The sequence below is a fragment of the Myotis myotis genome, unplaced genomic scaffold (assembly GCF_014108235.1).
Source record: "Myotis myotis isolate mMyoMyo1 unplaced genomic scaffold, mMyoMyo1.p scaffold_m19_p_4, whole genome shotgun sequence".
Lineage (NCBI taxonomy): Eukaryota > Metazoa > Chordata > Mammalia > Chiroptera > Vespertilionidae > Myotis > Myotis myotis.
This window is the reverse complement of record NW_023416346.1, coordinates 9,662-249,512: the sequence shown is the minus strand read 5'-3', so window position 1 is coordinate 249,512 and position 239,851 is coordinate 9,662. Positions and strand designations below refer to the sequence as shown.

At 43.8% G+C, this 239,851-nt stretch overlaps 2 protein-coding genes and 3 pseudogenes across 6 annotated transcripts; 4 read left to right on the top strand and 1 right to left on the bottom strand.

Moving 5' to 3' along the window:
• The first annotated feature begins 23,601 nt into the window (after nucleotides 1–23,601).
• RPGR (retinitis pigmentosa GTPase regulator) lies at nucleotides 23,602–78,185 on the top strand. 2 transcript variants are annotated; one of them, XM_036305912.1, is made up of 18 exons: nucleotides 23,602–23,798; nucleotides 25,407–25,532; nucleotides 26,363–26,455; nucleotides 27,877–27,939; nucleotides 30,277–30,435; nucleotides 32,987–33,136; nucleotides 35,496–35,654; nucleotides 40,018–40,173; nucleotides 45,902–46,026; nucleotides 49,867–50,049; nucleotides 51,894–52,062; nucleotides 54,665–54,759; nucleotides 55,096–55,161; nucleotides 57,616–58,557; nucleotides 69,941–70,198; nucleotides 71,808–71,865; nucleotides 74,061–74,152; nucleotides 77,571–78,185. In XM_036305912.1, the coding sequence occupies exons 1-18, from the start codon at nucleotides 23,636–23,638 to the stop codon at nucleotides 77,775–77,777; spliced, it is 3,264 nt and encodes a 1,087-aa protein (XP_036161805.1). In that variant the 5' UTR covers nucleotides 23,602–23,635; the 3' UTR covers nucleotides 77,778–78,185. The 2 variants fall into 2 exon arrangements, with proteins under 2 accessions (XP_036161805.1, XP_036161806.1); XM_036305913.1 differs by lacking the exon at nucleotides 57,616–58,557 and having other exon boundaries at nucleotides 77,571–78,177.
• On the bottom strand, nucleotides 25,700–26,070 carry LOC118654544 (annotated as a pseudogene).
• Nucleotides 78,186–95,367: 17,182 nt separating the features above from the next.
• Nucleotides 95,368–95,710, top strand: LOC118653343 (annotated as a pseudogene).
• Nucleotides 95,711–106,335: 10,625 nt separating this feature from the next.
• Nucleotides 106,336–202,697, top strand: SRPX (sushi repeat containing protein X-linked). 4 transcript variants are annotated; one of them, XM_036306156.1, is made up of 10 exons: nucleotides 106,338–106,499; nucleotides 153,076–153,135; nucleotides 161,928–162,119; nucleotides 163,686–163,862; nucleotides 168,233–168,359; nucleotides 181,545–181,666; nucleotides 183,419–183,535; nucleotides 194,606–194,739; nucleotides 198,452–198,573; nucleotides 202,155–202,697. In XM_036306156.1, the coding sequence occupies exons 1-10, from the start codon at nucleotides 106,427–106,429 to the stop codon at nucleotides 202,336–202,338; spliced, it is 1,308 nt and encodes a 435-aa protein (XP_036162049.1). In that variant the 5' UTR covers nucleotides 106,338–106,426; the 3' UTR covers nucleotides 202,339–202,697. The 4 variants fall into 4 exon arrangements, with proteins under 4 accessions (XP_036162050.1, XP_036162049.1, XP_036162047.1 ...); XM_036306154.1 differs by having other exon boundaries at nucleotides 106,340–106,499; nucleotides 183,419–183,598; XM_036306157.1 differs by lacking the exon at nucleotides 163,686–163,862 and having other exon boundaries at nucleotides 106,336–106,499; nucleotides 183,419–183,598.
• Nucleotides 202,698–228,684: 25,987 nt separating this feature from the next.
• LOC118654269 lies at nucleotides 228,685–229,760 on the top strand (annotated as a pseudogene).
• Nucleotides 229,761–239,851: the final 10,091 nt, after the last annotated feature.

The following is a 239,851-nucleotide window of genomic DNA, read 5'->3' as shown; positions in this document are numbered from 1 at the left end:
CTTGAGAAAGCAGCTGTGCTCCCTTGTAGGTAACTAACTACTTTTCTCTTATAGCTTTTAAGACTCTTTTTTTTCTTTAACCCTTGGCATTTTAATTATGATGTGTCTTGGTGTGAGCCTCTTTGGGTTCCTCTTATTTGGGACTGTCCGTGATTCCTGGACTTGTAAGTCTATTTCTTTCACCAGGTAGGGGACGTTTTCTGTCATTATTTCTTCAAATAGGTTTTCAATATCTTGCTCTCTCTCTTCTTCTGCGCCCCCTCCCACCCCATAATGCAAGTGTAGGTACACTTGAAGTTGTCCCAGATGCTCCTTACACTATCTTCATATTTTTGGGTTCTTTTTTTCTTTTTGCTCTTCTGGTTGGGTGTTTTTTTCTTCCTCACATTCTAAATTGCTTATTTGATTCTTGGAATCCTCTACTCTACTGTTGAATCCTTGTAAATTATTCTTTATTTCAGTTAGTGTATGCTTAATTTCTGACTGGTCCTTTTTCATGTCTTTGACATTCTCACTAAGATCCTTCAAAGTCTCACTAAGTCCCTTGACACTCTCATTAATTCTCTTGAAGCTCTCATTAAGTCCCTTGAAGCTCTCATTAAGATCCTTGATTAACCTTATAACCATTGTTTTGAACTCTGTAACCTGTAATTTGCTTGCTTCCATATCTTTCACTTGTGACATGTTTCTTTGTCTCCACATTTTGTCTCCTTCCCTGTGTTTGTTTCTATGTATTATGTAGAGCTGTTATGTCTCCTGGAATTGGTAGAGTGGCCTTATGTAGTAGGTGTCCTATAGGGCCCAGTGGCTCAGTCTCCCCAGTCACCTGAGCTGGGCCCTCTAGGTGTACCCCTGTGTGGGCTGTGTGCATAGTCTTGTTGTAGTTGAGCCTTGATTGCTGTTGGTGTCACTGGGAGGAACTGACCTGCAGTACAATTGGCTGTGAGGACCAACTGTGACTACAGTGGGAGAGCTGCTGTGCAGGAGATACCCAAACAGAAGAGGACTTGCTTCAATGGGGCTTTGGTGCTCACTGAGTCTGCCTCTTGAGTGTGTCGCTTATGGATGTGTAGAGTTGTAATCTTGTGTGGTCTGAAGCTTCCCACTGGGTGCACTGACGCTGTCCACTAGGTGATCTGGAGCCTCCTGGGAGGTGCAAAGTCAGCCACTGCCTGGGGCCACTGGGCAGGAGCTACAGAATGATCTGAAGATGGCTGCTACTTGTACAGGGCTTAGGAGTACCCAGGTGAGGACAAGCTTTGAAGCAAGGCAGGCTGATGCTAGTGCTGGATCTTGGGCCTCTTACTGATAGGTATGGGGCACACTGCTGCTAGCTGCTGCTTGTTTGAGAGATTTCATGAAAATCTGAAGCCTGAGCCAGGACAGGTCATTCATATGGAAAAACAGCTGCAAACAGCTTGGGCAGGGCTGAAAATTGGATGGGGTGGGGTCTCAAGGAATCACCAGGCTGAAGCAAACAGTGTGGGCCATGTTGATGGAAACTCAGCTATGGCTGCAAGTCAACTCTGCAAAGGAGGAGGTCCCAGCACAGGAACAATGACCCCTGTGAGCATCCCTGTCTGCAAGAAAGCTGCCCCCAAGTTCTTTCCCTGATACCAGACAGTTCAGTTCCTCCCCATATGTCCCTGGATTCCCCCAAAGCCACTGCCCAGTGCTGGAGCTCAGAGGAAGCGATACCATGTAAGTTCATGTGCAGGCCCTTTAAGAGGAACACCTGGGATTCCACCGGCCTCTGTGTCACTTAGCCACAATCCCCACTGGTTTTCACAGCCTGAAGTTGCAGGGACTTCTCTTCCCAGCTCTGGAACCGTGGGCTTGGGGTGTGGTGTGTGGCTGGGACCCCTTGTTTCTCATGGGAGGCCTTGGAGATATCCCTCCTGATTAAAAAACGCCACATGTGGGTGTCAGATCAGCCCATTCAGCACCTCCCATCTCCTAGCAGTCTCAGTGTGCTTTCTTCTTTACTTCTCTAGTTGTAGGACTTCCATTCAGCCAGCTTTCAGGTGGTTCTGAATGATGGTTGTTCTGTATTTTAGTTGTAATTTTGATGTAGTTGTGGGAGGTGGCTCATACTGGCATTTACCTATGCTGCCATCTTGGTTCTCCCAAATTTACTTTTTAATTGAGCTTTTTATTTCTTACTAGGGGCCCGATGCACGAAGATTTGTGCAAGAATGGGCCTTCCTTCCCCTGGCTGCCAGCACCGCCTTCCCACGCTGCCCAGAGGCCCGGAGCGGCTGGGGCAGTGAGAACGCCTGCATCGTCACCATGGCAATGCAAGTGTCCCACCCTGCCCCACCCCCGGCCACTTGGCGCCTGCATATGCAAATTAACCCACCATCTTTGTTGGGTTAATTTGCATACTCACTCCTGATTGGCTGGTGAGGCATCGCAAAGGTGCAGTCAATTTGCATCTTTCTCTTTTATTAGTGTAGATTGTTTAATTTTGCGAGTTCTTTATATGTTCTAGACAAAATACCATTATTATATATGTATTTTTGCAAATATTTTCTCCCAGTCTGTAGCTTGCCTTTTCATTTACTTGGTAGTGTCTTTTGCAGAGTAAAAGTTTTAAATTTTGATCACATTCAATTTACCACTCTTTCTTTTTATGAATTAAAATGCTGATGCTATATCTATGAACTCTTTGCCTAACCAAGATCACAAAGATTTTCTGCTATGTCTTCTGAAAGTTTTATAGCCTTACAATTCCTTCTAGATCTATGATCCATATTGAGTTAAATTTGTTCAAAGTATAGTTTCAGGTTGAGTTTTTTGTTGTTTGTTTGTTTGTTTTGGTGGTGGTGGCATATGATATCTAATTTCTCTTTGCTTAAGAGCCCTTTATGTCCTAGGTCATATACAACTTGTTGAAGAATCCACAAAAATCCTTTTGTGTTGATGTTTCTGGACCTCTTCAGAAACTGTAAACCTGTGTCCAATTGTAAGAATGTATTATTATATGGCATGGCTCTTCACAGAAAGTGGCAAAAGGAAATAAACTAGAATTATGAGAGTGAAGTAAATCCCCACTTGTATATATGTTACCCACAGAGCTCCAACTTTATAGACAATCTTAAATTTAATTTTTAACTAATAGATGATAATGGGGCTTTGTCAAAATATTGATTTAGGGTGTTTTCTTGCTACACCACTGCTAAGTATTTGTTTAAACATTCCAGCCTTACGGGATATTGTGAAATTGGTGAAGATTATCTCTGATCCCCTTTTCCTACCATACCCTTTCAAATGAGACATGTAAAGAAGGTAAACAAGGTCCTACATGAAGAGCAAAATTATGAATTAGAGCATGAAATGCTGATCATCAAATTCAAGTGCAATTTCTCTTCTCTCTTGTCATATAAACCACATGTTGTTGAAGTAACTCTTCTGTTAATCATTTACTCTGGCAGTTGTTTATGTTAATCAGAGTCTAGAATTTTTCAGAGCTTTGATAGGGACAAAGATCTCGAGTTTTCATATGTGGTGCTTTTTACTTTGTGATCTGGTAAATTTTGGCATTAGAAGACAAGACTAGTAAATACACACTTTATGAAGTAGGGAAGTATAAATAAATGTGGTTAATGATCTAATAACCTTTGTGTCAGAGGCAGATGAGGTTCAAAAAGTGAGGTTATCGTTCATGGGTGCCCTTTTATTTACGCAAGCTCCAGCCTAGAATCCTAGAGACATCTCTTCCCCCATAGGCTGATTCCAATTCCTCCCCTGGAAAGCACAGAGATCAAGCTGTGCATAAAGGTTATCAGGCATTAAGCAAACAGGGAACTCACAGAGGTTCAAAGTTCACCAGTGTTTCAATAATCATCCCTGATGCTTCTTAGGATTTCCAGATAACTAGAATCTGAATGATGTGGGGAACCTGTGAGGCTATTGGCATTGCTTCCTACTGCCCAGGGCTTGTCTAGAAGCACTGTCCCAATGATCATTTTCATGACAATATTCTACCCTTGAGCACAGTACACATATTCTAGATGTCCTTAAAATCACTACTTGGTGAATGCCTCCCCTGCCAATTTCTAATTCTTAAAGAAACCTACAATCATCTTTGTGGTTGGTGCCTCTATCCAGATAATACTTGGGAAGTCCTCTGAGCTGATCATGATTGCTTTATTAGGCAACATCTGCTAAAGCAAGGATTCTTCCTACATTTTAAACTACTAGCTAAACACAACCTTCTTCTCTTAAGGCTTTCCACTGATAGCAAACAATTCTTTGGCCTGTAAAGATGGGACATACCCAGGGCCCAGAAGATAAACTGAGAATTATGTCCCCAAAACAAGAGAGAAACAAGCTCATTTTCCTAGAGCTTTGTTGACTATTTGGACCCTGTGTCATGGAGATTGGAACTCATAACATATTGATTTTATCCTCCAGAATTCTTCAACTAGTGTTCAATATGTATTAGCTTTTCTTAGTTACTAGCATCAATACATATAGTGAGAGTCCCCATCTCCATCACAGTTTGTTGTCAGCTTATTATATTCACTTTCCCAGAAATAAAAGTGTTGAGGTGCCTTGCTTTTTCTTTTTTTACCATTGTCCTCTAAGCCAGCAATTTTCAACCTTTTTCATCTGATGGCACACATTAACTAATTACTAAAATTCTGCAGCACACCCAAAAATATATTTTTTGCCTATCTGACAAAAAAATAGGTATAATTTTGATTCATTCACACCAGATGGCTATTGTTGTGTTGACTGTTGTCGTTTTTTTTGTTTCTTGGTTTGTTTGTTTTTTATAATCTAAGGGAAAAGAGGTCAGTACCCCTGACTAAATAGTCAGGTATTGCATGTTTTAAAAATTCTTGCGGGACATCGTTGTGCCTCTTGAGGCATACCAATTGGAAATTGCTGCTCTAAACTAATCAAAAATAAGAGAAAAAAAAACAGAAAACAATGTTTCTCAATGAGGACCTATAATGTTTTCTTCTCTCTTTTCTTTCTCCCCTAAATCTATGGTCGGCAAACTGCGGCTTGCAAGCCACATGTGGCTCTTTGGCCCCTTGAGTTTGGCTCTTCCTAAGCCTTAGGCGTACCCTAATTAAGTTAATAACAATGTACCTACCTATATAGTTTAAGTTTAAAAAATTTGGCTCTCAAAAGAAATTTCAATCGTTGTACTGTTGATATTTGACTCTGTTGACTAATGAGTTTGCCGACCACTGCCCTAAATGATGGGAAAACCAGGGACTTTGTTCTCCCGCAGTACTTCAACTGCCTAACTTTTAAGGTTTCTAATATTTTATTGTCTGCTACTATTTTCCTTCTATAACCCTGGCATGCTAAGCAACCTATCCCATTTGAGATGGAAGTGAGATAAAATAATTAATGATTGCTAAGTGCTTTGAAAATACAAAGGACTCTATAAATGCCATGGGTCATTATTGCCTTCCAGTATATGAAATAGTATAATAAAAATGGATCATAAAATCTCTTTACTACCATGGCTACTACTCTTTTTGCCAGTTAAAATTTATAGTTGAGCCTGTTGGTTCAAAGCAATGAGGGACATGAAAACAATTCAGTCATTTTCTAAAGTAGGTGTCCCTGATCAATTGACTCTGGAGACATCAGCAATACATTTTGCAAAGTTTATGTGTGAATAATGCCTCATGATCACCTTCCATTTCTAATAACATCACTGACTCTTCCCCCACCCATAAGTGCTTTTTCTGCAACAAATGTGCTACTCATATCTCTTCTACACATATTAGTTAATTTATATCACTACCAGTGTTTGTTTTTATGCACCATGCATCATAGCAGTAGGACACTGGATAGAGAGGATAAATAATACAGGTAATTTTGGTTAGAAAGGAGGCAAAGTGTAAATGATAATATTATGTCGTTTAGAAAAAAACTGATCAACTTAAAGTAAAAACTGTTGCTATATTTTCTATCATAATTGCAAATGGGACATCATTTTAAACTTTCCAGGTGTAGCTGCCATATCTAGAAGCCCACCTATTTCTTTGTGTTTGGGGAAGCCTGGGGTTGTTAGTAAGATTCTAAAAATGATTAAGATATATGAAGGGATGCAAAGAATTATTTTCCATTAGAGGTTCTGAACATATTTACAACCCAGAATTTTTTGTTGCTTTGAAACCAAACTCATATAAAAGTGTTTAAAATTTTTGAAATTGACCACAATTTTGAGAACATTCTGTGATATTTTTTTTGTCTTGACACTGCACTCTGATTTGAGAAACTAATGTTAGCACCTGAGACTATTCCTTAACTTTATTAAGTGAGTATAATTAAGAGTTATTTGCATTCAATTATTTGCTTATCTGCTTCTTTGATTGTGCTTTCGCTTTTCTTTTTTTTTCTTTTTTTTAAATTAAATCTTTATTGTTCAGATTATTACATTTGTTCCTCTTTCCCCCATAACTCCCCTCCTCCCAGTTACCACCCCACCCTCCGCCCTCACTCCCCACCCGCTGTCCTCATCCATAGGTGCACAATTTTTGTCCAGTCTCTTCCCGCATCTCCCACACCCCTTTCCCCCCCCCGCCCCAAGAATAGTCAGTCCACTCCCTTTCTATGTCCCTGATTCTATTATAATCACCAGTTCATTCTGCTCATCAGATTATTTATTCACTTGATTCTTAGATTAACTTGTTGATAGATGTGTATTTGTTGTTCATAATTTGTATCTTTACCTTTTTCTTCTTCTTCCTCTTCTTAAAGAATACCTTTCAGCATTTCATATAATCCTGGTTTGGTGCGGATGAACTCCTTTAGCTTTTCCTTATCTGTGAAGCTCTTTATCTGACCTTCAATTCTGAATGATAGCTTTGCTGGATAAAGTAATCTTGGTTTTAGGTTCTTGCTATTCATCACTTTGAATATTTCTTGACATTCCCTTCTGGCCTGCAAAGTTTCTGTTGAGAAATCAGCTGACAGTCGTATGGGTATTCCCTTGTAGGTAACTGATTGTTTTTGTCTTGCTGCTTTTAAGATTCTCTCTTTGTCTTTTGCTCTTGGCATTTTAATTATGATGTGTCTTGGTGTGGTCCTCTTTGGATTCCTTGTGTTTGGGGTTCTCTGCGCTTCCTGGACTTGTAAGTCCATTTCTTTCACCAGGTAGGGGGAGTTTTCTGTCATTATTTCTTCAAATAGGTTTTCAATATCTTGCTCTCTCTCTCATCTTCTGGCACCCCTATAATTCGGATGTTGGTATGCTTGAAGCTGTCCCAGAGGCTCCTTACACTATCTTCGGATTCTTTTTTCATTTTGCTTTTCTGGTTGGGTGTTTTTTGCTTCTTCGCATTTCAAATCTTTAACTTGATTCTTGTGCTCCTCTGGTCTGCTGTTGGGAGTCTGTATAATATTCTTTATTTTAGTCAGTGTATGCTTAATTTCTAGTTGGTTCTTTATCACAACATCGAGGGTCTCATTAGATTTCTTGAGGATCTCGCTATATTTATCAGCGATCTCACCAGTCTTTTCGAGGGCCTTACTAAGTTTATTGGCGGCTTCTAGACAGTTCTTGAGAGACCTTAAAAGTGTGGTTTTGAACTCTATATCCTCCATTTCTGTCATTTGTGTCCTGTTTCTTTCTCTCCGCATTTTTTATGCTTTCTTGGTGCACCCCCTTGTGGTCTTTGTGCGCAGTCTTGTTGTAATTAAGCCTTGATTGTTGTAGGTAATACTGGGGGGATTTGACTTCCAGGCCAACTGGCTGTGAGAATGAGCTGTGTCTGCAATGGGAGAACTTCTGTCCTCTAGGGAGGTGCTAATCTAGCCTTTGCCTAAGGGTATCCCGAAAATGCCTCTGTGCAGGGTTTGGGCAGGGCGGGTCCCAGGGGATCAACCAGGTGGGCGGAGCTAGCAGTTATGGCTGCTCTCAGTCCCGTCCCCAGAGGCTCTGCCTCTCAGTGTCCCAGCAACTGCTGCAAACCTCGGAGAGAAAGCTGCCCTTGAGTTCCGACTGATGCCAGACAGTCCCGCTTCTCCCGTTTGAGTCTGGGTCCCCAGAGACTTGCCTGGAACTGGAGCTCAGAGCCTGAGACTCCCTCCCGATTGAAAACAACAATCGCACCCTCAGCCGCCAGCCCGCTCCGCACGCACCTCCGCACCTTTGTATTTTACTTCTGCACTGCGCCTCTTCTGAGTCTCGGTATGCTTTTCTCTTTCTTTCTAGTTGTAGAATTTCTCCTCAGCCAGCCTTCCTGTGGTTCTGGGTGATGTCCATTCCATCTTTTAGTTGTATTTTTGAAGTGGTTGTGCGAGGCAGCAATCTCCGGTGTTTACCTATGCCGTCATCTTGGTTTCTCTAAAAAACATTTTTTTTTTTGCCTACTCCCTCACTGCCAACTCTCCTTTTTGTGTGCTTTCTCTTTTCATCAATGCCAATTTTGGCTTCATTTAATCAAAGTGGTGAAATAATTAGATAGATGAGAGTTAAAGTAAAACTGATACACCAAACTTTGATAGGACCCTAAGGCCTCCTGAAATATTAACTTCCTTTATCACTGTTCTTCTTAAGGCTCACCTTGCATTTTAACCGTGGGGATGATTACTGGGAAAGTTATTAAAGTCAACATGCGCTGGGGCTGACCGGCAGACCATGAATGATAGATGAATGATTACTCTGACACATGTTTCTGTGAAGGAGAGGCTAAGGGGCTGTTTTGCTTTAGAAGCAAACAGCCCTGTTCGCCTGCCTCGTTAGGTTTTTATTGTCACAACAGCTTGAACTAAAATTAACCTCTAGACACAATCAGCAGGGTAAGTATGCTTGAGAAAGCACATGCTTCTACAAGGTCGGGTCTTTAAAGACTAAGCATAGAGATTCTAGCAAAACACCTGGGGTTTGTACTAATTTGGAAAAGTCAAGGCACGGTCTGCCACCTTCAACAAGGTCCCCCTAAAGACCCTTGACCTCAGACTTTCCAACCAAGTCCCATACTTCCCCACAAACATGTACTGTCAAAAGGCAAATAAGGTTAAAATGCTTCAATATCTAATATTATAGGAGGAACTCCACAACTATGACTTACTGACATATGTAGAAGTTTTATATACAATGAGAAACTGGGTCAAAATAATCATTTAAAAGTGTTCACTAGATAAAAGGAAAGGTCTTACACTATGCATTTATTAAACTTTTAATGTAAACATAGTATCTTCTTTACTAGATTTTTGAGAGGTCTGAGATCATATAGTGTTAGCCATAGATTGACCCTGAGTACCTGAGTATCTTAGTCCAACCCTCTACTCCAGAGGACCAGGGAAATACAATGACTTTCTCAAAAACAGGTGGGGAGGAAGAAAGAGAGAGAGAAAGCAAGTGAGAGGGTGAGAAATAGAAAAAGCCTTCTGGACTCCTAGTGAAAATTCTTTCCATTACTTATTGACAGAAAATGAGAGGTTTTCATTGCCCAGCATCCAAAACTCCCTACAGTTCTCTTTGTGAGAGTCTTGCTGTAGCATCTTAGTATAACAATCTTCCCTCCCACTGTTCACCCCCTCCAAAGCTAGGTCATGGCCACATGATCCAGCACATGCTCTCACCTGGGGCTTTGAATCTTGAAGGACTAAAGAAAAAAAGCCAGTGTGATGATATTCACAAGGCTGTGATCTCCCAGCATTTCTGGCTGTGTTGAGTTTCTAGAACACTCTTGTCAATTTAAGTTCCTTGATGATTTGCCACTAAATCCATTTTTCCCTGAAGAACTCTGATTCGCCACAAAGTGAACTGCAGGCAACTGACCTTCAAGGAAAAGTGATAAAACCAGGATTGGTTGACATTAAAACTCCCCTTAGAAATACAGTGGCAAAAAAAGGTGATTAAACAATTGCTTGTAGTCACCTGGAATGCTGATTGAGAATATGATTTAAGGAGAATCATGTGAAAGGCATGAAGAGTTCAAGGACAGCCAATGAGGTGGCTGCTTCTTGTAATGAACAGCTTAATGGTGAAAAAAGTCATCTACCTCAGCAGATCTGAGATGGTCAAAGATAAACTCAAACTTGAGTTTCATCCTGTGTGCTGATCTATAATAATAATAATAAAAGCGTAATATGCTAATTAGACTGGACATCCTTCTGGATGAAGCTGGGGCTGTGAGGGAAGCCCAGATCCCGAGTGCCAGAGGGAAGCCAGTGCCGGCAGTCGGGGGAAGGAAGGCCTACTCTTGCACGAATTTCATGCATTGGGCCTGTAGTGAATTATAATATCAGTGATATTTGCATCCCTGACAGGTTTCTTATGTGCATATTGTGGCATTATATGAGTTAGACTGAAAGCTGGAAATTTGACCTGGCAATATATGAGAGGATTCAGAGGATCCTAAGAATTCTGAACCCTTAACTCTCATTGAATCTCACTTGACAGCTCAAGAAATCTCTCCTAACTTGTCTGATGAAATTATTCTTCCCTTGGTTAAAGATACTTTTACCTGAGGGAGTTACCTTGAAAGATGAAGCCAGTTCGCTTCATGATACTCTCCCCCACCAATTCCCAAGATTGTCAGATTTCCACATAACCCTATAAGGGGGTAAACAATGACAAAGTCAAAACCCAGAGAAGGCCAAAGTACCCCTGAACTTCTAGTTTATATTGGCAAAAACTCTGAGATGTGTGTATGAGAATAGAGTATAAGGATACTTGATCAAGGATGAGAAGTGTAATTTTGGATTGGTCTGTATCCAACAATTCAAGATTCATTGCAGATTGAACAGCTATACTGAATCTGATACGTGAAGAAGGAAAATGCTACAAATGGACAAAACTTTAAGCAGTACACTTCACTGGCATTTTACCAGGAGAGAGAGAAGCCTTGAAGTATGGATCTATATCCAGGCATGAGCAATGGTTAGAGGGTTAGCCAGGTGATTAGGGACATAGAATGAACAAGATTAAAGACTGGGGGCAAGAAGTTTTAAAAAAAATGTGAGTGAACCCAGAGAGTGAGATTATTGATCTCCCTTGTGAATGCACACAAAACAACACACCATGTGCAAGAACTCTTCTATCGGTCTCATTTATTACTCTATTATAAAAACGCTACACTACATTTTAGAAATATAAATATAGATGTTTCCTATATAAATAGCAACTGAAAAAAGACAACATTGTACTAATAGAAATACATGTTCAATGAAGTTTAGGTATTAGCCTAGTAGGTGAGTGTTCTGTTGGAGATGATAGATAGATAGATAGATAGATAGATAGATAGATAGATAGATAGATAGATAGATATTCAGCCTTTGAACCCCCAATTAGATTTGAGGGTCTAAGTTTGCTCTTTTATATAAAAATCTAGAGAGATAAAGTGACCTTCCTAAGATCAGAAAATGAGGAAAGGAAGGAAATGAGTGAGGAAAGATAGAGAACTGAAAATAAAAAATAAATCTCTGTGCTCTTGTCTCATTTCAGGTTAATAATGGAGATTTAAGAAGTCATCTGTTAATGGAGATTTGTCTTTTTTAGTAAAGACAGACAATTGCCTTGTTTTTTAAACTGTTTTTGTTGATGTAACAGTGGTTAGTAACATAATATAATTTTCAGGTATACAACATTATAATTTGATATCCCAATGCTCTACTATGTGCTCAACACCAAAATCTAGTTTCCATTTATTACCATATATTTGACCTACCTTGTTTTTTTAGCTCTTTCTTAATATTTACAGATCCTCAAATGTGTGAGTCTTGAAAGCAGACAGCAGCGAAATTCCCACCAGGGAAGCCAAAGGAGGCAATACTCTCTGTCTCCACCTCTTGGAAAAGAATGTGAAATAGTAGGTGAACTAGCATCAACCAACTGGATATTCCCCCTACCTAAGGACTTTGCTCTCAACAATGTGACCAAAAGATTATGACACAATGAGATTAGAAGCATGGTGAAATTAGTGGCTGCATCCAGCAGTGGTGTCCTAGCCAGAATGCTCCTGCTGGGTAGCCTTCCTTGAATTTTGATTTTTTTATGAGCCAGTATTTCAACTGATTCTGTACACTGCTAATAGTTTCAAGTGCTAGATAAGGAAAGCTGATTTGTATGGGATACTTCCATGAGCTCTCATGTCTTTGAGCATGAGAATACTATTAATCTGGCTCCATCTAGATGCACCAAGCCTAACTGCAAGGCTGCCTCCAACATCATTATATGAGTACTAGAGGCCTGGTGAACAAAAATTTGTGCACTCGGGGCGGGGGGGGGGGGGCCCCTCAGCCCTGCCGGTGCCCTCTCGCAGTCTGGGACCCCTTGGAGGATGACCACCTGCTGGCTTAGGCCTGCTCCCCGAGGGACTGGGCCTAAGATGGCAATCAGACATCCCTCTGGCAGCCCAGGAGCCCTTGGGGGATGTCGACTTGCCAGCGAGGAGCAGGCCTAAGCTGCAGTCGAACATCCTTAGCACTGCTGAGGAGGTGGGAGAGGCTCCCACCACCACCACCGCTGTACTGGCATCCGTCAGCCTGGCTTGTGGCTGAGCAGCGCTCCCCCTGTGGGAGCGCACTGACCACCAGGGGGCAGCTCCTGCATTGAGCGTCTGCCCCCTGGTGGTCAGTGTGTGTCATAGTGACCAGTCATTCCCAGTCGTTCTGCTGTTAGGGTCAGTTTGAATATTACCCTTTTACTATATAGGATAGATGCCTGGTGCACGGGTGGGGGCCAGCTGGTTTGCCCTGAAGGGTGTCCCGGATCAGGGTGAGGGTCCCTCTGGGGTGCCTGGCCAGCCTGCGTGAGGGGCTTATGGGTGTTTGCAGGCTGAGCACACCCCCTTCAGGTGGGGGTCCCCACTGGGGTACCTGGCCAGCCTGGGTGAGGGGCTGATGGCTGTTTGCAGGGTGGTCAAGCCCACCCCAGTGGGGTCTCTCACCCCATGGAGGTTTGGCCAGCCTGGGTGAGGGGCTGATGGTGGTTTTCAGGCTGGTCATGCCCCCTTTAGGGTGGGGGGTCCCCACTGGGGTGCCTGGCCAGTCTGGGTGAGGGGCTGAGGGCCATTTTCAAGCTGGCCAAGCCCACCGGTGACGGAAGCTCCCAGCCTCTCTTTTTTTTTCAGTTTTCTTTCTATTCTGGGATTTATTTACCTTCTATAATTGAAACTTTGTAGCCTTGAGAGGAGCTCAGAGCCAGCCAGGGTGGGCGGGAGGGAACCAGCTGAGAGCAGATATCTGGGGTTTATTTATATTCTATAATTGATTTGTTGCTTTGAGTGGAGCTCAGAGATGGGCCGCGGCAGGCGGGAAGCTTGGCTTCCTCCATCATTGGGGCAACCAAGCCTCCTGCTTGCTCCAGCTCTGTGGCTTCCTGCCACCATCATGGTTGGGTTAATTTGCATATAGTCACCCTAATTGGCTGGTGGGCGTGACTTAAGGCATAGAGAAGGTATGGTCAATTTGCCTGTTTGTCTTTTATTAGTGTAGATGTACAAAGTAATACACTTTTTTAAAAAATATATTTTTATTGATTTCAGAGAGGAAGGGAGAGGGAGAGATAGAGATATCAATGATAAGAGAGAATCATTGATTGGCTGCCTCCTGCACGCCCCCCACTGGGGATTGAGCCCGCAACCCAGGCATGTGCCCTTGACTGGAATTGAACCCGGAACCCTTCAGTCTGCAGGACGACGCTCTATCCACTGAGACAAACCAGCCATGGTAGCAATACACTTTTTTAAAATTAAATCTTTATTGTTCAGATTATTACAGTTGTTCCTCTATTTTCCCCCTGTAGCTCCCATCTACCTGGTTCCCACCCCACCCTCTGCCCTTACCCGCCCCCACACACACTGTCCTCATCCATAGGTATACAATTTTTTTTCCAGTCTCTTTCCGCACCCCCCACACCCTTTCCCCCCAGAGAATTGTCAGTCCACTCCCTTTCTATGCCCCTGATTCTATTTTATTCATCAGTTTATTCTGTTCATCAGATTATTAATTCACTTGATTTTTAGATTCACTTGTTGATAGATATGTATTTGTTCATAATTTGTATCTTTAACTTTTTCTTCTTCTTCCTCTTCTTAAAGGATACCTTTCAGCATTTCATATAATACTGGTTTGGTGGTGATGAACTCCTTTAGCTTTTCCTTATCTGTGAAGCTCTTTATCTGACCTTCAATTCTGAATGATAGATTTGCTGGATAAAGTAATCTTGGTTTTAGGTTCTTGCTATTCATCACTTTGAATATTTCTTGCCACTCCCTTTTGGCCTGCATAGTTTCTGTTGAGAAATCAGCTGACAATCATATGGGTACTCCCTTGTAAGTAACTAATTGTTTTTGTCTTGCTGCTTTTAAGATTCTCTCTTTGTCTTTTGCTCTTGGCATTTTAATTATGATGTGTCTTGGTGTGGTCCTCTTTAGATTCCTTTTGTTTGGGGTTCTCTGCGCTTCCTGGACTTGTAAGTCTATTTCTTTCACCAGGTAGGGGAAGTTTTCTGTCATTATTTCCTCGAATAAGTTTTCAATATCTTGCTCTCTCTCTTCTTCTGGCACCCCTATAATTCGGATGTTGGTATGCTTGAAGTTGTCCCAGAGGCTCCTTACACTATCTTCATATTTTTGGATTCTTTTTTCTTTTTGTTTTTCCGGTTGGGTGATTTTTACTTTTTCATATTTCAAATCTTTGACTTGATTCTTGCGATCCTCTAGTCTGCTGTTGAAACTCTGTATAATATTCTTTATTTCAGTCAGTGTATGCTTAATTTCTAGTTGGTCCTTATTCATATCCTCGAGGGTCTCACTAGATTTATTGAGGATCTCACTAGATTTATTGAGGGTCTACTAGATTTATTGAGGGTCTCACTAAATTTATCGGTGGTTTCTAGAAAATTCTTGAAAAACCTTATAACCATGGTTTTGAACTCTATAGCCAGTAGTTTGCTTTCCTCCATTTCTGCCATTTGTGACCTGTTTCTTTGTCTCCACATTTTGGCTGCTTCCCTGTGTTGATAGAGTGGCTTTGTGTGCTAGATGTCCTATAGGGCCCAGTGGCTCAGCCTCCCCAATCAACTGAGGAGGACACTCTTGGTGCACCCCCTTGTGGGTTTTGTGCACAGTCTTGTTGTAGTTAAGCCTTGATTGTTGTAGGTATCACTGGGAGGAATTGACCTCCAGGCCAATTGGCTGTGAGAATCAACTGTGTCTGCAGTGGGAGAACTTCTGTGCTGGAGACACCCTTATGGGGCAAGACTTGCTTCAGTGGGGCTTTGGTGCTCACTGAGTCTGCCCCCTGAGTGTGTTCCTTATGGATCTGAGGAGTTGTAATCTGGATGGTCCCACTCTGACCACTGGGTACACTGGCTCTTGGATCTCTAAGGAGGTGCTAATTTAGCCTCTGCCTGAGGCTACTCAGCAGAAGCTACGGAGAGATCTGCAGATTCCTCTTCTTTGTTTTGGATTTGGAGGTGCCCAGATGAGGCCCAGCTGTGAAGCAATGCAAACTGCTGTGGGGCCTCGGGCCTTCTCTTGGAAGTTCTGGGTCTCTCTGACCCAGCTGCAGTTTTTAGGTAATTTTCAGATTGCAAAGGGCCAGGCCTTTCATATGCAAAAGTCTCTGCACACAGCTTGGGTGGGGCGGGGTCTCTGGGAACCAACAGGGCGGAGCAAACAGCTATGGCTGATCCTCAGTCCTACCCTAAGAGGCCCCGGGGGGTCTCAGTGTCCCGCAGTAATTGCTGTAAGCACCTCTGAGAAAAAGCCGCCCTCGAGTTCCTCCTGCTGCCAGATAGTTCAGTTTCTCCCCTTATGAGTCTGGGTCCCCAGAGACTAGCCCAGAACTGGAGTTTAGAGCGGGAGCATGTGTCTCGCTCCCGATTGAAAAAGACAACCGCGTCTTAGTTGCTAGCCCTTTCCGCGTGCGCCTCCGTACCTCTGCACTTTACTTCCGCACCTCCTCTGAGTCTCAGTGTGCTTTCTCTTTCCTTCTATTTGTAGAATTTCCACTCAGCCAGCCTTCCTGTGGTTCTGGATGATGTCCGTTTTGTCTTTTAGTTGTATTTTTGAAGTGGTTGTGCAAGGCAGCAATTTCTGGTGTTTACCTATGCTGCCATCTTGGTTTCTCCAGTAATACAGTTTTTAAAACACAGACCATAAAACAAATAGTGGAAACTAAAATTATAAGGGAAAGTAATATGTAAAGAGCTTACTGAAAGCTAGGCACAATGGATTTTGTACACATCATCTCATTTAAACCACACAATCCTACAAAGAGTTATTATCCTGATTTAACAGATGAGAAATCAGAGGCAAAGTTAAGCAACTTGCCCAGATTAATCAGGTAATAAGTGGTAAAGCCAGAATTCAAAACCCCAAGCCTATTTTCTAAATTAAGATGTGCATTCCCCAGGGGATGCTCAAGACATCCATCTTGGTGGAGCCAACCAAATATTAGAACTTTTTTTGTTTATTTTTTATTTCATCATTTTTAATCTCTTTGTATATGTTTTATAATTTAAACATAATATATTAGTACAGCAGTATATGCATACAAATACATAAATGTATTGCATCTGTGGGTAGCTTTCCTTGATCTCTGCCTTCATTTTTTCTGAGCCTCATTCCTCAGTCTTCTCACTGATTCTGTGTACCAGCTGATAGCCTCAAGTACTAGAGGTATCTACCCAGGAAGGCTGATTTCATGGGCTACATCAATGCACTCTCATGTCTTCTGGCTTCTGTTTGATTATGAATGAGGATGTGTAATCTAAAAAGCTTGAAGCCCACTGACCTGTGCTCTTTTAAGAGGCAGTATAGTGCAGTTCTTAGGAGCTGGGATTCTGGAACTAGATTGTATGTGCTCAAACCTCAGCTCTACTACATTTTAGCTGAGAGACCCTGGGTAACTTAACTTCTCTGTACCTGTTTTCTCTTCTGTAATATGCAAATTTAAATAATTAAATAAATAGAGGGTTTAGACCATTTTGTGGTGCATAATATGAGTAAAATTATTTCACCCATTATCATCATATTATATGATCCTTCAAAATAGTCATTCAGGAATTACATGGTCATACAACTATTGCCATAGGTCCCTCACAACTGTTCTTTTTTAAATTTATTATTTATTAAAGCACTAGAGGTCCAGTGCACGAAATTAATGCACCCTAGGGGGTGGGCCTCTCACAGTCTGGGAGCCCTTGGGGGATGTCAAACTGCTGGCTTAGGCCCACTCCCCATGGGAAGCAGGCCTAAGCCAGCAATTGGACATCTTTATTGCTGCCATGGAGGCGGGAGAGGCTCCTGCCACCGCCACTGCTCTTTCCAGCCATGAGCCAGTTGAGCATCTGCCCTCTGGTGGTCAGTGTGCATCATAGCTACCTGTTGTTCTGCCGTTGGGTCTATTTGCATATTATCCTTTTATTATATAGGATAGTTGACATACAATATTATATTAGTTTCAGGTGTATAACACAGTGATTTAACATTTATATACCTTACAATGTGATCACCACAATAAGTCTAGTATCATCTGTTACTACACAAAGTTATTATAATACTATTGACTATTTTCTATATACTATACATTACATCCCCATGGCTTATTTATTTTATAACTTGGAAGTTTGTACCTCTTATTCCCTTCATCTTTGTCACCCTCCTTACCCCCACCCCAACCTCCACAACTCTTGATTTGGAATTGTCTCCTGAGTTAGAGTGTGAGCTACCTGAGATCATCAGATCAATTTTTTATAGCCACCCTTTATTTGTCACCTCAAATGATATTTTTCTTCTTGAAAATCGTTTATATGTTTCATCTATTTAAGTTTCAAGTTATTCTTCAAAATAAATCTATTTTCTAAAATCTAGTACAAATGCAAAGATTAAGGATCTTCACTTCTGTGACTTATTACAAGAACAAACGCCAAGCTCTGAGCCTCTTTCAAAAAAAAAAAGGCAGAGCACATTATGATAGGCCAATAGGGGAGTTGGCGCACCGCCCCCTGTCACACACAGAGCAGGGCGGGTCAGGGGGTTGGGGCGCTGCCACTCTCACACTCAGGGCAGGGCCGATGGGGAGGTTATGGCTCTACCCCATCACACACAGAGCAGGGCCCATGGGGGGGGGGGGTTTGGGTGCTGCCCTCTATCACCCACAGAGCAGGGCCGATCAGGGGGTTTGGGCACCGCCACTCTCACACTCAGGGCAGGGCCAATGGGGAGGTTATGGCTCTACCCCATCACACACAGAGCAGGACCCGTGGGGTGAGGGGGTTGGGGCGCCGCACCCTGTCACACACAGAGCAGGGCCGATCAGGGGGTTGGGACGCTGCACCCTGTCACACACAGAGCCACAGGGCGATCAGGGGGTTGGGGAGCTCCCCCCTATCAGGCACAGAGCAGGGCTGATCAGGAGGTTGGGGCGCCTTCCCCTGTCATGAACAGAGCAGGGCCGATAGGGAGGTTGTGGCCTCGCCCCCTGTCACACACAGAGCCACAGGGCGATCAGGGGGTTTGGGCGCTGCCCCCTGTCATGCTGATCCCGGTGCCGCGAGACCTCGTGGCTCCGCTGATCCCGGTGCTGGGAGGCATAGTACCCTTTTACTATATAGAATAGAGGCCTGGTGCATGGGTGGGGCCTGGCTGGTTTGCCCTGAAGGGTGTCCTGGATCAGGGTGGGGGTCCCTACTGGGGTGCCTGGCCAGCCTGGGTGAGGGGATGATGGCTGTTTGCAGCTGGTCACACACCCTTCAGGGTGGGGGTCCCCACTGGGGTGCCTGGCCAGTCTGGGTGAGCAGCTGAGGGCTGTTTTCAGGCTGGGACTGAAGCTCCCAAATGCTCCTTTTTTTCTTTCTTTTTTTTATTCTAGGCCAGCTTTAGCTCTGAGGCTCCAGCTCTTAGGCCTCTGCTCCTGAAAGCAGGTACCTGGTTTGTTTCAGTTCTATAATCGAAACTCTGTATCAACTCCAGCTCTGAGATCCCAGCCGGCTGAAAGCTGGTTTCTGGGGTTTTGTTTAGCATCTATATTTGTTACAATGTTTCAGAGGCCGGCAGCGGCAGGCGGGGAACATTGGAGTCCTCCGTCACTGAAGCAAGCAAGCCTCATGTTAGTTTCAAGCTGCCTGGCTGCCTGCCGCCATCTTGGCTGACAGTTAATTTGCATATCTCGCTGATTAGCCAATGGGAAGGGTAGCGGTCATACGCCAATTACCATGTTTCTCTTTTATTAGATAGGATAATTTTAATTGCATTTTCAAAAGGACTTGCCTTTTTTAATTCCTATGAACTGTGAATAAATGTACTTATGTCTCTTGCTAACTAGACTGGGAAGTTTTTTTAATCCTTGCTAATCTAATAGGCAAAATAAATAAATAAATAAATAAATAAATTTTATTGTTTTATTCCAGCCGAGACCGGTTTGGCTCAGTGGATAGAGCGTCGGCCTGCGGACTGAAGGATCCCAGGTTCGATTCCGGTCAAGGGCATGTACCTTGGTTGCGGGCACATCCCCAGTGGGGAGTGTGCAGGAGGCAGCTGGTCGATGTTTCTCTCTCATCAATGTTTCTAACTCTCTATCTCTCTCCTTTCCTCTCTGTAAAAACTCAATAAAATATAAAATAAAAAATAAATAAAATAAAGAAATTTTATTGTTTTATTTCACTTTTTAATATATTTTTATTTTCACTTTTAATTGTAAAGTTAATTGTCTTTTCAAATGTTTAAAATTTTGTGTGGTTTTTTTTTTATAGACTTCCTATTTTTGTTCATTAATTTTTTTTGATTGAGTTATTTTTATTTTTATTTTTTTCCTTTTTTCTTTAAATTTTGAAGAAGGCAAGCCATAGACTGGGAGAAAATATTATTTTTAAATAAAATTCCCTGGCTTTGGGCCTTTGCATTCTTAGTAGAGATATTCTAGAGCTGCACTACAAAAATTCAGAAATCAAAGAAGCCATTAAATCTGATTTGTAAATTTGGATGTTTATGGGATTTCAAACTGAAGTTTTCAAAGTAGACAGACACCTGTTTATCTGATTCCAAATAGAGATAAACAGTTATGACAGGTACATTGTAATGCAACTCAAAAATAAATCCTTGAGGATTTTGTTGAATGCTGTCAAAAAAGGAACTAGTTCAGCTAAAAAGCATAATCTATCAAATGTCTATTTTTAGGTGACACAAAATACTCTAGAAATGAATAACAACTAGAATTAACAGGGTAAATTGCCAAGAGTTGTACATGTTGTCAGATGGGTGCTGACTTCTGTATATCAACATGATTTTCTGAGAAGTATATTAGTGGTTGACTATGTATGAAGGGGGCATCAAATGAGTCATAAAATTATACCCTTTTCAACTCCCTGCCTTCTCCCACATGAGGGAGGTGACTCCACAGGCTGAAACCATCTGGGTACAGGGATTATGTCAGAGGTATTTACTACTCACTGAATGTCAAGGGCATGCCCATTTTTCCCAGCCCCCCTACAGTGCACAGGGACACAGAACACTGGATCTGGTTGTTGAGAAGGAGACACATGTTACCTCTGCCCTGAAACAGTGAATTTCCTGCTCCCTCTCTCTCTTGCCCTTAAACAGCAACCAAAGAGATCAGGATCACTTATAGTACAGTGATAAGATAGTTGAAGCTCCTTCAGTAGCCTAGAGGAAGCAGGTGGAGCACATCCCCTCACTGGCCCACATTGGACATGTAGCATAAGTGAGAAAGAAACTTTTTGTTTGTGTTAAGCACTGAGATTGGGGTTGTTTGCATTGCAGCATACCCTGTGTTTTGACAAATACTATGAATGTGACCAATTTTACCTTATTAGTAACTAGAGGCCTGGTGCACAGATTCGTGCACTGATGGGGTCCCTCATCCTGGCCTGTGGGGATCGGGCCAAAACCAGCAGTCCGACATCCCCCAAGGGGCCCTAGAGTGCAAAAGGGAACTCTGCAAAGTTGCTGTTGTTGGGCAGCTCCTATGTTGAGCATCTGCCCCTTGGTGGTCAGTGTGCATCATAGCTACTGGTCTGTCAGCTGGTTGGCCAGTCGCTTAGGCTTTTATATAATAACTAGAGGCCCGATGCACAAAGAGTCATGCAAGAATGGGCCTTCCTTCCCCTGGCTGCTGGCATCGCCTTTGCTCCAGCCAGAGCCACCTTTCTGCCTTCATTCTGGCCCCGAGCCACCTTTCCACCTTCCCATGCTGCCCAGAGGCCTGGAGCAGCTGGGGTGTTGTGGAACACCTGCATCAGGCAGCTCGGTGCCTGCATATGCAAAGTAACCCACCATCTTTGTTAGGTTAATTTACATACTCACTCCTGATTGGCTGGTGGGCATTGTGAAGATATGGTCAATTTGCATCTTTCTCTTTTATTAGTGTAGATGTTGAGGGCTACTCTATTGCAGGCACCAAGCTTTAAATTCTACATATGTTACCTAGTAGAACTTAACAACCTTTTGAAATAGACAATAACATCATCAAATAACATATATAATATACTAGTATATGTCCATATCATACATAAAAATAGTATGTAGATACCATATATATAGGATGTCCCCAAAAATGTATAAAAACACTTTAAATAATTATAAAGGCAGTGTTTATTAAAATACATTTCATTTTCAAAATTGAGTTATCAGCTGTTAAAGTGTATATACTTTTTTTTTTCCTGCTCAGCAAACTTTATTCAGTTCTTCTGGGGCACAGATCCTCAAACTGTTAAACAGGGGGCCAGTTCACTGTCCCTCAGACCGTTGGGGGGCCGGACTATAGTTTAAAAAAAAACTATGAACAAATTCCTATGCACACTGCACACATCTTATTTTGAAGTAAAAAAACAAAACGGGAACAAATACAATATTTGTATTTGCATGTGGCCCGCGGGCCATAGTTTGAGGACCCCTGTCTGGGCATGGGGGAGAATGCCTCCCTTTCCATGCTACTGTCCCTCCTACCCCAGGTCCAGTGTCTTCCTCTGTTGGGAAAAGATCTAGGTGCTCAAAGGCCTGGTCTGGAGGAAAAGCAGAGCAGGTGGTCCCTTCATTGGGTGTTGGTCTCCCCTGCTGTGGGCGAGAAGGAGGGTGGGCAGGTGCACTGCATGCCAACACTCAGAGCTCCATTATTTCCTCAGCTGTAAGGTAATGGGAGGCAGGGGTATTCCCCAGTCTCAGCAGCTGAAGGGCCTCAGGGATCAGGTTTCCAGGGTAGTACCAGAGAAGCAGCTAAGAGCAAGGGCTCCTGAGTGTGGCAGAGCTGCTGGGAGGAAGGGTGGACTGCAGTAAGGTTGGTCATTATGCAGGCTGAGCTGAGAGAAGTAGGTGGCCATATTCTCCTCCGACAGGAACTGCTCCTGCAGGGGCTCCCTCGTGTCCAGGCCTCAAGGAGCCCCTGAGGCAGCTCGCAAGGGATGTTGGGCCAATCTCGCTCCAGGGGCTGCTGAAGGATCATTGGGGTTTGGGGTCCTTTTGGCAGAGGGGTGGGTATCTGGGCTAGAGGGGTGGAGCTTCGAGGGCATGGCCACACAGGAGAGGTGTGGCTTTTTAGCTGCATGCCTCAGCAACATCCCCCCGCCCCCGCTACACAGAAGATGATCGGCTCACCTCTGGAAGGCAGATCTGCTCGACGGGATGGGGGAGGGCTAGGGTTAGTCCTGTCCTGCCTAGGGGATTATAGTCAGACACAATTTTTTGTTGAGTCTACATCCTAAAATATTTTCAAATCTGCCTGCTCCTCTCTAGTGCCAATGCCCCTTATTTCAAGCCAGTGTGACCGCTTATCTGAATTTCTGCAATGGCCTCTGAACCCTCCTCCCTGCTCCAATTTATTCTTCACAAAGCAGCCAGGCAGAATGATTCCAGGAATACACATAAGTGGTACTATCCATCCACTGCTTGAAAGCCCTCAGTGGTTCCTCATTATCCTTAGGATAAAATCTCAGGGTGTGGAGCCTGACTGAAGAAAAATATAGCATCTTTGGGCAAACTCTAGAACAATGATGTTCTGCTGATGGTGAAATATCTTTGAACCTGTTCATGCCACAGATTGTACACCTCAGCCTTCTCCTGTTGGAGAACACAATGGGGCCATTCAGCATACAGGCTGGACTGGCTAAAGTGGATCCCAGCTCTCCCTTGTATAATCTTCACAGGCATAAACAGTGGTATCATTAACTATGATACAGGGCTGTAGTAGGGCTGACTTATTTAATAAAGATTTCATGAGCATTAAGTATATGCCAGGATTTGGCACAAATAAGATTTAGGATGTTTCACAGACTAGTTAGAAATGGCGGCCATTACTAGTATTATTACAGTTGTGCGTTGATGTTTGCCTGTGTCACAGAGCTGGTGTGAGAGCAGGTGATATTCATTACATTGTCACTATTCGGACAAGGTCCCTGCAGGGCCTGGACCTCCTCTGCCAGAGTTCAGCTTGATGAGCACTCCCAGGCATCGCTGCGCGGCGTGTCGCTCCTCCCCTCCGGGCCACCAGAGGGCGCGCGGGCACTTCCGACGCGCTGCTGCATCTGCGCCTGCGCGCTAACTGCCGCCCGCCTCCGCCCCCCTCCTAACGGTTCCCGCCCCGCCCCGCCCCGCCCCGCGTCGCCTCGCCCCGCCTCCCCTCGCGCCGGAACGCTCCTCCTCGGTTGCCCTAGGCTGCCGTTTGTTGACTTCCTAGAACGCGGAGACTTCAGATGCCCAGAGTGTCCCTATGGAAGCCCGAGGGGCTTCCACGGCCGCAGTCGCGGCTGGGGTACTACCTTAGGCCCAACAGAACCGCCCCCGCCATTTTCCCGGCCCAGACGCGGATTTCCCGGAGCGCCCTCGGCATGGGGGAACCTGAGGAGGTAGTGCCCGGTGAGTGGCGCCTGCCGTAGTGGCCGCAGGCCCAGAGGGAGGGTCCGCGGGAGGCCGGCGGCTAGGCCCCGCCTCCGGGCCGCCCCGTCTGGGAAGAGTCCCTGGCAGCGGCCGCCTGAGTGGAGCCTGAGCTGTAGGCGCGCCCCCTTCCCTCCCGCCCCACAACGACTGAGGAGCAAGGAAAGGCGGGGGGCTGAGGGGGAACAACACATAAGGGTGTGTGTGTGTTTTGTTTTTAAAGAAGCTTTCTGTGAGTTTCTCGAAGTTAACGACAATTTTTAACCTCCCTGTAAACTGCCCAAAGGACCTCCTTAGAGGTCCTCAGGTTCCAGTTATGTACTGAGTACCTCAGAGTAGGCGATGAGGAGCGCGAGGTAAAATAGGGTGGGAAACGGCTTAGAGAAAGGGGGTGAAGAGGGAGTCCTTAGCGAGTGGTGATTTTCTTTTAAGACTTTCCCCCCTGAGCCTTAAAATACATTTGACATTGTGACGGCATACATACGTTACCGCGTACATAGTGTAGAGACATTTCATGAAGAGTACCTTAACCACTTGGGATACGCTCAGATATTTTCTATAATACCTTTAAAAATGCTTATAAACTGATATTGTAACCCACTAATCATTCACGACCAACAGTTTCAACAAAAATACTGGATTCGAGCAGAATCATATTCACTATAATAAGTACTGCGTTTTCTGCCATGCTCTTGACTTTAATAGATTCCTGTCCTCTTGGGGTTCACAGCTTAGTGAGGGACACAAGATAAGAAACAAAATGACAGTAGATGGTCAGGGCGCTAGAACAGAGCCACCAAACCCTGAATTAGAGTGCAGATATCAGGGAGCTTTTCCTGGGAGCCACAGCAGGAAAAAAGTTAAAATTATTCATTCTACGGAAACCCCAGAGCCTGTTCTAGAACCTGGCTTACCACTTCCCAATTATCAGTTACAAATGAGATGACTCGTAATTTGTTCTCAGAAGGTTTTCCATGTGTCTAGTCTCTTTTGCATTAATATTGATTATAAATACTTATGTTCACAATTTTTCCATTCTGGTACCCATTAGTTTATGTGTGATCCTTAAGATTTCCTCCAAAGCTGGATCTGGCCTCCTGTTTGGGATGTGCATGTGTATTTAAATGGTTATTAGTAACCAGTAGGGGTTTTTGTTCTCAGAAATGGTACTGGATCAAACATCCTGCATCCTGGTGATACTAATGATGAAACTCAATATTGTCTTGTTTCTTTGTGTGGACAAAAGCCCGCAGTCAAGGGCTACACCATTAGGTGTTAACCAGAGTGAATAGGTCTACTTGGTGACAGCAGGACTATTTGTAATTGAGGACTACCCTCCTTGTGATAGTATATGTCTTACTTTATAACACTACATGAATAACATATACTTAATTTAGTATATTCCATAATAAAATTAGAGTGAAGTCTGGCAAGTAACACTGAATGAAGGTGGAGGAAGGAGGGTGTAAACAGTGCTATACCAAAGGCAAAGTTATCATGAGACAAGGAATCTGAATAAATTACTGGAAAAAACTTTAGTAACAGCCAACTAGGAAAAGTTGTAAAATAGAAACTGTCATATATTTACAGATTCGGGTGCTGTGTTTACATTTGGAAAAACAAAATTTGCTGAAAATACTCCCAGCAAATTCTGGTTCAAAAATGATGTACCTACATTTCTTGCATGTGGAGATGAACATACTGCTGTTATTACCGGTTAGTATTAAAATCCTAAGTATTATAGATGCACTGTGTTTTAAATATATTGAAAATAATAAAGTGTTATTTTTCCTTTGCCAGATAATTCTTGACAATTTGATTCATCAATTGAGTCTTTTAAATTTTAAGTTCCCTTAGTATGTTGAAATATGATTTTTTTGAAGTGAACATACCATGATTTTATTGTCATATAATCAAACAAAATATGAAGCTTAGAACTGGATCACTTGACCCTTTCTCTTCTTACCTCCTCCCAGTTCACAATGCTTGCATCTCTTAATAGCCAGCATTCTCTTAGATCTGCACTTAGGTTCAACGCATTCAAGCCTCAGCACAATCTTCTTTGTAGTTTTAGCCTTTTTTTTTGGAAAATCGGCTTAGTCTGCCCACCATAGCCACTTTGCTTCCTGTCATTACGCCGCTTTCCCTGTGCATACAGAGAATCCTTGCCCTTCTTGTACTGTGTTACTTTGTGGGGTTGATGCTTGCCACACTTCTTACAGGTAGTTCGGCGGGTTTTAGGAACAGTCACCATGTCTGCAAGAGCTATCAGCAGGGAAAGGCAAAATACGATTTTCAATACAACTTTCTTAGAGTAAATCTATTTTAATATATCTGTATAAAAAAAAAACTGTTACCATATAATCTTAGACACTGTTTTACACCCAACAGAATCTGCCTATATGTATATGCACAGGGTAACCTGTTTCAACATGGAAAATAATGACACCTTTTAAGTGTAGCATTTTTATTTGTGATGACTTCATCTCACATTACTTTATGTTTAAAATGCTTCAATTTATTATTTCTTCTTTCCTTTCCACCAGGAAATAAGAAACTTTACATGTTTGGCAGTAACAACTGGGGCCAGTTAGGATTAGGATCAAAGTCAGCTGTTTGCAAACCAACATGTGTCAAAGGTTTGGGGTCTTTTTTTCTTTATCACTTTAAATACTTAACAAACCAAAATACTTTTATATTGATTGTGTAGTTCTTTAATATCATATTATAAATAATAAAGTATTTAGTTCTTTATTTTCTGATATTTACTTGAGCATTATTGACATTTAATTTCATTTTTATGATATGTTAGGGTCTAAAAATCATATTGATTTTAAATCCAGATGCCACAAAGAAAGTAATGATTCTACTGTATTGCACTTGAATATCCTTCCCCTCCCACCCCCCATTTGTAAATGTACTTAAATATTACTATTCTGTATATATAGAGAGAACAAAAAATATAATGTTAGAATTTTGGGCTCTGTTTCATTTGTTAGATTTGAGGACATCATGGTTTTATGTAGTTTCTGGTTTTATAAAATACACTTTACCCTTCTGCATTTGGTGAGTAGATGTACTAAACAGAACATCAGGATTAGTCGTTGATTAGTACTAATGTTCTTCTAAGAACAGGACAAAATATTTTAAATCAGAACTGTCCCAGAAAATAGGGGGCTTATAATATCTTTACGAAGTTTTTCGCTGTTATGTGCAAAGCTTCTGTTTAGGTATAACCTGTGAACATCAACTAAACTTGAATGACAGTGGAGATTCCTTGGGATATGACAGGAGTAGCATTCTTTATCTTCCTAGCCAAATTTTTAATTTTAGCCCCAAATTTCAGTGTAATTTATGATATCCATGCCATTTTATAGGTGGTGTTATGGAATTTTAAAAGTATACTAAATTGGTCAAAAAATATTTATTGGGCACAGTCTGCTAAACCCTTGTATGTATTCACAATACCTATGACTCTTACTCTCACATATCTAATAGACAAGCTAACAGGAGATCCTTGACACCAGGGATTCTTTCTTAGTGTTCTTTGCAGCCAATATGCTAAGCACTTAGGATATGTTCTGTAAAGGTTTTTTGAATGTATAAATGAACAGATGAACAACTTTAACAAAGGTTTATGTCTATGAATATTGGACTTAGTGTTTCTTTGAGGGAGGTGGAAGGTGAAATTGATGGTGATGATAGATTACGTAAAAGATCACATTGATATGGAGACAGCATAACAAAATGCAGTGGATCTCAGCACATATTATTTACCTGTGGAGTTTTTAAAAATATATAGAAGCCTTGGCCTTACCTCAGACCTACTAACTCAGAGTCTCATGGGGTGGAGCTAAGCTATGTGTATTTTTCTCAGAGCTCCTCTGGTTATTTTGATGCATGACTAGTTCTGAAAACTTTTGTTTTAGTAATTAAGAACATCGACGTTCCACTTAGACAGGCCTGGATTTAAATTTCTGTTCTACTACTTATTTACCATTTGATCTGTATTATTTATCACTTTCATAATCATATCATATTTTAATTGTCATATTTTTAGCTTTAAAACCTGAAAAGGTGAAACATGTTGCCTGTGGACGGAACCACACCCTAGTTTCAACAGGTATGGTATTCAATCTGTATGATTTCCTGCCCAGTTTGAAGACTGAGATCTCATTCCAGTACATTCATGAGTTTCTAAAATTAATAGAAGTGATACCTTGGCAACAACAGTAAGATTAGGATTTTTTAGATTGTAAGTAGTTAGTACACTTGCTAGCCTTTTGAAAATATGCAGGTAAGTGGTAAATGATTGAAGAAAAAGATTGTTTCCTTGGACTACATCAAGAGGCAACAACTCCTTAACCATGTGCACACCTCATGGGGCTGGTTGTTCCTGTTCTTGCTCTTCCTTCTTCTTTTCTGAGGGTGAGTGGGAACCACCCCCTACCTCACATCAACCCCTATTGATGTGAGTCAGCACAATTTCAATCAAAATCCAAACAGGCTGTGTGTGTGTGTGTGTGTGTGTGTGTGTGTGTGTGTGTGTGTGTGTGTATGTGTATAGAAGTTGACAAGGTGATTCTTTTTTTGTTGTTCTTTCTTTTTTTCTTCTTTTTCTTTTTGTCTTATTTTGTTTTGAGTCTTAAGTTTTTGTGAAAAAGCAAAGGACTTAGAATAGCCAAAACAATTTTGAAAAGAATAAAACTGGAGGACTAGCACTACCTGATTTCAAGACCTACCGCAAAGCTACAGTAATCAAGAGAATGTGCTGTTGGCCAAAAGACAAAGATTAACAGAATAGAATCCAGAAATAGGTGCACATGTATATGCCTAATTAATGTTTGACAAGGTGCCAAGGCAATTCAATGGAGAAAATGTAGTCTTGTCAACAAATGCTGCTAGAACAATTAGACATTCAGACCCTGGCCGGCCACCCAGTCCTCCTTACCTCCTTTCCCCTCCACACAGCTGTCTTTAGGATATTTTCACTGCCTGGGCTTCTCCTCACCTCTCTGCACTATGGAGACTTTTCCCTTGCTGGAATGTCTTTTCTCTTCCTCAGATTCTTTAAAGATGCAGTATTAGTGTTACTTCTTCCATGGAACTTTTGGTGACTATTCATTCAACTTTTTACTCATGTGGTTCTCTGAACTATGCTAACTATTTCACCAACTCTGGTTTACTCCATATGTATAAATTGTGTGGTCCAATTCCATGTGGCCTTGTAATATCTTCCATTTGAAAGCTAGTCTTATTTCATTTTTTTAAAAAATATCTCCTTTTTAATTTTTACTGATTCAAACTGATTTTGCCCTGTTTCCCCTATTTAGCAAAGCTTTAACTTCATTTGCATTTTTATGGTGGATTTCACTAACTTTTAATATGCATATGTTTCAAAAAATCTTTATTACTTCAGAGCTTACTGGCAATGTTTATTATTTAGGCATGATATACTTCTTGTTTAAATAGTAAAGTAATTAACAAATATTTATAGTGCTTCTAATGAGCCAAATGCTGTTCTAAGAATTTTACAAATGTTAACTGATTGAAACTTTATAACAGCTCTATGAAGTAAGCATTATTATTATTCCTGTTTTACAGATGAGGAATAAGTTAAGTACAGCTTAACCTTGGATAGGTTAAGTACAGCTTGCCCAAGGTCTCACAGCTGATAAGAGGCAAGCCAGAATTTGCACGCAGGAAATATTGCTCTTGAGTCCTTTCTTCTAAACATAATACTATATACTGCCTTTCTAGTTAGCTATAAAATTAAAAGAATTATACAACATAGATTTTTCATGTTTCTAATTATATTCTTCTTGGGTTTATATCATTTTACTTATTGGTTACCTATTATATCTTAGCTTTAATGGGTATGGAAGTTAAAATTAATGAACCATATATTTCTTACATGGTTTGATTTAGATTTTAAACTAATTTGGAAATTACTTCCTCTTTTCTGCTCTAAGTTAATAAAGTGCTGCATGAATAAGAAAATACATTCCACACATTCTATGCATTTTAGATGCTACTGGGACTCTGGAATGATTTCTAAGATCTCACAAAAATGTATATAGCAGGGGTCTTCAAACTTTTTAGACAGGGGGCCAGTTCACTGTCCCTCAGACCGTTGGAGGGCCGGACTATAGTTTAAAAAAAAAACTATGAACAAATTCCTATGCACACTTCACACATCTTATTTTGAAGTAAAAAATAAAACGGGAACAAATACAATATTTGTATTTGCATGTGGCCCGCGGGCCGTAGTTTGAGAACCCCTGGTATATAGCCTTGCTTATTTTGCTTCATTTTTGACAAATGTAGTTGTGCACCAAATTATAGGATAATATCAGCTTTCAGTTTTTTTCACTGTTAATAGAAAAAATATCTGGTATACACCGGCCTATCTCATAAAGATGATGACTGTAGTATACAATGTTTTCTTTTCTGTGTGCAGAAGGCGGCAAAGTATATGCAGTTGGAGGAAATAATGAAGGCCAACTAGGACTTGGTGACACTGAAGATAGAAACACTTTTCATTTAATTGAATTTTTTACATCCCAGCATCAGTTTAAGCAGCTGTCTGCTGGATCTAACACTTCAGCTGCACTAACTGGTAAGACTTTTTTCCATTTCAAGCTAGGGCACATCCCTTTCCTTTAGAACAGGATATACCAACCAACTCAGTAAACTGAAGACAGCATTGCCATTTAATTTTCTTTCATTGATTATGTGTTTTCAGAAGGCATTTAAAATAGAACTTTAAATCATGGCTTATGTTACAATTGTATGCTTATTTAGAGTTAGATGTCAACATACATTTTGAAGGTAATCCTATCTAATAAAAGAGAAACATGGTAATTAGCCGTACCTCCGCTACCCTTCCCATTGGCTAATCAGGGCGATATGCAAATTAACTGCCAGCCAAGATGGCGGCCGGCAGCCATACAGCTTGAAGCGAACAGGAGGCTTGCTTGCTTCAGTGACGGAGGAAGCCAACATTCCCCGCTGGCCGCTGCCGGCCTCTGAGCTTGCAGTTTGAAACATTGTTACAAATATAGAATCTGAACAAACTCCAGAAACCTGCTTTCAGCCAGCCAGGATCTCAGAGCTGGAGTTGAAACAGTGTTTCGATTATAGAACCCAAACAAAGCAGATACCTGCTTTCAGCAGCCGAGGCCTCAGAGCTGGAGCCAAGCCTCAGAGCTAAAGCTGGCCCAGAATAAAAAAAAAGAAAAAAAGGAGCAGTTGGGAGCTTCAGTCACCCGCCAGCCTGAAAACAGCCCTCAGCCCCTCACCCAGCCTGGCCAGGCACCCCAGTGGGGACCCCCACCCTGAAGGGTGTGTGACCAGCTGCAAACAGCCATCAGCCCCTCACCCAGACTGGCCAGGCACCCAAGTGGGACCCCCACCCTGATCCAGGACTCCCTTCAGGGCAAACCAGCCCGCCCCCACCGGTGCACCAGGCCTCTATCCTATATAGTAAAAAGGTACTATGCCTCCCAGCACCGGGATCAGCAGAGCCGTGAGGCCTCCCGGCACCGGGATCAGCATGATGGGGACAGCGCCCAAACCCCCTGATCGCCCTGCGGCTCTGTGTGTGACAGGGGGCGGGGCCACAACCTCCCTATCCACCCTTCTCTGTTCGTGACAGGGGAAGGCGCCCCAACCCCCTGATCAGCCCTGCTCTGTGCCTGATAGGGGGGAGCTCCCCAACCCCCTGATCGCCCTGCGGCTCTGTGTGTGACAGGGTGCGGCGCCCCAACCCCCTGATCGGCCCTGCTCTGTGTGTGACAGGGTGCAGCACCCCAAACCTCCTCCCCCCACGGGCCCTGCTCTGTGTGTGACGGGGTAGAACCATAACCTTCCCATCAGCCCTGCCCTGAGTGTGACAGTGGCGGTGCCCCAATCCCCTGATTGGCCCTGCTCTGTGGGTGATAGAGGGCGGCGCCCCAACCGCCCCCCCACGGGCCCTGCTCCCTGCTCTGTGTGTGACAGGGTAGAGCCATAACCTCCCCATCAGCCCTGCCCTGAGTGTGACAGGGTGCGGTGCCCCAACCCCCTGATCCGCCCTGCTCTGTGTGTGACAGGGGGCGGTGCCCCAACTCCCCTATCGGCCCTGCTCTGTGAGTGACAGGGGGGAGCTCCTCAACCCCCTGATTGGCCCTGCTCTGTGCGTGACAGGGGGCAGCGCCCCAACCCCCTGATGGGCCCTGCTCTGTGCGTGACGGGGTGGCGCCGCAACCTCCCCATCGACCCTGCCTTGAGTGTGACGGGGCGGTGCCCCAACCCCCCAATCGGCCCTACCCTGAGCGTGACTGAGGGTGGCATCACAACCTCCCGATCCACCCTGCTCTGTGCATGACAGGGGGCAGCGCCCCAACTCCCCAATCAGCCCTTCTCTGAGCCCGACCAGGGGCTGCACCTAGGGATTGGGCCTGCCCTCTGCCACCTGGGAGCAGGCCTAAGCCAGCAGGTTGTTATCTCCCAAGGGGTCCCAGACTGCGAGAGGGCACAGGCCAGGCTGAGGGACCCCTCCCCCCCCCCCGAGTGCACAAATTTTTGTGCACCGGGCCTCTAGTCTATATATATAAAAGCCTAAGCGATCATTACGACTGGACAACCAGAATGACTGGAACTACCAGTCGACCAGTCACTATGACGTGCACTGACCACCAGGGGGCAGACGCTCAATGCAGGAGCTGCCCCCTGGTGTTCAGTGCGCTCCCACAGCCAACTTCCTGCTGCCATCCAACCTCCAGTGGTCCCTCTCCCCGGCCCGCCAACCTCCCACAGTCCCTCCCCCTGGGCGGCCAGCCCCGATCTGCCCTTATTGGGGCTGGCCAGCCAACCTCCCTTTGTCCCTCCCCTGGAAGGATGCTTTAAGCGTTAAGCATCTGCCCCCTGGTGGTCAGTGTGCGTCATAGTGACAAGTCAGTCTGCCGTTTGGTCGATTTGCATATTAGCCTCTTATTATATAGGATAGAAACATTTTATGCTAGAAATTGAACTGTTAGGTAGCTAACTGGTATAAAAGTCTTAGGAGTACTTTTAATACATAATTTTTCTAAATTAAAAAATAAATGGGCTGTTGGAAATATAATACAGTAACTTCGTAGATCTGCCACTTTTTAAAACCCTTTTTCCTCCTTGTGTTTTCTTTATAGAGGATGGAAAACTTTTTATGTGGGGAGAAAATTCTGAAGGGCAGATTGGCTTAAATAATGTATGTAATGTGTATTTTCCTCATGAAGTGACTGTTGGGAAACCTATTGCCTGGATCTCTTGTGGATATTACCATTCAGCTTTTGTAACAAGTAAGAACATTTTGGATTCATCATATCTCCCATTTTAAGTTATTAGTTAATCATAAAGTGATATAGCATCCTACAGTTCCATAAAAATAATGCCATAGTAGTCCATGTAATGGAATAATTTTGGTCTGTTTTAAAATAGTATTTCTTTGTTTCAGTAATGAGCGTTTATAATTTCAAACTCTATCTGACTTATTAACTTTTTAATGAATATTGGGTGTATTAGAAAAACAAAATGTATATGTTAGAAACCCTTCTAAGTTTTGGATCTCAAACTTCTTGGAATCATTTGGCATAAAAAACTTTACCTGTAGGCCACTTTCCTTTGAATCTACTTGCCTCTGTTCTTTTATGTATTCTACTCTTGTCCTGATAATTTGTTTTTATTGTTTCAATAAGTAAGGCATAGACTTTCATTGTGGGAACAGGATAAAGAGTAGATGGAAAAAGAAAAGAAGTCAGTATGGGATATGATTTCCTTTGGTGGTACTTTTCTCAGCATCCTCAATTTCTCCTTTTCCTTGGTTCACTGGCTACTGTTTCTACCTTAGTTAAAATATTTGAAATATTGGACTGTATTATAGTCTGCATCTACACTATGAACTTGGTTTTCCATCTTATTGATGGTTTTTCTAATAGTAAAACACCTAGAGGAAATAGTTTTGTGGCCCCTCAGAGACATCCCTCTAGATTTTTGCTTTATACATTTACTCCTTATTCCATGCACCTCAGATTTAGTTTTAGAAAGTGGCAATTGACTTATCTCAGTACTCCTCAGAATTACCAGTGAATTGGTAGCAGCTTGGTACCAAGAGTTGGCAAAATCTAGCTTGGTTGGTATTGTTCACCACTACATCAGTTTGTGTCTTGAACAAACTGATAATAAACATTGTCGGATGGGGGAGTAAGTGAATGAATGACCAATTGATTGTGTTTCTTGGGGAAGTACTACCTACCAACTTATTAGTAACTCTAGGGTCCTAGGTTGGTATAGTCTGTGCTCACTTTGTTCATAAAACAAAACAAAAAAGGGGAAAAACACAAATAGAGAAACAAACAAAAGCATTGTCTTATGGGTTTTAATAAAACTGCCAGAATCACTTTTATGACTAAACTCTGCTATAGCCAGTAGGGGAAGAGGTGGGGTTGTTCATCTTAATCAACATGTGTTAAATTGAACTTTTTGCTTTGTTTAATTGTTTTAATGCCTTTTAAAAATTGCTTTTTTGAGATATAGTTCACATGCCATACATTTCACCCATGCTAAGGTATGAGAAGCAGGAGGAATTTATAGACAGGTGGAAAGAGACTCTTCATATTCCCAGGGGTTTGGTCAGTGGTCCATCATGGTTCTCTTAGAGACATGCAATTAATAAGTAACAAGACCTGCTGTTACCTCTTTCCTCACACCAGTGGTGATATGTTCTGTGTCATTCTTTAGATTAGATTATATATTTACAAAGATTTAAAATCCCTACTTTATAGAACTCAGTTTAGTTCATAGAAATGAACAAAAGAAATTCCTACTTTCAACAAGTTCATAGTCATATTATAGTGTGGTAAGTATAATAACAGAAGCAAGTCAACAGTGTTGGTATTGCCAAGGCAGTGGTTAAATGTCAGGGGTTCCTTGATAGTCTTTCTGGAGGAAGTACCATCTAACAGTAAAATCTGTTATCTTAAGACTCATATATTTACCCATATGTAAATGAGTTTTCTGAAACAAATTTCATAAAAAGAAATTAGTCATTTATTCAACAACTATTCATTAAACACTGTATACTAGACACTGCTAGGTTTTTGGAATACCTTAATGAGCAAAACAAAATCTATGTCTTTATGGGGGTTTAATGTCTAGTCATTCTACTTTATTAAAAAGGGGGGAAAAGGAGGAAGTAGAAGTCAGCCGGCTGCAGTGGCTCAGTGGTTGAGCATCGACCTATGGACCAGGAGGTCTTGGTTTGATTTCCATTCAGGGACATACCCAGGGTGTGCAGGAGGCAGCCAGTTGATGATTCTCTCTCATCATTGATGTTTCTATCTTTCTCTCCCTCTCCTTTCCTCTCTGAAATCAATAAAAAGAAAGGAAGCTTTTTTGTTAAGCAGCTAAAATAATTTTCCAGGTTTTTCTTAGTAGTGATTGTTGAGAATTCTTCCTGAAGATATTGAACTAGAATAATCAAAGGGAAAATAAAATCTGGCTTCATTTCCTTACCATACAGTAAAAATATCTCAAGAAAGTTCAAATTTATTAAGTTGCCATTTTCTAAATTTTTTACTGCATATGAGAACATGAACTAAAAAGACCGGTATCTTGTCCATATTTATGCTGTCATTGATCACTGTTCTTTTCCTTTAATAGTGGAGGGAGAACTGTATACATTTGGAGAACCTGAGTATGGAAAGTTAGGTCTTCCCAAACAGCTACTGATGAATCACAAAGTGCCCCAGCTGGTGCCTGGAATTCCTGAGAAGGTGATACAAGTAGCTTGTGGTGGAGGGCACACAGTGGTTCTCACAGGTATGTGTGGACCCTGCTGCTCTGTTTCTTGCTCTCTGTGGTGGCTAATGAAAAAAATTATATTCCTTTTTTTATTGTGGTAGGAACACTTATTATTTGATTTACCCTTTTAAATTATTTTTAATTGCACAATACAGTATTATCCATAGCTTACCTTGCATACCTGAAACTTTTATACCATTGATTAAGCAGCTCTCCTCTTCCCCCTCCCAGCTCCTGGCAAACCACCAGTCTAGTCTCTTGCTTCTAAGAGTTTGCCTATTTTAGATAGCTCATATAAATTGACCTTCAATCTTTTTCAGTTAAGATCCTCATCTTTTATTCCTGTAGTTAATATATATTTCTGGCCAATGGAAGAATTTCTTAAGTAGAAAAAAATTAATCTTGTTGAATTATTTTTGCTAACATAATTGGTATTTTCATGTTCTTAACGCATTTATTGGCAACAAATGACATTGCTTTTAGCTAATTTTAAGGGCAAACTTTTCCATATGTGTATGGAAATATATTTTTTCCATATATATGCATATATATATATTCCATATTTATCTAAAATTGACATGTTTTTCTGAAATATTTTCTTTTGGAGAAGTTCCCTTTTCATGCTATTTTCTACAGTCATTGATAATTCTTTTCTTTGTGACATTCACCACATATAACTTGGTGATTTCTTTGTGATTTTTATTTTCCGTTATAGTTGTTCATTAAAAAGTATTAAGATTTTCAATTCAGGTAATAAAGAAAGTTAGAACCATAATAGTAATGTCACTTTTGGCTTCTGAATTTTGTATTTGGCATGACATGTCATTTCTCATTATTCTAGTTAATACATTAAGATATACATACTCCTTAATAATATGCTTTCTAAATTGGTGTTCCTAAATTTGTATAGCATTAGCTATATTTTAGACTAGGGGCCCAGTGCACAAATTTGTGCACCTTGAAAAGAACTGTGGGCTGCGAGACTGTGGTGGGCACAGGGGCGGGTCTTGGCCCTTCCCCCGTGCCCCCGCCTGGCCCCTCCTGCTGTGGCCCCTGGTTCCCTGTTGGCTGCCAGTCCTGCTCCCGTCACCGCCACTGCTCACACCCACTGACAGTGTGGAGCGATTGAGGCCGGTGCTGGCTGCAGGTGCAAGAGGCGGCTACCAGCCCCGATCACCCCTCAGGAGCAGGGGGAGGTGGAGAAGCCCTGAGGGGCAATCAGGGCTGGCAACTGGCGCTCACACCCGCTGACAGCACTGAGCGATTGGGGCCGATGCCAGGCACCAGCAGCAGGTGCAAGCAGTGGTTCCAGCGCCAGCAGCAGGTGCGAGTGGGGCCGGAGCCAGCAGCAGGTGTGAGCACCCGGCGGGACTGCGGTGCGCAGGAGCAAAGAATTTTCAGTAACCACCAGAGGCTCGCCCCGATGACAGTGACCGGCGCCCCACCTTGGTCTGGCATCCCTGCTCACCTGCTCCACCATCCCACCGTGGCTGATGCCTGCCATGTTCTGCGCTCTGCCACCTGCTACCGACACCTGCCATGTTACGCGTGTGCCCCCTGGTGGTCACTGCACATCATAGCAACCAGTTGTTCGGTTATTTGGCTGTTCTGCTGTTCGGTCTATTTGCATATTAGGATTTTTTTTTAATATATTTTTATTGATTTTTTACAGAGAGGAAGGGAGAGAGATAGAGTTAGAAACATCGATGAGAGAGAAACATTGATTAGCTGCCTCCTGCACATCTCCTACTGGGGATGTGCCTGCAACCCAGGTACATGCCCTTGACCGGAATCGAACCTGGGACCTTTCAGTCCGCAGGCCGACGCTCCATCCACTGAGCCAAACCGGTTTCGGCTGCATATTAGGATTTTATATATATAGATGAGTAATATACAGGTCATATAGTTAGGTAGTGAATTATGATTTTTTTGGTTAAAAAAATGAACAGTTTCAGAAATCACCATTAATCTTCAGTAACTCAAAGTTAAAAGCATTCTAGGCAAATTTTGAATAATATCCAATTCTCCTCCATATTAAATATTGATTGAACAATATTTTATCTTTAGATTTTCCTCTTACATAACTTTTCCTTAACTTCTTATTCTAGTCCTCGTCATGCTTATTAGCTATGGTTTACCAGAATTATACTTTCCATATGGAATCTTTTTCCAAGTTAGAAATAATTTTTTTCAAGATTTCCACTCTAAATTTGGAAATAATTTTGAAGTTTAAGATTGTTTTGAATTTTTGCCAACAATATGAATTTTCAAAAATATTTATTTTAGGATTTAAACTTTGAAATTAATCTTTATAAATTATCTGAAAATTCATTCTGTAGGCAGAAATGCAATTTATGCTTTATGTTACGTATTTTATGTAGTTTATACAAAAATTACAGAAAGAATTTAATAGGTGATTGAAAGTTCTAAAGGACACTATCCTATATAATAAAAGCCTAATATGCTAAGTGTCTGGTCGTCTGGTCCATTTAACCAATCAAAGCATAATATGCTAATGATATGCTAAGGCCGCTCAACCACTCGCTATGACATGCACTGACCACCAGGGGGCAGACAGTCGACTGGTAGGTTAGCTTGCTGCTGGGGTCCGGCTGATTGGGACTGAGCAAGACAGGCCAGACATGCCCTGGAGCCTTCCTGTGGTCCCTCCCTGGCTGGCCAACCTCCCATGTTCCTCCCTGGCCCCGATCATGCACCGGTGGGGTCCCTCAGCCTGGCCTGTGCCCTGTCGCAATCTGGAACCCCTTGGGGGATGTCGGAAAGCTGGTTTCAGCCCTATCCCGCAGGCCAAGCCAAGGGTCCCCACTGGTGCACGAATTTGTGCACCGGGCCTCTTAATATAATAATAATGTCATTCAACCATACATTATAAAATATTTTCATGTAAAATGAGCACCAAGATCATCTGTGGTACTTTTAGCTTCCTGTGGACTTTGTTTTGTAGTTAAAAGCTATCTTGCAAGAAATAGATTGTTTTCCACAGACTTTTGCATACTTTGCGATCTCACAGACCAATAAAGCTTTTGTATTTTATGTTTTTTGTTTTATAAAATATGAAGATGAATATATGGTTGCCAGCTTTTAATTTTAATTTGACTAAATATGGACATTGCAAAAAATACAATGTTTTCACAATTATATCATAACATAAGGGGGATTTTCAGAAAAAAATTTAAAAGCTCTTAATTTTATAATAAAAGACACACCCTTAAATTGTATAAATTTATCTGTATGGTAAATTCACTACTTTGCCTATTTTTCACATTTCTCCATGGACCTGTGAGAGCTTTATTATGAGCTAGCCCTGATGAGAAACCTGTATTCTGGAGCACAGTGTGGACAGAAAGGTTAAATATTTAGTCCTAATGAAGAAATAGGCTTGGAAGAGAGGATTGGCCATTAGTCTTATTAAGTATTAGATGAATACCTAGGAGTTATAGAATGCTTTGCAAGACCTTTAAGGAAAGAATAACTAACCATCTGTTCTAAACTATTCCCTTCACTAAAGGAAAGGGCCTGGATTAGATGATTCTATAGGGGCCTTCCCCAGCTTTATTTTTCCTTATGCCTATATCTTTGGTCTTAAAATCTAGTTAGGTATCATTCATTAAAATACTTCAAAGATAATTTAAATTAGTTCATTGTTGATGGATTTATTTAAACGTAGTATTTAAATGTGACTATGACAGATTAGAAAATACAACTACTGGTTGTAGTGATGGTATGATTAGTTTCTCCTTAAAATAAGGGAAACAATGGACTGCTGTTGAGAAAGTGTCAGACTGGAACTTGGACAGACTAAATGAGGCAGAGTGTTAGATGTGATCTTGTATGTCAGTTACCAAAAGACAAGAAAGGCCTGGTTATAAGATGGGGTCCTCAATGAAATATAGATCCCAAGAAAAATAAGAACTTAACTTCTCTAGATTATGTTTGGACAAACTTAAGATCTCTATAGGGCAACAAGTTACTAGTCATGAAATCAAAATGTATCCTGTGAAATTAGAGTAGTATTGATCTGAAGCTAACTAATGAAATCTGTTTTTATAATATTGTATTATTTATTAACATTCAATTACATTGTTAGATTTTACAAAGGTGATGTGACCAAAAATTATATTAGTTGTTATATGCAATGTTTTTAGATGAAGGAGGTTTTTTTTATAATTGTGTACCTTTACATTTTTCTTCTTCCTTCATCATTGAGAAATGCATAGTTAGGTATTCTTATTATGGGCATTCTTTCAGAGATATTTAACCTTCATTGTGAAAGGTTGAATATCACAGTTTTTCTAGATATAATGGTGACAGCATCTGCTTCCCTGCAATCCTTTTCTTGTACTTGTCCCTTCCCTTTCAGAGAAAGCTGTGTACACCTTTGGGCTGGGACAATTTGGTCAACTGGGTCTTGGCACATTTATCTTTGAAACTGCGGAACCCAAAATCATGGAATCTGTTAAGGACCATAAAATAACTTATATTTCCTGTGGAGAAAATCACACAGCTTTGATAACAGGTACAGATCAGATTTCTGGTATATATTTATAAAACTGGGTATATTTTATTATAAAATAAATACTATATGGAGTTAATGTATAACTTAAAGGAATTGATAACTGAGAAAATTGAATTCCTTGTTTAATATGCCAGAATATAAAGTTGTAAACTCCTTTTAAATTTTAATTAAATTTAATGTCAATATAAATGATTCAAAGATTAAGAACCTCAGAATATGTCATCAGTGTCAGAGATAAGACCATAGTATTATACTTTGGCAGAAATCTGGAATCATTTTGAAATTGTATCAGTTTGAAAGTTCTTAACTCTACTTGGACCAAAGGGAAAAGTCTTATGAGAAAAAAACTTGTTTTGTGTGTATCCACATATCTATTATTATTATTATCTTAATTTTTATTAAATTTATTGGTGTGAAATTGGTTAATAAAATAATATGGATTTCAAGTGTATAATTCTATATTTCCCAGCTCTATTCACCAGGAAAAAAAAGAACTTATTTTAAAATATTCTCCCTATTCAATCTGACAGCTATTTTTAGACTGAGTAAATTACTTACTTTTACTCTTTATTGTTGAGCGTATTACAGATGCCCCACCCTTTTTCCTCATTGTCCCCCTCCACCAGGTTCCTGTCCCCTCTCCAGGCCTTCACCACACTATTGTTTGTGACCATAGGCAATGCATATCTGTATATATAAAAGCCTAAGTGACTGTTACGACCTAATAACTGGAACAACCGGTTAACCAGTTGCTATGATGAGCACTGACCACCAGGGGGCAGATGCTCAATGTAGGAGCTGCCCCCCGGTAGTCAGTGTGCTTCCACAGCCAACCTTCCACAGCCCATCCCGCCCAGCCAGCCTCCTTTGGCCCCTCTCCCCGCCTGGCCAGCCCCCCCCGCCCATAGGCCCTGATTGGAGGCTTGCCAACCTTCCACAGCCCCGCCCCCTGGCCAACCAATCTCCCGCAGCCTCTCCCCCCACCCGGCCCCCCCCATCAGCCTCGATCAGGGGTCTGGCCGGCCAACCTCCCAGGGTGCCGCTCCCCAGCTGCTGGCCCCCCAATAGGCCTCGATCGCCAGCCAGGCCGAGGGATCCCACCTGTGCACAAATTCGTGCACCGGGCCTCTGCTCTATACTAATAAAAGGGTAATATGCTAATTAGACTGGATAGACCAGATGTCTTCTGGAGAAAGCCACGGTGGTGGGGTCCGAGGCAGAGGTAGTTAGGGGCGACCAGGCAAGCAGGCAGAGTGGTTAGGGGCAATCAGACCGGCAGGGGAGAGTGGTTAGGGGCGATCAGGCCAGCAGGAGAGAGTAGTTAGGGACAATCATTCAGGCAGGGGAGAACGGTTAGGGGCCATCAGGCTGACAGGAGAGAGCAGTTAGGGGCATCAGGCCTGCAGACAGAGGCGGTTAAGGGCGATCAGGCTGACAGGCAGAGGCGTTTAGAAGCAATCAGGCAGGCAGGCAGAGGTGGTTAGGGGTGATCAGGCAGGCAGGTGAGTGGTTAGGAGCCAGCAGTCCCAGATTGGAGAGGGTGCAGGTCAGGCTGAGCCCCCCAACACCTACCCCCGTGCACAAATTTTGTGCACCAGGCTCTAGTATGTATATAAGTTCTTTGATTAATCTCTTCCTGATCCCCTCCCCACTTCCCTCCAAGATTCATCAGTCTGTTCCATGCTTCCATGCCTCTGGATCTATTTAGTTTGTCCATTTATTTTGTTGATTAGATTCCACATAGAAATGAAATCATTTGATATGTCTCTCTCTGCCTGGATTATTTCACTTAACGTAATGCTCTCTAGGACCCTCCATGTTCTTTCAAAGGATAAGAGTTTCTTCTTCTTTACTGCTGCATATTATTCCATGGTGTAAATGTACCACAGCTTTTTTACTCATCTACTGATAGCACTTGGGCTGTTTCCAGATCTTAGCTATTGTAAATTGTGCTTCTATGACCCTGGGGGTGCTTATATTCTTTCTGATTGGTGTTTTAGGGTTCTTAGGATATATTCCTAGTAGTGGGATCACTGGGTCAAATGGCAGTTACATTTTTTTTTTTTGAGGAAACTCCACAGTTTTCCATGGTGACTGCACCAGTCTGAATTCCCACCAGCAGTGTACTAGGGTTCCTTTTTGTCCACATCCTCGCCACTAAATTCTTATGATGCTTTTGCCACTATGAGACGTTTTCAGGAGTGACCCACAGTGATAGAAAGGCACCTTCAAGATCACTAAGTGAATATCTGGGTCCTTTAGATCTTCCACTCTGTACTTTCTCTATCCAGGGAGATGCTGCATTGGACCTTCATCAGTTTAAGAAACTAGGTGCTGCTAATGTAGGACTCAATATAAGATCCTTCCCTAAAATGACTAACTCAGTTACTTGTAGGTAATTGATATACTCCACAGATGTAATTGCTTTAGAACAAAAGGCTCTATAATTTCACTATTCCCAGCTCACATTTCTATCTAAAAATAAAGCATTAAAAAGTTAGAAATCATATAGTATTTTAGAATAATACAGATATCAGTATTTCTACATTTTTCCTTTTAAAAATAGTATCACATGAAATGTTGAAGGGTATTCTTTAAAAAGAGGGATAATATAAAAAAAGAAGAAAAATAAAAAAATATGAACAATAAAATGGCAATAAATACATATCTATCAACAGTTGAATCTAAAAATAAACAAACAAGGAGCCTAATGAACAAAATAAACTGATGAATAAAATAGAGACATGGAAACAAGCTGATGAATCTCAGAAGGAAGGGGGGAAGGGGGGAGAAAAGAGATTAACTGAAGATCTTATATGCATATATGCATTACCTAAGGACACAGACAATAGGGTGGGGAAGGCCTGGGGCAGGGCGGGAATGGGTGAAGGGAGACATTGGGGGGAAAGGGAGGACATCTGTAATACTTTTAAAAATAAAGATTTTTTTAAAAAAACAGCTACTGCTATAGTGGAGTTCATCTAATGGTATCTGGTTAGGGGAAATAGGATCAGTACTTGAAAATGGGCAGGTAGGTCTCTTTTAAAGGTTCTTTGGGGAAGAAGAGACCTACCTACAATTATCAAGTACTGACCTTTTTAAATATAACATGAAATAGAACATGTATATTCAATGTAAAGAATTACTATTTGTTCATAGTCCTAGGATTATTCTTGAACTGTATGTCTCACTTGCAGGATCCTATTCTCAGTTTCTCTGCCCTTTCTACCATTTTCCATCAATTCTAAATTGCCATTGATGGTAAATATACACTTTTTATGGGTCATCTAACATACAATGAGATTATTTGGTTAAACTTTCATAATACCTTTCCTCCAAATAATTAAACGTTAACTTTGTTTGCCTTTTTGCTCATGAAACCTCCCCAGGGGACATGTGTTGTGAATATTTTTTTTCCTACAGGATTAATGTAGTGAGTTATCTGTAAGTTCTCAGTTCCACATTATAGCCAGTAGCTCATGTTTTAAAAATATTTTTGAGGTTGGAAGTGGAGTCAGAAGGCTTGGATCAGAGTCTATTTTTTCCTGGCTAAAGATAATCGAATTAAAAGGGCAAACCTTTGTGCCAAGCCAGCTCAGTAAAGGGTTCCGCAAACCTGAGTGAGGGTGGTGAAGGATGGAGAAATGACAGACAAAAAGAATAAGCTGGGATCTTCCTGTGCCTGGCTGAGGCCACAGAGAGAGATACAGAGGCAAGCTGAGCCTTTATTTTATAGCCAGAGGTAAACAAGGTAGTGGTCACTATAGTTACAATGTTCTTGTGAGTTTCACTTGTTTTCTCAGCACTTGCTGCATCTCCCTCAGCCCATTAGCTGCCCAGGTAAGATCTAGGGAGTGTCATAAGGTCAAGCCTAATTATGCTAAGAGGACTGTGCCCTCTAAGCTGGGACTTGTTTGTGGCTTTGCCAACAGGTCAGTCTGAGGCTTAACCCTATAGCCACGCCCTACATCCTTTAAAACCATTTTGGATAAATAAATCAGGGTCAAAGTAAGGGGGGAGGCAAAAAGACGATAAGGAATATATATATAAAATAAATACCTAATAGAATTATGAGTGTAAATTTAGTTTAAATACTGGTTATTGCTGATTTGTAGGGAATCTATTTATTTTTGTATATTTTTGAACTACTTCATGTATTATATTTTTTCTAATCATTTTCAGTCAGTTCTCTTGGGTTTTCTTAGTAATGCAATTACTTTGCTATCTTAAACTAGAAGTTCCCAATGTGCTCTTATCATTCTCCTGCTTAAAACTATTCATTGAGCTTATTATTGCCCTTAGACTAGAGTTCAGAAATTCTTAAGATGAACCAACAAAATCCTTTATGTTGTGGTTCCTTCTTACCTTTTCAGACTCATCTCATACCACTCCCCTTGTGCTATAGGCATGTTGGTTGCCTTTCACCTTCCTGACTATGCTATGTTTTTTCTTGATTCAGAGCTTTTGTATGTACTGCTGACTCTGCTTAGAATATTCTTTGTTCCCTTCTTCTCGCAGCTAAACTCCAATCATCCTTTATGCTCCAGTCTGAAAGCCTTCCATAATCCCCAGACTAGTGGGAGATCGCTCTCCTCTGTTCCCATCCTGGCACATTTCCCCTTTACTTTTGCTTCCATGGTACTTACTCCACTTGAGATGGAGGTTATGAAGGAAGAGCTTGAGGAGTGAAGGTTCAGAATAGCTGCTATGGCAGTGGGAGAAGCGACAAGATTACTCATCATCATCATGGGTCCACCTATATAGAGGATATCCAGTATTGGTATAGGGCAGGGGTGGGCAAACTTTTTGACTCGAGGGCCACAATGGGTTCTTAAACTGGACCGGAGGGCCGGAACAAAAGCATAGATGGAGTGTTTGTGTGAACTAATACATGTTAACACTGCTGCTGGTGAAGGAGCGGAGGGGAGAGCAAGAGAACCCTCCGCTCTTTCGGCTCCGCAGGCCGATAGAACAGCCGAACGGGCCGGATCAGGCCCGCGGGCAGTAGTTTGCCCACGGCTGGTATAGGGGTTGGTGGACATGGTTGGTTTATGGCATTTCCATCAGCAGTGTTCCACATCCCAGGAGCAGAACTAGTAAAAGAGATAGCTGGATTGATCTTTGCCAGTAGTTTTCTATCAATGGTGATTTTTGTCCCCCCAGGGTACATGGCATGTCTGGAGACATTTTTGATTGTCACAACTGCAGAGGTGGGGTATTCTATGAGCATTTAGTAGATAGAGGCCAGAGATGTTGCTAAACATCCTACATAGGACAAACCCATACAATCAAGAATTATCCAGCCCCAGTGTCAGTAGTGCCAAGGTTGAGAACCCCTGATTCAATCAATGAACTGAGATAAAAAGGAAATAGTTTGTATTGGGATGTAGGGGATCAGAATACAAAACTCTTTCCCCTTGAGAAGATGGTATATATTCATGAGTTCTCAGGCTAGATTGCTGCTGCTTCACACGAGGCCTCACACAACTGGGTTTCAACTTTTAAACCACCAAGGGCTTAGTGATTTATTCTCAGAGTATCTATTGTCTAATGTTATGTGCAGGACCACAGAGACCGTAGAGAGTATGGAAACATTAATGGATCAGGGAAAAGTCAATGCAGAATGTGAGGGGGAAATTAGAATAAAAATGCAAATTAATATATTAGTTTATTTACAAATAAATCATATAAATAACACTTAAATAATTCTCTCTTCTTTGCATTTTAGATATAGGCCGTATGTATACTTTTGGAGATGGTCGATATGGGAAATTAGGACTTGGAATGGAGAATTTTACCAATCAGTTTGTTCCTACATTGTGCCCTAATTTTTTGAGATTTAAAGTTTCTTTGGTAAGGGTATTGCATTTCCCTGTTTATATTTTCATATTCCTTTATTTGAATTTTTCAGTATTGTATAGAAAATAAGTACTTTATATGAAAGAATATCATGGCTATATCTAATATATATACTCGTTTCCTAAAAGCCAAATGTCAGACATCATGTCAGTCTGAAACTCTGTCTCTTTCCTAATTTTCCTCCTTTAACACCTTCCTTTTTGCCTTAATCTTGACTCTTTTATTTTAATTTCATATGTGTCTTTAAAGCCAGGATCGTGTCATGCCTGACAGCTTTATGACTTGCTATAGCACCCAGCAGAGTACCTTACAATAGTCATCTATAAGTATTTGTTGAATTAGATATTACTAAGACTTTCAAATTCTCCATAAGAAAAAAATCTGATAATTCATGAAGTTTTGAAAGTATGTTTTGTTGACCAAATGTTATTTGGATAAGAAGGTACTGTTTCAGTGTTATCCCAGCAGTCATTTTGTATCTGTTGTTTCTAATACTTTTGCCAATTAAGAACTACAGACTTGAAAATTATGTTTCTTTGGTGATGATTATATCACTTGAAATTTGTTCTCCAAAAACTCAGTGCCTCATACTATAGAACATTTCCATTCTTTGATTTGACCCGTTTAATGAACCTCTGCTCTAAACAAGATACTGACTGAGTATAAGGAATAAAAAACATACTGTGATGAAAAAAATAATCAAATCCTCATTTACTGAGCTTATAGTCTTATAGGGGAGATCATTTTTTAAAATGCTGTGAAATATATAAATTTTAACTTTGAAAAAGGAAAGGTTCAGAATACGCTATTCTTATGCCACCAGGTACACTATAAAGTTGCTAAAAATCTGTATGTTATAAATACTATACATGGTTTTTTTAAGCACTTTATTGAAAATTATTTCTAAAAATCCTTTAAACGTTGATTTTCTTTTTATTGTTCCATCATTTTAAATGCTTGCATTTTGCTCTAAGGACTTTAAAAAAATGTTCATGCAAAGAAAAAGGGCTGGTCCTGGCTGGTGTTGCTAAGTGGTTAGAGCGCCTGCCTGAGCACCTAAGGGTCTCGGGTACAATTCCCGGTTAAGGGCACGTACCTAGGTTGCAGGTTCAATCCCCGTCCCTAGTCTGAGCACATGCAGGAGGCATCCGACCAACCAATTTGTCTCTCTCACATCGATGTTTATCTATCTATCTACCTATCATCTATCTCTATCACCACCACCACCACCCGCCCCCCCCTCCCCCCGTGCCTTCCTCCCTGCCTCCCTTCCACTCTCTCTAAAAATCAATGGGAAAAAAATATCCTTGGATGAGGATTAGCAATAATAACAAAAGTCTTGGAGACATAATTAGCCCAAGAGACTGATTTATTCTTGGATCATCTTTTTCCAAGCTGAATTTTTCTGAGTAATTTTTTCAAGTAATTAGCATGTTGCTCTCAGATTAAAATAACATTTTCTAACTTGTAAGAATTGTAACATTACATTTAGTTTTTTCTCTATACTATCAAATATTTTTTTCTCTATACAATATCAAGTTGAAAGTATGTAAAATAGTGTTAAACTTGTTCTAATTTTCAATCATAGTGTTTAAAGAATATGCATTTGATGGCTTGAACAACTCAAGGATTAGGGGTACCGACCCTGCAAAGTTGAAAATCCAGCCCTAGCTGGTTTGGCTCAGTGGATAGAGCATTAGCCTGTGGACTGAAGGGTCCTGGTTTCGATTCCAGTCAAGGGCACATGCCTGGGTTGTAAGCTCGATCCCCAGGAGGGGGCATGCAGGAGGCAGCTGATCAATGATTCTTTCTAATCATTGATGTTTCTGTCTCTCTCCCTTTTTCCTTCCTCTCTGAAGTCAATAAAATATATTTAAAAAGAAAATCCATGTATAACTCTTGACTTCCCAAAAACTTAACTACAATTATCCCTTTATATTTGCAGGAGATTGGTTCCAGTTTTTGTGGATTTTGCCACAGATACCAAAATCCACAAAAACTCAAGTCCTTTATGTAAAACTAGAGTCCCAGTGCACACATTCATGCACGGGTGGGCTCCCTCGGCCTGGCCAGCAATTGAGGCCTATCGGGGGACCGGCCGACCATGGTGAGGGACCCCCGGAGGTTGGCTGGCCAGCCCCCCACCCCTCCCCGATTGGGGCCTGGGGGGAGGGACCACGGGAGGTTGGCCTGCAGCAGGTAGGGGCCATGGGAGGTTGGCTGTTGGAGCGCACTGACCACCAGGGGGCAGCTTTTGCATTGAGCATCTGCCCCCTGGTAGTCAGTGTGCTTCATAGCAACTAGAGGCCCGGTGCACAAAAATTTGTGCACTCATGGCAAGGGGTCCCTCAGCCCGGCCTGTGCCCTCTCACAGTCTGGGACCCCTCAGGGGATGACCACTTGCTGGCTTAGGCCTGCTCCCCGGGGGATTGGGCCTAAGATGGCAATCAGACATCCCTCTGGCAGCCTGGGAGCCGATGGGGGATGCCCACTTGCCAGCAGGGAGCAGACCTAAACTGCAGTCAGACATCCTTAGCGCTGCTGAGGGGGCAGGAGAGGCTCCCACCACCACTGCTGTACTGGCAGCCATCAGTGTGGCTTGTGGCTGAGCAGAGCTCCCCCCTGTGAGAGCGCACTGACCACAAGGGGGCAGCTCCTGCATTAAGTGTCTGCCCCCTAGTCGTCAGTGTGTGTCATAGTGACCAGTCATTCCCAGTCCTTCTGCTGTTAGGGTCAGTTTGCATATTACCCTTTTACTATATAGGATAGAGGCCTGGTGCACGGGTGGGGGCCAGCTGGTTTGCCCTGAAGGGTGTCCCGGATCAGGGTGGGGCTCCCACTTGGGTGCCTGGCCAGCCTGGGTGAGGGGCTGATGGCTGTTTGCAGGCTGGTCACACCCCCTTCAGGGTGGGGGTCCCCACTGGGGTGCCAGGCCAGTCTGAGTGAGGGGCTGAGGGCCGTTTTCAGGCTGGTGGGTGACTGAAGCGCCCAGCCTCTCCTTTTTTTCTTTTTTCTTTTTTTATTCTGGGATTTATTTACCTTCTATAGCTGTTACTGGAGCTGAGAGCCGGCTCCAGCTCTGAGGGATGGCTGGCTGAAAGCAGGTATCTGGGTTTGTTTAGCTTTTATAATTGAAACGTTGCCATCACTGCCGCTCTAAGCTCTGAGGCCGAAGCTGGCTGAAAGTAGGTATCTGGAGCTTGTTTAGCTTCTATAATTGCAACTTTGTTGCTTAGAGTGTAGCTTAGAGCAGGCCGAGGCAGGCGGGGAACCTTGGCTTCCTCCATCACTGGAGCAAGGAAGCATCCTGTTCGCTTCAGCTGCATGGCTGCTGGCCGCCATATTTGTTGGCAGTTAATTTGCATATCCTGCTGATTATCCAATGGGAAGCGTAGCAGAGGTATGGTTAATTACCATGTTTGTTTATTATTAGATAGGATGGCTAGAACAATGCATACAGTCAGCCCTCTGCATCTTTGGATTCCCAGCTGTGGATCGGAAATACTGTTTTCAATCCACAGTTGGTTGAATTCACAGATGTGAAACCCAGGGATATGGAGAGCCAACTGTCTATTTACAAAAAAATAAATAAATAAACATATAAGTGGACCTGTGTAGTTCAAACCTGTGTTGTTCAAGAATCAACTGTATATTATAAATTGTGTGTGTGTGTGTGTGTGTGTGTGTGTGTGTGAGTATGTGTATGTCCAGAGAGAGAGTCATTCAGCATAGAAAGTCTACCACTAAGTAAATGTTTTGTAGCTAAAAACTGCTAAAAACCTACTTGTGTTTGAAGCCAGTGTCAATTAAATTATCTGTCAATTTATGCTGCAGGTTGCCTGTGGTGGATGTCACATGGTAGTGTTTGCCACTCCACGACCTGTTATAGAAAAAATTGAACTTGGGAAAATTCGTGATTCTCGCATACCTGCAGCAGCTTCTCTGTCCATCAGCGACCTTACCTCAAGAAACATATTGCATAGAACTTTATCAGCACGTATGCGCCGAAGAGAGAGGGTATGATTGTGGCCTAATCTACATAATAGTATTGTCTGTTACTACAAAGAAAACTGGAAGAAAAAGATCCATTTTCTCTTTAAATCTATGAAGAGACTTGCCAGAAACATTTACTAAATAAAATTATTAGAATTGAGGTTTTATAAGCTTTTAAAGGGAACTCATTTAAACTGTTAAATATACAAATTAGAAAATTTAAATTATTCTGAATAACTTTGGCTAATATCACCTCAGATTGAATGTTGAGAGTTGTTTTCTCAACTGCATGTGAATTGACTTTTACTTTGCTTTTATCTTTTAGTTATATCTCATGAGTAGTGGAAGGTTATATGCTATAAACAATGAAACATGGAAAACAAAGAAATAAGGACTTCAGTTTGAGAAAGGGGATATTTTTTCAATTAAATTGAGAGAGTCTTATTCTGGCCTTTAAAATTATTTCAATGATACTAAAATTTTTTAAAATATTTTCTTATTGATTTCAGAGAGAAAGCGAGAGGGAGAGAGAGATAGAAACATCAATGGTGAATGAGAATCATTGATCGGCTGCCTCCTGCATGCCCCCTACTTGGGATTGAGTCTAAAACCCTAGCATGTGCCCTGATCGGGAATCGAACCGTGACCTCCTGGTTCATAGCTCTATGCTCAATCACTGACCCACACTGGCCAGGCGAGACATTCCTTTTTTAAAAAATTGGTTTAAGTTGCAAAATGTATTCCTTTTGAGGTAATACATTTAGTTTGACTTTTTTATGGAAGAGTATCTATGGAAAGATTGATATATATCCCATAAGCATTTTGTGGTTGTTGTTATGTCTCATGAGTAATTTTTTGTTTCTCAAGGAAGGCAGAGAAAACAAATGTATATTTCACCATCATGTGAAAAAGAGGCATGCAAATTGACAATTTAAAGCAACTTTGATACAGAGTTAACAAAACAAAACATTTTGAGCTCTTGGGGATTATATAAAATGAACTAGAGGCCCGGTGCATGAAATTCGTTCACGGCGGGGTGGGGGGTCCCTCAGCCCAGCCTGCACCCTCTTCAATCCGGGACCCCTTGGGGGATATCCAACTACCAGTTTAGGCCCAATCAGGCCTAAATTGGCAGTCAGACATCCCTCTCACAATCCTAGACTGCTGGCTCCTAATTGCTCACTCGCCTGCCTGCCTAGTTGCCCCAAACTGCCCACCCCCGCCATCCTGATCGCCCCTCACTGCCTCTGTGTGCCTCCCTGATCGCCCCTAACTGCCCCCTGCTGGCCTGGTCGCCCTTAACTGCCCCCCCACTGCCGGCCAGGTCGCCCCAACTGCCCCCTCCCTGCCTGCCTGGTCACTTCTAACTGCCCCCCCCCTGCCAGCCTGGTCATCCCTTACTGCCCCCTCACCAGCCTAGTTGCCCCTCACTGCCCCCCCCGCCAGCCTAATTGCCCCCAACTGCCCCCCTGCAGGCCTGGTCACCCCCAACTGCACCCCCCGCCGGCCTGGTCACCCCCAACTACCCCCCCTGCTGGCCTGGTTGCCCCACGCAACCTGCTGTTCAGTCTTTTGGTGGTCCCTCACTAACCCCCCTCCTGGTCTGGTCACCCCATGCAGCCTGCTTGTTCAGTCGTTTGGTCATCCCTCACTAACCCCCCTGTCAGCCAGGTCGTAAGCAGCCATCTTGTGAGGGTGTGAGGGTTAATTTGCATATTACCTCTTTATGATATAGGATGGTGTGGGATGTTGGTCAACTTTGAATTCTCTCTCAAGTATTTTTATCAACCACAGGGCATTTGATGTCTGTATGAAATGTATAAAACATCTAACAATTTATTTAACTGTGTTTTTTTTTTTAAAAAAAGGAGAAATCCCCAGATTCTCTTCAAATGATGCAAGCGCTACCTCCAATTAAAGGGACTCTTGGGTCATCTATTTGTTTTTCCCCAAGTTCAGTTCCTTTCTGCATATTTACAAATAATCTGCCGGAGAAAATGACTGAAAAGGAGGACTCCATAAAGCCCATGGAACCAGGTAATGTTTGATATTCTACCTGCTCTGAGAAAAATATGTAGCTTTTATTCCTGTTGTTTTCATGTTTACCTTAAGATGTTTTCTTCAATTAAACTGTTTTCTTCCTAAAGACTGAAATCACTCATTTGAACTCAAATCAAATAGCAAGCAGTGTTTGGCATGCATAGTACTTTAGCTTACATTGTCTCCTTTAAACCCTGAAGCAACTCTGTGAATTAGATAGGAGTTATATTCTTTATTTTTATAGATTGAAAAAAGAAAGGGTTGAAGAGATTGAGTGACTTGTCCAAGATCAGCTTATAAATGAAGTGAATGGGTTTGAATGCAGGTCCTCTGGACCTGTGTGAAGTTCTGCATTTAAGGTAGTATAGCGTAGTGGTTAAGAGCTTTGGTGTATGAAGTTAAATTGATCTGGGGCCGGATGATAGCTCTGATATTTATTAACTATGTGACTTGTTAATAAATTGAGGCTTGACTTATAAGCCTCAATTTCCCTATCTTTGAAATGAGTTTAATAATACCTATTTTAGAGAGTGATTGTGACAGTTAAGTGTAAGGCATATAAAATACTTAGCATTTAGCCTAGAAACCCCTTAGTAAATATATTCATGGTTATTATTAATACCTCCACCTCACTACCTGTTAAATATAGCTTTTATGTTTTAAATTGTAATCCCAGCTCTTTAGCTATTACATACCTCTTCTAAATAATTTTGTTTAAAGACATTTGTGTATCTTACAAGTATGTATATGTTACTTCAGGGCATGTGCTTGGATGATAGAGGCAGGACAAGAAGCCAAGACCAGGAGATCAGAGTCATTAGTAGGTTTCTAATGAAGAAGATATTTGGGATTAAGGACTATGGCAGAGATAATTTTTAGTACAGTGGGGCCTTGACTTACGAGTTTAATTCGTTCCGTGATGGAGCTCGTAACTCAATTTACTTGTATGTCAAATCAGTTTTCACCATTACAATGAGTTGAAATGCCATTAATCCGTTCTGGACACCCAAAAAACAAAGTTTTGCAAAATAACTGCAAGCACAAATACGAGCACAACACTGATGCTTCAACTAAGAGCTAACTGCTTAAAGTGAACGAGTGAGACACGTGATGCTGGGCTGATGTTGTGGCGTTCACTGTGACGTTCGCTGCACCAACTAGCGGTGGGGTATCTGAAGCTGGCTCGTAACCCGAATTTTAGCTCGCAACTCAAAGCAAAAAATCGGCCGAGAGACGGCTCATATCTCGAAAAACTCGTTAGTCGGGACACTCGTAAGTCAAGGCCCCACTGTACTCTTGACAAGAGTAGTTCTAGGGGAAGATCAGGGCAGAATCCAGTGTTAAGAGTTGAGGTATGAATGGGAAATGAAGAAATGAAGTATAGATAGGGTGTGTGGATAAATTCTTTTGCATATTTTGGTGAGGAAGAGGAGCAGAGGAATTAACTGGCAGCTAGAGGGAAATGTGAGGTCAGTGGGAAATAGTAGAGCATCTTTATATACTAACTAGAGGCCTGGTGCACGATTGGCTGGGCGGCTGGGAGGAGGGGCCATGGGTAATTGGCCAGCTGGCCCTGCCCTCGATCAAGGTGGGGGGCCAATTGGGGTCAGGGCGGCTGGGGGAGGGGCCGCAGGAGGTTGGCCGACTGCATGAGGTTGGCTCTGGGAGCACACTGACCACCAGGGGGCAGCTCCTGTGTTGAGCATCTGCCCTTGGTGGTCTGCAAATCATAGCAACCAGTCAACCAGCCATTCAGTTGACTGGTTGTAAAGGTTGCTTAGGCTTTTATATATATATATAGATAACCTTGGAGTTTTCCATGAGTTTCTAGGTGCTTGTACTAGTTATCTGTTGCTACATAACAAATAACTCTGAAACTTATAGGGTTAAAACAACAAACATTTATTATCCCACACAGTTTCTGAGGATTAGGAATCCAGGAGCGGTCTAGCTGAGTTGTTCTGGCTCAGGGCATTTCATGCAGTTGTAGACAAGCTGTCAGTCATCTGAAGGCTGGATTGGGCCTGGCAAATACTTTTCCGTGCTCACTCAGATGGCCATAGTCATGGGGCTTCACTTCCTCAGCACATGGGCTTCTCCCTAGGGATGTTCACAACATGGCTTCTCCCAGAACAAGTGATCCAAGAAAGAAAGAACATGTGGGACCAAGACACAACATCACAATTATGTCAGCTTTATTTTACTGGCCATACAGATTAATCTCATAAAATGTGTAAAGTTACCACACTGAGTTATGCATATCAGGAGGATGTGGGTCATTGGGTCCCTTTTTGCGGACTCACTTCCACAGTGCTTGATATCTGGGTAGTATTGATCCCAAAAGAATAGTGTTTTCCTGTTCATATGGATGCAGCATTTGTTATCTCATCAGTGTCAAAATCTTCAAATTTGCAAAAAGAAATTTTAAAACCAATTATCACTGGAATGAATTCTGTTCAATTCCCTTAACACGTGGTTAAAGGACCTTCCATAAAATTACATCTGCACTTTATATTACAGAATAATTTTGTTTATTATCCAGCTGTCTTTCACTTTTCCTTTGAAATCTGTTTTTCTCTTTTATCTTTTAATCATTCAGATTATTTTCAAGATAAAATGACCAAAGTGATGGATATAGACAGCTCATCAGTGGATTCAAAAAGCCTTGGAGAAACTACTGATGTGTTAAATATGGTAATGGCTTTCTTATTTATGTATCTAGATATAAGTTTGAATTTCTTAAGGTATTTGTATGTATATGTATTTCCTATACTGTTCTGTTATATGCATAGAATGCTTTTTGTTTTGGTTTCCTTTTGCTATTTTTAAATCAGGTTTATTGAGGTATAGGTTGCATGCAATAAAATTCATTTCAATACTCACATTATAAGTATTCAATTGTGAGTTTATTACTATCTGAGCTGTTTTGTATTATTTATATAATAGAATGTATAAATATATAATTATATATATATATATATATATATAGTCTTCATTGTTTTTAGAACATTTATTTTTTATTTATTTCAGACACATATGATGAGCCTAAATTCCAATGAAAAGTCTTTAAAATTATCACCAATTCAAAAACAAAAGGTATAATATACAGAGTTATTTTTATTATGGTGGGTAAGAACAGTTTAAATTTTTTTTCTCTGAAAGGTTTCTGGAAAGAACACAAGAAAGGTAAGCATTCACTTTAGAATTGAAAAGACAGGAATATAATGTAGATCGCCTTAATTTGGGCTTGTTCTGTTGGTGTGTATTTTCTGTAATGCAACAAGATTGACCTCATTTCCAATGCTGAAATTTGCTCTTTGCAGTCGCTTAACAAGTCAGAATAGCCATTATTTCTTGTCATAAAGGCAAAAGAGTATTGTTGTAGTTCTTAAGCATTGGAAGAGCCTACTGTTTATCAGCGTGGCTCTCTGACTTTACTTGAGTATTGCTTTGCTATTGCTTTGGATGAGTAACTGTTCTGACCTTACAGAATTACATTGACATCTTTTGTGTGGTTTTGGTGAAAATATTTAATGGCTTTTCCAATGTTTGGAATAGGCTTTAATTTATTAAGGAATTGGTAGCATAAAAATAAGATTAAACATTTGAAAATTAGTCAGAAATTGTGCATGATTGATAAAAACAGACCTGTAATGAATAACAAGTGAATAACAAGAGGAAGGAATATTCTGGTTATCACAGCTGTGGAGAGATAAAGGTCTCCCCTAAAATCACTTGCTTTTCCTAGTTTTATGGACCAGTGGGGTGAAAGTATGAGGAGTTTGAGGATTAGAAGAATAAATTGGAGAAAAATAAATTGAAGAAGGCTATAGAAAACATTTCATTTATACTTTTAGTGCCATTTACACATTGTTAAGCTAACAATCATTAAAAGTAACTGAAGTGCAAGAGCATCTTGCTAAATTATAAAAATTTAGTATTAATCTTCATTAGGTTTATCTTTATTTTACTGACAGAGACAAGGTGAATAACAGCATTTTTTTTCTATATGGGAGAGCTGTTTTAATACAGTGGTGGAAGCTCAGTGAATGTTGACTGATTTTGACTTCCGAGCAGACATCTTTTCTGTGTTTTTCCTTCCTCTTGTCTTAGACTTTGGGCTCTGCCTCTCCTGTGCTGCTTTTTTTCTCTGGGGGGAAAAAAGGCATATACGTTTAGGAATCATTTCTGGCACATGGGCCTCTGTCTCTATCAGGGCTCATGAAAGAATTATGACTTTCTAAAGAATAGGACCTAGAACAAACAGATAAAGAAAGATTTCTTTTTTAATTGATAATATATTTTATACTTCACATACTCTTTTTAATTAGAAGCCCTATCAGGCTTACTTTGGTAAATAAAAAGAAATTTATTATAGTATTTCTATATATTAATTTTTAATTTGTGCTTTTTAAATAATTTCTTTAGCAAAAAAAATTATGACCTCTTTCTGGGCCTAACACTTATCACAATTTATAAAACTTGATTTAGTGAGGTTTTACTACCCAGAGATTCAAATTAATGAAATATTCAACCTATTAGCTTGCAAATTTAGGTCAACAGTTTGATTTTTGCCTTATTTTGTTATTGGTTTCAGAGAGGGAGAGGAGGAAAGAGATAGAAACATCAATGATATGAATCATTGATTGGCTGCCTCCTACACTCCCCACACTAAGGATGAAGCCCACAACCTGGGCACGTGCCTGACCAGGAATTGAACCATGACCTCCTGACTCATAGATCAATGTTCAACTACTGAGCCATGTGGGCTGGGCTTCAATTCTTAATGTATCATTCAAATATCAATGTTTAATTTTATAGTTTTAATTAAAATCTTACATTTTAACCTTAAGTATTTTCCTTGTAGTGTTTTTTTAGGTATGCAAATTATTGTAATTAAAGAATATAATAAGAGGGTCAAAATTTTGAAAACCCAAGATTTTGTTTTGAAAAGAAAAATATATTCATTATTATTTAGTATGTTGATTTCATTTTCAGTTTTTATCCCAGCTATTTTCTTCTATTTCTTTTTTTTTCAATTTTTAGAAATTTCACATTTTCATTTATTTTAATTTTGTGAAATTTATGGAATTGAAAGACCAATCAAAATTTGATAATTAAAACAATAAGAAAGGTAGAAAAAAATTAAACTGAACTGCACTGCATGCAAGAGAAGTATAAATTTTATACAATATTTTGCAAAATCAATCTGAAAATGTATTATATTTAAGAATTTATTCAGATTTAGAAAAGGGTCAGAGAATAAATATTGATGGTACTGCAAGTAATGGCAAAATTAAACCAAGTAGTAAGAATTTGAAAGTTAAATACAGACAAATGTTACTAAATCAAAATTAAATGTACCATAGACTTAGAGAGCAGCATAAATTATCCCCAAAGAAAACAAAATCTAGGCAAAATGTTTGGTAAAACTGGACATTTTTGTTCTCTTAGTGAAACTGATAATGCGAAATTTTGGCAGTTTTTGTAGTAAATAAGTTACCTTTGTTAACTAATAGAAGTATGACAATTACTTCAAAAAATTTACAGAAACAAGAGTCAATTGAGAAATTGAAGCAGCATACAGCTCATACTGAAAATGATGATAGCAATGAATATGAAAGTGAAGAGATGTCTCAAAAAATGAAAGAAGGAAAATCATATAAACAAATGTTGGCTGAAGGAACATTCATGGTACCAACAACTGGGAAGCTGGAAGCATGTTCAGATGAGGATGTAGGTCATGACTCAGGACAACCTGGGCCTCAGGCTGATACCAATGAGAAGGGCTTACAAAAAAAGACATCTAGATTTAAAAATAGTATTTATCCACTTGATGATAAGGAAATAGAAAATAAAAGTGATGGAGAAGGCAGTCAGAAAGATTCAGAAGAAAGAGAAATGGTCTCTGAGAAGGAAACTATGCTGGCAGAAATGGCAGGTCTGAAGGATATAAGAAAAAGTGAAGAGAATATAAAAGATATTAACAGATTCCTTGATGAATTGCCAAGTAGAGTCATGAATATTGATGAGGATTTTGAAGAAAATTATTTTGTTAAAGAAAGGAAAAGGAACAAGCAAGATGGGATCTTTGACAATGAAAGAGAATCTATAGAGGAGCCATATAGTTACTTGGAAGGTGAAAGTGAAAGTCAGCACAGTACAACTGATGGCTTCGAGTTGCCTGAGTCAGTAGAATGTAGTAGTGGAGAAAAAGATGATGATGAAATGGAAACTGACCAAAACTTATGGTATAGCAGAAAATGTATTGAACAAGAGGAATATACTGAACTCAAAATATCCGAATTCATGGCAAAATATGATTTTAAGTCTGACCACTTGCCAGAAATTCCAGAGGAAGAGGAAGGAGCAGAGGATTTAGAAGGAAGTGGAATAGAGGAGCAAGAGGTAGAGGAAAATGTGGAGATGCCTGGAGGAAAGGAGGAGGAGGAAGCAAAGAGCCTATCAGATGACCTTACAAACAGAGCAGAGGTGAGTGAAGGCAATGGAAAGTCAGGGGGAGAAGCAGAAGATGTGCATAAAGGTGGATGTGAGGGAATCTGGAAGGAGAGTAATTCACAAGTGGAACAAAGGCAAAGTGAAGAGGGAGAAGAGGAAAAAGACAGAGGAGGAGGAGAAATGGAGAGCCAGGGTAAGGGAGAGAACAATTTAGAAGAGGAGAAGAAACAGGAGCAAAAAGAGAGGGAACAAGGCCATCAGGAGGAAATAAACAAAGGGATAGAGATTGAGGAAGTGGAGGAACAAGGAGAGGGGGAAGGAGAGGAGGAGGAGGAGGAAGGGGATAAGGAAGGGGGACAAGTGGGACAAGGGGAAGAAGACAGAGAAGAGGAAGAAGGGAAAGAAGAAGAGGAAGGGAGGGAAGAGGAGGAAGTAGAGATGGAAGACGGAGAGGGGGAAGAGGAGGAGGGAGAGGGGGAAAGAAAAGGAGAGTGGGAAAGGGAGGGGGAAGAGGAAGAAGGAAAGGGGGAAGGAGAAAGGGAGGAAGGAGGGGAGGAGAAAGGGCAAGGAGAGGGAGAAGGAGAAGAAGGAGAGAGTGAAGGGGAAGGAGAGGGAGGAGGGGAGGATGGAAAGGGGGGAGGAGAGGAAGTACAAGGAGAAGGGGAGGAAGAAGAGGGGGAAGAGGAGGAAGGAGAGGGGGAAGGGGAAGAAGAAGAGGGAGAAGGGGAGGAAGAAGAGGAAGGGAGGGAGGAGGAGGAAGTAGAGATGGAAGAAGGAGAGGGGGAAAGAAAAGGAGAGTGGGAAAGGGCGGGGGAAAGGGAAGAAGGAAAGGGAGAAGGAGAAAGGGAGGAAGGAGAGGAAGGAGGGGAGGAGGAAGGGCAAGGAGAGGGAGAAGGAGAGGAAGGAGAGAGTGAAGGGGAGGAGGAAGGGGAAGGGGAGGAAGGAGAGGGGGGAGGAGAGGAAGGACAAGGAGAAGGGGAGGAAGAAGAGGGGGAAGAGGAGGGAGGAGAGGGGGGAGGAGAGGAAGGAGAGGGGGAAGGGGAAGAAGAAGAGGGAGAAGAGGAGGAAGAAGAGGGGGAAGAGGAAGAAGGGGAAGGGGAAGGGGAAGAAGAGGGGGAAGGGGAGGAGAAGGAGGGGGAAGGGGAGGAAGGAGGAGGGGAAGGGGAAGAAGGGGAGGGGGAAAGGGGAAGAAGGGGAGGTGGAAGGGGAAGAGAGGGGGAAAGGGGAGGAAGAAGAGGGGGAAGGGGAGGAAGAGGAGGGGAAAGGGGAGAAGGGAGGGGGAAGGGGAGGGGGAAGGGGAAGGGGAGGGGGAAGGGGAAGAAGAGGGGGAAGGGGAGGAAGGGGAGGGGGAAGGGGAAGAAGGAGAGGAGGATGGGGAGGAAGAAGGGGAAGGGGAGGAAGGAGAGGGGGAAGAAAGGAAGGAGGAAGGCCAGGAAAGGGAAAGGAAGGAGGGGGAAGTGGAGAAAAGGGAAGTGGAAGAAAACAAGAGAAAAGGTAAGGAGGGAAAAGAGGACAATGAGAAAGAGGATGGGAAATACCAGGAGACAAGCAATGGTGGGAGTGAAAGGCTGGGAAAACAGGGTGAAGGAAAAGCATCCAGAAAAGTGAGCAAAATCAAAGGATCTGTGAAATATGAGAGAGATAAAACATATCAAAAAAAGGGGAAAGAACATGAAGTACAGAGGTTCAGAATGCCAGTGCATTCAAAGCAAGTTTTAGAAAATGGTTCTAAAATTTTTCTGAATCCACCAGGTTCCAAAAAATTCTGGAATAATGTATTACCACATTATTTGGAACTGAAATAACAAACTAAATTTGACCTGATTATGTCTAGACAAAATATTTGATCGCCTTACATGTAATAGTTACTCAATACATTTTATTAAATTGATTTTATGTCATGGTTCATTACATGTGGTACAATAACAACTGATAAAGACAACACAAGGAACTGGTAAATTTTGGCTTCTCTTAAACTATTATCTTGGTAAATGTTTTCCCCAAATTATTACTCTATAACTAGAAAACATCAAAAAGTCCAAGCTGATAATTAACATTACATATTCCTCATTAAAGATAGTTTTAGCCAAAACCAGTTTGGCTCAGTGGATAGAGTGTCAGCCTGCGGACTGAAAGGTCCCAGGTTCGATTACGGTCAAGGACGTACCTGGGTTGCAGGCACATCCCCAGTAGGAGATGTGCAGGAGGCAGCTGATCGATGTTTCTCTCTCATCGATGTTTCTAGCTCTCTATCTCTCTCCTTTCCTCTTTGTAAAAACTCAATAAAATGTATTTTAAAAAAAAGATAGTTTTAGAAAATAGGAGTACACTATAAGAATATTTTGTTTGTGTATACAAAAATGGCACAGATCATTAGGGCTATAAAGATATCTGATTTCTTTTTAAAAAATATATTTATTGATTTTTTACAGAGAGGAAGGGAGAGGGATAGAGAGAAACATCGATGAGAGAGAAGCATCGATTCAGCTGCCTCCTGCACACTCCCTACTGGGGATGTGCCCACAACCAAGGTACATGCCCTTGACTGAAATCGAACCTGGGACCCTTCAGTCCTCAGGCCAACGCTCTATCCACTGAGCCAAACCAGTTAGGGTGACATCTGATCTCTTATAAATATTTAGCACACTTATTTTCAGTCTGATTATAGTTGACCTACCACATAGAATAATTTTATAAGAATCAATGGTATTCAAAAGCTAACATGAGTAATTCACATTTTAAAGAAATACTAGTAGTGCTGTCTTTTCTACCTTTTATGTGTCCTTTTTGCAGCAATCTACCAAGTGACAGTTGGATTCAGAGCTCAGATCTTAATAATGTAGTCTCTTTTAGATACTGTCTGGCAGTATATATAATGAAATGGAGATTAACTTAAACCTATAATTAGGAAGTATGCAAAACATTAAGTATTTCTTGGCCAGGCAAAGCTACTCATTAGGCCTCAGTCTTCTCATCTGTAAAATGGAGTGGGTTAGATAATATTATAACCATACTTCTAACCCTTAAATTCTTTTATTCTTAGGCTGATTTACTCTATCATATGCATTGTTTGCATAAGACATTTTTAAGAAAGAATTGTATTTTTAAATTAACCTAGTTTTCTATAAACTATTGTTCTTTTCTCTTAAAAAGTTATGACAAGTTTAATGTCTCTTGTCTTCTGTAATTCTGTATTTCTAAACTATAATTTCCACGCTTTAACTGTACTGTGAGAAACTTCATTCTCAGTAAATATTTTTATGTACTCTCAATGTATTCTTCATTGACTATTCTGTAATTCTGTTTGTTGCTTGTCAGATGTTTCTAGTAAAATAAAAATTAAATGTGCACAGTCACTAATTATTTGAAAAGAGAAACTAATCTTAGATATTGAATTTTAGAGAGGCTAGATTTCTACTAGTGTAATTTCAATCTTCCCTTAACACTTTCAGTGTATATAATGCAGCTATTCATAACTCCCTTTTCAACTGATTTCCTTCTCCAATCCCTCCTATATCTTGGACATGAGGATTTCTTTTACATTCTTTTATCAAGGAGGATTTTGGAGTAGACTTCCTATGAGTTTTGTGTAGTTGAGTTCTTTGCACATTTGATTCTCCTTGAATGAGAAAGAATGTGAAGAGAAAGACCAGAATATGAGGTGAAGAATTTCTAAACGGTGTCTACCTCATTATTTGAACTGATCGAGATAACAATTTTTTAGTTATCACTTCTTACCCATTTCTTCACATTTCCCTGTCCAAAATCTTTTTGTGCTGTTTTAGAATCAATGATTTGTGTGGCATAGTGTTCTTGTCAAAATACAGGCCTGGCCATTTTCAGACCTGAATTCATATTTGGTTAAATAAATTGGAATAACTAGTTCCTTCATTATGCTCTCCATCTGCTGGTCAATCAAGCTTTTAACTGTAGTTTATCAGTGATCATTTCTGAGGCAAGTGTGGGTAGTGTGTATAGAATCCATTGAGTTAGTTTAAAATGTTGACTCTGGAAGAAAACTACTTTAAGGTAAGCTATAAAGGAGTGTGACCAAAGGATCTACTGCTGATGAACATCGCTCTTGAGGTGAGTGCAATTGAAATGTCTGTTGTTATTTCACTTAGAGATAAACTTGCTATACACATATAAAAAAGAAAATGCTACCATGGAGGAAGGTGCTGTAATTCCTTCATTCTTTCCATTGTGAAAAGTAAATGTGATATTATATGCCCAGTACCTGACACATAACTTAGTATTTGTTGCATATTATTCATTCAACAAATATTTATATACCAAGCACCAAAAATAGAACAGTAGCTTCCCCAAATCAGGTATATCTCAAGAAGTGAGGGCTGCTTACAGTCAACCTTCTGTGGTCTTCTTTCCATAGGAATGTTAGGTAAGTATAGATTTCTTGAAAGAATACCAGGTAAAAGGAGTTCCTTGACTCTGCCTTAACTGCTGTTTTAACAGTGTCCATTTGTTTACTTTTGCTCCCATGTTCTTAGCCAGGACTGCCCGAAGATAAAAATGGGATCTTTTTAAAAAATATATATTTTGTTAATTTTTTTTACAGAGAGGAAGGGAGAGGAATAGAGAGTTAGAAACATTGATGAGAGAAACATCAATTCAGCTGCCTCCTGTACACTCCCTACTGGGGATGTGCCCGCAACCAAGGTACATGCCCTTGACCGGAATCGAACCTGGGACCCTTCAGTCCACAGGCCAGTGCTCTATGCACTGAGCCAAAGCGGTCAGGGCAAAAATGGGATCTTAAAACCCATATATGGCTTTCCCACATTAAATACCTTAATAAGGAGAAAATGCTTTTGTACCTTGGTTATGCAGAGAGTAAGGTGTGGCTCCTGATCTCAAGGAACTCTTGGTTATTTCTACAGGCTGACCAGAAAATTTACAAGTACAATAGAGTGCTTTAGTAATGGTACTTCAGCTGCCATAGAGAAAGGCTAGAAAAGGGCTTCCAAGGAGCCGTGATGAAATGGTAACTGAGTCATGAAAAGTAAAGCCTAACCAGGAAAAGGGAGTGTGGCGAGCAGGGCTTTCCAGGCTGATGGGAGCTATGGGAGTGTTTTGCTATCAGTGCAACCTAGTGTCCTTTGGTTGTAGATAGAGAGGTGAAGGGCCTTATGTGTTTGTAAAAGATGTTAAACAAGAGCAAGAGGCTAACACTTGGTATTTTGTAACATCATTCTGCAGCAATACAGAGGGTGGATTGAAAGGGAAGAGGACCAGAGGCAGGGGTGCCAGTTAGGAGGCTGTTAACAGTAGACCAGGCAGAGACTGAAGTGCAGTTGGACTGGGGCAGTGGGGCTGGAGAGTTTGGGACATATATTGTGAGAGATGTAGAGATAGAATTGGAGGGCTTAGTAAAGTGATGTAGTTTTGAGGGTGGGAAAAGGCCAAACTTTTCTTGTTTCTGGCCTGGAGAACTAAGTGGAAAGAGTGCCGTTCACCAAGGCTAAGAACACAGGGGTAGGTTTGGGAGACTGCTTAGGGCTTGTTGTTTAAGGAGATGTTCCCCAGTCAGATGCACATCTGAGTCTGGAGCTCAGGGGAGATTGCTGAGCATCACCAGCACATATATGTAGTTGAAACTGTGGAGTTGAATGAGAGGCAGCATTCATAGTGTGAAAAGAGAACTGAAAACAAAATTCAGGGAAACTTCAGCAGGTAAGGGGAAGGTGAGAAAGGGAAGTCTAAGAAGGAGGTGGGGTGGGAACACTTTCTAGGAAAGAGAGGTGCTGCCCAGACCATGGAAGAGGAGAGGTGATGGCTGCAAAGAGAGGGCCTGTGAGAGCCCCAGCAGAGGGCCGGGCAGAATCCATATTGCCAGCAACGAGTGAGCTCTAAGAAGTCTATTTGTAGAGAAATATAATCAGAATTAGACTTTGAAAAATAAATATCAGACAGAGTGCTACTGGCATATTTCTCAATTTAGGAAGGGAGATACATATTCCAGAGCCTTTAGTACTCTGGGAAAAGACAGTCCTAAATGTTCAGTTGCTATTACTACATACAGTGGTATATAAGAGTACAATGTTATGGAAGTGAGCTATCAGCATAAGATTCTGCAATGCTTTAAATATCAGTGTGTGTGTATGTGTGTGAGGGGGGTGGACTCTGAGGGCAGGCATTATGGTCCTCAATTTATTTGAGCAGAGTTGGGTAAAGAGCATGGGCTCCGGAGTCCAGTAAGCCTAAGTTCAAATCTCAGCCTTTCACACTGATTAGCTCTGTGGACACTTGGAGAAGTTATATATACATATATTTGATTTCCAAGAGGAAAGGAGAGGGAGAGCGATAGAAACATCAATGATGAGAGAGAATTGTGGATCGGCTGCCTCCTGCATGCCCCCTAATGGGAATCAAACCTGCAAGCCTGGCATGTGCCTTGACCAGCAATCGAACCCTGACCTCCTGGTTCATAGGGCAGCAGTCAACCACTGAACTGCACTGGCTGGGCTGGACAAGTTTTTTTCTTAACCTTTCTGAGTCTTATTCCCCTCTTTTAAAAAAGGGAAACAGGGGGTCTTTTGATAATTAGTTAACACATGAAACATGTTTGGGGGTAAGCAACATAACCTCTTGAATCTCCAAGTCACTGATTGATGTGCATGAATTTTTTCCTATGAAACCTCACTTTTGTTTCGATATAACACTAGAGGCCCAGTGCATGAATTCATGCATGGGTGGGGTCCCTCAGGGTGGCTTGCAGAGATAGGGCCCCAGCTCGTGCCCCCAGCCCCGCAGCCCCACCTGGCACTGCCCCCTCACCTGCTCCACCACCCCACCTGCAGGGCAATGGGGCGGGGCCGCCCCCCCCCCCCCCCGGCTCCCTCAGTGCCTGGGAGCCAGGCAGCAGCCCTCCCCCATCCAACCCCCCCGCCGCCACCACTGCTCACTGTCTGCAATCAAGCCCCCAGCTTGCACCTGCTTTGTCCTGGTGCCGCCCACTCACCTGCTCCACCATCCCACCACGGTCCCACTCTCATCGGGGGGCCAGCAGCACCTCCACTGCTGCCCGCAGTGCCGCGTCACTGACGCCCACCATGTTCTGCGCTGCCCCCTGGTGATCAGTGCACATCATAGCGAGAGGTTGAAGGACCGCCCAAGGGGACAATTTTCATATTAGGCTATTATATAGGATAGCAACTCCTAAAAATTGGCTTATGGAAATAGATCTGTGGGAATGAAGTGGATTATGATAATGGTAACCCTTAAATTTGGAGTAGAGTGGAATTCCACCATTACACACCATACATGGGTCAAATATTGCCCCTCAACATTTGAAGCATGATGAAAGGCTGACCGCAGTCACATGGTTAACCTAAAATTTAGATGTTGGTGCTGTTATGGGGACCATAGATTTTTCTGTGTCCTAATGTTTTTATCAAAATAGTTAAAAAATAATTCACACATGAAATGTAATCATGTATCATACATTTGTTTAAGGTGAAGAAAATAAGTTTTCTAAGGAAAAAGAACGGGGGAATAATAAAGAGTAAAAGTGAAAATGAGAATAAAGCTATGTACCAGCAAGATGTTCTATACCCTGAGCATTACATTTATTTTTGCAAGCCTGCTAATGAAAGCCAAATTGTAATGTATTTGGTGGTCAAAATACTGATTAAGAATGAAATAAGGGATTGGTATATACAAAGAAGGAAACGTTTAGAATTTATAAAGTAGTGTTGTTGGAAGCCAACAATTGGGAAGTCATACTTGGCAACCCATGGATGCAGTCTGACCTGCAGATTTATTGTTTAGTATACATAAGCATGTGGTTCTGTTGCCAACCTTTAAATATCAGGATATTTTACATTTAAAAATGTTTTGTGGACTTCTGTTGGAAACCTGAGGGTCTGTGAGCATTGTGCCCTATGGCAACATTGACCTGCAGCCCAGGTGAGGCCTTTCCTCCACTTCCTTGCCATTCTGGCTTGCTCCTAACAGGCGTGCCGCCCTCTTCCCTTGCTCTGTCTGCTGGGCTCCTGGCAGAGAATAAAGGGATGTGTGCAATAGGGTAGAACAAATGAGTGAACTTTTAAATGAACTGTTTCCTAGTGACAAGATCTGGGAAATTATGGCAAACAAGTGTTAACACTAAGGACTCTTTATAGAAGGGCCTTTACAAAAGCACTTATATTTACATACAAATACTGTTTGCTCATGTTTTTGCTTCATTGTTAATGTCATTTTCTCATTTTACAGATAGAGACTGTAAAGTACATTAATAAGGTGTCTTGCTCAGACTGTGACCTATGGAGAAAGGCTTGGAAAACAGTGCTTAGGTCTTTTATTTAATGCTCTTCCCCATCTCTACTGCTTCATTGATTTCTAGTATAATTAAAACATGAACTTACATGTTAACTCTTCTTGTCCTAAAGAAACCTTGAAATTAAGATGAAAAAATATGCACTTCTCCACCTGATACGACTTAGATAAAGTATGCTCTATTAGCCTATTTGGAAAAAAATTTCTATACTATATGACATTAGCTTAAAAGTTCATGCTTTATAGTATTTTTAAAGTTTAAAACAACTCTTGTGAAGTTATACATACATCAGAAAGAATATATCATGTAGCTCAATCTATATTCCACAAACTGAACACACCCATATAGTTAACATCCAGATCAAGGAAAAGCACAGTGTTGGCTCCCCAGAAGTTTCCCTTCAACCTCCTTCCATAATTTCCTATCCCTCCTCCCAGGGTGACCACTAGGCTAACTTCTGATAGCAATCTCTAGGTTTTAAAGCATGCAATGTGATCATATTCTTAAGGAAACTCAATGTTTGAAACTGAAAGAAGAATGTTTGGTTTTTTATATTTCCCATAAGAAATGTTAAAAGCAATGCCCTGGGCCAAACCAAAGGCTTCAGCTATTCATGCTGTCTGACCAATGAAACAAGGATCCTTTTTGTGGGAGCCAGGCCCATTTACTTCTTTACTGTGATCTCAGCACAGATGCATTTCCACTGACCACTCAAGACTACCTCTTTACTTCTTATGTGGTTCTGGTGATAAGAATGTATTTAGCCCAGCCCGTGTGGCTCAGCGGTTGAGTGCTGACCTATGAACCAGGAGGTCACGATTTGATTCCTGGTCAGGGCACATGCCTGGGTTGTGGGCTCGATCCCCAATGTGGGGCTTGCAGGAGGCAGCCGATCTCATCATTGATGTTTCTATCTCTACCCCCCACTGAAATATATATATATATATATTTTTTTTTTAAAGAAAGAACGTATTTAAACTTTATCTTTTCTTTTATAAAATGACAGTATTCTGCCAATCTCTCCTAAATTGTTTCAGTTTGAAGGTAAGTGCTGTATGTGATTTAAAGTAGTTGTCCAGATGTGTATTGAATAATTTTAAATGTGTTTAATAAGTGCAAAGTGTTACAATTGATGTTGTGATTTCTAGTACAAATGTCATTTTCTGAAAGCTTTTTCAAACTTAGAAAATGATGTAGTTCTAACAGTTCTTCATTGTCATAGATTTTCATAAAGTTAATGAGTAAAATTGTAGTTCAATATTAAAGAAATTAGTGTTTTTGCTTATTTATAAAATAATGTAAAGTTCTGTGTTTTCTTTTATAATAGCATGATATCCTGTACTTACATTAATGCCTTAGTTAACTAGCACAATTGGAATTGACCCAGATGCTAGATTAACCAAACTCTGCAAGCAATGAGGACTTTGCTTGAGCATAGCTCACTGATGCTCCTTCTGGGATATAGTAGGACTAAGTCTGAAATTCTGTTAGGAGCACTGTTATTCCTAGTTGACCTTCATTTATATACACTTATGAATATATCTGTTTATGAACAAAAGTCTTAAATCTAGTAATCTTGCTTCGTGTTCCCTTCCAAAGTCAAGCTGTCTCTGATCATTTTACCTATCCATAATGTGCACTTGACTAGGCCTAATATGTAAGTCATTCAGAGGGGAAATTATGCAGGACAAAAGAAAGCCTTAGAAGTTCTTGGTAAATAGTAGCTACCTTGTAGTTAACCCTACCCAACCTAAGCATTTCTACCCTGGTACCCTGTTCCCCTCTTGCATGCATTGCCTCATGACTTTCGATTTACCCAAGTCAAGCCTTCTCAGAGTAACTTCCAAAACCCTTTTTTAAATCTCAAGGCTTCACTTCTGGATTGCTTGCCCTTGGTGAGAATGCTTTTAGGCCACAACCTTAGTGCTGCTGGCCTGCGGATTCCACTTAAATCTGTCACTAAGGCGTCAAATATAAACATATCGTCTTCCTAGCCTTAACTCTCTAACATTTTTATTTTTGCCAGAAGAAAGATGATTTAATTATTAGAGGCATTGTTTTTAAACCACCCATTAAAGACTCTATTAGGTATCAGGCTTATCCTTAGTCAAACAGCTGCTAGGAAATTGACCACGAGAAGGTAGATAGTGTTGAAGAGATATAAAGGACCTATATGGTCTGAGACAAATAGGGCCAAGATGAACTTTGTAAAAATGTTCTATGAAGAAGTGAATGGCATTAATCGCTTACTGCTTCATGTATTTTAGAGGTAATTTTACCTTTAATGAAGTGCATAAATGAAAAGCGTAAGAAAAAATCCAATAAGGAGCTTATTCTCCTCATGACAAAAAAAATAAGCAGTATTCCACCCCAAATATGAAACTGCAAAATAAAAAAAAATCTCAATATAGAAATAAAGATAAAACTAATATTTTCTGCCTGTCCTTAATAAACATTACATGATTTATTCTCAGTCTATCAAATTCATAGGCTGTTTTATAAATTGGATTAGTTGGACAGGAATCAGAATAAGTTCTGCCTCAGTTTGGTTTTCACTTAAACTGCTCATGTCTCTTTATCTTTTTCCTGGAATGTAATTACACTTACCTCTTATGAATAAGTGAATTGTACTTTTGAAATGATTGTAAATCCCTGTTTTGGAAAATAAACATAATAGATATGATTATGTTATAATGTGCCAGTAGATAGAAAGCATGTGTGTGTGTGTGTGTGTGTGTGTGTGTGTGTGTGTGTGTGTCATAGAAAGCTTTTTAACTTCTTTAGAAGCATTCTTTAGAGACAGCGAGACAGCCCTGGTAGCAAATTTAGTTTCCATATTAACCATTTCATAGATAGGTGCTAATATAATTTTGGGAATTCTAGTCATTAAAAATGAAATAGAGCAACAGACACAAAATGCTTGCTAATATAGTAACTTGATATACAGCATGGGTTATGCAGCATTTATTTCTTTGACTTAAGTATTTGAACTCATATCCATGTGTTCTTTGAGATAATATGAGTTATGACAAAATTTACAAGTTATGACAAGATTTACAAAATAAATATCTGTTTTTTAAAGAAAACCTAACTCTTTCTTGATTATCAATTTTGCCATAGAATCGCACAGTTCCAGAAGACAAGGCAGAGGAAATTAATGAACATCTGGAAGACAGGAAGAAATCTGTGGGAGACAATAAAAATGTTTCTGCAGATGACCTCAGTGAAATCAGCGACAATTCAAATGTTCCTGCAGATGACCTCAGTGAAACCAGCGTCAATTCAAATGTTCCTGCAGGTTACAACAGTGAAACTAGTGACAATTCAGTTGTTCCTGCAGGTTACCAGAGTGAAACCAGCGACAACTCAATTGAAAAGGTATTGACAACCATTGAAAAGATATGATGATATGTGTTTAAATCCTATGATCCTGCCTAAGAGAAAGCATATGGGTTCCTTGGTCTCTGCAGAAGGCAGATTCCAACTTCCATTGGGAGCAAAACTATTTCTATGAATAACTTTGTTCATGCAAATTTATGAATGAGGCACACTTTGTTTCTAGCTCTCTTTCCATACTTCTTGCTAGTTTTCTGTTCCCTGCGTGAGTGGATATCAACTGATGTGGGTCTTTGAAATAATGAAAATACAAAGTTAGGGGCACTGTATTGATGGCAGAAATGGGACGTGTGGGTGCCTGCATACATGTGTTAATTTACATATATAGGGACAAACTAAAGTTCACAAGAGTGTGATCCGTTCTGCAGAGATGCAGTCTAGAAGAAATTATTTATGGGAGGAAGAGAAGGAGGTATCACTGAGGAAGAAAAAGCCATCCTAAAGATGGAGCTAGAGACATCAAAAACATCTCTTCCATTTGGCAGTTTTGCCTAATAATGACCCTGCTAAGAGACAAATGGAAGTTTTGAAATAATTAATTTGCTAACACTAACCTGGATTAATTTCAAAGATATCTAATTCAGAAACCCAAATTGAATGACACTGTATTGATTCATTTTTGTTTTCATTTTTTGGACCTCTTGTACAAAACAATGAGTTAGTCATGCTTTCTCATTTATGAAATACTATTATCATTGGTCTGGGCAAAGCTCCTCCCTCTTTATTGAAATTGATCCCTTTTTAGCCCCATTTCCCTTCACCTAACATGGACAATCATTGAAACATGCTTGTCCTTTTATTTGAATCTGTACGTGTGAAACATGTATTGTTTGTAGTTTTGTGTGCATGTATTTTTTATTTACAAGATGGTATTGTGTATAGAGGTCATTTTCTTTCTTTTTTTAACATGTTTTTATTGATTTCAGAGAGGAAGGGAGACGGAGAGATAGAAACATCAATGATGGGAGAGAATCATGAATCGGCTGCCTCCTACACGCCCCACCTTGGGGATTGAGCCCACAACCCTGGCATGTGCCCTGACCAGGAATCAAACCATAACTTCCTGGTTCATAGGTTGACACTCAACCACTGAGCTAGGCAGGCTGGCAGTCATTCTCTTTCTTGATTCTTTCTTTTTCCAAGACTCCTTCCTCTCAGAAAAAAAAAAAAATGTTTATTAGTTGTTGCTTTTTTTCTTTTCCCCAGAGGGAGGGAAGGATTCTGTTTATAAGGAGCATTTATGAGTTACAGTTAGGGTGGTCCCTACAATTCTTCAACATAGAACACATTAAACTCCAATTTGACATTGTAAGATGCTAAGCTAAATCATATACCGATTAATATTCCTGAATGTTCTTTTAGTAGAGTTCTTGAATCATACAATATTTTTTGAATCATACAATTTTAAGCTAAGAGTGACCTTAGCAAATCACTCAGCATTGAGGCAACAGCCCAGCAAAGTGAAGTAATTGACACATATTTGTGTTAATAGCTAGAGGCCGACTCTAGAACCCTACTTAAAAAGCAAGACTAGGTTTTCTAGCACAGAAAAAATATGTTTTTTATTATATTGTTTCTTTATTGTTTATAGGACAAAAAAAACAACCAAGAGGAACCGGCCATTTCTGAATACAATGAAAATCCAAAAGGTGTGAGCACATTTGACTTCAAAAGTATGCTTTTAGAAAAGCTAGATATATAACATACATACATATGTACATACATATATATGCATATATGTGCCTTTATTGAGTAATTAGTTTACATACATATACTCTATTTTATACTTTTTACTGTCACATGACTCATAACAAGCTATGAAATATGTGACATGAGCTTATTTGTTCTCATTGATAGCCGCCACAGCTTTTTCACACAAAAATAATCATGCTACTCCTAGCTGCTCATATGTCATTTTCAAGTGGTTTAAGACAGCCTTTTCACTACCTTTTTTTTTCTTTTCAACCAGTAGTTTTAAGTTAAGCTTTTGCCCCAAATTTCAATTTGTATCTCTGGTGAGCACTGCCAGACTCCATTGCCGATGACCAGGCTGGCCTAGAGCCACAGCAAGCCTTCCAGCTTTCCCCCAGGTCTCAGACCTAAGTCTTTGATCTTACCACAGACATTTAAGAGGAATCCTTTCCCAGGTCTAGCTGTTGGTGTCAGAGAACAAGTGCCACAGCATAGAGGAGACCTACATTTTCTACACCCAAATCATCTGTGTTTTTGCTGTACAACCCCTATGTTACATTTCCATACCATCACATCACAGTGTGCTTTTTACTGTGTTCTCATTAAAAATACCTGTCGTAATGGTAGATATTTTATCTGAACTTTAGCAGAGAAGTAGTTCCCTTGTTACTTTTTCCCTTCCAACTTCTGCAGATAGACTAGAAAGTTTTAGAATATTTTAAGAAAAATCCTATGTAATAATAGAGAAACATGGTAATTAGCTGTACCTCTGCTACCCTTCCCATTGGCTAATCAACAAGATATGCAAATTAACTGCCAGCCAAGATGGCGGCCGGCAGCCAGGCAGCTGAAGTGAACATGAACATGAGGCTTGCTTACTCCAGTGATGGAGGAAGTCAACGTTCCCCGCCTGCCACAGCTCAGCTCTGAGCTCCGGATGAAACAATGTTGCAATTATAGAACCTAAACAAACCCCAGAAACCTGCTTTCAGCCAGCCTGGCCTCAGAGCTTAGAGCAGCCAGTGATGGCAACAGAGTTTCAATTATAGAATCTAAAGAAACCCAGGTACCTGCTTTCAGCCGGCAACAGCCTCAGAGCTGGAGCCTGCTCTCAGCTCCAGTGACAGCTATAGAAGGTAAATTAATCCCAGAATAAAAAAAAGAAAAAAAAAGAAAAAAGGAGAGGCTGGGAGCTTCAGTCGCCCACCAGACTGAAAACAGCCCTCAGCCCCTCAGCAGAAGGACTGGGAATGACTGATCACTATGACACACACTGACCACCAGGGGGCAGATGCTCATTGCAGGAGCTGCCCTCTGGTGGTCAGGGCGCTCTCACATGGGGAGCCCTGCTCAGCCACAAGCCAGGCTGACGGCTGCCAGTACAGCGGTGGTGGTGGGAGCCTCTCCTGCCTCCTCAGCAGCGCTAAGGATGTCCGACTGCAGTTTAGGCCTGCTCCCCGCTGGCAAGTGGACATCCCCCGAGGGCTGCCGGGCTGCCAGAGGGATATCTGATTGCCATCTTAGGCCCAATCCCCTGGGGAGTGGGACTAAGCCAGCAGGTGGTCATCCCCTGAGGGGTCCCAGACTGCGAGAGGACACAGGCCAGGCTCAGGGACCCCCCGCCCAAGTGCACAAATTTTTGTGCACGGGGCCTCTAGTGTTAAAATAGTTAACATCTCTAAGTATTCTTAGCATATAGCCTAAAATGTTAAAAAGAAGTTGAATATAATATTTATAGTTGGTAATATAAATTAAAATAATGCATTGCTTCATGAGTATCCTTTAAAGATCATTATTTAACTATATAACATGTGGATTAATTTGGAACACAAAAATAATGTCCATTTGAGTAAAAGGGATTTAATTATAATTTTTTAAAACATAATTTATATTTTACAGAAGTCTTTCCTAGCATGTACTGTTACCTATGTAGCCTTCTAAACTTTTACAGCATTGGTCAGGTCATTCTTGGCTTTTTGCCTTAACTCAGTTTTTCAGGAAATGTGCAGTTTGGACCTTTTCCATTACTCCAGTGGTATGGTCTTTTATTATTACTCTATAATTCAGGATTGATAGAGTTTCACTGAAAGCATCAGGACTTTTCTTTTTCTGATTAGTTAGGAAAATTTTTTCTAAATATATTCTATTGTAGGAAACATATGTGAGCTTGCAAAGAGCAGTTCTTCAGAAATCCTGGAGGATAGTAAATCCATACCAAGTAAAGATAGGAAAGTATCGAAGAAGGTAAGTGAAATGAACTTCTCATTTTAATATTAAGACCAAAGTATTGAATTGCTCCTTCTACTTTTTATATGGTGATTCACATAATTTAACTTCTTTTTTTTTTAAATATATTTTATTGATCTTTTACAGAGAGGAAGGGAGAGAGATAGAGAGTTAGAAACATCGATGAGAGAGAAACATCGATCAGCTGCCTCCTGCACATCTCCCACTGGGGATGTGCCCGCAACCCAGGTACATGCCCTTGACCGGAATCGAACCTGGGACCTCTCAGTCCGCAGGCCGAAGCTCTATCCACTGAGCCAAACCGGTTTCGGCTTAACTTCTTTAATATGAGTTTTTATGCCCAGAAACATGAAGAATTTCAGGTGATGTTTCACATTTTTAACGTGTACATTTATTTATTTATTGGACTTTAGATTATGAGTCAGGTAGTTCTTCCAAAATTTAATAGCATATTTTTTCAGTCATTCCATCCATGCGGATTCATCATACAAAAAAAGATTTGTAAAATAACTTTATTGCTTAAATTATAAGTGCATAATAATCAAGAGAGTCTAGAAGAGAGTAAGGCAAAGCCATGAAATAGGATGAATGAAAAAATAAAGATGGTTGTGTTTAGGAAACATTACAACATGCTACTTCAGTCTCTCAGGAGATGACTAATTATGTTTTGGAGTTGCTGAAAGTCAAAGGAATATGTTTCTTCTCCTTGAAAGTAAGTTTCTCTTTTCACTTTCAGAACTTGCTTTAATTATGAGACCATATTTCAGGGTAGAAGAGAAAACATGGAAGACAAGACAAATGAAAGGCCTTCTTAGTTCCTAGTCAACCTTCAGGTCTCAGCTTAAATGTAATTTCCATATACAGGCCTTTTATGACCAGCAGCACTTATGTAAATTATTATAGCCCATTATTATTGTCTCACATAACACATTTCTTATCCTTCTTAACATTCATCACAATTTGCAATTACATAGTCATTTGTATATCATTAGCTTTATGTTTCTATCCTCCCTCCCCACTGGCCTTCAGTTCCATAGGGACAGAAATGATAATCTGTCTTGTTTTTCAGTGCATCCCTCATCACTTATCACAGTTTCTGGTATGTGGTAAATACTCAGTAAATATTTTTGGTTGACAATGAGTTGTAAAATATAAGGAAGTAAGAAAGAGGAAAGGATGAAGGTATAAAAATCAGGAACCACACTTAGAGTAAACAGCCTGTCTTTTGCCAGCTTTAGAGGTATATGCCACTCTGAAATTCCTTTCAGAGTTACTTTAGAAATTTCAAATGCTATTTGGCCATGATGCCCATATTGTTATCTTTTGCTAAAAAATAATTTATGACTATTTTTTTCTTTATAAAAATTATTTGATAAATTTGGATTACTATACCCAAAAGGTAATTGCAACCTGGCTCAAAGGACACTTTGAAGTGGCTTTAGAATTATATCAGATGTATCATCAGGACATTTGATCAAGGTTTAGGAACTTTTTAAATGCTCTGTCTAGTAGACCAGGACATTTAACAGATAGTATACTATGCTTCATAGCATTCCTGTGAATACTTTTTCCAATTATAAGAGTTCAGGGAAAGCATCTGGAAAAAAAATTAAATATGAGGGAGGAAGGTGAAAAGTGAAAGAGCCGGCAGACATAAAAACATAAGGAGAAGAAAAGTGAAGTGAAGCTGCCAAGAAAAAAAAAAAAAAAAGATTATTGGAAAACATACCTCTGACCAAATGAAAACGCATATTCTAGAATCCATGGTCAGATTTCAGTGGCTGTTCAGGCTGTCCAGTCTTCAGCATTGCCTGTAGGTGGCAGAATTTAGATATACAGTACAAGAGAGAGGCCCAAGCCAGGGAAGGAATGCTGTGCGGGAGGCAGAATAGCACACACCTATAGAAACAGACCAAGCAAGGTGCCCGAGTGCCAGCATTAGCGAATGGGACAAAGGTAAGGTTAGGCCAGGACAAGTGCCAGACTGAAGAATTCAGTCTTCAACTTTGATTCTGCTTAAATTCTCATTTATACCTAGTAGAAAAATATATTTCAGTACATACACATTTCCTTGGCTAAAAGAAAGAAACAAAAGATAATGAAAATTATATTAAACAATCATGAAGTAATAAGTATATTCCCTACTTAAGGAATATGCTGTTATTCTACATATTTTTAAAAAGGAAATCATTTGAATGAGATTTTTTTTCAATCATTCTCACATGATATTTTTATCTACAGTGTCTCTCACCTATTTACATTATCCAAGCCAAACAAACCAAACTGTTTTTAAAACTTGGGAAAAGTATTTCATTAACACATCCTATATAATAAAAGACTAATATGCAAATTGTTCCTTTGACTAGGAGTTCAACCAGGAGTCCAACCAGGGGGCGGGGCTAGCCAGCCAACCACCCACGGCCCCTCCCCCTGGATGGCCCTGCCCCCCGATTGTCCCCCTCCCCCTCCAGTCAGGTGTAGGGCCTGCCCACCAACTGCCTGTGGCCCCTCCCCCCGGCCAGCCAGGCTTGATCAGTCCCGATTGGGGGTAGGCCAGCCGGACCCCACCCATGCACAAATTCATGCACCAGGCCTCTAGTATCAAAATAAACATGTGTTTGAGATTTTGTATGCCTTCTTCTTAATTAAACAAATACTTTAATGATAATCTAAAAAAGAAAAAGAAAGAATTGCACTCTTCTACAAGACAGAATTCACCACTGAATTTTGTTTTCATAATTTTAAATGCTGCAGATAGCCAGGTTGGCACCTATGGTTTTCATTAACAGCAGAGATCTTTTGGAAGGTGATTGTTATATCTAGAAATTACCAAATATTGCTTTTATAAACTATAGTCAATGCTGATTATTTGGATCCACAGTTAGCCACTCAGAAAATTGTGTCATTGGCTTGATTTCCTTCCACCCTAATAAACTGATTAAAAAAGCGGTAAATTTTTCAACTATTAAAAATTTATTTTCATTGTGGCATTAGTTCATTCTTGTATTTACTTAGCATATATTAATTGGGCATCTCTTATGTCCCAGGCACAAGGCTAGAGGCTGCAGATACAGAGGTTAAAGATCCAGTGCCACTTTGAAGTCAATAGATTTTTTATTCATTGTCAGTCCCATAAATAAAAGTCTGAGATGAGAATTTTTCTATCAAAAGTATGCCTGTGTATTTTTGCCTTCCTGGCAACTACCTTTTCTCTGCCATGTTCCAGCTAGTTTCTCAAGGAGGAATCATGATTGTCATTGGTAAAAGAAAAAAGGCTATGAATGCTAAGAATATATATATGGTGTCCCATAAAGATGTGATGAAATAATGTTAAGACTTGTTGAAAATTATGCACCCCCCCCCATACTAAGTGAATATTTCACTTACTGAAATGAATTTTTTGTGTTTTTTCTAGACTTACCTTTTTAAAAGACTGTCATTGATGAGTATGAAAAGTATGCCGAATAATAATGAGCCACTTCCAGAAATTAAATCATTAGGAGATCAAATAGCTTTTAAAAGCAATAAGATGGATTTCAAACAGAACCACATTGGGCAAAATAATCAGGATACGTCACCCCCAAATACTGAGAAGACGTCAAAATCCTGTGTACTACTTTAAATATATATTTGTGTGGTCACCATGCACATTGTAATTTATACTTGAAAAACATGACTTCTTAAGGAATGTTTCTGATAACAAACTTGAAGATATAATTTAATGTTTTATTTGGTTTGAATAGTATGACCAGTTTTGATATTTATTTATGATAATATTTTGACAAGCAATTTCACAGTATGTGTATCTCAAACTCTCTAAGTGTTGTGGCCTTAACTGTTCAGTGTTCCATAAAAATATATTTTTATATGTGAAGATTGAATTAAGAAATTTTACAGTTTTAACTAAACAGTTTTACATCTTATAATTTCAAAAGGCAATATTTACAAACTCAAAAACTATTATAACAGTTTTTAATGTATTTGCAATTTTTAAAAACTGTCAAAATTGTTTTTAATGAGACTATTTTAATAAACTATATCTGGTCAGTTACACTGTTTAAATAGGTGACGATGAATAAAATTTGGGGGTACTTGGACTTATCAATTGACAAAACGGGGGCAAAAAAACTAATTTTAAAATATTGAAAGCTATAAAATGCTTTTACCTCTAAGGAAATTTCTGTATAACTGTAAACAGTACATCTTTATAGAGAAACTGTGTTGAAATTTCTTTGCCTCCCACTCCTTTCTTCAGGGAAGCGATTTGGCATGAAGACATTGCAGATTATGTGGATCTAGAGTCTTTGACCACAGATCCCCACCACAGCAGAACCAAACATACCCAGTCTTCCTATTTCAGCTGTTTCTAGCATTGACAGTTGGCTCTAACACACAGTGCTCTGCCACAGGTATAGAAAGGGTAAATCTATTAAGTCTATACCAATAGAGACATTGCTTTTCTATGCTCACAAATGATGCTTATTTAATGGAGCAAACTACATTCATCATCCCCATTCTAGCTTCTGAACATTTTCTTCTTCAATTACAGTGGTCACTGTCCCAGTTAAACAAATAAAAAGAAACATCATCTTTGTGCTTTATTCACAAGGGTTGTGAGGGTGCTAATTTAGAGTAGATGTGATTTTAAAATCTTATAAAGTAGTGTTCTGTGTAAATATTTAGTTAAATTCTAATTTTATTAAAGATAAATTTAATAAAATGTTTTGCTACTTCCACTTATAGTAATAGCATAGTATTGCAAAAATACTTTGCCAAAATCTAAACTATAGGAGCCAAGTGGAAATAAAGCTCACAAATAGGACTAAGACAGGCCAGTTGTGGTAGGCAGAATTCTAAGATAGCCCCAAGGTTCCTGCTTGTTGGTATACTTGCCCTGAATAATCCCTTCCCCTTGAGTGTGGGTGAGGGATTATGGAGAGATATCACTTTATTACTTAGGTTACATTATATGGAAGGTTTTACAGATGTAATTAAATTTCCTAATCTGTTAACTTTAAGCAAAAGGGAAATAACAGGAAGTAGGCCTGACCTGATTAGGTCAGCCCTTTCAAAAGGGGCTCTAGAGCTCAGAGATGGAAGAAGTCAGAGAAGTAGAGATGATTTTCTGTTGGCTTTGAAGAAGCAAACTGCCATGATATGGAGAGTCATGTGCCAGGGAAAATTGAGAAGTCTCTAGTATCTGAGGGCCTCCATCTTACAACTGGAAGGCACTGAATTCTGCCAACCAGTGAGCCTGGAAGAGAAACCCAGTCCTCAGATGAGACCACAGCACTGGCTGAAGTCTTATGAGGCCTTGAGCAGAGGACCCAGTTAATCAGTGCCCAGGCTCCTGACCCATGAACACTGTAGTTTTAATCCACTGTTTATGGTAATTGTCATGCAGCAATAGAAATGAATACCAGTCTTACTCTGTGGAAGGGTTTCTCCATATGGCGGCTTCCTTCATCAAAGAGTCAATAGAGTCTAATAGCAAGACAAGTGTCAGAAAGATAATCATGGAAGTGATATCCCATCACTTTTGACATGTTCTGTTAGAAGCAAGTCACAGGCCCCTCTCACACTCAAGATGAGGGCATGACACAAGGACGTGAAGACCAGGAGGCAAGGATCACAGGGGTCATCTTAGAGCCTACTTGCCATACCACTCGTTTGGCTGCTCATTATAAAGGAGAAAGGGAAGGATTAAGTCAAAGCACTTGGAAGAGGCAAACATGAGACAAGCATAAACAAACAAAGTATCCATGTTTTGTCAGAGGTGTCAGAATAATTCACCCTTTTTAATAAGGTGCTTCATTGAGGATCAACACTGAGTCATTTTTCATAGTATTTTATAAATACTTTTATAAAAATCATTGTAAAAACATCATACCAGCCATCTTCCCTTGGACTGTGAATGCTTGTATTATATTTATTTTCCAATTTTGGTTTCATATTTGGCTTTTACAGTGAAATACTGAACACTTCCTACATGCCAGATACTATACCAGAAACTAAGAAAATAGAAGTCACAGTTATGGTGGAGTAAAATGAAGAAAACACATCATCATTTAGAGATATTAGGGTAATTTAAAAACCCAAGTTTCCTAATTGAATGAAAAGGAGATTAGTGAACACTAAGCTTCACACAAACAAAAAAGCTAAGCTAACATATTTAAGAATTCAAAAAAAGAGAAAAGATCATGTTATGCTCAGATTTCAGGATCCCCAAAAGACCACCAGGGAGTCAGCCGAGCCCGATGCAAAAGCAAAGAGTCTTTATTCGAGCTAGCTCGGCTCCCCAACCACACTCACCGACTCAGCGGCAAGCAGCAGAGAGTGAGCTCTGTGGGGAGAGGGGTTTTATAGGGGGGTTGGAGTAAGGGGAGGAGGGAGGACTGTGGGCCCTGCCGATTGGCCAGGCGCAAGTCGGTGTCTTATTACACAGGATATGGTTGTATCTATGGTGGGCACTTCCCTTGATTATCATTGGTTAGTTTAAAGAAATCCTAGGTGTGGCTAGCAGAGGCTTGGGCTTCCCGGAAGAAGCTCCTTGCCGAGCACATGGCTAAGGCTGCTACCCAAAAATGGAGGATCCGGGGTAAGATGGAGGGCGTAGCCCTCACCATGGGTCAAGATGGAGGGCGTAGCCCTCGCCCTTTCATTCCCCCCTTGTCTTGAGACTTCCGGCTCAATCATGAGACGGACTGCATTTCTGTTTCACCATTGCTAGTGGCATGTACTGGGCGTGTAGAACTATCAACTGAACCACTCCTATATGCTTCTTGACAAATTGGACTACTCTGTTAATAATGCAAGGGCCAAAAGTCAACAGCATTAGGAGGACTACAAGGGGTCCAGCGAGGTCCGCTGTCCTCCTGAGGGTGATCTGCAGCGGGTGTGTTTGGTTAGAGGTCATCTTCCACTCAGGCTCCCTGCTGTCCTGGGCACAGAAGGAGCTGGGCTTGTTACCTGGCAGAGACAAACTATAACAAATGGTCTGGTGGAAGGGAAAGAAAACATTTCAGTTTTAACAACTTAAACACAACAAGAATGGTAACTGACCACCTTCCAGGACAGCTAATATATAGCTATAACAATGTCCCTCAGTGTGGGAGACTGGACACTTGCCAGTTACTCCCAAAAACTACCAAGGATTGTAGACCATCACCGGTCTACAGCAACTGCTGGCAGCTACAGCTACATTTAAACCTGTAAGAGAATCAAAGGTTAATACAACATATTAATACAGTGAAACATAATATTGGCACATGGCCACTTCAGGCAGCCAAATCCTCTGCTACTAAACATGAGATATGGCAGGGCTATACAAACATCTTAGGGAGGTGACTAAAGTCCATTCCTGACACTCCTATATAAGGCAAAATTGTCCTCGTCTCTCTGGAGCCATGTCCATGAAGATGCAGGCATCACCTGAGGCTATTATACAGTTTTCTGCAAGTCACTGTCAGGGCTGTGCACTGTGGCCAGTTCTTTCTAGAGATAAACACAGTCTGTCCAATTTCCTTAAAATGTATTCTGGCACAGGAGAAAGTTGTTTTGCTGTACACAGGTAGCTTAACCCCTATACCACTAGGCTTGGACCTCTGCCCAGCAAACTGCAGTCTACAAGTTCAATACGCAGCCTCTGGTTCTCCTAACCCAATGAGGTTTCGGCCAGTCTCTGAGTCAGACTTCTCCTCTTCTTGGAGAACTTCAAAGTCCCGATGGCTTCCATGTCCAGGGAGAGTGCCCCTTTGTTAACCCTGCCCATCAGCCACAGCGCTCCACTCTCCTGCCTTTCCACCAGTTCCCTTTGTGGCAGAGCAGCAACCAGGCCTCCTCCATGAGGATTCTAACAAACAATTGAAAACAAGTCAAACAAAACACAGTCACAGGCAGGGTTAGGAATGATAGGGGTGGCCTGCCAAACATGATTTCAGAGGGAGTAAAGCCCAGGGTGTAAGTTCCTTACCTGGTAAAGGGCATACGGTAGGAGAGCCACCCAGTCCCCACCAGTCTCCATGGTTAATTTGGTAAGGGTCTCCTTTAGAGTTCTGTTCATCCTTTCTACCTGCCCTGAACTCTGGGGCCTATAAGAATTTCCAATTTGCCCCAATAGCCCTGGCTACTACCTGCGTTACCTGTGAAATAAAGGCTGGTCCATTGTCGGATCCTATCATAACAGGAAAACCATACTTGGGTAAGATGTCTTCCAGCAGCTTACCATGAAATGAAAATTTTGGTTAATACCTTTTGAATAATTATCTATTTCAAGTTAGCCAAATTTAATTAATTTGAAAACTTGACAACTATTTTACTGTCAAATTTAATACTCTAACAATAATTTTAATTTATATTCTTGTGAAGGCTCTGAGCATTCCTATTGTTAGGCTAGATTTAGACATAGGGTCTCTTAGCCAAGCCTCCGTTTATCTGGCTTCTGATTTCAGCTGGACCAAATCTCTTTTGTTCCTGATCTGGGCTGGGCATGGGAAGCAAGAAGTAGCCATGGGGACAGGAGACCTTCCTCAGAAGGGGCGAGCATTCAAGCCCCTGCACCATTGGGGGGGTGAAGATCTGTGCCCCACCTTTGTTGAACCCCAAGTTCTCTCCTACTGGCCCCCCGACTGTGCCTGTCTTAGGTCGCCCCTCCCTGAGAGGTCTTACCCATCATTGACTACCAGCCATCCTCTGGGCCAAGTAGGGTGATGTGAGGTTCAGTTCTGTCTACTTGTTAACCTATGTCCCTCTGGCCTCCATGCCCAGCACCTGCCTTTAGATCCCCTTACCTGCTGGCGGGGCCCTGGCATTGATCATGGGGAACCCAGGTTTCTTCTCCAGAGAGGGCCCAGCTTACACCATTGGGCAAGAGACAGATCCATGGTACCAGCTTTTCATGATTTCAGCTTGAACAGAGAGCTTAGATAACAGCTGTAGACAATTGGAATCCTCTTGGCAAAAAAAGGTCAAGAGAGGTCAATACAGAATGCTTAAGTAACTTCCCCAGGGGGCCCTCCACACAGTGGAAGGGAATAAATCCTTTCCTGTCCTTAAAACATTCAAAGGATTTATTTGTAAGTTTGTTTGGGATAAAGCATCAAAAATATATATATATTAATGACCATACTTCACTTTAGAAATTGGATTATTGCTATCAGTCCCTTTTAAAGACTTTGACATAAGCTACTTAACTTTTGTTTAGGGAGGGAACATATAACCTTTAATTGTCCTTAGTTTAAGGAAAGCAGGGTTTTCTACATTCAAGAGATTAGCTTTAAAAATAGTATTAAATAAATCCGAGAGGCAATCACACTTCCTGCCCCATCCACATTTCTGTAGTAAAACTCCGCCTTAAAACTCCACCCCTGAAATCCCATCCTGCCTCAGTAAGCAGACATTCCTTTTGTGATTGGAGAAGTCAGAGGGAGGGGCCTTTGCTGTTTCAAGATGGCGACCACCAGGGGAGCGGCAAGCCATGCGGCCAACATGGCGGCTGCCAAGTCACGCAGCCCAACATTGTGGCTGTCTAAACTGTTCTCTGACAGAAAAGATGATTTCCTCATTCTCACAATAAACAAGGGAAGAGCAAACCAAAATCCCTAAAAGATAGATGGCCAACATTATATTGCAGACAAACAGAAATCTCATTAGCTGTTTATACCTTTTATAATTATCTTAAAGAATATCAATTAAATTTAAACTGGTTTTTGTCTTAAAAATTTCAGTTGAGGTCATAAAATAAATCCTCTTTTTTTAATCAGACCAATAAGCAAAGACATTTAGCTACCATAACACACAATTTCTCCCAATTCAATCCGAACCTTAAACTTTTAGCTGGTAAGTCAAATATTTAGCATTTCTCAATCAGTAACATTTTTAAGAATAAACTTCAAAAATGTGGCCCAGCCTGTGCACGTGCAGCAGCTGCTGAAGCTCAAGCACCAGACTGTGCAGCAGCAGAAGGCCATCCAGCCACAAGCTGGCAGTCAGACATCCCCCGAGGGTCCTGGACTGCAAGAGGGTGCAGGCCGGGCTGAGGGACTCACCCCCCCCCTCCCCGTGCACAAATTTTGTGCATTGGGCCTCTAGTAAAGTATAATATTAACTTTATCATAGGAATAAATGACTATATGGAGCCCTACCTGGTTTGGCTCAGTGGATAGAATATCATCCTGTGGACTGAAGAGTCCCAGGTTTGATTCCAGTCAAGGGCACATGCCCAGATTGTGGGCTTGATCCCCAGTGCAGGGCATGCAGGAGGCAGCCAATCAATGGTTCTCCCTCATCAGTGATGTTTCTATCTCTCTCTCCCTCTCCCTTTCTCTCTAAAATCAATTTTTTAAAAAAAATCACCAAATGGAGTTTATCATAGGAATAAAAACTAGTTTTAACATTCAACATTAAATCAATGTATTTCACCACATTAACATACCTAGGAAAAATTATATAAGAATATCAAAATAAAAAGTATTTGACAAAATTCAACATCCATGCCTGGTAAAATTTTTCAGCAAGAGACTATGAGGAAACTTTTTCAACTCAATAAAGAACATTTATTTACAAAAGAACTCCAGCTGATATCATACTTAATGGTGAATGACTGAATTTTTTCCTCTAAGATCATAGTGTCCACTGTTGCCACTCCTATTCAATATTGTGCTAGAGTTCTATCCAGTGCAATCAGGCAAGTAAAAGAAATAAAATGTATTTAGATTGAAAAGAAAAAAAATAAAAGTGTCTATTTGAAGATGAAATGATTGTCTATATAGAAAATTCAATGGATTCTATAAAAAAGTAATTAAACTAGTGAACTCTCTATCCCATATATTATACAAACAATTGAAAATGGAAATTTAAATATAGTACCAGTTGTAATAGCATTGAAAATATGGAATATTTAGAGATAAATATGACAAAAATTCTTCAAGATCTGAATATCAAAAACAATAAAATGTTGTTGAGAGAAATTAAAGTTCATGGATCCGACTCGTAACTATTAAAATGTTGATTCTCCCCAACCTGATTTATATATTAAATTCAATCCAAATCAAGATCTCAGTAGGCTTTTTAAATAGAATTTAACAGAGTGTTAACGTAAAAAACCATTGAAACCTGTAAAGAATTTTTGTGAGTTTATTTGAGCCAAACTATCTGTTATGCCCAAGAATCAGCCACCAGGGAGCCCCCTCCGATGCAATAAACAAAGAGTCTTTATTGCAAACCCGGGTTTGGCTCTCAGCCCCTCTACCGACGCAGCGGTGAGACGAGAGAGCGATTCCCAGGAGAACAAAGGTTATATAGGGCTAGTCATTTGGGTGGGCTTAGGTAAGTGACGTGGGTTACAGAGACTGGTCACTTTGGTCAGGGTCTTTCAGCAGGGTCTTACAGCACAGTGGTCAGGAAGTGACCAACACATTCTAAGGTTTGAGCCATCCCTCATTACGTCCTGATTGGTCAACAGCGATGCATAGGGAACAATTTATGGTATAGCCTTGTTAGGACCTTAGCTGCGTTCCTTGAGCTTCATTGGTCCACTCAGGTGGTGGTTGGGGGAGTCAGGACATTTCTGGCATTCCTGTGGTCACTCCCTGGGGGGGGGGGGGGGGTCAGGCTGAAGACCCAGCTCTACAAGTATGGGGACAGTCAGTTCTGCTTTGTTCTTTCACTATCGACATAGGCCGGGGAGCAGAACCTCAAAGAATTGAGATAATGCTCCAAAGAATGGTGGGGTTACAATTGTATTTATACATTGCAATCAAAGGAGGGACATAGGTGGGTTACAGGAAGTTCATTGGTGACAGATTTAAGGAGGTGGGATTAAGCGAAGTGGGGAAACCTCTAGGATAGGATAAAAAGTAAAATGATGGACACATACTTAGATGGGTACAGGAACAATTAACAAGGAATCTGTGGTATCTGTCCTGGGCCCAGCACACCTGGCTGTGCCCCAGGGGCTCCATAAAAAGGGAAGTCACAAGTTACCCAGAATCCCAAGGACATGTTATCATAGATGCAAAAAGACAGATAGGCTCAGTTACGGTAAAGGTTGACCTTATCAGTGAAGATATCGGCTTAGGACGTAACTGCCCACCATAACTTGCTTTTAGTTAAAGTTTAATTTTTGACCATCCTTTGTGGTTATTTTAGGTCTCCGAGTTTGCAAAACTGCCATGCAGGCCTCTCCTGAGCTTGTCAGGTCAGCATGTGGCCCCTTTCGTCCATAAGACTAATTCTAAAATGAATATGGAAATACAAAGGACTCAGAAGAGCAAAAATAACTTTGAAAAAGTATGTATATGCCAGATGTGTTTGTTTCCCCCGCGTCCCGTGTGGTTCAGGGTTCAGGATCTGGAAAAAGGGCTGCACACAATTGAAAGAGACTAGACAAGAGATAATAATTTGGAAATTGGGGGGCCAGGCAAGAGCCCATCCCAAGAGGAGGGACTCTGCTTGTGCTCAGGCCTGCCATCCTTTTATTCAGTTTGGGATCCACCCATAGCCCTTAGGCAGGCAAGTTCCAGTAACAGGCAGACTAGCCCATCAGCAAGGATTTACATAATAAATGGGGAAGTTGCTTCAGCTACCATTGCCTGGACTAACAGTGGGTGCACAGCCCTGCCTTCGGGTTCCTTGTCCACACCTCTCTGCTAGAGAGGACAATAGGCGGCTTCCCCCAAAAAAGAGTAACATATATGGGGGAATAAAACTCCTTGACCTAAAGATTTATTAAAAACTTACATTAATGAAGATGCTGCAGTATTGGCATAAAGGTAGACAAACAGGTAATGAAACAGAATAGAAAGTCCAGAAAGAGGCCCAGACATATAAGGTCAATTGGTTTCTGACAAAGGTGCAAAAGCAATGCAGTGGAGAAAAAACAGTCATTTCAACAAATGGTGTTGTAACAATTATACATTCATATGCCAAAAGAAAAAAAAAACTTGGATCCAAACTTCACATGAAAGATAAACAATAATTCAAAACTAATATTTTATAATAAATAACAAATTTTGAATTCACTAATGTAGGTGAGGACATAGATATTTGATGATTACTAAATGTCTGTGCTATAGGGTCTTTTGGAAAATTTATTAAAAATTATGTTTACATGAGTGATTGTTCAAAGTTTATTTTAGAATCCTGGGATGTAGCAATTATATTACTAGTCACATAAATATCATTTTGTTACCAGGAGGAAGTGACCACCTCTGTAGTAAGGCACAGCACAGTGACACTGTCATGGGGGCAGAAACCCCTGCTGCTGTCCCTTGGATCACAGCGGAGACTGTGGCACAGGCCTAAGGCACTTGAGATTGCCCCTCAACTGAAGCACAGTAGACGGGCCTGAGAGTGAGCCCCTGGCGATGGTCATTTGCCCTCTCTAACGCTCTGCAAAAAGCCCATTGCTTTCATTGTGCAAATCTGGAAATAGGATCGCATTTTCTGTGTTGTGGCTCTGTTTCTCTGTCCAGTGGAAATTCAGTTTTCTCCTCCTACGGTTTCTGTTCCACATTGGTGAAAGAGGAGATTTTATCCAAGTTATGCTTCGGCAGGAAAAATAATTTTTAGATTGGATCTAAGATGAAAATGGTTCCTTAGCCTTATGGAAACACAAATACTATGACTTTTCCTGTCTTACACTATAAATATTCCAATGTCTGCAGTGGCTTCTCTTGGCTGCAGAACTCTTGTTTAAATATTTCATATCCACCAATATTTGGATTATGAAAACACACGAAGTTTGAATTTTATTCATATTTTCATATTATTAACATTAATTTCTTAGGCATGTCAGATCAATTTTATCATAAATTAAGAACATATTGGAAATTATATCATTCAGGTTCATGCCAAGATGCTGCAACAGAGACCCATTATTAAGTGGCTGATTCAAGGTATATGCTTCTCTCTCAGATCACAATTCAAAACTATGCCATCCAAGATTAATGAGGCTGCTGTGCAATCCTCAATACAGGCCTTCCATTTATTTCATGGCTCATGGTGGCTTGAGTCCAGGTCTCATAATCACCCAGCCAAGATTGAAGGGAAAGGCTCAGGAGAGTACATCAACCTTTCATTGTAGGGAGACAAATTGAAAATAGCATACATTACTTCTGTTTACATCAAATGACCAGAACATAGTCTTATGACTGCACCAAATTGCAAGAAAGACTGAAATATTATCCTGATCTGGGATTCTAAGTGCCTAGCTAAAGTTTGGGAGCTCTATTGTTAAAGAGAGAGACTGAATATTTGTGGAAAGTGAGTTGGGTTTCAGGAGTGCACAGTATTGGCAGGAAAGTAGAAGAGAAATATTTGTAAACAAGCAAAAGAAGAGCAGCTTTGGTTGGAGGTGGAGTGTACAGGGAAATACGCACTATTTGAACAGTCAAGGCCCTGTTGTCAAGTTAAAAAAATAAAAACTTCAACCATTTTGTCATTTTTCTGTCACTTGTTCTAGATTCAAGTCTAAATGACCAAGAAAAGGTGTCTGCCTTACATTGTTTTTGGAGAAGTAGAAAGAATTAGATGGATGTTACCTCCTGAAACCCATTGGGTATCCAGAGTTGGAGAGAAAGCAATTTGAATTTCTCATACCACCATATTATTCACAATAGGAAGAGGTAGTTCCCTAGAAAGAAATTGGGGTACCATTTGGGAGGGGTGCTGGACTATCACAAAACACATATCTACCATATTAGTAACTTTAAGTATTTGCCAGACTATTGGTCCCAACTAATTTATTTGGCCATGCCAAAAAGCAGGTTGTGGCTACTATACAAAAGAAGTCACCATTGTATCCATATGTTTCCAGGATCTGGGTTTTATTGATGCTTACTTTGTATTTTCTTGTGCCTATGCCTCCTTTCACATTCTTTATATGTCTGCCAAGCCTTGTTATCGGTTGTGTGAACTACTCCTCCTTGGCTAGGATGCAAGTAAGAAAAAAGCCCTATGGAGTCTGAGAGAGCTTTCCTGAAATGTCATTTAAGGTAACATCTGAAAAAAGGGAGATGTTACCTAGAATAAGAAGTTGGAAAAACAAGCAGAAGGAAGAGTATGTGCAAAGACCCTGAGTGCAAACAAAAAGAATATTGGTGTGACTAACATACAGTGTGTGATGGGAAGTGTGGTGAGAGTTGAAGCTGGATAGGTAGACAGAGTGCAGATCAACAAAACCTTTATGCTATGCTCAAAATCTTACTGTTTTATCTGCCTAGACCAGTAATAAATCAAAGGATTTTAAGCTGCTGAGTGACAGTTTGCTTGGCTGTAGTAAATGTTGAATATACTGAGGTTGCACTAGAGAGAGGTGTGGATGCAGAATACCACTTAGAAAATTATTGATAAGAATCCAGTGGGTGGTAATGAAGATGGAGCAACATAACAGAATTCAAGGAGGATAAGGAGGAAAATCAACTGGACATAAGGGTGGGTTGGATGGAGTGGAAGAAAGGAGTCAAGGATGAATAGTGGTACCAATCACAGAAACAGAATAGTAGAGGTTTGCAGGTTACAGGTCCTGGATCTATTAACTATATGTGGAGTTGGAAATGCATTTGAACAATCAGGAGAAGTTATATAGTAGAGTTAAGAACACACAGCAGAGCCTAAAGATACAGATTTATGAGTTCTCATTGTTTAGCTGGTAATTAAATGTCTCTGTGTGAATGAAGTCATCTCAAGAGAGAGTATGGAAATTCTCATGGAATTCAACATTCATTGGTTGCCCAGATATTGATTGGTGGCCAAAGAGACTGGGCAGCATTCAGAGAGGTCAAATGCATGATAGTGTGCTCTCCTGGAATGTAAAGATTGTTAGTGTCACTAGAAATAACAGGTAGTCATTAGTGTTGAGTGCTTCTGAGAAGTGTGTAAAGATGATGACTAACACATCTGTTGGTGAAAATGACATGCAGGTCATGAGAGCAAGAATTATCTCAGAGGAACAATGTAGGCAGACCCAAATTGGAGTAGGCTGATGGAGGCAGACAGTTTAGACAACGTTTTTGAAAGGGAAAAAAATAAAGTGTTGGAGGAAAACTATATAACATGACCATCATGCAATAGCATCCATTTGAGAATAAGATATAACAAACAGCCCTAGCCAGTTTGGCTCAGTGGATAGAGTGTTGGCCTGTGGACTAAAGGGTCCCAGGTTCAATTCTGGCCAAGGGCACACACCTGGGTTGTGGGCCCTATCCCCCTCAGTAGGGGATGTGCAGGAGGAGGAGCCAATCAATGATTCTCTCTCATCACTGATGTTTCTATCTCTCTAGCTCTCTCCCTTCCTGTCGGAAATCAATAAGAACATATTTTAAAAAAGATATAACAAACATTGGGTTTCATTGTACCAAGTCATATACTCAAGAGACACATCACTGTGTATTCTACATTTAAAGAGAAGCGATCATGAGGCAAATGGGGAAAGTGCCTATATCTTATATGTTCAGACAAATAGAAATTTAACCCACTCAGGCAGAGAGAAGGACCAGAGCAATACAGGAAAGCTTTAAGCAGCCTCCTGAAAATATTACTGTAAAATCCCAATTTGTCTTGGATGTGTTCAACTCTGCGTGCTTTGTATAAAACATAACTTTTTCATGCATCAACTTTTCTTTGTCTACTTAACCAGGGTCAGAGAAAGGCTGATGCTTGAAAAGTTCTTGGAACAAAAAAAATCCAAGATTTGACTAAATGAATCATTTGATTAGTTATCATTAACAGCAAGATGCAACCCAATAAGGACTATTAACTCATTGTTTCTAAACTTGGCTTGTTTCTGTACTTGGCTGGATTCCTCAGAGCTCTGGCCAAACAACAGGGTTTCTGCATGTGCTCTGAACTCCCTAAAGACATCACAATAAGCCAGAAACTCTCAGGGTTCAAAAGAGGTCTTTAGAAAAAGGATAAAAAGGGGCCTGGGTACAACCACAGGGAGAGGCATCCTATTCGGTGCACATTCAGAGGATATGTATTAACTGTACTTCTTGCAACTGGAAACTCTATTTAGCCTCCAGGACTAATTTTCCAGTCTAAGTCTTCACAATGATGCTGACCTTTGGGTTGCTTACAAGAGAGTAAATGAAAGCTTTCTCTCCTCCAACACATCCTTCCTTGACTTGAAACATGTGACAAGGCTGTTACCTCCAGCACATGCTTTCTGAATGAATCAGCATTCTAAAAGACAGAAGCCCTAGGATGTGCCAATATCAACGGAATCAGCAAGGATTAAGAGGAGTGGGGAGACAGTTCAATGGATGCAGCCTTATCTAGGGTGTCAATTGCACCATCTTCAAAGTTGGCAGCCTAGAAATCTTGTTGGTAATAAAGGGAGAAAGGGCCAGAACTACCTCTGCAAGGCCGTGAGTGGACCTCACTGGACGGAGGACTGGGGTCTTCTATAAGAAATCAACATCGTAATAGTTCAACAGAGGCATGTGTCTGAGGATATTTTTATTTTATTTTTTGGTTAGTCCTTGCTCAAGGTATTTTTCCATTGCTTTTCAGAGAGAATTGAAGAGAGGGGGAGAGAGAGAGAGAAACATCCATGTGAGAGAGACACATCCATCAGTTGCCTCCTGCACTCACCCTGACTGGTAAGTGGGGAGCAAACCTACAATCCAGGTATGTGCCCTAGACCAAGAATCAAACCCGTGACACTTCTGTGGGTGAGTCAATGCTCTAATCACTCAGAAACACTGACCAGGGCTGTGAGGATAGTTTTTAGGCACAAAGTCCCAGTCCCATGCTACTTACACTCCTTTTCAAATGTACAGCCTGTGGGATACAAATTGACTGTTCCCTCATTATCACGGTAAGGTATTCCTGCCTCAGAAATGTCCTGGACTCCTGCTTCTCTGTTCCTCTGTTAGACTGGGAGCTTAGTGCCACAAACCACACTACAAGCCAAGGTTAGAGCTTTGAAGTTTTGGGCTCAATCCTATAGAAAATAGATTTTGTCACAGGATCTAACCAATATGTTTTCACTTTGTGCCATTTTCTTTCAGCCTCTAGTCCTGGGTGAAGGCCCCCTGTATATATTTACACAGGTTTTATCTGGCCAAAAAAAAAAAAAATGCCCTTCAGACTCCGATATCCCCTTGTCAAGATCCAGAAGCTAATGTTTGCTATGGCTTCCTTCACTTTTCCCTGTTTGAGTTGTATATCCTTTTTTCCCTGTTATTCCCTTTTCTTCAGTGTCCTCAAGGATCTCATCCACTGCAATGGCTTCAGCTTTTACCTCTATGCAAGCATTTCAAATCTATACTCCTCTCTTCATCTTGTCTACTGAATTTCAAAAAATTTTTTAACACTAGGCATCTTCTACATTGTTGTTTCACCTGCATCACAATCTTAACATGTTCGAATCTAAACTCATTGTAGCCCCATAATGGCTCCTTGCCTGTATCAGTTCATGTTCTACCAGAGCAGCAAAATCAGTAGAAGACTTATACTGCATAAGGCCAATATGCATTTGTTACTTGTAATTGTTCTTATGCAACTGTGGGGGATTGCTAAGTAGTTTATGTATGGCTGTTGTTGTCTCTGAGTCTAATACTGGAGCTTGAAGTTCATGGGATAGGCAGTAAGGAAGGAAAGATGTAAATTGGAGGAGGGAAATCAAGAGCAGGCTTGAACCAACAAGCATGAGCTGGAACACCATGAGTAAGACTGGAACTCATATTAGTGCTTGTTGCCACTGACAGTGATGAGCATATTCAGCACAAGTGGGTCTCTTTGTCACAACTGCTAAACATACACACCTGGCCTACAACTTGAAGCAATCTAAGGAGGATCAGGGGAAGGTAGAACACTTGCAGGCCCAATTACTGCTTCATACCAATGAGGTAAGTCAGCAAATCACCATATACGAACTACAAAATGGCCACTGCTTCCCTTCCAGCCTCCAAATCTCCCAAGAATCACTGTGACTGATTTTAACTAGAAACAAACAAGAGAATGAATTCTAGGAAATATACCTTAGTCTAGCCAAGTTGACATATTATAAAGCCATTAAAATCCACCCCTACTCGATTTGGCATCCATACGCATCTCCTTAAAGTATACTTAATCTCTGAATAAAGACAATACCAAAGTTCTGCCTAACATGATACAACTATCCTACATACAAGTCAAAAAATGCTAATCCTTTCCCCAGAAGAGAATGCAAATTCCTTTTTTATCCTTGCATGATGTTCATTCTTTTCCAAGATGATTCACACACTTCCTTCACTATCTTATAACTGAGATATAAAGTTAAGTATTATTAAGATATCGCAGATATATATATATATATATATATATATATATATATATATATAAGCCTAAGTGACCGTTACAATCGATCAACTGAATGACTAGTCCACCGGTCACTATGATGCTCACTGACCACCAGGGGGCAGACGCTCAATGCAGGATCTTCCCCCTGGTGGTCAGTGCACTCCCACAGCTAACCTTCTGCTGTCGGCTAATTGGCCTGATAGGGACTGGATGAGATGGCCCCAATCAGCTCCGATCACCAGCCAGGCTGAGGGACCCCACCCATGCACAAATTCATGCACCAGGCCTCTAGTAGATGATAAAGGTAGGAGAAAAGGGAAAAAAAGTGTCTGATATCTATATATAAAAGCCTAAGTGACCAAACGACTGGTCAACTGCTCGCTATGACATGCACTGACCACCAGGGGTCAGACGCTCGATGCAGGAGCTGCCCCCTAGTGGTCAGTACACTCCCACAGCCAACCTCCTGCGGCTGGCCAACCTCCGCCATCCCTCCCCCCAGCTGGCCAGCCCCAATCAGCCCTGATTGGGACTGGGCGAGATGGCCCTGATTGGCCCCGATTGCCGGCCAGGCCGAAGGACCCCACCCAAGCACAAATTCGTGCACCAGATCTCTAGTCCTATATAATAGAGGGGTAATATGCAAATTAACCCTCACGCCCTCACAAGATGGCTGCCTACAACCATGCTGGCAGGGGGGTTAGTGAGGGATGACCAAATGACTGAACAGCAGGCTGCGTGGGGTGACCAGGCTGGCAGAGGGACAGTTGGGGGTGACCAGGCCAGCAGTGGGGGAAGTTAGGGGCAACCAGGCAGACAGGCAGGTGAGTGATTAGGAGCCAGTGGCCCAGGATTGTGAGAGGGTGCAGGCTGGACTGAGGGGACCCCCTGCCCCATGCACGAATTTCATGCACTGGGCCTCTAGTCCTATCTAATAATAGAGAAACATGGTAATTAACCGTAACTTCGCTACGCTTCCCATTGGCTAATCAGGGTGATATGCAAATTAACTGCCAACCAAGATGGCGGTTAACCGCCAACAAAGATGGCGGTTAATTTGCATATGTAGCGGCAACGCTGGGAGGCAAAAGGGATCGGAAACCCAGGCGGCTGGCGAGAGGTGGGGGGGCAAGCAAAGGCATCCAGTGATCGGTGATTGCATTGTGGATTGGAGGCAGAGAGAGCCCCAGAGCAGGCCAGTCAGCACCCCCAGACCCCTGGGGCCCTGGGTGTCGGCTGGTCTGCTACCCCGTGATCACCATGGCGATCGGAGGCAGAGAGAGCCCCAGCTGGCCTGCTTCCCCGTGATCGCCATGGAAAAAAGACCTTCAAGGCCTGTCCAAGGCAGGTTTGCATTTAAAACTAAGTGGGGTGGTCCGGAACTGTGCGGCACTGACAACCAGGGCAGTCTCTGCGTCAGTGGCACATCTGCGGCTTGAAGTGTGGGGGGTGAGGGCCATGCAAGCCAGAGGCTTTGGCTGCAATGGTAAGATAATTTCAGCTCCAAGGCAGGCGCAGTCAGGGAAGCCATGGGGACCTTCACAAAAAAGGAGAAGGCTGAAGAGGAAGGATTCTTCCCAGAGCGGATTAAAGAACAGCTGTCAGCCTTGAAGAAACAACTTGAAGAAGAGATCACTCATCATAAAAAGGAGATTTGAGCGTCTGCAGAAAGAAATTGAGCAGCACAAGCAGAACATCAAGAAACTGAAAGATCGTGATACTGCGGCAGTGTCAGGGTGAGGGGACAGCCATATTTGCCAGTGTGCTCGAGCTGTCAACAACAAAAAGTGTGCGGGAGCTGGGCAGGCACACAGACAGGCACACAGACCCCAGGCCCACCTCTCCACTGCCTGGCCTCACCGCCACCACTGCCGATGCCATCTCATGGGGCCTGCGCCCCGCAGCAAGAGGCGGGGGGCGGAGGGGGGATGTTTTACAAACCGAACTTGACCATGCACATGCCCGCCACTTCCATCAAGGCCTCTGGGAGCGTTCACCCGCCTTCCACCAGCATGGCAACGTCTTCCCAGTACCGCCAGCTGCTGAGTGACTAGGACCACCATCTCTAACACACAGGGAACAGAGAACAGCCAAGTGCCCAAGAGCAAATATGCTGAGCTGCTGGTCATCATCGAAGAACTAGGGAAGGAGATCTGACTCACGTACGTGGGCAGCAAGAGCGCGATGGAAAGACTGAAACAAGGCATCATCCACACAACAGGGCCGGTTCGGGAGTGCTTGGCCGAGATGGAGCGGAACACCAGGTCCTAGACTAGCCCCTAAGTCAGCGTAAAAGGCTTTCCCTCTTCTTCCAAGAAGTGACAGCTCATGCTTGCGCCCCCTTCAGATGAAACTTGGTTTCAAAATGGTAACAGCTTGGTATCTCCTCCCCGTGCCCCTCCTGTGGTTCATCAGGCTCTGAACCTCCTATTGCTGAGATGGAGAAGAGATTTTTGCAGTTATTAGATTTACATATTAGTTAGGAACTACCCAGGGCATTTTGTGTGTTTTTTAAGGCATTGATTTACATGATGCATATCAGTTACCTATCACAGCAAACTGTAGTTGGCCTCCCAGATACGTGTTTCTCTTCTGGATACATTTCTGTTACTCACATGGTTCTTTATGTTTCTCTTCTGAGCTGATCCAACTCTGAGGGTTTGTTTCAGTGAGTCCCGAGGCAGCGCTTTAGTAGCCAGTGTCCATTCACCACACAGTATAAATTCTTTTCAATGTAACTTTTTTTTTTGCTTAAGCATTTGCATGACTATTAGTACTTTGAAGTCAATCTTTAAAATGCACAAGTTATAAATACAGAAGGAAGAGCTATTTATTGAACCTCGCCTGACAAGGACCCCTGAAATTTCCCCTAAGGATGTATGTACATTTCAGTTCCGCCTTTCCCATCAGTGGATCCAAACATCTGGAAGACAGTGACTAATAGTGTTTGCATCTTTGTATGTATTTATTACTTGATGTAATAAAGCTTATTTTCATTAACAACAACAAAAAAGAAATTGAAAGATCATGCTGATGCTTAAGTGCACACAGTTCCCCATAGAATGGCTACATACTGTCCACTTCTAGGAAGACATAGTTCTGGTAACTAATATCTAGCTATGCTGCCAACAGATTATAATAAATTGTGATCAGTGGGGGAAAAAAAAACAAAAAACCAAGTGGGGTGACATCGGAATTACCCAAGCGTACCCCCAACCCCTTCACCTGCCCAGACGCCTAGGGTCCCTTTACAGCTGGGCTGAGCCCAGTGCTGCCCAGTGGCCTGGACACCAGACCTGACCACCTCTCTGGTTTGGCCCAAACATCTGAAGTTTGCATTAGTTGCCAACTTAAGAAATTGGAGCATTCACGTAAAATCAGGATTCCCCACTTCTCTTTCCAAAGTGGTCGATTGGGCTACCAAACAAGGGTGGTCGGTGTCACTTCAATCCTAAGAGGAACCCCCAGCTTGGGGGTGTGGTGAGGAGGAAGCTATCTGTGCAGACAGTTCAGTTGCGTAAACTCCCACTGACAGTAGCACAGCCCAACAGTGGGCCATTCAACTGCGAGGCAGCACAGCCATGAAACAGTCCAGCTGTTAAACAAGGCCCCTCTCCAGCTTTCAGGGAGCTTCACCTACTCCAACCCACTGCACCCCACTCTGCCCCAGTGAGACAGCTTCAGTGTTTCAGCTCCAGCAAACAGAACACGTCCCAGTGGAAAGGGAAAGTGTATCCATGGCCAGTATTGCTCAATGGATAGAGCTTCTGACTGAGGACTGAAGGGCCCAGAGTTCAATTCTTGGTCAGGGCACATGCCTGGGTTATGGGTTTGATCCCCAGTGTGGGGCATTCAGGAGGCAGTCAGTCAATGATTCTCTCTCATCATTGATGTTTCTATCTCCCTCCCTCTCTGAAATCAATCTATACTAATAAAAGGGTAACGTGCTAATTAGACCAAACAACTTCCAGACAACTTTCTGGATGTCCTTTTGGACAAAGCCATGGTGACGGGGCCGAGGCAGAGGCGGTTAGGGGCGATCACGCTGGCAGGGGAGAGCAGTTAGGACAATCAGGCTGGCAGGGGAGAGCAGCTAGGGAGTCAGGCCAGCAGGGAGAGCAGTTAGGGAGATCAGGTCGGCAGGCAGGTGAGCAGTTAGGAGCCAGTGGTCCCAGATTGCAAGAGGGATGTCCGGCTGCCAGTTAGGGGATCCCAGGGATCAGGCCTAAACCAGCAGTCGGACATCCCCCAAGGGTTCCCCAATTAGAGAGGGTGCAGGCTGGGCTGAGGGAACCTCCCCTCCCCCCCCATGCACGAATTTCATGCACTGGGCCATTAGTCCTATCTAATAAAAGAGAAACATGGTAATTGGCATACGACTGCTACCCTTCCCATTGGCTAATCAGGGCAATATGCAAATTAACTGCGAGCCAAGATGGCGGCCGGCAGCCAGGCAGCTTGAAACTAACATGAGGCTTGCTTGCTTCAGTGACGGAGGACTCCAACATTCCCCGCCTGCCACTGCAGGCTTCTGAGCTGCAACTCTAAGCAACTATGTAACAAATATAGAAGCTAAACAAAACCCCAGAAACCTGCTTTAGTCCGCCGGGCTTCAGCCAGCAGGATCGCAACATCGTAAGCAAAGGCCAGAAACCTACTTTCAGCAGCAGAGGCCTAAGAGCTGGAGCCAAGCCTCAAAGCTAAAGCTGGCCTAGAATAAAAAAGAAAAAGAAAAAAAGGAGCGGTTGGGAGCTTCAGTCACCCCCAGCCTGAAAACAGCCCTCAGCCCCTCACCCAGGCTGGCCAGGCACCCCAGTGGGGACCCCCCACCCTGAAGGGTTTGTGACCAGCTGCAAACAGCCCTCAGGCCCTCACCCAGGCTGGCCAGGCACCCCAGTAGGGACCCCACCCTGAAGGATGTGTGACCAGCTACAAACAGCCATCATCCCCTCACCCAGGCTGGCCAGGCACCCCAGTGGGGACCCCCACCCTGATCCAGGACACCCTTCAGGGCAAACCAGCCGGCACCCACTCGTGCACCAGGCCTCTACCCTATATATTAAAAGGGTAATATGCCTCCCAGCACCAGGATCAGCGGAGCCGCGAGGCCTCCCGGCACCGGGATCAGCATGACAGGGGCAGCGCCCAAACCCCCTGATCGCCCTGTGGCTCTGTGTGTGACAGGGGAAGGTGCCCCAACCCCCTGATCAGCCCTGCTCTGTGCCTGATAAGGGGGAGCTCCCCAACCCCCTGATCGCCCTGCGGCTCTGTGTGTGACAGGGTGCGGCGCCCCAACCCCCCCCCCCACATGGGCCCTGCTCTGTGTGTGATGGGGTAGAGCCATAACCTCCCCATCGGCCCTGCCCTGAGTGTGAGAGTGGCAGCGCCCCAACCCCCTGATCGGCCCTGCTCTGTGGGTGACAGGGTACAGAGCCCCAACCCCTCTGATGGGCCCTGCTCTGTGAGTGGCAGGGGGTGGCGCCGAAACCTCCCCATCGACCCTGCCTTGAGCGTGGCAGGGGACGGTGCCCCAACCCCCCAATCGGTCCTACCCTGAGCATGACTGAGGGTGGCATCACAACCTCCCAATCGCCCTGCTCTGTGCATGACAGGGGGCGATGCCCCAACTCCCCAATCAGCCCTGCTCTGAGCCTGACCAGGGGCTGCACCTAGGGATTGGGCCTGCCCTCTGCCACCCGGGAGCAGGCCTAAGCCAGCAGGTCGTTATCTCCCAAGGGGTCCCAGACTGCGAGAGGGCACAGGCCGGGCTGAGGGACCCTCCCTCCCCCCTGAGTGCACAAATTTTTGTGCACCGGGCCTCTAGTATATATATAAAAGCCCAGCGACTGTTAAGGCGGAACAACTAGAACTACCGGTTGACCAGTCACTATGATGCACACTGACCACCAGGGGTCAGACACTCAATGCAGGAACTGCCTCCTGGTAGTCAGTGCGCTCCCACAGGGGGAGCACTGCTCAGCCAGAAGCCAGGCTCATGGCTGGCAAGCCGCAGCAGTACTACCAAGCGACGGCAGCAGGCACAGCGGACAGGATGAGCATGAACCACATGGCGCCTGGCCCCAATTCAGGCTCCTCCCTGGCTGCCTGCCAGTTGGCGCACTGCTATGATCCCCCAAGGGGTCCCAGATTGCAAGAGAGCAAAGGCCAGGCTGATGCTCAACTCAGGAGGAGTGGGAGGGGGCACAGCAAGGCCTGGAGGTGCACACTATGGCCCAGAGATCCCAAGAACCACAAGCCCAGAGCTTGGTTCCCAATAAAAAAAATAAAAATAAAAAATAAAAAAAAAAATTGAAAAAAAAAGCAGCTAGATGCTGCCACCCTGGGAAGAGTGGCTCCAGGAAGAAAAAGCCTCCCCAGGCCCCGCCCAGCCCGGCTGGTTCACTGTGAAGGACCATGCACTGACCTTGGCGTGCCTCTCCTCCCCCATTCCGCTGCCCCTTGGTCCTGTGGCTCACAGCAACTCACCAGGAACGTGCAGGAAGCGCAGCCCCTCCAACTCCAAAGCCAGTGGGCCAACAGCTGCTCCCCATCCTGCTCCATGGTGGCCGCAGCGCTGCTGGGCCATGCTGCTTTGACTTTGGGCTTCCTGCCTTTCCCTTTGCATACTATGTGTGCTCAGGGGCGTGGCTTCAGCCTCCCCAGCCAATAGCACTGCAGTACAGCCAGAGAGTGGCAGGATACAGCCACCAGGGCTGGCTGAGCATTGATTTGGCCAGGGGACTGACTTCCATGTCCAGGTACACTGTTTACATTTGTAGGGAAGCAGGGCAGCCCTCTCCTGCTGCTCACGCCACCTTCTAGGCTAAGAAAAGCCCGCTGATCCCTGTGTTTCTTCTCCCATCGGGAATCAAAACCTCTTGGGGATGAATGATCCCAGCGATGGCCCCAACACATGCTCGGTATCACTGTCACAAACATTCCCAGTCATTACAGCCCGTTCCTCAGCCCACAGTGCCCTGCTCCACCCACTGCCACTCCTCACCTGTCACCCCCGGAGGACCACCTTATGTTACCCTATTTGAAATGTGAGCAAGATCTCAAATGGCCCCCTAGCCTTTATTTCCAATAGCTCTCTTGCCCTACCTTTCTTCCTCTAAAAATCTTGCATGTTAAAATTATGTATTTGATTGATTTCAGAAAGGGAAAGAGAGACAGAAACATCAATGATGATAGAGAATCATTGATAGGCTGCCTCCTGCATGTTCCAAACTGGGGATGGAAACCTCCCACAGCCCCTCCCCCGAGCCAGCAGGCCCTGATTTGTGGCAAGGAGTCAGGGAACCTGATTGGCCCTGATTGGGGCCAGGCCTAGGAACCCTACCCTTCCACGAATTTCATGCACCGGCCCTCTAGTATGAACATATTTGTATTAAAACAAGGAAAAATGTTCATAACTATTACAGGCTTTGTCTCTGCAATGGTCACATGATCATAGCTGATATTTATAATACCTTCTCATATTCTACCATTACATATTCTTTTTTTGTACATTTTTTTATTTTTTAAATTTTTTCAATTACAGTTTACATTAAATGTCTTTTGTATGAGTTTCAGGTGTGCAGCATAGTGGTTAGATAATCATATACTTTACAAAGTGGTCCTTCCTGATATATCCATACCCACCTGGCACCATATTATTATAATTTATTGACTAAATTTCTGTGATGTACCTTACTATTGTACATCATAACTATTTTGTAACTACCAATCTATACTTATCAATCTCTTCACCAACCTCCCCGCCTCCTCTGGCAACCATCAGTCTGTTCTTGGTTTCTGTTTTGTTTGTTCATTTATAATGTTTTTTAGATTCCACATATACGTGAAATCATATGGTATTTGCCTTTCTCTGGCTGACTTATTTCACTTAGCATAATACTCTCTAGGTCAATCCATGCTTTTGTGAATGGTAAGGTTTTGTTCTTTTTTTCTGGCAAAGTAATATTCCATTCCATATTCTTTTTTCTGTCAACAGATACCTTAGCTGATGGTCATGGTTCTTTGCTTGGTGGAGTGATACTAATTTTCATTCTTTTTTTAAAAAAATTAAATATTGTTCAGATTATTACAGTTGTTCCTTTTATCCCTCCATAGCTCCCCTCCACCCGGTTCCCACCCTACCCTCTGCCCTTATCCCCCACCCCCCACACTGACCTCATCCATAGGCATATGATATTTTTCCAGTCTCTTCCCGCATCCTGCACACCCCTTTCTCCCCAAGAATAGTCAGTCCATTCCCTTTCTATGCCCCTGATTCTATCATATTCACCAGCTTATTCTGTTCATCAGATTATTTATTCACTTGATTCTTAGATTCACTTGTTAATAGATGTGTATTTGTTGTTCATAATTTGTATCTTTACCTTTTTCTTCTTCTTCCTCTTCTTATAGGATACCTTTCAGCATTTCATATAATACTGGTTCGGGGGTAATGAACTCCTTTAGCTTTTCCTTATCTGTGAAGCTCTTTAACTGACCTTCAGTTCTGAATGATAGCTTTGCTGGATAAAGTAATCTTGGTTGTAGGTTCTTGGTATTCATCACTTTGAATATTTCTTGCCACTCCCTTCTGGCCTGCAAAGTTTCTGTTGAGAAATCAGCTGACAGTCGTATGGGAACTCCCTTGTAGGTAACTGACTGTCTTTCTCTTGCTGCTTTCAAGATTCTCTCTGTCTTTTTCTCTTGGCATTTTAATTATGATGTGTCCTGGTGTGGTCCTCTTTGGATTCCTTTTGTTTCGGGTTCTCTGCCCTTCCTGGACTTGTAAGTCTATTTCTTTCACCAGGTAGGGGAAGTTTTCTGTCATTATTTCTTCAAATAGGTTTTCAATATATTGCTCTCTCTCTTCTTCTGGCACCCCTATAATTCGGATGTTGGTGCACTTGAAGTTGTCCCAAAGGCTCCTTACACTATCTTCATATTTTTGCATTCTTTTTTTTTCTGGTTGGGTATTTTTTGCTTCTTCGTATTTCAAATCTTTGACTTGATTCTTGGGATACTCTTGTCTGCTGTTGAATCTCTGTATACTATTTTTTATTTCAGTCAGTGTATGCTTAATTTCTAGTTGGTCTTTTTTCATATCCTCCAGGGTCTCACTAAATTTATCTGCGGCTTCTAGAAAATTCTTGAAAAACCTTATAAATGTGGTTTTGAACTCTATATCCAGTCGTTTGCTTTCCTCCGTTTCTGTCATTCGTGTCCTGTTTCTTTGTCTCCGCATTTTTTATGCTTCCCTATGTTGATGGAGTGGCTTTCTGTGCTAGGTGTCCTGTAGGGCCCAGTGGCTCAGCCTCCCCAATTACCTGAGGTGGACACTCTTGGTGCACCCCCTTTTGGACTGTGTGCACAGTCTTGTTGTAGTTACACCTTGATTGTTGTAGGTATCACTGGGAGGAATTGACCTCCAGGCCAATTGACTGTGAGAATCAGCTGTGCCTGCAGTGGGAGAACTTCTGTGCTGAAGACACCCTTATGGGGCAAGACTTGCTTCAGTGGGGCTTTGGTGCTCACTGAGTCTGCCTCCTGAGTGTGTCCCTTATGGGTCCGAGAAGCTGCAATCTGGATGGTCCCACTCTGGCCACCAGGTACACTGGCTTCTGGATCTCTCAGGAGGTGCTAATCTAGCCTTTTCCTGAGGCTAAATCAGCAGGAGCTCAGCTGTGAAGGAATGCAAGTTGCCCCGGGGCCTTGGGCCAGCTGCAAGTTTGTTAGGTAATTTTCAGATTGCAAAAGCCTCCGTGCACAGCTTGGGCAGGGCGGGCTCCCAGGGGATCAATAGGGCAGAGCAAACAGCTATGGCTGATCGTCAGTCCAGCCCTAAGAGGCCCGGAGTCTCAGTGTCCCGGTAATCGCTGCAAGCACCTCTGAGAGAAAGCCGCCCTCGAGATGCGAATGATGCCAGACTCTAGCCTCTCCCCGTATCAGTCTGGGTCCCCAGAGACTCGCCCGGAACTGGAGTTCAGAGCAGTCAGGAGCTTGAGACTCCTTCTCGATTGAAAAAGCCAACTGTGTCCTCAGCTGCCAGCCCTTTCCGCGTCCGCCTCTGTACCTGCGCACTTAACTTCTGCACTGCAGCTCCTCTGAGTCTCGGTATGCTTTTCTCTTCTAGTTGTAATATTTTCACTCAGCCAGCCTTCCTATGGTTCTGGATGATGCCCGTTCTGTCTTTTAGTTGTATTCTTGAAGTGGTTGTGCAAAGCAGCAATCTCCGGTGTTTACCTATGCCGCCATCTTGGTTTCTCTATTAATTTTCATTCTTGAAGGCTCTGGGATATTAGCAGCCCTGCCTGAGTTGGTTCTTGTAGTTTTATGTTCACTTTAACTCTAAGACATGGGACTATTAAGAGGCACCCTTGAAGATTTCCTGCTTTCCAGATGTTACCCTTCTTTCCCCCATTGTATGATAGTAGCAGCACTATTCCTCTTAATAGTCAGGATTAATCACTCTAGCCAAACAGTGACCCCTTCTCCATCTGTTTATTCAGTGGCACAAGTGTCCACACAGCAGTGTCTCTACTTTCATTTCAGTGGAATCATGATTGGATCCCTCATGAAAGCATCTCTGCCTTTGGAACAAAGACCTCTACACCAGCAGAGCCTATGCATCATGGGAATGTGAAGGAACATTTTGCTAATAGATCACTTGAGCTTATAGTGAACCATTATACTCACAGATTAATGAATATTGTCTATGAGAGAAGCAGCACTATATATTGGATGCTGATTCAGCATATACAGCATACAGGAAGACTTTGCCCAGCCCTGTAAGGTGTTGCCCCTTAGCTGGTGCCATAACTATGTCTTCAAAAGGCCAATACACTTCTATTAACCTGTGTCAGGATGATGGGGAACATAGACTCAATGACCATAGGCCATTTGCTTCACTTCATTTGCTGTGAAGTGAGTTCATTGATTGGAAGCAATGCTGTGTAGAATACCATGATGGTGGATAAGGGATTCTGTAAGACTATGAATAGTAATTTTGGTAGAAGCATATGGACAGAGAAGGAAAACCTATATCCAATGTGTCTGTCCAAGTAACCAGGTAGACCACTCAAAGTCTTGCCTACTGAGAGGATTTCCCCTCACTGCTGTCCTTCAGAGCTCTCATAAGGTAGGGCTATAGTATTACCACTTACCACATTCAGGTGGTATCTGCATGCCATGCAGAGCTATCTATAAACTAGGCCTAGGTTTTTCTTCCTCAGACAATTGGTCATAGGGAATGCTCCATCAGGACAGAGTTCTAGGCTGGAAGAGAGATGGCAATGTAGCAGAAATAGAGGCCACGGGCATTTGGGCCACTTCCTAATACAATTACTTATGTCTTCAAGACTTACTCAATCCTGATTACATGTCTATACCTTCCATTTAGTGATGGAGTGCCACTAGGCACACCCAACTTTATGGCTCAGCCTGTTAGACAACACTCAGTTTACATGGCAACATGGCGGCCCATGATTAAGTGTTTCCATCTATTAAGGTCCAGCGGCAAGCCAAAAGTTGTTTCTTAAAAGGAGAGTCCTTATTCACAAAGGATGGAAGAGATTGGCTACAAAATTCTAAGGGTCAGGTTTTCCTTCAACTATAGGATTTTGCCAAAGACTTCAAAAATCAGAGGGAAGGGGCGAGGGTGGTGAGAAAAGATTAACCAAATAATTTATATGCATATATGCATTGCCCATGGACACAGGCAATAGTGTGGTGAAGGCCTGAGGCAGGGCAGGAACTGAGTGGTAGCAGTCAAGGGAGAATGAAAGGGGGGACATCTGCAATACTCTCAACAACAAAGAAAAAAAATAGACCTTTTTTTTTTTTTTTTTAATGCATCTCTGCCTGCCACTGACATTTGAGCACCATTTGGTTGGCGACTGCTGCTCCAAAGCTTTCCTTAAACCAGCGGTCACCAACCTTTCGGACCTCACGGACCACCAGTGGTCCGCAGACTACCGGTTGGCGACTGCCCTAGATCATATGGCCCAGGTGCAAAGCAGCTTTCACAGAAGCCCAGACATATTACAGAGACTTCTCTTGTTCTGAGCCCAAAACAAAACTAGCATTTCTTGGTCACATTTACACAATGCCTAACCAAAGAAGAAACCAAGAGGGATTCTTTCAACTAGATTCTGTTTTAAAAATCTCTGAGCAAGTCTCTGACTAGACTGTATGGAACCTTACTCTCATCCCTCTAATGACAATACCTGGGGGGCGGGGGCGGGGGAGAGTTCTATTGACCCAGCCTGATTCGTGTAACCACACCTATGACCAAGATTTGGAGTGTCTGTTGTTGGAAGCCGCTCTCCAAAACTAGTTCCCCAAATGATGTTTTTCTGGGAATTCATCATCAAGATTAGTAAGGAAAATGTCCTCCCAGAGGTGTTAAGGCTTTCCCCTTGTAGAGGAAGGGAGAGGGAGAAATAGAAACATCCATGATGAGGGAGAATCATTGATCAGTTCCCTCCTGCACACCCCACACTGGGGACCGAGCCCACAACCTCCGCATGTGTCCTGACCAGAATTGAACCCAAGACCTTTAGTCCACAGGCCAGCACTCCATCCACTGAGCCAAACCCGCTAGGGCTGCCCCTTCTCTTTCTATGAGACTCATGCAGCTTCCTACATCAATGACATTGTGCTGGGGACCCTTGATGTAGGAGGCAGTTGGTCCACCTGTGTGTATTCAGGTGAGAAGGCTTGAACTTGGAGAACAGAAAGATATCCCTGTCCCTCACTGCTCCTGGGGGGTGGGGGTGGGGGGGTCAGAAGAAGCGCTTGGCCCCGAAGAAGAGGGTGGGTGGGAGCCCCAACGGCTCCAGCATTCCAGGGAGGCGGAGGAAGGAGGGCAGGCCCTAAGGCTGAGGGAGGGAAAGAGGAGAGGAGGAGTTTTGCAGCTCTGCCCCTTGGTCTCCTCTCCACAGGGAAGCGCGCGCGGCGCTGCTGCGGAGCTGAGCTGAGGGCTGGAGCACCATGAGGGGCCCCACGCTGCTGCTGCTGCTGCTGCTGCTGCTGTTTCCAATCCCGCTTACCCTCGGCTTCCCAGGTAAGGCAGGGGTAACCTCCCCTCCGCTGAGGAGGGGACGGAGGGAGGTGCAGAGGGTGCCCTTTGTTTGTGTCAGAAGCCTTTCTCGGCGCCCTGGGACGTGGGGAGGCGGAGGGAGCCTCCCATTTGGGCACCATTGCCAGACCCTCGCCAGGCATCCAGAGGGGCCGGGATCCAAGTCCCCTCTGTGTCTGATGTTCCAGGGGTCCAAGTAGAACCATATCGGAGCAGAAGGTGACTCCAAGAAGTTTGGGTGCGGGCTCCTTTTGTAGCCAGACAACCAATGGGTCCCCGCTGCCTGTCACTGCTTGAGCCAATTCAGCAGAGACGGGGTGGAATCCTATATGAGCGTTTATTCCAATCCTGCGGGCAGCAGGGGAAGAGCAGCAGGTCACCCACAAGAATCTGCTGTGACCCCCTTGCCAGCTGGCTGGTTATATACACAGGAGGGAGGAGACTGCTATGTGCAGCTGCAGGCTGCAGTGTAACAGGGAAAGGGGAAGGAGGGTCTGCAGTCAGGCCTTTAGGAGCTCAAAGCCCGATAACAAGGTGGCTAATCTGTGATGTTATAAACAACTCAGCCCATTCCTGGGACCAGAGGACTGTCAGCATTCCTGAGAAAAACTCCCGGAGGGGGTCAGGGTCTGGGCACAGCTACCAAATCAAAGCATGTCCTGTCCTTGGTCTGTTCTTAAAGGTATTTTCTTACTGAGTCATGGACCCATCCAGGCATCTTATATTTTTACACCCTCGTTTCATCCTCCAGTGTCCCAGGGTCTGTAAGAAAACCTTTCATCCATAGTGATTATGTGGTGAATAATTATTAGACAACAGTGGCTCTATTCTTACTATGTGCCCTTTCCCACTATCAGTTTCTCACTACCCAGAATTTTGCCTCCTTACACGGGGTTGCTCAGGGCCTGATCTCAGGGGTCTGGCAGGTAGTCCGTAGTCCTGAAAGGAGCCCCTATCTCCTCCCACAGAGGTCCTAGGCCATCCCCTGAAGCTGTAGGCTGGGTCATTTGCATACTCTTTCAGACAGCACAAGCAGGGAGGGCCTTGACTACTGCTCCCAACCCCTCTAGCTGGGGATTCTGAGAAAGTCTGAGCCTCTGGGAGAGAGGTGCCCGCTGAGCGTGGTGACATGTGGCGACATGTGGCATGCACTCTGTTAGCTCTGTTAGCCCCAGGGAGAAAGGGTGTAGCTTCTTGAGGGCGTGGTCTCTAGATTCTAAAGGAAACCTGGTATTTATTAGAGTTCTCCTGGTATTGGAGAACTACTTGAGCCAATTCTTTATTTTTTAAAATATATTTTTATTGATTTCAGAGAGGGAGAGGGAGAGATAGATAGAAACATCAATGATGAGAGAGAATCACTGATTGGCTGCCTCCTGCACACCCCCTACTAGGGATCGAGCCTGAAACCTGGGCATGCGCCCTGACCCGGAATTGAACTGTGACCTTTCAGTTCATAGATTGACACTTAACCACTGAGCCATGCTGGCTGGGCAGCAAAACCTTCTTTAGAAATGCCTTTTAAAAACCTCAAGCTTGCCCGAGGGGCGTGACTCAGTGGTTGATCATTGACCTATGAACCTGGAGGTCACAGTTCAATTCCCAGTCAGGGCACAAGCCCAGGTTTCAGGTTCCATCCCCAGTAGGGGCATACAGGAGGCAGCAGATCAGTGATTCTCATCATTGATGTTTCTCTCCTCTCTCTCTCTCTCTCTCTCTCTCTCTCTAGCCCTCTCCCTGCCTCTCTGAAATCAATAAAAATATTTTTAAAAAATAAAATAAAATAATAAAAACCTAAAGCTTATTCCTTCATCAGGGAGTCTTAGGTTAGCAAAGAGTTTCAGGGGAGCAGGGCAGCATGGATGCACCCTTGTGTCCATGGAACTGAGAAGAAATCCCTGAGAGAGTGGTTGACGTAGATAGGGCGTGCCAATATTTGGCTTTGCGATCCATACAGTGGGCAGTTTAAATCTGGGGTCTGAGAAACAAACTACTGAGTTGTAGATGAAGGATCTCATGGGGGATGGGGGGAGGCGGGGACAGGGTTTCCCCAGATGCGTGCTTGGGAGACATAGGAATGGCTGCTGGAAATTCTCTGCACATCTCCAAATAAATGAGTCAAACAAATGTATGAAGTGATAAAAAGGAACATTTGTGTTTTGAGCTGACTCTTGCAAGTTTAAGCCATTTGGTAGGAACTGATTCTGGGCAAAGTGGAAAGGAGACTTTATCCTCAGTGCCACATAAGTGCCATTCCCATCCCCTTTAGCAGGAGTCAGGTTGAAAATGAACCCAGAGGGGGAGGGGAAGCAGAGGGAGAAGTTGAGAAACTAGCTAGAGGCCGTTGAACTCTAAATTAGGAAGCTTCTTTGAGCTGCCTGTACATCTGGTGGAGCCTTTCTCAGCCAAGGGGCCTCTTCTCTTTTTCCATCTGACTGCCATCACTCCCTTTCTCTGCCCTCCACTCTGTTTTCTCTCAGCTTCCACCCTTGTATAGTGTGGGTTGATTCCAGGGCCCAGCCACCCACAGAATCATGGGTTTTCCAGGCTGGGCACTCACTACTCTCCCTGGCTGGCCTGGCTCCTCCAGCCAGCAGGCAGGCTGCCCCCTGCTAGAAGCTACACCTCTCCTCCTTGCAAACCCCGGCCTATCCTGATTCCTCACCGGTCCTCAGGCTCTGCTCAGACCTCACATGAGCAGAAACCAATTGGAGAACCTTTCAAAGTCCTTCCTTGGCTCCTCTCCACAGAGTCTCTCAGGAAATGTGTTCGGCTGGGGCTATTGAATTCAAAGATGGGGGTTTCACTCCAAGCCCGAAGTTTTGGAAAGCTGTGGAAGGGAGATACTCTTGGCCAGCAGGTCCTGAGGCAAATCACCCTATGTGCCAGGGGAAAGATTTTGAAGATCATTTCTGAGGCACCCTCTTAGCAAGCAGACATCATGTCTCCAGTAAGAGAGAAGGTAAGAGGCCCACAGTCAAGAACCTCTGAAAGAGGGAGATGAGGATCTAGGGCCCCATTAGCTTCCTAGTTATATAACCAGCTGCGATATCACAGCAAATCTATCCAAGTGAGAGTAAACCCTTCCCATTCCCACTCCTAGAAGTTTAGGCTTCTTTGCAGCCTAACAAAGACACAGTATCTATCTATATATAAAAGGCTAAGTGACCAGCCAACTGGCCGGTAGGTATGACACATACTTACCACCAGGGGGCAGATGCTCAACACAGGAGCTGCCGAGCGACAGCAACTTTGCAGAGTGCCCTCTCACACTCCAGGACCACTCAGGGGATGTTGGACTGCCAGTTGCAGCCTGATCCCTGCTGGCCAGGTCAAGGGACCCCACCTGCTGGAGGAACCCTGCTCACTTCACAGACACCCTTCAAGCCCCAGTGCTGCCCCAGAAGAGGGACCACAGGAAGCTGGCTCCAGGGTGTGTCTGGCCTGTCTCACCCAGCCCCACCAGCCACCTTCTAATTAATTTCCTTTCAATGTGCATGAATCCATGCACTGGGCTTCTAGTGTGAAAAACAAAAACAAAACAAAACAAAAAGCTATAACATGTGTGTAAAGTTCATATAGTCAAGTTCTCTGCATTGGATTGTTTTTGCACATGTATAAGAGGAAGAGTTTTGATTCTGTTGTTAAATGAACTCTTGAAACCTTATTTACATCTGAGGTTTTGGAGGATCACTGCACCTACTTCTGTCAGCAAGGCTAAAGGTAGAAATGAGTCATATGGCCACTAAAAGACTCCATGAATCTTACATCTGGAGAAAGGTGGTTAATGTAGTTTGTGTTGGCCAGTCAGGAAAGCTAAATGAGGTTTGCTAAAAGCCATACCATACCAGACCAGCCAAAGCAGTCTTCTGAAATGCCACATTTGGAGATATGTATTAGGAACAGAACACCTGGCTCAGGATATACAATTAAAGTCTCAGGCTAGGCTAGAAATTTCTATTTGCATTTAAAACATGTAATCAGTTGACAAAATTACTCTGCATTAAAAAGTGCAATGCTGGGGAGAGCAGGACATTTTCATCTGGAATTTTTTTTTTTTTTTTTTTTTTTACTGGTAACACTGCTTCTCACTTCACAGACTTGTGCACTCTAAGAGACACTGGAGACCATTGTTAAAGCACCATCTTCAAACCTTCGCACCCCATCAGTCCTCACAATTGAAATACGCTCCTCTCTTTTTTTAATATTATTATAACAGTCTCACTTTTAGTCTCTGTCATTCAAACTCACTCTACTGTTTTTTGCCAACTTCTGGTCTTTTAAGTACAATTTTACTTTAGTGCCATTTTAAGAATATATTTGTATTGATTTCAGAGAGGAAGGGAGAGGGAGAGAGAGATAGAAACATCAATGATGAGAGAGAATCATGGATCGACTGCCTCCTGCATGCCCCACACTGGGAATCGAGCCCGCAACCTGGGCATGTGCCCTGACCAGGGATCAAATGGTGACCTCCTGGTTCATAGGTCGATGCTCAACCACTGAGCCATGCCGGCCAGGCTAGTACCATTTTTTATCACTTTACTTTCCTATTCAAAGATGGAGAGCAGCAGCTCCATGTTCTCTCTAAAGTTAACTAGAAAGTTCTCAGATGTTCTCGGGGGACTATACAATTTGCTTCTAGCCTAATTTTACATTTCTTCTCACCTGGTTTCCTAAAGTCTGACCAAAATAGATTACCTGTTTTTATAGAACTTGAGTGACATTCTGCCACTTCTTGGTATTACGGCTTCCTGCACCTGGACTGCTTTCCCCCAACCATCTGTCTGTTCAAATTCTGCCCATCTTCCAGTGACACCCCCACTTCAGAAGAGGGACTGAGAGGGAACACTCGTGCACTGCTGGTGGGAATGCAGACTGATGCAGCCACTATGGAAAACAGTATAGAGATTCCTCAAAAAGTTAAAAATGGAACTCCCATTTTACACACTCATCCCACTTCTAGGAATATATCCTAAGAATCCTGAAACACCAATCAGAAAGGATATATGCACCCTTATGTTCATAGCAGCACAATTCACCATAGCTAAGATCTGGAAACAGCCTAAGTGCTCATCAGCAGATGAGTGGATCAAAAAACTGTGGTACAGCTGCACAACGGAACAGTATGCAGCTGTAAAAAAGAAGGAACTCTTACCATTTGCAACAGCATGACTGTACCTGGAGACTGTTATGCTGAGTGAAATAAGCCAGTCAGAGAAAGATAAGTATCACATGGTCTCACTCATATTCAGAATCTAATGAACCCAATAAACTGATGATCAAAAATAGACCCAGAGTCATAGAAGCATTAACAGACTGTTGAACCTCAGAGGGAAGGCAGGGGAGGGTGGGTGGGAAGAGATCAACCAATGAACTTGTATGCATATATACATAACCTATGGACACAGACAATGGGGTGGTGAGGGCCTGGGGGGGGAGGGGAGTGGGCTGGAAGAGGTTAAGGGGGGTGGGGGGGTGGGAAGAGGAGGACCTATGTAATACTTTCAACAATAAAAATTTTTTTAAAAACCCACAACATCTGTGAAGCACAATAAAGTGAAGTGGAATAAAATGAGGTATGCCTATACTATTAGATTCTGAGTTCTTGAAGGCAGAATAATACTATGTCTTAGCCTTCTTCCCTATTTCCCACGGTGTCTACTTGAGCACCTTGAGCCAGGTGAATATTTGTGCTTATTGAGTTAATAGTTCCCTGTAGTTTGGGTATTTGATATTGAAAAGAAAAGGAGCTGAGAGAAACACATGCACAGGTAAACAGGACTTTGTGCCACCATGAATCTACATACATAGGGACTAATGCAGTGATGGCAAACCTTTTGAGCTCGGCGTGTCAGCATTTTGAAAAACCCTAACTTCACTCTGGTGCCGTGTCACATATAGAATTTTTTTGATAATTGCAACCATAGTAAAACAAAGACTTATATTTTTGATACTTATTTTATATATTTAAATGCCATTTAACAAAGAAAAATCAACCAAAAAAATGAGTTTGCGTGTCACCTCTGACACGCATGTCATAGGTTCGCCATCACTGGACTAAGGCTTACTGGCTATAGAGGTTGTGTTTAAATCCACGAACATCCTCTGTAGAGGTCATAACTTTCTCTATTGGGGGCTGTAAATGAGAGACTGACTATAGCCACAAGCTGGAGTTTGCATTTATTATTTTTGTTGGCCACTTTTCTCTGGCCCCTTCCAAAATGGTTGGTTTCCTTAGTAAATGCAAATGTGTGCTACATCAATTACCCTTTCAGAGAACACAAATGAAATGGGTAATTGAAAATGAAGATTGAGTTTAAACAGAAGAAGGTTTACTTTTGCCAGGCTATAGCAAAGTATGGAATTGTAGCAGCCAAGTTCTGATTAATACCCAGATTAAAGATTCATTTCCCAAAAAGCAGTGTGGCCTGGTCAGTGTGGCTCAGTGGTTGAGCATTGACCTATGAACACAGGGGTGGGCAAACTTTTTGACTCGAGGGCCACAATGGGTTCTTAAACTGGACCGGAGGGCCGGAACAAAAGCATGGATGGAGTGTTTGTGTGAACTAATATAAATTCAAAGTAAACATCATTACATAAAAGGGTACGGTCTCTTTTTTTTTAGTTTTATTCATTTCAAACGGGCCGGATCCGGCCCGTGGGCAGTAGTTTGCCCACAGCTGAACCAGGAGGTCACAGTTCGATTCCCGGTTGGGGCACAGGCCCAGGTTGCAGGCTGGATCTCAGTAGGGGGCGTGTGGAGGCAACTGATCAACGATTCTCTCTCATCATTGATATTTCTATCTCTCCCTCTCCCTTCCTGTCTGAAATCAATAAAATATATATACAAAAAGCAGTGTGAATAATAATCGCTCTTGAGTTCCAGTTCATAGGGAGTTTCTCAGGCCAGCTCCTTGGTTCTCGATTGTATGACCTCATGACTGTCAGCTTTTACGGGCCATTGTTTCAGGGGTTTTTAGGCCTGAATCTTTCTCTTGGATATTTGAACTTAGTTTTGAAAGAAAATCAGTTTCTTCCTTCTCCAATGAAACCTGGGATCTACCCAGAGATTTACTTTTCAAAGTGGACACTGAATAATGGAGTGTTTGGGATACTAGGATGAAGAATGGAAGGAATTCCTTCTGTCAGTAGCTTTCTGCCTTAAGGAAAAATAGACACTGGGTTACCTAAGGTGATCAATGTTATAACACAGATGGGTTGACAGGCCTGGGAGTGCAAAGAGAAGCCATGGAAGGAAATTGGGCCTGGATATTGAAGAATGATGCTGATAGATGCTGATGCCAAAGATAACGGCACTATGGGTCATGGAAGGTTAAAGAAGGAGATCAGTGGGCCTCTCTAAGAACTTTTTGAAATCGGAAACAAAAATCTGTGTGGATGTTCTTTTTCCATCCTGATTCAAAACCACTGCTCACTGATTGTCTTCACGAATTCTATGAGAGAATGTGCACTTAATGGGCATAAAGATCAACATACAAAGTAAGATGAAATTGCCAGAATAGTGAAACTTTGATTGAATTAATGAGCAGGTAGTCTTCTTGAGTTATAACCAGTGGTAAAATTTCCTGTTCTCATTTAAAAAGCAACAGCAAACAAAGCAGATATAATCATAGACTGGAATTGCCTTCAGGCTTGGGCTGGCAACTGGTTGTACACCCCTTCTCTCCCCCTCCCCCGCCCACCAGTTAGCAAGTTAGCATAGTGTATGGGGCATTGGAGGGGATCTTTAGTCAATATTTGTGAATTGATTGATTGAGTGATTGAAGTAAGTGTGACAGGGAATCAACACATTATATGTAAAATATTCCAGCATGATTTAACCAGAATTTCCAAGAGGATAGTTCCCAAAGAAAAAGGAATGCTATGTAGCAAAATGACAGGAAATTTGCAGTACCCTGGACAAAATATCCATCTGAGCAGGCAACAATTCAGGGCACAGCAAATTGCTGAGGCTCTTGGATTTCCTATCACCCTAGGACACTATTCTTGGAGACTTAGAGGCTCTGGAGAGTTCTAGGGAGAGAGTTTTCAGATAAAGATTTAAGCATAAAACTTGTGCAAAAGAAAAGTCATTGGTAGCGTTGCTAAGCTCCCAATTTTTCCAGATGATAATTGGTTGCACCTGGATCTTATGGTTGCATGGCCCTCTGGCCTCAGAAACCTCTGGATCACTCATTCTCAGGCTGAATGATTCACTCACCCATAATCCTTTGCTCATACTGGATGTCTCTTTATGTATTGTCCTCCAGGGAGACGATAAATGGGCTTGGACATAATAGCTTGGATTCTCCCAGAGGTTTGAGATTGTAAATTGAGTATATTGGGTTTAAAACTATTTTTATGAGTAATAGTCACACAGATCCAAACATAGAATTGAGGGAGGACTTTCTGCCTTAGACTTGAAATATGACTGCAGTATTTCTTCTTCCCTGCTCTTACAGTGACCTGCACTGTGATGGCTCACATGCATCAGGGACTTGTTTCCTCTGCTGCCACTGGTTGTTTGCAGTGTCTTTCCACTTGTGCCTTGTGAACATCTATCTTTTCAATGCCGATTGCACCTCAGGACCCTTGGACAGAGGACACTGGCCTGTCACTTATTGTGTGGGTAGCAGAGCTGAATGATCCTGCCAGTTCCAGGATCCAAGTATGTTCAAAAACACTGGTTAAATTAAGGCCACAGATTGAGAATTGAGCCAAGGTTTGGCAGGCTCATTGTGGAGTGGTGAGGAAGTGTTGGTGTGGTCCACCTTCTGAGACTCTGCCCCCACAGTGGCCATCTGTGTAGGAACTCTGACTTGTTGCCACTGACTCAGCATTTGTCAGACAAAGGTTCTGATTCCTTTAAATATCCAATGTTGAAATTTTCTTTCCACTTATATTTTAACTCAGCTTTCCAAGGGGTTGTTTCACCACTAACTACTCTGATGAATCTGATGCCCCCACCATGTGAGTAGGTACCAGAGTCTTGTTCATTTTGTGTCTTCATGGCCTAGCAGGGACCTGACTCATGGAAGGCTCTCAGTGGATCTGTGGAATGAAATCTGTGGGGAAGCATGCCTCTGGCTGATCCTGACCTTGTGGTTGTCTCAGGCTCTATCTAATTTCCCTCAGGTGTTTCTCACCCACAACCAAGCTCCCCTGCATTGGCCACCTAATTCATGGAACTGTGGAACTTCAGACTGAGAGGTGCACCTGAGATGCAACACTTTGCTTCCTAGTGATGACCACTCCCCACCCCCCCCCCCAGGCTCAGCCTGATGAAGGAATTTCTCTGGGGTCACACAGAAAGTTAGAAGACCTGGGTTTATAACTCAGTCTGGTGACTCCCACAGGCAGTTATTGAACGCAACTTTTGAGTGGCCGTTACATGTTAGGCATGATGCCAGGCACCAGGGTTAGGCAGGCAAGAATTAATGACACAGTGAGTATTCACTGAGCCCCTGTCTGGGGTACATTAAAGCATGTTTGTTCATATCGACACTTGGTTGCAATCTCAGGGTCTCAACCTGGGGCTGCTTGGATATTCCGCAAGGGTTCTAAGACGTTCTGACTCATAGCCAGTTCTTGCTCCGTTTTGTCAAAGTCCCCCAATGCTCCCTCCCTATGCCACTTGCTTTGAGTTCCCCAACAATATGTGATAACATTTTAATAGCTTTATAGAGACATCCCATACAATGCTCATTTAAACTAATTCGAGGATTTTAGTACAGTCACAGACTTGTGTATCTGTCACCACAAAACAACCCCACAGTCCTAGCCGATTTGGCTCAGTGGATAGAGTGTAAACCTGTGCACTGAAGGGTCCCGGGTTCTATTTCAATCAAGGGCACATGCCCAGGTTGAAGGCTCGAGGCAGCCAATCCATGATTCTTTCTCACCATTGATATTTCTATCTGTCTCTCTGTCTCCCTTCCTCTTTGAAATCAATAAAAATATACTAAAAAAATAAGTTTAGCCCTTTGCCAAGACAGGGTGGATTGCTTGTTTAAAAACTACCACACAATAACTTCCTTCCTTTCCTTTTCTCCCTTTTCCTGTTGGCTTTGCTTTCATCACTGCATCCTCTAGACTTCCTTTCCCATCTCCTATATTCCTGAGATAAGCATGAGCAGCCTGTAGGTTCCTACTTCCCCTCTAACTAAAACACAAGTCCCGCCCTTAGAGGGCTTCTGACTTCATCTCTTGTTAAGTCCTTCTGCCAGCAGCAGCCAAGCACACCTCTAGTAATTGGTAACAGGGTCCTTGCAAGGCTTTGTCCTGCAGCTAAGCTGTCCCTTAGAAAAACTTCAGCTCTTCAGAAATACACACTGGTGTGATTTAGAGCTGCTCCTGTCTCTATAAAAAGACCTGGTGTCCTAATCCAAAGCTGAAGGTGGATGGGCCTTTGGTACCTGCTGACAGACTTCCTTGATGCTGCCTGATTGCTGGGCAGCAGGCTTGGGTCTCTCCATATCTGCTGCCCTGCCAAGCTTCTGCTAGGTGGTATGGCCCACAGCCCTCTACTGCCCTGACCCCGGATCTCTGCTGAAGGCATGACTTGGATATCTGTCTTTCACAAGTTGTTCTTCCTTCAGAAGCCTGTAATCTTACTGATGGTCAGGAACATCCCTAGTAGAACATTTTCCAAACTGGCTTCCTTGAAGCTCTGCTTCCCAGAGAGATTCACAGATGTTCTAGGCCAGTGGTTCTCAACCTTCCTCATGCCGCGACCCTTTCATACAGGTCCTCATGTTGTGGTGACCCCCAATTTCATTGTTACAAATGTAACATCATTAAAGCATAGTGATTAACCACAAAACGATATGTAATTATATATGTGTTTTCCGATGGTCTTCGGAGACCCCTGTGAAAGGGTCGTTCGACTCCCAAAGGGGTCACGACCCACAGGTTGAGAACCGCTGTTCTATGGGGAAACAGAATGCATTCTAAATAAATTGTGTTGGGTTAAGTAGGTTTCTTGATTTGCAGGACTGTGCAGGGTCATTGATATGCTAATGTACCATGTTACCCTCTGGGATCAATTCCAGTCAAGGGCACATGCCTGAGTTGCAGGTTCAATTTCCAGTAGGGGGCCTTCAGGAGGCAGCCTATCAATGATGTTTCTCTCATCACTGATGTTTTTGTCTCTCCCTCTCCCTTCCTCTACTTTCAAAGTATGGTCCTCAGACCTGCAGCAGCTCATTGAAACTTATTAGATATGTAAATTCTTGGGTCCCACCCCAGAGCTACTGAATCTGGGTAGGAGGAAAGGTGGCCCAGCAATGTGATTTAACAATCCCTCTAAGTAATTCTGGGTCATTCTCCAATGTAGTGTGAACATTTCCAATTCTTCTCAGAATATCTCATTAGACTAGTGTTTCCCATTTGTTGTTTTTATTTTTTAATATATTTTTATTGATTTCAGGGAGGAAGGGGGAGGGAGAGAGAGATAGAAACATCAATGATGACAGTGACTCATTGATGGGCTGCCTCCTATACGCCCCCTACTGGGGATAGAGCCCACAACTCAGACATGTGACCTTGACTGGAATGGAACCTGGGACCCTTCAGTCCACAGGCTGGCGCTCTATCCACTGAGCCAAACTGGCTACGGCCCCATTTGTTGTTTTTAAAGGAAACTGTTTGGTGTGGGTTTTTTTGTTTGTTTCAGGACAAGATATTTGAGAGGATGACATTAGATTTCCTGAAGCATTTGTGGTGGCAATGACTATTGCAGGTTCGAGGGGGAAAAAAGGAAAATTAAAAAACAACCTTTGGTACCATCATCTATCCTGCTAAACAGTTTTGGGCACACTTGGTTAGAAGTTTCCTCCAGTTGAAAGCCACCCACGTTTGGCTGTTGCAAACATGTGTTCTTTAACATGTGTTTTTGTATAGTAACATGTGAAGAAAGCTGGGAACAGCTTTTGGGATGTATTTTTCTTCCCTGGTGCACATTGCCTCCCTTTAGAATACTCTTTGTATCCCCCCACGCAAAGTTCCTCATCCAAATCCCTAACCCATTTTTCCAGGCCAGCCAGATCTAAATGGCTTTTGCTGGTACCCTTGACATGGGAAAGCCTCTGGAAGCTTTCAGATTTGAGGCTGTGGCCTGTCCCCAGGCAGTGCCTCTCAGTGCAGGACATCTTTGCATTCCTTCTCAGTACTCAGCTCATTCCCTCTCATTCTAGAGTTTCCTCCTGCACCATTCCATATAGTGGCCAGCAGTGTTCCCAGTCATGGCTCTGAATGTGAACTGTTTTCATTCTGTGCTATTAGTGTTTGTAAATACTGTGTTGTCACTTAGTTTGAAAATCCCAGCAACATTGAGGCTTGCAGGTAAGGTGAGAGGAACCCCTAAGTTTTCTTGCCCAGATCTTTGCTCTGTCTTCATTTAAATGATGGTGAGGCCTTAAGAACTCAAGAGCTGATGTGGATGGGTGAGTTATCAATTTGTTTTTGCCATTTAAACATAACTGAAAAGAAGCAGAATTGCTTCATGTTCCAGAAAACAGAGGTGATTTGATCACCCCCAAATATGAACATGGTGCAGGAGTGAGCTCTTCTCCAGCTCAGCATCTCCCTAGCATGCTCTATAGCTCTCTGGTGTGATGTGGCCTCGGCCTTCTTCATTTCTTGGATTTTAACTGTGTCTCAGTTGACCTCTGTGGAGAACAGTTAAGCCTTCAGAGGACCATATGCCAATGCTTTGATTCCACTGTCTGGTTTTAGTTTGAAAGCTAGACCTTCTTTTGTCTGTCTGTTGATGTGAAGAGTCAGATTCCAGGGCTTTAGGAATGCCCCTTGGTGGGAACAAGAGTTGACATTAATTGAGGGCCCCTGCTTTGGGATGAACATTTTTTGAGGTGAAGTGAAGCAGCTGTAGAAACAAGGCTATCTGAGAGCTCATGTCTGCCAGGGATCATCCTCTCACCAGTCCCTCCACCCCACCTTGACAACATTATTTTTTTTGGATGAAATAAAGGTAAAACTGACATTTAAGAATAGATTTAACGTGGAAACAACTTACATAAGGGTGGTGTTGGGATCAAAGTGAGGGAGGGATGGAGCCCCAGTTGCCCAAAGCAGTTGACCAGTAAACAGTACACTTACTGCCTTTCCTCCCTTCCCTATCTCTCTTCCCCAGTCCATCATAGTGCTTCCTGTGGTCTCTTCCCAAAAAAGCACTTGTACCTTGTCTTAGAATGTGCATTTGGGGGACCTAACACACACAATGGCTAAGCTAGAACTTAATCCATAATTTTGATTTCTGGTTTAGTGTTCTTTCTGCTGCTGAATTGATTCTCTTTTTTAAAAATTTAAAAAAATATTTTTATTGATTTCAGAGAGAAAGGGTGAGAGAGAGAGATAGAAACGTCAATGATGAGAGAGAATCATGGATTGGCTGCCTCCTGCAGGGATTGAGCCTGCAACCCGGGCATATGCCCTGACTGGGAATCAAACCCTGACCTCCTGGTTCATAGATTGTTGCTCAACCACTGAGCCAAGCCAAGAGGCTGCTAAATTGATTCTTGCTGAATAGACCTTTCTAGGTTAGTAAGTGAATATAAGGCTGACTTCTATGACGGAAGCTTGGGGAGTGTTTTAATTATCTATTGCTGTGTAAGAAACCATTCTAAAACTTAGTGTCTCAAGTAAAAAAGAATAATCTTTTACCCTTTGAGAAAGCAAGTAACCCAACTTAAAGAGTGGTCAAAATATTTTAACAGACATTTTACTGAAGAAGGTTATACAGCCCTAACCAGTTTGGCTCCATGGATAGAGCGTCGGCCTGCGGACTGAAGGGTTCCGGGTTCGATTCCGGTCAAGGGCATGTACCTTGGTTGCGGGCACATCCCCAGTAGGGAGTGTGCAGGAGGCAGCTGATCAATGTTTCTAACTCTCTATCCCTCTCCCTTCCTCTCTGTAAAAAAATCAATAAAATACATTTTTTTAAAAAGGTTATACAAAAAGATGGTAACCATCATTATCTGTCTACTAGCTGGACGAACTTGACCAACTTAACTTCTGCTTTCATCTGCTAAATATGAACAATGCCACCTGCTCTCCTAGGGAAGTGATTTGTAATGTACAGTGCAAACATAAGGCATGGTTATAACTCTTCCCCAAAAAACAACTTGCATACATTTCTGTTCCTTGTAGAGGGCTGACTAGCTATTTTCTCTGTCTCTCTCACAGGACTTTATGTGACAGACACCCACAATTTGCTGGCTCTGACTGTTAGGTAACCACTGGCCACTAGCAATTTGAGTCAGATCATTTACTGTAAGCTCAAGTGGACGTGGGTGTCTCCTACTATGCTTTTCCAAGCCAGCATGGTTTTTAGGGTTTAAAAAAAACACCTCTCACTGCCCTCAAGTGTCCTAATGTCCTTTCATTTCAAGGAACTTTCATCATTTGTGCTCCGTAACAAAGGGCTTCAATTTCCTTAGTACTATCAATAACAAGTACTATCAATAACCTTGATTTTTTTTCTTTGAATTCATTTGTAATCAGTGGTAAAATCTGAAATGTATTATTTTATATTCTCATAAATTATTTTTTTAAATATATTTTATTGATTTTTTACAGAGAGGAAGGGAGAGGGATAGAGTTAGAAACATTGATGAGAGAGAAACATCGATCAGCTGCCTCCTGCGCATCTCCTATTGGGGATGTGCCTGCAACCCAGTTACATGCCCTTGATATAGAATTTACATTTGGAAAAATAAACTTGGATGAACAGCTGCAGTGTCCTAAATATTTTTCCATTTCTGTGAATCCCAAAGGCCTCTCTTCAGGTATTTAGCATTCCCAAAATTTTAAAAAAATACTGCGTAAAGAACACACAGGTTTTTTGTTATTGTTGTTGTTGTGTGTTTTTTTAAAAAAAAACAGCTTTATTAAGGTATATATGACATATAGTAAACTCCACGGAATTGCCTTTGCACCTTTTTCAAAAATTAATTGGCAGTTTTTTGCCAGTCTATTTCTATGTTTTTTATTCTGATCCATTGATCTATGTGCTTATGTCTTTGCCAATGCCCCATTATTTTGATTACTGTAGTTTTGTAAATAGTCTGAAAATTGGGCACTGCACTTCCTCCAACTTTCTTCTTCTTTTCCAAAATTGTTTTGGATATAAATTCCACATACATTTTAGTATAAACTTGTCTATATCTACCAAAAATGCCTGCTGGGATCCTCATTGGAATTATGTTAAATCTGTTGATCAATTTAGGGAGAATTGACTTCTTTACTATTTGAATCTTCCAATCCACAAACACTGTATATCTCTCTATTTTGGGGAGTCATTTTTTTTATTTCTTTGATTAGCATTTTGGAGTTTTTCAGTATACAGAGCAGCTACATGTTTTGTTAGATTTATACTTAAGTATATCATTTTCTAGAGCTATTGGATGTAAAAATACAACTTTTTGTGTTATGACTTTGTATCTTGCAACCTTGCTAACCTCAGGAGTTATTTGTAGATTCTTTAGGATAATCTACAATCTAATCTAATCTACAATTCTAATCTTCATGCCTTTCTTCTTTCTTATCTTATTTCAATAGCTAGGACTGCCAATAGTGGTGAGAATGGATGTCTTTCAGTTAGTCTCAATCATAGAGGAAAGCACTCATCTTTCACCATGAAATGTAACATTAATTGTAGGCTTTTGGTAGATCCTCTTCATCGGGGTAAGGAAATTCCCTGTCTTCCTAATTTGCTGTGAGTTTTTGTCTTGAATGGCTGTTAAATTTTATCAAATGCTTTTTTTATGCCCTAACTGATTTGGCTCAGTGGATAGAGCATTGGCCCGTGGATTGAAGGGTCCCCAATTCTATTCCAGTCAAGGGCACTTACCTTGGTTGGAGGCTTAATCCCTGGCCCTGGTCTGGGTGTGTGGAAGGCAAATCAATCGATGTGTCTCTTTCACATCAATGTTTCTCTCTCTGTCTGTCCCCTTCCCTTCAATTCTCTCTAAAAATCAATGGAAAAACTGAATCAGGAAAAATTAGAAAACCTGAACATGCCAATAACAACTGATGAAATAGAAACAGTAATCAAAAAACTCCCAGCAAACAAAAGCCCTGGTCCCAAAAGCTTCAAAGGGGAGTTTTATCAAACATCCAAAGAAGAACTAACAGGTATACTCCTCAAACTATTTTAAAAAAAAAACCAAGAGGAAGGAATACTTTCAAGCTCTTTTCATGAGGTCACAATTATCCTAATCCCAAAACCAGATAAAGACCCTACAATGAAAGAGAATTACAGGTTAATATCCCTGATGAACATAAATGCTAAAATCCTCAACAAACTATGAGCAAATCAGATCCAGCAGTATATTTAAAAGATCATACACCATGACCAAGTGGGATTTATTTCAGGGTTGCAAAGCTGGTACAATATTCACAAATCTATAAATGTGTTATATCACATAAACAAATGGAACGACAAAATCACATGATCATATCAATAAATGCAGAAAAAGCATTTGACAAAATCCAACACGTTCTTTTGATAAAAACTCTCAACAAAGTGGGAATAGAGGGAACATATCTCAATATAATAAAGGCCATATATGACAAACCTACAGCCAACATCATAGTCAATGGGCAAAAACTGAAAACATTTCCCTTAAGACTGGGAACAAGACAGGGTTGCCCACTCTCACCACTACTGTTCAACATAGTACTGGAAGTCTTAGCCACAGCAATAAAACAAGAAGAAGAAATAAAAAGCATGCAAATTGGAAAGGAATAAGTAAAACTGTCATTATTTTCAGATGTCAGGATACTATATAAAGATAATACACACCATTATGCTCAATTAATATTTGACAAAAGAAGCAAGAGCATAAAATGAAATCAAGACAGTCTTTTCAATAAATGGTGTTGGGAAAATTGGATAGATACATGCAAAAAAAGAAACTGTTCCACCAACTTATACCATACTCAAAAATAAACTCAAAATGTATAGAATACTTAAATGTAAGACGGGAAACCATAAAAATATTAGAAGAATCCATAGGCAGCAAAATCTCAGACATCTCTTATAGCAATATTTTATGGATACACCTCCTATGGCAAAGGAAACTAAGGAAAAATAAACAAATGGGACTACATCAAAATGAAAAGCTTCTGCACAGCAAAAGAAACCATCAATAAAACGAAAAGGGAGCCCACTGTATAGGAGAACATGTTTGGCAACGATACATCTGATAAAGGGTTAATATCCAAAATATATAAGGAACTCATACAATTTTAAAAAAGGAAGACAAACAATCCAATTAAAAAATGGGCAAAGGACCTGAATAGACACTTCTCCAATGTGGACATACAGATGGCCAAGCGACGCATGAAAAAATGTTCAAAGTCACATACCATCTGAGAGATGCAAATTAAGACAACAATGAGATACCACCTCACACCTGTTACAATGGCTATCAACAAATCAACAAATGACAAGTGCTGGCGAAGATGTGGAGAAAAGGGAACCCTAGTACACTGTTGGTGGGAATGCAGACTGGTGCAGTCACTGTGGAAAACAGTATGGAGTTTCCTCAAAAAATTAAAAATGGAACTGCCTTCTGACCCAGTGATCCCACTTTTAGGAATATATCCTAAGAAGCCTGAAACACCATACACCCCTATCTTCATAGTAGCACAAATTACAATAGTTAAGACCTGGAAACAGCCCAAGTGCCCATCAGAAGATGAGTGGAAAAAAGCTGTGGTACATTTATACCATGGAATACTATGCAGCTGTAAAAAAAAAAAAAAGAAGAAGAAGAAGAAGGATATCTTACCCTTTGAGACAGCCTGGAGGGACCTGGAGAGTATTAAGGTAAGCAAAATAAGCCAGGCAGAGAAAGACAAGTATCACATGATCTCACTCATAGGTTGAGTCTACAAAACAAAACAAATTGATGAACAAAATAGATCCAGAGACACAGAAGCATGGAACAGACTGACAAATCTGAGAGGGTGGGCGTGTGGGTGGGGAGAGATTAACCAGGTAACTTATATGTACGTATGCATAGCTCATGGACAAACAATAGAGCAGGGAAGGCCTGGAGAGGGGGTGGGAGCAAGGGGGGTGGGTAAGGGGCATATTTGTAATACTTTCAACAATAACATTTAAAAATAAAGTGTACAGAAGAGGGATGACCGGTGGACAGATTGTAAAAAGTGCAGAAGAGGAGACAGCTGGCATGTAGCATGATCCCTGATTTTTTGCTGGGGCCTCAGACCTTAATATTCTCCTAATGTCCTCTATTATGCAACCAGTCACCTCTCTCATCCATCTTAAAAATTAATTTTCCGAGAGAAACCAAAATGGCGGCATAGGTAAACACCGGAGTTTGCTGCCTCGCACAACCACTTCAAAAATACAACTAAAAGATGGAACGGACATCATCCAGAACCACAGGAAGACTGGCTGAGTGGAAATTCTACAACTAGAAGGAAAGAGAAAAGCATACCGAGACTCAGAGGAGGTGCGGTGTGGAAGTAAAATACTAAGGTACAGAGGCGCACGCGGAACGGGCTGGTGGCTGAGGGCGTGGTTGTCGTTTTCAATCGGGAGGGAGTCTCAGGCTCTGAGCTCCAGTTCCAGGCGAGTCTCTGGGGACCCAGACTCAGACGGGAGAAGCGGGACTGTCTGGTATTGGTCAGAACTTGAGGGCAGCTTTCTCTCGGAGGTGCTTGCAGCGTTTTCTGGGATGCTGAGAAGCGGCCCCTGAGGGCAGGACTGAGAGCAGCCATAACTGCTCGCTCCGCCCTGTTGGTCCCGTGGGACTCACCCCACCCAAGCCATGCACGGAGGCTTTTGCTGGTAGCCTCAGGCAGAGGCTAGATTAGCACCTCCCTAGAGATCCAGGAGCCGGTGTGCCCAGTGGTCAGAGTGGGACCATCCAGTTTGCAGCCCCTTGGATCCATAAGGGACACACTCAGGGGGCAGACTCAGTGAGCACCAAAGCCCCATTGAAGCAAGTCTTGCCCTGGAGGGGTGTCTCCAGCACAGAAGTTCTCCCACTGCAGACACAGCTGATTCTCATAGCCAATTGGCCTGGAGGTCAAACCCTCCCAGTGTTACCTGCAACAATCAAGGCTTAACTACAACAAGACTGTGCACAAAGACCACAAGGAGGTGCACCAAGAGTGTCCTCCTCAGGTAATTGGGGAGGCTGAACCACTGGGCCCTACAGAAAACTTAGCACAGAAAACCACTTTATCAACACAGGGAAGCATAAAAAATGCAGAGACAAAGAAACAGGACACGAATGACAGAAATGGAGGAAAGCAAACTACTGGATTTGGAGTTCAAAACCACACTTTTAAGGTTTTTCAAGAACTTTCTAGAAGCCGCCAATAAATTTAGTGAGGCTTTCAAAAAGACTGGTGAGACTGCCGATAAATGTAGTGAAAGCCTCAAGAAATCTAGTCAGACCCTCAATGTTATGACAAAGGACCAACTGGAAATTAAGCTACACTGACTGAAATAAAGGATATTATACAGACTCCCAGCAGCAGACTAGAGGATCGCAAGAATCAAGTCAACGATTTGAAATACGAAGAAGCAAAAAACACCCAACTGGAAAAGCAAAATGAAAAAAGAATCCAAAAATACGAAGATAGTGTAAGGAGCCTCTGGGACAACTTCAAGCATACCAACATCTGAATTATAGGGGTGCCAGAAGAAGAGAGAGAGCAAGATATTGAAAACCTATTTGAAGAAATAATGACAGAAAACTTCCCCTACCTGGTGAAAGAAATGGACTTACAAGTCCAGGAAGTGCAGAGAACCCCAAACAAAAGGAATCCAAAGAGGACCACACCAAGACACATCATAATTAAAATGCCAAGAGCAAAAGACAAAGAGAGAATCTTAAAAGCAGCAAGAGAAAGAAACTCAGTCACCTACAAGGGAGTACCCATACGACTGTCAGCTGATTTCTCAACAGAAACTTTGCAGGCCAGAAGGGAGTGGCAAGAAATATTCAAAGTGATGAATGCCAAGAACCTACAACCAAGATTACTTTATCCAGCAAAGCTATCATTCAGAATTGAAGGTCAGGTAAAGAGCTTCACAGATAAGAAAAAGCTAAAGGAGTTCATCACCCCCAAACCAGTATTATATGAAGTGCTGAAAGGTATCCTTTAAGAAGAGGAAGAAAAAGAAAAAGGTAAAGATACAAATTATGAATAACAAATACACATCTATCAATAAATGAATCTAAAAATCAAGTGAATAAATAATCTGATGAACAGAATGAACTGGTGATTATAATAGAATCAGGGGCATAGAAAGGGAGTGGACTGACTATTCTTGGGGGGAAAGGGTGTGGGGGATGCGGGAAGAGACTGGACAAAAATCATGCACCTATGGATGAGGACAGTGGGTGGGGAGTGAGGGCGGAGGGTGGGGTGGGAACTGGGAGGAGGGGAGTCATGGGGGTAAAAAGAGGAACAAATGTAATAATCTGAACAATAAAGATTTAATTAAAAAAATAAATTAAATAAAAATTTTTAAAGAAAAAAAATCAATTTTCCTCTTACAAATCTTTTAATCTGCTCTCCAGGGTACTTTTACTTCCTGGTGCTTGCATAATCTTTGTGCCATCGGTGCTGCAGAATCTTACTTAAAAAGAGACATTTGCCACAGCTGAAAATCATAGTGATAATCATGCCGTGATCTTGGCCCCCTACCCTGGAGAACTTGCTTGTTTAATGTTTGCTGTGCGTGCTTCTATCAAGCCAGGGCACATCTGGATTTATAGTTTCCCTATATATCTGTCCTCCAAGGCTCCAACAATATGAGTGAGAGTGTCCATAACTTGTTTTCTAAATGACAGTACCAAAACCTTTTGTTTTCCTCTCTTTTTACATTGAATCTGAGTCATATGAAATGTTTAATCTTCTTATTTTCAATATATTTTTATTGATTTCAGAGAAGAAGGAAGAGGGAGAGAGAGATATAAACATCAATGATGAGAGAGAATCATTGATTAGCTGCCTCCCACACACCCCCTACTGGGGATCGAGCCCACAACCCAGGCATGTGCCCAGACCAGATATTGAACTGTGACCTCCTGGTGCTCAACCACTGAACCACCTGGCTGAGCAAAATGATTATTCTTTAAGACTTCTTTCTCTCCACCCCCTCCCACCCCATCTTTCTTTTACAGCATGGAGGGGGCAGGAGCCCAAGTTTGTAACTAGCAGTAGATTCAAAGCCATAGGTCCTTCTCTCTTCCCCAGGGCTGATGAAATGATTTTTGTAGGTGTTCACTCTGCCTTTTTATTTCTCTCTTTTTCTATTTCTTTCTCCCCAAAGGTTGCTTTTCAGTGGCCTAAAAGTCAATCTAGAGTCTGTGTATGAGACACTGTTTTGTGTTATAGTGTCACAGGACCACAGAATCTTGACCTTAGAAAGGGCCTTAGAGTTCTACCTTACTCCTCAGTGCAAAAAGCCTCCATTTCGCTTCCCCTGCCAGCATGCAACAGCCTTTTGGGAACACTTCCAGATGCAGCAAGCTTTGATGGCCTCTCAAGATGGTCTTGAAGTCTTAGAAAATCCTGCCTTACATTTGGCTGAAGCCCGTCTCTGGATATGTTCCAGGCATTGTCCCTAGTTTTCACTTGAATTACAGTATACAAAGAAAGTCTCTCTGTATTTTCATCAGTAAGAAATCAGAGTACAGGGATTCTATTTCCCTTAAATATCATTTTCTTCAGACTATAAATCTAAAGTTTCCTCACCATTCAACACACCTTTCAGTTGTTTACCTATTTACTTGTTATTAAAGCTAGTCCACGTTGGTCACTGTTTTTACTTTCTAGCATTTTTTCAGCATGTCTGTGTCATTCCCAAAGTGTAGCCCCAAGAATTGACCTAAATGGTCTCCTCATGGTCTGGTTGTTTCAGGATATACTAGCCTTCTGTGGTTTAGCCTCTGCCCTCCTGCTGCTCACTGTTGCTTTCCCCTTTGGGGAAGATGCTTCACCTGCCAGCTCACAATGTGGGCAACTACCTGACCACTCTCTCCCATGTCTGCCAAGGCAAGTTCATCCATACTGGTGTTGATGAATAAAAAGGGCCTCATGGTAACCTGACAAGCTCAGGGAAGATCTGTGTGGGGGCCTTGGAAACTCAAAGACCTAAAGTAACCACAAGAATGGTCTGAAATTAAAATTTAAACTAAAAGCAGTTATGGTGGGTAGACACCTAGGCTGGTATCTTCCCTGACAAGGCCAATCTTTACCTTAACTGAGCCTATTGTCCTTTTGCATCTGCAATAACATATCCTTGTAACTTCCCTTTTTTCCGGACCCCTCAGGGCACAATAAAATGCCCTAGCTGCCAGGACAGAGCCCACAAATTCCTTCACTGTTATTGTTATCATGTTAATTGTTGACTGTTAACTATCCTGTACCCACCTAAGTAAATGAAATACGTGTCTCTCATTTTACTTTTTATCCAATCTCAGAGGTTTCCCTCCTTTGCTTTCTCCTGCCTCTGGAATCTATCACTGATGGATTTCACATGACCCACATAGATCTCCTCCTTTGATTGTAATATATAAAACAAGGTGAAAAAACACCATTCTCTAGAGTCTGAGCATTATCCCAATACTAGAGGCCAGGTGCACGAATTCCTGCATGGCGGGGGGCGGGGGGGAGGTGGAGAGGCTGTGGGTCGTTGCGGGGGAGCGATTGAGGGTGGGGCTGACTGGGGAGAGGGGCCGTGGGGAGGGGACACAGGAGGTTGACAGGCCAGCCCCGCCCCCTGGTCAAACTCCCAGTTGGTCCAGGGGACAATTTGCATATTAGCCTTTTATTATATAGGATGTTGAGATTCCATTTCCTGGCAATTGTCGACAGTTTGGATCAAATAAAGTCACAAAAATTCTTTACAGGTGTGAATGTTTTTTACATTAACATTGGATAACTGCAGCTTACTGTAGGATGAGAAATACAAGACGTCATGTTGAGAATCTCTATTAAATTCCTTGTCCTGGGTTTCTAACCAGATACTGCCTCCAATGATTTAATCTGTCATTTCTACCCATTTGTAGCCACCTCTGTTGATACCCTGCTCTATCTCTCCTCGGTCCACTTCTGTGTTCACCTGCAGTGAGGTAGACAGTTCCCACTTAATGCTAACAGTTTCTCACCTCCGATATTCCTGGGTCTCAGAAGTTTTGCCTACAACCTTTCTCCAGTGCTGCAGGAGATTGCTCAGCAGGAAGTTCAGGAGCAGTGAGTGAATTAACACCCCTGGGGCCAGACCTCAGCCAAGGAGGAGCAAGAAGGCAGTGGATCAATACCCTAGCTTCCAAGTTCACCAGTGGGTCTTCAGAGGGAATGAGTCCTGGTTGCCCCCAGAAGTAGCCTGCTCGGTAGCACACCATTATGGACTTTTCCTCTTTTCCTTTTATCGCTTCTTCTACTTTCTCACTCTGCTTCCTGGGATCACCTCCCAAATGACCTACCTGCACCCAAGTACTCATCTCAGGGTCTGCTTTGGAAGGAACAGAACTAAGATCTATCCTCTCCAGGTCTGTACCTTCTTCTGCACATTTCTTCATTCTTTCAGTCCTGCAACTACACAAAACCTCAGAGCGAATCTCCTGAGAAAGTGTATGGAAGAGAGAGGGAAAGATGGAAAGGAACATCGAATGTGAGAGAAACACATCAATTGGTTGCCTCCTGCACATGCCCCGACCAGGGCCTGCACTGGGGAGGAGCTTGCATTCAAATAAATTTAAAAAAATTTTTTTATTGATTTCAGAGAGGAAAGGAGAGGGAGAGAGAGGTAGAAACATCAATAATGAGAATCATTGATTGGCTGCCTCCTGCAACTTGGGCATGTGCCATGACTGAGAATTGAACCGTGACCTCTTGGTTCATAGGTTGACACTCAACTGCTGAGCGATGCCAGCCAGGCCAAATCAATATTTTTGCCAGCAATTTGTTGGCAAAAATTTCAAATGCACTGAAAACTTGAAAGCATATTATGGTGAACAACCTTATGGTACCAACTGGATTCTACTGTTAATGTTTATGCATGCTTCATTACATATCTATTCATCCCTCTATCCATCCATCAATATGTCTAGTTTTTTAAAAAATATATTTTATTGATTTTTTTACAGAGAGGAAGGGAGAGGGATAGAGAGTTAGAAACATCAATGAGAGAAACATGGATCAGCTGCCTCCTGCACACCCCCTACTGGGGATGTGCCCGCAACCAAGGTATATGCCCTTGACCGAATTCGAACCTGGGACCCTTCAGTCCGCAGGCCGACGCTCTATCCACTGAGCCAAACCGGTTAGGGCTGTCTAGTTTTTGTTTACTTTTTAATACATTTCGAACATATAGACATTAACACCCCCCTGCTTTAGTCTGCATTTGACCCAATTTTGTTGCCTGAACCCTAAGAGGCTTTCTCTGTCCACCTGATATATTCTCAACAACACTTTCCCAGGTTTATCTGACCCACATAGAGCATGTCTCCTGAAAACTCATAGTGGCAACAGTAGGATATTGACAGACATAATGCTGTTCTAGAGGTAAAGTACTAAGAGCTGCTTGAGAGTAGGCTGGGGATGGCTTTGTCTCCAGATTTTGGATTTTCATTGGGACATTTTCAGTCTTTGAAACAGGTCTCCACATCAGATTATCTTCTGAGAGCATTTCCAGATCTAAGACTCATGAATTTTATTGGCAAAGCAATGCCTTTTAGCTGAGTCCCAAATAATCATTTTTTACAAACTTCTAGGATAAACACATTCTTATAATTGCAAACAAACTATAACCACAAGCAAAATAGACTCATACTGACTGAATTTTTCTGCAACTTACTTTTCTCAACATTAGATTCTAGAGATTTGTTCATATTTTTTGCGTGTGGTTATAGTTTGTTTATTCACATTACTATATAGAATCCCATTGTATAAATATTCCATCGTTTATTCATGCTACTCTTGAAGTGCATTTGGGTTATTGCTAGCTTTATGTTAATACAAACAGTGCTATTGGGAAAATTCTTGTCCATTTCCCTGGAACAACGTGCAGGGATTTCTCTAGAATAAATACCTAGGAGTGGAATTGATGGATCACAGTTCATGTATAACTTTGACATTGTTCAATAATGAAAGGTTGGAGAAATCACTGCTACTTCATTTTACTTACCTTTTATTGGTCTGCTTCCTTCTCATTCTGGATTTGTATCTATGCACCAGAGTGCTGGGAAATTGCTCAGAAAGACGTCTTTGGCAAAATTTATACTTTCCTTAAAGGTTTATACTTTCTTCTTCCCTGGCCCATGGTTTCTGAGAATTGGCCTTTTTCCTGCAATTGGGGACTTGACCAGATCCACCAGTTCCCTCCCTGAAAACAGTCTTGCCTTGAACCTGGGGCTTACTGATGACTTGAGGTGCTGAAGGAAGGACCAAGGGAATGTGTCACAGTAGGCCCTTCTCCGGCAAGGGGGTTGTAAGGGGACAACATGCATATAGGCTCATCTTGACAAGTTTCAACATCCTTGAGAGCAGCCAAGACATAAAAATGGTCATATGTGCTTGCATCTGGCACTTCTGAGCTTTAAATTCTTGGACCAGAGGTCTCTCAATAGGGAAAACCAGAACACACACATAGATATCCAAATCTGTATTAGTATATTTGTTAGACTCTAGGTCAGCAGATCAAGACTGCCAACTAGCAGGATGATTGTAACGAATATAGAATGAGCCTGAATGCTGTGTTCCAGGACAGGGGTGGAGAACAGAAGATCTGGGATGTAGCAGACTCTGGAGAGGGGAAAACATCATCTCCTTTTAGTGGGCATTGAGTCACGCACACACACCCCAAGCACATCTAGAGTTTGACTACATTATGACTTAAAAAAGCTTTTATGGACTCTTCAGGGGATGTGATCATCATTTATAATACTAGAGGCCCGGTGCACAAAATTTGTGCACAGGTGGGGTCCCTAGACCTGGCCAGAGATCAGGGCCAACTGATCAGAGCCAGGCCGACCAGGGCCAGGCCAGAGAGGAGGCGATGGTCACCGGGCTGGGTGCAGAAGGAATGGATGCTGGATGCTGACGTGGCCATTGTTGGCCCTCTGCCACTGCATAGTTACCCACCTCCCCACCTCCCCCTTCCTTCACCGCTGCACCGCCACCACGGAGGGCAGGCAACAGGCTTATTGGAGGCTGCCAGCTGGGGGAGGGATAGGACACGGGAGTTTGGCTGCCAGCCTTGAGAGGGAGCTGGCCCTTGGCCCCCCTTGGAAAGGGGCTGCGTCCACCGCCACTCACCCCTGGTTTGCCATCCCAGCCCAGGGACCAGGGGGTGGAACTGCAGGAGGTTGGCTGTGGGAGTGCACTGACCACCAGGGGGCAGCTCCTGCATTGAGTGCCTGTCCCCTGGTGGTCAGTGTGCATCACAGTGACCTGTTGTTCTGGTCGCTTAGACATATATATATATATATATATATATATATATATATATATATATATATATAGTTTCCCAGGGAAAGCCAAGTTTGTGTTATAAACATATGATTTACAAATTCATTTTTTTCTTCTATTTATTTACTTTTTCTTTTAATGTTTATTGTTGAAAGCATTATATAGGTCCTCCTTTTTCCTCCATTAACCTCTTCCAGCTACTCCAGTCCCCCCAGGCCCTCCCCACCCTATTATCTGTGTCCATGGATCATACATATATGCATACAAGTTCATTGGTTGATCTCTTCCCACCCACCTTCTCCTGCCTTCCCTCTGAGGTTCAACAGTCTGTTAATGCTTCTATGACTCTGGGTCTATTTTTCATCATCGGTTTATTTGGTTCATTAGATTCCACATATGAGTGAGATGATGTGATATTAATCTTTCTCTGACTGGCTTATTTCACTCAGCATAATAGTCTCCAGGTCCAGCCATGTTGTTGCAAATGGTAAGAGTTCTTTCTTTTTTATTGTCATGTAGTATTCTAGGGGGCACTGCCATAGGGCACTGCCTTCTGTAAGTGAAAGACACTCGGAATCCCCTGCCAATAGTGCCTTGAAATCTTAGCAGTGTTACAAACCTACTTGGACCTCTCTTTGGGCAGGGGCCTGCATGTGGTATTTGTTCAATAACACTAGAAGTCTATTGATCAAATAGACTATTTGTCTATTTGGCTACTTGAAGCTTCCTTGTAAAGATCAGAGGTTTTCCACAATGAGAAGGAAGCCATTTGAAAAACCTTTGTATAATTGGTTGTGTTAATGCATTCTGTAAATATGAGAGTGGATAAATGCCTTCATCGATATGTATAGCAAAGATTGCTCTTTTATTTTACATCACAATCCAGAACACACATACATGCACACAAGTATGTCATCAAATCTAAGATTCCATTGGTTGTCAGAGATATCCTATCTAATAAAAGAGAAACATGGTAATTAGTGTACGACAGCTACCCTTCCCATTGGCTAATCAGGGCGTTATGCAAATTAACTGCCAGCCAAGATGGCGGCCAGCAGCCAGGCAGCTTGAAACTAACATGAGGCTTGCTTGCTTCAGTGACGGAGGACTCCAACATTCCCCGCCTGCCGCTGCAGGCTTCTGAGCTGCAACTCTAAGCAACTATGTAACAAATATAGAAGCTAAACAAAACCCCAGAAACCTGCTTTAGTCCGCCGGGCTTCAGCCAGCAGGATCGCAACATTGTAGGCAAAGGCCAGGAACCTACTTTCAGAAGTGGAGGCCTAAGAGCTGGAGCCAAGCCTCAAAGCTAAAGCTGGCCCAGAATAAAAAAAGAAAAAAGAAAAAAAGGAGTGGTTGGGAGCTTCAGTCACCCCCAGGCTGAAAACAGCCCTCAGCCTCTCACCCAGACTGGCCAGGCACCCCAGTGGGGACCCCCCCCCCCAAAGGGTGTGTGACCAGCTGCAAACAGCCATCATCTCCTCACCCAGGCTGGCCAGGCACCCCAGTGGGGACCCCCACCCTGATCCAGGACACCCTTCAGGGCAAACCAGCCGGCACCCACCCGTGCACCAGGCCTCTACCCTATATAGTAAAAGGGTAATATGACTCCCAGCACCGGGATCAGCGAAGCCGTGAGGCCTCCTGGCACCGGGATCAGCGTGACAGGGGGCAGCACCCAAAACCCCTGATCGCCCTGCGGCTCTGTGTGTGACAGGGTGCGGCGTCCCAACCCCCCCCGCCCCACGGGCCCTGCTCTGTGTGTGACAGGGTAGAGCCATAACCTCCCCATCGGCCCTGCCCTGAGTGTGAGAATGGCGGCACCCCAACCCCTTGATCGGCCCTGCTCTGTGGGTGATAGAGGGTGGTGCCCCAACCCCCTGATGGGCCCTGCTTGTGCGTGACAGGGGGGCAGCGCCCCAACTCCCTGATTGGCCCTGCTCTGTGCGTGACGGGTGGCACAGCAACCTCCCCATCGACCCTGCCTTGAGTGTGACAGGGGGCGATGCCCCAACCCCCCAATTGGCCCTACCCTGAGCGTGACTGAGGGTGGCATCACAACCTCCCGATCGCCCTGCTCTGTGCATGACAGGGGGCGGTGCCCCAACTCCCCAATCGGCCCTGCTCTGAGCCCGACCAGGGGCTGCACCTAGGGATTGGGCCTGCCCTCTGCCACCCGGGAGCAGGCCTAAGCCAGCAGGTCGTTATCTCCCAAGGGGTCCCAGACTGCGAGAGGGCACAGGCCAGGCTGAGGGATCCCCCCCTCCCCCCCCCGAGTGCACAAATTTTTGTGCACTGGGCCTCTAGTCACTAAAATAGAAAAAAACTGATGCCAATTGAATTACTTCATTCCATTCATTGTAAAAGTCACCACAAGTTCAGAAAAATGGAAATGTAAAAAAAAGTGCTTTTTGGAATCAATGAAATATGTATACACAAAATATACATATATTACCAAAATAAAAGTTTCATAACCCTTTATTATGTACAGTGTGTTATATAACTAGTTTCCCCCCATTCATATCTAATATATTTTATTAAGAATAAAGTTAGCCCTGACTTGTTTGGCTCAGTGAATGGAGTGTCGGCCTGCGGACTGAAAGGTCCCAGGTTCGATTCAGGCCAAGGGTATGTACCTTGGTTGCGGGCACATCCCCAGTGGGAGGAGTGCAGAAGGCAGCTGATCGATGTTTCTCTCTCATTGATGTTTCTAACTCTCTATCCTTCTCTCTTCCTCTTTGTAAAAAATCAATAAAATATATTAAAAATAAATAATTAATTAATTAAAAAAAGAATAAAGTTAGTCCTACTAAATTTGTTGAAGAGCACACTAATGTGTTTTAAAGTGAACTACAGTATTGTTTTGAAATAAGAAATTGGAGATGATATGCCAAGACTAATTTTTTTCTAAACCCAAACCAGATGCCACATCATATGTTTTGCTAATTCACTCCATTCAGATGTTAATTGATGTCCAACTGCTCATCAGACTTCTTGGTGGCAAGTGACAGAAAACCATCTTGAACTTGCTTTGGCAAAAGGGAAATTTTATTGTTTTATGTAAGGGCAGAGGTATACTGGTAGGTCCAAGGAATGCTGGAACCAAGGGCTCAAATACTGTAAGGTCTCTCTTTCTCTCCCTTTTTCTCTGTTGTTTTCTCTGGCGATTTCATTCTCTTGGATTAGTATTCTCTATGAGACTTAACCTTTGTCCTTTTTAAGTACAGGACTCACATCTTCTTCATTTTATCACCAGAGAAAAATCCTCTGGTCAGGGGATAGGATGAAGCCATCTCTACTAGAACCACATGGGTGGCATGGGAAGTGTCCCCCAAAAGGAGGAGTCCTATTTTATTTAGAACACAGTAGATGTCCATCAAACCTAGAAAGGGGCAGCACTAAGCATTGTGTATTAGGGTTTATCCTCTCCCAACAGGTTTTGTCATTTTGAATACCAGAATTGCCATAAGTTCTGTTTCACCTTCTTTTCCCCCCAGAACTTGATTCTTCCAGGGAAAGTAATAACAACAGAAAATAGATGCTTTCAAAATCAAAGAGATAAGCTAGTCAGAAAACAACAACAACCATTCTGCCTCCCATCACAGGCAAAATTGGCCAAATAAATTGTGCATGAAAGGCTTCGAGTGAAATCTAAGTTTTCTTCCTTGGATGCTGATGTGCTATCCTCTGTCAGGGAATCAGAGAATGTTCCAGAAGGATGAAGCCTCAAGTTTCACCTGAGTGGGCTGTAGCCTGTCACAGATATTCTAGGATGTTCATTTAAGGACTGTTTTCTGGAAGTGTCTTTTCTCACAATCTCTTTTCTCTTTCTGCCATTTAACTTTCTGTATTAAAATATCATTCTACAGCCGTGCAATTAAAGACTTGTTGCCTATCATTTTCAGTGCACACTTGCTGCAATTTTATTCTTTCATAAATCCTGCTATTCTTAGTCTTGCCATAATGGGCCAGGATTTTGTAAATTATACCACCGGTTTCCTGCCAAGAACTATGTACCAGTTGCAGCTTTATTTGGGCAGCTTTTTAAAATCATAAATATAGTATCTGTTTCTGTAAGTACAACCTTCATGAAGGGAGGTGGGTGTCTAACTTGGACACTGGTGGAACTGTTTGAGCAGATCAGTAGTGTGTAGACTAAAGTTTTGAGGGGTAGTGAGTGGAAACAAAAGCCAACCGTTGTCCCTGAGTAGTTTGGTGTCTATTTGGGGATACAGAACCAACACACGTCTGAAATGACTTCTGAAAATCCAAAGCAGCATAAGATAAATGATAATTCAAAAATGTGAACATCCCTAGCCAGTTTGGCTCAGTGGGTAGAGTGCTGGCCTGCAGTCTGAAGGGTCCCGGGTTGATTCCAGTCAAGGCACATGCCGGGGTTGTGGGCTCGAACCCCAGTGGAGGGCATGCAGGAGGCAGCCGATCAAAGATTCTCTCTCATAATTGATGTTTCTCTCCCTCTCCCTTCCTCTCTGAAATCAATAAATACATATTTTAAAACTATGTAACACAACGGAAGTGGGGTGACAGGCAATGGGGGGGGATAAGGACGTATATGTAATACCTTAATCAGTAAAGAAAAAAAGTGAAAAAATATACAGTATATATATATTTCACAGACCCAGTAAATCTGTCCTTTTAAATAATGTGTCAAACTCAATAAAGAAATATATAGTTTTAGCAAGTTGGTGACAGTTTTCATCAGTCTCTAATGCTACCTTCCCCCTCCATATACACACACTTCACAGTGAGAAAACTGTAAGGGTGATGGAAGGAGCACTCTAGTAGCCTTATAAAATAAAAATTAACAATGTCATTCTAATAGATATAATAGACTAGAGGCCCAGTGCTTGAAATTCCTGCACTCAGGGCCATCTCTCGGCCTGGCCTGCGCTCTCTTGCAGTCCGGAAGCCCTCAGGGTATGTCTGACTGACAGCTTTAGCATTGCTGCGGAGGCGGGAGAGGCTCCCACCACTGCTGCTGCACTCACCATCTGTGAGCCTGGCTCAGGGCTTCTGGCTGAGTAGCGCTCCCCCTGTAGGAGTGCACTGACCACCAGGGGGCAGTTCCTGCATTGAGCATCTGCTCCCTGGTGGTCAGTGCACATCATAGAGAGCAGTTAAGTGGCCTTAGCATATCATTAGCATATTACACTTTATTGGTTGAACGGCCGGCCAGACAACCTGACACTTAGCATATTAGGCTTTTATTATATAGGACTAGAGGCCCGGTGCACAAAAATTTGTGCACTCAGGGGGGTCCCTCAGCCCGGCCTGTGCCCTCTCCCCTCAGGGGATGACCACCTGCTGGCTTAGGCCTGCTCCCTGGGGGACTGGGCCTAAGCTGGCAGTCAGACATCCCTCTGGCAGGCCCAGAGCCCTCAGGGGATGTCCACATGCCACCAGGGAGCAGGCCTAAGCTGCAGTCGGACATCCTTAGCGCTGCTGAGGAGGTGGGAGAGGCTCCCACCACCACTGCTGTACTGACAGCTGTCAGCCTAGCTTGTGGCTGAGCAGAGCTCCCCCTGTGGGAGCATACTGACCACCAGACGCTCCTGCATTGAGCATCTGCCCCCTGGTGGTCAGTGTGTGTCATAGTGACCAGTCATTCCAGTCGTTCTGCTGTTAGGGTCAATTTGCATATTGTCCTTTTATTATATAGGAGTGCCTGGCCAGCCTGGGTGAGGGGCTGATGGCTGTTTGCAGGCTGGCCACAGCCCCTTCAGGGTGGGGGGGTCCTGCTGAGGTACTTGGCTATCCTGGGAGAGGGCCTGAGGGCTGTTTTCAGGCTGGCTAAGCCCCCCAGCAGGGACCCTCACCCCATGAGGGTGTGGCCATCCTGGGTGAGGGGCTGATGGCTGTTTGCAGGCTGGCCACGGCCCCCAGCCATCCAAGCTCCCAGTGGAGGCTGGCTGGAAGCAGGTATCTGGGATTTATTTGTCTTCTATAATTGAAAACTTTGTTGCCATGAGCGGAGGCCACAGCTGGCTCAGGGAGGGTGGGGAGCTTGGTTTCCTCCATCTCCCGGGCAACCAAGCCTCCTGCTTGCTCCAGCTCCTTGGCTGCCGGCCGTCATCTTGGTTGGGTTAATTTGCATACAGTCGCTCTAATTGGCTGGTGGGCCTGGCTTAGGGCATAGTGAAGGTACAGTCAATTAGCATCTTTGTCTTTTATTAGTGTAGATATTTCTTAAGAGTAAAGTTTGGTGTCTCAATGTTGTTATTTACCTGGCCAGTCAGAATGGATGGGTAGGTTTCAGTAGGCCAGAAAGACCCCTTTTTTGAACTTTGGAGAAAAAGGAATGGCTCTTTCTTTAATCCTCACCTGAGGATATTTTTCTATTGATTATTATTTATTTTTATTATTTTTTTAAATATTTTTTTATTGATTTTAGAAAGGAAAGGAGAGGGAGAGAGAGATAGAAACATCCATGATGAGAGCGGATCATTGATCGGCTGCCTCCTGCATGTCCCCTACTGGGGATCAAGCCTGCAACCCAGGCGTGTGCCCTGACCAGGAATTGAACCTGGGACCTCCTGGTTCATAGATCAATGCTCAACCACTGACCCACGTCAGCTGGGCTCCATCGATTTTTAGAGAGAGTGCAAGAGAGATGGAAAGACAGAGGGAAATATCAATGTGAGACAGACACAGCGATTGGTTGCTTCCTGCACGAGCCCCAACCAGGGCCTGAGCCAGGGAGGATCCTGCAACCAAGATACTTTCCCTTGACCAGAACTGAACCCAGGACCCTTCGGTCCACAAGCTGACACTCTATCCAGTGAGCAAAACTTGCTAGGGCGGCAGTGGCTTTTTCTTTGAAAATCAGTTGAATTAGATGAAGTTTCTGTAAGGAGAGTGCAATTATAAATGGAATTGGCTCCAGGTATGGCTGAGGGAGAGAATCCTACATGGCATGGAGTTTCTAATTTTTGAGCCAATGTGGAATGTGTGTTTGTTTGGAAGAAGCACTGAAGCATTCTTTCCAAATAGTGGTAATTCAAACCATATGAGCATTTTATGGTTGTCATAATAAAACCTCAGTTAACCAGAATGCTAAAAGGATAGCCTTATGTAAACAAAGAGTTTGTCAGGATTCCCCACTCCCTGATTTATCTTTCTTTTTTTTAACCCTATGGAAAATTTTTCCCCAGTACGTATGAATTTCCTTTGTGGCTTTAGTAAGTTTTAGTAAGTACAATCTGCTGAAAATAAGTGCCCAGTCTTTAATATATTCTTCAGGATGTCCATTTTGTAGACTGGTCATCATTATTTTTTTTAAACTCTATTTATTTATTTACTAGAGGCCTGGTGCATGAAATTCGTGCACTTGGTGGTTGTGGGGGAGGATCCTTCAGCCTGGCCTGCGCACTTTCACAGTCTGAGTGCCCTCGGGGGATTCTGACTGCTGACTTAGGCCTGCTCCCCCTTGCAGTTGGACATCCTTAATGCTGCTGCGGAGGTGGGAGAGACTCCTGCCACGGCCACTGCACTCACCAGGGGTCAGCTCCTGCATTGAGTATCTGCCCCCTGGTGATCAGTGCACATCGTAGCGACTTGTCATTTTGCCATTTGGTCGATTTGCATATTAGCTTTTTATTATATAGGATTTTTTTCCTCACCTGAGGATAATCTTCCATTGATTTTTAGAGAGTGGGAGAGGGAAAGACAGAGAGAAACATTGATGTGAGAGAAACACACTGATTGGTTGCCTCCTGCATGAGCCCTGACCAGGGCCTGGACCATGGAGGAGCCTGCAACCTGGGCATGTGCCCTTGCCCAGAATCGAACCCGGGATCGTTTGGTCTGCAGGTTGATGCTCCATCCACTGAGCCAAACTGGCTAGGGCTGGTCATCATTTTTTATAGAAGTTGTTGTATGGGTTTAGACTGAATATACACTGGAAGTTTAGAGAGCTGGATAATGTCCATTTATTTTCTTTTTACTTTTATTTCCTATCAATAATAGGGAGTAAATTGAAAGGACATTAATTGTTGATCTAACAAAGAAGTGTCTAAGATTGATTTATTATCCTAATAAAGTCATCATGGACCCCAGGTTCTTTTTGTCCTTACACTCTGCCATCCTCAGCTGAAAATATTTTTTTTAATTCTCACTGGAGGATATTTTATCCATTGCTTTTTTTTTAGATAGAGTGGAAGTGGGGAGAGAGGGGGGCAGGGAATATATGTAAGAGACATCAACTGGTTGCCTCCAACACGTGCCCCAACCTGGGCCAGGGGTCAAGCCTAAAACTGAGGTAGGTGCCCTTGACCAGGAATTGAATACATGACGTTTGGGTGTGCTGGCCGATGCTCTAACCACTGAGAAACGGGTCAGGTCTTAGCTGGAAAATTTTAATCTTGAGACATCATCGTTGCAAAATGGCTGCTAGAGCTTCAGGCATTCAACCGTACACAATAGCTTCCAAAGCAGGTATCATCAGTCGCATGTTATATTCCAAGTTTGACAAGTATAAGTGTATATATACATATATATATATATTCTGTTTCATACTTCATCATCTATATAGTTTGCAGTATCTGCTTTTTTGACTAGCTGAGCTTCATATACATTTCCTATTCTAAACTTGACTAGTGGCTATAAAATAACTTGTTGATATCATTTGTTTGCTCACTTCCCTATTGTCAGACTTTAATTTTCACCATAATAAAGAATATGTGATGAATGTGTCTTAGAATGCTGATGTACCAGTAACGTTGGGCTGTGCACCCCAGGTACCCCTGTCTCTCCACTTGGTCACAGTCCCTCCCAATCTGTATGGAGAGTCCCCTCTCAGGAGTGTAGTCATCTCAAGTTATTTCTCAAAGAGTGAGTGTTGTGACAGTATATAGCGATCTACTGACCAGATCTTCCTTTAAGAAAAAAACTGATTGGCTCAATTGCAGACAATCTGCTTTCAACCCCTTCAGAGATCACTTCAGCTGTTGGGAATGCTTCTTCCAATATCCCCTCCTTCCCAAGGTGGGCCATATCCAATGGCTGATTGAGGTAGGGACTTAAAGGTCAAGCCATTTCAGCCCAACAGGAGAGGCTGTCTTTGGGCTGACATCAGAGCTCAACTTTTCCTTCTGTCTAGACCTGCTTGCATCTTATCCAGTTCACAGGTATTGATCCCTAAGAAACATCCTGTGCTTTAAACTCCATCTCAGAAGCTTGTGACGGTTGTCTACTTTGCTTAGAGCCGGGAATAAGTGCAGAGCTTCTTACTGCCTAAGGAGGCCAAAAAGACCTGAAGGAAGAGAGAACTGCTCTCAATGTTACCGAGAAACCCCCGGATGGGCTCGGGTTGCCTGTCGCTGTTCCAATAAGGAAGGCAGGGTTGAATCATTTAAGGCGTTTACTGAGGCCTGCCAACCAAGAAGACAGGGTGCTTACAAGCATTCAAATCCTGTCTTACAGCAAGGTGCAGTGGACAGGATTATAAAGGGGAAGGGGCTAAGGTGAGTCTGGGAATGGAATTCAGTTACGTGCATCCCTGGGGGTCTACCTTTGTCAGCTATTGTCCTTAGTCATCAGGTAATGAGGTAATGTTAATGAGATGATGTTGATAAAATGATGTTTTGACTCCTGGTGGGTTGGTCTGACCCTGCTTATCAGTTCTGTTTGAAGAATTCACAGCTGAGTCACCTCCTCAATTGCTTTGAACAGGCCTTCAAAAGGAAACTTAAAAGCTTAACCCCCTATTCACATATAAGAAACTTAAATCCCTATTCACATAAGTATATGTGTTCTAAGATTCAAAATAATATGATTATTTTTCAGATTAATTCAGATGTTCTATCAGATTATAAATCCCCCTATCATTAATATGAGACAGATCTCCCATATGGAATTGGAGAATCCAGTAATTTTTAGAAGAATTCCAGTTCAACTATGAATATGGAAAGAAATGGGGGCAGGGTGGAAGGGGAGGAATAATAGAGTCTTTGGCATTTCTAATATATTTAAAATGTATTTTGGAAACTAAACTTCTTTGAATTGTATGCATAATAAAGTTTATTTACCGTTATGAAAGTAATATATCTTTAAAAAAATACTTTTATTTTCATTGATTTCAGAGAGAAGGGAGAGAGAGAGAGAGAGAGATAGAAACATCCATGATTGAGAGAGAATCATGGATCGGCTGCCTCCTGCATGCCCTCTACTGGGGATCAAACCCGCAACCCTGGCATGTGTCCATAACCCAAATTGAACCTGGTACCCTTCAGTCTGCAGGCCGATGGTCTATCCACTGAGCCAAACCAGCTAGAGTGAAAGTAATATGTCTTTTTAAAAAATATATATATTAAAAAAACAAAACAAAACAAAAAAATATATATATATTATTGATTTTTTACAGAGAAGAAGGGAGAGGGACAGAGAGCCAGAAACATCGATGAGAGAGAAACATCGATCAGCTGCCTCCTGCACAACCCCCACTGGGCATGTGCCCACAACCAAGGTACATGCCCTTGACTGGAATCAAACCTGGGACCCTTGAGTCCACAGGCCGATGCTCTATCCACTGAGCCAAACCGGTCAGGGCAAAAGTAATATATCTTTATAGTAGAAAATTTAGAAGAGAAGAAAGAAGAAAAATCCAATTATCATAGATTTTTTTCTATGCATTGTTTATTTTGAATTTGATTGTTTTACATTGTTATAAATCACACCATTTATATAACTCTGTTATAGTACATTTTCACTTACTGTTATAAGAAAGCTTTTTCTATGCTATTCTCTCTTTTTTATAAACATTTATTTATAATAGTTACATTTTATTATGACCAATGAATGCACTATGGTTTATTTAACAATACATTGGCTAAATAAACCATTTATAGTATTTTGCTATTATAAATGACATTGTAAAGAAATCTTTGTATATAATTTTTTTCCTATGTTTAATATTATTTCCTTGGGATAGATTCCCAGAAGTGGAATGACTGGATCAGGGAGTCGGAACATAGGCTTCTCCTTCATGTTGCTATCCTGCTTTCCTAAAGGGTTTACACAGGTTTTCATGTTCAGTTTTTGATATGGAATAATGAAAAGTGTGTGTAATTTTTTAAAATTGTTTTATTGCTTAAAATATTACAAAGAGTATTACATATGTCTCCTTTTTTCCCGCCCTTGACAATCCCCTGGCCTCCCCTACCCCCCAGTGTCTTATGTCATTGGTTATGCTTATATGCATGCATACAAGTCCTTCGCTTGATCTCTTACCCTCCCCGGCCTTCCTGCTGTAGTTGGACAGTCTGTTCGAGGCTGCTCTGCCTCTGTATCTATTTTTGTTCATAAGTATATAATGGTCTTCATTATCCATAAATGAGTGAGATCATGTGGTATTTTTCCTTCATTGACTGGCTTATTTCACTTAGCATAATGCTCTCCAATTCCATCCATGCTGTTGCAAATGGTAAGAATTCCTTCTTTTTTACAGCAGCATAGTATTCCATCGTGTAGATGTACCACAGTTTTCTAATCCATTCATCTACTGATGGGCACTTAGGCTGTTTCCAAATCTTAGCTATTGTAAATTGTGCTGCTATGAACATAGGGGTGCATATATCCTTTCTGATTGGTGTTTCTGGTTTCTTGGGATATATTCCTAGAAGTGGAATCACTGGATCAAATGGAAGTTCCATTTTTAGTTTTTTGAGGAAACTCCATACTGTTCTCCACAGTGGATGCACCAGTCTGCATTCCCACCAGCAGTGCACGAGGGTTCCTTTTTCCCTGCATCCTCACCAACACTTGTCGTTTGTTGATTTGTTGATGATAGCCATTCTGACAGGTGTGAGATGGTACCTCATTGTTGTTTTGATTTGCATTTCTCGAATGATTAGTGACTTTGAGCATGTTTTCATATGTCTCTTGGCTTTCTGAATGTCCTCTTTTGAAAAGTGTCCATTTAAGTCCTTTGTCCATTTTTTTGATTGGATTGTTTATCTTCCTTTTGTTAACTTGTATGAGTTCCCTATAAATGTTGGAGATTAAGCCCTTATCGGTGATAACATTGGCAAAGATGTTCTCCCATGCAGTGGGCTTTCTTGTTGTTTTGTTGATGGTTTCTTTTGCTGTGCAGAAGCTTTTTATTTTGATGTAGTCCCATTTGTTTATTTTCTCTTTAGTTTCCAATGCCCTAGGAGCTGTATCAGTGAAGAAATTGCTTCGGCATATGTCTGAGATTTTGTTGCCTTTGGATTCTTCTAGTATTTTTATGGTTTCCCGTCGTACATTTAAGTCCTTTATCCATTTTGAGTTTATTTTTGTGTATGGTGTAAGTTGGTGGTCTAGTTTCATTTTTTTGCATGTATCTGTCCAATTTTCCCAACACCATTTATTTAAGAGACTATCTTGACTCCATTGTATGTTCTTGACTCCTTTGTCAAATATTAATATAGCATATTGGTTCGGGTCAATTTCTGGGCTCTCTATTCTATTCCATTGACCTATATGTCTGTTCTTGTGCCAGTACCAGGCAGTTTTGAGAACAGTGGCTTTGTAATACAGCTTGATATCTGGTATTGAGATCCCACCTACTTTGTTCTTTCTCAGGATCGCTGCAGCAATTCGGGGTCTTTTTTTTATTCCAGATGAATTTTTGGATAGTTCGTTCTAGGTTTGTGAAATATGCCATTGGTATTTTAATGGGAAGTGCGTTGAATTTATAGATTGCTTTGGGCAGTATGGACATTTTAATGATGTTGATTCTACCAATCCAAGAACATGGTATGTTCTTCCATCTGTTTATGTCTTCCTCTACCTCTTTTTTCAACGTCCTGTAGTTTCTGAGTAGAGGACTTTTACCTCTTTTGTTAACTTTATTCCTAGGTATCTTAATTTTTTTAGTGCAATGGTAAATGGGATTGTTTTTTTAGTCTCTCTTTCTGTAAGTTCACTATTGGTGTATAGAAATGCCATAGATTTCTTGGCGTTAATTTTGTATCCTGCTACATTGCCAAATTCATTTATTAAGTCTAATAGTTTTCTGATTGAGTCTTTAGGGTTTTTTATGTATAATATCAAGCCATCTGCAAATAAGGACAGTTTTACTTCTTCTTTTCCAATTTGGATGCCTTTTATTTCTTCTTCTTGTCTAATTGCAATGGCTAATACTTCCAGTACTATGTTGAACAGGAGTGGTGAGAGTGGGCATTCCTGTCTTGTTCCTGTTCTTAGGGGAAAAGGTGTTAGTTTTTGTCCATTGAGTATGATGTTGGCTGTCGGTTTGTCATATATGGCTTTTATTATGTTGAGGTATGATCCTTCTATTCCCACCTTGCTGAGAGTTTTTATCAAAAATGGGTGTTGGATTTTGTCAAATGCTTTTTCTGCATCAATTGATATGACTATGTGTGGTGTGTTTTTTTTCAATTTGTTTACGTGATGTATCACATTTATTGATTTGTGGACATTGTACCATCCTTGCATCCCTGGGATATCCTACTTGGTCATGGTGTATGATCTTTCTGTTGTACTGCTGGATCCGATTTTCTAAGATTTTGTTGAGGATTTTGGCATCTATGTTCATGAGGGATATTGGTGTGCAATTCTCTTTCATTGTGTTGTCTTTACCTGGTTTTGGTATTAGGGTGATGCTGGCTTCATAGAATGAGCTTGCAAGTGTTCCTTCCTCTTGAATATTTTGTAGTAGTCTGAGGAGGATAGGTTTTAGTTCTTCCTTGAATGTTTGGTAAAACTCCCCTATGAAGCCATCTGGTCCTGGGTTTTTGTTTGCTGGAAGCTTTTTGATGACTGCTTCAATTTCTTCCATAGTTATTGGCCTATTGAGATTTTTAGATTATTCCTGATTGAGTTTTGGAATGTTGTATTTTTCTAGGAATATGTCCATTTCCTCCAAGTTGTCTAATTTGTTGGAGTAGAGTTGTCCATAGTTTTGTTTAACAATCATTTGTATTTCTGTGGGGTCTGTTGTTATTTCGCCTCTATCATTTCTGATTTTGTTTATTTGGGTCCTCTCTCTTTGCTTCTTGGTGAGCCTGGCTAGAGGTTTGTCTATCTTGTTTATCCTTTCAAAGAACCAGCTCTTGGTTTCATTGATTTTCTGTATTGGTTTTTTTGGTCTCTATGTCATTTATTTCTGCTCTAATCTTTATTATCTCCTTCCATCTGCTCACTCTGGCATTTTCTTGTTGCTCTCTTTCTAGTTCTTTGAGATGTAGAGTTAGATAATTTACTACCATTTTTTTTCTTGTTTTTTGAGATAGGCCTGTAGAGCTATAAACTTCCCTCTCAGGACCGCTTTCATTGTGTCCCATAGGTTTTGGATTGTTGTGTTTTCATTGTCACTAGTTTCCAGGATGTTTTTAATTTCTTCTTTGATCTAATTGGTAACCCAATCAATATTTAATAACATGCTATTCAGCTTCCAAGTGTTTGAGTATTTTGGGTTGTTTTTATTGTAGTTTATTTCTAATATTATGCCATCGTGGTCTGAGAAGATGCTTGGTATGATTTCAATCTTCTTGAATTTGGGGAGACTTTGTTTGTGACCCAATATGTGGTCTGTTTTTTAAAATGTCCCATGAGCACTTGAGAAGAACGTATATTCCATGGCTTTGGGGTGAAATGTTCTGAAGATGTCAATTAAGTCCATCTGATCTAGTGAGTCATTTTGGATTGCTGTTTTTTTGCCGATTTTTTGTCTAGAGGATTTATCCAGTGATGTCAGTGGTGTATTAAAGTCCCCTGCTACGATTGTATTGTTGTCGATCTCTCCCTTGATATCTTCCAGGAGTTTTTTTTTATGTATTTGGGTGCTCCTGCATTGGGTGCATATATGTTTACCAGAGTTATATCCTCTTGTTGTATTGATCCCTTTAGTATTATTAAGTGGCCTCCCTTATCTCTTGTTATGGCCTTCACTTTGAGGTCTATTTTGTCCGATATAAGTATTGCTACCCCAGCTTTTTTTTTTTTCATTTCCATTTGCCTGAAAGATATTTTTCCATCCCTTCACTTTCAGCCTGTGTGAGTCCCTTGTTCTGAGCTGGGTCTCTTGTAGACAGCAAATATATAGGTCATGGTTTTTTATCCATTCAGCCACTCGATGTCTTTTGTTTGGAGCATTTAGTCCATTTACATTTAAAGTTATTATTGAAAGGTACTTTTTGGTAGCCATTTCTATTTTTTGTGCCTGTTTTCTTTCTTAGCTTTTTAGTTCTTCTTTTTCCATCAGTCCCTTTAGCATTTCATGCATTGCTGGCTTGGTAGTGATAAACTCCCTTAGCCTTCTTTTGTCTGTGAAGCTTCTTATTTCCCCTTCAATTTTGAATGATAGCCTTGCTGGATAGAGTACTCTTGGATTCAGTCCTCTGCTTTGCATCACTTTGTAAATTTCCATCCATTCTTTTCTGGCCTGATGTGTTTCTGTTGAGAAATCATTTGATAATCTAATGGGAGATCCCTTGTATATAACTTTCCGTCTCTCTCTTGCAGCCTGTAAGATTCTCTCTTTGTCCTGAACATTTACAATGGTAATTATGATGTGTCTTGGTGTGGGTCTTTTTGGGTTCACCTTGTTTGGGACTCTCTGTGCTTGTGTGACTTTTTTCTTCCCCACCTCAGGGAAGTTTTCTGATATTATTTCTTCAAATAGGTTTTCTAACCCTTGTTCCTCTTTCTGTTGTTCTGGCACCCCTATAATTCGTATGTTGTTTCATTTCATGTTGTTCCATAGCTCCCTTAGGCTCTCCTCCTGTCTTTTAATTTTTTTCTCCAATTGCAGTTCAGTTTGGGTGTGTTTTGCTTCCCTGTCATTGATTTGTTGATTTTTTCATCCATTTCTTTTTGATTCTTGCATAAGTTGTTGATTTTTTCCTCCATCCGGTTTATGCATTCTAGGACCCTTAATCTGAATTCTTTTTTCTGTCATGCTGAATGCTTCTGTTTCACTTAGCTGCTTTTCTGGTGAGTCCTCCTTTTCTTTCCTTTGGGGGTTTCTTTGTTTACCCATGTTTGATCTCACCGACATATCTAGATGTTGAGTTGTTCAGGGGCTGCTCCTTGGGTAGCAGTGGCTTCTCGGGCTGTGGTTGCTCCTCAGGCAGTTGTGGTAGCAGATGCTCTTCAGTTGGCAACAACTCCTCTGGTGGGTGCTGTTTACAGCTGTGATGGCTCCTCTGGCTGGTGGGGGGAGGCTTCACACACAGCTGCTGTTCCTCAGACAGAGGGTGTGCTGATCACGAGGCTGCTGTCCCTTGGATGGGGGTGGGCTGCACACGCAGCTGCTACTCCTTGAACTGGGGCAGACTGCTCACATGGCTGCTGATCCTTGGAATGTGGCTGGCTGCATGCTGCTGTTGTTCCTCTGATGTGGTGGGCTGCTTGTGGGGTTACTGCTCCTAGGACTTGGACAGGTTGATTGCAAGTCTGTTGCTCCTCGGACGGGGGTGGGCTGCTTGCGAGGCTGCTGCTCTTTGGACGGGAGTGAGTTGTACACGTGGCTGCTCCTCCTCGGACGGGTATGTGCCACTCACCCGGCTGCTGCTTGTTGGACAGGTGCAGGCTGTGTGTGGCTCTGCTCCTCAGACCAGTGCGTGCTGCGCAGGGCTGCCGCTCCTCGGACGTGGGCGGTCTGCTTGTGTGGCTGCTGCTCCTCGGACTGGGGTGGGCTGCTGCTGCTCCTTGAATGGGGGCGGGCCACTCGCAGAACTGCTGCTCCTCGGATTCGGCAGGCTGCTCATGCGACTGCTGCTGCTTGGACGAGGGCAAGATGCTTGTGCAGCTGCTGCTCCTCAGACTAGTGCAGGGTGTATGCAGCTGCTGCTCCTCAGATAGGGGCAGGCTGCGCAGGGCTGCCGCTCCTCAAACATAGGAAGACTGCTTGTGCAGCTGCTGCTCCTCAGACAGGTTGGACTGCTCGCGTGGTTGCTCCTCCTCGAATGGGGAAGCAGGCCGCTCACACAGCTGCTGCTCCTTGGACAGGGGCAGGCCACATGAGGCTGCTGCTCTTAGGCTCAAGGCAGGCTCTCATCACTGATGTTTCTATCTCTCTCTCTCCCTCTCCCCTCCTCTCTGGTCAGACATGGTGATGGCGATTTACCCGGGGTCTCCACAGCACAGCAGCCTCGGGTAGGCAGGACCTCGCTCCAGGTTTACAATTCCATCCCTCTTCCCCACAGCACAACACCGCAGCTGGAGGGACTTCTGCTCAAGTGTGTGTAATTTTTAAAAAATACTTTTATTGATTTCTGAGAGGAAAGGAGAGGGAGAGAGGTAGAATCATCAATGATAAGAGAGAATCACTGATCGGCTGCCTCCTGCATGCCCCACACTGGGGATCAAGCCTACAACCTGGGCATGTGCCCTGACCAGGAATCGAACCGTGACCACCTGGTTCATAGGTCAGTGCTCAACACTGAGCCATGCCGGCCAGGCAAAAATATACTCTTTGATATATATTTTGTTGTTGATTTCAGAGAGGAAGGGAGAGGGGAAAGAGAGATAGAAACATCAATAATGAGAGAGAATCATTGATTGGCTGCCTCCTGCACACCTCCTCCTGTGGATTGAGCCTGCAACCCAGGCATGTGCCCTTGATAAGAATTGAACCCAGGACCCTTCAGTCTGCAGGCTAATGTTCTATCCACTGAGCCAAACCAGCCAGAGCTTGTATCTATCTGGGTGGTCAGAAAGCAGGTGAAGAACCCTGGGGCAAAGCAGAACATATAACTGGGCTTCTCTAGTTGTGTGTGTGTGTGGGGGGGTGGTCTTTGTCAAATGGCCATGGCCCAGCTTTCTTCACCTCCCCACTTTCCATTTCCACCCTCACTATCTCCCACCCAGAATACATGTGGTGCAGGGACCATTACTCATTTACTTATTCTATACGGGGATTTGAATAACCTTACTATACTAGAGAGTGTCTTTGTCTACTATAGCTGTAGGTCCCTCCCTGTAGGTAAAGGTGTGACCATGATGATGCTAACTCAATAGCACCAGACTAGGAAGTCTAGAAGGAACTATCTCTAGATTTAAGATGGCTGTTTTTGAAGTTTGGGGCCTGGTACCACTTCAAAGATTAAGGACCTACCACTTACTAGAATTCCATATTTAATTATTTTAAAAATGATTCCATTCCAACTTCCAAATGAGTTAAAATTTTATAATTAGCCCTGATCAGTTTGGCTCAGTGGATAGAGCGTTGGCCTTTGGACTGATAGGTCCCAGGTTCGGTTCCGGTCAAGGGCATGTACCTTGGTTGCGGGCACATCCCCAGTGGGGGGTGTGCAGGAGGCAGCTGATTAGTGTTTCTCTCTCATCAATGTTTCTTACTCTCTATCCCTCTCCCTTCCTCTCTGTAAAAAAATCAATAAAATATATATATTTAAAAAAATTATTATTAAACTAGAGGCCCAGCTCATGATTGAAATCATGCAAGGAGGCATCCCGCTGGCTGTAGCGGGAGTCAGGCCGGACCCGCACCGCAGGCGGCCAGGACTCATGCCTGACTTGTTCAGTGCCAGCTACAAGCCTGACTGGCACCGCGGGCAGCCAGGACTGGCGCCTGACTTCCGCCCAGGCCCTCCCTGCCCCCCTGCCTGTGTCTGCTCTTGGGCTGCCCGAGCTGGCACGGCGACTCAGCCAGCCCCAGGTCTCCCCAGCCCCTCTGCCTGTGTCCACTCTGTGCCACCAGAGCCACCGTGATGGCTTGGGCAAGCCCCCCGTGTCTGTCTCTGTCTTTGCTCTGGGCCTTACCTGCACGTGCAACCTCCTCCTGTCTGGTCATGACCCGTTATGGAGTCCCAGCCTAATTTGAATATTACCTCTTTATTTGTAAAGATACAGACTTTCTCACTGAGTCTGTGGTTTTTCAAGGGTAGCAAGTCTCATCAAGAAATTCTACTTTAGCCCTACCCAGTTTGGCTCAGTAGATAGAGTGTTGGCCTGTGGACCCACGAGTCCCAATTTTGGTTTCAGTCAAGGACACATACCTTGGTTGCAGGGTCCTCCCCATTCCGGGCCCTGGTCTGGGTACATGCAAGGAGCAACCAATCAATGCGTTTCTCTTACATTAATGTTTCTTTCTGTCTTTCCCTTTCTCTTCCACTTGCCCTAAAAATCAATGAAAAAAATATTCTCGTGTGAGGATTAAAAAAAAAAACAAAGAAATTTTACTTTACCTATGCCTTGGTGAGAGGTTCTTAATAAACATCCATATTGTCGATTTTGGCCCTCATTTCCATATACCAACACAGTTTTGTATTTATTTTGTCACTAAAACGTTTGATTTGACTCCTTTTTCTCCACCCAAATTCACTTCAGAAGAGGGACTGAAAGGGAACCCTTGTATACTGCTGGTGGGAATGCAGACTGGTGCAGCCACTGTGGAAAACAGTGTGGAGTTTCCTCAAAAAATAAAAAATGGAACTTCCATTTGACCCAGTAATCCCACTTCTAGGAATATATCCCAAGAAACCGTAATCATGGATCAGAAAGAATATATGCATCCCTATATTCATAGCAGTACAATTTACAATAGGTAAGATTTGGAAACAGCCTAAGTGCCCATCAGCTTATGAGTGGATAAAAAAGCTGTTATGCTAAGCTAAATAAGCCAGTCGGAAAGAATTTTTAAAAAATAAAAAACTACTCAACCATAAAAAAAGAAAGAAGAGGGACTGATTTTTAGTTCTACTGGATGTCTTTGATGGCTAAAGAAACCGTGGGCTGTATCAGTCACACACCTTTTACTGTCTCCCCTGGCATGAGATTCGTGTACATTGGCATCTCTTCAGAGTGAAGTTGACTTTCTTTCTATCCCAAGTCCAGAATTTCAGTTGGCATATGTTGATTCCCAAACAGTCTGAAGCTCATGTTGATGGGTTCTGGGATGCACAGCCCAGCCAGGTTCACTCTGAGAGGGCCCCTGTCCCTTCATGAATGACCATAGAAGCTTTCACTCCTGGCTCTGTATTCTAATAGCCCCTCTTGCATGGACTGTGCCAAAGCAATGCTTTGAAATACCCATCTGTATCATGTCGCTTTTCTTGCTGCAGTTTCTGTTCTTTTTTTGTTGTAGGATCTGGAGACTCGCCGCTAGAAGATGATGACGTGGGGTACTCACACCCTAGATATAAAGGTGAATGCTTTGCTTCTGTGCTAATAAGGACCTGCTGATGCCAGGAGAACTTTCCTTTTTGCCCTGCAGAGCATATTATAATAAAGTGACCAAACCGTGTCATTAAGTTTTAATTATCTGTCCAGAAAAAAATATTTAAAATTAATACACATATGTTCCCATTTTTTTTAAAAAATAAAGAAAACAAAAAGCATTTGGAAATCTCTGAAGTGCTGACCTTCAGCACCCCAGTGGTCATTTTATTCTTCTAAGTGTCTTTACTGTCATTAATTCTGCAAAGCCAAGCTCTAGCTGATGAAAGTGAAAATCAAGCTATGAGTTCTGCCTGATTCATACATTACAGCCAGAATTGTCCAGAGCAAACCATCCAATGTCCAATCTGGACCCAGTGCTGCTAATGTACTGAGATGAATGGGGACTGAGAAAACTTGATTTTCATAAGCTCATTTCCTCGTGCTCTTTCTGAGTCCAACTTTGCTCTTGAAATGATGAGAAAAGTCTGTTGCCCCATGAAACTTTAATCTAATGATCAAGAACTCCATCTCTACACATTTCCAGCAATCCATCCCCCAGCAAGTATAAAAAGTCTAGACAAGAACCTTCTTATGCAGGTTTAGGTAAGTATGCCCACAAATATTTCTATTTGTGAGTCATTTCTCTGAAGCTTAGGGAACCCTGGGGAAAGCAAAGGTAAATTTAAATGATTTCTTTCTGAGTCTGTTTCTTTTTGTGGTAGGGAAATAATTTGAAGCAAATTGGTTAATAAGGTTCCATTGTGGGTATTTTGCCAAGGAAATGTGTCCACATTCTGGCAAGAGGACACTGCCCTGTTCTGTTGTGATATCTCAGATATAGGAGAATCAGTGGGAGAGAGTCCTTCAGTTATTTTCCACATGAGTGAACCCTCTTTCTAATGTTATGATGGGTGCCTATGCTCAGGTGTGTTTACCACCATAGTCCACATTTGCTTTTGACCTGTGAAGACAAATATGTATTCCTATCCACAGCTGCTATATTAAGTAAATGCCTCAGGAATAAACTAGTCAAGGAAAGTACAAACTTGTTAAGTAGATGTTTTGGGTAAGGAAGTATTGTGATTCCTAACACTTCTTCACTAATTGAGGTTTTAAAAAATCTTTTTTTCCCCCTTTGAGTCCCTTATTGACAAATCTCCCTAAAACACATGCATGCACAAATGACTCATCACATGTACAATAGGGGTTGTCTAGTGCTCTTTAACCATTGTTCCCTGTGTCCACCCTCACCTTACAGCATTGCAAATATGGAATGTAAACCAGATGGCCAAAATAGGTGCCTGCCTACAGATTACCCTAAATATTTCAGAATAAATACTTCTTTGGGGATTGTTTGTATTGCCAGTTTTTTAGTTTTAAAACTTAGAGACCAACCATTGTTAATGGGGGATTTAACTCTAGATCTTCCAGCCCCTGCACAGTGCCTGATACAGAGTATATATTCAGTAAGGGTTTTTTATATTCAAAATTTAAGTAAAAGAAAGAAAATGAAATTTAACCCATATGTATTATGTTCCAAGAATGTGGCAAGTATGGCTTTTGATTCTTTTACTTGGAATGCCATCATGTTGTCATTCCTAATTGATGGGAAGGAGAAAGCAGGTAGGGATATGTTGCTATTTCTTATTTACAGATGGAGGAACCAGTGATTAGAGAAGGTAAGTGACTTGCCCAGAGTCACACAGCAAGAAAACATTCCATTTTGGGTCTGAAATTCAGATGTTTTAACTCAATATCCAGAGTTTTCTAGTTCTTCATTAGTCTACAACAGGACACAGCCTACCCCAGCAACTTCAGTCAATTGGAATAGTTACCACATTGGCCCAGGAAGATGAAAATGCTTTCCTGATTAATCTATCTAGATTTCTCCCTACATAAACCCTGTCCTAATTGAAGCAACATAAGAGCTTCCATTCTCTAAACCTCTATGTTAAATGTTTTGCTACTTCACTGTAACTTACAGCACTTGTACTAGTATGCCTTTCGAATTCAAGCCACTCATGGATGACATAATTACTATCACTGTCACACTATCCAAATATCTTTCAAAGATTTGTCTTAGAGAGTAATCCAAAAGAAATTTCATTTCTGAATAAGTGAAAACAAGATTCTTTTCCACATGATGACAACAGCACAAGTTTTAGATCTGCAGCCAGCACTGCTAAGAGGATTTGAGCACTCAGAATATGGGGCAAAATCTGAGAATGGCATGTTGTATCAAAATATGTGAATTTGTGATCTATGTATACCCAGGTCATTCTCTAATGTACCTGCTAGTCTTTTTTTTCTAATTGATTTCAGAGAGGAAGGGAGAGGGAGAGAGAGATAGAAACATGCATGATGAGAGAGAATTATTGATCAACTACCTCCTGCATGTCCCCTACTGGGGACAGAACCCACAATCCCGGCATGTGTCCTTGACCAAAATCGAACTCAGGACCCTTCAGTCCTCAGGCCGATGCTCAACCACCAAGCCACACCAGCTAGGGCTACCTGCTAGTCTTAAATATACATCATGTAGAAAAGACAACCAGAATGTGTGTGCTAACCATGGCAGGTATCCTGCCTCATTTTTGTTTACTCTAAATTTTTGTCCCTCCTAAACTCATTCCAAAGTCCAGAAGCTGGAGGATGGGAAGGTTTTCAAGATCAGAGTGGAAAAAAAACAAGTGGAGAACTGGACACTCTTCCAGTTTGTGTATCAATAGAATTGTGATCAGGATCCAGAATGCAAAAAAAAGATTTGCCCTCAGCTAGAAGGGTTACAAGAGACTACCCAAAGTAATAAGAAAAAAGAGGAAGGAGGTGAGCATGGGTGTGAGATGGGTAGCAGATCAGAGAGAAAGAAGAAGACAGAGTTTGAACCATACAACTTTATTTTATTTTTTAAATATATTTTTATTGATTTCAGAGAGGAAGGGAGAGGGAAAGAGATAGAAACATCAATGATGAGACAGAACCATTGATTGACTGCCTCCTGCATGCTTCCCTCTGCCCCCCCTCCCCCCCACACACACACTGGGGATGGAGCCCATAACCCTGACATGTACCCTTGACCAGAATCAAACCTGGGACTTTTCAGCCTACAGGCTGATGCTCTATCCACTGAGCAAAACTGGCTAGGGCTGAACCATACAATTTTAAAGCATGATGGGGCTTTTAAAATAAATTAATCTGACCTAGCCAGTTTTGCTCAGTGGATAGAGCATGAGACTGCAGACCAAAGGGTCCCGGGTTCGATTCTGGTCAAGGGCATGTACTTTGGTTGCAGGCTCCTCCCTGGCCCAGACCCTGGTTGGGCTCATGCAGGAGGCACCTGATTGATGAGTTTTTCTCTGTCTTTCCCTCTCTCTTCCAATCTCCCGAAAGATCAATGGAAAAATATCCTTGGGTGAGGATTAATAAAAATAAAAAAGAAAGGAAAAAAAAGAAAATAATTTAATCCACTTCTGTATCTTGTAGAGGAGAAACCATTTTAGTGAATTGTCCAGGGTTACTAGGTGATGATAGAGGTAGGAAAAGTGCCCAGGCATCTTGACTCTTTGCCCAATATTGTATCCAGTAGACCACACTAGCTCATTATGTTTTTGTCACCATCCTCTGGGTCTCCCATATTCACTCTCACCACCTCATCCTTCCCTTACCTCCAATTGGGGTTTCATTTGCTTTCCCTGGAGCCCAATTCTCAGTCAAGGATTCCATAGTTTGGAAGAAACTATAAAGGGGAGCCAATTGGCAAGAGAAGACTAGAGATAGGGAAGCACAGAAGCACTGCAGTCTAGAAGGGGAAAGGGGCAGATAGGGAAACTAAGGAAAGACACTATAAAAAGTGCTTCTTTGAACCCTAGCTGGTTTGTCTCAGTGGATAGAGCATTAGCCTGTGAACAAAGGGTCCCAGGTTCCATTCCAGTCAAGGGCACATGCCCAGGTTGTGAGCTTGATCCCCAGTAGGGGGCGTGCAGGAGGCAGCCGAATGATTCTCTCCCATCATGATGTTTCCGTCTCTCACTTTCTCCCTTCCTCTCTGAAATTAATAGAAATATATTTTTAAAAGTGCTTCTTTGAGATTAAAAATACCAAGGGCATTTGGGTACGTCCTTGTAGATGATCTTTCCTATTACAGTTGGGCAAGAAAGACAGAAAGAGACAGGGAGAGAAATATACTTCATTTCTAGTCACAGAATCCAGTCGTTTCCAAATCTCTCTCTTTTTTTTTTTTTTTTTTTTGAGTGGTAGGTGTATGTGTGGATTTTTTTCAGAATGTGTCTTCAGAACTTTGATCATGGAAGACATATCCACAGCTTGGCAATGCTAAGCAAGTATACCCCAGGGGCTTTTCATTTATCTGTGATCTAGTTTCATGGCCTACCTGGAGCCACCACGAAAGAAAGCACTAAAGCATTTAAAATTAGTTCAATACTCTTTTATATGTAGAAGAAAATAATGGAGACATATATGCTGGTTTTTGTTTGTTTGTTTTTAGGGAATATGTTATCTGTTGAAAAAACAAAAACAAAAAACGCTGAATTTTTTTTCCACCCACAGACACATGAAAAGAGTAGAGACCAGTTAATCTATGTGATGTATTTGCACACTTTTACAAATTAAAACAGAAACATATTCAGAATTTAACTTGATTAAATATTTAGTTCAATCCTGAGCTGTTGATATTTAATACAATATCGATAAAGTGATAGCAAAAAAATGATTTTAAATTTATTTGATTTGCATGTGACAGAGATTCAGTTAAACATCGTTCATGTGGCTAGCAGTATGCTTTTTGTACCTGTAACACTTAGATTCTGATATACAAAATTGTAGTAACATATGGATAATTCAAACTTGAAAACTAAATATTACATTCTTTTTATCCCATGCAGAATATATCCTGTCTTTAAAAAGTAACATTTATAATACTAAAATTCACTTCGGGGTCCAGATTTTTCTCATTTAAAAGTGTTAGCACAATACAGACTAAAATGTGTCAACTGTTGAGGAAAGAAACTCTGTTCAAGGATGGTCTGTATTCCTGGTGTAAGCTCCTAGAAGTCTATATTCATATGGTCAAATTTATTTATTTATTTATTTATTTTTAAAAATATATATATATATATTTTAATATATTTTTTATTGATTTCAGAGAGGAAGGGAGAGGGAGAGATAGAAACATCAATGATGAGAAAGAGTCATCGATCGGCTGCCTCCTGCATGCCCCCCATGGGGGCGAGCCCGCAACCCAGGCATGTGCCCCTGACTGGAATCGAACCCAGGACCCTTCAGTCCGCAGGCCGACACTCTATCCACTGAGCAAAACCAGCTAGGGCATTAAAATATATTTTTATTGATTTCAGACAGAAAGGGAGAGAGAGAGAAAAAAAAATTAACAATGAGAGAGAATCATTGATTGGCTGCTCCTGCACACCCCCTCACTAGGGACCAGGACCACAACCCCAGGCATGTGTCCTTGACTGGAATTGAACCAGGGACCCTTCAGTCTGCAGGCAGATGCTCTATCTATTGAGCCAAACCAGCTAGGGCCACATGGTCGAATTTAATCAGCTCTACACTACACCTTTAGGACACAATTTTCACTCATAAAGTCCAGGGAATACTGCTTGAGTCCTGACTCTAAGACCCATTTGAGGCTGTTGACAAAGCATTACATCATGAGACAGGACAGCATGAAGGTCAAAATGTAGTCTATGGCCTTGGCCGTTTTGGCTCAGTGAATAGAGCATAGGCCTGCAGACTGAAGGGTCCCAGGTTTGATTCAGGTCAAGAGCACATGCCCAAGTTTCGGGTTCTATCCCCAGAGTGGGGCATGCAGGAGGCAGCCAATCAGTGATTCTCTCTCATCATGGATGTTTCTATCTCTCTCTCCTTGTCCCTCCTCTCTGAAATTATACTAGAAGCCTGTTGCAGGAGGATTCCTGCAAGAATAGGGCTTCCTCAGGCCTGCCGCTCACAGGGGTCTCCCAGCTGGGGGCGTGGCTTAGGCAGCTTGTTCGTGCTGCCAAGGCCCAAGGCTGCCCAGGGCTGTTCAGGGGGCGTCTCCTGGCTGGGGGCATGGCTTAGGCAGCTCATTCACACCGCCAAGCCCTGCAGCCGCCCAGGGCTGCTCACGGGGGTGGGGGGTGGGGGTGGATCTCCCGGCTGGGGGCATGGTTTAGGCAGCTCGTTGGCGCCGCAGCTTCCCAGGGCCACTCAAGGGGGGGTCTCCCAACTGGGGGTATGGCTTAGGTGGCTCGTTAGCGCTGCCAAGCCCCACAGCCACCCAGGGCCACTCACGCGGGGGTCTCCCAGCTGGGGACAGGGCTTAGGTGGTTCGTTCGTGCCGCTGCCGCCCAGGGCCACTCTTGGGGGGGGTCTCCTTGCTGGGGGCGGACCCCCAGCTGTGGGCAAGGCTTAGGAGGCACACGGGGGCCAGATGGTGGCTGGCACTGGCCCGCCCTGCCTGCAGTATGCAAATTAGCCGCCATCTTTGTTGGTGGTTAATTTGCATATCGCGCTAATTATCCAATGGGAGGCATAGCGGAGGTATGGTTAATTACCATGTTTGGCTATTATTATATAGGACTAGAGACCTGTTGTACACAGAGATTTGTGCAATAGGCTTTCCCTTCTCCTGGCTTCTGGCACAGGTTTTCCTCCAACACCCAGGACCCAGGCCTTTGCTCCGGCCAGAGCTGCCTTCAGTCTTCCCTCCGCTGCTTGGAGCCTATGTATGCAAATTAACTGCCATCTTTGTTGGTGGTTAATTTGCATATTGTGCTGATTAGCCAATGGGAGGTGTAGCGAAGGTACAGTCAATTACCATGTTTGTCTATTATTAGATAGGATATATTTATTATTATTATTATTTTTTAATGCAGTCTATGCACCATCCCTGGACAAGGCTGAGCAGGACTCAGAAACACATCCTGGAAGAGAATTCCTGGAATAGTCAAACGTGGTCTATCCTCCTTCCTGGCCACATGATGGTGCATGCACCCCACTCCCTGACAGCTCACGTGCTGAGGTGGAACGAAGGCCTGGCAGGTTGGAGGGGCTGCTCATCAGTCGCTTTCGATTGCACAGTGCCCACTGTGAACTAGTCTTGCCCTAATATTTTTTAAATTATTTAAAAATATATTTTTATTGATTTCAAAGAGGAAGGGAGAGGGAGAGAGAGATAGAAACATCCATGATGAGAGAGAATCATTGATTGGCTGCCTCCTGCATGCCCCACTCTGGGAGTCAAGCCCACAACTTGGGCATGTGCTCTGATTGGGAATTGAACCCTGACCTCCTGGGTCATAGGTCAATGTTCAACCACTGAGCCATTCCAGCCGGGTGCCCTACTAATTTTATGGCTCTCATTTCAAGCACATTCCGAAGCACAGGAAGAACCTCTGATGTATTAGTGTCATCCTAACTGTGCCCTGGGCAACTATCAGGCCAACATGGAAACATCTGGAACTGTGTCATTTAGGAAGGGTGTCATACTATCCTACCTACATGGGACATAATTAAGAATATCTGGAAAGGGGAGTAATAATCTTGTTACTTTAAGTCAAAATTATATACTCTGGAGAAAACCCTGGAAATAGTTGCTTTCTTCCCATTAATTAAAATAATATGATGAATTTTTACAGAGAATATGCAGACAGACTTGACAAAAATAAACTTATTTTTCATTATATTTAATGTTGTAATTGAATGTATTGGGGTGCTATTGTTTAATAAAATTATATAGGTTTCTTTTTTTGGTTGTTAATCCTCACTCAAGAACATTTTTCCATTGATTTTTAGGGAGAGTAGAAGAGAGGGGGAAAGACAGAAATATTGATGTGAGAGAAACACATAGTTTGGTTGCCTCCTGCACCTACCTTGCATGGCTTCACCCCCTACTGTCCTGAACCCCGACCAGGGCTTGGGCCCAGGAGGAACCTGCAACCAAAGTACATGCCCTTGATCAGAATCAAACCCAGGACCTTTAGGTCTGTAGATCAACACTATATCCACTGAGCCAAACAGGCTAGGGCAAATTATATAAGTTTCAGGGATACAATACATCATCCATATATTCTATTGCATGTTTGCCACCCCAAGTCAAGTCTCCTTCATCACCATTTATCCCCCCTTTACCCTCCCTCTGGGAATCACCCTACTCTTGTCTGTATCCATGATTATTTTTTTTGTTTAATCCCTTCACCTTTTTCACCCAGCCACCCCAAACCCCCTCCCCTCTAACAGCTGTCACTCTCCTGCCATGATGTATGGATGGTTGGGGTTCACAATATTATCAATTGCCTTGAAGAAAATTATGTGTCCCATTAAGGGAAATCTTGAAAAGAGCAAGTGTTTCTTGAATGTTTACTATGTGGTAGGCACTGTGCTAGGCAGTCAGTATGTATTATTTTTTGGGTCCTCAGAAGAGCCCTATGACATAGGCATAGGCATCCACTTAGAGAGGTTAAGTAACATGTCCAAGATCACAAAGCTAGTCATGGAGGCAGCTGGATCCATATTCAGGTATGTCTGACACATAGTCTTGTGATCCTAACCTTCCCACCCATAGACATCTTAAAAAACATGAGGCACTATTTGGAAATCCAAAATCTGGAATACAAAATAAATAAATAAATAAATAAATAAAATTTTTAAAATATTAAAAAATCTGGAATGCAGCCAGTCAGAGATTTCTAGAATGAGGAAATACATTTTCTGAAGATGTCCTTTCTTATCTCTCCCCTTCTTTGTTTCTGTCACCTGCAGATACCCCATGGTGCTCCCCTGTCAAGGTGAAGTACGGCGATGTGTACTGCAGGGCCCCTCAAGGAAGGTACTACACAACAGCCCTGGGGACCCGGTGTGACATTCACTGCCAAAAGGGCTATGAGCTGCATGGCTCTTCCCCACTGATCTGCCAGTCAAACAAACGGTGGTCCCACAAGGTCATCTGCAAGCGTGAGTAACCCAGCCCTGTGTTGGGTCCTCAGGGCCAATTGGGGCCAGATTCGTTTGCTCTTACAGACTGTTTGTTGAACATTTTGTGGCAGGCCAAACTCAAGGTGCCATTCATGCTCTAGATCTTTCAGGGAGCAGACTGAGGCTGACTTTGTCAGGTCATACCTTGCATAGCTTCCATCCCTACTGTCCTGCCTCCCTGACCCCTCCCTGGTCTCCCCTGGGACCACTTTCTTATTAAATCCCTTACACACAAATTCTTATCTCAGGGTCTGCTTCTCAGGAACCTAACTTAAGATATTGGCTTAGCTGTGATACCAACCCAAGCCAGTCTGATACAAAACTTCATGTCCCTTCTGTGTGACCTTCAACCATCCATTGTTTCCATGCATTCTATCATCTATCTATATCTATCTATCTATCTATCTATCTATCTATCTATCTATCTATCATCTATCTATCCATCTATCATATCTATTTGTCTATCTATCTATCTATCTATCTATCTATCTATCTATCTATCTAATCTATCACCTAACTATTTTATCATTATTTATTTTCAATTACAGTTGACATACATTATTACATTAGTTTCAGGTGTACACCACAATTATTAGACATTACATAAGTGATTATCCCAATAAATCTCGTACCTATCTGACTCCATACATAGTTATTAGAATGTTATTGACACCAATGGACACAGACAGTAGGGGGGTGAGGGCCTGTGCTGGGAATTGGGAACGGGCGGGGAGAGGTCAATGGGGGGAAAAGGAGACATATGTAATACTTTCAACAATAAAGAATTAAAAAAGAAAGAAAGAAAAAAATATTCTGCATTCACAAACATCTTTCTGTCCTATTCAGGCCTCAGAAGTCTTTACCTATAAAGCACATTAATATGATTTTTAAAAATCATATTAATGCTATTGATTATATTTCCTTATCTGAAATTTTCATCCCCAAGATTATATGAAATGTTAAAGGGTCTTCTTTAAGAAGAAGAAACAAAAAGATAGTAATGTGAACTATAAAATGGTGATAAATCCATATCTATCAACAATTAAAACTAAAATGCAAAATAAACAAATATGCAGAACAGAAACAGGATCATACATACAGAGTACGCTTTTCCACAGTTTCCAAATTGGGGGGGGGGGGGCGTGGAGAGGCGGGTGAAAAAGGTGAAGGGATTAAGAAATACAAATTGGTTGTCCATTGTATTTATTTTATTATTTTTTAAAAAATATTTTTATTGATTTCAGAGAAGAAGGGAGAGGGAGAGAGAGATAGAAACATCCATGATGAAAGAGAATCATGGATCGGCTGCCTCCTGCATACCCCACACTGGGGATGGAGCCCGAAACCCGGGCATGCGCCCTGACCAGGAATCAAACCGTGCCCTCCTGGTTCATAGGTCCTGGCTCAACCACTGAGCCACACCGACTAGGGCAGTTGTCTATTGTATTTAAATTAACTCTTCACCCTATGCTCTCAGAGTTTCTGGACTGTGAAATTCTATGGACAAAGACTACGGAATATTGAATGTCTGCTTTGCTGTTTCAGAGAAGCGATGTCCTACACTTGCCATGCCAGCAAATGGAGGGTTCAAGTGCGTAGATGGCGCCTACTTTAACTCTCGGTGTGAGTACTATTGTTCACCAGGATACACATTGAAAGGGGAGCGGACGGTCATGTGTATGGACAACAAGGCCTGGAGCGGTCAACCAGCCTCTTGTGTTGGTAAGAAACTATCACAGTCCTCAGGAGGCACATACTTTGGAAGGAGCAGGGGATGTTTGAAAGAAAGCATCAAAATCCTGCGAGTAAAGCATAGCATCCAACTTTGCTTTCAGTAGCTTCCTTCAGCCCAAGATCTCTGGCTCAGCCAAACCTACCCTCAATCTCTATTCTCCATAGCTGATGGCTTTCATCTGACATTTGTCTCATATACAGTATATTATTGATTTTTTAGAGAGAGAGAGGGAGAGGGAGAGAGAGAAACATCAATGATGAGAGAGAATCATGGATTGGCTGCCTCCTGCACAACCCATACTGGGGATCGAGCCCACAACCTGGGCATGTGCCCTTGACTGGAATCAAACCAGGGACCTTTCAGTCTGCAGGCCAATGCTCTAGCCACTGAAACCAGCCCTTCTATGCCTTTGCATTTGCTGTTCCCTCTGCCTGGACACCTAGCCCTTTTCGTTAATTACCTAGCAAGCTCCCACTCAGGCTTTCGGGCAACTTCCATCACCCATGAGGTTTTCCCTACCTAGACTGAGAGACAGTCTTTCGATAGTGCTAAGATTGGGGAGAAGAGCTTGTTTAACATTATCCCCATGAACATAAGCCCATCAAAACCTGGAAGCAGAGAACATAAGTGGGTGCCAGGTGAAGGGCAGCCTTCTTCTTGTCCTCATTGTCCTTGTTTCTAATTGGAAAATGTCCTTCCCAGTGTGGGTGGTTGAACACAACCTATGTCCACCATCTGGAAATCCATTCAAAGACCTTAAACTCATTCTAACTATGGAGGATTGACCTGGGAGGGGGGATATTGTTACCGGGAAACCCCTGATTGGGCTCGGGCTACCTGTCGCTATGTCCAATAATGAAGGCAGAGTTGAATCATATAAGGTGTTTATTAAGAAGGCCAGACAACCAAGAGAACAGGGTGCTTACAAGAATCAAATCTTGCCTTACCTTATGGCAAGGTGTAGGGGACAGGACTATAAAGAGGAGTAGGCTGAGGAATAGAGGTTGGCAAACGGTCAGGTATTGTCAAGAGATGAGATGATGTTGACGAGATGTTTTGACTCCTGGTGGGTTGGCCTGACCCTGCTTATTGGTTTTCCTTGCTGGATTCACAGTTGAATCACCTCCTCCATTGCTCCACACAGGCTTTGAAAAGGAAACTTAAGGAAAACTTAACCTCCTATTCACATGTAAGAAACTTAAATCCCTATTCATATAAGTATATGTGTTCTAAGATTTTAAATAATTTTATTAGCTCGGCTGGTGTGGCTCAGTGGTTGAGCATTGACCTATGAGCCAGGAGGTCATGGTTTGATTCCCAGGCAGGGCATATGCCCGAGTTGTGGGCTCAATCCCTCAGTGGGTGAAGAATTGGCCTGTGGGCTGATGGGTCCCAGGTTTGATTCTGGTCAAGGGCACACGGCTGAGTTGCAGGTTTGATCCCCAGTGTGTGGCATACAGGAGGCAGCCAATCCATGATTATCTCTCATCATGGATGTTTCTATCTCTCTCCCTCTCCCTTCCTCTCTGAGATTAATAAAGTTATATTTAAAAATAAAATAATATGATTATTTTTCAGATTAACTCAGGTGCTCTATCTGTTAGATTATCGGTCCCCCTATCATTATGATGGGATGTGTAGGTTGCCATGCTCACTCCTCTACTCCACACAGGTATTCTTACAGTTCTTGCTAACTCTGGTCCTCTCTGATACCCAGGGCTGTCCCACTGCTGCCTACACAGTGGTTGGTGATCCCCTCTCACTCTTTTACACTTGTCCCATATTCTGGACAGTCAATAGTCACCTTGGTGAGAAGAAAAAAGAATGTGTGTGCAGAGGTTGGAGAAAAATACTAGGTGAGCAGCAGACAAACACACACAGAAGCATTTGGCTTATTAACATAATTTTAAAATACTTGATTACGTCTTAAAATCCCAGACCACATGGAAACTCCAAATGTGAGGAAATGCTTTCCAGTTTATAAATCAGGAGAATGATAACAATCCTTCCTCAAGTGGGTAGCTGTGAGAATTTGATGAAATAATGCAGAGATAGTAAGTTAGCATGAGGTGGCCATGGAGGAGGGTCCAGTCAATATTTACCATTATTTTTAGTAATTTATTTCTTCTTGTTTCTCCACTGGAAAAGTACTGCTTCAGAAAAACTAGGCCAGTTTTGAGGGATTATTGTTAGCTAGCCATAAGCTGGCTTTGCGAAACTCTGAGACTCATCACCCAGATGACCTAGTTTAGAGCTCACAGTGTCAGTATGTCTCAATGATATAGAAAACAACCTAGAATATCATCCAGATGTTTAGTGTACATGACACAAAGACTAAGAGAATCTCTTCACTCTAACAATGTCGCTTCAAGAAAAGATAGTAGGACAATGTAATTGTACATTGAAATCTATCTCCTCTCCTCTAACCCTCCCCTTTTGCTTTAAATTTTTTCTATTTAAACGTAGCTGGTTTTGCTCAGTGGATAGAGTGTTGACCTGGGGACTAAATGGTTCCAGATTCGATTCTGGTCAAGGGCATGTGGCTGGGTTGTAGGCTCGATCCCTAGTGTGTAGCGGGGGGGTGGGGGGGGTGGGGGGGGCATGAAGGAGGCAGCTGATCCATGATTCTCTCTCATTATTGATGTTTCTATCTCTCCCTCCCTCTCTGAAATCAATTATATTTTTTTCTATCAAAAAATATTGAATGTATTGGGGCAACATTAATTAATGAAATTATATAGGTTTCTATAATATCTGTATATTGTATTGTGTGTTCACCACCCCAATTCAGGTCTCCTTCCATCACCATTTATCCCCGCTTTACCCTCTTTCACCTCCCCCCACCCCCTTTCCCTCTAGCAATCATCATACTGTTGTCTGAGTCTATGAATTTTTTGGGGGGGGTTACTTAATCCCTTCACCTTTTACACCCAGCCCTGCAACCCCCCTTTCCTCTGACAGCTGTCAGTTTGTTTTCTGTATCTATGGGTCTGCTTCTATTTTGTTTTAGTTTATTTTGTTCATTAGATTCCACATATGCGTGACATCATATGGTATTTGTCTTTCTCTGACTGGCTTATTTCACTTAGCATAATACTCTCGAGGTCCCTCTATGCTGTCACAAAAAGTAAGATTTCCTTTTTTTATGCCCAAGTAGTATTCTGTTGTGTAAATGTACCACAGCATTTTTATCCACTCATCTACTGATGGGCACTTGGGCTTTACATTTTTAAAAAATAAATATGCTTTCAATTATGAAATTGCCAGTTATATTTGACCAGAAAAGGGCAGATATTGTATACTTGTCTTTCTGATTCACCCTAGGCTGTTCCAGAGCTTGTTCCAGGGGTAAGTGCTCCAACTTAGGTTTTAATTCACACTGTCACTATGTACATGCATGGCCTTAAATGAATTACTTAAGCTCTCTGAGCCTCAGCTTACACATCTGTAAAATGAGAACACTGTGTGGCTTCTGTAAGCCTCCATAGCATTTTCTTTTACTTCTCCTGAGGCAGTGCTATTTCTACCTTATGTCACACTTTATGTGTGCTGACATAATCCCCTTAATAGACTGTAAACTCTTTGAGAATCACATGATTCTCTTGCCTTTGTGCGCCTTGACCCCAAGAGTTGAAATGATATACATTGGGTAAGGCAGGCACTTACCAAAAATTTGTGGTGTTGAATTCCATTGAACTGGACTATAACTAAGGTACCTTTCTATAATGTTTTATGATACTGCTTTTAAAGCAGGAAAGACTCACTATGGCTGAATGCCTTTACATTTTTCTGGGTTACTGCCATATTGCCAAGTCAGTAGGCAGAGTTTAGAAACATGAGGAAGAAGAAGCTATAGCTAATAAATTATGCCATTATGACACCTAGAAAGGCCAGTTGAATGCAGGTTTAGTCATGCACATGTGAGTACCCAAACCATCTTAAATCTCAGCAAGAGAGAAGGAGCAAGATGAAGGAAAAGAAATACAGAGGGGAGTTAACAAACCCTTCAAAGATGAGGAGTACCGCCCTAGCCAGTTTGGCTCAGTGGATAGAGTATTGGCCTGTGGACTGAAGGGTCCCAGGTTTGATTCCAGTCAAAGGCACATGCCCAGGTTGCTGGATCGATCCCCAGTGTGGGGCATGCAGGAGGCAGCCAATCCATGATTCTCTCTCATCATGGATGTGTCTATCTCTCTCTCCCTCTCCCTTTCTCTCTGAAATCAATAAAAATGTATTTAAAAGAACAAAAAAATTGAGGAGTGCCTAGAACTTTGGGCATGTCAAATGCTGGGTGTCAAATCCCAAGTGGATGAGATAGTTTCTTGATGATGGTGAGAATACTCTGGTATGTTTTCAGATATGGAACCTCCTAGAATCAAGTGCCCAAGCATGAAGGAACGTATGGCTGAACCCAATAAGCTGACAGTACGGGTGTCCTGGGATACACCTGAGGGAAGAGACACAGCAGACGGCATTCTAACTGAGTGAGTGAAACTTTTCAGATGGAATGATGCTAATATATATACTAGCAGCCCGGTGCACAAAATTCATGCACATTAAAAGGGAATTAATTGCCCTTACTGGTTTGGCTCAGTGGATAGAGCATCAGCCTGTGGACTCAAGGGTCCCAGGTTCGATTCTGGTCAAGGGCATGTACCTTGGTTGCAGGCACATCCCCAGTGGGGAGTGTGCAGGAGCGGCTGATTGATGTTTCTCTCTCATCGATGTTTCTAACTCTCTATACCTCTCCCTTCCTCTCTGTAAAAAATCAATAAAGATTTTTTTTTTAAAAAAGGGAATTAATTAGCAGAGATATTTTAATATTGCTATTTGCCCTTTCTCTATAATAGAAGTGTGAGAGATGAAAGGAAATTAGTAAAATGTATATGAAAATAATATATAAATTTATTAATAAATAAACAATAACAAAAGGATATAACAACAGAGGTATGATATAAAAACGACAAAAACCTGATATGAAAACAACAAAAACATGATATGAAAACAACAAAAATATGATTTGAAAACAACAAAAACATGATGTAAAAACAACAGTGATGCAAACAATGACTGATAAAGTGTTTAAACTTATTCTAATATCTCCCTGTATACCACATTAAGAGTGAAAACACTTTCAGAGTGCTTGACTAATTTCCCTTGTGATGAAGTACTTAGAACTTTAACTGTACCATCACATGCTCTTCAAACTCGAGAGAAAGCAACATATAACTGACCATGTGCAAAAACGGGTTCAGGTAGGAACATGCCTACTCTGTCTAGAGTTTGTCCTTGTGATTTATTAATAGTCATCACAAATGCTGGCATCACAGGAAACCATCGTCGAATCAATTTAAATGGGAGGCCAGTGTCAGATGGGGACAAATTAATTCTTGGAATCAGAACAGCCTCTCCCTCTGCAGATCCTGTTAATACTTCAGCTTCGATAATGTTAGGTCAAATCTTTTGATAATAAATCTGGTACCGTTACAAAGACCCCATTTACTATTGAGATTTCTCAATAGCATGATGATTGTACCCACTTTCAATTTTAATTTATGGCATGGCCTTCCTGAAGAAGTAATACTACTAAGAAATTCAATGGGAAAATTTTTCTTTTTCAGCATCATCTGTTGAATCAATGAAATCATCACTCAAATATGTGTGAAAAATCTCCATCGAGTGTATCCAAATTTTCTTCATTTAATTTTTGAACATGCTCATTTTTTGGACAAAGAATTGCACATTTAGATATATGTTTAATATTATCTATAGCAGTGGTTCTCAACCTTGGCTGCACATTAGAATCACCTTGGAATCCTTTTAAAATCCTGATTCCTGGGCCTTATCCTCTGGAAATTGTTTCTTTGTTATGGGATGGGGCCACAACATTAGTAACAAAGAAACAGAATTAAAACTTTATTATGGGGAGCCACTACAGTATTTTGGACAGGTTCAAGCCTTGGACTGATGAGAGGGCACAGTCCTCTTATTGCCACATGCAAGTCCCAGCTTGGAGGGCAGGGCCCTCCCAGCACAATTATAGCCAACAGCTGTAGTTGTACGCTTGAACCTATGGTCCAAACACATGGCCCCAGGTGCCTGAATGATGTAGGCTTGATAGAGTTCAGGTGCATGTAGTTGAGTAGGATTGAAACCCAGGAGAATGTTGTAAACATCTTGGTCACGCCCTGACTTTGCCTCATAGCATCTGCTATAAAATAAAGACGTGGCTGTGGGCATGGTCGCTGTCTCTCAGAGAAGCAGCGTCCCACCGTGACCTGGCTTCCATTCTCTTGTCTGTCTTTTCTAAGCCTTTCAGCCACCCCCACTCAGGTTCACCCTTGGCTGTGCTGGTGCGGCACACTTTAGAAAGATCTGCCTCCACGCTCCCAGGGAGGGTTCCTGCCTCAAACCCTGCCCTTATAGAAAGCAGCTCCAGGAAACAGCTCGGGGGAGGGCAAAGCTGTTGCCAAGACAACCCCTGCAGGACTGACTTCCTTCCGCTTGGTCGCAGTTCTGGTAGGGATGAACACCACCCAGGGTTTTTATATAAATATAAATATAAATATATATATATATATATATATATATATATATATATATATATATATATTGATTTCAGAGAGGAAGGGAGAGGGAAAGATATATAGATACATGCATGATGAGAATAATGGATTACCTGCCTCCTGCACGCTCCCTACTGGGGATTGAGCCAACAACCCAGGCATATGCCTTTCATTGGAACTGAACCTGGGACCTTTCAGTCCACAGGCCAACACTCTATCCACTGAGCCAAACCAGCTAGGGCAAAACATTTTATTTTTAATTTATATTTTAAACTTGTGGACACATTAAACAGTTACAGAAGAGTCTTCTTTAAAAAAGCCTAAGGGTCTACTGCCTTCTTTCCCACCTCAACACCATTCTCCAGGCCAATTACATTTATAATTTAACATACATCTAAAATGCTTTTTTAAAAATATATATTTCTTTTATAAAAAATACTAGAGGCCCGGTGCACAAAAATTTCTGCACTTGGGGGGAGGGGGGGGGTCCCTCAGCCCGGCCTGTGCCCTCTAGCAGTCTGGGACCCCTCGGGAGATAACAACCTGCTGGCTTAGGCCTGCTCCCGGGTGGCAGAGGGCAGGCCCAATCCCTAGATGCAGCCCCTGGTCGGGCTCAGAGCAGGGCAGATTGGGGGGTTGGGGCACCACCCCCTGTCACACTCAAGGCAGGGCCCATCAGGGGGGTTGGGGCTCCGTACCCTGTCACGCACAGAGCAGGGCCCATCAGGGGGTTGAGGAGCTCCCCCTGTCACTCACAGAGTAGGTCCGATAGGGGAGTTGGGGCATCGTCCCCTGTCACACACAGAGCAGGGCGGATCAGTGGGTTGGGGCGCCACCCTCTATCACCCACAGAGCAGGGCCAATCAGGGGGTTGGGGCGCCGCCACTGTCACATTCAGGGCAGGGCTGATGGGGAGGTTATGGCTCTACCCCATCACACACAGAGCAGGGCCCATGGGGGGGTCGGGGGGTGTTGGGGCACCGCCCTCTATCACCCACAGAACAGGGCCGATCAGGGGGTTGTGGCCCCGCCCCCTGTCTCACACAGAGCAGGGTCGATCAGGGTGTTTGGGCGCTGCCCCCTGTCATGCTGATCCCAGTGCCGGGAGGCCTCGCGGCTCCGCTGATCCCAGTGCTGGGAGGCATATTACCCTTTTACTATATAGAGTAGAGGCCTGGTGCACGGGTGGGGGCCAGCTGGTTTGCCCTGAAGGGTGTCCTGGATCAGGGTGGGGGTCCCCACTGGGGTGCCTGGCCAGCCTGGGTGAGGGGATGATGGCTGTTTGCAGCTGGTCACACACCCTTCAGGGTGGGGGTCCCCACTAGGGTGCCTGGCCAGTCTGGGTGAGGGGCTGAGGGCTGTTTTCAGGCTGGGGGTGACTGAACTCCCAAACGCTTCTTTTTTCTTTTCTTTTTTTATTCTGGGCCAGCTTTAGCTTGAGGCTTGGCTCCAGCTCTTAGGCCTCCGCTCCTGAAAGTAGGTTTCTGGCCTTTGCATACAATGTTGTGAATCTGCTGGCTGAAGTCCGGCGGTATTTATTAAAATGTTTCAAACTGCAGGCTCAGAGGCCTGCAGACGCAGGCGGGGAACGTTGGTTTCCTCCGTCACTGAGGCAACCAAGCCTCATGTTAGTTTCAAGCTGCCTGGCTGCCGGCCGCCATCTTGGCTGACAGTTAATTTGCATATCTCGCTGATTAGCCAATGAAAAGGGTAGCGGTCGTACGCCAATTACCATGTGTCTCTTTTATTAGTGTAGATATTTTTATTTATTTCAGAGAGGAAGGGAGAGGGGGAGAAAGATAGAAACATCAATGATGAGAGTGAATCATGGATCGGCTGCCTCCTGTGTGCCCCGCACTGGGGATGGAGCCCATAACCCAGGCATGTGACCTTGACTGGGAATTGGACCCTGACCTCCTGGTTCATAGGTCGATTTTCAACCACTGTGCCTTGCTGGCCGGGCCCCCACACCTTATGCATGCTACTGTTGTACAGTCCCCTAATAAGAGGGAGGGTTCTTGTGTCAAGCTCTGCAATAAGTCCTTCCTGTGAGTTCCCTGATTTATCCCTCATGACTGTTATTTGCACATCACAAAGAAGATATAGTCTCCAAGAGGTTAGCAGCCACTCCTATTTGAAGTACAATTGCTTCCAGGTTTACCTGCAGTTCAGTCATGCTTACTGGAGACTTTAAAGCATCTAAGGTCCAAAGTGACGTGTCTCTCATGGTGGGATTTCTGGAACTTTCCCAAGGCCCCTACCTTCATACCTTGTAAACAGCCACCTTAGACAAGGTTCTAAGGTATAAGGTTCTCCCCAGTGGTAACAATGATAGTTTCACATGTCCATTATTAGGAAATATTTTCATCATTCTTAACAACTATAAAGAGCCCTAGCTGGTTTGGCTCAGTCGATAGAGCACTGGCCTGCAGACTGAAGGGTCAATTCTGGTCAAAGGGACATGCCCAGGTTGCAGACTCAATCCCTAGTAGGGGGCGTGCAGGAAGCAGCTGATCCACGATTCTCTATCATCATTGATGTGCTGTTGTTTAAATATTTTTTTTCATTTAGAGTTGAAGTACAGTATAATTTCAGGTGCACAACCCAGTGATTAGACATTTATATAACTTACAAAGTGATCATCCCAATAAATCTAGTACCACCTAACACCATACATAGTTATTCTATCGCTCCTTCTCTCGTCCTCTCTGAAATCAATAAAAATATATTTTAAAAATAAAATATTAAAATAATAATGATAATAAATGCCTGAGGCTAAAACCAACAGTAGTTAGCATATTAATGCAATATTCAGCAGGGCTGAAAATCAGCATAATATTGTCCTGCTGTTAGCAAATGGCTCAAGACAATCCCATAACATGATAATCCTTTTACTGTTTACCAAACTTTACCTTTGATATGCCTGTATGCATTCCTAAAGGTCAAATGTGTATTAAAGTGAATAAAAGCAGACAGGACCCAGAAGTAGGGGAGTTTCTCCACTAGAGTGAAGTTTCCACCAGGCCCCCCATGCCTTCTAAATTCATATTTCTTGTCCAGTGTTTTCATTTGTGTGCAGCCTCTTCTTCAGATCCTGAACACTTGCTGCAAATGGATGTGGCAAGAATAATACATACCTCATAAGGATGTTGTGAGGATGAAATAAAACTACTATATGGTAAATGCCTAGAACCAAGCCTGACATATATAAGGTTTGTATAAGTACAAAGAACAATATTAGTATACTTATCATTATTAGTAGTATTACCAAGGAATCACCATGAACTTGAACTTTTGCTATGGAAAGGTTTCTACTGATAGAAAAAGAAAGTTCCAGTCTCCTCTGCAGGCCCATCTGGCAAAAGACTGCTTACTATACTTTGAAGACTAAGACCCTGGGTTCTCTGCTTCCTCCATCCTTTGTTATGCCATTCAATGAGAAAATTAAACATAAACTTTCCAGGAATTGGAGACTTCCATTTTTTGGTCTCAAACAACAGCTCTTCTAAAACAAAGTAAAGCTTAGAAAATTATATTTTTTTTTTTTTTTTTTTTTTGCATCTCAGAGTCTATTTTTAGTCTCCTTTTGCACATTATCTTTTTAAATATATTTTTATTAATTTCAGAAAGGAAGGGAGAGGGAGAGAGAGATAGGAGCATCCATGATGAGAGAGAATCATGGATTGGCTGCCTCCTGCATGCCCCCTACTGGGGATCAATCCCGCAACCAGGGCATGTGCCCTTTACCAGAATTGAACCCTGGACACCTCAGTGTGCAGGCCGACACTCTATCCACTGAGCCAAAACAGCTAGGGCAAAAATTATATTCTTTTTTTTTTCTTTCTTTTTATTGCTTAAAGTATTACAAAGGGTATTACATATGTGTCCATTTTATCCCCCCGCCCTAGACAGTCCCCTAGCCTCCCCTATCCCCCAATGTCTTATGTCCACTGGTTATGCTTATATGCATGCATACAAGTCCTTTAGTTGAGCTCTTACCCCCCTACCTCCTGCCCCCCAACCCTCCCCGGCCTTCCTGCTGCAGTTTGACAATCTGTTTGAAGCAGCTCTGCCTCTGTATCTATTATTGTTCAAAAGTTTATAATGGTCTCTATTATCCATGAATGAGTGAGATCATGTGGTATTTTTCCTTCATTGACTGGCTTATTTCACTTAGCATAATGCTCTCCAGTTCCATCCATGACGTTGCAAATGGTAAGAGTTCCTTCCTTTTTAGAGCAGCATAGTATTCCATCGTGTAGATGTACCACAGTTTTCTAATCCATTCATCTACTGATGGGCACTTAGGCTGTTTCCAGATCTTAGCTATGGTGAATTGTGCTGCTATGAACATAGGGGTGCATATATCCTTTCTGATTGGTGTTTCTGGTTTCTTGGGATATATTCCTAGAAGTGGGATCACAGGGTCAAATGGGAGTTCCATTTTCAGTTTTTTAAGGAAACTACATACTGTCTTCCATAGTGGCTGCACCAGTCTGCATTCCCACCAGCAGTGCACAAGTGTTCCTTTTTCTCCACATCCTCTCCAGCACTTGTCGTTTGTTGATTTGTTGATGATAGCCAGTCTGACAGGTGTGAGATGGTACCTCATTGTTGTTTTGATTTGCATCTCTCGGATGATTAGTGACTTTGAGCATGTTTTCATATGTCTCTTGGCTTTCTGAATGTCCTCTTTTGAAAGGTGTCTATTTAGGTCCTTTGACCATTTTTTGATTGGATTGTTTATCTTCCTTTTGTTAAGGTGTATGAGTTCCCTATAAATTTTGGAGATTAGGCCCTTATCAGATATGACATTGGCAAATATGTTTTCCCACACAGTGGGTTTTCTCGTTGTTTTGTTGATGGTTTCTTTTGCTGTGCAGAAGCTTTTTATTTTGATGTAGTCCCATTTGTTCATTTTCTCTTTCGTTTCAAGTGCCCTAGGAGCTGTATCAGTGAAGAAATTGCTTCGGCATATGTCTGAGATTTTGTTGCCTTTGGATTCTTCTAGAATTTTTATGGTTTCCTGTTGTACATTTAAGTCCTTTATCCATTTTGAGTTTATTTTTGTGTATGGTGTAAGTTGATGGTCTAGATTCATTTTATTGCATATATCTGTCCAATTTTCCCAACACCATTTATTGAAGAGACTATCTTGGCTCCATTGTATGTTCTTGCCTCCTTTGTCAAATATTAATTGAGCATATTGGTTCGGGCCGATTTCTGGGCTCTCTATTCTATTCCATTGATCTATATGCCTATTCTTGTGCCAGTACCAGGCAGTTTTGAGAACAGTGGCTTTGTAATACAACTTGATATCTGGTATTGAGATCCCACCTACTTTGGTCTTTTTCAGGATTGCTGCAGCTATTCGGGGTCTTTTTTTATTCCAGATGAATTTTTGGAGAGTTCGTTCTAGACCTCTGAAGTATGCCGTTGGTATTTTAATGGGAAGTGCGTTGAATTTATAGATTGCTTTGGGTAGTATGGACATTTTAATGATGTTGATTCTACCAATCCATGAACATTGTATGTTCTTCCATCTGTTTATGTCTTCCTCTACCTCTTTTTTCAACGTCCTGTAGTTTTCTGAGTAGAGGTCTTTTACCTCTTTAGTTAAGTTTATTCCTAGGTAGCTTAATTTTTTTGGTGCGATGGTAAACGGGATTGTTTTTATAATCTCTCTTTCTGAAAGTTCACTATTGGTGTATAGAAATGCCTTGGATTTCTTGGGGTTAATTTTGTATCCTGCTACATTGCCAAATTCATGTATTAAGTCCAGTAGCTTTTTGATGGCGTCTCTAGGGTTTTGTATGTATAATATCATGTCATCTGCAAATAAGGACAGTTTTACTTCCTCTTTTCCAATTTGGATGCCTTTTATTTCTTCTTCTTGCCGAATTGCAATGGCTAACACTTCCAGTACTATGTTGAACAGGAGTGGTGAGAGGGGGCATCCCTGTCTTGTTCCTGTTCTTAGGGGAAATGGTGTTAGTTTTTGTCCATTGAGTATGATGTTGGCTGTGGGCCTGTCATATATGGCTTTTATTATGTTGAGGTATGATCCTTCTACTCCCACCTTGCTGAGAGCTTTTATCAAAAATGGGTGGTGAATTTTGTCAAATGCTTTTTCTGCATCAATTGATATGACCATGTGGTTTTTTTCTTTCAATTTGTTTATGTGATGTATCACGTTTATTGATTTGCGGATATTGTACCATCCTTGCATCCCTGGGATGAATCCTACTTGGTCATGGTGTATGATCTTTCTGATGTACTGCTGGATCCGATTTGCTAAGATTTTGTTGAGGATTTTGGCATCTATGTTCATGAGGGATATTGGCCTGTAATTCTCTTTCATTGTGTTGTCTTTACCTGGTTTTGGTATTAGGGTGATGCTGGCTTCATAGAATGAGCTTGGAAGTGTTCCTTCCTCTTGAATTTTTTGTAGTAGTCTGAGGAGGATAGGTTTTAGTTCTTCCTTGAATGTTTGGTAAAACTCCCCTGTGAAGCCGTCTGGTCCTGGGCTTTTGTTTGCTGGAAGCTTTTTGATGACTGCTTCAATTTCTTCCATAGTTATTGGCCTGTTGAGATTTTTAGATTCTTCCTGATTGAGTTTTGGAATGTTGTATTTTTCTAGGAATTTGTCCATTTCCTCCAGGTTGTCTAGTTTGTTGGAGTAGAGCTGTCCATAGTATTTTTTAACAATCATTTGTATTTCTGTGGGGTCTGTTGTTATTTCGCCTCTATCGTTTCTGATTTTGTTTATTTGGGTCCTCTCTCTTTGCTTCTTGGTGAGTCTGGCTAGAGGTTTGTCTATCTTGTTTATCCTTTCAAAGAACCAGCTCTTGGTTTCATTGATTTTCTGTATTGTTTTTTTGGTCTCTATGTCATTTATTTCTGCTCTAATCTTTATTATCTCCTTCCTTCTGCTCACTCTGGGGTTTTCTTGTTGCTCTCTTTCTAATTCTTTGAGTTGTAGAGTTAGATGATTTACTACCATTTTTTCTTGTTTTTTGAGATAGGCCTGTAGCACTATAAACTTCCCTCTCAGGACTGCTTTCATTGTGTCCCATAGGTTTTGGATTGTTGTGTTTTCATTGTCATTATTTTCCAGGATGTTTGGAATTTCTTCTTTGATTTCATTGGTAACCCAATCAATATTTAATAGCATGCTATTCAGCTTCCAGGTGTTTGAGTATTTTGGGTTTTTTTTATTGTAGTTTATTTCTAATATTATGCCATCGTGGTCTGCGAAGACACTTTTTATGATTTCAATTTTCTTGAATTTGGGGATACTTTGCTTGTGACCCAATATATGGTCTATTTTTGAATATGTCTTATGAGCATTTGAGTAGAATGTATATTCCCTGGCTTTCGGGTGAAGTGTTCTGAAGATGTCTATTAAGTCCATCTGATCTAGTGAGTCATTTAGGATTGCTGTATCTTTGCTGATTGTTTGTCTAGAGGACTTATCCAGTGCTGTCAGTGGTGTATTAAAGTCCCCTACTATGATTGTATTGTTGTCGATCTCTCCTTTGATATCTTCCAGGAGCTTTTTTATGAATTTGGGTGCTCCTGCATTGGGTGCATAAATGTTTACCAGGGTTATATCTTCTTGTTGTATTGATCCCTTTAGTATTATGAAGTGGCCTTCCTTATCTCTTGTTATGGCCTTCACTTTGAGGTCTATTTTGTCCAATATAAGTATTGCTACCCCAGCTTTCTTTTCCTTTCCATTTGCCTGAAAGATATTTTTCCATCCTTTCACTTTCAGTCTGTGTGAGTCCCTTCTAATGAGGTGGGTTTCTTGTAGACAGCAGATGTATGGGTCATGTTTTTTTATCCATTCAGCCACTCGATGTCTTTTGTTTGGAGCATTTAGTCCGTTTACGTTTAAAGTTATTATTGAAAGGTATTTGTTTGTAGCCATTTCTGTTTTTGTGTGGCTGTTTTCTTTCTGAGCTTTTTATTTCTTATTTTTATACCAGTCCCTTTAGCATTCCTTGCATTGCTGGCTTGGTGGTGATAAACTCCCTTAGCCTTTTTTTGTCTGTGAAGCTTCTTATTTCCCCTTCAAGTTTGAATGATAGCCTTGCTAGATAGAGTATTCTTGGATTCAGTCCTTTGCTTTGCATCACTTTGTAAATTTCCGTCCATTCTTTTCTGGCCTGATGTGTTTCTGTTGAGAAATCATTTGACAATCTAATGGGAGATCCCTTGTATGTAACTTTCCGTCTCTCTCTTGCAGCCTGTAAGATTCTCTCTTTGTCCTGAACATTTGCCATAGTAATTATGATGTGTCTTGGTGTGGGTCTTTTTGGGTTCACCTTGTTTGGGACTCTCTGTGCTTGTGTGACTTTTTTCTTCCCCACCTCAGGGAAGTTTTCTGATATTATTTCTTCTAATAGGTTTTCTAATCCTTGTTCATCCTTCTGTTGTTCTGGTACCCCTATTATTCATATGTTGTTTCGTTTCATGTTGTCCCAAAGCTCCCTTAGGCTCTCCTCCTGTCTTTTCATTTTTTTCTCCAATTGCAGTACATTTTGGGTGTGTTTTGCTTCCTTGTCTTCTAATTCACTAATTCGGTCCTCCGCTTCTCCTAGTCTACAGTTGATACTTTCAATGGAGTTTTTCATTGCAGCTATATCACTCTTCATTTCTTCTTGGGTCTTACTTAAGTTGTTGATTTTTTCATCTGTTTCTTCTAGCTTCTTCCATATGTTATCGATTTTTTCATCTGTTTCTTCTTGCTTCTTGCAGAGGTTGTCGATTTTTTCCTCCATCCGGTTTATGCACTCTAGGACCCTTATTCTGAATTCTTTTTCTGTCATGTTGCATGCCTCTGTATTACTTAGCTGCTTTTCTGGAGAGTCCTCCTTCTCTTTCCTTTGGGGGTTTCTTTGTCTACCCATGTTTGATCTCACTGACACATCTAGACGTTGAGTCATTCAGTGGCTGCTCCCTTGGTGGCAGTGACTCCTTGGTCTGTGGTTGCTCTTTGGGCGGTTGCGGTAGCAGCTGCTCTTCAGTTGGCAGCAGCTCCTCTGGGGGCTGCTGTTCACAGCTGTGGTGGCTCTTCTGACTGGTGGGGCGAGGTTTCACGTACAGCTGCTGTCCCTCAGCAGAGGGTGTGGTGCTCAGGAGGTTGCTGTTGCTTAGATCTGCTGCGTTGATTTAAAGGCACAAAATACAACACAACAAGGCACCACGTACCAGGCACTATACACAAATATATTCACGATATTAATAACCCCAAATAAAGGTGACCACCTGAATTAAGAGAATTAGGGGGTAAGGAAGAAGGAAGAGAAAAAGATAAAAGAGAAAAAAGAAAAGAAAAGTAGGGACCAAAAAAAGGAGTGCAAAAATGAAATTGGGAAAAAGGAGGGGGGAAAATAAAAGCGAGAAAAGAAAAGAAAAGAAAAAAAGAGCGAAAAGAGAGAATGAAGTGGAAGAGGGGAAGAGACTTTTTTATATGAGGAGAGTACTCCTATAGAACAGCCATTAATCCCAACAAATTCCAGCAACAGCTCCCTGGAGATGAATGCAAACTAGAAACAACCAATAATATAACGATGAAAATAGAATGGAGAACACTAATCCCAAAATAAAATAAAGAGAAAATAAAATGGCACTTTAAAAAAAATGGTAAAATGGTAGCTGTAATAATACTGGTTAAAAATAAGAAGGTAGTAATTAAAAGGGTAAAATCAGGTGATGGAAAAAAGAAGAAAAAAAAAAGAAAAAAAAGAAAAAAAATTGGTTTCTTAGTTAAAAGGTGAAAAAAGAAAAAAAATATTGCAGTAGTGAAGGTCCTTTGGTTCTTCTATTCTTCAGTGTGGCTCGCCTTAGACCTGCCAGGTATTCAGGAGAGTGTTGAGTTTCCCTGCGATACACTGTTCCTCTGTGTGTAAACCACAGTCCTTATTTTAAAGCAAGCCGCATTTGTTTCCCAGACTGCCTTATTTTGTGTTTAGCAAAGAGTCAGTTTGTGGGTCAGCCTCTGGGTGGCAGTGTTCTGGGGTTGGCCTCTGAGGCTATAGGGCCTCTCTGTCCAGTGGAAGTTCACTGCCCAGAGCTGGCTGCGTAATAGTTACCGGTGCTGTGTTGTTGCTGGGGTTGAAAATCCCTCTATAGGCCAGACCCTGTTAACTCCCAGGGACTGATCAGGTTATTTTAATCCTTGATCTCCTACAGGGTGGAATCTGGGTGTGGCTGTGCTCCTTGCCTGGGGGCTGGGGGCAGGAGTCTCACTCTCTGGAGAGAATGGCTGCCTCAACCCTGGGCTCAGGGGTGTCTCAGCACTCAATTCGCTGGCACCTCTCCCTGCCCCCCTTCTCTCCTCAGTCTCTCCCCAGATTCCACTCCTCCGCACCCTCTCCCTCTCTTCATCACAGGTGAGTGTCTGTATCTGAAATGTCCCATGAACAGGATTCAGTGAAAACAAACAAACAAACGCCGGCCGCGGAAACGGGGAAGGCTTGGTTTCTGTAAGCTTCTTCTCTTACTGGGACTGCATGGTCTGGTCAGCTCTTCAGGCTGCCGCCTTTAGGCTCAGTCCTCCGTGATCACAGAACCCAGCTCTCAATTCCCCCGGTGGCGCCAGGAATCCCGCGGTTCTCCTTTCCCCCGTCAGGGGCTGTGCCTGTCCCAAGGGACGCGGCTGTCTGCCACGCGGTCTCCCTCCGACTCTCTGGGCTCAGAGGTCTGGCAAACTTTCCTGCCCAAATCCCTGGTTTTTTTACCTTTCCAGGGGAGTTCTGCTCTTCCCGGCTGCAAACCTTCTCACCAGCTGAGCAATTTCGCCAATTCGGGGTGGATATTACTAGTTTCAGCTGCTCACTCCATTTGCTCCAGGACACGACCTGGGACGTGTCTGCCTATACCGCCGCCATCTTCCGTCTCCAAAAATTATATTCTTTATTCCATATTTGTTCTAGTCACACTGGTCTAATGGTTGCCCCGCTGTGTCCTGGCATCCTCTGCCGGGTGCTCAACACATGCCTATCATGATTATGTATGATCATTAGGCCCACAATGGCCTAAGGGTTGCTAGGACCATAATGATTATCTTTGCTCTGTTCTTTTCCCCTCTTTAAGTGTTATTCTCAAAGGCCTCCCCCCAGGCTCAAATTTTCCAGAAGGAGACCATAAGATCCAGTATACCGTTTATGACCGAGCAGAGAACAAGGGCACTTGCAAATTTCGAATTAAAGTAAAAGGTAAGACTATTGCTTATTGGCTTTCTATCCTCTTTACAAGAGCAAAGGGAACCCTCTGTGAGCACCCACTATTATATGGATATTTCCCAGCTTGGATTCACTTTTTTTTCTTTTTAAAAAATAATACTTTATTGTTGAAAGTATTACATATGTCTCCTTTTTTTCCCCATTGACCCCCTCCAGCCCACCCCTTCCTCCTGCCCCAGGCCCTAACCACTCCATTGTCTGTGTGCATGGGCCATGCATATATGCATACAAGAGCTTTGGTTGATTACCTCCCACCCACCCACCCTCCCCTGCCTTCCCTCTGAGATTCCGCACTCTGTTCATGCTTCCATGTCTCTGGGTCCACTCCATTCATCCGTTTATTTTGTTATTTACATTGGGATTCACTTCTTAATGCCTGAATTTCACAATATAAACCTGGATGAGGTTCAGGGCCACTTACTTTTGAAGCATGGTAATGACTCCTCCTTAGGGAAAACTGCTGTTTGAAACCGCTGTTTTAGAATTCTCTGCTGTTTTGAAATTCTCTGTTGTTTTTAGACTGTAAAATAACTTTGTTTTTTAGCTTGAATAATAGAAGAGATAAACTTAATTGTCTAACCTTGCAAGCAAGCCATCTAACATAAGGGACTGATACCATGATACTGATGCCAGGTGTCTATATAAATATGTACCCAAGGTTACTGGTATCTGTATAGACATGATATGATACTCAAGGTTACAAAGTTGTCTGTATAGATATGACAGGTGTTTGCTAGATATGATACGTACTCAAGGTTACAAGCTGTCTGAAAAAATAACTGACACAAGGACCTAAAAAATATGTAAAAAGAGAATGCCTCCTCCTTTGGGTGTTCAGAATGTGACAGAGGTAATCTGCTCTGAACCTGCTCGCAATAAAGATGACTCCTAACTAATTGGCTGATTAAGGTGCCTTGTCCAGCTCGCTGATCTGGGATACAACAACTTAAGCCAAGGAGTCTGAGAGAGCCATAAGCTAGTTTCACATGAGCCCACTTCTGGCTATCCTAGAAACATATTATTTGATAGCCTTTCCATCCCTGGGCTTGGGTAACCAGCTACTACCTTCAAGTTCTTCTAGAAGGGAGGTAAGAAGCTCTCTAGATTGGGCCACTGGACCATGTTCTTGGTATCCTTAAAACCTTGGGTCTACCTGGAAAAAATTATTTTTCAAATTTATTTTATGCCTCATGGTTTGAGCAGCTAATTTTTTTAAATTGGAAAAAATATTTATTTATTATTTTTATTGAGTTCAGAGAGGAAGGGAGAGGGTGAGAGAGAGAGAAACATCCATGATGAGAGAGAATCATGGATCGGCTGCCTCCTGCACGTCCCCCCACTGGGAATCAAGCCTGAAACCTGGGCATGTGCCCTTTACTAGAATTGAACCCAGTACCCTTCAGTCCATAGGCTAATGCTCTATCCACTGAGCCAAACTGGCTAGGGCTAATTACAAACCATCTTTATTCTGTAGTCTTCTGTGTTCAACCTCTTCATATAAAACACGGAGCTAAACTAGTTGATCTCAATGGTCTTGCTGGCATGAACAATAACCATTTCAAGGCCCACCCCCTGACCAGATAGCCATGCCTGCCCCCTCACTCATTTCACATGATGATGTAGAAGCCTGATGACAAAGCTGGGGCATCTGAGATCTCACTTCCCCTAGTTACTCTGTGGAGGGGAGCTTAGCATTGAAACATACTTGGGCTTGTGTTCCTACAGTCAAACGCTGTGGAAAACTCAACGCCCCTGAGAATGGTTACATGAAGTGTTCCAGCGATGGGGATAATTATGGAGTCACCTGCGAGTTCTCCTGCATCGGTGGCTATGAGCTTCAAGGTAGCCCTGCCCGAGTATGTCAGTCTAACCTGGCTTGGTCTGGCACAGAGCCCACATGTGCAGGTATGTGTGCAGCCCTCTCTGTCCCCAGCAGCAGAACCTGAAAACCCCTTGCTTCTGGATTCAAGTACAAGGAGGAAGGATTTCATTCTACATGCTTGGAAAGGTTCAATGCCATTCTTCTTTTTAAAAAATATCTTTTTATTGATTTCAGAGAGGAAGGGAAATGAGAGAGAGAAGAGAGAGAGAGGAGAGAGAGAAACATCAATGATGAGAGAGAATCATGGATTGGCTGCCTCCTGCATGACTCCCCTACCAGGGATGGAAGTGGATGTTCAACCACTGAGCCATACTAGCGCCAGCTGGACAAATGCATTGTATTTATAAAGTATGTGTTAGTTTTCATGTTTTCACTGCTATATCTGAGGTAGGTGGGGAAGATATAAATAAACCAGGTTACAGCCCTGGCCAGTTTGGCTCAGTGGATAGAGTGTCGATCTGAGGACCAAAGGGTCCTGGATTTGATTCTGGTCAAGGACACTTACCTCAGTTGCAGGCTCCTCCCCTGGCCCAGGCCCTTATCGGAGTGCATGCAGAAGGCAACCAATCAATGTGTTTCTCTCACATTGATGTTTCTCTTCGTCTTCCCCTCTCTCTTCCACTCTCTTTGAAAATCAATGGGAAAATATCTTTGCATGAGGATTAAAGAGGAAAGAAAGAAGAAAGAAGAAGAAAGAAAGAAAGAAAGAAAGAAAGAAAGAAAGAAAGAAAGAAAGAAAAAAAAAAAGAAAGAAAGAAGAAAGACAAAAGGAAGAAAGAAAAAGAAGAAAGAAAGAAAGAAAGAAAGAAAGAAAGAAAGAAAGAGAAAGAGAAGGAAAAAGAAAGAAAGAACTTACCTCTTACCGTCCCCCTTTCATGTCCTGAAGTGGAGAGAATAATGATTGTCTCCCACCCCTTTCCCCCGTGTCCACAGATAATCCCCAAAACCTGTGAATAGGTTCCCTGACATAGCCAAAGGATTGTTGCATGTGTCTTTATGTTAGTTAGGGATTTTGAGGTGGGCCGAGTATACTGAATTCTCCAGGGTGGCCCAACGTCATCACCAGGGTTTTTAGAAAAGTGAGGCAGAACTGCTGTCAGAGCCAAAGAAAATGATGATGGACACAGCCAGGCTGATGTGGCTCAGAGGTTGAATATCAACCTATGAACCAGGAGGTCACAGTTCAATTCCCAGTCAGGGCATACGCCCAGGTTGTGGGCTCGATCCCCAGCAGGGGCAGGGAGGGTGCAGGAGGCAGCTGATCCATGATTCTCTTTCATCATGGATGTTTCTATCTCTCCCTCTCCCTTCCTCTCTGAAATCAATGCACATATATATTTTAAAAATCTGGGGGCTGTTCTGCCAACACCTTAACTCTGGGCCAGGGAAATCCATCTCACACTTCTGATGGTCAGGACTGTGTGAAAATAGATTGGTGTGTGTTAAGCCACTGAGTTCCTAGTGATTTGTCACAGCACTAAAAGGAAACTAATATAGCTTAGAGCTCAACCAGATATCTTCTTCAAATATCCACATTTTTATTGCCCTGCATCTTACAGTTCTACTAGGGCTAATATTTACAAGATTCAAAACAATGTTCTATTCATGGGCCATTTGTGTAACACAACACCAATGAATACATTTTCACAAGGATTTAATATACACATGGAATATAAATTGTTAGAGGAATTCACCACTTAAATAAAATTGAATAATAAGGAGTTTGGAATAATAAGGTGCTTCCAAAAAAATTTTTTAAGTAAGAAATAATGACCAAAACACCAACTTTCATTATATTTTAGATCTTAATCTCCAATTTCTAAGTGTTTCAAATAATTTTTAGTGTTTCCAAAGTTCCTTGTGTTGTGGCAGCAATTCTTCAAATGGCCCAGGAGAACGATCAGTAAGCATTCAGAGGAATCAGGAAAGAAAACCTTTATTACCTTTATTATGCAGCACTGCTAGTCCAGGGGATTCTGACCCAAAGCCTGAACTGCCAATAGGGGAGGTTTTGATATATATATACTAGAGGCCCGGTGCACAAAAATTTGTGCAATTGGGGGGAATTCCTCAGCCCAGCCTGCCCCCTCTAACAGTCTGGGAGCCCTCACAGGATGTCCTACTGATGTCCCTGTGGGGAGCGGGCCTAAGCCGCAGTCTGGCTTCCCTCTGTGGAAGGCAACTGGCTGATCAGGTATATAGATACTTTCTGAAGGCAGCACAGACTCCTTCCTTATTTCTTTCCTCTGTGGTTGGAGAATAGGGGACTAAAAGGTGGAGACAGAACTGTGGCAGGGCCTGGGCTCTTGTAGGCAGCAGAAAGAAGGAGAGGGCTGGGGAAAGTCTAGACACGGTTCTCTTCAATTGTCCTCCCTTCCTCCGGGCCCCTCGCTCTGTTCTCTCCTTGTCATGGTGGATGCTTGGACCTCGGACTGATAGGAGCCCAGCAATGGTGGAGTTCAGCACCCTCACTTCTCAGCTGAACATATAACTGCCTCACATTCCAAGTGAAGTTGTTTTCAAGTGGCTAAAGTGCTGGCAATTCATGCCTCCCGGCCTTTCCCCTCTCAGGTTTCCTCCTTGGGTCAGTTGCAAACTTCACTGAGACATCGAAGAAACACTGCCCTGGTACTTCTGCACCGGCCCCTGCCTGGGCCCGCCCGGGCACTCTTCCTTGAGGTCTCTGGGTCCACAGTCTGAGCTCAGGGAGGTCACCCAGAGCCCGTTCCCCCGGACAGGTGGGGCAGGGGGGCTAGCTTGAAGAGCTGGAGGAAGATGGCAGAGTAAGAGTTGGTATGAACCCGCGTCTGCTTAGCCAGACTTCCTAAGCTCCCCACCGGTCCCAGGCTGGGCCCCTTCCCCACACCAGGAGGATCCCAGCTGAGGTCCCCTCCCTGCACCCAGCGCTCTCCTCCCTGTTCTACCACTGAGGAAAGGGAGCAGCTCACCTGCTCTGGACCCTGCCAACCTGGAAGGCTGAGGCACAGGTGGTACAGCCTAGGGTGCTGGTGGCTGCGAGTCTTCTCCCACTCCCTGAAGTGTGGGGTGGGGTTGCAGCAGCTCACAGCCACCCCTGGCCACCATGCATGGAGAAACCGCTCTCCACTTAGCCACCATCCACCCGGGACCTGTGGAGGTTGGGGTAGCCTCAATGGGCTCCCACTGGCCCCACTGAAGGCAGTCTCAGCTTGGCTGGCCACCCCTGCTGCCCCAGGGCTGCACATGCCCCACAGGCCTCATGAAATCCCGTGGTCCGGCCGTCCCATCCCAGGAAGTGGCCATCCTGATCACCATGGCTCACTCCCCAGTGCAGTTGGGCCTGCCCAGCAAGCATGTAGGCAGGAGCTGGGCCTCTGAGGGGAAGGAGGAGGCATGCCCCGCCAGGGCAGAAGTGGGGGAAATTGGTGATGTAAACACAGCCCACCCCCACCTTGTGCCGGCCCCTGGCGCTGCATTCCCAAACCCCTGGTGCCCCTGCCCAGCACTGTGCTCTCGGGCCTGGGTGGGGGTGAAGGACCTGGAGCAGCGGCCTGAAGGCAGCCCTCACTGGCTTGGAATCACAGTGGTCGATCAGGGAGGGATGCAGGATGCAAAATTCCATCTCTCTCTCTCTCTCTCTCTCTCTCTCTCTCTCTCTCTCTCTCTCTCAGTAGGCCCCTTGTCTCCAGTGGGCGGGCGAGGGCTCGGTTGAGGTGATGTGGGCACCGCTTGCCTTTGCCCCAACCCCCGCGCATTGGGACGTGTCTCCGGTGGGCTGGCGAGGGCTCTGGCCAGGCGATCTGCACTGCTTGCCTTCACCCCAGCCCTTGCCCACCCCTAGATCCCATAGGGACATGGGTGGGTGAGGGCTCTGCTGAGTCGATCTGCACTGCTTGCATTCGCCCCAGCCCCCGCGCATTGGCACGTGTCTCCGGTGGGCCAGCGAGGGCTCTGCTGAGGCGATCTGCACTGCTTGTATTCGCCCCAGCCCCTGCCCACCCCCAAATCGCAACAAGGGGATCCAAACTGCTTACATTGCCCCAGCCCTCCTCCGCCCAGGGTCGCATTGGGACGTGTCTCCGGTGGGCTGGTGAGGGCTCAGTGGAGGCGATCAGTGCAGCTTGCCTTCCCCCAGCCCCCGCTCACCCCTAGATCACACTCGGGAGTGGGCTCCCTGTCTCCGATGGGCAGGGGAGGGCTCCAGCGAGGGGATCAGCACCACTTGCCTTAGCGCTGGTAGCACAGGGAGGCCTGGATGGCAGCTTGTGCTGTCCTCCCTGCCTACAGTATGCAAATTAGCCACCATCTTTGTTGGCAGTTAACCGCCATCTTGGTTGGCAGTTCATTTGCATATCGCCCTGATTAGCCAATGGGAAGGGTAGCGAAGTTCTGGTTAATTACCATGTTTGTCTATTATTAGATAGGATATATATATTAGTAGCCCAGTGTATGAAATTTGTGCACATTAAAAGGGAATTAAGGGAGAAACCAAAATGGCGGCATAGGTAAACACCGGAAATTGCTGCCTCCCACAACAACTTCAAAAATACAACAAAAAGACAAAACGGATATCATCCAGAACTACAGGAAGGCTGGCTGAGTGGAAATTGTACAACTAGAAGAAAAGAGAAAAGCACACTGAGACTCAGAGGAGCTGCGGAAGTAAAGTGCAGAGGTACGGAGGCTTGAGCACGTGTGCGCACGCAGAAAGGGGCTGGCACCTGAGGACGCGGCTGACTTTTTGCTGTGTTTTTGAATCAGGAGGGAGTCACAAGCTCCCGACTGCTCTGAACTCGGGTTCCAGGAAGTCTCTGGGGACCCAGGACTCATATGGGGAGAAACTGGACTGTCTGGCAGCAGGCAGAACTCGGAACTTGAGGGTGGCTTTCCCTTAGAGGTGCTTGCAGCAATTACCAGGACACTGAGATGCAGGGCCCCATAGGGCAGGGCTGAGGATAAGCCATAGCTTCTTGCTCTGCCCTGCTGATTCCCTGAGACCCCACCCCACCCAGGCTGCGGTAGAGGCTTTTGCATATGAATGCCCTGGCCCTTTGCAATCTGAAAATTACCTAACAAACTGCAGCTGGGCCAGACAGACCTAGAACTTCCAAGAGAAGGCCCAAGTCCCCACAGCAGCTTGCATTGCTTCACAGCTGGGCCTCACCTGGGCACCTCCAAACCCCAAACAGGAAAGGGGGATCTGCAGATCTCTTCATAGCTCCTGCTGGGTAGCCTCAGGCAGAGGCTAAATTAGCACCTCCTTAGATCCAAGAGCCTCCTCCTTGGATCCTTAGATCCAAGACCATCCAGTGGTCTTAGTGGGACCATCCAGATTACAACTCTTCAGATCCATAAGGGACACATTCAGGGGGCAGACTCAGTGAGCACCAAAGCCCCACTGAAGCAAGTCTTGCCCCATAAGGGTGTCTTCAGCACAGAAGTTCTCCCACTGCAGATACAGCCGATTCTCACTGTCAATTGGCCTGGAGGTCAATTCCTCCCAGTGATACCTACAACAATCAAGGCTTAACTACAACAAGACTGTGCACAAAGCCCACAAGGGGGTGCACCAAGAGTGTCCACCTCAGGTAATTGGGGAGGCTGAGCCACTGGGCCCTATCCGACACCTAGCACACAAAGCCACTCTACCAATACAGGGAAGCATAAAAAAATGCAGAGACAAAGAAACAGGACAAAAATGACAGAAATAGAGGAAAGCAAATGACTAGATATAGAGTTCAAAACCACACTTTTAAGGTTTTTCAAGAATTTTCTAGAAACCACCCATAAACTTAATGAGAACCTCAAGAAATCTAATGAGACCCTTGATGTTGTGATAAAGGACCAACTAGAAATTAAGCATACACTGACTGAAATAAAGAATATTATACAGACCCCCCAACAGCAGACTAGAGGATTGCAAGAATCAAGTCAAAGATTTGATATACGAAGAAGCAAAAAACACCCAACCTGAAAAGCAAAATGAAAAAAGAATCCAAAAATATGAAGATAGTGTAAGGAGCCTTTGGGACAACTTCAAGCATACCAACATCTGAATTATAGGGGTGCCAGAAGAAGAGAGAGAGCAAGATATTGAAAACCTATTTGAAGAAATAATGACAGAAAACTTCCCCTACCTGGTGAAAGAAATAGACTTACAAGTCCAGGAAGCCCAGAGAACCCCAAACAAAAGGAATCCAAAGAGGACCACACCAAGACACATCATCATTAAAATGCCAAGAGCAAAAGACAAAAGAGAGAATCCTAAAAGCAGCAAGAGAAAGAAACTCAGTCACCTACAAGGGAGTACCCATACGACTGTCAGCTGATTTCTCAACAGAAACTTTGCAGGCCAGAAGGGAGTGGCAAGAAATATTCAAAGTGATGAATGCCAAGAACCTACAACCAAGATTACTTTATCCAGCAAAGTTATCATTCAGAATTGAAGGTCAGAAAAAGAGCTTCACAGATAAGGAAAAGCTAAAGGAGTTCATCACCACCAAACCAGTATTATATGAAATGCTGTAAGGTATCTTTTAAGAAGAGGAAGAAGAAGAGAAAGGTAAAGATACAAATTATGAACAACAAATACACATCTATCAACAAGTGAATCTAAGAATCAAGTGAATAAATTATCTGATGAACAGAATAAACTGGTGAATATAATAGAATCAGGGGCATAGAAAGGGAGTGGACTGACTATTCTCAGGGGGGAAAGGGGTTTGGAGGGTGGGAAGAGACTGGACAAAAATTGTACACCTATGGATGAGAACAGTGGGTGGCGGGGGTAAGGGCAGAGGGTGGGATGGGAACTGGGTGGAGGGGAGCTATGGGGGAAAAACAGAGGAACAACTTTAATAACCTGATCAATAAAGATTCAATTTAAAAAATTAAAAAAAAATAAAGACACAGTTGTGGGCATGGTCGCTGTCTCTCAGAGAATCAGTGTCCCACCGAGACCCAGCTTTCATTCTCTAGTCTGTCTTTTCTAAGCCTTTCAACCGCCTCCACTCAGGTTCACCCTTGGCTGTACTGATGCGGCACACTTAAGATATGCCTCTAAGCTACGAGGGCGGATTCCTGCCTCAAACCTCGCCCTTACTGGAAACAGCTCCAGAAAACAGCTCGGGGGAGGGTGTAGCTGTTTCCAAGACAACCCCTGCAGGACTACTTCCTTTCAGTTGGTCATGCCTTAGGTCGTGATGTTACATGCAGGGTTTTTATCTAAGTAGAATATATACTAATAAAAGAGAAACATGGTAATTGGCCTATGACCGCTACCCATCCCATTGGCTAATCAGCGAGATATGCAAATTAACTGACAGCCAAGATGGCGACCAGCAGCCAGGCAGCTTAAACTGAACATGAGGCTTGCTTGCTTCAGTGATGGTGGACTCCAACGTTCCCCGCCTGCTGCTGCAGGCCTCTGAGCGGGCAGTTTGAAACATAGTAACATAGAGAAGCTAAAAAAAAACTCCAGAAACCTTCTTTCAGTGAGCCGGGATCTCAGAGCTGGAGTTGATACAGAGTTTCGATTGTAGAACACAAACAAGTCTGGGCCTGAGGGTTTCCGCTTTCCCAGCAGCAGAGGCCACAGAGCTGGAGCCACAGCTAAAGCTGGCCCAGAATAAAAAAAAAGAAAAAAAGGAGCGGTTGGGAGCTTCAGTCACCTGACAGCCTGAAAACAGCCCTCAGCCCCTCACCCAGGCTGGCCAGGCACCCCAGTGGGGACCCCCACCCTGACCCAGGACACCCTTCAGGGCAAACCAGCTGGCCCCCACCCATGCACCAGGCCTCTATGCTATATAGTAAAAGGGTAATATGCCTCCCAGCACCGGGATCAGCATGACAGGGGGCAGCGCCCAAACCCCCTGATCGGCCCTGCTCTGTGGGTGATAGAGGGCGGCGCCCCAACCCGCTGATCCGCCCTGCTCTGTGTGTGACAGGGGACGGTGCCACAACTCCCCTATCAGCCCTACTCTGTGCATGACAGGGGGGAGCTCCCCAACACCCTGATGGGCCCTGCTCTGTGTGTGACAGGGGGCAGCACCCCAACCCCCTGATTGGCCCTGCTCTGTGCGTGACGGGGGTGGCGCCGCAACCTCCCCATCGACCCTGCCTTGAGTGTGACAGGGGGCAGTGCCCCAACCCCCCAATCGGTCCTACCCTGAGCGTGACTGAGTGTGGCATCGCAACCTCCCGATCCGCCCTGCTCTGTGCATGACAGGGGGCGGCGCCCCAACCCCCCAATCTGCCCTGCTCTGAGCCCGACCAGGGGCTGCACCTAGGGATTGGGCCTGTCCTCTGCCACCCGGGAGCAGGCCTAAGCCAGCAGGTCGTTATCTCCTGAGGGGTCCCAGACTTCGAGAGGGCACAGGCCAGGCTGAGGGACCCCCCCCTCCCCACCAAGTGCACAAATTTTTGTGCACTGGGCCTCTAGTATACACTAATAAAAGACAAAGATGCTAATTGACCATACCTTTGCTATGCCCCAAGCCACACCCACCAGCCAATCAGAGTGACTATATGCAAATTAACCCAACCAAGATGGCGGCCGACAACTATGGAGCTGGAGCAAGAAGGAGGCTTGGTTGCCCAGGGGATGGAGGAAGCCAAGCTTCCCCCCTTCCCTGAGCTGGCTGTGGCCTCCACTCATGGCAACAGAGTTTCAATTATAGAAGACAAATAAAACCCAAATACCTGCCTCCAGCCGGCCTCCACTGGGAGCTTGGGTGGCTGGGGGCTGTGGCCAGCCTGCAAACAGCCATCAGCACCTCACCCAGGCTGGCCACACCCTCATGGGGTGAGGGTCCCCATTGAGGGGCTTCGCCAGCCTGAAAACATCCCTCAGCCCCTCACCCAGACTGGCCCGGCACCGCAGCATGACCCCCCACCCTGAAGGGGCTGTGACCAATCTTCAAACAGCCATCAGCCCCTCACCCAGGATGGCCACACACCCCAGTGGGGACTCCCACCCTGAAGGGGCTATGGCCAGCCTGCAAACAGCCATCAGCCCCTCACCCAGGCTGGCCAGGCACTCCTATATAATAAAAGGATAATATGCAAATTGACCCTAACAGCAGAAAGACTAGGAATGACTGGTCACTATGACACACACTGACCACCAGGGGGCAGATGCTCAGTGCAGGAGCTGCTTCCTGGTGGTCAGTGCACTCCCACAACGGGAGCTCTGCTCAGCCACAAACCAGGCTGATGGCTGCCAGTACAGCGGTGGTGGTGGGAGCCTCTCCTGCCTCCTCAGCAGGGCTAAGGGTGTCTGACTGCAGCTTAGGCCTGCTCCCTGCTGGCAAGTGGACATCCCCCAAGGGCTCCCGGGCTCCCGGGCTCTCAGAGGGATGTCTGACTGCCAGCTTAGGCCCAGTCCCCCAGGGAGCAGGCCTAAGCCAGCAGGTGGTCATCCCCTGAGGGGTCCCAGACTGTGCTGTGAGAGGGCACAGGCCAGGCTGCGGGACCCCCGTGAGTGCACAAATATTTGTGCACTGGGCCTCTAATATATATATATATATATATATACATTCTTGTGGCAGGCCTCTTGGGTTGGGTTTTGTAGTCAATTAGAGTGGGGCTTGTAAGATTACTGTTTAACTAGATACTATCCCCCAGGGAGAGGGCCTAAGCCATCAGGTGGTCATCCCCTGAGGGGTCCCAGACTGCGAGAGGGAACAGGCCAGCTGAGGGACCACCCCCCAAGTGCACAAATTTTTGTGCACCAGTGGAACAGGGGGTCCCTCTGGGGTGAGGACGACGGAGCCCAATGCACTAGGGTGCTTGCATGCATGATTCCGGAGACCAGGTTCAGAGACACAGATCTAAGTTTATTGAGGAAGTACAGTCGTATAAAAAGGGGTAAGCAGCCAATAGAACAGGAACACGCTTGCTATGTTATCCAATGGGGGTGAGGGTCGGGGCTAAGAGTAGGTGGCTCTTGGAGATTTGCCAGAAGGGCGTTGCCACTTCCTGGTGTGCCAAGGAAGCATGTATGCTAGAGTGCGCTCATAGCATTGCATTGGCCACAGCACTGAGATAAATTTATTGAGCTTTGCCCACACACCGGGCCTCTAGTATATATATATATTCTTGTGGCAGGCCCCTCGGGGTGGTCTTTGTAGTCAGTTAGAATGGGGCTTGTAAGATTACTGTTTAACTAGATACTCAACTAGGCTGTAAGCCCCCAAAGTTGCCCCCCTATTTTCCTTCTTACTTGAAATATCACATTTTCTTCATGGCAGAAAATAACTCTCATGTATATTTTGGTAAATTATAACTATAAATAATTCTAGTTTACTTGTAAGTCTTGATAAAAACAATCTATCTACATAAGGTAAATAAACTTTATACAAAACTCAAAAAAAAAAATGAGAAAACTAATACACTTACCTACTGTTGAGAGTGGCTTCTTGAGACCACCCAGTGAATAATTGCTTGCAACTGAATCTTTATCTCGGGGCCCACTTCTTACACATATGGTTCTGTGTGTCATCATAAGCTAGGTGGAGCCAGAACAAATAGACTATTTCTTTTTTTCTTTTTATTTTTTTTTTAAGTTGTTACAGGCTCAAGGACACTAAGATTCTCTGAAAAGGAAGTCAAGACTTGGGGTGGTGAACACACAATACAACATATAGAAGATGTAGTATAGTATTATACACCTGAAACCTATATCATTCTATTAACCAATGTCACCCCAGTAAATTCAATGAAAATGTTTAAAAAAAGGAAATCAAGTTGTTTCTCCTGCTTTTTAATTAGGCAGGAGTCTAAATCTAATGAGGTGAAAGCTACTGGGTCTCACCTCTGGATGAGCAATCTGAGGAGTCCTATAAAATTTATTCATTTATTATTTTTTTAAATAATTCCTTACTGTTGAAAGTATTACATATGTCCCCTTTTTCCCCCATTGACCCTCTCCATCCTCCCCCCCTTCCCTCCACAGGCCCTCACCACCCCATTGTCTGTGTCTATGGGCCATGAATATATGCAACAAGAATAAGTAGACCATGTCTGACTGATCTGGCCTTTTCTAATCACAGCTATGAATATTAATGTGGGAGTCAGAACAGCTGCAGCACTTCTGGATCAGTTTTATGAGAAAAGGAGAATCCTCATTGTGTCTACACCCACAGCCCGAAACTTGCTCTACAGGCTGCAGCTGGGAATGCTACAGGTAAGTTCCTGAGACAAAGACAAGGAAGGGACCTCTAATAGGAAGGAAGGACCCAGTTGTTTAATGAAAAATAAAGGCCAGCAAGATATTTAACTCTAACAGGAAGAGAAGAAAAGAGCAAGAATTTTTTTAAAAAATGTGCCCAATCTTTATCCTATCTAATAAAGAGGTAATATGCAAATTCACTATCACTCCAACACACAAGATGGCCACCACAAGATGGCTGGCAGGGGAGGGCAGTTGGGCGGGACCAAGCCTGCAAGGGTGGGCAGCTGGGGGGGGGAACCAAGTTGGCAGGGGAGGGCAGTTGGGGGGGGACCAAGCCTGCAAGGGTGGGCAGCTGGGGGGGGGGACCAAGTTGGCAGGGGAGGGCAGTTGGGGGGGAGCAGGCCTGCAGGGGAAGGCATTTGGGGGGGACCAGGCCTGCAGGCGAAGGCAGTTAGGGGCAACCAGACCTGCAGGGGAGGGCAGTTGGGGGAACCAGGCCAGCAGGGGAAGGCAGTTGGGGGGACCAGGCCTGCAGGGGAGGGCAGTTAGGGGCGACCAGGCCTACAGGGGAGGGCAGTTGGAGGGAGCCAGGCCTGCAGGGGAAGGCAGTTGGGGGGACCAGGCCTGCAGGGGAGGGCAGTTGGGGGGGGGGGCAGGCCTGCCGTGGAGGGCAGTTGGGGGCAACCAGGCCAACAGGAGAGGGGATTTGGAGGGGGGGGGCAGGCCTGCAGGGGAGGGCAGTTAGAGGAAATCAGGCCAGCAGGGGAACAGTTAGGCATCGATCAGGCTGGCAGGGGAGTTGCTAGGGGGGTGATCAGGCTGGCAGGCAGGTGAGCAGTTGGGAGCCAGCAGTCCTGGATTGTGAGAGGGATGTCCGACTGCCCTTTAGGCCTGATTCCAGTCAGACATCCCTTGAGGGGTCCAAGATTAGAGAGGATACAGGCTGGGCTGAGGGACACATGCCCCCCCCCCCAGTGCACGGATTTTGTGCACCGGGCCTCTAGTTGAGATATAATTGACATTGTGTAAGTTTAAAGTGTACAATGTCTTCATTTGATACATTTGTATATTGCAAAATGATTACCACCATAGGTTAGCTAACATCTTCATCACGTCACATAACTGCCATTTTTTTTTTTTATGGTAAGAATATTTAAGATCTACTCTCTTAGCAACTTTGAAATACATTGAACAGTTCTATTAATTAAAATGACCATGCTGTACATTAGATCCCCAGAAGTTATTCATTTTAAAACTGGAAGTTTGTGACCAACATCTCCCCATTTCCCCCATACCCCTGCCCCTGGTACCCACCATTCCAGTCTGTTTCTATGAATTTGACTTTTATAGGTTCCATATATAAATGAGATCATATAGTATAAAAAAAAGTAAAGGCCAGTTTCAATGCTTAATCCATTTACCTTGAGCTTCAGGCACTGGTACATTAGAGTTATCATTATTCCTTTCTGGTTCTGGAGCATCACCTGATTAACATGGACTCCTTCCCAGGACAAACCCGATCATTTTTCCAATGAATGAAATTAGTTTGTCTTTACTAATGAGCCTCACTGACATGCTGTCCAGGCCCAGCCAAAAAACAATTGTCTTTGCTGAACCTGTCCAGGATATGCCCAAAAGTTTGGCTCAAGGGATAAGGGGAGTCCAGGAGCCTTCAGGCCCCAGATTCTACCCACAAACACCCCCTCACCTTTCACCTGGGAGCTCACTGGAAATGCAAATTCTCAAGCCCCATTCCAGACCTACTGGATAAGGATCTACATTTTCATTCAATCAGGTGATTCCTAAGCACCTGGAAATTTAAGGAACACTTTTGTAGGAAATGTGCCCTTCCCAGCTGTGCAAATTTTTTAACTACTAAATGAGACAAACAGTGTCTTTAAAAAGCAACTAGGGCTTGTGCTTAGGGGTGGGAGGGGCAAAGGAGAAGTCAATGGGGGGGGATGAGAAAAGGAGACATATGTAATTCTTTAAACAATAAAAAATTTAAATTAAAAGAATAATAAATAAAAAAAAACAACAACTAGAACCCTAGCCAGTTTGGCTCAGTGGATAGAGCATCGGCCTGTGGACAGAAGGGTCCCAGGTTTGATTCCAGTCAAGGGCACATACCTTGGTTGCAGGCTGCTCCCCAGTCCAGGCCCTGGTTGGGGCATGTGCAGGAGGTAACCAATCAATGTGTTTCTTTCACATCATGTTTTCTCCCTGTCTTTCCCTCTCTCTTCCACTCTCCCTAAAAATCAATGGAAAAATATCCTCAGGTGAGGATTAACAAACAAACAAACAAACAAACAAACAAACAAGTAGATACTGAAAGGATCCAGTTGGAAGTAGCTTGATTTTGTCCTTAAGCTTCTTTGCAATAAGAGTGACTAATTTGACTGAATGCTAAAGAGAGAGGCATGTGTCTTTGACAGCAATCAAACCCAGGACCCTTTAGTCCACAGGCCCACACTCTATCCACTGAGCCAAACAGGCTAGGGCTATATTTGTACTTAAACCATAGACTTCAAAGGAAGGTTTGATCAACTTACATGTTTCAGTTAGAATAACAAAAAAGTATATTTTTACCTTTCCTAAGTGGTTTTTTGTTTGTTTGTTTGTTTATTTGTTTTACCAATTCTGTCATCCAATATAGGGTTGTTTCAGTGAAATTGTCATTTAAAAAATGGTGTTCTGCCCTAGCCAGTTTGGCTCAGTGGATAGTCAGCCTGTGGATTGAAGGGTCCTGGGTTCGATTCCAGTAAAGAGCACATGCCTGGGTTTTGGCCTCGATCCCCAGTGAAAGAAACAGCTGATCCATGATTCTCTCTCATCATGGATGTTTGTATCTCTCTCTCCTTCTCCCTTCCTCTCAGAAATAAATTAAAAAGTTTTTAATGGTGTTCTAATAATTCAGGAGGTTCATATTTTTCCCCCATTATGTTACTTTGTGTTCCCTGTGGCCATTGCTGCTACTGATGAGAGACCTCCTGGCACGCGACTGAATGGGCCATGTTCCTGTGGCTCTTGCCAAGGGCCAGCTCAGAGAACTGAAACATTTTATCCTTGTTTCCCTGGCATGCTGGGTTGTGGGGACTCAGCAAGGGATGCATAGGGTGGACACAAGGTCAGGTAGAGGGACTCTGGAAAACATTTTCTCTTTGCAAAGACAAATTTAGAATCCTCTGGAGGTATTCTTGGACACTTTCTAGGAAATTTGGCTCCTGTAAAATCTTACCTCATCTGGAAAAACAGAGACTGCTACTTTGCTTAGGTTTTCAAAATTCCATTGCCAAGGCCTTTCTGGTGATTCCTCTAGGAAGGTGTTAAGGTTTTCCAGCCACTGGTTTCACCCCAGTTTTCAATTGTTTTCAGGACAGTGTGGAGTGGGCAAATAAACTTCCAAAAACTTCTCTAGCTAATGTGACTCAGTGGGTAGAGTGTAGGCCTGCGGACTAAAGGGTCCCAGGTTCAATTCCAGTCAAGGGCTCCTGCCTGGTTTGTGGGCTCGATCCCCAGTAGGGGGCGTGTAGTAGGAGCCGATCCATGATTCTCTGTCATCATTAATGTTTCTCTCTCCCTCTCCCTTCCTCTCTGAAATCAATAAAAATATATTTAAAAGAAAAAGCCAGACCAACTCTATTTCCTTCAGTCTATGGTTTGACATGGAAGTCTCTTTCTTCAGCCATGCTCACACCTTCCCTACTTTTTTTTTCTTTTCCAGCAAGCACAATGCAGCCTGGATCTTCGACATATCACTGTTGTAGAGCTGGTAGGCGTGTTCCCGACCCTCATTGGCAGGATAGGAGTGAAAATTATGTCTCCAGCCCTAGCTCTGCAGCTCAGGTAGGGGGATGTCCTGTTCTGAAATGTTCTCTCTACAAATGTACATTTTTCTGATCGGGTTCCCTGGTTTCTTTCTATTCAGTCTTGATTCCAGGTAACCTTCAATGTGTAATTGCTTTTTTCTCTTCTTTCACCCTTCCGAACAAGTGTTTTTGCTTTGTCTTTGTTCTTTTTTCCCCCCTATTGGTGGGAGTAGGATGGGTAGAGGAGAGCCTGCCCAAAAGATTTCTCCCCACCACCACCAACAAAAAACTGGATACTTCTCTTCTTAAAGATGTGTGAAAAAATTTATTTTAGATCCAGATGGCAGTATGTATGCTACCTCACAAACAATTTCTAAACTAAAAAAAAACAAACACAAAATCTGGAAAAGAGACTGAGTAGGCTCATTTTTTTCACTGGGCTGAGCTTATGCATTGCTTTCTCCTTCTTCTTCTTCTTCTTCTTCTTCTTCTTCTTCTTCTTCTTCTTCTTCTTCTTCTTCTTCTTCTTCTTCTTCTTCTTCTTCTTCTTCTTCTTCTTCTTCTTCTTCTCTTCTCTTCTTCTTCTCTTCTTCTTCTTCTTCTTCTCTCCTCTCCTCCTCCTCCTCCTCCTCCTCCTCCTCCTCCTCCTCCTTTTCCTCCTCCTCCTCCTCCTCCTCCTCCTCCTCCTCCTCCTCCTCCTCCTCCTCCTCCTTCTTCTTCTTCTTCTTCTGCTTCTTCTTCTTCTTCTTCTTCTTCGTTTTTTGTTTTTTTTTATCCTCAGGCAAGGATACTTTTTCATTGATTTTTATGGAAAGTGGAAGAGAGGGGGAAAGAGAGAGAAACATCAGTGTGAGAGAAACTCATCAATTGGTTACCTCCCACACGAGCCCAGACTAGGGGCCCGGGATGGGGAGGAGATAGAGCCCTTTACCTGAATCAAATCCCGGACCCTTTGGTTCACGGGCCCAACACTCTATCCACTGGGCCAAACTGATTAGGGCTACATTGTTTGCTTTCTTCATCTAAACATGTTTGTATTTATATAAAAATCATATTTTCTTGCATTTTTAATTCTAGTGAAGTAGAGTACAAAAACAATTGGACTTTTGAAACTGCTTCAAAATTTTTTGGGAATCATTTTAGTACAAATTATAATGAAATAAATTCAATTCCCTCTAATTGTGCTATCTTGTACTGGCTACAGAATGGACCAGAATTACAAAGTTTATAAACTTACTTCAATCAGCTTCACCTAGTCCAGGCTTTTTCAACCTTGCACTAATTTTTTTTAATATATTTTATTGATTTTTTACAGAGAGGAAGGGAGAGGGATAGAGAGTTAGAAATAACGATGAGAGAGAAACATCGATCAGCTGCCTCCTGCACACTCCCTACTGGGGATGTGCCCGCAACCAAGGTACATGCCCTTGACTGGAATCGAACCTGGGACTCTTGAGTCTACAGGCCGACGCTCTATCCATTGAGCCGAACCAGTTAGGGCTCAACCTTGCACTATTGCCATTTGGCTCTGGATAGTCATTTTTGGGGGGGTGTCCTGTGCATTAGAGGATGTTAAGCAGCATCCCTGGCCTCTACCCCATTGTGACAACCAAAAATATGTCTAGACATAGCCAAATGTACCCTGTTGATAACCCACTGACCTAGATCTAGTGCCTATGTGGTTGTGCAAACCTAATAAGCAAAGTTGAATTGATTCCAACTTAATGCAAAATATCCGTTAGCTTTGTTGTACATGACTCGTAGCAACAACTGGTACATGGCACATTGCAGGTCTACTGATTTCTTGCCCATTATAATCTAAAGCAGTGCTATTCAACCTTCTATGGGCATGCCTGTCATCTTCGGATCTTGCTAATAATGCAGATCCTAACTAAATCAGTAGGCTTGGGTGGGGAGTGTGGGATTGTCCATTTCTTTCTTTCTTTCTTTTTTTTTTTCAAAACAAAGCTAAGCATTTATTAAATTATTATAATGCTTCCAGCACAGTCTTCATCATTTTACACACTCCATTTCATTTAATCCTTACAACAGACCTAGGAAAGGAGGTAGTATTATTCAGGCTTAGAGGCTAAGGTGTTTAAAACCATAATTCTAACCCTTCTGTCCACACCAGCAAATAACACCCCCCATTCCCCAAAAATGGGGTGAGGGAGGAATTCCCACATATGATACTGGGGAAGGACTTGTCTCCATTTCTATGAAAATGCTTTGTAAAAAGTTATTGCTTGCATAGAGAAGATTCTTGATAAATACTATTTGGGGCCACACAAACAACCATCAGGATTCAAACTCGGGCCTGTCAGATGCTCTTACATGTCTACTTATATTACTTTATAAACATCACTTCGGGGAAATAATTTTTAAAATTAATCTTTATTGTTGAAAGTATTACATATATCCTCTTTTCTCCCTCAATTGACCCCCTCCAGCCTGCCCCCTCTCACTGCTCCATTGTCTGTGTCCTTGTGTTATACATATATGCATACAAGGTTGTTGGTTGATTACCTCCCACCCACCCACCCTCCCCCACCTTCCCTCTGAGGTTGGGATTCTCCATTTCTAACAAGATTCCATGTAATGGGCCACACTTTGTGTAGCAAGGGTCTCAAGGCTGATTCAGTCCTCCATGGTATGAAGCTTTTCTCTGCACACAGTACCACTATAGGGCTCTGATTGGTCCACCAGAACCTTTGGGAGTCAGGTTTGATATATTCTTCCCTCTCTCTCTCTCTCTCTCGCTCTCTCTCTCTCTTTGTTCAATTATATTTTTACTAGTGGCCCAGTGCACAAAACTCATGCACATTACAAGGGAATTAATTAGAGGTGGCGGGGACACGAGCCTCATGTCCCAGGGCCAGTTGCTTGGGTCGGAGCTGTGAGCCTCATGCCTCTGGACTGGTGCAGGGGATGGGGATGCCAGCTTCATATCCCCGGGCTAGTGCCGGGGGGGGGGGGATGTGAGCCTTATGTCCCAGGCCCATTGCCAGGGGTGGGGGCATGAGCCTCATGTCTCCGGGCCGGCTCAGGGGGCAGGGATGCAGCCTGCTGATCAGTCATTTGGTGATGGTGTCCTGACCAATTTGCATATTATCCTATTATTAGATAGATTGATTTCAGAGAGGAAGGGAAAGGGAGAGATAAAAACATCAATGATGAGAAAGAATCATGAATTGGCTGCCTCCTGCATGCTGCACAGTAGGCATCAAGCCTGCAACCCGGCCATGTGCACTTGACCAGAATTGAACCTGAGACCCCGCAGTCCACAGGCCAACACTCTATCCAAACTGGCTAGGGCTTGACATATTCTTCTCTCTAAAAATAAATAAATAAATAAATAAATAAATAAATAAATAAATAAATATTGTTTTTTTTTTTAATTTCAGAAAGGAAGGGAAAGGGAGAGATAGAAACATCAATGAGAAGACAGAATCATGGATTAGTGCCTCTTGCATGCCCCCTGTTGGGGATTGATCACGCAACCAGGGCACATGCCCTGACCAGAAATCAAACCTGGGACCTGTCAGTCTGAAGACCTACACTCTATCCACTGAAACTGATGGCTAGGGCTTGACATATTCTTCTCTTTTTCTGCCCTAGGCTGTTGCTGCGAATCCCGCTCTACTCCTTCAGCATGGTGCTGGTTGATAAGCATGGCATGGACAAGGAGCGCTATGTCTCCCTGGTGACCCCTGTGACCCTCTTCAACCTGATTGACACATTCCCACTGAGGAAAGAGGAGATGGCCCTGCAAGCGGAAATGGGCCAGACGTGCAACACCTGATGTGATGGTTCCTCTCTGTGTAGTCCCTCTTCTTTTTCTACATAGTGCTAGTCACCAAAGAAACTCTTTAAACATATCCTTGATGTACAGATTTTTATTTGTAATTTTTAAATTCTATTTTATTACGACCTTTCTTTGCACTTAAAAAATGAGCACGATGCTTTCTGTACTTTGACATTTTCCAAAAAAAGATAAGACTATATTTACTATTTCTAACTTTCTTTACTCCATGATGGGCTGGCTAATTTTTGAAAGCACAATTGTACACATGCTTTTAATATGTTATTCAGTGTGACTGGTAACTTTTCTTTCATCATTTTTTATATAAAATTTTTACTAATAAAATATTTTGGAGCAAATTTGTTAAAACTCATTTTATTTTTCAAGTGCACCAGCCATACTTAGTGTGGTCAATGGTTTTAGGCCTGAAAGTTTGCCAGGCCACTTTGTCTGCAGCTGAATGGCCTCCTTGCTCTTCAGCAACACCCAGAATTCTAAAGAGAGGCCTCACTAACTGGAGGGATGGAAAGGAAGAAGACAGACAAAGAGAGCAAAGGAATGCCTTTCCTGCTGTCTGCCCCAAGATTCTAGCAAGAGATTTGCTCATTGACCTCTAAGAACCTCCTTCCCACTCAAGGGTCCCCTAACAGGCCCTGGGTAAACCCAAAGCCACAAGTGAAAACACACCTCCACCTGCTCTAGCACCCCCTGTGTTTTTCTTTACCATGCCATCTTTATTATGTACATGTTCCAACCTTAGTGGTGAGTCAGGTCTCATAAGAAAAACCAAAAATTTTTTCTATAGTGCCACATTCTAGAAAACAAAAGAAAGACTCCTAACAACTAACCTGTTGAATTGTTAGAATAAAAGTAAACAAAGCTTTGCCTAAATAAGAAAGTTGTTCTTTGCCGAAATCGGTTTGGCTCAGTGGATAGAGCGTCGGCCTGCAGACTGAAAGGTCCCAGGTTCGATTCCGGTCAAGGGCATGTACCTGGGTTGCGGGCACATCCCCAGTGGGAGATGTGCAGGAGGCAGCTGATCGATGTTTCTCTCTCATCGATGTTTCTAACTCTCTCTCTCTCTCTCCCTTCCTCTCTGTGAAAAATCAATAAAATATATTTAAAAAAAAAAAAAGAAGAAAAAAGAAAGTTGTTCTTGCCCTAGCTGGTTTGGCTCAGTGGATAGAGCATCAGCCTGCGGACCAAAGGGTCCCGGGTTCTCTTCCGGTCAAGGGCACGTACCTTGGTTGCAGGCTTTTCCCCGGCCTGGGCCCTGGTCAGGGAACGTGCAGGAGCCAACCAATTTATGTGTTTCTCTCACTTCGATGTTTCTGTCTTTCCCTATCTCTTCCACTTGCTCTAAAAAGCAATTGGAAAAATATCCTCAGGTGAGGGTTAACAAAAAGAAAGAAAGAAAAAGAGAAAGAAAGAAAGAAAGAAAGAAAGAAAGAAAGAAAGAAAGAAAGAAAGAAAGAAAGAAGAAAGAAAGAAGAAAGAAAAAAGAAAAAGGAAGAGAAAGAGAATGAAAGAAAGAAGAAAGAAAGAAAAGAAAGAAAGAAGAAAGAAGAAAGAAAGATGTTCTCTACTTCAAATGTGACAATAAAGGTATATTAATCTACATGAAAAATCAGCCGAAACCGGTTTGGCTCAGTGGATGGAGCGTCGGCCTGCGGACTGAAGGGTCCCGGGTTCGATTCCGGTCAAGGGCATGTACCTGGGTTACGGGCACATCCCCAGTGGGAGGTGTGCAGGAGGCAGCTGATCGATGTTTCTCTCTCATTGATGTTTCTAACTCTCTATCTCTCTCCCTTCTTCTCTGTAAAAAATCAATAAAATAAAATAAAATAAATCATAATTTTATGGTATTAAAATACAAAAATGCTAATCTCCATCATCTAAACCCAAAGACATGGACTATTGTAATCTAACTGATAAAAAATTCAAGATAGCTGTTATGAAGAAATTCAATGAGCTATAAGAAAACTCAAAAAGTCCATTCAATGAACTTGGGGATAAAATTAATGAACAAAAGGAGTACATTACCAAAGAATATGAAATTCTAAAAAATAAACAAATAGAAATTCTTGAGCTGAAGAATTCAATAAAGGTGATAAATTGCATTAGAAGCCATTGGAAATAGAGCAGATCAGATGAAAGTGAAAAAAAGCAAGATCAAGGATAGGAATTTAGAAATAATCAGTTGGAAAGAGAAAGAATTCAGATTTTAAAACAGTAAAGAAGCCCTATGAGAACTATCAGACTTGATCAGAAGAGCAAACATAAGATAAATAGGTATACCAGAAGGAGAAGAGAGGCAGAAGGGTGCAATAAGTTTATTTAAAGAAAAAAATTACTGGAAACTCCCAAATCTGGTGAAGGAAGGTATCTATTAGGCCATGTAACTAATAGAACACCTTATTATCTCAATGCAAAAAGACATTCTCCAAAATACATTATGATAAAGTTGTCAAAAGTCCATGATAAAGAATTTTAAAGGCAGCCAGTGAAAAGACGTCAGTAAACTATAAAGGAACCCCTCACTTAGGCTATCAGCAGATTTCTCAGAAGAAATTCTACATACCAGGAGAGAATGACATATTCGAAGTATCCTATCTAATAATAGACAAAAAGGGTAATTGACTGGGCCATATGCAAATTAACTGCCAAGAAAGATGGCGGTTAATTTGCATATGTAGGCACAAAGATGGGAGGTGAAAGGGGAAGTATGGAAGATCCCAAACCGCAGGGCAAAGGCGCCCACCCCCAGCAGGTGAGTGCCATCGGAAAGCTGGGCAGCAGGCGAGGTGACACCCCCAGGCCGGGGGTTCCGGCTGGCCTGCTCTCTGTGATCGCCATGGTGATCGGAGGGAGAGAGAGCCAGGGCGCAGGCCAGCCGGCATCCGCAGACCCCGATGCAAAGGTCGGGGATGAAATGACTTTTCCCAACCACATCTGCAAATATCCCGGGGAAGGCATCACTGAAGAGTTCACAACAACTCTCTTACTTGGCAAGGAAGAAAAAAGTTGGCAATGGAAACAATCCCTTACATCAAAGTTAAGGTCCCTCTGAGTAAAAAAGAATATTTCTAAAGTAAAGGAGGGAGCAGGCAAAAGTAATAGGTTCTCATGACTTCCACTGAAGATTGAGCATATGACAGTGTCAAAATGAACATACAAATTAAAACAGACAGTGGACATTCAAATGACCCGAATCAACTGTCACTGTTTGTCCCAATAACAGACAGTGGACATTCAAATGACCCGAATCAACTGTCACTGTTTGTCCCAATAGCAGCAATGCTTATGTGATAATATAGTTTAACAAACATACAAAACAAATCACATGATAAGAGAGGTTCGGCTTCTAAAGTAAATTGAATATGTTCTTTAAAAATTCTCATGTCCTCCCCTCTGACTATATTCTTAATTTTCCAATCAGAAAATTACCCCAGGTGATCCAGTAACATGTAGAACTCCAGTAACCTATTTTTAAAAAACAAAAAACATCCCAACCATTTTTAAAACATTTAAATTGATATTTTAGGGTTAAAATTATAGAAGATATTTAGATCCAAATATATTTTCTGAATAGAAAATATTTCAGTTTTTGATTTACAAAAAATAAACATAAAAAATTATATAAGTGACACATTTTCCCAAGGAACTCTGAATTAGTACCTTTCCCTCTAACTTTCTTCAAATTAAGAGAATCTATGCAGTTCCCTATACTGCACAAGTTTTAATGAAAGAAAATAAGACTTTCTAAGAGCATCAAATACATGTTGTCTTATTTAAAAACATATATATTCTTCTTCCTCTCTCTCACTCTCTCTCTCTTTCTCTCTCTAAAATATATTCTTACTGATTCAGAGAGGAAGGGAGAGGGAGAGAGATAGAAACATCAAGGATGAGAGAGAATCATTGATCGGCTGCCTCCTACATGCCCCGTACTGGGGATCAAACCCACAACCCGGTCATGTGGCCTGACCTGGAATCACACTGTGACTTCCTGTTTTATAGGTGGATGCTAAACCACTGAGTCACACCAGCCGGGTTCAATTTTTATTTATAAATTCATTCCAAGGACATATACAGCTTGAAAAGCTTTGGAAGCAGTTTCAAAAAAAAACCTAGCTTTTAATTAACAAGAAAACAGCTATAGAAGAAAGTTTAAATTAAAAGAAAAGATTGTTTTAAGCTACTCAAGAGTGGGAACATCCTCCATGAAAATGTGTACCTTGACTGTGGATGGCTGGGTGGCCTTATCACACCTTAGGAATTCAAATGCTTTTTACAATGAAAAGAAAGAGAGTTTCATCTCATTTCTCTCCCAGGGTAGATGTCTATCAATGAAAGTGGGCATCAATAAAAGGAGGGGCTTGCACAATCAATCCAGAAAGTCAGCAATCTATGAATAATTCAGAACCAATCTCCTCTGCCACACACCCTCCCTCCCAGCCAGTGAGCAAGATAATTACTCTCAAGTCAAGCTAAGGGCCGCCCCCCCCCCCCCAGTCACAGTGGCCCAATGCTGGCATACAAAGCATAGAAATAATTCTCACTCTGGCATAAAAGTGACAACTTTCTTGGAAGAAAAGCAGATACTGTAAGTTTCTCAAAGTCTTCTTGAAACATTTTTTTAAAGTAATTTTTACTTTTTTAGAAAAAAATGCATACCTGGCAAACCATCTGTAATAAAAGACCCATTTATAAAATTTTACCTGGTCCTACTCATATCTGCAAGACAAATATAGATATATTTGTCTGTAATCATATTTACAGACAAATATATCTATACTAATAAAAGAATAATGTTCTAATTAGACTGGGAGACCTTCCAGGAGACCTTCCAGGTGTTCTTCTGGACAAAGCCATGGTGGCAGGCCGAGGTAGAGGCAGTTAAAGACCAAGAGGGGAGGGCAGTTGTGGGTAATCAGGCTGGTGGGGGGCGGGGCTGTTGGGGATAAGCAGGCCAGCAGGGGGGCCAGTTGGGGGCAAGCAGGCCATCAGTGGGGGCCAGTTGGAGGTGATCAGGACAGCGGGGCAGGGGAAGTTTGGAGTGAACAGGCCAACAGCAGGGGGACAGTTGGGGATGAGCAGGCCAGTGAGGAGGGAACATAGGGGCGAGCAAGCCAGCAGGGGGGGAAGTTTGGGGTGATCAGGCTGGTGGGGGGGCATTTGTGGGCAAGCAGGCTGGCAGTGGGGGTGGGGGGCAGTTGGGGGCGAGCATGCCGGCAGGCAGAGTGGTTAGGGGGAATCAGGCTGGCAGGCAGGCAGGTGAGTGGTTAGGAGCCAGCAGTCCCGGATTGCAAGAGGGATGTCCGACTGCCGGTTTAGGCCCAATCCCTGTAAACCAGCAGTAGGACATCCTTTGAAGGGTCCCAGATTGGAGAGGGTGCAGGCCGGGCTGAGGAACACCCGCTCCCCCGTGCACGAATTTCGTGCACCGGGCCACTAGTCTATACATATAAAGAGGTAATATGCTAAATTGCCATTAAGATGTCCAGGTAATGACCCATTTGCATATTGATGCTCGTGCAGCAGGGGGCAGGTGGCTGGAACCAAGTTCCTGGGGGTCTGATGAGACTGCCTGGAGCCTGGTAGTCTGGACTGCAAAGAATGAAGAGGAAGTGGCCACGGGGAGCTCTTCCAATCCCCCTCCACAGACACCCTACCCCAGGCCCTGCACCCCCAGGGAGACAGATGGACACCTTAGCCCAGCCCCTGCATCCCTGGGGGGACAGGGAGGCTGACTGGATAGGGAGAAGACCCAACCTTGGGGGTAGCTGCAGCCCATACCTCTGACTCCCAATCTCTTCCCCTGCCACCCCGCCAGGGACGCCCACAACAATATCACACTGGTGACCACCCGTCAGCACCCCCGAGGCACCCAGGTCCCATGGCCTGCCACTGCTGGGGCCCCCTCCACTGGGGCTGGGCACGTCTTTCCTCCCTACAACTCTGGACCCAGGTGGAGGCAGGCCTGAGTGGCCCTCCAGGGTCAGACCCTTCCCGCAACACCACCACCACCCCCCCCCCCCCGCCAGCAGCAGTGCCGTCTGTCACTGCAGCTGAAGCACACTGAACCTCACTGGGGGTGAGGCTAAACCTGCCCTCCTAGCCTACCTGGCTCCGCCTTGGCCCAGCCTCCACCCCGCTCCAAGAGATTGGAGCCCCGCCCTGAGCAGGTACAGCTGCAAAACAGCCATGTACAATTTAAAGAATGGCGCCAAGCGGGAAGGTTTAACAGTTACTCCCCCTTCGGCCTTGCCGCCCCCTTAGTGCTCCCCTAACTCTTTGCCCCCACCAGCACCTCCAGGGACACCACCGCTACAGGGCTGCTGACCAGAGCCCGCCCCTCCAAGGCCTGAGGAACCCTCTGCAAAGCTTCCATAGCTACAGTCCCAGGAAACAATCATGCCCTCCTCCCCTAATCAGCACCTGCTACCTGTGAGGGTACCCGTGGGCAGTTGGGGGCTAGCAGGCCAGCAGGAGAGGGGCAGTTGGGTGTGAGCAGGCTGGCAGGCAGGTGAGCAGTTAGGAGCTAGCAGTCCCGGATTGCAAGAGGGATGTCTGACTGCCGGTTTAGGCCCAATTCCACAGGGATCGGGCCTAAACTGGCAGTTGGACATCTCCCGAGGGGTCCCAGATTGGTGAGGTTGCAGGCCATGCTGAGGGACACCCCCCCATGCATGGATTTTGTGCACCAGGCCACTAGTTGAAAGATAAAATTGTCAGCCAATAAGTACTCGATCTGGCAAAGTTATCCTTCAGATATTGAGAAATAAAGGCTTTCCCAGACAAATGAAAGCCAAAGGGGTTCACTTACCACTACACCTGCCATGGAAGAAATGTTTAAAGGAGCTTTTCAAGTCGAAACAAAAAGATAAGAGCACACAAAATTTTGATGAAGGTGATAAATAGAATCAGAAAACTTAAACTCTATTTTAGAATAGTAAATTAAATAATCCTATATAATAAAAGAGAAACATGGTAATTAGCCGTACCTCTGCTACCCTTCCCATTGGCTAATCAGGGCAATATGCAAATTAACTGCCAACCAAGATGGCGGCCGGCAGCCAGGCTACTGACTCAAATAGGAGGCTTGCTTGCTCCAGTGACGGAGGAAGCCAACGTTCCCCACCTGCGGCTGCTGGGCTCTGAGCTGCTCTCTAAGAAACATTGTTACAAATATAGAAGCTAAAAAAACCCAGAAACCTGCATTCAGCCAGCCGGGATCTCAGAGCTGGAGTCGCAACAAAGTTTCAAATACAGAAGGTAAACAAAGCCAGAAACCTGCTTTCAGCAGCCGAGGCCTCACAGCTAAAGCCAGCTCTCAGCTCCAGTGACAGCAATAGAAGGTAAATAAATCCAAGAATTAAAAAAAAAAGGAAAAAAGGAGAGGTTGGGAGCTTCAGTCACCCTCCAGCCTGAAAACGGCCCTCAGCCCCTCACCCAGACTGGCCAGGCACCCCAGTGGGGACCCCCACCCTGAAGGGGGTGTGACCAGCTGCAAACAGCCATCTTCCCCTCACCCAGGCTGGCCAGGCACCCCAGTGGGGACCCCCACCCTGATCCAGGACACCCTTCAGGGCAAACCAGCCAGCCCCCACCTGTGCACCAGGCCTCTATCCTATATAGTAAAAGGGTAATATGCCTCCCAGCACCAGGATCAGTGGAGCAGCAAGGCCTCCTGGCCCCTGGAGCAGCATGACAGGGGGCAGCGCCCAAACCCCCTGATCGCCCTGCGGCTCTGTGTGTGACAGGGGCCAGGGCCACAACCTCCCTATCCACCCTGCTCTGTTTGTGACAGGGGAAGGTGCCCCAACCCCCTATTGGCCCTTCTCTGTGTGTGACGGGGTGCGGCACCCCAACCCCCCCATGGGCCCTGCTCTGTGTGTGACAGGGTGGAGCCGCAGCCTCCCCATCAGCCCTGCCCTGAGTGTGACAGGGGGGAGTGCCCCAACCCCCTGATCGGCCCTGCTCTGTGGGTGACAGGGGGCGGCACCGAAACCTCCCCATCAACCCTGCCTTGAGTGTGACAGGGGGCAGCGCCCCAACCCCCCAATCGGCCCTACCCTGAGCATGACTGAGGGTGGCATCACAACCTCCTGATGCGCCCTGCTCTGTGCATGACAGAGGGTGGCGCCCCAACTCCCAATCGGCCCTGCTCTGAGCCTGACCAGGAGCTGCGGGGAAGGCACCTAGGGATTGGGCCTGCCCTCTGCCACCCGGGAGTGGGTCTAAGTCAGCAGGTCGTTATCTCCTGAGGGGTCCCAGACTGTGAGAGGGCACAAGTGGGGCTGAGGGACAACCCCCCCGCCAGTGCACAAATTTTTGTGCACCAGGCCTCTAGTTATATCATAAAGTTTAAAGTAAAGACCATTAAAAATAACTATGACTACAATAATTTGGTAAGAAAAAAAAAGTCAAAGAGATAATTTGTGACATAAAAAATATAAATGTGGCCCTAACCAGTTTGGCTCAGTGAATAGAGAGTCAGGTCCTAGGTTCGATTCTGGTCAAGGGCATGTACCTTGGCTGCAGGCACATCCCCAGTAGGTAGTGTGCAGGAGGCAGCTGATCAATGTTTCTCTCTCATCTATTTTTCTAAATCTCTATCCCCCTCCCTTCCTCTCTGTAAAAACTAAATAAAATATATTTTAGAAATATATATATAAATGTGAAGTAAAAGTAAATGAAGATAAATTTCTATCAGCAGAAAAAGGACTATTTTATGTAAACTTCATGGCAAATACAAACAAATATCTAGAGCAGAGACACAAAACACAAAAAAAGGAAGTCACCATGGAAAACCACCAACTTACAAAGGTAGACAGAAACAGAAGGTGCCGGGGTCCAACCCCAGCAGGTCCAGGGGTTCCCAAAGGCGTAGACGGAGTCGGCGAAGAAGGAAGGACACGGAGACAGTGTTCAGTTGATCAGCAGCCTAGCCAGGATCTCCAGCCAGGATCTCCAGCCAAGTTCTGGTCTGGATCTCCAGAGAGGTTCTGCTGTTTATTGTCTTGTTACATCCGTATTTATACCAGTTGATTTTAATCCTGTCAATTTCTATTACAAAGGTTAGGGCGTTTCTTATCTCCATTCCAGGGAGTAAAGATTATGTAGCTTAAGCATGATTGTTTGTAGTTAAAGTGATTAACTACCCGCCTGGCACTTAGTTAAGGAGTTTCATCCCCTCCCTAACTTCAGGGAAAAATCCCTACCTGGGGAAACAACCTTTCTCGGAGAGGTGACCTTGGTTAAAACACACAGCCCTAAGGGGAGCAAAACATATTAAGAACAGTATGCTATATACTCCAGGTCCCTTGAAACATATGCTGTGCAGATGTTTCTATCCTGCAGCAACTGTGTCAAGCAGCAAGGATGGACCGGCTTCCGGCAAGAAGGAAAAAGAAACAATGGAGAGACAAACTAAATAGAAGGCAAAATGTAAAATGACAGTAGTAAATCCTTACATATTAACAATCACCATGAATATAAATGAAGTAAACTCACTAATAAAAAGTCACAGAGTGGCTGGATGGATTTTTTAAAATGACATAACTATTTGCTACCTACAGAAAACTCTTTTTCGGCTCTAGAGATATGCATAGGTCAACGTGAAGGGATGGATGATATTCCAAATGAGCAGAAATAAAAATAAAAGGTGAGCTTAGCCATGCTTATATCAGACAAAACAGATGGCAAGCCAAAAATGGTAGCAAGAGACAAAGATCAGTATCCTATCTAATAATAGACAAACATGGTAATTAACCATAACTTCACTACCCTTCCCATTGGCTAATCAGGGCGATATGCAAATTAACTGCCAACGAAGATGGTGGTTAACCGCCAACAAAGATGGCGGCTAATTTTCATACACAGGTGCAATGATGAGAGGCAAAAGGGGAAAGACAGAAGAATGGTGGCAGGCAAGAGCTGGGGGGCCCCTTTGCCTGTCCCCCCAGCCAGTGATTGCCATCGGAAAGCCTGGCAGCAGGCCAGGCGACACCCCCCTGGGCACCAGGTGCAGGCCCAGGGTGTAGCCGAGCCTGTGGCCCTCGCAAAGGGAGGAGCAGGACCACAGGCACGGCTACACCTGGGGGACTGGGTGCAGCTTTGCCTGGGGCCCCCTGGTATGCGATCACAAAGGGAGGGGCTGGGCAGCAGGCAAGGCAGCACCCTGGGCACCTGGTGCAGCCCCAGGGTGCAGCCGTGCCTGTGGCCCTCTGATCTTCGATGCGAAGGGAGGGGTGGGGCCACAGGCATGGCGGCACCCAGGGCACCGAGTGCGGAGGTGCCTGTGGTCCCCTGATCTGAGATCAGGAAGTGAGGGGTGGGCCACAGGCATGGGAGATCGGGGCTGGTGGGGCGACCGCAGCAGTCTGCCAGCACTCACGCCCTCAACCGCTCTCCCTGGGAGTCCGGAGTGGAGGGCGCTCTCCCAGGGAACCTGGAAATCCGCCTCCCAGGGCAACTGCGCAGAAACCAAGCCTGGAGAGCCATGGAGAGGGCGACCTACCCGGAGGCCACGCAGCTTTAATAGTTGAAGTCGCCCTGGATGGAGGACTGGGGGTAGCAGGGATCAGAGTCGGCCAAGTCAGCCATGGAACCCCAGGTTCCCACTGAATGACTAGAGCACATGGACTTCAATGGTCCTCGGTCACTTGTTGAGCAGCAGTCAGCCTGGACCAGGAATCAAACTCAAAACCTGACAGAACGGAACCCAAACCTTTGCTGTGGCAGGGGAGCTCCGGCCCACAGCAGGGGCCAGGGCACACCAGAGGGGTTTTGTTGAGGGGCCCTGACAGGCAGCACCCTGAGCAGTGGGTCAGAACCGCCTCCTGATACAGCAAGGTTGCAGGTTGGATCCCTGGTCAGGGCACAGATAAGAAGCAACCAAAGAGAGCATAGTAAATGGAGCAACACACTGATGTTTCTCTCGCTCCCTTCCTCTCTCTAAAATAATCAATCAATAAAAATGAAAATAAAAAATAAATCCTCTTGCCCTAACCAGTTTTGCTCAGTAGATAGAGCATAGGCCTGCGGACTGAAGGGTCCCGGGTTCAATTCTGGTCAAGGGCATGTACCTTGGTTGCGGGCACATCCCCAGTAGGGGGTGTGCAAGAGGCAGCTGATTGATGTTTCTCTCTCATCGATGTTTCTAAGTCTCTATCCCTCTACCTTCCTGCCGGAGTCCATTCATTGTCTTCACTAGCTGAGTTTAGACAGAGACCCCCCAAAAGCTAGTAACCTTTGAAGTTCTAGCAAAGGTCAGAACTGTGCACCATCCAGCTAATTTAGGTAATAATAGTTGAAGCATCCCCACCTTAGTTCCCTTAATTCCTTAGATACTTATGTAGATTCTTGTTGATTATTGTTAATCAGATACTCTGCCTACTCCCGGAAATCTATTGATGAGCTAATCAGATACTTTGTCTGTTATGGGTTGGCTCAACGAGATAGACCACTGACTCAGAATTTAAATTTAAGAGCCTTTTATTAAGCTGGCCAGCTGACCACAGCGCCTATCTCCCCCTCTGGGAGATTCGGAGCATGTGGCGGAGACCAAGGGTGCAGTATGATCTTTATATAGCAAAGCAGTGTTAAAAATCAATGACAAAGCATTCTATTAAAAGTTCATAAAGAGTTCACAAGAACAAAGGGGGTAAACAGAGTCACACCTGGCTGGAGCATATCATAATTCATTGTTTTTCTAAGACAATCTAACAATTTTTCTTCAACTGTTACCCTGACACAATCCTGCTTCTACGGTTACCCTGACACAATCCTTGAACACAATCCTCCCTCGTACATCCCCCTCCCTTCGAGCACATTCAATTTCTCATGTCTTATTTCCTTCCCTCAGCACATTCTGTAACATTCTGTAACCCTTTCATGGCACAGTTCCTCACCCTAGCACATTCCCTACTGGTCTTATGTCCGAATCAAATCTTTGATTCAGTGCCCTCCTCTACGATATGAAATTGAGGAGGCATTTGGCAATGTAGGGTCGAGCCACCGGGGAAGAGTCCGGCATTTGATGGTGAAGAATTGGCTCGGCCGCTGACATAGAGTCTTAGTTCCTATGTCTTTCTCCTTCCCATTGGTCAGTTCACCAGGTGAGAGGCATGAGGAGGACGGGGTTACAATTTCTAGTGCCTCTTTCCTGCGACTTTGATGGCGGTTGGAGTGCTCAGCACCACCTGGTAGGGTCTATCCCATCTAGGTTCCAGGCTGCTAGGGTCGTGGTGCTGCACCCAGACGAGATCACCCAGAGAGAAGGCAGGCTGTGTTGGACTGGATCTCAGCACGTCCTCCTCCCGTATGGCTTTCATCACCCGTTGTGCTGACATGGCGCTGCTCTGCAAAGCCTGTAAGGACTTAAGCAAATTTTGGGTAGACAGCAGGGCAATTTTTTCCTCCCTTAGGCGGGGAAGAAGAGGTGGCGGCCTGCCAAACATAATTTCAAAAGGGGTGAGTCCTTTTATATACGGAGTACACCTAGCTCTGATGAGGGCAAAAGGAAGGAGACTTACCCAGTTTTCGCTAGTCTCTAATTTTAACTTAGTTAATATTTTCTTTAAGATCCGATTTATCCTCTCTACCTGTCCAGAACTCTGTGGTCTATAAACACAATGCAATTTCTAAGTAACTTTCAGGGCCTTAACTGTGGATTGTAACTTTGGCGATAAAAGCCGGGCCATCGTCGGACCCCATATATAGTGGTAGGCTAAACCGGGGGACAATTTTAGTGAGGAGTTTTCTAACTACTACCTGTGCTGTCTCTGCCTTGGTTGGGTCTGCCTCAGGCCAGCCAGAGAAGGTATTAATGAAAACCAGCAAGTATTTATACCCTCTTTGTCCTCCTGGTATCTCGGTGAAGTCCACCTCCCAGTGTTCTCCGGGGTTCTGACCTCGGAATCGCTGTCCCGGCGCGGCGACAACAGGGAGCCATTGATTCACCCGGGCACACACTTTGCACCCTCTGGCCAAGTCTTGGGATATTTCTGGAGCCCTGGGATGTAAAATTCTCTTCCTAGTAGTTCTGATAGCTTCGTTCCCCCCAGGTGGGTGCTCTAGTGGGCCTGGGAAGCAATGGTCCGCCCCAGGGCTTCTGGCACTATAGGCCTCCTGTCTGGCAGAATTAGCCATCCAGCCTCTCCTTCCCGGGCCCTTAGTTTCTCAGCTAGCCACTGCTCCTCTGGCAGATGAGTAGGCTTCTCTGGGAGCCTTCATGCTGGTAGGGCTACGAGAAATTCTAGGGGCCCTACTGGTCTTTTAGCCACTTCCTTGGCCTCCTGTAAGGGCAGTGTGAGGAGATATATCCTTGCAGTCCCTGGGTAGGTCTGGCAGGATGAGTGCCGGGGCACTCACCAGGACTTCTTAGATCTCCCCTGGCTCCTCCTCATGTCACTACTGCCGCCCTGCACACCGCATACCGGGTACCTTCCTCTACGAAGCTGCTCCCTCCGGATTCTGCAGGGGCTGGTCCACAAGGTTCTCGTGGAGGGAAGTGAGGGTAGTCAGTGTCTCCTCGAAGTCATGCAAAGGGGCCTCTGCCTTCTCGTCAGGGAGGAGTGTAGCAGGGTTCAAGGCAGCTGTTTTCAGGAAGCTGAAATGTTTGCTGTTTTTCCCTTTCCCACCAGAAGGCCTGAGTGAGTGCTATGAGTTCCACAAGGAAGTCCACCTTTTGGCCCCCCACTGTCAGGGTCATTCTGGGCTCCTGGGGGCCAGCTGAGCCCCGACAACCCCAATCCACCTCCTCCACCAGCATGGGAGGGAGTCGGTTTCCCCGTACGTTCAGGGCACTCCCTTTTCCAATGTCCTTCCTTTCTGCAAAATGTACATTGATTTTTCCCAAGCTTGGGTTGGACTCCTTTTCTTCCGCGAGGCTTTTCTTTGCCCTTGTTGTCTCTCCGGCCCCTTGGGCCTCCCTTCTCGCTCAGGGCCAGGAGGACCTTGGCCATCCGGGTGTTTAAACCTGCCATCGGACCACCTCAACCAACTTAGAGATTGATTTCCCCTCAAAGCCTTCTAACTTCTGTCATTTTTTCCTAATATTTGGGGCCGACTGGGAAATAAATGCAACATTGACAGCCCTCCGACTTTCTGGGGCATCAGGGTTAGGCCCCTGGACTGTCTCTGTCACTTTAGAGAGGTTTGTGGGTCTCCAAGCAGCAGCTCGGATGCCCTCTAATAGAGTCTGGCGATACCAATCGAGAGCCTCCTTTCCCCTGTTACTATAGGGGTTCCAGTTGGGTTGCCTGGAGGGAAACACAGCCTTTAATCGGTACTAAAGGAGCTTTATTTCCTTACAGGGTCTTACATGTCACAGGACTTCATAGGGTCTGTAATTCCTGTAACAGAGGGCTAGTAATTATCACTTTATTAACCCCCTTTGTTCTAGACAGGCCTTTCCCAGTTTCCTACAGTTGAGGTTTTGTGCCACCCCTGACATCGGCATGGTCGCACAGGCCTGTAAGACAGTATACAGGTTGCTAACTGTCAACTCTTTCTCAATAGAAACCAAAATTTAATGGGTATTCTTCTTTTCCCACCTGGGCAACTGCCCTCTCGGCGGCTAGACACCTTTTACTTTTTGGGTTCACCCTACATAGCCTTCTTCCAGGACAGTTTATACATAGGCCAGTTCTTCTGTCTAGCCACAAATACAGTCTGTCCAATTTCCTTAAAATGTATTCTGGCACAGGAGAAAGTTGTTTTGCTGTGCATAGGTAGCTTAACCCCTGTACAACTGGGCTTGGACCTCTGTCTAGCAAATTGCAGTCTATAAGTTCAATATGCAGCCTCTGGTCCTCCTAACCCAACGAGGTTTTGGCCAGTCTCTGAGTCAGACTCCTTCTCTCTTGGAGAATTTTAAAGTCCTGATGGCTCCCAGGTCCAGGGAGAGTGCCCTTTTCTTAACTTTGTTTATTAGTTATAGGGCCCTGCTTTCCTTGTCTTCCCACCAGTCCCCTTTATGGCAGAGCAGCGACCAGGCCTCTTTGAAGGGAGTGTGCTGGAAGGGGATATCAGCCCCTCCTCTTCCAGCAGCAACAGGTACTAAACCCTTTCAGTACATTTGCAAGCAGGGAGCTTTTACTAGCTCTATCTGCAGTTTTCATAGATTTCAGGCTTGCTACTCTATTTCTGGGGCTGGAGGAAGGCTAGTACCAGTCACTGGCTTATGGCTTAACTGCTGTAGCCTGCAAGCCAAAGGCCCAAGTACTTTCTCGCTGCTGCTGCTGCTTCTCTTTTTAGGGCCACTGCAGGCAGCTCAGGCATCTAGCCCCCCTTCTTTGATTATTTACTCCCCAATTTGGTCTGGAGCTGGGGAATAGCGCCTTTATCTGCCTTGCATCACCAGAGGGCTGTTTGTCTGGCCCCAGATCTATAGAGGGCCGGCCTGCCCTAGTGGCAACATAGGAATAGCAGGACTGGCGGATGTCACAAGGTCCTGCAGGTTCTCCCCCTCTCTCCCTGAAGGACCGGGGGAGCCTTTCCCTTCTGGGGCCCGGCCAAAAGAATTGTCTGTCTCTGTCCCAATTTTCCCTCTGGAGGCATGCCCTTATCTACCAGGGTTTCTTGGACAATATGTCAACCCAAACCTGAATATAAGGAATTTGGTTAGGATGCCCTGGGTGGCCGTATATGACATAATGGACCCGGTAGGCAGTGGTCAGATCAAAACACCCTGCATCCGGCCACCCCTCCTGGAAAGTGGGCCACTCCCATTCACAGAATCGCTGTAAATCAAAAGCATTAACATTATAACTTTTAAATCTACCCCAGAACTTCAGTTTAATATAGTAAATTACAACCCAGGTAAGCGCAACTGATAGACAGAAATCTTTATTAACTAAGTAGGCTGATTCCCCTTTAACAGTGAGCAAAAGACTCTGAGAAAAAAATAATTCTCGCAGCTGCAAGAGGCTTTGAAGACTATTAAAGGGGCCAGACCAAACGTTCAGCCAAGCGTATCAACAGAAAGCAGAATAAATCAAAGTAGCTTTTACTTTACACAGACCAGTAATGATTTACACTTTCTTAGTAGACCAGCCCAGGGTGGAGCTGTATCTAGTCCTTCTTCTCTATAGTAATTTGGCTAGTCCCACACAAACAAACTTTGTCCCAACCCCATGATGATCGGTGGTGAGAGACAGACAAGGGAGGGGGTGACCTGTTTTCACAGATCCTCAGTCAGATGCCCGCCTGGCCGCGTCCCTTGGGAGCTTAGATTCGTCGTAGCTAAGGTGCACCCGTATAAACCCCGGGCCTGGTCACCTCCACATGGGGGTGAGTCACCGTTATGCCATATGACGAATCGCGGAACCGCAGGTTGGGGCCCACTCAGACTCCGTAACCGAAGTCGTGGAGCCACACAAAGGAGAGGAGAGGGCAGGCCCCCTCCCTCCACACTCACACACTTTCACCAGACATTCACTCAGAGTTTAAACAATCTACTCAATTCCTAACAATTTCCCAATTCCTGAGGGAGCTCTATAGCTTCCCGGGAGGTGATCAAGCTCCCCTTCCACTCACTCGGAGTGGGCCTGATTGATAGGGGGTCGATGAAGATGACTGACCCTATCCCATTTGACAAAGACAAAGACAACAAAGAACAGAGACAAAACAAACCAGCCAAATGCAACCTAAGGTTGCCCGGAACCTGCAGCTCGCTCCTTGAAGTCCTGAAAATTTTCAAAAAACATTGCAGCAGGGTGTACACAGAAGCAGACAACTTTTTGACAATAAACACCAAGACAAACAAATACCAGACAGACAAACCCAGTGCAGCCTACAGCCACACGAACCAGGGACCCCGGCCACCGTCGTGGCCGCGGGTCAGGACCAGGAGTACCACTGCGTCCAGCCCTCCGTATAGGTCCTTCCGTGGGACGTCCCAATTCCTGTTTAACGACCGGTCCTTACCTCTCTCGAGAGTCCAGGTGGCTCGGTTTCCGAATTGAAAGTTTTGGGTGGAGTGGAGGCCTCCTTGGTAGTCGTTCTCCACGGGTGTGGGGTATCTCGCTGAGTGCCCGGCGACAAGTGGGGGAGAGCCTCCTGCCTTGAATAGGGGGTCCCTCTCACCCCTACCGGGGGAGAGCCTCCTGCCCTAAACAAGGGGTCCCTCTCACCCCTGCCGGGGGAGAGCCTCCTGCCTTAAATAGGGGGTCCCTCTCCTCCCTGCCGGGTATCTCGCTGCGGGCCTCCAAATGTTATGGGTTGGCTCAACGAGATAGACCACTGACTCAGAATTTAAATTTAAGAGCCTTTTATTAAGCTGGCCAGCTGACCACAGCGCCTATCTCCCCCTCTGGGAGATTCGGAGCATGTGGCGGAGACCAAGGGTGCAGTATGATCTTTATATAGCAAAGCAGTGTTAAAAATCAATGACAAAGCATTCCATTAAAAGTTCATAAAGAGTTCACAAGAACAAAGGGGGTAAACAGAGTCACACCTGGCTGGAGCATATCATAATTCATTGTTTTTCTAAGACAATCTAACAATTTTTCTTCTACTGTTACCCTGACACAATCCTGCTTCCATGGTTACCCTGACACAATCCTTGAACACAATCCTCCCTCGTACATCCCCCTCCCTTCGAGCACATTCAATTTCTCATGTCTTATTTCCTCCCCTCAGCACATTCTGTAACATTCTGTAACCCTTTCATGGCACAGTTCCTCACCCTAGCACATGTCTATTCCTGGAAATTGTTTGCTGATCTGTGTGTCATTGGAACCTCATTACCCTAAGGGCTACTCCAGATCAATAAAAGATTGGAGCAGCCTGAGCATGGGTGGAAGTCCTTTGGGACTTGCCCGCCTGGTCCCCCAATATTGCAAACTTATCTCGTGTCTTTTTCTCTCATTTGTTGTGCGGCTCCTCTTTCAGATACCGAACCCTACTCCACGCAGAACGTGGAGGGAGTCTTACTCGACACGAAGTCTCTATCCCTCTACCTTCCTCTCTGTAAAAATCAATAAAATATATTAAAAAAAATAAAAATAAACCCTCTGGCTTGCAGAGTTGCTAAAACAGAAAGCAAAGTCTCATCCTTTCCCGTTCATTCAACAAATACTTCATATGCTCCTTCAATAATCACACTGGGAATGGGTGTTTGTTTGTTCTGGTTAATCCTCACCTGAGGACATTTTTTCATTGATTTATTTTATTTATTTATTTTTTTACAGAGAGTGGAAGGGAGGGAGAAAGACAGAAACTAATATGAGAAACATCAAATGGTTGTCTCTTGCTGAATCCCTGACCAGGGCCCTGGATTAAGCCGGCAACCCAGGTATATGCCTTTGATTGGAATCCAACCTGGTACCCTTCAGTCTGCCTGAAGAAGCACTATCCACTGAACCAAATCAGCATTTTTTTTTCTTTTTAAGTCTTCCTCTAAGCATATGTTCTTTTCATTGATTCTAGAGAGAGAGGAAGAGAGAGGAAAAGAGAAAGAGAAACATCGATCAGTTGCCCAAGCAAGCCACAACCTGTGTATGTGACCTCACCTGGAATCGAACTCATGACCCTTTGGTGCATGGGAGGACACTCTAACTACTGATCCACACCAACCAGGGCCTGGAGGTACAATGAGTTCCCTCAGGGGGAGTGCTGCTCATCCAGAAGCCAGGCTCATGGCTGGTGAGTGCAGTGGAGGTGGCAGGAACCTCCGCGGCAGCACTGAGGAGCAGCGAGCCGAGTGGTAGGGAGCAGCAAGCAGGCGACGGTAAGGAGCAAGGGGTCCCAGACTGTGAGAGGGCACAGGCCGGGCTGAGGGATTCCCCCCACCTCCAGTGCATGAATTTCGTGCACCCAGCCTCTATTCCTATCTAATAAAAGACAAAGATGCAAATTGACTGTACCTTTGCTATGCCCACCAGCCAATCAGAGTGATATGCAAATTAACCGCCAACAAAGATGGTGGCTAATTTGCATACTGCAGGCAGGGTGGGACAGCGGGAGCCGCCATCCAGGCCCCCATGTGCAGCCCTGGGAGGCGGGGCTCAGGCAGTGCGGTGATCGTGGGGGCCCCGCCCCGTGTGCAGCCCCTGCCTGAGGGGCTCAGGCCGTGTGATTAGCAACGCAGGACTGGGGATTGGCGAATGGGTGCAAGGCAGACCTCTTGGTCCTTCCCCCCAGAAGACAGGCTCCTATCAATCTTTAGTTTCTAGTGAAAGGAATGTGGTGCCTCCACTGCGCAGCCCCCCAGGACTCGGAATCGCAGGCTCCGGAGTGGAGACTTCAACAAAGACTTCAGCACCCACTCAGGGGAAAAACTGCCACCCCCCTACTCCACAGCTGCTTCTGAGTCTGCAAGAAACTGCGCATGCTCCTCCCTGTGACATGGGCAGGGCCAGAGCCTGACTGAGGGGTTCCACCATAGCATAGCAGCTAGACCAGTGCAGGGATGGAGGGAGGGTGGGGAAGGAGCAAGGGGGAAGCCCTGGTTCCCTGATCCTCCTCCAACAGACATGGCCCTTGCTGCTGTTATGATAAAAGGAGTTGTGTTTTTCTGACTGTGTCTGGGTAAAGAAAACAAGTGTCTGTTCACTTCTGATCTTACTCTCCGAGCTGCCAGTTAATCCCTCTGGATGCATCATATCCAACCTCCAAAAAATCTTAGGGGCAGGATCAACCTTCATTCCATAGTTGAGGAAACTGACCAATAAACACATGTGTCTCATGCCTCAGTGTCAACTCCCGCAGAAATCTCCAGGTAATGACTCAGATTCTATATCTAAGGGTATATTTTATTCTGTTTTCATGTTTAATCCAGCCTCAGGAATCAAATAATACAATGAAGAATAAAATGAGTTCAGAGGGCTCAGCATTGTATTCCCAGGGCCTTTGGTCCCACACAAACCACAGAGCTCAGTTATCCTGAGATGAAAGGAAAGGAAAGAGAAACGTGAAAGGTTTCCCAGCTCAGTCACAGAGGCATCTCATAACCACATATTAAGGACACGACATTAACTTAGGGATAGAAAGGACACAAATGGAATAGAAGATGGAGCCATTTGGAGTGAGCAGGCCAGCAGGGGGCAGTTGGGAGCAAGCAGGCCAGCGGGGGGAGGGGGGCAGTTAGGAGTGAGCACACTGGCAGCGGGGGTAGTTGGGGTGAGCACACTGGTACGGGGGGCAGTTGGGGGTGATCAGGCTGGTGGGGGGGCATTTGGGGGTGAGTAGGCTGGCGGCAGGGAGATGGGGGCAATCAGGCAGGCAGGTAGGTGAGTGGTTAGGAGTTAGCAGTCCCAGATTGTAAGAGGGATGTCCGACTGCCAGTTTAGGCCCGATCCCTGTAAACTGGCAGTAGGACATCCTTCCAGGGGTTCCAGATTGGAGAGGGTGCAGGTTGGGCTGAGGGGCACTCCCTGCCCCCCCCCCCAAGTGCACAAATTTTTGTGCACTGGGCCACTAGTCTATAAAAATAAAAGCATAATATGCTAATTAGACCAGATGTCCTTCTGGACAAAGGGCTGCAAGGGAAGCCTGGGTCCTGGCTGCTGGAGGGTTCCGGCAACTGGGGAAAGGAAGGACTACTCTTGCATGGATTTCATGCACCAGGCCTCCAGTATAATTATAAAGGGGACAATACATCAAAAAGATATAGCAATCAAATACCTGGTTTCTCATTTTAATAGAGTGGACAGATACCTTAAAGCAGGAAAATGTTCTTTGCTGCCATCTCGTGTGCATATTGGGAATAACACCTCAGTGAAGGTCACTAGGAGAAGTTTTTGTCTGCTGCCATCTAGTGTACATCTAGAAAAAACAATTGACAAAGTAGATGGAACATCTATTATGAGACTGTAAGCTGAACCACTACTGCAGCTATCATAAGGTTTGGAAATAATTGTAAAAAGGAATTTTATTCCAGTTAGAAAGATGTGCTGTATCCAGAAAAAGGAACTAAAAGTTCCAGAAATGACTTCCTGGCTGGGCAGTATCACAAGAGGCAGCTGCTATCCTGACAGGCAGCTACCTAACCAAGCACTATTGCGAGAGGCGGGCACAAAGAAACTGGTCTTGCTTAAATCTGGAGGAGTTGGAAGCAGAGGCAGAGGCATCTAATCCAACTAGTAGAGGCCAAGGAGACCCCTGCCCAGCCCCTCCCTGACAGGTGGGCACGGAGCCTGTATGGGAGCTGCTGCAGGGATGGGTGCCCACTACCCATCGATGCCTCCTGTCATGTGCCCAGCACACTCTGGGTATAGACAGCCCTGCTATTAGGATCTTTATTTTAATGAGACCAAGACATCATTCCCTAAAATTATCACCTTTGGAAAGAGGACATGAGGAAAGGGGCCAGGTGACATGAGGGGCCACTAGACACCTTGAGATGAATAATGTGTCAAGCCGCCATCCCCAACCACAGGCCGGCCCCATAAGCCCCAGAAGCCGGTGATCGGGAGGAGATGGGGGTCCCCTGCCCAGGCCTGACGCCTGGGCCAGAGATATCAGGCCTGTGTGGGGGGCGGAGCCGGTAATCCGGAGGATATGCCTGGGCCAGAGGCGTCAGGCCTGGGCGGGGGCGGAGCTGGCAATCTGAGGGGTCTGGGGGGTCCTCTGCCCAGGCCTGATGCCTTGGCCTGGGCCAGGGGCAGAGCTGGTGATGGGGGCAGGGGGAGGAGATGGGGGTCCCCTGCCCAGGCTTAAAGCCTGGGCCAGAGGCTCAGGCCTGTGTGTGTGGGGGGGGGGGGGGGGCAAACCGGCCATTGATGTGAACTACAAAGGAAACACCTTTTCTGACTGCTCATTGGTTAAGCCATTGGTAATATTCTTAGTAACTTGGGTAAGAAGAATCCAAAAAGGTGATCTAGGGTTTTTCATACACTCTTAGCGAAAAAAACAAAGGTCTGCTGCTGGAGGGCTACGAAATGTCAGATCCTGCCCCAACCGGTTTGTCTCAGTGGACAATGCCTTGGCCTGCCGATGGCAGGGTCTGAGTTCAATTCTGACTAAGATGTGTCTTTCCTATAATAATAATTTTTTTATTATTTTTTATCCTCACCTGAGGATATGTTTCCATTGATTTTTAGAGAATGAGGCGAGGGCGTGAGCGGAGCCTTGCAGAGGGCATGAGGCAAGGCCGCAGGGCTGGGAGGAGTGGCTGGGTCACAGGTGAATTCAATTCTGACCAAGGGCATGTACCTAGGTTGCAGGCTCCTCCCTGGCCAAGGCCCAGGTCAGGGCTCATGCAGGAGACAACCAATCAAAGTGTTCCTCTCTCTTTGATGTTTCTCTCTGTCCTTCCCTTTCTCTTCCACATTCTCTTTAAAGACACATCTTGAAAATGCCTAAAGAAAGTTGTCGTTTTTTCATGGTGAAGGGACTGGAGTCCGTGTTGATGAAAAAACCTTGCTGGCTGCAGTGACTGGCAGTGGCTGCAGCAGCACGGTGATGGGGCTGGTGCCTTCCCCTGATCAGCCTGGCCATCTCCCGCAAAAGGAGGCCAGACTGCAGCTTAGGCCCTATCCCCAAGGGAGGCAGGGAGTGGGCCTAAGCCATCATTAGGACATCCCCTGAGGGATCCCAGTGTTATGCCCAGATTTCAGGATCCCCAAGAAACCACACCAGGGAGCCAGCCGTGTCCGATGCAAAAGCATAAGAGTCTTTATTCAAGCCCGGGCTTGGCTCCCCTACCCTCCTTACTGACGCAGCAGCAAGTGGCAGAGAGAGAGCTAGCCTTGTGGGAAGAGGGGTTTTATAGGGGTTGGAGTAAGGGGAGGAGAAAGGACTGTGGGCCCTGCCAATTGTCCAGGTGCAAGTCTGCGTCTTGTTCACACTTCCCTTGATTGTCATTGGTTAGTTTAAAGAAGTCCTGGGTGTGGCTAGCAGAGGCTTGGGCTTCCAGGAAGAAGCCTTGCTGAGCACATGGCTGCCCAAAAATGGAGGATCCAGGGTAAGATGGAGGGCGTAGCCCTTACCCTGTGGCAAGATGGAGGGCGTAGTCCTCGCTCTTTTACCCAGTATGTGAGAGGGGGCAGGCTGGGCAGAGGGACAACCCCCCCTATTGCATGAATTTCATGCACTGGGCCCCTAGTTAAATAATAAATGGTGTTTGGACATGAGACAAGCAGCAGGTCCCAGAGAAAAGTCTAGTTGCACAGCCCTAGCATGTTTGGCTCAGTGGTTAGAATGTCAGCCCTGGGACTAAAGGATCCAGGGTTTGATTCCCATCAAGGGTACAGAAGTCAGGGCGTGTGTTCCTCTCACTGTTGTAATGTACCCCGCAAATCACACAAGGATGCCTCAAAAAGTCGAATTAAGGAGTCACATTTATTGCAAATCTGGGACTATGAGGGGGCATTTCACTCTCCCAAATCTCACAGTGATAAGATGGCTGCAACACCAGATTTATATAGGCAAAAATCACAAAGGTATTGATTATGTCTTTGGGATTGGAATGAGGAACCTGGTTTGCAAAAAGCAGTTACAGAAGTGAAATTGAGCCGATTAGTTATCTATAAAGATTAATTATAGTTTTGGGTCTTTGGACCACTGAGTTGACAGAAACACATTATCTAGAGCCCTCGGGTCATGGGACCACTGAGTCAACCAGAACGCATTATCTGTGGCCACTGAAGCAATTTAGGATAACTGTGCTGTCTTGGCTCCCAGGTACAGAAGAATGTGCTTTCTAAAACCAGTATGACCACAACCAACGGGGTATTGAAATTACAATCAATAGGGTATTCAATCAAATACAATTCAGAAAATCAAAATAACTTTTCTATTATTTTAGCAAGCAAGTAAGTACAGAAGCCAAACAGCAGGGTTAAAGTTAAACTAGAGTTTCTACCTGAGATGATTGCTACCATACTTCATCACCTTGATGTTTCTCTCTAGCTGTCTCTTCCCCTCGAGCCCTAGCCGGTTTTGTAGGGGAGAGTTGGGGTAAGGGGAAAAGATCAATGAAAGGACTTGTATGCATGCATATAAGCCAAACCAATGGACAGGGACAACAGGGGGATGAGAACATGAGTGTGTGTGTGTGGGGGGGGGGGGTTGGGGGTTACTGGGGGGATGAGGACACATTTTTAATACCTTAACCAATAAAGAAATTAAAGATTAAAAAAATAAAATAAAACATTCATGAGAATGCTTAAAAATCGGACCCCTCCGTACATTGCTGGGCGAAGTGTAAAATAGTGGGGCCACGTTGGAAAACCAGAGTCACCCAATGGCCCGGAAGTTCCACTTACCAAAAAGAAATGGAAACCTGTTCACACAAAATCTTTTACACAATGTTCACAGCGCCGTTATTCGTAAGAGCCTCAAACCAGAAACAACCGTAATACTCATCAACTGATGAATGGGTAAACAAAATGTGGCATACCCATACACTAGAATATAGCATACATAAAACTTTAAAATGTCATGCTAAGTGAAAAAAGCCAGTCACACTAAGATGTCTTTGAATGGAAACATACATAAACAAGATGATGTACTAACTGAAGGATGAGCAAGCGATGACCAGAGGCTGGAAGGAGACCAGCTCTGCCTTTTGGCCAACAGTAATGTCCAGTACTTGCTGGTAGATAGAGTGTTCCTGCTGTATTCTAGAACAGGAAGGGGGTTTACTGTCAGCATGTAATACCTGTCATTTTAGTCAGAAAGTAATTTGTTTTTAGAATGCAATGAAAAATCTATACTTGCAGATAATAAAATTAATGGATCATGCAATAGAAATATGAACAATTTTATGAAGAGCTTCTTCATGGCAAAGAAAATTAAAGAGCAAAGAAACAGGAAAAGATGCTACTCTAATTACCAGTGGGAAGAAAACAATTGTGTTCACAAGAATCATTTTTTACACATGAGATTGATGACATTTTTGTAAATTTGATAAAAGTACCCAAGTATTGGATAATCTGTGATTTCTTTTCAATGGTGGAAAGGGAAAGTAATTGGATTTTTAGGGAGTGTTCCCTGTGGGTCTACTCCAGGGACTATATTGAAGTGTAAATACATTAGATTACAGGGGCGAGGAACCATTTTTCTGCCAAGGGCCATTTGGATATTTATTACATCATTTGAGGGCCATACAAAATGAAATGCAATTATTGACAATTAGGCTGCTGCAATTTGGTCAAGCCTTTAAATGACCCCTATGCCTTGGGAGGGCCAGACCACATGATTTTGGGGGCCTTAGATGGACCTGAGGCAGGACGTTCCCTACCTATGGATCAGAGGATCACTTTAAGCAATGGCTGGCACTCATCAAAAACTCAATAAATATTACTAAATGAATCTTAGATATTGTTGAGCATCTGTCCACTGTGATAGCATTTATGTTTTATTTATTTTATTCTTATTGTAGAGAGAAAGGGAGAGGAAGAGAGACATAGAAACAGCACTGACGAAAGAGAATCACTGAATTGCTGCCTCCTGCAAGCCCCACACTGGGGATCGAGCCTGCAAGGTGGCCCTACCTTGACCTCGTTGCTCAAACACTGAGCCACGTCAGCAAAACAGCATTTATGTTTTAGGTGCATCTTTCAAACAGTTGTTTTCAGAAGCAAAGCCTGGATATTGTGGAGAGGATGAAGCCAATGCAGAAGGACAGGTACCAGAAGCTGTAGGCCCCGCTCTGAGAGAGTTCCTGTTAGACAAGACAACTTCATCTGCTGGAAGACAGTCCATCCTTGCTGCCTGACACAGTCACTGCAGGGAAGAAACATCTGCATAGCATATGTTTCAAGGAACCTGGCATATATGGCATAGTGTTCTTAATATGTTTGCTCCCCTTCTTAGTGCTATGTGTTTTAAGCAGGGTCACCTCTCCGAGAAAGGTTGTTTCCCCAGGTGGGAATTTTTCCCTGGAGTTAGGGATTAACAAGACTAAGGAAGGGAATAAATCAGTAACACCCCTAACTAAGCGCCAGGCGGGTAGTTAATCACCTCAACAATGAACAATCACCCTTAAACTACATAATCTTTACTTAGGATAATCTCCTTCCGTTACTTCCTTGTAGCTGAACAGAAGAGTAGAGTAGTGACCTTGGAATAGAGATAACAAATGCCCTAACCTTTGTAATAGAATGGATAGGATTAAAATGAAATGGTATAAACACAGATGTAACAGGAGAATAAAGAGAGAACCGAGCTAGAGAACCTGGCTAGAGAAGCTGGCTGTGCTGATCATCTGAACACTGTCTCCGTGTCATTCCTTCTTCACCGACGCTGTCCACACTGTTGGGAACCCCTGGACCTGCTGGGGCTGGACCCCAACATTCATCTTCCCACTACTGACTTAACGAGGGTGAAAAGAGAACAGAAATCATTGTCCTCTGACTTTGGAAATCTTGTTAAACCTTCAAACTTGCAATGTCAAGGGTCCCAAGTCCGCCACCTCCAGCAGAAATGTTGAGTGGCCCTGTAGCTGAGAGCTGGTGCCACACTGAGATCAAGGTAGTGAAATTCTCCCACATGTGGACCATTGGTAAGTTTAGCTTTTGCTGACAGGAAGTGGGTGATGTCATTCAAAGTACAACCTTTTCATCATTAGCCATTGATCAACTGAAATGGCGTTTGAGAGTATACTCGAAAGGGCTAGATAAAGTAAGCAAAGATTATCTGTCACTTTACTTGTCTCTGGTCAGTTCTCCAAAGTGTATATTTTTGGCAAAATTTAAACTCTCCATCCTGAATGACAAGAAAGAAGAAATCAAATCTTTGGAGAGTCACTGGGCATATAGCTCTGTACAAGGCAAAGACTGGGGATTCAAGGAATGTATCCGTAGAGATGTTCTTTTGAATGAAGACAATAGTTTTCTCCCTGATGGCAAGCTGGCCCTCTTCTTTGAGGTGAGTGTGGTGCAAGATTCCTTCACCATTTCTGGCCAGAGCACCACGAAGATGGTGAAGGTTCCTGAGTGCCAGGTGGCCCATGCACTAGGAGGACTTTGGGAAAATTCATGGTTCACAGACTGTTGTTTTTGTGTTGCTGGCCAGGAATTCCAGGCTCACAAAAGCCATCTTAGCAGCTCGTTCCCCAGTGTTTAGGGCCATGTTTGCACATGCAATGGAGCAGAACAAAAAGTCGGATTGAAATCATTGACATGGAGCCTGGAGTTTTTAATGAAATGATGTGCTTCATTTACACAGAGAAGGCTCCAAACCTGGACAAAATGGTTGATGGTTTGCTGGCAGCTGCTGACAAGTATGCCCTGGAGCTTTTGAAGGTCATGTGTGAGGAAGCCCTCTGCAGACACCTCTCTGAGGAGAATGCTGCAGAAATGCTCACCTTGGCTGACCTCCACAGAGCAGATCAACTGAAACCTCAGGCAGTGGATTTCATCAACTCTCATGCTGAGGATATCTTGGAGACTGAAGAGTGGCAGGCCATGGTGGGGTCCCATCCCCACTTGGTGGCTGCAAACAGCCCTCAGTCCCTCACCTAGGATGGCCACACTGTCATGGGGTGAGGGCCCCCATTGGGGGACTTGGCCAGCCTGCAAACAGCCATCAGCCCCTCACCCAGCCTGTCCAGGCATCCCAGCAGGACCCCCACCCTGAAGGGGGTGTGGCCAGCCTGAAAACGGCCCACAGTCCCTCCCCCAGGCTGGACAGGCACCCCAGCGGTGACCCCCACCTTGAATATACATTTCTACTATTTCAGAAAGAAAGAGAGAAAGATCAATGATGAGTGACCATACTAGATTGGCTGCCTTCTGCCAGAAGAAAGAGTGACACTTGTTGTCATCTGCTAAGCGGAAGGAATAGGCCCTGGCCAGTGATGTTCGCTGGTTAGACCTTCGATGGCCAGGGAAGGGTCACTGGTGGGATCCCTGGTCCAGAGCACATACCTGGGATGCAGGTTTCATGGCCAGCCCCGGTCTGGGCTCCTGTGGGAGCCAAAGATCCATGTGTCTCTTGCATATTCATGTTTGTTTTTTTGTTTCTTATCTCTCCTCTTCCCTCCCTCCCTCCCTCCCTCCCTCCCTCTGTCCCTCTCTCTGTAAAAAACATCTCCTCTGGTAAGAATTAACGAAAACATAAACAAGAAAAAAGTACAAAGAAGGAAAAGATTTGGAGGGCGTGAAAAAGCAGCATACCCTAAAGAAAGGTACCATGATGAGCAGAGAATTCAGCTACACTGATGTTTTTCAAGGCAATGTGTGTATAAGATAAAAATAAAATGTCTGAGTGTCCCTTAGCTGGCAAGGTCCTGACACAAAACGACGAGGCCACTCTATCGCGGTCCTTGCAGGGTTTTCCAAACCACCACGTTAGGGGCGAGGCCAGGAGTATCAGGGGAAAGCGAGGTGTGAAGGAGTCAGGGAATGGACAGAGGAGGGTCCTGCACGCACTCCCGTCTACTGCGTTGTGTCGCTGCTCCCAGAGTCCCCCACACTGAGAAGATGGGAGGAGACTCACCCGTTGTCAGTGACCGAGGGACATACAGGCTGAGGGACACACAGACCGAGGGACACACAGACCAAGGGACACAGAAACCGAGGGACAGAGAGACCGAGGGACAGACAGCTAATGGAGGCCGCAGTGGCCTGGAGAGGTGACATCTGGGCACGTGTGACCACTGTGCTGGTTCCTTGTATTCTCCCAGAGGTACCTTCTTCGTGTTTTTTGACTCCAGAAGCCTGGATTCCATTTCCACACCCAGCACCTACTAGTTCATGGTGACTCTGCCCAAGACTCAAGCCCCCTTTGTACATCCATTCACATATCAGTGGTTTGGAAAGTGATGTCCAACTTATTCTATGTACTTATGATATGTATGAAAAATAAATCAGAGCCAGCACTTATCTGTGTGATGTATTCTACATTTGTATGATACATAGATTTCATTTTAGAAAATGACATTTCTTGTCCAAAGTTGGCTTCCTAAGTGTAAGTAAATGAGCATGTTAAAAACTTTGTAAGTGTGAATGTTTTACTTGGGAAATGTTTAGCAACTTGGTAAGTATTCGTGTGTATTTCTGCGCAAGGAACTGTTGGGGGTCATGTGTTGTCACCAAAGCAGAATGTTTGGTGAATGACTGGTCCCCTTGTCAAGACATCCTGCATGGTTTACCTTCATTCTGTGTTATGAAGCAATAGGCAGAAGGTAGAAGTAGTCTTGTCCTGATGGCACAGCTCCCGCTTGCTGTGATGATGGAAGCAGGCCTGATGGTCCAAGCAGCATGAGAACACCAGCAAGGTAAAAGTTCTCATCCCCTTGGCATGTAATCTACCCAGTCAGGGTTGCATTGTCTTTGTAGAAACAGGTCATCCAAATAGCAACACTCAGCCCAGCGAGCGAGGCTCAATGACTGAGTGCTGACCTATGAACCAAGAAGTGCCCTTGATTCCTGATAAGGGCACCCCCATCCCCTGATTGTTTCTGTTTGTCTCCCTGTCCGTCTCTGTGTCAGATCCAGAAGAAGAGATTTAAAATACAACTGGAAACTGTGAAATCTGCTCTTATTGTTCCCTCAAAAGGTCTACTACTTTACTGAGAACACCCATCACTTGTCTTCCTTAGTCATCGTGAGAATTCCAGTGCATGAATGTTCAGAGTATCTCACTTTAAAACCTGTGTGCACATCTGCACCCAAACAGCGGAGCATCCCATCCTGGAGAATTTTCCATTTCCTTCCAAAGGAAGTGAGATGTCGCACAGTGGAAATGGAAACAAATGGTAGAGAAAGCTGGGCATGAAGATCAAGGCTAATCCTGGAATACATCCTGGATAAGATGTATTCAACAAATGAATGCGTGACTATTCCAACCAGAACCTTCCTGTATGTGGAGGTTTGGGCATGGGGGACAGCAATCTTTTTAATGTGAATGAGGACTTGATTGTGCAAAGCTTTCCTTCACCCCCTGAGAGATGCTGACCAGAGGTGCTGGGCCACTTGGAAATGTGTGGTGTTTCAATGCGAGGCTGGGGGTGGGGGGTTGCCCCTCCTGACCTGAGCGAGAGAGCCCACCTCCCAGTGTGCACAGGGCCCCTGCTTGGGCGTCATCAGCTCCATGAGTCCAGGCTGGCTCCTCCCGAGTCCGCTGAGACCCAGAGAAAACAATATCCCAACGGTCAGATTTCCCCTGGTCCCGAGGTGCTGTGTCAGGATTGGGTTGATGTGAGAAAAGGGGAGTGTGAAGGTGTGGTTCAATGGTTGTTTCTGAGAGTTTGAGGTCACCCACCCAAGCTGTCAATCATTGTAGGGAAAGAGGTTCCCATTGTTCCCATGGAAATGCCACCCTTTTTTCAATGACTCCCTTTGTATGCGTGTTCCACTTGATGATTGATGCAATTTCCTTTCCCCTCTAACAAGAAACCTTGTACAGAAGCAGGTGGTCTGAAGAATTGCGACCCTGGGACCAGGTGTACCACAGCTGTGGGGAATGCTGAAGCACCCAACAGAGTAGAGAGGGTGACCATGTGGCTCAGGGGACATTGTCCAAAGGAGGAGATGTTTGTCTTTCAGAGCAGGTGAGCTGGGAGGCAGTGAGTGGATCCCCTGTTTGTTGCACAGCCTGCAAAGGTGCTGTTGTTGTGTCAGTGCCCAGTGAGTGCCATGAGATCCTGTGTGAGAGGGAAGTGTATGAGAGACCATGAGCTATGCCAACCTTGGTCCTGCAGTTGGACTTGGCTCCCCTGGTGTGGAAGCAGGCCCAGGTCTTTGCACCTGGATTTATGTCAGCACCACAAACGGACAGACAGACAGACAGACAGACAGACACACAAGGACTCTTGTTGAGGTTCCTGATGAGGAAGTTTCCTAACAGCCTAATGCTGTTGTCAAGATGTGAATTCGGCCGAAACTGGTTTGGCTCAGTGGATAGAGCATCGGCCTGCGGACTGAAAGGTCCCAGGTTCGATTCCGGTTAAGGGCATGTACCTGGGTTGCTGGCATATCCCCAGTGGGAGATGTGCAGGAGGCAGCTGATCGATGTTTCTCTCTCATCGATGTTTCTAACTGTCTATCTCTCTCCCTTCCTCTCTGTAAGAAATCAATAAAATATATTTAAAAAAAAAAAAAGATGTGAATTCGAAGGGGCATATGCCTATTCTGAATGAGTGTTTTAGAGATGGAAAGACCCAATGTTGTTCTTGTAGCCATTTTTGTATCATGTATTTCCAAAAGGGAGTGAAAAGAAGAAGAGCTGGATGCCCCCATGTTGTGATGGTGAAAGATGTGTTGTGTTTCATCAGTTTTTTTCACACACAGTCAGTGACTGTTCTGGATGGAACTGTGGTGGAGTGAGAAAGTTCATCAATGAACAAGCACTGGTTCCTGCTGGTAAAAGTTCCGTTTAGGACGGGCAATGGCCTGTAGGAAGTGGTGTCAAGAGGCGCAGGAGAGCCGAAACCGGTTTGGCTCAGTGTATAGAGCGTCGGCCTGCGGACCGAGGGGTTCCGGGTTCGATTCCGGTCGAGGGCATGTGCCTGGGTTGCGGGCACATCCCCAGTGGGAGATGTGCAGGAGGCGGCTGATCGATGTTTCTCTCTCATCAATGTTTCTAACTGTCTATCTCTCTCCCTTCCTCTCTGTAAAAAATCATTAAAAGTACATATAAAAAAAAAAAAGAAAGAAAGAGGCGCAGGAGAACATGTGTATTTGTGGTCCAGGGGGCTGGGAAGGGTTTGAAATGGCCACTTGAAAAAGTGAATGGAAGCAATAGCCGGTGTTTGTCAATGCTAGAGCATGAGGTTGCCAGAAGAAGTCCTCAGCACTCTGTAGGGAAAGCAGACCCCAAGGAACATACGAGGCAGGGAGGGTGCTCACTCAGTGCAGCAGTGTGTGGCGAACCCCTTGTCAGTGCTGGGAGGGACGTGGTGCAGACCCAGAGCCTTGACCTCATTCTGTCCAGGGGTGGGTGGCATGATGGCGGCCGTGGCCAGCATGGCTGAAATGGTGGGTCCCATTCCCCGGGTGAAGTGGACGCTGCCCTAAAAATGATGTGTTTTAGCTTTTGGTCACAGTCCCATGGTTTTAGGTGTAAGGTCAGCAGCAGGGCTCGAGGCACAAGGTGTTGGTTGAATGTCCCAGTGAAGCTCCCGCTTGATTCCCAAAGAAATGGTCATGAAATTGGTGGGTGAAGCAGTGTGACAGTGAACATGCCAAGCCTGCCATTTCCCCCTCCTCGGGGTTTTCGGATCTGTATGTGAACGTGTAGCCTGAGGGGACCCGCGCTCATGCCCCCGTCCCCACATTGGTCCCCCATGCCTCCTTTGTGGTGGTCAGAGCGTGCTTTTTGGCTGCTGTTTAGATGTTGTTGTGTTTTTCATGTTGCGAATTGTTTGTCATGGAAGTGTAGAACCCACTGAGACCTTATGTATGTGCTCATGTACGTATCTATCTTTCTCCTTTTGCTTGTTGTAGCATTTGAAGAAGATGGCTGAGAGAGCTTGGAAGGTCCAGATTCTTTTAAAAAAATACATACATGATTGATTTTTTACGTAGAGCAGTGGTTGTCACCCTTGTGGCCCTTTCAATAGAGTTGCTCATGTTGTGACCCAACCATCCAATGATTTTCGTTGCTACTTGATGACTGTGATGTTGCTCCTGTTATGAATCGTCACGTAACTATCTGATCTGCACCTGCCCCTGACGGCTCAGCGGTTAGAGCGCCGGCCGGGTGTGAGGCTCAGAGTGAGGTGAGGAGAGACCCCCCCTCCCCGGTGTGATGCGGGAGGTGTCACAGTGCCCTGGATGAGTGGCAGGGGGGAGCCCCAGGTGAGGCCGATCAGGGTTGGTTCCCCGTTGTTGCCGCGACTGTGATTTCTGAGGCAGGAGCCACAGCCACCCACCCCCCCGTCTGTCCTGTGTCTTGTGTGCTGAGCCCTTTTGTGTGTCCCATTCCCCGGGTGAAGTGGACGCTGCCCTAAAAATGATGTGTTTTAGCTGTCAGCACATGGCCCCGTGACTGGTGTTGTGGCTGTGATCCCAGGTCCGGGTGTTTTTGGGGTTTTGCTGTCTGTTCCCCATGGTCTGTGAAATGAGTGGAGATGAAAGGGGGGGAATTTGTGGATCCTTTCAGGTTGGAAGTTTGCAAAGAGTGCAGATGGAGCGTCTGGGTGTGGAACTTTTCTTGACTGTTGTAAAGGTGTGAAGAAAGAGGAGCCCAGGGTTTGCGCTTTGCATGTTGCTGTGAACGTGTCCATGTAAGTGAAGAATGAAGCTGTAGTTGTCCCCCATTTGTTCCTCAGGTGTGTCCGTGGGGATACCTGTTGTTAGGAGGGGAATGTGATGGTCAGGCTGCGACAGGAGGCTGTGGAGCACCCCCAGCTGTGCATGTGCTATTGTTTTTTGTGCTCTTTTAAAAAATTGTGTAACCTGCCAAGTGTTTCGCAGTTTTCTTCAAGATTTTCCCGCTTCCTTCCCCGTTTTCTAAAACGTTTCTATTGAAAATCCCTAAGTGCTTTTGGCCTGAATGTCATGTCCATGATGGAATAGCATAGAAGTTTTAGTCAATGATCCCAGAGCCTGCCTGGGCTGTGTGTGGTGAGGGAGATGTCGCCTCAGATCATCTGCGTCCACGTGCCTCGTAGAAGAAGGTGTTTTGGGAGCCGGACAAACAGTAGGTGACAGATGTATGGGAACCAGTCTGGATTTTTCCCAATTGGAGAGTGAGCCTTTGCCATGGGTCCGTCCACCTTTCAGGAGCGTGTGATGCAGGTGAGGATCAGCATGTGGAGCGCAGCGTGGCCGCCAGGTGGAGCCCAGACCTCGCTGAAGAGGAATGTGTGTGTGTGTCTTTGTGATGGAGAGACTGGCTTGTCGTCCATGCATGATGTGAGGGTCCTGAGTGGGCACTGAGGGCAGAGGTGCCCCTTGGTATCGGGTGTATGAAAGCGGGGGGCGGGGGGGGTTATCCCGTGGCTACGTCGTTTTTGTACTGGAACCCGTATTTTTTTTCCGCTGGAATCGTAGAAAGAATTCCCTGACAGAAAGTGTTGTAGTAAGTGTGGAGCTGTGTTGAAGATCAAGTCCAGACTGCCACGTAGGGAGGGTGAAAAGGGTCCCAGTGGGTTCCTTTCTGTATGGCCTGTCAAGGGTGCAGATCGTGGTGGCTGCTATTCCCTGTGCTGGGTCCATATTCCCCTTGGAGTTGGTTCCTCTAGTAAGTCCTGGGCTCCAAGGGTGACCCTCCCATGGGCCTCCAGAGGTTGTCGCCCCTCATTCCCTGTGAGCTTTCCCCTTTTCCACCCTAATGCAGGGCTTCCTTGTCTTTATTGTGTAAATCTTGACCTTAGTGGGCTATTTGCATTTCGTTTGTGTTATGCAAATACGAGTGTTGTTGCTCCCTTGTGTGATGGAGATGTGAGTGTCCCCGGCTTGGTTGTGTTGTGGTAATGTCCCTTCTTCCCGTGTGTGCCCCTGTTTTTTTTCCATGGACCCCAATTCTCCCAAATGCCTAGGGCTGGCTCTATCCCCCCCTGAAATTGCTGCTTGACTGTGACCGAGTCCCAGCTCAGGTGGTGCTAAGGAAAAAGGTGTCTTTCCATTTGTCATGTTCCCTGAGGCACGCGGTCCCCCTGTCCATTGTGTTGTGTATGTTTTTGCTCCCCCCGGGCAAGTGTGTTGGAAGCGAGGCCAGCAGTCCCCAGTGTTGTGACGAGCCGGTTTTGTGGAGGGTTGGTTTTGTGGACGAAAGGGGCCACATGCTGACCTGACAAGCTCAGGAGAGTCCTGCATGGCAGTTTTGCAGACTCGGAGACGTGAAGTCACCACAAAGGATGGTCTGAAATTAAACCTTAACTAAAAGCAGTGTTAACGTAAAAAAAAAAACCATTGAAACCTGTAAAGAATTTTTGTGAGTTTATTTGAGCCAAATTGTCGACATATGCCGGGAAGCAGAACCTCAACGAATGGAGATAGTCCTCCGGAGAATGGCAGGGTTACATCCGTATTTATACATGAAATTCATTGGTGACAGATTGAAGGAGGCGGGATGAAGCGAAGTGTGGAAACCTCTTTGATAGGATAAAAAGCAAAATGATGGACACATACTAAATGTGTTTGCAAGGTCTTGTTCCTTGCCAGCGCTGGGGGGTTTCTTAGTGCCAAAGCTTGATGGAGCGTTTGATGGGCCATTGTTGAGGTGATGAGGGTGGGGGTTTGTGAATGTTCGCTGGTATGGAAATGTGGGTGTGGATGTAGAAAGGGCAGGCGATGGTGCTGTGTGTTTGGGATTTGTCCATGTTTGGATGATATTAGGTTTTTAATGTGGAGGAAGGGTGAGGTTTTGTGTTTTGTGAGGGAGCCGGCTGTTGTTTCGGGCCTCGTTTCCGTGGAGGTGTGTGTGCAGAGGGTCCAGGGCTCGCGTCGGTTATTGTATGGGACGGAGCCTGTGTGCTGGGGCGAGGTGCGTGTGGGCCGGGAGAGCAGGCTGAGTGTGGTGCGTGCCTGTGAGGCCCGATGGCAGGGACATTTGTGAGGAGCCAAGCCAGGTGAGATGGTTGGTTGTTGAGTGATGTGAGGAAGCTGAAGGTTGTGTGGTGTGTCACCAGGACAGGTGGTGTGTGTGTGTCCCAGGGCCGGTGAACGGTATCCTGTGGTCCACTCGGGGCTAGGGTTTGGTGAGCGGCGTCCGTTTTCGTGGGAGCATAGATGAAGACGGGCAGGTGTGGTGGGGCGACTGTGTAGGAGTGAGGAGGCGTGTGTCCCAGCCGCTGAAGCTGTTTGTCAGCAGCAGGCGATGCATTGTGTTGTTTGTGAGGCTGAGAGGCCGTGTCCGCTGAGAGTGCAGGTTTTGTGTTGGGATCCCAGCGGGTCCGTGTCCTGATGAGGAAAGGGAGGCCCTGCGAGGCGCTTCTTGTCCCTAAGGTTGAGGGATAGGTGCATTTTTGCTGGATGGAGCCCTGGAGTTTGGTCCCCGTTTCTCCAGAAGTGGCTTTTGAGGTGATTTCCATGTGGGCATTCATGTTGCTGCAGGGCACTGTTGAGTTTGGGTGAGGAGATTGGAATGTGTGCCCTCCGGGTATGCGCGAAGAAGTCTCCGCCCCGAAAAGTTCCCGCCCTTGGAAATCCCGCCCAAAGTGCTTTAAAAGCCGGCCGGCGCCTCCCCTGACTGGTTCTTGTAGGCATTGCTGCTGAGCCAGGCGTTGTGCGGCTGATGGAATGGATGTTGAATGCCTGAGCAGTGTGTCATCGTGCGTTCTTTGTGGGGCAAGCTACCCACCCGTTGTCGGCTGAGGTAAGTGGTTGAGTTGTGTTGTGATTTTGTTGTTCTGTTGCTGTAGGAGTGGGTGCATGTCTTGTTTTTGGGTGCTTCCTTGTGCACGCGATGGCGTTTTTGGAGTGTGGTTTGAGTGGGTCGTGAGGGAGAGGTGTGTTTGGACGTGTGTCTGTTGTGGGTGTGTGGTGGAGCATGTAGGTGGGCGGTGCGTGCCGTGTTGGCGTCCAAGTGTGTTTCTGAGCTGACCAGGATGTTGTCTGGCATGTGAGCCTGTGGCCATGGGTCCTCCGTTGTGCGTGTGCAAGTGTTCTTAACGTAGTAGAATTGTAAGAGCGTGTGATGATCGTTTTCTAAAAGGTCTTTCAGACTTTGGTCCCCCCCCAGTTTTCCGTCCCTCTGTCTCTTCATCTCTGCCTGTGCTTCCAAGATGTTCCGTGTGAGAAGGTTGAGGGAAGGCCGATGTCTCCGCTGGCTGTTGGCTGTGATGGAAGAGGCCAGGTGGGTGCCGTGGCAGTGTCCTTGGTGCCATAGGTTTTGATGTGGGAGGGAGGGAGGGATGGAGGGAGGGAGGAAGGGGAGCAGAGAAAGAAAGATGGATGTGAGAGATTGTTGAATTGTCATCGTGAATTTTCTAGACTTGTGTTGAGTGTTGCATGTGTTTGTTTTTAATGTTGTAGGTGGGAGCCGTTCGTCCGATGCAGGTCGTGTGTGTGTTTGTGTGAGTCGGTGCGGGGTCCTCCTGGCATGGTGGGTGTGGGGAAGATGGGTGTTGGTGCGTGTGTGCCGTGATCCTTGGTGATGTGGGATTTTGATGGTCGTCGTCTGGTCCCATTGTTTGCACAGGACTCGTGTGGGCAGCTGTTGGAGGGAGCCGTGGTGGACCGGTGGAGGTGGTGGTGAGTTGTGACATTTCTGTGCCGGGTGCTGTGCAGGCGTGTGAGGGTCACCCCCCCTCTCGCCTCCCCCCTCCCCAACAGTGTGTGTGGTGTGGTTTGGGTTCCTTCCCACTGTGTGTGGTGAAGGCTGCCATAGAAATGTTTGTTGCTTCTTTTTCTTCAGGGCAAGTCATGTATTGAAGGTGGAAGTTCCGGTTTGGATGTTGTTGTTTGGAGCTTCCCTGTGCAGTTTTCCAGTGTGTCCTTGGGCGGATGTCTTTGTGCCGTGAGCAGGTAAGAAGGTGTTGTGCTTCAGAAGGGTGAGCGTCGGTTCAAGGGACATGAGGTTCAGAGAGTAGGAGCGTTTGTTGAGATGGCCATGTCGTGTTGTAGAGAAGGTGAGCCTCATGGTATTGTTGTGGAGCCACATTTATTAGAAAAAGAACACCGATCTAATGAGGTCTTAAAGAGCAAGCGAGGATTTATCGAGC

Bases quoted from the DNA above. Each gene is read 5' to 3' on its own strand.
- RPGR (XM_036305912.1), top strand. From the start codon at position 23,636: ATGCCCAGAGTGTCCCTATGGAAGCCCGAGGGGCTTCCACGGCCGCAG. The intron at 27,940-30,276 runs GTATGGTATTCA...TTCTGTGTGCAG, and splicing joins CCACACCCTAGTTTCAACAG to AAGGCGGCAAAGTATATGCA. The intron at 50,050-51,893 runs GTATGATTGTGG...TTTTAAAAAAAG, and splicing joins GTATGCGCCGAAGAGAGAGG to GAGAAATCCCCAGATTCTCT.
- SRPX (XM_036306154.1), top strand. From the start codon at position 106,427: ATGAGGGGCCCCACGCTGCTGCTGCTGCTGCTGCTGCTGCTGTTTCCA. The intron at 106,500-153,075 runs GTAAGGCAGGGG...TTTTTGTTGTAG, and splicing joins GCTTACCCTCGGCTTCCCAG to GATCTGGAGACTCGCCGCTA. The intron at 153,136-161,927 runs GTGAATGCTTTG...TGTCACCTGCAG, and splicing joins CTCACACCCTAGATATAAAG to ATACCCCATGGTGCTCCCCT.